This window comes from Salmo salar, chromosome 06, assembly GCF_965601325.2.
Source record: "Salmo salar chromosome 06, fSalSal1, whole genome shotgun sequence".
NCBI lineage: Eukaryota > Metazoa > Chordata > Actinopteri > Salmoniformes > Salmonidae > Salmo > Salmo salar.
The window spans coordinates 25,780,853-26,065,319 of NC_138296.1; the positions used below are offsets into that span (position 1 = coordinate 25,780,853).

At 43.3% G+C, this 284,467-nt stretch overlaps 12 protein-coding genes, 1 non-coding gene and 1 pseudogene across 23 annotated transcripts; 6 read left to right on the plus strand and 8 right to left on the minus strand.

Annotated features, from left to right (window-relative positions):
• Positions 1-1,648: 1,648 nt before the first annotated feature.
• Positions 1,649-3,000, minus strand: fahd1 (fumarylacetoacetate hydrolase domain containing 1). Its single transcript, NM_001140945.1, is given in 1 exon segment — positions 1,649-3,000. A coding segment is annotated over 1 exon segment (657 nt). The 5' UTR covers positions 2,930-3,000; the 3' UTR covers positions 1,649-2,272.
• Positions 3,001-3,246: 246 nt separating this feature from the next.
• On the plus strand, positions 3,247-9,076 carry LOC106606699 (hydroxyacylglutathione hydrolase, mitochondrial). Of its 2 annotated transcripts, XM_014203055.3 has the most exons (10): positions 3,278-3,449; positions 3,931-3,992; positions 4,150-4,340; positions 4,434-4,498; positions 4,650-4,767; positions 4,856-4,964; positions 6,800-6,903; positions 7,155-7,256; positions 7,790-7,869; positions 8,105-9,076. In XM_014203055.3, exons 3-10 carry the CDS (start codon positions 4,236-4,238, stop codon positions 8,202-8,204), a joined length of 783 nt encoding a protein of 260 aa, XP_014058530.1. In that variant the 5' UTR covers positions 3,278-3,449; positions 3,931-3,992; positions 4,150-4,235; the 3' UTR covers positions 8,205-9,076. The 2 variants fall into 2 exon arrangements, with proteins under 2 accessions (XP_014058529.1, XP_014058530.1); XM_014203054.3 differs by lacking the exon at positions 3,931-3,992 and having other exon boundaries at positions 3,247-3,449.
• A 423-nt stretch (positions 9,077-9,499) lies between these two features.
• On the minus strand, positions 9,500-19,259 carry LOC106606697 (cytosolic Fe-S cluster assembly factor narfl-like). Its single transcript, XM_014203052.3, has 11 exons — positions 19,168-19,259; positions 18,381-18,476; positions 17,931-18,074; positions 17,652-17,784; positions 17,387-17,521; positions 14,499-14,617; positions 12,653-12,782; positions 12,456-12,528; positions 12,178-12,315; positions 11,690-11,847; positions 9,500-10,587 (listed from the first exon to the last, which is right to left on the minus strand). Exons 1-11 carry the CDS (start codon positions 19,231-19,233, stop codon positions 10,346-10,348), a joined length of 1,434 nt encoding a protein of 477 aa, XP_014058527.1. The 5' UTR covers positions 19,234-19,259; the 3' UTR covers positions 9,500-10,345.
• Positions 19,260-19,391: 132 nt separating this feature from the next.
• LOC106606695 (hexosaminidase D) lies at positions 19,392-40,147 on the minus strand. Of its 2 annotated transcripts, none has more exons than XM_014203047.3 (14): positions 40,081-40,147; positions 36,146-36,241; positions 35,687-35,945; positions 34,982-35,091; positions 34,646-34,733; positions 33,244-33,408; positions 32,725-32,908; positions 32,403-32,474; positions 23,436-23,640; positions 22,947-23,029; positions 21,549-21,624; positions 21,102-21,200; positions 20,884-20,973; positions 19,392-20,716 (listed from the first exon to the last, which is right to left on the minus strand). In XM_014203047.3, the coding sequence occupies exons 2-14, from the start codon at positions 36,229-36,231 to the stop codon at positions 20,524-20,526; spliced, it is 1,710 nt and encodes a 569-aa protein (XP_014058522.2). In that variant the 5' UTR covers positions 36,232-36,241; positions 40,081-40,147; the 3' UTR covers positions 19,392-20,523. The 2 variants fall into 2 exon arrangements, with proteins under 2 accessions (XP_014058522.2, XP_082832521.1); XM_082976395.1 differs by lacking the exon at positions 40,081-40,147 and adding an exon at positions 39,289-39,464.
• Positions 40,148-40,189: 42 nt separating this feature from the next.
• On the plus strand, positions 40,190-51,207 carry LOC106596287 (transcription factor E4F1). Of its 2 annotated transcripts, none has more exons than XM_045719975.2 (14): positions 40,190-40,341; positions 40,844-40,986; positions 41,085-41,175; positions 41,391-41,581; positions 41,761-41,881; positions 41,993-42,145; positions 44,870-45,042; positions 45,343-45,588; positions 47,126-47,240; positions 47,579-47,796; positions 48,058-48,256; positions 48,552-48,724; positions 49,023-49,094; positions 50,246-51,207. In XM_045719975.2, exons 1-14 carry the CDS (start codon positions 40,245-40,247, stop codon positions 50,609-50,611), a joined length of 2,358 nt encoding a protein of 785 aa, XP_045575931.1. In that variant the 5' UTR covers positions 40,190-40,244; the 3' UTR covers positions 50,612-51,207. The 2 variants fall into 2 exon arrangements, with proteins under 2 accessions (XP_045575931.1, XP_045575932.1); XM_045719976.2 differs by having other exon boundaries at positions 41,400-41,581.
• A 6,035-nt stretch (positions 51,208-57,242) lies between these two features.
• On the plus strand, positions 57,243-107,980 carry LOC106606651 (delphilin). Of its 2 annotated transcripts, none has more exons than XM_082976397.1 (21): positions 57,243-57,552; positions 57,753-57,907; positions 82,798-83,073; positions 84,974-85,059; positions 85,380-85,449; positions 86,231-86,539; positions 87,296-87,447; positions 87,632-87,775; positions 88,032-88,135; positions 88,603-88,750; positions 89,616-89,947; positions 95,318-97,552; positions 99,485-99,572; positions 100,067-100,156; positions 100,341-100,537; positions 103,066-103,221; positions 103,600-103,689; positions 103,806-103,935; positions 104,158-104,276; positions 105,031-105,237; positions 105,334-107,980. In XM_082976397.1, the coding sequence occupies exons 1-20, from the start codon at positions 57,349-57,351 to the stop codon at positions 105,226-105,228; spliced, it is 5,283 nt and encodes a 1,760-aa protein (XP_082832523.1). In that variant the 5' UTR covers positions 57,243-57,348; the 3' UTR covers positions 105,229-105,237; positions 105,334-107,980. The 2 variants fall into 2 exon arrangements, with proteins under 2 accessions (XP_082832523.1, XP_082832522.1); XM_082976396.1 differs by having other exon boundaries at positions 105,031-105,195.
• On the minus strand, positions 98,527-98,596 carry LOC123728840 (small nucleolar RNA SNORD31). Its single transcript, XR_006760612.1, has one exon. It is a non-coding gene; the product is annotated as a small nucleolar RNA SNORD31 (small nucleolar RNA).
• Positions 107,981-116,266: 8,286 nt separating the features above from the next.
• Positions 116,267-124,597, plus strand: LOC106606652 (sodium/myo-inositol cotransporter 2-like; annotated as a pseudogene).
• A 1,067-nt stretch (positions 124,598-125,664) lies between these two features.
• LOC106606653 (rho GTPase-activating protein 17) lies at positions 125,665-189,286 on the minus strand. 5 transcript variants are annotated; one of them, XM_045719980.2, is made up of 21 exons: positions 188,883-189,286; positions 186,909-187,034; positions 169,868-169,907; positions 146,276-146,380; positions 144,212-144,288; positions 143,631-143,742; positions 143,426-143,502; positions 142,482-142,599; positions 139,865-139,933; positions 139,007-139,088; positions 138,118-138,245; positions 137,029-137,140; positions 134,594-134,675; positions 134,203-134,283; positions 133,965-134,078; positions 133,460-133,551; positions 133,188-133,305; positions 131,966-132,301; positions 130,943-131,064; positions 130,180-130,608; positions 125,665-127,826 (listed from the first exon to the last, which is right to left on the minus strand). In XM_045719980.2, the coding sequence occupies exons 4-21, from the start codon at positions 146,366-146,368 to the stop codon at positions 127,675-127,677; spliced, it is 2,394 nt and encodes a 797-aa protein (XP_045575936.1). In that variant the 5' UTR covers positions 146,369-146,380; positions 169,868-169,907; positions 186,909-187,034; positions 188,883-189,286; the 3' UTR covers positions 125,665-127,674. The 5 variants fall into 5 exon arrangements, with proteins under 5 accessions (XP_045575936.1, XP_045575937.1, XP_045575935.1 ...); XM_045719981.2 differs by lacking the exon at positions 186,909-187,034 and adding an exon at positions 128,975-129,025 and having other exon boundaries at positions 188,883-189,285; XM_045719982.2 differs by lacking the exon at positions 186,909-187,034 and adding an exon at positions 128,981-129,025 and having other exon boundaries at positions 127,688-127,826.
• Positions 189,287-196,600: 7,314 nt separating this feature from the next.
• LOC123723770 (aquaporin-8) lies at positions 196,601-203,745 on the plus strand. The gene is made up of 5 exons (XM_045719984.2): positions 196,601-196,932; positions 197,494-197,620; positions 201,234-201,448; positions 202,713-202,847; positions 203,482-203,745. Exons 1-5 carry the CDS (start codon positions 196,640-196,642, stop codon positions 203,522-203,524), a joined length of 813 nt encoding a protein of 270 aa, XP_045575940.1. The 5' UTR covers positions 196,601-196,639; the 3' UTR covers positions 203,525-203,745.
• Positions 203,746-205,130: 1,385 nt separating this feature from the next.
• On the plus strand, positions 205,131-210,366 carry aqp8 (aquaporin 8). 2 transcript variants are annotated; one of them, NM_001173915.1, is given in 6 exon segments: positions 205,171-205,565; positions 206,366-206,492; positions 206,760-206,974; positions 207,674-207,808; positions 208,113-208,306; positions 209,749-210,359. In NM_001173915.1, coding segments are annotated over 5 exon segments (780 nt in total). In that variant the 5' UTR covers positions 205,171-205,305; the 3' UTR covers positions 208,156-208,306; positions 209,749-210,359.
• Positions 210,367-214,177: 3,811 nt separating this feature from the next.
• LOC145850162 (meteorin-like protein) lies at positions 214,178-221,674 on the minus strand. The gene is made up of 4 exons (XM_045719989.2): positions 221,232-221,674; positions 220,428-220,831; positions 216,724-216,783; positions 214,178-215,553 (listed from the first exon to the last, which is right to left on the minus strand). Exons 1-4 carry the CDS (start codon positions 221,321-221,323, stop codon positions 215,216-215,218), a joined length of 894 nt encoding a protein of 297 aa, XP_045575945.1. The 5' UTR covers positions 221,324-221,674; the 3' UTR covers positions 214,178-215,215.
• Positions 221,675-225,926: 4,252 nt separating this feature from the next.
• On the minus strand, positions 225,927-228,541 carry LOC106596252 (chromobox protein homolog 8). 2 transcript variants are annotated; one of them, XM_045719985.2, is made up of 5 exons: positions 228,377-228,540; positions 228,213-228,256; positions 227,771-227,836; positions 227,543-227,609; positions 225,927-226,997 (listed from the first exon to the last, which is right to left on the minus strand). In XM_045719985.2, exons 1-5 carry the CDS (start codon positions 228,443-228,445, stop codon positions 226,122-226,124), a joined length of 1,122 nt encoding a protein of 373 aa, XP_045575941.1. In that variant the 5' UTR covers positions 228,446-228,540; the 3' UTR covers positions 225,927-226,121. The 2 variants fall into 2 exon arrangements, with proteins under 2 accessions (XP_045575941.1, XP_045575942.1); XM_045719986.2 differs by lacking the exon at positions 227,771-227,836 and having other exon boundaries at positions 228,377-228,541.
• Positions 228,542-237,480: 8,939 nt separating this feature from the next.
• On the minus strand, positions 237,481-244,952 carry LOC106606687 (E3 SUMO-protein ligase CBX4). The gene is made up of 5 exons (XM_014203037.3): positions 244,597-244,952; positions 244,454-244,497; positions 243,657-243,722; positions 241,006-241,072; positions 237,481-239,380 (listed from the first exon to the last, which is right to left on the minus strand). The coding sequence occupies exons 1-5, from the start codon at positions 244,663-244,665 to the stop codon at positions 237,935-237,937; spliced, it is 1,692 nt and encodes a 563-aa protein (XP_014058512.2). The 5' UTR covers positions 244,666-244,952; the 3' UTR covers positions 237,481-237,934.
• Between the last annotated feature and the right edge of the window lie 39,515 nt (positions 244,953-284,467).

Here is a 284,467-nt window from a genome sequence, read left to right on the forward strand (position 1 = left end):
ATGGTAACTGATACCTTTCTTGTGTGACTGAGTGGGTGAGTGTCAGTATTTGGTCATGTTAACTTGGGGCTTATTTTTGTGTAGAAATGCAAAAGTTATACCCCACAGCAGAATTGCTTTTGTTTCCCCACTCAAAAGAAAGAATTATGTTTTCTTTTCACAATGGGATTCCCTTTCTTCAAAGAGCGACTTCACTCTTTGGCTCACTTTTACCCCACTGGCTTGATGCCCTGCAATGAATGACATCATTGTTACTGTCAGTGTGTGAGTGTTGGGTTGGTTTGAAGACACGCTGTGGTCTGACTGCAGGTAATCCACTCCCTGAGGCCTGAGAAGTGTACCTTCTCAGGCCTCTCGCTCGATGACAACATGCCATTTCACTGTGCTGAATGCTAAGCCATGGCTCCACACTCGGCTTTGAACTCATTGTTCAAGCCTAATAGAGGAGACTAGAGGATAATACCCACAGACACATATAAGCTAAGATGACGATAATCATATCTCGTAAAAAGGAGCACCTGTAGCTACACAAAGCGTACACATGCATATGCTATTACCCAATCATAGTTCACCAGACTGTATCATAGACGATAGTTGGGAACAGTTACAGCTACAGTGAGATTCTTAGACATTAGAACGGAACCTTTCATAGTTGCTATGATGATGAACAAGTTGGACATAACCCTAGTCCCCTGGAGGCTGCTGGGACATATAGTTGTGAGACTGGGTGATAGAATGCCTCTGAGGTGTGGGATGATGAAGGTGTATACTACACACAGACTCAGGTTACAGGGAGAGACAGGCCTGGGACAAGCCAGGTTGAGACTGTGATTGATCCTGATAGCAGAGGCCTGTGGGAGAAGTGTAATTCTACCTGGAACAGATGTTAAACACCCCTGGAAGAATGTGGTTACGGAGAGGGCAGTGCTGGCAGACCCACACGGCCCTTATTTACCGCCATCATGGACAACGGTTGAGCCGCACAGCGCGAGCCAGTTACAGATAAGAGGATACATTTGACTGTGGATTTGAGAAACTGAGAAATTACAGACTGTAATCAAGTCAGACAGAATTTACACAAGCCTGAAAATCTGGAGTCCTTTCCTGGAAAGAAGCTAAATGAAAAAGACTTGTTTGATCCCATGACAAGAAACATTCCCGTTGAGAGTTGTTGCAGGTTGAAAGAAATCATACCATTTTCACACTACCGTGCCGACCCGATATCAATATCAACTAGCCACTATGGTGGACACATAACCAGGCAAGCTCAGTACAGAAGAGCTCAGGTTAGTTTGACTCAGTTATGTGAAAAGCCCTTTAGTCTGTTCCTCTTCAAAAGATAGAGATTCAAGTGGAGATGGAAGGTGACAAGGGGTTACCTCAGGCCTGAAGTCTGATACTCTGATCACCTCCAAAAAAAACACAGGTGTAATATGCTGTCTCATAAAGCCAGTGGATGAAGATAGTCTCCTCTCCACTGTTATAATGGGATAACATGCAGCAGGCCCACAACACAACTAGAGCAAAAACCTCCCTAAACTCTCTCAATAAGTCACGTCTCAAACATCACTCATCTGTGACACTGCAGTGGAGACTCAATTTCATCTGTGAAATGTTTGAGATTATAAAAGGCACGCCAATATAAATTAACAGGCTGTAAATGTTTAATGTGACTACTTCTTCAGGCTGCTTTGGCTTTGAAGAGGATTGGGCCTGTAAGAGAAAATCCCCTGAATTTTTTTCCTATTCATAGTAGAGTAGACAGGAGTTCAAAATGCCATGGGCAATGTTCCTCACAAACAGGAGAAAAAGAGAAGATTTTTAAGACGGACATTCTAACTGTGATCACAGTGATGTGCTGTGATGGAGGCTGTTGTCTAGACCAGAAAACAACAATTGGTCAGGATAAGATTAAGATCAACACCTGGCCCACTTGTTAAGCATCTGATTTAGTGAAATCTACTGGACCAGAAATTCAAAACAAGACTTCAAGTTTTGTATCTATCATATTTCCCATTTTCTCAATAATGTTTTTTGTCCAGTAGGCTACATTGTTAATTGTGTATTAGAATCTTTGAGTAAGCACTGCCCTCTGCTGGTTTCAGAACTGCAACAATGTACTTGATCAGTGTGGCCATTCTGCATGAAACAGGCCTACCTAATGACTCCAGTGTAATTCCATACATTTCATCCAGCTCTCTGCTCTGATTAAAAGAAAATTACAGAAATGAACAATAAAATACAGATTTTAATAGAGTTTGCTAATCATCTGTCAAAGTCTGCCAACTTTAAAAGTCATGCTGACAACATCATCTATGCCAGCATGTAGTTCATCGTGCACCTGCACAGCGGATACACCCTTGGGAGTCCCAGTGAGAATCAGATCCCCCTCTTCTAGGGTGATGATCTCACTGATGTAGCTGATGAGAAAGGGAATGGAGAAGATCATCTGAGAGGTGCAGCCATTCTGGCGCATCTGGCCGTTCACTTTGAGCCAGATCTTTACGTTTCCCAGGTCAGGTATCCGCTCTTTGGGGATGAATTCACTGACGGGACAAGATGTGTTGAACGCTTTGGCCAGAGTCCACGGAAGACCTTTAGACTTGCAGTCATCCTGGACATCCCGAGCTGTCATATCCAAGCACAGGGCGTACCCTGCGACGTGTTGCATCGCGGAGGATTGGGGGATAGCGGTGCCCCCTTTCCCGATGACCACCCCCAACTCGATTTCATGGTGTACACTGTTGGAGTATTTGGGAATGATGATAGGTGAGCCCTCTGTCAGATATGCAGATGGAGTCTTCAGGAACAACACGGGCTCTGTTGGGACGACGTTATTCAGCTCCTTTGCATGGTCGGCGTAGTTCCTCCCAACACAGATGATTTTCTTTCCCCACTCCCAAAATCGAGATACATTTCGTGAAGTCATTGTAAAGAAATCTTATCAAGTCTACAGCTGCTCCGAAGCAGTTCTTACCATCAAAACGACCTTTGCCCACTGCAGCTTCCTGGAACAAACCTGTCAAACCTACGGTATCCCAGAGTGGACAAAAAAGGTGACATGATAAGAAAAGTTCATTCAGAAATATGAGATATTTCGATACGAAGGAAATGCATTATATAAATATTACAATGAAGCTAAATTAGTGCATATATATTACAAACTCAACCCTGATTACAAATATGACGTCGTAAGGTTCCGTGGGTTCGCTTTCTCCAGCCTATCAGCTGATATTCACGAGCTACTCCCCCGCATTCGATTGGCTTATCTGTGGAGGTCAACGTTAAAGAAGGCGGAACTCTTCTTTAAACCAAACTTGTCTGGTTCCTGTACATACGATTGCGATATTAGCAAACAGCTACAGTGTTGCTTGCTATGTTTTACAGGTCACTGGTAGCGAGTGCCTGCACTCTTGGCGTTCTTGGAGCCGCTGCAACGTATAAAATTGGTATGTTTCGCTCACATCCCGATCTTTCAGGTTCTTTCCACAGCTACATAACAACCCTGAAAGTTTCTAAACGAACTGTCACTGATGACACGCCAGCTGTAAGGTTAGCTAGCGTTCATATTTGTAATTTGCACAGCGTAGTCAAATGCTAGCTAGCTACTGTCAAAGCAGCCATATATCTTTGAAGCAGCTGTCCCTAGCTAGCTAACTGGTGTTGATTAGCAAGCCTCTGCTGTTGCATCATCCCCTTGTCTGGCATTTCCTCTTAAAATTCTCTCACACACAGACTGAACTGAAGGCTTAGCTACTATGCATAGAATGTGGCAGCATCGAAATATTTGCAAACCATTGGATTCCAGTTATTTTTATTTATTATTCTGATCTTACTCCATAGTACTTTGGCTTTGGGCTCTCTGGCTTACTTGTTTACTTTCATGTGAATGACAGCTTGAATAAATTGACAACAAGCTCTCTCTGACAGGATTACAATAGCTAAACTTTACTTGGCTGTTCTCCAAGAACCACGTAGCCCTGGTGTACATTGTAAGCACGTTTACCTTCTGTTTACCCTGTATGTGAACTGTATTTTTCCACGATAATGGATTGGTTAATATTATGTCAACTATTTGTATTTTTACGATGACAAATTGGTTAGTGAGTTCTGTTATGTCTAATGTGATGAATTGTAAATATTGTGTAGCCCCTGCGCACGTCCAAGCAGCCCTTCTACACCAGGAAGCTCCTGATATCCCGATAAGGAAGTCTTTACTGGTGGCGCAGAGCGACATGAAGGTAGAACTGCTGCCAGCCCTCACTGACAACTATATGTACCTTCTCATTGATGAGGAGTCAAAGGAAGCTGCCATCATAGACCCAGTTGAACCAGTGAAGGTATGAAATATAGCCTGCTGTAGGTTAGTTTTGATGGATCAACAGTAGGATATTATGTATATACATTTTATAATCATTTGATTGTCTCTTCAGGTTGTAGAAGCTATCAGAAAGCACGGTGTGAGACTTACGACAGTTCTGACCACCCATCACCATTGGTAAGTCAAGTTGTCAATCATTGTTTTGAATATCACTCAGTGCAAATGACTCAGCGAAATTACCATTGTGAGCAGTCCAATAACACTGAGATTAGATATACCGACATTATAGGATTTCTATGTACCATGTGTTGTCTCCTTCTCTCTACAGGGACCATGCGGGAGGCAATGAGAAGATGGTGAGGCTGGTGCCTGGTCTCACTGTGTACGGAGGAGATGACCGGGTGGATGCCCTCACTAAGAAAGTCAAACACTCCAACACGTTCAAAGTAAGGCCTTATAGCTGAGTTACTACCAGCAGAATAACCTATGTAATAACCATAACAAGCCTAAAACACCTGTCTATTTCATTGCCAGGTTGGTTCACTTACAGTCAAGTGTTTGTTTACGCCATGCCACACCACTGGCCACATTTGCTACCTTGTGACCAAAGACAACAGCACTGAGCCTCCAGCTGTCTTCACAGGTAAGCTACCGGTATCTTTCCAATTTGACTGTATCACCTACTGTAATAGAGAGCAATAGTAATGACATGTTGGCTAAAGCCCATGGGAAATTAATAGGGGTTTTGGATAAAAGCCGAAAATAACTACTGTGGTAAACAGTCTTAGGAGATCTTATATGTTTTGTTCTATGAGATGATCTATATCAGCTGATGTCCCTTTGTGAATTTTGAAGCATTTAGTAATCAAAACAGCACATAAAGGCTTCATAATTCATAAAGGTCATGTTAACTGACTGATATTCTCATAGAACAAAATGTATAAGATCTCCTAAGCCTGTGTTAACCTCAGACCTTATTTTCGGCGTTTATCCCAAAACCCCATTCTTTCCCAATTGTTTGTTCACCCATTCCTGAGGTACATTACATGACCAAAAGTATGTGGACACCTGCTCATCGAACATCTCTTTCCAAAATCATGCGCATTAATATGGAGTTGGTCCCCCTTTTGTTGCTATAACAGCCTCCACTCTTCTGGGAAGGCTTTCCACTAGATGTTGGAACATTGCTGCGGGGACTTGCTTCCATTTAGCCACGGCGTTAGTGAGGTCGGGAACTGATGTTAGGCGACGAGGCCGGCGTTCCAATTCATCCCAAAGGTGTTTGATGGGGTTGAGGTCAGGGCTCTGCAGGCCAGTCAAGTTCTTCGACACCGATCTTGACAAATGATTTCTGTATGGACCTCTTTGTGCACGGGGGCATTGTCATGCTGGAACAGGAAAGGGCCTTTCCCAAACTGTTGCTACAAAGTTGGAAGCGTTGAATCGTCTAGAATGTCATTGTATGCTGTAGTGTTACGATTTCCCTTCACTGGAACTAAGGGGCCTAGCCTGAACCATGAGAAACAGCCCCACACCATTATTTCTCTTCCACCAAACTTTACAGTTGGCACTATGCATTGGGGCAGGTAGCGTTCTCCTATTATCCGCAAACCCAGATGTGTCCGTCGAACTGCCAGATGGTGAAGAGTGATTCATCACTCCAGAGAACGCGTTTCCACGACTCCAGAGTCCAATGGCGACGAGCTTTACACCACTCCAGCTGATGCTTGGCATTGTAAATGGTGATCTTAGGCTTGTGTGTGGCTGTTAGGCCATGGAAACCCATTCATGAAGCACCTGACAAACGGTTCTTGTGCTGACGTTGCTTCCAGAGGCAGTTAAGAACTTGGTAGTGAGTGTTGCAACCGAGGTTAGACGATTTTTATGTGCTTCAGCACTCTGTGGTCCTGTTCCATGAGCTTGTGACCTACCACTTCGCGGCTGAGCCATTGTTGCTCCTGGACGTTTCCACTTCACAATAACAGCACTTACAGTTGACCGGGGCAGCTCTAGCAGGGCAGAAATTTGACAAACTGACTTGTTGGAAAGGTGGCATCATGTGACGATGCCACGTTGAAAGTCACTGACCTCTTCAGTAAGTCCATTCTACTGCTAATGTTTGTCTATGGAGATTGCATGGCTGTGTGCTCAATGTTTTAAAAACGTTTATATACACCTGTCAGCAACGGGTGTGGCTGAAATAGCCGAATCCACTAATTTGGAGGGGTGTCCACATACTTTTCTATATGTGTGTGTGTGTAACTCATTTCTGTTCGTTTTTTTAAAGCCAGGAGAACTCTATTGAAGTCTGAATAGACTCGTCGTAATACAGTTCCAGTCACAGGGGACTTCAATCCCTTAAACAGTTCTGATCATTAAACATGAGTTACCTAAGTAAACCTACAGTAGTTATCTATGTATTATTAAATCAGCAGATTTTCATGGATGCCCTTTGACACTTGTTATCTTCCTGTTTAGGGGACACACTGTTTGTTGCTGGCTGTGGGAAGTTTTTTGAGGGTACAGCTGAACAGATGTACAGGGCATTGATAGATGTGCTGGGACGTCTGCCCCCTGAAACAGTAAATATACCGCTATCGCGCAGTGTTAAAAATCAACTTCTAGATATAACTTTCTTTACATGTAATGACAGCTAATGGATTAACACTATTCAGTGTCTGTCTTTATAGGTTAGAAAAGGTCAGTTACTATTACATTATATGTGACCAAGCACGTGTCCTGACAAACTCTGTGGTGTTAACACGACAAAGTTTATCAGCACACGTGCTTGGTCACGCAGCAGATGGGAACAATAGTGTTGTTTGTGTTCCAGCGTGTTTACTGTGGTCATGAGTACACCGTCAACAATCTGAAGTTCGCTCAACATGTGGAGCCTGACAACGAGGTCATCAAGAAAAAACTAGCGTGGGCAAAGGTATATCATGATGCATTTCATTAAAGGCCCAGTGCAGTCAAAAACATGATTTCCCTGGGTTTTATATACATTTCCTCAGAGGTTGGAATAATAATGTGAAATTGTACAAATTATGATTAATGCCCTTAGTGTAAGAGCTGCTTTTAAAAGATTGTCTGAAATTTCTGCTGTTTTTGGTAGGATGGAGTTTTGGCCTTCCATGGTGAAATCACCATGCGGTAAATTAGTTAATAGACCAATAAGAAAGGGTTCCAAACCTCTCTGCCAATAACAACAAATGTTCAGTTTTCCCCTCCCACTCAGACCACTCCAAGACAGTCATAGCTAAATATTTAGAAATGTCCCTTTTGCTAAGAAGCTATTTTTGACCATTGTTGTCAATTAAAATCACAGTAATTGACTTAATTGTTACCCAGAAATTATATTGAGATAAACAGCTGCATTGGACATTTTTTGTGTGTGTGAACACATGGCCATGGTGATCTTTAATGTAATCAAGAAAATGTATAATCTGCTTTTTATTAAATCCGTAGGAGAAGGTCCTTAATGGAGAACCCACCATCCCCTCCACTGTGGCTGAAGAATTCAAATTCAACCCCTTTATGAGAGTGAAGTAAGGACAACTGATGATTCAGCCATTTTTATAAAGCACTCGCTCAAGTGGGCACAAGAAGCACTGATCTCTTATACGAGCATCAGACAATCCACAAGTGCCCCTTGAGCTTTGTGTCATAGAGGAATGCAGGGAAGATGAGGGAGAGGATTTTAGCATGGAAATGAAAGTGCCAATGCTCACTCTGTATGTAGTGAAATAATTTAAGTGACATATTCTTTCCTTTCTATTCCAGAGAGAAGTCTGTGCAAGAGCATGCTGGGCAGAATGACCCTGTTGAAACCATGAGGAGTCTCCGTAAGGAGAAAGATGGCTTCCGGGTCCCCAAGGAGTGACTGCAGAATGGAGTCTAGTGAAATCCGTTCCACTACATGCGTAACAGCGCACTGCGACCTGTTACTAACAACTATGGCAAAATATTTCCTACCTGTTTCATTCACTACATAAAATACTGTATTTACTTCATTTCAACCTTCTGTACATTAGCTTGTAGACCTAATGCAAGCATCAAGCAAAACAAAATATTGTAGTCTTGTCACAAGGAAGACTGGTGATTGTGTATAAACTGGATTTACAGAATAAAATTTGATCTGTATTGCAAAAGATTGATTTAAGAATCTTGAATAAAGTTTTAATTTAGCTTTTAATCAGGTTTGATTACTGAAATGTACAGTTTGATGTAGAGTGAATACAGTATTGATATTCTGTAATGTGTAAAATATTTTAATAAACCCCCAACAATGCTCATATGCAGAAGAAAAACAGAACTATAGAAAGCAGGGAGAAGCTTGACTAAGTAGATGTGTCTTAATGTGCAAAGTTTGTAAATGACTTTTTGTCTCTGTATAAAGTTTTCTTATCAAGTGTTTTATTACTTTAATATGGTATATTCACTCAAGACAATATTTCAGAGGTTTGTGTATAGTCCCTTTAGAGAAGCCAGGGCTACTTTAGTGTGATTGTTGGACATATAGAAAATCAAGACTGAAGCGCTTCCAAACATCTCTCATACTATAGAGAATAAGACCACTTATGCTCGTTGTTAATCAAAAGCTCCATGTATGTGTGTGTATGTATATATATATATATATATACACACACACATCAGGATTTTTTTGAGTGCCGATGTGAAGTTCGTGATGCATAGGTTTTATTAAAAGCTCCAATGTCTCTTTCACAGAAAAAGCAATAAAGCAGATTTATTCTATTGTTGGCCTAACATTTAATTTCATATTTGTGAGAGATTCATATCCCTAATGACTATTACCCGCTTGCATATTTCTTGGTAAAACGGTGATGTTTGCTTGACATTCTGTATTAACATTTCACCACACATCTATAATAAGAGCTGCTAAACGTTGTTTAATATATAAGCAATATATTTTGACATATTGCTTATATTACTTAGTCCATATTAAATGGTTTAACCTAGCTGCTTAACTGACAGAGCATACTGTATGAAGGTGTGTGCTTCTTGTTCTCACCATGCCATACAAAGGAAGAAAACACTGAAAACATGAATGTAAATATTTAAAGTGTACGCTCATTTCTACAGCTAAAACTGTTCCTTTGTATCAAGTAAAGCGTGTCAGTATGTATATCAATGACTGCTGGTACATGGAGAATAACGTACTTGAAAGTTACACTAATGTAATATTTTAATATGCAAAATATGGATCATAGATTTTCATTATAAATACGGCAGAAATGATATACATTTAAACTAAAATATTTGTTTAGAATTCCATCAGAAAACATTTCAAGAGTACAACAAATACTTTTCAGTGCATACAAGTGAAATAACAGAATGTACTGCTGTATTCATAATTAGTGCACACTTAAATGTAGTAATAATTATCCAACAACATTATTCCCAGTGGTCTGGTATGAATTAGCTTGTGCATATAGAATCTATAGCCTGAATGTATACAGGCTTTATGTTGGTATAAATAAATGACAGGCCACCACAGTAATTAAGCACTTGGCGATAATGCTCTATTTGACCTGACAGACAGTCCTTTAAGCACAGACAGAAGGATAGATAACAGAGGAATGGATAGACAGAGAAAAGAGATGAGGGGTCCTTAAAAGCAGAGAGGGAGGAGAGAGACACGAAAGAGACGGAAGGAAAGTGCTAAACTCAGTCATCCAGTACAGATAGGGCATAAACATTGACCCAAGGTCAAGTTTTGTTAATTCACTCAATGGTTCAAATAATCCTAGAATAGGGATGCATCTCAATAGACAAAATAAATGTCCTATCATGCCTTTTTCTTTATTTCTACTGATATTAAAGAACTAGACAGGTGACAGAAAATACCCAACAAGAACCGGCCATGTCGCTTCCACCTAACCTGTGTTCAACTCAATGGAGATGAAACAGAGGAGGCTACTTTAGACTATTGAGATGCACCCTGACACTTGAGGACAGACTATTCACTTACAGAAACCCTTCAACATCTTTTCACCCTCTTCTTCACCATTTGACAAGGAGTCCGTTGGTGGCCTTCTCCACTGCATGGTATTGTGTGTGCAGCAGCTCCCTGGCTCTCTCCTCTCCTACACTCTGTAGCCAGGACTGGTACAGCTCTGCCACGCGCTGGTCCTCCTCTGGCACTAGAGGGCGCTCCTCCCTGTACAGATCCTCCACCTGCTGCAGCAACTCCTTGTTGTTCTGCTCTGGTAAGGGCTTCACCTGGCCTCCCCCATTCAGACAACCTGTATACACACACAGTGAGGAAACACAACACACAACTGGTTTTACAAGTTCACTTTTTATTTTTATTTAACCTTTATTTAACCAGGAAGGGCTCATTGAGATTTAAAATCTCTTTTTCAAGAGCGTCCTGGCCAAGATAGGCAGCGCCAAGTCATTACAAAAATTACAGACAAACAACATGAAAAACTACAAGTAATCTAGTAAAAACCATAGAATTCACAGAGTATAACAAAATCAAAAACAGCAAATTAAAAACATTGACAGGTCAGGGAATCAGACTCAAGATCATTCATCAGTGATTTAAAAATACCAATCAGGACAAGTTCTTCCAGTTTAAAAGTATTTTGTAAGGCGTTCCAAGACGATGGCGCAGAGTACATAAAAGCCCTTTTACCAAATTCAGTTCGGACATTTGGAACAGTTAGTAGGATAAAGTCCAGCGAACGAAGAGAGCACCCACCACATTTCTGAACAATAAAAATGGCCAAATAAAAAGGTAGTAAACTCAAAATGGCTTTGTAAATAAAAGTATACCAGTGACTGAGCCTACGAGTGACTAGAGAAGGCCAGCCAACCCTGGTATACAAAGTGCAGTGGTGCATAAGGGTTTTGCAGTTTAAAATAAATCTCAAAGTGCCTTGGTAAAGGGTGTCAATTGATCTCAAACACTGAGCGGAAGCATTCATATATAAAATATCCCCATAGTCTAGTAAAGGCATAAATGTAGCTGATACTAGCCTCCTTCTGGCTTCAAAAGAAAAACAAGCCTTATTCCTAAAATAAAATCCTAATTTCACCTTAAATTTTTTTGTAAGTCAACTTTGACTTGAACCAAAAAAATGCCATTACATACAGGAACCATTCCTCAGGGGAATTCATGCAGTGTGCTTTCTAATACTAGCTGCTGCCTGTGGTAGCTTCTGTGCAAATGTAGAATAGAGACTTCAACCATAGCAGTAAACAAATAAATGGACAAGACATTATAATTTAATTCCACCCTCTTGAATGTGGGAAGAAAAAAAACATGCATTTGTATATAGTATCTTGTGTTTATATTAAACGCAAATGTAAACCAACAAACAAAGCCTCCTCTTTCCTCACCTGACGGACAGGCCATGACCTCTACGAAGTGGTAGGATGACTTTCCCCTCTTGAGTTTCTGCACCAGGTTCTGGATGTTGCGGAAACCGTAGGTTGCGGCAAAACGCAGCACGACCACACCGTCCCTTTCCAGGGTCACCTCCTGGAAGTCCTTGTTCCTAAAGGGGACAGGTTAATCAGGCTTGTGTTCATTAGGCACCAAATGCAAGAAATCAGACAAACAGGGAAGGACTTCTTGGATTTGTCCAATCAGAAACCCCTGTTTCTTAAACTTGCTCTAATCTCAGGGTTATTCTTCTCAACAAATCTATACTTCCATGGCTGACAGGAAGCAGAGACAGACTTCCCTGCACATCTCGTGGAAATGAAGAGAGACTGAGTATTTTGCCTGCACTATTTCACAGTTGACACAACTAAGTGAAAGCTAACCAATTAGCAGAGGTGGGCTCCTAACAGGGCTTTAATACTGCAGGGCCCGACTGACTTACTTGAGTGTCTTGTAGGTGAGCTCCTTCACCTCCTCTCCAAACAGCTGTCTGGCAGCGTGTGTGAACACATGATGGAGGTATCCTCCTGAACCGCTCCCTGCATGGCCCAGCAACTCATCACCACACACACTGCTGAACCTGCAGGGACACAAGTCCACACACACATCAGCAAGTGTGGAGTTCTCCTGACGCACACTGCACACACACACCTTCTGGAGTTCTCCTGACACGCAAGTATGTATTCATTTATATGTAAAAGATGAGGTTCAAACCCTTACATTGTATCTAATGGGGCTGGCTCCACATCACTGAGCAACACTTTCTCTTCCTCTAGCATCTTCAGAACTTCTCCTGTCATGAAATAAACAGAAACACACATCAGAAAATGTACATTTAAAAACGTGTTTCAAAATGGAAAACACACACAGACACACTTTGAATACTATCTGCCATAGTGGTTTAATGTCCTCCCTACCTGAAGTGATGACACAGTCCACCTCTCTGGTGTCATCCTCCTCCAGGTAGAAGTCAGGCCTGGAGGCCTCCAGTTTCTTATCATAGCAGGGCATCACAGTCACATGGTAGATCTGCTGAGGGTTCAGACCCTGCAACAACAACACACACCTGTCAGTCATATCCTTTAGAAGATCTCATCCTACTATACAGACATGATAGAATCATCATCCAAATCTATTAAAAGTTACTCTACATCTCTGATCTATATCACCTGACTCCATTTAGTCTATTCCATAACTAACGTCTAGATATTTAACCCTGCAGTCTGCATCGCTGAATGTCAGACTCCTGCATCATCAGCTGGGGTCGGCTTCCAGTTCAGAACAATTATATTGCAGGTCAGAAACTTTTTAAATCAAGAAAACACATTTTTTTTACAAACCCAGGAGCTTGTCTTTTTGCATTATGTGAATTCCATTCTGTGAGCGGTGAGGCAGACATAGAAGGCTACCAGCCACACACGCAGTTAAAGTGTGGAGCAGGGAACTGTCCATTATTTGTGTGATGCAGAAACATTTTAATTTGTCCACATGCAGAGCTTATGTTCCCTTCCCCCACATAAGAATACATTGCCAAGTTGACTTTCCCTGGCTAGCCTATCTAATGCGAAAATGGCTAACATAACAGGACAAATAAAGAAATTAAAAGTTATGATGGGGGAATACACAATCGTGGAAACAGGTGCTGCGCGAGTGAAATCCCCGCTTTGGAAGGATTTTGGACAAGGTCAACAACTTGGTAGATGGATGCACAGCCTGCAAAAAGTGCAAGCAGGTATTTGTTTACGATAATTCAGTTAATTATTAGTGAATGATTATGTTAATTCAGGCTTTCGTACATTTAGACCATACGCAGGCCATATAACGTTTAAACCAGTGCTGCTGGTAAAAGTGTAGCCTAGTAAATAAATTACTCTGGGAAAGACATGCTCAGGTAGTTTAGTGACTTGTCAATCTTTTTTAAACCTTCCGCTTTGGGCTGGATGTGTCAATGTGTAGTTTATATACGCATAATCTATGAGCAGAATTACTGTCTTACCTCAATTAACCACAAAATCCCTAGTTTAAAAGCAACTGTTTTCTGGAAGCTGTGTTGCGCCATTTTCCCTAACTTCCCCCCACATGGGCCAGCCCCCTAGCAATTCAAGTTCCAGCCAATGAGATTCAGCCCATCGCTATTTGAGTGACAACTAGCAAGAATCACACACAGCAGAACAAGAGAGAGAGCAATGACGTGGAGCACATATCTGCAAATATGTTAGGTAGTACACCATTTTCGGGGACCACTTTTAGCTCGTGGATGCTACTTTCAGAACTACTGGCTAAAAAGTATACAAAAGTACCAGAGAATCCCTTTAAGGTTCAATTAAATTATTTGATTATCTAAACAATATTGAATGTAAAGGTCTTGTTTCGTTATGTTGGCTATAGGCTTTCATGAGGTAAGAAGGCTATTTGGAAGGCTTTTCAAAGCGATTTGAGTTGTCAATGTGCCGCATTGCATTGTGAAGAAAAAATATATATTGTTCTTAATTCATGTTGAATAGACATGCAGACAAATTCATTCATGCACGGAAGAAGAATATTAGCCTACTACACAGGAGTCACAAACACTAAATAAATAGATGTTATTTGGCGGGTTAACGGATCAGCTCGCAGAACAATTTTATGCGGCTCGGTCAGATTGCACAGAAAGATCTCTCTTGATGTCGGGTAGGCTCAGAATTTATGTGGCTGGAGCGGGGCGGGTGCGGCTCCAAAAAACAGACCCATGCAGGACTCTAGTGTCAATGAGCCCCTACCAACCTGCTGGCCAGCGAAGAAGCCCTTCACCAGAGAGCCCATCATCTGCTGTGGGGAGCGGGTGGAGCTGACGTAGGGCAGGATGAACTCTCCATGGGTTTTCTCTGCATAGCAGATCCAACCTGAAGACAACACAAGCCTGTATTATTACTGGACCTGAAGACAAGCCTGTATTATTAACGAATCTGAACACAAGCCTGTATTATCAATGAACCTGAAGACAACACAAGCCTGTATTATTAATGAACCTGAAGACAAGCCTGTATTATTAATGAACCTGAAGACAACACAAGCCTGTATTATTAATGAACCTGAAGACAACACAAGCCTGTATTATTAATGAACCTGAAGACAAGCCTGTATTATTAATGAACCTGAAGACAACACAAGCCTGTATTATTAATGAACCAGAAGACAACACAAGCCTGTATTATTAATGAACCTGAAGACAAGCCTGTATTATTAATGAACCTGAAGACAAGCCTGTATTATTAATGAACCTGAAGACAACACAAGCCTGTATTATTAATGAACCTGAAGACAACACAAGCCTGTATTATTAATGAACCTGAAGACAACACAAGCCTGTATTATTAATGAACCTGAAGACAACACAAGCCTGTATTATTAATGAACCTGAAGACAACACAAGCCTGTATTATTAATGAACCTGAAGACAACACAAGCCTGTATTATTAATGAACCTGAAGACAACACAAGCCTGTATTATTAATGAACCTGAAGACAAGCCTGTATTATCAATGAACCTGAAGACAACACAAGCCTGTATTATTAATGAACCAGAAGACAACACAAGCCTGTATTATTAATGAACCTGAAGACAAGCCTGTATTATTAATGAACCTGAAGACAACACAAGCCTGTATTATTAATGAACCTGAAGACAACACAAGCCTGTATTATTAATGAACCTGAAGACAACACAAGCCTGTATTATTAATGAACCTGAAGACAACACAAGCCTGTATTATTAATGAACCTGAAGACAACACAAGCCTGTATTATTAATGAACCTGAAGACAAGCCTGTATTATCAATGAAGCTGAAGACAACACAAGCCTGTATTATTAATGAACCAGAAGACAACACAAGCCTGTATTATTAATGAACCTGAAGACAAGCCTGTATTATTAATGAACCTGAAGACAACACAAGCCTGTATTATTAATGAACCTGAAGACAAGCCTGTATTATTAATGAACCTGAAGACAAGCCTGTATTATTAATGAACCTGAAGACAAGCCTGTATTATTAATGAACCTGAAGACAACACAAGCCTGTATTATTAATGAACCTGAAGACAACACAAGCCTGTATTATTAATGAACCTGAACACAAGCCTGTATTATTAATGAACCTGAACACAAGCCTGTATTATTAATGAACCTGAACACAAGCCTGTATTATTAATGAACCTGAAGACAAGCCTGTATTATTAATGAACCTGAAGACAAGCCTGTATTATTAATGAACCTGAAGACAAGCCTGTATTATTAATGAACCAGAAGACAACACAAGCCTGTATTATTAATGAACCTGAAGACAAGCCTGTATTATTAATGAACCTGAAGACAACACAAGCCTGTATTATTACTGGACCTGAACACAAGCCTGTATTATTAACGAATCTGAACACAATCCTGTATTATCAATGAACCTGAAGACAACACAAGCCTGTATTATTAATGAACCTGAAGACAACACAAGCCTGTATTATTAATGAACCTGAAGACAACACAAGCCTGTATTATCAATGAACCTGAAGACAACACAAGCCTGTATTATTAATGAACCTGAAGACAAGCCTGTATTATTAATGAACCTGAAGACAACACAAGCCTGTATTATTAATGAACCTGAAGACAACACAAGCCTGTATTATTAATGAACCTGAAGACAACACAAGCCTGTATTATTAATGAACCTGAAGACAAGCCTGTATTATTAATGAACCTGAAGACAAGCCTGTATTATTAATGAACCTGAAGACAACACAAGCCTGTATTATTAATGAACCTGAAGACAACACAAGCCTGTATTATGAATGAACCTGAAGACAAGCCTGTATTATTAATGAACCTGAAGACAAGCCTGTATTATTAATGAACCTGAAGACAACACAAGCCTGTATTATTAATGAACCTGAAGACAAGCCTGTATTATTAATGAACCAGAAGACAACACAAGCCTGTATTATTAATGAACCTGAAGACAACACAAGCCTGTATTATTAATGAACCTGAAGACAAGCCTGTATTATTAATGAACCTGAAGACAACACAAGCCTGTATTATTAATGAACCTGAAGACAACACAAGCCTGTATTATTAATGAACCTGAAGACAAGCCTGTATTATTAATGAACCTGAAGACAAGCCTGTATTATTAATGAACCTGAAGACAACACAAGCCTGTATTATTAATGAACCTGAAGACAACACAAGCCTGTATTATTAATGAACCTGAAGACAACACAAGCCTGTATTATTAATGAACCAGAAGACAACACAAGCCTGTATTATTAATGAACCTGAACACAAGCCTGTATTATTACTGGACCTGGAAGAGACCAGGGCCTGTATTTATAAAGTGTCTCAGAGTAGGAGATGAACTGTCCCCCCTCTTATTCCCTGTTCTGGCCGTGACCCCACTCTCCGAGGGTGTCTCAGAGGGAGTTGGGATATGCAAAAAACACATTTCCAATTAATACTCACTTGTACATGTGTGAAACAGGACAAATATAATCACCCACCCATTTCTAATCTGAAGAACTTTGTGAAATTGGGCCCTGGTTTCTGAAGTTCTATTGGAAGGATTCAGGCCTGGAGATAATCAGGGGCTAGTTAAGGTGTTGAGGTATAACTGGTTACCTGGGCAGGCAGAGGCCAGCATGGGCAGGGCCTGCTTGTCTTGCTCCTTCCGATGGAACCGCTCCACAAACTCTCTCTGACTCTCCAACAGGCTGAAGGTCCTGCTGAAGCTGGTGTCAAACACGTGGTGAACCCCTGAAACACAACAGTCACACCAGTCAGTATATTTTATCTAAATATAATGTATCTCACTAATGTGTCAGATAAACCGATGCCCTATATTACACAGATACACAATGGTTTATCTTTTAACCTTCGCACTCACCCAGACCCTTGAAGAAGGCGGTCAGCCTCCTGCCTGCCTCACTGCTGCTAAGGCCGTAGCGTGCTGCCAGGGAGGCTCTGGACTGTGGGGACACAGACACCACCACCACCTTCTGCTCTGCTACACCTGCCTGCTGGGGAGATGAAGGGAGACTAGTTACACACAGGGGAGACAGATACAGACACCATCATCATCCCTAAACACGCTGGGTTGAGTATGACTGGTGGGTCCTGTTTGTGGGTCTTCAGATGGATGACAACACACACACACACACACTACCTTGTTGTTGCGTAGCACCCTGTAGATCTCTTCATGACTCTGCTGTGTGATAAGGACACTCTCAGCTGAGGTGATGCAGCCACTGCAGGCCAGGCAGTCATTCAGAGTGATCTTAGCTTTCTCCAGCTTCTGCTTTCCACCATCCTGGAGACACAAAGAACAAGATGGAGTAATATTGTACTGTAGGTTAACAGTGAGAAAGAAAATGTGTCTCTCAAAAAGTAGCATCCGCTACTCAAATTAATTTGAAATCCCATAAGGCAGCCATATTGCTTTTACCGATCCTGTGTCTTCAGAACAAGTTCAGGTGAAGGCGAGATGAGAAGAGTAACAAGAGAGTTTTGAGATTCACCCTTAGTGAAGTAGGCTCATGCTAGTTGACATGTTAGTCAATGTAACATCACAGCTCCAGCTGTGGTCACTATGTGGGAAACATTGAAGCATACGCACCTGTTTAACCTGGAAATAGCTCCCATCATCTTCTATTTGAATTTTAGCCACAGATCTGCCTTGCTTCTTCTCCACCTTGACTGGTTTCACACATTCCTAAGAAAGGAAAGGGGAGCAAGTAGCAATCAGTTTAGGGGGGAAAGTACAATCACAAACAATACTAGCTAGCTTAGTCACATCCAGGTGCTTACAGTACAAGGACCAATTAAATTAAAGTAAAAGGAACTAATGGTGTGTCTGTCTGATGACAGATAAAAGTGGACATCTTTAGCTAAGTTCTTCAACCTAGGAAGTTAACGTTAGCTAGTCAAATGAGTCACATGTCATTTCGATGACCTAGCTACTTAGCGAGAGAGCAAATCAACTAGGTAGTAGAGGAGGCTAGAAGGAAACAACGTCTGAATCCATTCTAATGATCTCATTTCAGTCATTACAATGAGCCCGTCCTCCTAAAGCTCCCCCACCAGCGTCCGCTACAAGTTAACTAGGTTAAAAAAAAGAACACAAGCGCGTTCAATTGAAAACCACCATTGCGTCAATCAATTTACACAGCAATGCCAATAACGCAATATACGCATTTGGAAGTTGGACAGATAATACTCTATTTGACAGCTAGCCAGTACTTTAGAGGTTAGCTAACTACAGTAGCTAGCTAGCTAACGTTAACTAGCTATTGAGAATGGCGACCAGTGGGTCGTTAACATTAAAATAACCACATTATACATATGCTAAAATTATGTAAAACGTGTTTAATAACCTGATTGTTGTATGGTTAAGTGTTATTTACCTGGGAAGGAGTGATAAAATCATCTAGATCTGTCAACTGCAAAACACCGCTAAATTGGGACACCATGTTTAGTGCTGCAGTAAAGCAGTTTGTGTTTACTTTGAGTGTCGTAAAGATGTTTCGTCAGAGAATGTGCTTCTCTCATAATACCAACCAGATTTGATACTTGGTATTTTTAAACAGTACCCACGTTTACCGAAGCGATTAAATACAAATAAATAATGTGCGTATGAACCCCATTTATTTAAGCTCTCAGAATTCACATACCAGAATCAAATCATATAAATCTATGAATCAATGTACTTTTTAAATTGGTATTGTACACCGTCAGCATTGAGGTAGGCTATGATAAAGTAAACCCAAGGTGACCAAAATACCATAACCTACACATCCAGGGAACTGTCAGAGCTCCTCTTTAAAGAAAATATCCAGTATTAACAATAAAATAACAATAATCAAGTTAAGAACTTGTAATAAAAATGTGTAATAACTTGTAAAACTTGCGAACAAGAATAATCAACTAATATGTGCAAAATACACAATCTTCAATTTGTAATGACTGCACAATTAATTTGTAATGACCAATGTTCAACAATGTTCAACAATCAGACAATGTTTTAACCTGAGACTGTGCAGCAGCATATCAATAGAACATAAAGAGCTACATCCTGTAAGCTGTAAAGGCATGTTAACATTGCAGTATAATATAGACTGCATAAATCTTACAGTGCAATTTGATCATAACTGGATCAGTGTTCCTTTCTGTAGTGTTCATATTCAAGCATACACTTGTAATTAACATATATCTGCTCATAACTCATAGACCATCCGAGGCCCTCATGCTAAAACTCCAAGCAGTAAAAAACATTATGCCATGGTTACTGGCAAAAACCCTTAGTTGCATCATTATGTGGCAACAGGGAGGATCTAGAAAAAACATATACAGGAAACTTATAATGATAATGCAATACAGACAGTGTTATAACAGAATGTTATTCTCATCAGAACTCCCCACTACAAATAAACAAACAGAAAAACAAACATACAAAGAAACAGATTCAGTGCAGATTCTGCTACCGTACTATATATAAACAGCATGATTTGCAATGTAAATATGAGCCATGTGACACGTCACTATTCAGCACGATCGCACAGTTAATGGCTTGTAAAGCCAGAGAGCCAAATTGTGGACCCTAGTTACTGGCTCCAACTAGCACCAGTATAACTATGGTCCAGAGTATTTCCTGGTCAAGTCGCATGGTCTTGAAAAACTCCTTTAGACATACCATCAACAGGTACTATGTGCAAAGTTCCAACCCAATGGCATCAGGTCTGGAGACTTTACAAGACCCGTCACTATAAGGTCTTCAGTGACTTGGGCTGTCCGTTCAGTTTTAGGATTCGCTCGGCATCCCGGGCATTCTCTCTCAGTAGATCCATGTTGGCGTTGACATTCTCCTCCATCCACTCCTCCACTGTGTCTGGGAAGTAGATACCCTCCATCTCCATACGGAAGTTCTCTATGTACGTCTCCCACTTATCCAACAGTCTGGAAGAGGAGACAAGGATTTAACAAACGAAGAAGAGGCACTTTTTATTCCATTGTCCTCCAAGTGGCTGAATATCTCTCATACGTCCAGATAATGTCTCTGTGGTGTTAATGGTGAAGAGAAAGGTGATGGCTAACCATCCAAAAAAATTTAAAACAATACTTACTTCTTCAGCCGACCTTGGAAGAATCCTATAATTCTTGGATTTGCAAAATTGTATTTTCTGTGGTAGCGACTGAAACCCCCTTTGATGTGGCTGTATGAGATAAACATCAGATGAATAGACAATAAATTGCCATCAGAAAAATATATGGTATTTTCTTTGCTTCTGAATGACTTATCTAATTACTTATGCTGATAAAAATGAAAGCGATGGATGCTTACTAGTGTTTCATGAGGGCCTCCACCTCCTTCTGCAGGTTTGTGTGAATGTAAAACACCATGTGGTAGATCTGAGAGCCTGAGAAGGCTCCACTCCCCTCACTACAGAGGCAGACAAACAGGAGAGAAAGGTCAAGCACTTTACCAAACAACATATGTTTTGTTAAGTTCACAATGCAAGGCATTTCAAGTAAACCATATGTGACATGGTACAGTTCAGGTTGACTTAAGAAAGGAATGTAGCCACACACTCTTGCTCTGACACAAAAGAGAAATAACCTAGTTCCACCTTTCTCACCAATTTTCAGGTGTACGTTTTCCTTTCTCTAGAAAATTGCAATTGGTCTTTCTCATAATACAAAACAGTATTTCAGTTGAAGTTTACTGAAGAAAAGTCATCACATTTGATTGAATAGTACTGTTCTACTAGTAACTGAGACTACTACTAACCAGATATCTTTCTCCACCTTGATGTTGCAGCCCAGTATGTGGTGAGCCTCCATCTTTGCCTTTTCGTCAAATGCACCTGTCCAACAGACGCATGCATAATGTTAGTTACAAGACCGGTGTACTGTAATACTTTACCGATCTCATGTCTGTAGTGGACACGTTCTTTGGAGAGCTCACAAACTGCGCAACACTTCTGAGTAAGAAGCTTTGGTTTATTTCATTATATTCACCAGTTTTCTGTCAATTGCTTTATTGTCTGGTTTCTCAGTCTTGTACATTTTGAGTGCACCCACTCTCACATAGCGCCAGGATAAGTGTGGTTTATTGTAGTTAAAGAAAGAAATCGACTCAACAACTATCTTTTGGTATTTTTTTCATTAGTCTACTGTTGATACAGTCCCTACGTTTCTTTTAGTCAGCAGTCAAGTTTTCAAGATATAGGATTTTCAAGAAGCAGTGTCACTTGCCACATCATCATGATGATGATGCGTTTTGAATCATATGATGCATTTCGCAATTCATAAATATAGTTTTGGAGTGGATTATTCCTTTAAGTGCCCGTTTGGTTATGTTCTCATGAGTTCTGGTTGAGGATTTGTTTGGGGAGGCTGCAACTGAGCCTAGCAGACCCCACCTGCTGGAGCTCTGCTACCCGACCCGACCCGAGCCTGGCTGGACCCAACATTATACATCGGGTTAGGGCCGGAGAGGGCCTGTTTTTATCATCAATAGCTAGGGTATAGGCAAGACTCAGGTATAACTAAATTGATCACTAACATTTTCAAGCTGAGCCATTTGCATGTGTTTTGCTGCGCAGCAGTCATATCTGACTAAGATCATAACAAGGTGTAAGAAGTGCTTCAACCTCATCAAATATAAGCCAGGAGAGATTATTTCACAGGAAATAATAATGTTCCTTGAGTTTTGTCAGAGTTAGAGTGACGAAAAGTAGCTTACAGCTAACTGCTGTCTCATGTCTCTTCATTGAGCAGAGCAGCCAAAACAGAGCCGTTGCAATGGATATTCACTTACTTCTGATTTCGGGCAGGGCCGGGCCTTAAATTCGGCAGAAGCAATCAGGCCTGGGTAGGGTAGGGCCTGAACGTCACGGGCATGGGTAGGGCTCGGGTGTAAAATTCATGCCCGTGTATCTACCACCTGTGCCTTTATGCTTAGGCCAGTTTTTGCCTGTCAGGAGGCTTTTTCTTTTTGAATACTGACATTTTGAAGTCAGACGTTTGTAAATATATCAACTTGTAAATGTATCACCCTCATCAACAGCACTGTGTAAATAGAATAGAAAACACTAATTTGCACCTCTACCTGCCTGCCTCCTGCTGAATCTTTGTCCTTATGACTGCGAGAAGGTCCCTATTTTACAGTTCCCCAGGCACTTACCATGCTTTAAGCTCTGTAGACACATAGCCAGGGAGGGAATGCCAACTGGGAGGAGTTCACACAACACTGTATGGTGCTCAAACCTGGAGGGTAAAATATTTCAAACACTGAGGTGCAGCACTTCAAAACACAGACACACAGTAAAAGACAGGATCGTCCTGTTGGTTTAGTTTAATGGGCCAACGGAATGTGTTATGAGTCAAGTAATCTAGTTCAACTATATAACATCATGCCTTATACAGTATATCTTCTGCATGCTCTGGTTTAGTACACACACTTTGAACATTACCAAGACATCAGTATCAGAGTCAATTGTGGTTGATTAGTATCAGGGTTGCAAAACCAGGTTTTCCAGAAATCCCTATTGAAAGATTCCTGGAATCAGAAGGGAATACGCATGAAATCCGGAATCCTCCAACCAGGATTACTGGAAAACCTTGGAATTTTGGAAAAGTTACAGAAATGTTGCAACCCTAATCAATGTCTTACCTCTGCCATCCGGTTAGCAGGATGCCATGGAGGGTTATGGAGGGGTATTTGGTCATAGAGTTCATGACCTTTATCCAGGACAGATGGTTCTGTAGCTGATAGTCAAGAGGGGTCCATCGCTGGTCAATACCTGTGCCCCCTTTAAATGCACTGGCGAACCATACACCCTTGAATCCGGCCTCATGGTATCTAGATATCAACGTTCCTGTTCAAAATACAAAACAATAAAATGGGGTATTGGTAAACATAATATTTTCCCTCTCTTATTCAAAAGGTGTAAACACTTTTACAATGGTCTAGACTCATCGGTAATACCAATTACCCTACCGAAGACATTCTTTAAAAAAGTATACTCGGTCATAACATACTTTATATGGACAAATAAAATTCATAAAATAAAAATAAAAGTTTTACATCTTTTTAAGTCGGAGGGTGGTTTAACCTTCCAGACTTGGAATTGTATCAACTTGCTACCCAAGGCTTTAACTCGTGACATATAGTTGAACTCACTAAAGAGGAACAATGGGTACATATTGAAGATGCACATGCTCATCCCCAGAATCTTTTCATGTTTCTATTTTCAAAGGATAAAGCTAAGAACATGAACAACTTCATAGTTAAGAACACTTTAACAATATGGAAGAAAATGAAACGTATTCTATTAGAACCAATATCACTCCCATAAAATGCAACCCTATGGAACAATCCTTGGATAGCTTTTCAGAATTCACCAATAAATTGGTCCACATAGAAAACTAAAGGCATAGAAACTGTAAATGACTTGGTTGTCACGACTTCTGCCGAAGTCGATGCCCCTCCTTGCTCAGGTGGTGTTCGGCGGTCGATGTCATCGGCCTTCTAGCCATCATTGATCAGTTTCTCATTTTCCATTGGTCTTGTCTTGTTTTCCTACACACCTGTTTCCAATCCCATTAATTACATTCTGTGTATTTAACCCTCTGTTTCCCCTCATGTCCTTGTCGGTGATTGTTTTTGTTATGTTACGTGTATTCTGTATCGGTGTGCGGCGGGTATTATGTTACCAATGTTATTTTGTACTTTGGTTGTGGAGTTTGTTTTTTAAATGAAATACTCCAGAATAACCAAGTTGGTTTCTCCTGCGCCTGACTTCCCTGCCACCAACATACACGAATATGACAGAATCCCCGACCATTATATTGAAGTCAGCAGGAGAAGATACCCCGGTCAGAGCGGTGGAGGAGCACATGGGAGAGACAGGGAATTCATCCAGCGCCTCCACCAGCCCAACCGGGGTCTATCCGAAGCGCCCCATGCCAACCGGAACCCGGTGGCATCAGTCTAGCCTTGCCTCAGGGTTACGACGGGAGTGCTGCCAACTGCCGGGGTTTCTTACTCCAAGTAGAACTTTTTCTGGCCACGGTTCACCCAGTTCCCACTGACCGTGAGAAGAGTTTCGCCCTCGTCTCGTGCCTCACTGGGAGAGCCCTGGAATGGGCCAGCGCTGTGTGTGGAGAAGGAGATGCGGCGTTGGACCATTATGAGGAGTTCACCCGCCGTTTTCGGGCAGTGTTCGACCAGCCACCCGAGGGCAGAGCGGTGGGTGAGCGCCATCTACCATCTGAGGCAGGAGACCAGGAGCGTCCAGGATTTCGCCCTGGAATTCAGAACCCTGGCAGCTGGTACGGGATGGAATCACAGGGCCCTGATTGACCATTACTGCTGCAGTCTGCGTGAGGACGTCCGTCGGGAGCTGGCCTGCAGAGACACCACCCTCACCTTCGACCAGCTGTTGGATCTTTCCATCCGGCTGGACAACCTGCTGGCTGCTCGCGGACGTCCAGATCGGGGTCTGGTGGTTCCATCCTCCCGCACCACCTCTCCTATACCCAGGGAGTATGGAGAGAGGGTGCACAGGGAGACCGGAAGGAGTTCCCGCTCGTGCACCATCGGTGGCCGTAGAGGTCACACTGCTGGTCGGTGCCGGGTGGGTTCCTCTGGGAATCGAGGTAACAAGCAGGGCGCTCTGGCGCCACCACAGGTGAGTAGGCACCATTCTCATCCAGAGCCCTCTGTTACACATATATTTGTCTGTTACTTTTCCTGATTTTTTCCCCCCGCGTTCCCAGCATAAGGCGCTAGTAGATTCAGACGCGGCTGGGAATTTCATTGATCAAGCTCTTGCTCGTAGTTTAGGGATTCCCATTGTACCCGTGGATGTGCCATTCCCCGTTCACACCTTAGATAGTCGATCATTAGGGTCATGACTGATCAAGGAGGCCACAGCTCCTTTGAGTATGGTGACGCAGGGGGGTCACGAGGAAAAAAATGTGTCTTTTCCTTATTGACACTCCTGCGTATCCTGTGGTGCTGGGCCTACCTTGGTTAACTAGTCATAACCCCACTTTTTCTTGGCCACAGAGGGCTCTCACGGGGTGGTCGCGAGAGTGCTCAGGTAGGTGTGTAGGGGTTTCCGTTGGTGCTACTACGGTTGAAAGTCCAGACCAGGTCTCCACCGTGCGCATTCCCCCTGAATATGCCGATTTGGCTCTCGCCTTCTGTAAAAGGAAGGCGACTCAATTACCACCCCATCGACAGGGGGATTGTGCAATAAATCTCATGGTAGACGCTGCACTTCCCAAGAGTCACGTGTATCCCCTGTCGCAAGTGGAGAAGGTGGCTATGGAAACATATATCTCCGAATCCCTGTGTCAGGGGTACATTAGGTCCTCCATTTCACCCGTCTCCTCGAGTTTCTTTTTTGTGAAGAAGGATGGAGGTCTGCGCCCGTGCATTGATTATCGAGGTCTAAATAAAATCACGGTGAGATACAGTTACCCACTACCTCTGATCACCATGACGATTGAGTTAACGCATGGAGCGCGCTTCTTCACTAAACTGGATCTCAGGAGTGCGTACAATCTGGTGCGTATCCGAGAGGGTGATGAGTGGAAGACAGCATTTAGTACCACCTCAGGGCACTATGAGTACCTCGTCATGCCGTACGGGTTGAAGAATGCTCCATTAGTCTTCCAATCTTTTGTAGACAAGATTTTCAGGGACCTGCACGGGCAGGGTGTAGTGGTATATATCGATGACATTCTGATATACTCCGCTACACGCGCTGAGCATGTGTCCCTGGTGCGCAGGGTGCTTGGTCGCCTGTTGGAGCATGACCTGTATGTCAAGGCTGAGAAATGTCTGTTCTTTCAACAGTCCGTCTCCTTCTTAGGGTATCGCATATCTACGTCAGGAGTGGAGATGGAGAGTGACCGCATTGCAGCCGTGCGTAATTGGCCGACTCCAACCACGGTAAAGGAGGTGCAGCGATTTTTAGGGTTTCCAATTACTACCGGAGGTTTATCCGGGGTTTTGTGGGGGCTGTGCTTTGGCAAAGTGGGTGGGGTTATATCCTGCCTGTTTGGCCCTGTCCGGGGGTTTCATCGGATGGGGCCACAGTGTCTCCTGACCCCTCCTGTCTCAGCCTCCAGTATTTATGCTGCAGTAGTTTATGTGTCGGGGGGCTAGGGTCAGTCTGTTACATCTGGAGTATTTCTCTTGTCTTATCCGGTGTTCTGTGTGAATTTAAATATGCTCTCTCTAATTCTCTCTCTCTTTCTTTCTCTCTTTCTTTCTTTCTTTCTTTCTTTCTTTCTTTCTCTCTCTCGGAGGACCTGAGCCCTAGGACCATGCCTCAGGACTACCTGGCATGATGACTCCTTGCTGTCCCCAGTTCACCTGGCCGTGCTGCTGCTCCAGTTTCAACTGTTCTGCCTGCGGCTATGGAACCCTGACCTGTTCACCGGACGTGCTACCTGTCCCAGACCTGCTGTCCCAGACCTGCTGGAAACCTGACCTGTTCACCGGACGTGCTACCTGTCCCAGACCTGCTGTTTTCAACTTTCTAGAGACAGCAGGCGTGGTAGAGATACTCTCAAAGATCGGCAATGAAAAAGCCAATTGACACTTACTCTTGAGTTTCTGACTCGTTGCACCCTCGACAACTACTATGATTATTATTATTTGACCATGCTGGTCATTTATGAACATTTGAACATCTTGGCCATGTGCTGTTATAATCTCCACCCGGCACAGCCAGAAGAGGACTGGCCACCCCTCATAGCCTGGTTCCTCTCTATGTTTCTTCCTAGGTTTTGGCCTTTCTAGGGAGTATTTCCTAGCCACCGTGCTTCTACACCTGCATTGCTTGCTGTTTGGGGTTTTAGGCTGGGTTTCTGTACAGCACTTTGAGATATCAGCTGATGTAAGAAGGGCTATATAAATAAATGTGATTTGATTTGATTTTGGTCAGGTAGCGGCTCCCATTACCTCACTATTGAAGGGAGGTCCGGTGCGTTTGCAGTGGTCGGCTGGGGCGGACAGGGCTTTTAGGAAACTGAAGGCTCTGTTTACCTCGGTTCCTGTGTTGGCTCATCCAGATCCATCTTTGCAATTCATAGTGGAGGTGGACGCGTCTGAGGCTGGGATAGGAGCTGTGCTCTCCCGGAGCTCGGGTACGCCATCTAAGCTCCGCCCCTGTGCCTTCTTTTCTAAGAAGCTCAGCCCGGCGGAGCGAAACTATGATCTGGGGGACCGGGAGTTGTTGGCTGTCGTCAAGGCTTTGAAGGTGTGGAGACATTGGCTTGAGGGGGCTAAACACCCTTTTCTCATCTGGACTGACCACCGCAATCTGGAGCACATCCGGGAGGCGAGGAGACTGAATCCTCGCCAGGCAAGGCGGGCCATGTTTTTCACCCGTTTTGAGTTAACCCTCTCTTACAGACCAGGTTCCCAGAACATTACGGCAGATGCACTGTCCCGGCTGTATGACACAGAGGAGTGGTCCATGGATCCCACTCCCATGATCCCAGCCTCGTGTTTGGTGGCACCGGTAGTATGGGAGCTGGACGGGGACATTGAGCGGGCGTCACGTGCAGAGCCCGCTCCCCCTCAGTGTCCATCTGGGCGTCTGTACGCTCCGTCTGCTGTCCGCGACCGATTGATCTACTGGGCTCACACGTCACCCTCCTCTGGTCATCCTCGGATTGGGCGGACGATGCGCTGTCTTAGTGGGAGGTACTGGTGGCCCACCTTAGTTAAGGACGTGAGGGTTTATGTTTCCTCCTGCTCAGTGTGCGCCCAGTGCAAGGCTCCTAGACACCTACCCAGAGGTAAGTTACAACCCTTACCCGTTCCACAACGGCCATGGTTGCACTTGTCAGTGGATTTCATAACCGATCTTCCACCTTCACAAGGTAACACCACGATCCTGGTCGTTGTGGATCGTTTTTCTAAGTCCTGTCGTCTCCTCCCTTTGCCTGGTCTCCCTACGGCCCTACAACCGGCGGAGGCTCTGTTTACACATGTCTTTCGGCACTAGGGGTGCCTGAGGATATAGTGTCTGATCGGGGTCCCCAGTTCACTTCTAGGGTCTGGAAGGCGTTCATGGAACGTCTGGGGGTCTCCGCCAGCCTTACCTCGGGTTTTCACCCTGAGAGTAACGGGCAGGTGGAGAGAGTTAACCAGGATGTTGGTAGGTTTCTGAGGTCTTATTGCCAGGACCGGCCGGGGAAGTGAGCGGAGTTTGTGCCCTGGGCAGAGATGGCTCAGAACTCGCTCCACCACTCCTCCACTAACCTCTCTTCCTTTCAGTGTGTGTTGGGGTATCAGCCAGTTCTGGCCCCTTGGCATCAGAGTCAGACCGAGGCTCCTGCGGTGGACGACTGGTTCCAACGCGCGGAGGAAACCTGGGACGCCACTCATGTCCACCTTCAGTGCGCCGTGCGGCACCAGAAAATTGGCGCAGACCGTCGCCGCAGTGAGGCCCCGGTGTTAGCACCAGGGGACAGGGTCTGGCTCTCAACCAGAAACCTGCCCCTCCGCCTGCCCTGCCGGAAGCTGAGTCCGCGGTTTGTGGGGCCGTTTAAAGTCCTGAGGAGAGTGAACGAGGTATGTTATAGGTTAAAGCTCCCCTCCTATTACCGCATTAACCCCTCGTTCCATGTGTCTCTCCTCAGGCCGGTGGTTGAGTCATAAACGGATGTTCATATCATAAGTAAGATATAGAAAAGCTTGCAGAGAGCCTATCCAACTGACAATCTCTTCGATTTTTTTTTAAACTGTTGGAACCAAGACTTAAAAGGAGCTGACATTTAAAACTGTAATATCTTATGCTTCACGGAGTCACGGCTGAACGACAACACTATCAACATACAGCTGGCTGGTTATACGCTGTATTGGCAGGATAGAACAGCGGCATCTGGTAAGGTATTTTTGTAAATAACAGCTGGTGAACAATATTTAAGGAAGTCTCGAGCTATTGCTCGCCTGAGGTAGAGTATCTCATGATAAGCTGTAGACCACACTATCTACCTAGAGAGGACTAAGATCGAATCGTACTACACCGGCTCTGACGCTCCTCGGATGTGGCAGGGCTTGCAAACCATTACAGACTACAAAGGGAAGCACAGCCGAGAGCTGCCCAGTGACACAAGCCTACCAGGCGAGCTAAATTACTTCTATGCTTGCTTCATGGCAAATAACACTGAAACATGCATGAGAGCACCAGCTGTTCCGGAAGACTGGGTGATCACGCTCTCTGCAGCCGATCTGAGTAAGACCTTTAAACAGGTCAACATTCACAAGGCCGCAGGGCCAGACAGATTACCAGGACGTGTACTGCAAGCATGCGCTGACCAACTGACAGGTGTCTTCACTGACATTTTCAACCTCTCCCTGGCCGAGTCTGTAATACCAACATGTTTTAAGCAGACCACCATAGTGACTGTGCCCAAAAACACTAAGGTAACCTGCCTAAATGACTACCGACCCGTAGCACTCATGTCTGTAGTCATGAAGTGCTTTGAAAGGCTGGTCATGGCTCACATCAACACCATTATCCATGAAACCCTAGACCCACTCCAATTTGCATACCACCCAAACAGATCTACAGATGATGCAACCTCTATTGCACTCCACACTGCCCTTTCCCACCTGAACAAAAGGAACACCTATGTGAGAATGCTATTCATTGACTACAGCTCAGCGTTTAACACCATAGTGCCCTCAAAGCTAATCAATAAGCTAAGGACCCTGGGACTAAACACCTCCCTCTGCAACTGGATCCTGGACTTCCTGATGGGCCGCCCCCAGGTGATAAGGGTAGGTAACAACACATCCGTCATGCTGATCATCAACACATGGGCACCTCAGGGGTGCGTGCTCTGTCCCCTCCTGTGCTCCCTGTTCACTCATGACTGCACGGCCAGGCACGACTCCAACACCATCATTAAGTTTGCAGATGACAAATCAGTGGTAGGCCTGATCACTGACAACGATGAGACAGCCTATAGGGAGGAGGTCAGAGACCTGGCCGTGTGGTGTCAGGACAACAACCTCTCCCTCAACGTGATCAAGACAAAGGAGACCATTGTGGACTACAGGAAAAAGAGGACCGAGCACGCCCCCATTCTCATCGACGGGGCTGCAGTGGAGCAGGTTGGGAGCTTCAAGTTCCTTGGTGTCGACATCACCAACAAACTAACACGGTCCAAGCACACCAAGACAGTCGTGAAGAGGTCACGACAAAACCTATTCCCCCTCAGGAGACTGAAAAGATTTGGCATGGGTCCTCAGATCCTCAAAAGGTTCTACAGCTGCACCATCGAGAGCATCCTGACTGGTTGCATCACTGCCTGGTATGGCAACTGCTCGGCCTCCGACCGCAAGGCACTACAGAGGGTAGTGCGAACGGCCCAGTACATCACTGGGGCCAAGCTTCCTGCCATCCAGGACCTCTATACCAGGCGGTGTCAGAGGAAGGCCCTAAAAATTGTCAAAGACTCCAGCCACCTAGTCATAGACTATTCTCTCTGCTACCGCACGGCAAGCGGTACCGGAGCGCCAAGTCTAGGTCCAAGAGGCTTCTAAACAGCTTCTACCCCAAGCCATAAGACTCCTGAACATCTAATCAAATGGCTACCCAGACTATTTGCATTGCCCCACCCCCCCTTTTACACCGCTGCTACTCTCTGTTGTTATCATCTATGCATAGTCACTTTAGTAACTCTACCTACATGTACATATTACCTCAACTAACCGGTGCCCCCGCACATTGACTCTGTACCGGTACCCCCCTGTATATAGTCTCGCTATTGTTATTTTACTGCTGCTCTTTAATTACTTCTTACTTTTATTTCTTATCTTATTTCTTATCTGTATTTTTTTAAACTGCATTGTTGGTTAGGGGCTCGTAAGTAAGCATTTCACTGTAAGGTCTTCACCTGTTGTATTCGGCACATGTGACTAATAACATTTGATTATGGAGGGGATGTCGGGGCATACCTAACAAATTTAGTTAACGAAAATGTATGCTTAGTCCAGTATAAATTAATGTATACAATTTATTATACTGTACAAGAGACAACATTCACAAATTCTACAGCACAACGACAGTCATGTCTTAAGTGTAAAACTAAATATGACTCAATAATCAATGCTTTCTGGAAATGCTATACAGTCCAAAAGTTATTGGTGGAGCTAGAAAGTTGGCATGTTATAAGTATTACAATGTAAACTTACTTTTAATCCGTCTGTCTGCATATCTCAAGACATATGGCATATGGGGGTGTAGTGAGATACAATGGGCTGGACAATTCTCTTCTCATCTTGAAAAACATATACTAAAAACTTGGGAATCAATCAATCCACCATCATTAACACAATGGAAAATGTCATGATATATTATTTGAATAGCATGGGCGACCGAAAAAACAAATTGGTACAATTTAAGGCCATGTGGCAAAAGATTATGCAGGCACTAGGGATGGGGGTGTGAGCATGCGAATCTGGGCAGATTAACTGTAGTCAATGTTTGTGTGCGTCCGTAAATTGTTGTTCGTATGTGTATGTTTGTATCTGGGGTGGAATTTTTCAATAAAAAAAATATTATTACAAAAAAAGTAATAATGGCTGAAAACATAAACATACCTATACCATCTGTATCAATTTTCTTCAAATAGTTCCATATTGTTGGGGAAGCAAGATCCTGCAGGCCTGACTCTAGGGGTATGAACAGATGAACAATCAGCTATAGAGCAACTTGTCAGACACTTAGTGGGGTTTAACAATTTCCATTGTAATGCACATGGCATAATTCATTGTAATAAACATGGTATAAAGTTAAAAAAATAAAGATATAACATAGAAGCACTTGTGTGTCCTGAAGTCAGACAGTTCTAATTAGAAAAACATACATCCATTTAATCAATTCACAGTACAATAGGACTGCTAGGAGAACTCATCATCACACCTTTAATAGTGGCAGGGCTGATCTTCCTCAACATGTCGTCCCACAGAATCACTCTGACCCCTGACCTTCTCTCTGTGATGAAACGGGCCAATGACACTGCATGGTTCAGGAACATTTTCCCAATGTCCCCCTTGTTGCTATGTAACCAGTTTTTAGAGTCCTGGCTCTCTCCCAGACCCCTCACCTGAGGAACATGGAGACACACACACACACACACACACACACACACACACACACACACACACACACACACACACACACACACACACACACACACACACACACACTGTACTATGAATGGAACTATAGAAACCAGGGGGTATGAAAGATGTAGGCCTATCTCATTGGTCTTATCAAAATCTATTTGCACTTTATTTGCATATCTCAATATCCTGCTGAACTAAACGTCCTACAGACAGATAGGATTACATACATTAGTAGTGTTCTAGTTCATACACATACAAACACACGGCGTACACACACACACAAAATCATGTACACCCACACCCACCCACAAACCTCATCAGCCCCCATGTGGAACCAGCGTGCGTCAGGGTGACAGTCCATGACCTGGGAGACCATGTCCTTGACCAGAGCCACAGAGCCAGGATGGTGGGGGTTCAGACTGTTAGGGAAAGCCCTCACCTCCCTCAGGTGGAAATACCTCTCATGTTTCAACACAAACTATCCAGAGGAAATAAGAGGAGGACAGATTAAAGAGGAGATTTGTGGCATAGTTTTTACCCCGCAGGCGACAGTGGTTCAATTTCATTACACAATACTATGGAATAGTAGCACTCAGAGCCATATATTTAGATAGATATCTAGCATGGCTCTGGTCTCAGTGCAGTCATGACTGAAAATGAGCATTTCAAGGAATGTATAGTTATTCTTGCTTTTCTGGTATGGTTAGAAGATGAAACAAGTGATCCGCTTATTTAAGGTCATTATAGCCTCAGGAAAGACTGAGGAACCAATATGAGTATAATAGATACAGACCAGCTGTGTAGTGCTTCAGGTTTAAGTTTTATTAGTCGTATGTATGGGATACACCTGGTATACATCGTCCAATGGAATGCTTACTAGCAGGTTCCTTCTGGACAATGCAACAACAATAAGAAATAATAAAACAGTATGGAAGTGGCGTAGCGGTCTTAGGCACTGCATCTCAGTGCTAGAGGCGTCACTACAGACCCTGGTTCGAATCCAGGCTGTATCATAACTGGCCGCGATTGGGAATCCCATAGGGCAGTGCGCAATTGGCCCAGTGTCGTCCGGGTTTGGCAGGGGAAGGCCATCATTGTAAATAAGAATGTGTTATTAACTGACATGCCTATTTAAATAAAAATAAATAAAATAAGAATAAGAACGTAAAATAAATGGCTCAGTAGAATAAACATTTTACCAGAAGTATAATAGACTGAGGAACCAATATGAGTATAATACATACAGACCAGTGCTGTAGTGCTTCAAGTTTCAAGTTGTATTAGTCGTATGTACGGGATACACATGGTATACATCGTCCAATGAAATGCTTACTAGCAGGTTCCTTCTTAACAATGCAACAACAATAAGAAATAATAAAAGACAAGAATATTAACATAAAGTAAATGGCTCAGTAGAATAAACATTTTACCATAAGTATAATACAGGAAGGCACAACTTATGGTCCAATGTTTACACGTGTTTTGGGGAAGGGGGGTTGGGGGCAAGTGTTTAAATAGTGCAGCATTTAGTATTCAGTGGCGGGTAAACACACGTAAATGCTGTTTAAGCAACTTTCTTATTTTGCGTGGGTGTTTACCCACCTTTTGCGGAAAAATGCATTGAAAGTATAGGGAGCATTACTTTACTCACTGTGAACAGCATAACCACCTATTTTTTCCCCCACTACATCACTGATACAGTATCCCTGACTTACCTCGAGGTGTCCAAACACTTGCACTAAAGGAATCAGTTCCAGCTTGTTGAGTTTGGCTAGGCTCTTTATCTCCTCTATATCTTCCATACTGTTTAACAGAGAACACAGAGATATACATCAGACTGTTCATCACTGTGACACATATATAAATAGAACACTAATAATCCAATAGAATGGTAATACAGGTCTCTATGGACTGTCCATCCTAGTTCTGACTTAGTTTTATCATCAGGGTCAGGAGTTTCTCGTGACATGCGATCTGACAAGGAAAACTCCAGGCTCTAGTTTTTTCCTATCAATCATAAATTGACTGAGACATCACCATCTGGTGCTCACCTGTAGGCATACGGTGACCTGAGAATCGTCAGGTTTCCATGATAGGGAAACATGTCCTCGTACTCTAGCAGAACACCATCAGCACCCAGAGAGGAGAAGAGCGGGAAGATCTGGAATGGAAACCGTCACAATGACTTTGGTTCTGGTGGATAAAGCTGTTATACTGCATTTTTTTTCAATTCAATTATATAGCTATACTATATAAAAAAGACTACCCATATGCCAGTATCTCCATTAAAATATGAATCTTAAAACCTTTTACTGCAGTGGGCTAAATCAGGGCCACACAGAGTGTTTCTTGGTAGTCTTAAATAAATCTACTTTGAAACAAAAGTATACACCTCACACACATGGTTACGGACTTAAAAAATAAGACACCTGTACCATGTCATATATAGAGTTGAAATGTATTACATTTTGGGAGTTTGCATCCCAATTTTACACTTTATATTCGTACATCACAGAAGACTGAAATATAACAAAGCCGTTTGACATAGAAACACTGGATTTTTTATAATGTTTATTCATTATTAAATTATATGAACAACATTCCACCCATCATGTCTGCAGGAAAGGGATACACCTTATAAAGAATACATTTACATTTGACATTTTAGTCATTTAGCAGACACTCTTATCCAGAGTGAGGCCCTGCAAATAACATTTTTGTGGGATCCACCTCAAGGAGAGAACAACTTTTCTCACCTGCTTCATGTAATTGACTTTGGGTGCAGCACCTTTCAGATCCAGGTGTACTATTCTTGCAGGGCCTTTGCTGGTTTCCAGAGGTGCTGTGTCTGCTCCTTTTTCTACTGGAGGCTCTGGAACCTCTGGTTTCTGGTCCCAGTTAAAAAAGGAGTTCATAACCTCTGACTTGTGTACAGTAACAGCCTCCTTCACCTTTGGTCCCTGGTGCCAAAATGAGCCAGGATCCATGATGGCCAACTTCTGTTTCCTTTCAGTTCTGGAACAAGACAGATTTAAACAGTAACTTTTTGATTTTCTTCTGAAGACTAATAAAGGCTTGAGAAAGTTTTAATAAAATAATCTCAGCACCCAGAACGAACGGCTGTCCCAAGAGGCTAAGAAAAACACAATATTATATCATATGAGTCTACCAACACCTCACTGAATGAGGATTGTGCCCATGGTAGGATGTCTCACCTGTATTCCGAAAGCAGAAGTTTGACAGCAGCAACAAGCACCAGACAAAGTGCAACAGCTCTGAGGGCCTGTCTTTTTGTTACCATGGTGCTTCAGCTGACAGAGAGAAATAGAAAATAATATTTAAAGTCCATTTTCAAGTTCAAGTTTTTAATAATACACACATGGCAGTCAAATATGCAAAAGCCATGACAGGGAGACATATTGGAGTGGCAAGGCGCTTGCAAGCAGTTGCTCCCGACGCCACTTGGGTACACTGCAGCATCCACCAAGAGGCCGTTGCTGCCAAGGTAATGCCTGACAGCTTGAAAGACGTTTTAGACACTACAGTGAAAATGGTTAACTTTGTTAAAGCAAGGCCCCTGAACTCTCATGTATTTTCTGCATTATGCATAGCTATGGGGCGGCAGGTAGCCTAGTGGTTAGAGCGTTGCGCCACAGGTTGCTGGATCAAATCCCCGAGCTGACAAAATAGAAATATGTTGTTAACCCACTGTTCCCCGGTATGCCATCATTGTAAATAAGAATTTGTCCTTAACTGACTTGCCTAGTTAAATAAAGTTCAAATAAAACAATATGGGCCGTGATCATGTAACACTTTTACAACATATGCTGGTGATCACGTTTTTTTAAATTGAGAGATGAGCTTAAAGTTTTCATTACTGACCATAATTTTCACTTGTCTGACCGCTTGCACGATGACGAGTTTCTCACACGACTGGCTTATCTGGGTGATGTTTTTTCTCACCTGAATGATCTGAATCTAGGATTACAGGGACTCTCCGCAACTATATCCAATGTGCAGGACAAAATTGAGGCTATGATTAAGAAGTTGGAGCTCTTTTCTGTCTGCATTAACAAGGACAACACACAGGTCTTTCCATCATTGTATGATTTTTGTGTGAAAATGAACTCAAGCTTACGGACAATGTCAAATGTGATACAGCGAAGCACCTGAGTGAGCTGAGTTCGCATTTCCGCAGGTACTTTCCCGAAACGGACGACACAAACAACTGGATTAGTTATCCCTTTAATGCCCTGCTTCCAGTCCACTTACTGATATCTGAACAAGAGAGCCTCATCAAAATTGCAACGAGCGGTTCTGTGAAAATGTTATTTAATCAGAAGCCACTGCCAGATTTCTAGATAGGGCTGCGCTCAGAGTATCCTGCCTTGGCAAATCACGCTGTTAAGACACTGATGCCCTTTGCAACCGTGTACCTATGTGAGAGTAGATTCTCGGCCCTCACTAGCATGAAAACTAAATACAGGCACAGACTGTGTATGGAAAATGATTTACATTTACGTCATTTAGCAGACGCTCTTATCCTGGGCGACTTACAAATTGGTGCATTCACCTTATTTAAGACTGAGACTCTCCAATACAACCCAACATTGCAGAGTTATGTGCATCCTTTCAAGCACACCTTTCTCATTAATCTGTGGTGAGTTATTCACCATTTTTGATGAACAAATAAGATTTATATGTAAGATGGCTAAATAAAGAGCAAAATGATTCATTATTACAATATTATTATTTGTACCCTGGTCCTATAAGAGCTCTTTGTCACTTCCCACGAGCTGGTTTGTGACAAAAACTCACACTCATTCTTATGTTTAATACATGTATCGTATAGTGTATGTGTGTGGAAGGCTTACAATGATGGCAAAAAAACAACATTTAAGAGTGCGCTGACCCTGGTGCTAGAGGGGGTACACAGCTGGAGGATGAATGTTTGAAGGAGTAAAGGACTATAAAAAGTTTGGGAACCACTGCTCTATAAGGAATTTGATATAGGCCTATAGCATTGACTTTTACTTAAGTATGACAGTTTAGTACTTTTTCCATCACTGTACTTAAGTAAATTTAAACTTTTACTCAAGTAGAATTTTACTGGGTGACTCACTTTTCAGTCATTTTCTATTAAAGCTGCAATATGTAATGTTTTGGGTGACCCAACAAATTAACATAGAAATATGTGTTAGAGATCTGTCATTCTCATCGAAAGCAAGTCTAAGAAGTGGTAGATTTGTTCTATGTGCACTTATGCTATATTTCCCGTTCTTAAATTTAAGGAATATGGATATGGTAAGCAGACCATACGAGCCACTGCGGCCCCTCTTGATGAGGTCCGTTTTTCTGTGGCTTCCAGCCCCATCAAAGTTGCTCATCCATGCTGTACACTATACTTGCTTGTTTTGTCACATTAACTGAACAAAATTAAATCAATTGCAACCAGGAAATGGCCCGCTACCGATGTCGTTCTTCTGTGAGCTGCTCCAAGCGGCTGCGCGCTCTTGCTGCCTGAAAGTAAATCGGTCCAGTACCGTGTCCAGGCAAAATAAATAGTGGGGTTACGCCGTACCAGTACCGGTAAAACATGAGCCTTTCACAATAATTAAAACAACATGTCAAGGAAACTGTAGGCTATTACAACACTTTTTATCATAACCGCATGTCAGGGGCATGAAAATGAGCAGCCTACTCTCCAAAATGCGTTGCTATTCGACGAGCACACGGACATTTTGCCAAGGCATAGAGGAGTGGCCGACACACGAGACGCGAGCGGACAGCAGTGGACGCATACAGTGTAGCCTAAAGACAATTACCACGTCATTACAATTGTTGGTGTTTTGTGTAATAGATGTATGTTTCCATTCACCACTGATTGTTTGGAGGCTGGAAATATGTTGCAAGTGGAAATAGGAGGTCCCGTACCGGGAATAAATTAATTGTACTTTCACCCCTGCCTGAAAGATTGTATTCGGTTGAAACTAGTCTGTGTGCTGCGCCCATGCGAACATACTTCACGTACTTTGAGATTATGTAGTATACTTTGTGCATGATTTCACTATTATAATAGCCTACATAATTGCTACGGTGTATACCTCCACTAGACTAAGCTACTTGATATGCATCAGTGGGGATTAAAAGTTGGTAGCCTATTTGCAATTCCCACTTGGAAAAAGTGGATATACTTCATATACCTGCGTATAGCATCCACTACAGCGCTGCCATTGATATTTTCAATATGAATGAATTGCATGAACAGTAGACTATCCAACTTCACAGGTGTCAACGCATCAACTCAATGACGATGTAGATTAAACGTAGGTGGCGGAAGAATACAATAAATCCTTACCCGTGAGGAGCGTGCATGTAGTTTGTTGTCCTAATGTTTCTGCACTTACAATTCCCGGAAAAAAGGAACTTGAACACCGAATGTTGTGGAATGTCTACTGTACACGAAATACACGACAACTTTCAACGAACTTCCGCGTTACACTAGTGGCATCTCGTCACACACACTACCCACTGACCTATAAATGAACGCACCCACCCAGCATTTAATAATAACAAAGCACTGCGAAAAGATAGCGCTCTGCTCTGTGCAGCAGAATATACTACAGTAGAGAGAAGTTGCACCCATCCTCAATTAAATAAATCATCCAGGCTAGTAAATTGACCTTTATCTGATATGTCCACGTATTGTTTGAAGTGTGGGAAATAATGCAAGCGCATTGTTATCATAATCTTTGGAATAGCTGCTGTGCCTGTGTTTCATGCATGGAATTAGTCTCAAAAATTCGACCCCAGGCAACAATCGGGTTACGTTGCATTCGTTTGACAGTTCGCGGCTCGTGCTCACACCTCACGGTGGGTATCCCTATTAAAAGAATACGGAAATCATGAGGCATCACATCAATACCATGCTGTGGACAAGTTTGCTCTCTTGTAGAGAATGACAGGGGCATAGATTTGATGGAAAACACTCACATTGTAGAGCAGACATGTCGTGAAAAATGTCAAATTCTGTAATATTTTGCTAATTCAAATTCCCAACAGTCTTGATGATATTTATTTAAATCCTGCGCATGATAATTTCAGACATCAGAGTTGGCCATGTAATAGGTGGTAAAAAGGCAATTTTTACCCAAATCTGGTAAAACGCATAAGTCAAAATCCAAGTGGTCCTATGATTTGTCTCTTCTCCCTCCTTCCCTCGTATTGCACTTTTGTTGTTATGACTACGAGGTCGTAAATCCGCCATGTTTTCCCTCTAGTAGCGTTGCGACAGAGACGGAGAACTCAAACGACATGAATGTAGAAAATAATAATACGGCAGAACCAGTGAGTGAGCAAACTGATCACGGCAACAACATCGTCACAATTCAAACAACTCTCGGAGATGAAGGTAAAGACAGTTTACGTGCAAAAACAGTCATATATTTTTATTGGCATATATGTAGGCCCACTCCAATTGATTACATTTATTTAGCTGCTAGCTAGCTTGCTTGGTAGGCGACAAAATAAGGTCGGTGCACTCTAGCTTGCGCCACATCTTTGCTTGCGCTGTATCGGGTCAATGCTATATATCTAGCTAGCTAGCTAGCCAACTAGTGTAGGTCGCGCTGGTCAGATTTAGTTAGCATCCTCGGATTGTAGTTTAACTTTGCACTTATCGGTTTTAGCTTTACCAACTAGCCAGGCTTGCTAAATATGTTAACATTAGCTAAGTTAGCTGGCGGTTGCACTTGCTACAGTAGCTAGCTAACTTAGCCATGTCAATGTCCAGTCACTTGCATGTGTCAATTAATTAGCTAGCCAGTCAGTCAACAACATTGAACGTTTTACAATTTATTTTGAACTGTGTTGTTCTTGATTGTGCGCATTTTTTTCATGCATTTCACTTGCAGATGAAGATGTCCACAAGTGCGGACGCTGCCAGTCCGAGTTTTGTACGCTGGAGGCATTCATCCAGCACAAGCTTCAGCAGAACTGCACGCGGGCACAGGAACCCCAGGTGCCCGTCAATAAACCCCGGGATAACAACCAAGAGGTAGGCTTGCCCGGACAATTGTACACCCGGTGCCTACTCTGTGTAGATTGTAGAATTCATAAATGCATGGGGTGATATGTCAACGTTTGTTTGGTCAGGTTTTTGCCCCAGATGGAACCTCTGCTACCTTGACAAGAATGGATGGAAGTGGACTGTCTTCAGATGAACCAGACAAGTCCAACAACAACGGTCAGTCAATGTTCCTTGACTTTTTGTACTCTGACACTCTTCAGTATCATCTGTCCATAACTGATAAGGCATTATTTGATTGATTTATGGTTTCTTCTCATGGCAAAGACTTTATATTCTGTCAGAAACCCAATTTACTCTTGTTTTGACTTTCATGCCCAGTTGAAATGGGTTAGTCAAAAAAATTAGAGGGGACTGAATTAACCAGCCTTAAGTTCTCTCAGGTGAGGTAGAAGTTGAAGGCCACTCCTCTCGAAGTCGCAGGAAGAGAGGTGGCACAGGGAAGGCTACTGTCCTAACAGAGGGGACCGAGGCCCACAGCCCTGACGGTGCAGACAAGCCAGTCTACAGGGTCAACAAAGATGGACGCTACATTTGCCAAACATGTGAGAAGACATTCAAAACAGTGAGTTGTACTGCACCTGTGCTTCCTGTTGATATAGATCTGAGAATGAACCCATACAGATTGTCAGTACCTTGTCTAGTCTGGAAGAAAGTCATGATTTCAAAACTATCAGCTATTTTGTTCTTCCCTTGTTTATGCTCTATCAAACAAACCTATTTTTCTGTCTACCTTTTTTCTAGACAAACATCCTGAGAACCCATATGATCACCCACAGTGATAATAAGAATTTCCCCTGCGAGCTCTGTGGGAGTGCCTTCCGCACCAAAGGCTCCCTGATTCGTCACAACCGCCGTCACACAGGTACAGTGGACTGGAAAAGGGGGCGGGCTCAGATTGCGATTTTGCTGCATGTGACATATGCAGCTTCATTTCCTATCTCCATCATCAGTCTCTCTCCCTCTCTTCCCCCAGACGAACGCCCGTACCGCTGTAATCTGTGTGGGCTCTCCTTCAGGGAGTCAGGGGCTCTGACCAGACATCTCAAGTCCATCACCCCCTGCACTGAGAAGATCCGCTTCAACCAGTACAAGGAGATCCTCGTCAGCAAGGACGGACAGCAGAAAGGTAGCAGTCTGTCAAAAGATTGAGGGATCATGCATGGGTGGATAGATATATGGATAGATGGTAGGATACATACACCACATGACTGAAATTATGTGGACACCTGCTTGTCGAACATCTCATTTCAAAATCATGGGTGTTAATATGGAGTTGGTTTCCCTTTTGCTGCTATAACATCCTCCAATCTTCTGGGAAGGCTTTCCACTAGATGTTGGAACATTGCTGTGGGGACTTGATTCTGTTCAGCCACGAGTGTTAGTGAGGTCGAGAACTGATGTTGGGTGATGAGGCTGGCATTCCAATTCATCCCAAAGGTGTTTGATAGGGTTGAGGTTAGGGCTCTGCAGGCCACTCAAGTTCTTCTACACTGATCTCGACAAACCATTTCTGTATGGACCTCTCTTTGTGCACGGGGGCATTGTCATGCTGAAACAGGAAAGGGCCTTCCCCAAACTTCTGCCACAAAGTTGGAAGCATAGAATCATCTAGAATGTCATTGTATGCTGTAGCGTTAAGATTTCCCTTCACTGGAACTAACCATGAAAACAGCCCCAGCCATTCTTCCTCCTCCAACATTCTTTCTTTACAGTTGGCACTATGCATTCCGTGTTATCCGCCAAACCCAAATTCTTCCATCAGACTTCCAGATGGTGAAACGTGATTCATCACTCCTGAGAACGTGTTTACACTGCTCCTGAGTTAGAAGCGGCAAGCTTTACACCACTCCAGCCAACGCTTGGCATTGTGTATGGTGATCTTAGGCTTGTGTGCGGCTGCTCAGCCATGGAAACCCATTTCATGAAGCACTCGACAAACAGTTCTTGTGCTGACAATTGCTTTGAGGCAGTTTGGAACTCTATAGTGAGAATTGCAACTGAGGATAGGTGATTTTTACACGCCTCGGCAGTCCTGTTCCATGAGCTTGTGACCTACCACTTCGCGGCTGAGCCGTTGTTGTGCCGAGACGTTTCCACTTCACAATAACAGCACTTACAGTTGAACGGGGCAGCTCTAGCAGAGCAGAAATTTGATGAACTGATTTGAAAAGTCACTGAGCTCTTCAGTAAGGCCATTCAACCTCCAATGTTTGTCTATGGAGTTTGGATGGCTGTAAGGTCGATTTTATACACCCGTAAGCAACAGGTGTGGCTGAAATAGGCGTATCCACTAATTTGAAGGGGTTTCCACATACACTACCGGTCAAACGTTTTAGAACAACTACTCATTCAAGGGTTTTTCTTTATTTGTACTATTTTCTACGTTGTAGAATAATATTAACACATCAACTATGAAATCAAAATATATTTTATATTTGACATTTTTCAAAATAGCCACCCTTTGCCTTGATGACAGTTTTGCATAATCTTGGCATTCTCTCAACCAACTTCACCTGGAATGCTTTTTCAAAAGTTTTGAAGGAGTTCCCACATATGCTGAGCACTTGTTGGCTGCTTTTCCTTCACTCTGCAGTCCAGCTCATCACAAACCATCTCAATTGGGTTGAGGTCGGGTGATTGTGGAGGCCAGGTCATCTGATGCAGCACTCCATCACTCTCCTTGGTCAAATAGCCCTTAAACAGCCTGGAGGTGTGTTGGGTCATTGTCCTGTTGAAAAACAAATGATCATCCCACTAAGCCCAAACCAGATGGGATGGCGTATCGCTGTGGTAGCCATGCTGGTTAAGTGTTCCTTTTGGTTCTAAATAAATCACCAGCAAAGCACCATCACACCTCCTCCATGCTTCACTGTGGGAAATACGCATGCGAAGATCATCTGTTCACCCACACCACATCTCAATTTGGACTCCAGACCAAAGGATATATTTCCACCGGTCTTATGTCCATTGCTTGTGTTTCTTGGCCCAAGCAAGTCTCTTCTTCTTATTGATGTCCTTTAGTAGTGGTTTCTTTGCAGCAATTTGACCATGAAGGCCTGATTCTCACAGTCTCCTCTGAACAGTTGATGTTGAGATGTCTGTTACTTGAACTCTGTGAAGCATTTATTTGGGCTGCAATTTCTAAGGCTGGTAACTAGAGGTAACTCTGGGTCTTCCATTCCTGTGGCGGTCCTCATGAGAGCCAGTTTCATCATAGCGCTTGATGGTTTTTGCGACTGCAGTAGAAGAAACTTTCAAAGTTCTTGAAATGTTCTGCATTGACTGACCTTCATGTCTTAAAGTAATGATGTACTGTCTTTTCTCTTTGCTTATTTGAGCTGTTCTTGCCATAATATGGTCTTCGTCTTTTACCAAATAGGGCTATAATCTGCATACCATCCCTACCTTGTCACAACACAACTGATTGGCTCACACGCATTAAGAACGAAAGAAATTCCACAAATTAACCTTTAAGAAGGCACACCTGTTAATTGAAATGCATTCCAGGTGACTACCGAATGAACCTCAAGAATCTCAAATATAAAATAGATTTTAATTTAACACTTTTTTTTGGTTACTACATGAGTCCATATGTGTTATTTCATAGTTTTGATGTCTTCACTATTATTCTACAATGTAGAAAATAGTGCAAATAAAGAAAAACCATTGAATGAGTAGGTGTTCTAAAACTTTTGACTGGTAGTGTACTTTGTTTATATGGAAAGAGGGAGATTACAATATGGAAAGATAAATATATGGATAGAAAGATCCATATATTTAATATATCGGTAGATAAGTAGCTGGACAGGGAAATATATAGGTATTGATGGTGTCATTTTTTTTATTTCAGGAGTGGAGGCAGAGGCCGCCTCATTGGCTGCTCAGCAGGAAGTGGAGCAGCAGGAGGAAGAGGAAGCGCAGGCAGCAGTGGTCAGCGTGGTGGAGACTGACAGCGGAGGACAGGAAGTTATCCACGAGGTCCACTTCCACATGGAGGTAGAGGGAGAAGGGCAGGAACAGCAGGTGTGTGGAGATCTGGATGCATTCCACTACTGTAAACTGTCTTCCTCGTCTCCTCTCACACCTGTTAATGTGTAGTGATCTGAAAACACAGGATAGGTGAAGGCCATGTTGTGAATGCCTACAGAATGCCTGTCCATTTCTATCACATCAATCCAGATGAAATAAAATGGAGAAACCCACCCCCAAGCATTTCCTTTGTATCCCAAATCTCTGTTGATGTTTAATATAACCTATTTGGATGGCAAATTTTTCCTAGAGCCATGTTTGACCCACTGTTCTTGTCTGGTTCCCCATTCCTAGGTTATATTGGAGCAGGCTCAGGCAGATGCCCTGGTGGCCGAGGGGGACAACCTCATCTGCCAGGCCATCATCAACTCTGGCATCGCCCTGGAGGCAGTCAATGAGACTGAGGAGGTGGAGGAGGCCGAGGAGCAGGCATTGGACGGGATGCCTAAAGAGGTCCTGCAGGTCAGGGACGTGGAGGGCAGGATGACGGAGATCCAGGTGATGGAGGAGTGTGTGGAGATGGAGGCTGAGGAGATGGTGGTGAGTTAGTCAATGGAGAATGATAAACATGATGTATACTCTCACCTTCAGCAGGAGGTTGATAATCATGATGTATACTCTCACCTACAGCAGGAGGTTGATAAACATGATGTATACTCTCACCTACAGCAGGAGGTTGATAAACATGATGTATACTCTCACCTACAGCAGGAGGTTGATAAACATGATGTATACTCTCACCTACAGCAGGAGGTTGATAATCATGATGTATACTCTCACCTACAGCAGGAGGTTGATAAACATGATGTATACTCTCACCTACAGCAGGAGGTTGATAAACATGATGTATACTCTCACCTACAGCAGGAGGTTGATAAACATGATGTATACTCTCACCTACAGCTGGAGGTTGATAAACATGATGTATACTCTCGCCTACAGCAGGAGGTTGATAAACATGATGTATACTCTCGCCTACAGCAGGAGGTTGATAAACATGATGTATACTCTCGCCTACAGCAGGAGGTTGATAAACATGATGTATACTCTCACCTACAGCAGGAGGTTGATAAACATGATGTATACTCTCACCTACAGCAGGAGGTTGATAAACATGATGTATACTCTCACCTACAGCAGGAGGTTGATAAACATGATGTATACTCTCACCTACAGCAGGAGGTTGATAAACATGATGTATACTCTCACCTACAGCAGGAGGTTGATAAACATGATGTATACTCTCACCTACAGCAGGAGGTTGATAAACATGATGTATACTCTCACCTACAGCAGGAGGTTGATAAACATGATGTATACTCTCACCTTCAGCAGGAGGTTGATAAACATGATGTATACTCTCACCTACAGCAGGAGGTTGATAAACATGATGTATACTCTCACCTACAGCAGGAGGTTGATAAACATGATGTATACTCTCACCTACAGCAGGAGGTTGATAAACATGATGTATACTCTCACCTACAGCAGGAGGTTGATAAACATGATGTATACTCTCACCTACAGCAGGAGGTTGATAAACATGATGTATACTCTCACCTTCAGCAGGAGGTTGATAAACATGATGTATACTCTCACCTACAGCAGGAGGTTGATAAACATGATGTATACTCTCACCTACAGCAGGAGGTTGATAAACATGATGTATACTCTCACCTACAGCAGGAGGTTGATAAACATGATGTATACTCTCACCTACAGCAGGAGGTTGATAAACATGATGTATACTCTCACCTACAGCAGGAGGTTGATAAACATGATGTATACTCTCACCTTCAGCAGGAGGTTGATAAACATGATGTATACTCTCACCTACAGCAGGAGGTTGATAATCATGATGTATACTCTCACCTACAGCAGGAGGTTGATAAACATGATGTATACTCTCACCTTCAGCAGGAGGTTGATAAACATGATGTATACTCTCACCTTCAGCAGGAGGTTGATAAACATGATGTATACTCTCACCTTCAGCAGGAGGTTGATAAACATGATGTATACTCTCACCTTCAGCAGGAGGTTGATAAACATGTATGTCCCTTGCCCTGCCATGTAGGACATGTCTGACAAGCAGGAGGATCTGCCGCCGTCTAAAAGTCACAAGTGTCCTCACTGCAGTCGCTCCTTTAAGGCGCTCAACTACCTCCGCTTCCATGTCAAAGGTCACCTCGGTAAGACCACTGTCTTTTTAATGATTTCCTTAAACGATAGTCTCAGCATAACCCATTGTTTCTTTACCTCATTAGTCAACACACACACACACACCATGGGTGATCCATTGATATCAAATGATTGGGGTGATAAGAGGATTCAGCCAAGGTTTCAAAATCAGATGCATCTATATCATGTATTCCCTGTTTCTTACATTTTCTCAAATCTCCCCAGTGTCTCTCTCCCTGGGTCGTGTTCACTAGTCTCCAAGGAAACCGGTCTGAAGGGGAGGGACTACCTGTTGTGTTCACTAATGAACACGACCTACAGTAGCTGATCTGTGTGTTTTCCTCTGCAGGCTGCAAGCCCTTCAAGTGTGTGATGTGTCACAAAGACTTCCTGACAGGCTACCTGTTGAAGAAGCACATGGAGGTCCACCTGAGTGAGAGGCGGTATAAGTGTGGTGAGTGCGGCAAGCTGTACAAGACCATCGGACACGTCCGGGAACACATGAGGGCCCACTCAGAGGAACGGCCGTACAACTGCAACAGCTGTGACAAGGGATACAAGACTAAGGTTTGTTCATACTCAACTTTTATTTAAACCAAGGAGGCCGTGAGAAGGCAAAATATTCTGACTGAAAGTTGTTGAATTCCTGGTTTTCGTCAGTTTTATTTAGTCTCTTAAATGGCAGGAGCCTGCTAATGTTAAGTCAAGTTTCAGAGCTTCTTCGATTGAACGGTTATCTCAGTCATTTTTCTCGCATGTCAGAAGTGAATTGCTTGACTAACAGATGACGATTACATTTTTAAAAAATCCCCTCCCCTTTTGTCCCAGAATGCCTTGCAGGTGCACCAGCGGACGCACGCCCAGGAGAAGCCGTACGTGTGCCAGTTCTGCTCGCGGGGCTTCAGGGAGAAGGGCTCTCTGGTGCGCCACATCCGCCATCACACCGGAGAGAAGCCCTTCAAGTGTCACAAGTGTGGGCGGGGCTTTGCTGAGCATGGCACCCTCAACCGCCACTTACGTGCCAAAGGTCAGGATGATTAACACTTGTCTCCTGGGTCATGTATAGCATTAAGATCAATGTCAGATTCATAGGATCCGATGTATCGGGCATTGATCTTATCAGTGATATTAGTGTTACTATTCTTTATGCGTATACTCCCGACTTACATTACTTTGGATAGGCTGACACTGGCCCTGATTTTTAATTGATTAAGTAATCGATTTTCCATATTAGCCTATACATGTTATCAATTCCACAATTGACACAAGCAAACAGCCAAAGGGCACTACACAGGATTACATTGATGTGTTTGTGTGTCCAGGTGGCTGTTATGCTGGCCAGAAGGAGGGGTCTGGGGAGGAAGGCATGCTGGTCTCAGAGGAGCAGGCATCTGCAGACAGCCTGGCCACAGCAGCCATCATGTCAGATGACCCCCACGCTGTGCTGGTGGAGTTCTCCTCTGTGGTGGCTGACACCCAGGAGTACATCATTAGGGTAAGACCATTTAAAGATGGGCGGGGGGGTTATTTTCCTAATGGATCTATTACCCACTTCACACTGCCGAAAATGTGAAAGTAATATCCATACTTTTTGCTGAATTCACTGAATGTTTCAACTTGACCTGGCATAGCTTTAGGCACCAACACAGACAAGGTGCTGCTGTAAACGCAGTTAATAGAATATTGATCTGTGTTTTTCTCACAGAAATTAGATGCATCATCACATTCACAAATGATGCTGTCAGTATGTATGGAAGGTTCTGTAGTTCACGTGTCCTGTCTCTTCTCCCCAGGCCCCAGGAGAGGAGGAGGAGGAGGAGGGGCAGGGCGAGGAGGTGACTCTCATCCAAGACAACCAGAATCAGGTCAGTGCTCTGCTCTCCTATTTCTCCTGGAGCCATGAAATTGTGTTCTAGTGGTTTTATGTCTTGATGGCTTAGACTAGCGCTCGCCTCCCTCCACACATACATCAGTCCCACCTTTCACTGTTTGCTCGTTTATAGACGTATATTTAACATGTGACCAAAGCTATGTTTCCATCCAATTGGCGACAGATTTTCATGCAAATATAAAATAATCTGCATCAGGAAAATATGCAGATTTTCCACTGGTGTTTCCACCAAACTGACTTGTTGCTGATATCAGTGTGTTGACGTAGTGCACACATGTCCTTTTTCCACTTAGATTTTTATTGGGTATATGAAAATGTAACGTTCAATGTGTTTCCATCGCATTTTCAACTCTACCAAAAACTGTTAAATAGCAAATATGCCTACTCTGGCACGTGCGCTCTAGCCAACAGCTCGCAAATACATTGCAGGTAGGTGAGTCTACATGATGAGGTTATTATGGATAAGAGCGAGAATATTTGTATTTGTGAAACGGCTGTCAAGCATCGATCATCATGTCACCAGAATAATAAGACCCTGGATATTTATTGAAAAGGAGCATCAAGCTCCTCACCATGCATGTTCGCCACCCTGTGAATTTCATCATAACACAAAAAGAACAACCAAAAAAAATCCAACAAATTATCTGTCTGCCTTTAAAAATTGTACCAAAACTTCATTTCGTTCCCCAACTGGCGGACCGTGGGCTGAATTTGTCCCATGGGTGGTTTTATTTGGCCCCTCAAGTTTTCGTAGCAAAATGTATTTTTAACTAAATGTATTTTGTTTAAAGATTTTCATTGCTGGACATGATGGTTTCCTGGTGTTTTTACAATCAAGTAATTTTAATTTAAGAAATCTGTTCCCAAGTATTCCCAAGCATAATAGAGAGACGTGATTGTATACAAATATAAGCAAGTTTTGAAATGCTTATGTTTTGTAAAACATATGTTTGGACTTTTTGTGGTCAATTTACAGTCAACGTTTCAGCCCCCCGACCATCCGCTTAAGAAAAAAATCGTCCTGCGGCTGAATGTAGTTGATGATCCCTGACATAGATAAATCAACTATTAGGTACACATTAAGAAGGCTTCTCAATACTTATCCCCGCTCTACCCACCTTTCAGATGGGCAACCACATCATGCAGGTGGTACAGCAGATCGTCAACCAATCACGTGGCGGCGTCGGCGGCCACCAAATCATTGTGCGCAACGTCTCCATGGACGAGGGCACATCCATCTCCGACTGTGGTGACACCATCACCATAGCGACGCCTGAGAACCTGACCGCGCAGGTCGCCATGACGCTGGCCTCAGCCATCAGCGACGGAACCCTTCTGGCAGGAGGCGGCGCCCTGGAAACGCCTGATGGCACGGTCACCATGGTAACGACGACGGGGGGCGAGGACATGGGCGAGGTGATGGAGCAGCAGGAGGAGGAGATTGTTATTACGTCATCGGAGGAGGGGGAGATCCACACAGTCATTATATGAGGACTTTGTGTTATGAAGAGTGTCTTATGAAAACTCAGGACTTTGCATGAGTTATGAGTACAGTGTGTTTTATAAGGACAGAATGTCTTATGAAGAGTTTCATATGAGAACTCAGGACATTGAATGAGAACATTGGTCTATGTTTGAGGAGTTAGCTTGTATTACAGTTTCCATGAGGACTGTCATTGTATAAGGTCAAAAGATTCTGTTTGTATAAAGTTTGACAATTTATTTGACAGTATTACAGTAGATTTCTATTGGGTAAGGATTGCAATCAATTATTGGAAGGGTATTGTGTCTTAAGTCACTGAAGTAAGGAGGACTGAAGTGTAAGTTTTACTTGGACAGGAGTGGAGCTGCCTTCATTTTAGTACACTTAACTGTAATGTCATTGGTTGTTAACGCTGGGCAACCAATCACATGGTACGAACAATAAGCCTATAGCGAGGTCACAGGAGCTCAAGTACTTACCTTTGCCTTGATAGTCTCAATAGCCCTGGAATGTTCACTGTTTCTGTTACACTTAGACATTACACCAGGAGATGTCAACTTTATAAAATCCCCTCCCCCTTAATTAAAACGATTATACTACCTAATGACTCTGGAGTTGTTTACCTTGGACAGATTCATTATAAAATATTCTGTTATGCTTGACCATAGACTTAACATGCTTTAGGGATTGTTTGTGAGAGTCTCTGGATTGTATTCATTAGGGCACACCATATTAAAACGTTTGGCAATGGAAAAAACAAAATTTGCATTTTTTAGACAATTTCTACTCTTTGTTGCCTAGTGAATATGACTGTGATCTGATGCTGTTGGACTGTACTGCTGATGTGTCTCCATTACATATCACCCTTACAGCAGGACAACTAGGCCAACCAGTAGACGGACAGACACACCTCACTACTGCCAAATGCTGTCATCTATTACTTGACCAGCTCAGTTTGGGTGGAATGAAAAATGCTACTTTCAGTACAACTTTCTATGTCATCTTTGAGATTGAGTTTCTGCAGAAGACTAAAAGGAATTTCTTTATCCTGTGGATGTGTGAAATGTGCTTGTTATGAAGGAATGGATGAATGTTTGAATGTTTCCTGTGTACTGTATACCTGACTGAAAAGCTGGTTGAGAAGTGATCGGTTGATTCAGTTATTGATCGATTGATTGGGTCTGGTGTTTACAGTTGCCGTGGGAAACCCATAAGCTCTCAGTGGGCCCCAGATGGAGGAGCGGGAGTGGATTCATCAGCCTGGCAGATTCAGGACAAAGCAGCCTTGCTGCTCACCTTGCCCGTGGTTGTTGCCTTCTGTCTCCTCTCACTTTACTTTTTTTTTATTCACTCTTTTTACTCCCATGCCTTCTTTTGCTCTCGTTCTCTCTCAAGACTGTCAGAATGAAGACCCCCTGGGGTTTTTTGTACAGCTGCCCTTACTGAGAGTCCTTTGAACTATCATAGATGCAATGGGATCAGGCGACTTGACATGAATAAAGCAATCTTGAAACAAAACGTATAATCATGTCTTTGGCTTTTTCCTTATCAAAGTCCCAAATCCCCCATAGTCTTCTACTGTAAGATGAACAGGGCATTTTCACAGACGATGTAATGCCAATGGTGTATTGATGTATATTTTTCTGCAATTGTTTATTTTTCTGCATACTGTATGTTGTTGAACATGATCATCTCTAGAGATTTATTTGGCAGAGTTTCACATGAGCCATGATCACTGTCAGAACAGAGGACAATCCCCAGCCGTAGTGCTGCTGCCTGCATCTCCCACTGGAAACACACTGATCACGAATCCATGGAGGTCAAGTCAGCCCCGGAGGCGTAAACACTTACCAATAGGAAATGGTTTCCTCAGGGCTCATACTGAGGGATACTGCCAAATTTCAAACTGACACCTCACCCCTACTCTTAGACACTGTAGATCTGAAAGGTTATATGTGTAAGCAATGTGATGGCTGGTCCACGTAACTTATTACAGTGCAAGGTGGAGCTATCACGATATTGCTATCATTTCAGATCTACAAGAGTACTGTAACGGGTGATTTGAAACTGAACAGGTCTCTCACTTTCAGGTAGCCAGTTTGGAGGAGGTGCAAGCTTGACGTCAGTGTCTAACAGGGAACCAGGATTGCTCTCGTGCTGATCCTCAGCCAAGGTTCTGGAAGTTACCATCAGGTATAATAGACATTCACCAGCCTTGCTCCTTTTCCTCGCCTCAGGAATGTAAGGATGGTATGCTACCTGGAATGTGTTACCTTTAACCTGTTCTCTCAATCTCAAGTTTCCTAGATGAACCTTGAGGAGCCATTGTGTGCCTACTGCCTATAGACTACAGTGCCTCAACACTGAGGTTGACATGCTCTAATCAGTGAGAAGTGTCCCTGGCTGGCTCTCCTCACTGTTTCTGGGTCAGTCCTCAGCCCTTAGAGAGGGCCCCCTTCTGAAAGAACCAGAGCGAGAGAAGGTTGGAGGAGAGTGAGTGAGAAAGAGAGAGAGGCAGAGGTATTTATAGAAAAATGGGGCTTCGCGCTACCTTTTCTCGCAAAATAATCATTAGAGGACAAAGTGTCCCAGTTTTTGTATGGGCGCTCCACGATAGCAGCTAGCTAGGGCTGTGGGCCGACAGATTTTACCTGCGATGGGGAGCCTGACTTACAGACCGTCTCCTCTCTCTCCCAGCCTCCTTCTCCTCTTTTGCTCCATACCTCTGGTTCTTTGATCCGTGAAAGGGAGACATCAGCCTACTTGTACACTGATGTGACCTCCTGAGAGGGTTTGGGTTGTAGGTCTTGGTGGGGGTGCTGGAGCTGGGTACAGGGGCCAGAGAGAGGGTAAGGGCGTGACTGGGCACCAGAGACGGGGACTTTGGGCTGTTGACGGGACGTGTCCTCGCGAACCTTGACCTCTCAGTAGACACCACCAGCGTCAAGATGAGGCGCTTTCTGAGCCGCAAGGGCCGCTTCTCGCTGCGCCAGAGCAAGTCTGGACCTCGCGGTGCCTCCAAAGATTTCTGTAAGTCTTTACTTTAATTCCTTTTTATTATTCCTCTTATCTGCTTCATCCCTCTCTTCTGAAGAGAGGAGGAGAAGAGACAGAAGAGAACAAAAGGACTAAAGCTGTGTGTGTGTATCTAGGTCGTGGGCTTCAGAAGTATTTCAGATTTGGAGAAGAGAGAAGGCTGTGGGAAGTTTAATCTCGACGGTGGGGTTGCGTGTCCTGGTACATCGGAGAAAGAAATGTTTGATTTAACCAATGTACTTTCTCACAGGTCTAGATGTCCCAATTTATTTTGACGCGTTACATTAGACTTTGTTGTTTTTTGACACAAAACATGGAGACTTACAAAGTGAAATATAGAACGACGTGTTCTCACTGTGTTCTGAACTTTTATTCAGATAATCCGGGGCTCGTTCATTTTCACAACACCATCACTTTTTATTTTCCCTGCAAAGTCAGTGTAGAACTATGTAATGATGCCACTGTTGCCAGCTTTTCTCCTTTGAATTGTCTCAAACTGATCTGACCATCCATTTCCTGTTCACTTTAAGAAATCCACATACAATAGGCTACCTTTACTCATTGGTACTGAGTGAGAGAAAGAGAGAGAAAGAGAGAGAGTGTGTGTGCGTGAGTGTGTCTTCATGCACCCCTTTCTAAGAGAGAGAGATAGAGACAGAGAGAGAGATAAAGAGAAAGAGACAGAGGGAGAAAGAGAGTGTGTGTGTGTGTCTTCATGCACCCCTTTATAATGAGTGAAAAATTGCCACTTAAGTCATTGAAATTGCATAAACTGCCTGCTGTAGTCATGGAACCTATTCATCTTTTCATTAAACATTAATCCTCATAGGACTACATGATCATATGGCCTATTAAATGAATAAGGCTGTGGCTGTAGACTCCAGTGTTAGGAGGTTAACAGTCTGGTACAGGAGAGAGAGAGAGGAGAATGAATGGGTACATCTCAATAATCTAAAGATGTTTCCTCCCCTTGTATTCAGCTTTCCTTCAACTGCACTGATCTGAAACAACTTGACAAGATAAAGCAAGTAATTTTGATAGGCCTCAATCTGCCACTTTGCCTTCAGCTATCGCGTCTGTTCAGATCAGTGCAGATGAGCGAGAGGAGACGAGGATAGGAAGCCATTTTGTGGAGTATTGAGTGGCACCCGCTGACTGCAGTATGAGAATGAGGCCAGTGACCAGGGGAGGGCCAGCAGTTCAGAACAGAAAGATATGACAGACATAGGCTGAGTCCCAACAGTCTAAAACAGCATCCTTCGCTCATGTTCTGTCCTTCATGATCACTGGTCTTAAAGCAAGTTGATCTATGGTCCCGTGTGGCTCAGTTGGTAGAGCATGGTGTTTGCACGCCAGGGTTGTGGGTTCGATTCCCACGGGGACCAGTACGGAAAAAAATGTATGAAATGTATGCATTCACTACTGTAAGTTGCTCTGGATAAGAGTGTCTGCTAAATGACTAAAATGTAAATATGTAAAATGATCTGTAAAAACAATATGGTGGAAACGTATACAGTTTGACCTGTTCTTGACGGAGAGGACAGGTGGGCTCAAAACTATGTGGTGCTAATATTTGATCTCTCTAAACATTAACTATATTCACTCTTCAAACTAAAAGTATATTTGTTATTGATTGGGTTATTTCTCATTGATTGCTATTATATAATAAAGTCAAGTTTTTTCCAATAGTTGATGTTCCACTCTCGAACCCTCCAAGCGGGGCGTTATACTATGGAGGTATGATAGTGTCTGTTAAAAAGTGATACCATTGTGTTCGACCATTGTGGATGTCCCTTAAGAGCAGAAAAACTTTCTCAACCCATTTCATTCTTGTGACGCTTCAGTCTCTGGTTCTCTCGCCCATTCAGATGATGCTTTCCGTCAACAAATGGGCTGTCCTCCAATGAATAATCCAATGAATATCAGTAAGACTTTTAAACTAGTTTCAAGTCCCAGATCTGGGTTCAAATACTTTTAGCATTTTCTTTAGCCTGCCTGGGGTTCCAGATGGGTGGGGTTTGTAGTTTTGCAACTATTCCATTGGTTCCATTGTGCCAGGCAAGCTCAATCATGCCCAGATAAAGTATTTCAACCCAGGTCAGTCAAGTACAGCTACATTGTAGTAGTCTCTTCACTGCCACTTGTCTCCGCCTCTGAGACAAGCAACTGTGAAAAGAGACTACAATGTAGTTAAACGTAGACTCAGCGATACAAATGTACCATTAGCAGATCAGGACGACTTCCAAAACATCAAAGAGCGCGAAGCAAGAGGCAAATCTCCTCCGCAGTTGTTGTCACGCAGCTATCATGTTGCAGGAGAGTGACGCTGACTCTCGTGAACATGTGCAGATGCTCTGTGGTGTGCATGCTCACAAGTGCAGTCTCTTGCATGGCACTCACTCTCCAGTATCTTTGGTTCTTCACACAGCTGCTCATATCGCTGAGTCTCCATTTAAATGGTATCATAATGTGACATTGCATGACATTGTTATTAAAATTATCTACACACTTATGCCCCAAATACATCAAGGTGCCCTGGTTTTACCTGGCTCTGTCTTCAGTGTGTTCAGGTCATCCCAGGTTATCAGACCCTGCTTTGGATCCCTGGTCCAGAGGCAGGTCTGACCATTGTCTTACCTGGGTCTCCACCAGTGTATTTAGGGAAACCTGGATTCTCATTATAGTTCCTGAATTCCCACCACGCCTCCTACTGGTGTAAAACAAATAAGGACCCATGAGGTTTTACCATTCTACCACAGCGGGAGGCGTGCATGTGACTGGGTCTATAATCTGGTATATTTGGGGATAGTATTTGAGAAAGGCATGGACTCTAGACCCTGGTAATAGTATCCTGGTCCCAGATCTGTTTGTGCTCTTGTCAACTACATTGCTGTCATTGCCAAGTCAAACATGTTCCATAAGGAGTTGTCAAGCCAGCAGAAACAGACTGGCACCCAGGCTATGTATAACAGGCTTAAGTAACCAACCCAATCCTGACTACTCTCCAGACCTGACCCTCCCGGCTACCAATCAGAACTGGCCGGAGGAGTTTGGGTTTACTCTGGGGGGCGCGGGCCCCAGCTACATCCTGTCTGTGATTGAGGGCAGCAGTGCCTACCTGGCGGGCCTGCAGCCTGGGGACCAGGTCGTGGACATCGAGGGCCAGGAGGTGTCCTCTCTCAGCACCCAGGCCCTGGTGGCCCTGGCACAGACTCTGAAGACTGTACCCCCCAGCATCGGAGTGGTGTCACGCATAGAACAGGTCTGGAACAGTTGGGAAATAAATCATTTAGGCTTCAGTGATGCAGATAGTGGACATTTGACCTCGGTTTTTCCACTAGAGACATTTTTTAAAGGCAGACAGGAGTTGGTTGTGACAGTGTTGTTGCATGTTACCTAAGCCTCAGTGTGATCACTACTACTGATCTGGAACTGTGAGCTGGGTAACACATAAGTCTAGGGCAAAATGACATGTACTTTCAAAACAATCTCCATTACTTTCCATGCAGATACTTATCAAATAGACAGTTTATTGACATCACATCTAATTCTAATCTGACTGTTGCTTCCCCTTCCCTAGATGGACATCAACCCAGGCCCTGACGGCCGTTTCGGCTTCACCATCGTGGGAGACTGCCCCCTCTTGGTGGATGACTGCCTGCCCAACTCTCCGGCGGGCCGCAGTGGCCTCCGGGCCGGCGACTACGTCATGGAGGTCAACGGGATCCCTGTCAAGCATCACGAAACGGCGGCGGCCATGATCAAGGTGGCACAGGGGCGCCCACTGCGTCTGGGCGTGCTCAGTATGAGACGGAGGATCAAGCGCCTCAGCCACAGTATGAGGGAGGTGTCACTGAGCGGGGATAGTGTCAGGCAGGACCGTGCACACAAGGCCCTGGAGTTTAACAAGAAGGTGTGTGGGTGGCAGGGGTGTGTGGGTGGCAGGGGTGTGTGCCTGCATCTTTGTCTTCTGTCTCTGCATGTCTCCGTCTACATCTCTGTGTCTGTCTCCGTCTCCAATTCTGTCTCTGTCTGTGTTTCCATCTGTAGAGGTCTCCACACTCACAAGCCCACAGAGGTCAACAGGAAGTTGTGTTTATCTTCTTCTTGCAGGTGGAGGAGGTGCTTGGTGATGAGCCAGATATAAAGGAACAGCTGTTTGGTGTTCTGAAGCAGTACGCAGCCGAGCGGAATGTGGAGAACCTAGCTGAAGCCCTCCCAGACATCTTAATCAATGAGGACCATCAGCAGCTGATTGACAGCGTCAGGTACCAATCAGCTGATTATAACACGCTGTCATGCTGCCTCTTTGTGGCATTGGGTCATGGTCGGGTCAGACAAGGGCCCGGTTTCCCGTTAAGCTTACGAATATTTTAACAATGCATTGTTCCTAAAACGGCCAAAGTTGTCACATGCGTTTCCCAAAACACCACATAGAGAGAACGTTCACTAAGTGCGTCGTTAGAAAGAGAATGATTCCACAATACTGACAACGGATCAGCTCCTAGAGAGATATTGTCACCTATGGCAACTCAAGGTGTCATTAAATAAAAGCACCCCCTCCCCAACAGTTGAAAAGTATATGACAAATAGAAATCAAAACTGGATGGCTTTTAGAGTAGGTGTTGAGGGGAGCTGAAGGGTGGGACGAAAAATAGCAAGATAACTAATGTAAAATATGCTATGTCCATAAAGTGTATATAGGTTCAAAAAGTATTGTGAAACATCAAAGCACAGTTGAAAAATATATGGCAAATAAAATATAATATATGGCAAATAGATTGGATTCTGTTCAGAGATGGAGGGGTTGAGGGTAGCTGAAGGATGGGAATAAAAACAAAGAAAAGATAACTAATGTATAACATACTGTGTCTGTAAAATGTATATAGTATGTACTATATGAGCTGGAAGTAGAAGCCTAAGTGTTGTCCATTAGTTTACTTAAATTAGGGGAGGGGTGGTAGGGTTAGGGGAAATAATAAAGGAAAAAAAATATTTTTAAAAATGTACCAGTCAAAAGTTTGGACACACCAACTCATTCAATGTTTTTTTAATTTTTACTATTTTCTACATTGTAGAATAATAGTGAAGACATCAAAACTATGAAATAACACATATGGAATCATGTAGTAACCCATAAAGTGTTTAACAAATCAAAATCTATTTGAGATTTTAGATTCTTCAAAGTACCCACCCTTTCCCTTGATGACAGCTTTGCATGCTCTTGGCATTCTCTCAACCAGCTTCACCTGGAATGCTTTTCCAACAGTCTTGAAGGAGTTCCAACATATGCTGAGCACTTGTCGGCTGCTTTTTCTTCACTCTGCGGTCCAACTCATCCCAAACCATCTCAATTGGGTTGAGGTCTAGTGATTGTGGAGGCCAGTTCATCTGATGCAGCACTCCATCACTCTCATTTGAAAAACAAATGATTGTCCCTCTAAGCGCAAACCAGAATGAGATGGCGTATCGCTGCAGAATGCTGTGGTAGCCATGCTGGTTAAGTGTGCCTTGAATTCTAAATAAATCACAGACAGTGTCACCAGCAAAGCACAATCACACCTCCTCCTCCATGCTTCACGGTGGGAACCACACATGCGAAGATCATTATTTCACCTACTCTGCGTCTCATAAAGACACGGTGGTTGGAACCAAAAATCTCTAATTTGGGCTCATCAGACCAAAGGACAGATTTCCACCGGTCGAATGTCCATTGCTCGTGTTTCTTGGCCCAAACAAGTCTCTTCTTCTTATTTGTGTCCTTAAGTAGTGTTTGTTTTTTAAGCATTTCGACCATGAAGGCCTGATTCTTCTCTGAACAGTTGATGTTGAGATGTGTCTGTTACTTGAACTCTGTGAAGCATTTATTTGGGCTGCAATTTCTGAGGCTGGTAATTCTAATGAACTTATCTTCTGCAGCAGAGGTAACTCTGGGTCCTCTGTTCACTGTGGCGGTCCTCATGATAGCCAGTTTCATAATAGCGCTTGATGGTTTTTGCGACTGCACTTGAAGAGACTTTCAAAGTTCTTGAAATGTTCCTCAATGACTGATCTTCATGTCTTAAAATAATGATGGGCTGTCATTTCTTTTTGCTTATTTGAGCTGTTCTTGCCATAATATGGACTTGATCTTTTACCAAATAGGGCTATCTTCTGTATACCTCCCCTACCTTGTCACAGCACAACTGATTGGCTCAAACTCATTAAGAAGGAAATACATTTCACAAATTAACTTTTAACAAGGCACACCTGTTAATTGAAATGCATTCCAGGTAACTACCTCATGAAGCTGGTTGAGAGAATGCCAAGAGTGTGCAAAGCTATCATCAAGGCAAAATATTGCTACTTTTAAGAATCTACATTTTTTAGTAAAAGCCGGAGTGTCTATGTATGCGGATGACTCAACACTATACACGTCAGCTACTACAGTGACTGAAATGACTGCAACACTCAACAAAGAGTTAGTTAGCAGTTAGTTTCAGAGTGGGTGGCAAGGAATAAGTTAGCCCACAATATTTCTAAAAGTAAAAGCATTTTATTTGGAACCAAACACTCACTAAAGCCTAAACCTCAACTAAATCTTGTAATAAATAATCTGGAAACTGAGCAGGTTGAGATGACTAAACTGCTTGGAGTAACCCTAGATTGTAAACTGTCATGGTCAAAACATATTGATGCAGTAGTAGCTAAGATGGGGAGAAGTCTGTCTATAATAAAGCGATGCTCTGCCTTCTTAACAACACTATCAACAAGGCAGGTCCTACAGACCCTGGTTTTGTCGCACCTTGACTACTGTTCAGTCGTGTGGTCAGGTGCCACAAAAAAGGACTTAGGAAAATTGCAAATGGCTCAGATAATATGCATGTCAATCTCTCCTGGTTGAAAGTGGCGGAGAGATTATCTGACTTCATCACTACCTTTATTTATGAGAGGTATTGACATGTTGAATGCACCGAGCTGTCTGTCTAAATTACCGGCACACAGCTCGGACACCCATGCATACCCCACAAGACATGCGACAAGAGGTCTCTTCACAATCCCCAAGTCCAGAACAGACTATGGGAGGCACATAGTACTACATAGAGCCATGACTACATGGAACTCTATTCCACATCAAGTAACTGACGCAAGCAGTAAAATTTGATTTTAAAAACAGATTAATAAACACCTTATGGGACAGCGGGGACTGTGAAGCAGCACAAACATTGGCACAGACACATGCATACACACACGCACGCATGCACGCACGCATGCACGCACGATAACATACTCACACATGGATTTAGTAATGTAGCTATGTGGTAGTGGTGGAGTAGGGGCCTGAGGGCACACAGTGTGTTGTGAGATCTGTGAATGTATTGTAAGGTTTTTAAATTTGTATAAACTGCCTTAATTTTTCTGGACCCCAGGAAGAGTAGCTGCTGCTTTGGCAGCAGCTAATGGGGATCCATAATAAATACAAATAGCTGGTTGAGAGAATGCCAAGAGTGTGCAAAGCTGTCATCAAGGCAAAGGGTGGCTACTTTGAAGAATCTAAAATCTAAAATAGATTTTGATTTGTTTAACACTTTTTTGGTTACTACATGATTCCATATGTGTTATTTCATAGTTTTGATGTCTTCACTATTCTACATTGTAGAAAATAGTCAAAATAAAGAAAAACAGTTGAATGAGTTGGTGTGTCCAAACTTTTGACTGGTACTGTATATATTTAAAATAATATATATATTTATAAAAAAAATATATAAGGGGGATTGGAAATGATGCAGACAATTACATTGATAGAAGCCACAATATATATGCAATATTAAAACTGATCCACCCCCTAAAAAAAACAAATGCGCGCACGCACACACAATCTCTTTCAGAGTCATATAGTTCTCTGAGTCACATCCTGTCATAGTGACTAGTGACTCTTCTCCCTGATGGGTTTTTTAAGGAGCTGCCAAGCATCACAATGCACAAACACCTTTGAGCACAACAGATTCAAACAAACTTCCTTATCACACCCACCCATAGCAAAATAGACAACAAAGACTAACAGTGACAGTGTTATTGGTACACACTCATACACAGCGGTGGACAGATATTCAGTTACCAAGCTGATATAATCAGGACAGCATATTCATATTTTAGAGTGAGTGAACAGCCTTGGTGCCAGACCTGAGTTTGAAGATGCAGTTTGTGTTTGTATGTGTGTGATATGATTAGTGCTTTGATATTGGATATGTTTCATCAAGGTTGCTCACAGGGAAGGCTCAGACATGTGAAATGCTATGATGTCCATATACATACTGTATATAATGTTTATGATCTATGGTAAAATCTTAGATTCATCACATGGTGTAGTATTCCTAATTGCCCTCAAGGGGACTAATACCATTGTATTGAATTGAATGGAACCTGATTGAGTTGCACATTTTTATTTGTATGTTTTCATACTATTGTGAGAACATATGGAGCAGTCCTGGAAAACTGAACCCTTTGAGCAATCCAAAATTCATCTCGTCCATTAAGATTGATCGGTTCAGTTCAGCTCACCTGGATGACTTACTGTGCATTGGATCAGAACAATTGATTTTATCCACAGGGGGAGCTTTGAATGTTCATTGTAATGAATCATATTCAAGTGGTCTACCAATACCCGTTGTGTTTTAGTGTTCTATTACACAGAAATGAGCTTGGGGAGAGTCGAATAGACCTTAGTGTGTTTAATCAACCAGGACCAGTAAGTGTGCTGATATAGGATTAGTTTAGCCTTTTAGATCATATTGAATATAATTATATGGACAGGGGGGACCTGATTCTAGATCAGAACTCCTACTCAGTGATGCTTTATAAATACAGGCCCTGGTTGAGGTATTAATCGATATGGTAGTCTTGAACAACAATAGGTGTGCATTGGAGGAACAAGAGCAATTTAATTGCGTAACAATCAATATTTCATAGAAAAACTGCTTTCCTCATACTTTTTCCTCAGAATGGTGGCAGGAACAGAATCAGTTATGTGGCGAAGCTTAATGACTTTGATCAGATGTCACCAGTGGGCTGTCTCGTGGTGAGGACTGCCAGTTTGAAATCCTCCTCAGGCTGGAGATGTCAGTTTGGTTTGCATACTCCATGGTAACATCCCAAATGGTGCCCTGTTCCCTATAAGGTGCACTACTTTTGACCAGGCTCTTCTCTAAACTAGTGCACTATGTAGGTAATAGGATGGCATTTGGGGACACAGCCCCATTTATCCCTCCGGTACAGAGGAAACTGTCAAAGTCCCCAGGGAATATCACGTTTCTTTCTTCTCAGCATTGATAGCGAAGTAGAAAGTAAACACTTTTGTGTACGCAGGCACTTTCTGTGTGTCTGAGAGACTTATACACACACACACATGTTTTGCATCACATTGTTGATTACCATCGTTTTTCAGTCCCTTTATCCAGCTCTTAGCTTCTCTGCAGGCACTTTGCTGTTGGTGGTAGAGAGATGCACACGCAGTTACTCTCACACTCACATCTGTTGCATCTGCACACTGCAGTGACTGGCTTTGGACACACACACACATGCTCGCACACGCACACACAAACACATACACACACACACACACAGTTCCTTCCTCTGGTTTGGATTTGTAAACCCTGCAGAAAGCGATGCTGCTGATGATGACCTGCTTCAGGTGAGTACTGCCGCCTGGTGATCTGAGTGATGTCAGTTCTGTGATTTGGGCAGGTGTTGTGAAATAGACAGTTATGCAGGTGTTGTGTACTCCATAAGATACAGTAGAGGGGCGGCAGGTAGCCTAGCGGTTAGAGCTTTGGGCCAGTAACCGAAAGGTTGCTGGTTCGAAAACCTGAGCCAAGAAGGTGAAAAATCTGTCTACGTGCCCTTGAGCAAGGCACTTTACGCTAATTTGATCCAGGGGCACTGTACTATTATTAGTGACCCTGTTAAACACATTTCACTGCTTCTGTCTAGTGTATGTGACAATAAAACATATATTTATTTTTATTGTGTGGGGAGGATTTTGGTTTGTTTGAATAAGCCTTTGGCCAGTTTGATTAGTTTTGTGTTCCTCTCATCTTCCTGTACTTGATCATGCCCTGAGGCCAGTTGTGATGGTGAAATGTCATAGAGTTTAGAGTTTAGAAGATTGCTGCTATTTGTCAACAACTGTACTAATGATGGTTGGTAGACAGGACTGTTTTGTCAGAACGCAATGGTACTAATACTGAGTTGATAGCTACTGTAGGCTACCAACGGTGGGGGTTCTAGTTTACGTGTTATCAATTGTCAAAATAAATGGATGTCCTGGCTTCTCAATGGGCATTGTTTGTTGCTTTCTCCTTCTTATAAATTTTGTGCAGTGACGATGAGTGTCTCTCAACATCAAGGAATATTCCTAGCTCACTCTCCCCCCTTCAAAAACAGAAGGCTCATATTATTATTGCATAAGCAGTGTTGACTGGAGACTGGAGAGAGTTTAGTCTGCTCCCTCCCTCAGTGGGAGGGGAGGTAAGAGGTAATGTAACATAATGTGACAGATGTGATAATGGGAGAAGAAAATGTAATTTGGGTCTCATTTGTATCTGTCACAGCAGAATCTTACTCCCAAAGACTTCTCTCTTCTCTGCTCACATCAGGGGCGTTTTGTAGGATTTGAAGACATTTGGGGCTTAGCCCAAAGCCAGTAGGGGTGTCCGGGGGCATTCTCCCCCAGCCCAAAAAAAATAAAGAATTTCAACAGCTAAATGCATTAATTTGGTGCACTTTGAGATGAACATTGAGAGATTAGAACATTGAGAGATTTGTATTTATTATGGATCCCCATTAGCTGCTGCCTTAGAATCCATACAGAAGCTTTAACCTCTATGGGCTAGGTGGGACGCTTGCTTTGGTGTTCTTCGTCAGAATGCACTCCCAGGACTTCTACTTCAATAACAAATGTTGGTTTGGTCCCAAATAATCCATTGTTATATCCAAATAGCGGCGTTTTGTTCGTGCGTTCAAGACACTATCCGAAAGGGTAAATAAGGGTGACGAGCATGGCGCATTTCGTGACCAAAAAAATCTAAATATTCCATTACCGTACTTCGAAGCATGTCAACCGCTGTTTAAAATCAATTTTTATGCCATTTTTCTCGTAAAAAAAGCGATAATATTCTGACCGGGAAAGCGTGTATACGTACAAAGAGAGAGAAAATAAAAGCTTGGGATCCCCTCGTGCACGAGCCTGAGTTTCATAGTACTGTGACCGGCCACTATCCAAACGCGCTACTTTTTTTCAGCCAGAGCCTGCAAAGCCACGATTCAGCTTTTTGCCGCCTTCTGAGAGCCCATGGGAGCCGTAGGAAGTGTCACGTAACAGCAGAGATCCAGAGACTCATTAGGAATTTGGGGCACCATGGAAGAGGTTGTTTAAAGAGTTACCATCTCCTGAATTAAACTCTACAAGGTATATATATATATTACATCGATAAACAGTCATCTTATTAATCATTACCTCGTATCATATCATCATTCTGAACAGTCGTAACCTCATGCATCTGCAAAAAAAACAGCCTTACTCATGATTCAGTACTACACAAATTGGTTTCATTATTTATTTACTAGCTAACTAAATAATAACACAGAATAAACATACACACTTACACACAATACGGCTTTTACACAACAACATGGAGAAGGAGAGAGGAAAAGACACTTATCATCAATATATTTTCAGAACTATTCTCACAGTAATCATATAGTTTGCACATGAACCGCCACCCATTTGGAATAAGAAATCATGAATATATTTACGTATGGTTGCCTTTGTTCATCGTGTTGTCCTGAAAAGAACTACAGAGTTCACTCTGTTCCATTCGCTCCTGAAGCTGCTTATTTGAAGATTAGAGCCAGCCGTGCCGATGGTTCCAGTGGGGTGATGAGAGTAGCGTACTACGGTGATTTGACAAGAGTAGGAGGATGGTTTGAAGAGTTCGAGATATTTGACTCAGGACAGCTAATCAGCTCTACCAGTGATTGTCTGAGAGGGGAGTTTGTTTTCCTCTTCGTGTTGATAGTCAGGATTTGGACACGATGGACATGAACTGCAGCTTGCCGTCTCTCTGGTCTAAAGGAAGGTGAGTTTATGCTCAACTGTTTTGTGTTCGTCTACCTTAACGATATCCTGTTTTTTTCCCGGTCTGCCCAAGAACATGTTCTTCACGTCAGGCAGGTCCTTCAGCGCCTCCTGGAGAACCAACTGTTCGTGAAAGCCGAGAAGTGTGTGTTCCACCGCTCTATAATCACTTTTCTGGGATATGTCATTGCTGAGGGTAATGTCCAGATGGATCCTGGAAAGGTGAAAGCAGTGGTGGATTGGCCTCAACCTATATCCAGGGTGCAGTTGCAGCATTTCCTAGGATTTTCAAACTTCTACCGCTGTTTCATTTGGGGTTACAGCACCCTGGCGGCCCCCCTCTCGGCCCTCACTTCTCCCAAAGTACCGTTCAAATGGTCTCCTGCTGTCAACAAAGCCTTTGTGTACCTGAAGCATCGGTTCACAACAGCACCCATCCTCATCCATCCAGACCTGCCGCATCAATTTGTGGTTGAGATGGATGCATCTGATGTTGGAGTTGTGGCCATCATGTCCCAGCGATCTGCCCAGGACCAAAAGCTTCATCCCTGTGCCTTCCTGTCCCATCATCTCAGTTCTGCAGAGAGGAACTACGACGTAGGCAACCGAGAACTCCTGGTGGTCAAGATGGCATTGGAAGAGTGGAGGCACTGGCTGGAACGAGCAGGACAGGCATTCTGAACCGACCATAAAAATCGGGAATATCTCCGTACAGCCAAGCGCCTTAACTTTAGGCAGACCCGGTAGGCTCTGTTGTTTACCAGATTCAACTTCACCATTTCCTACCGCCCAGGATCCAAAAATGTGAAGCCTGACGCTCTCTCTCGCCTATACAGTTCCTCTGCCACACCCTCGGTCACCGAAACCATTCTCCCTACCTCATGCTTAGCAGCCACTGTGGATTGGGGTATTGAGACCCTGGTTTGCAAAGCACAACATTCCCAGCCTAGACCTGAAGGGGGCCCGGCCAACCGGCTGTTTGTCCCTAACTCAGTCCGGGTCCCGGTTCCTGGAATGGGCTCATTCCTCCAGGCTAACCTGTCATCCTGGTTCCCACCCTACCCTAGCCTTCCTTCGACAACGTTTCTAGTGGCCCACAATGGTTCCTGACGTCTCTGCCTTCGTCGCCGCATGCACGGTGTGCGCCAAGAACAAGACTCCACGGCACGCTCCTTCTGGCCTTCTTCAGCCACTACCAGTCCCTCATCGTCCATGGTCCCATATCTCTCTGGGCTTTGTCACTGGGCTTCCCCCGTCTGATGGCAACACTGTCATCCTGACAGTGGTGGATCGGTTTTCTAAGGCCGCTCATTTCATCCCTCTCCCTAAACTACCCTCTGCCAAGGAAACGACCCATCTCATGGTGCAGCACGTCTTCCGGATCCATGGTCTCCCAGTGGATATGGTTTCCGACCGGGGTCCTCAATTCTCATCTGAATTTTGGAAGGCGTTCTGCACCCTTATTGGAGCATCAGCCAGGCTATCCTCCAGATTCCATCCCCAATCAAACGGCCAGTCGGAGTGAGCTAATCAGGACCTGGAGACCACTTTAAGATGCCTGGTCTCAACCAACCCCACTACCTGGAGCCGTCAACTGGTCTGGGTGGAGTATGCCCGGAACACCCTTCCCTGTTCTGCTACGGGACTTTCCCCTTTCGAGTGCTCCATGGGGTATCAACCTCCACTCTTTCCGGAACAAGAGCTGGAGGTTAGCGTACCCTCGGCCCAGATGTTTGTCCACCGCTGTCGATGTACCTGGAGAAGAGCCAGGGCGGCTATTCTCAAGACCAACTCCAGGTATTGTTGACAAGCGGACCATCGCCGGACCCCAGCTCCCCGCTACCGCATTGGGCAGAGGGTATGGCTTTCCAATCGGGATCTGCCCCTTCGGGTACAGGAGAGGGAGGGTACTGTCACACTCTGATTTGTTTCACCTGTCCTTGTTATTGTCTCCACCCCCCAGGTGCCTCTTGTTTCCCCAGTGTATTTATCCCTGTGTTTCCTGTCTCTCTGTGCCAGTTCCTCTTGTATGTTTCAAGTCAACCGGCGTTTTTTCCCGTACTCCTGCCTTTGCTATTCTCCTTTTTCTAGTCCTCCCGGTTTTGACCCTTTTCTGTTCTGGACTCTGTACCCACCTGCCTGACCATTCTGCCTGCCTTTACCTCGAGCCTGTCTGCCACTCTGTACCTCCTGGACTCTGAACTGGTTTTGACATTTTGCCTGTCCACGACCATTCTCTTGCCTACCCCTTTTTGGATTATTAAACAGCTTAAACTCCAACCATCTCCCTCCTGTGTCTGCATCTGGGTCTCGCCTTGTGTCATGATACTGCTTTTGAACTGTACTTTGCACAGTTTTGAGTTCACATGGCATCGTACTACAGCATCCAGTTTATTGTGAAACAGTTTTGCTCAGTTTTGAGGAGATTGAGGTCCTGATTGATGTAAATGGTTGCTGATGAGGTTCAGTCTCTGGAATATAGTCTAAAACCCTGCAGCTCCAACTGTTGCCATTTGGACTAATGTAGATTGTCCTGTGTTACTTGCTGTACTTTATTGTTTTCATCCCTCTGACCTTTGCTGCGCAGTGATGGGCTAGATTTGACTAACATATGCATCTCCACTAGCCTCGTACGAACCATTCTAATCTCGCAAGCTCACATTCGGTTTTGCTACACGGATACATATAGTATCTGTGTAACGAAACTGAATGTGAGATCGCGAGATCAGGATGGTTCATACGAGGCTACATCTCCACTGCCTCCCTACATAGATTACCATGTGAGAACAGCAGCCTCCACCACTGTCTCAGTGCCTCTCATCAATATTAACTCTCTGTTTATAATGGGTGGACCCAGATGATGTCACTGGGTGTTTTCACAGACTTTATTATCTCTCTCTCTCGCTCTCTCTCTCTCTCTCTCTTTCATTATCTTTCCTCTTCTCTCTTTGATTATCACTGTCTTGGTGTGCACTTGCTCTGTGGATTCATAGGTGAAGTCACTGTCCTCTCCAGCTTCTTCTAAACTTGACCAGCCAGCTTGTGCCTCGGTCCCAGCCAATCTACCCATCTCTCCCCACGGATGTGTTCTATTTTTAAGCAGCCTACTTTCTTTAATAAATTCTCTCTTAAATTTCTGATGCAGTCGCCAGCAGAACTTCTTAAACTGACGAACAACCCATGGGTTAGCAAGTGCTGGAACACTTTAATGTTCTGCAAAACATATAGTGATATGGGTGACAAGTGTCACCCATATCAAACGATGCAGCTTTGGAGAAGAGAATACAGTGCAGTATGTCCTGCAATGTTATGTGGTAGTTATTTGACATTATCTGGGCCAATAGTAAGTTGAAAGTCAGAAAATATTGGAGCATTGTTTATATGTCTCGTTAACTGGAAAGTTACAGAGACGTTTTATTGCTGCATGTCCTATCTAATAGTGTGGGTAAAGTTGGTATATAGTGTTTAAAGAGCCCTGTGAGTAGGTTTTCTGGGGGAGATTCCACCGCTGTGCTGTTGGCAACTGTTGTTGCAATTGATGTGTGATTCTCTGCTTCATATAATAGACCTCAACCCTTCTCTATCCATTCCATTACATAACTTGCTCATCAGTGGATCTTACAGTCTGTGCCGACCTGCCTCTGTAATTCAGAAGGGACTCTTCTCTCCTCTCTCCCTACTCACCCGTTCCTCCCTCCGTCCTCTGAGAGACTAGACGACTAAGTCTTTTCCATTCTCACTTTGGGTGACACCTTGGACACACATGAGCATTTTGGAATCGAGCGGTTGCCATGACCACCCCTGGGTGACCCAGTGGACAAGGAAAAGGGAGAGCAGGAGAGGAGTGGAACAAAGAGAGGCGTATCCTCTGATGATGTTTTGGAGGTTTTGAGTTTTTTGAGAGAGAGCCACGCTTTTTATTATTCTCTTACTCCATCTCTCTCTTTTTGGGGCGGCTGGCTTCCTACCCTGCAGCAAGCTCACCTTCTTCCTCTTCTCCTGTCTTTCTCCCCGCTGTTTCTCTTTGAGAGTTATTTTCTTTATTTAAACCACATGAGGACTAATTACTCTTGTTAAGGACGAGGAGACGCCTACTTACCTTCTTGTTCAGAGCTCTTTCACAACTTCCTGGTACCCTGAAGAGGCATGGGGAGGGATAGGAGCATCTCCCGCCACTTTCGGTACAGTGCTCTGTGTGCTTTCATCTTAGTTATGCTCTTAGCTTGTTTAGTGCTGAGTTGACGAGTATTTGTTGATGATAAAGCTTGGACATGAGAGTTGCTGTTATTTCTCTGTTGTCAAAACTGTTTGCCTTATTGTGAAAATAGCTTCAACTAAGAATGTTTGCACTTGGCTTACAATTGTGTTTCTATTGCTTGAAGTCCATATTAAAGTTTGATATTATTCTGTTTGCAATTATTGAAACACTTGTATGTGTAATAGTTAAATCTCCCTGTACCTTATAATGTTGACCGTAGATTGACCTATTTTTCACTGTGTTATGCTAAAGGTATTACAAGATACGGCACCCCATTACTTTGTGCATTTATAGTTGCTGTGTCTAAGCTCTCCTCTCTCTACCCTGGAAGGCTACAGTAACAGCCTGCTACAAAACGGCATGTGAATCGGATTTATCATCTCTCCTAACTGGGTCTCACAGGAGATAATTGACATTGTTCTTCCTTAATAAGTTTCTCACATTCTGGTTGTCATTTATCCCTGAGAGTGGCACGTCCTTGATCCACCCCTCCTCCATCTTTAGTTATAGATAGACACGACCTGCTTTTAATTGAGGACATAGAGAGTCCTTCATCACAGAGGCCTACATCCCTACTCAACATGGAAGAATCATTTAAGTTTCCTTTAACTTTGGTTCAGGGCAGAAAGGTCTGATGATGTTTTGTTTCACCTATCCAACGTTTTCAGAACCTGTGCACAAGATGTTGGGTCTAGGTAGGACAAAGTGCTTGGGAGTGGGACCTGGGCCTATAGTGTGGATTGGATTTCGTTTTTCTAAGTTTCTCATCCTCCATTTTGTCTTGAGTGACCTCTCAATAAAAGCTGAAAGGCCTACATAGCCTAACCCTAGCCGTTTGGAATAGATTACGACTACGTGGAATTACAGCATGTAGGCCTAGCACTACGTATCCTATAAAAATAACTTATTTCTCTCTCTCTCTATTTCTTCCTTTCTCTCTGCCTTTCTTTCTGCCTCTATGGTAGGCATAGTCTGTTTACTTGTTAAATTCAGGTGCATGGCTCTGAGGAGTTGTGGCAAGGATGCAGAAAGAGCTAAGTACTTTGGAGTTTTATGCTATTCATAGGTTGTGGAAATAATTAGAATAACAATGATTCTATGGGGGAAATCAATTGCTTATTACTGTGTTATGTAACCCAGAACTAATATCTCACTTAATTTGGTCAGATACTGTCCACAAGATTAGTAGTTTCTCTGTAGTGCTCAGCCTCATTTTTTAAAATGTTATTTGTATATTGTTTTTGTTAACTATATATATATATACATACACATATGCATACATATACACATATATACATACACAAACCTATATAGACATACATACTTTTTTTGAATATACCTTTATTATTCCCTGCAAACCCTGCCACCCTTCCCCCAATTGGAGTAAACTAATAAACAATAACACTTAGGCTTCTACCTTCAGTTTATACATATTATACACATTTTACAGACACAATCTATTTTACAATAGTTATATTTTGTTTGTTTTTAGTACTTCCTCTATTTCTGATGTCCATCCAGTTTGATTTCTATTTGTGACTGTGCTATTTCACAAAATTTTTGAACCTATATACATTTTACAGGCCCCGTATGTTTTACATTGGTTATCTTGTTATTAGTTCCACCCTTCAGCTCCATTCAACCCCTCCCATCTATCTCTCAACACCATCCATTTTGGATTTCTATTTGCCATATATTTTTCAACTGTGCTGTGATGCTTCACAAAGTACTGAACCTTTCTATTCTAATAGCTTCTAGAGATTGTAAAATAAAAATCAACATTTTTGCTAAAATAATTATTATGTTATTGATTGATTGACTATGACTTTTCAAATCACCCAGTATTGCAATTCTTCAGCCATTCCTGGACCTGTGACCGAAAACGAGCTACATATGGACAATACCAAAATAAATGATCTAATGACTCTGCCTCCTCAGAGCAAAATCTGCAGAGCTGGGAAGATTGTATCCCCCATATATATAACATTCTATTGGTTGCAAGAATTTGGTATAGTAATTTAAATGGAAAAATTCAAAGTTTTGAATCCGGCGTTATTTTGCGTAAAAATTCATAAACCATGTGCCATGGAATGGGTATATTGAAAATCTCTTCCCAACAATTTTGATATTTGTATGGCACAGCCGTCAGTTTTTTGGTCCTTAAATGAAATTGGTATATGCTTTTATTTATTACACTTTTCTTTAACCATTTATATTCTTTAATACAGGGCCGACATACAAGTTCCTTACATTTTTCCCCTTCTACTTGCCTCTTCCATTTTTGTGGTAATGCTGCAATTAATTGGTTTTAATTTTGGGTAGAGCAGACATTTCCATATGTCTGTGTTAGCTGCATGTGTGACATAACTCCACCAGTCCTATTAAAAATACATATTTTTTAATCAATTACTATATTTGAGTTTAACCACAATATTGGTTGTATTATTTGTTCTGTCTTTTCAAGTGGATTAAACTGAAAATGCAACCAACTTTCTAAGGCTTGTTTAAAAAATAACGATATTTTGGAGATTATTTCCTTTTCAAACAACCGAAAGTGAGCAGGTGTAATCTGAATAAAGGGAAAAAGGCCATTCTTGAACATAGGATGAGACATTCCAACCAATTTACTAGAGAACCAGTTTGGATTTAAGTATAACTTTTGTATGACTGATGCCTTTAGTGAGAGGTTTAATGCTTTAATATTTAATCATTATTTCTGCCCTCCGAATTCATATTTGTTATATAAATAGGCCCTTTTAATTTTGTCTGGCTTGCCATTCCAAATAAAATGGAATATTTTTTGTTCATATAATTTAAAAAGCAGGTCACTTGGTGGAGGCAAAACCATAAGCAAATAGGTAAACTGTGATATGACTAAAGAGTTAATCAGGGTGATTTTTCCACAAATAGACAGGTATTTTCCTTTCCATGGAAGCAATATCTTATCTATTTTTGCTAACTTTCTATAAAAATGTATTGGAGTGAGATCATTTCTTTCTTTTGGGATTTGTATCCCAAGTATGTCCACATCTCCATCAGACCATTTAATTGGTGAACTACACGGTAATGTAAAATTTGCATTTTTTAGTGATCCAATACGTAATATACGTAGTACACTTATCATAATTGGGTTTTAATCCAGAGAGTATAGCAAACGTGTCTAGATCCTCTATGAGGCCGTGGAGAGATTCTAATTGTGGTTTTAAAAGAAAACATGACTCATCAGCGTACAATGACACCTTAGTTTTTAAGCCAAGGATTTCTAATCCCTTAATATTATTGTTTGATCTAATTTTTACAGCTAACATTTCGATGGCAATAATAAATATATATGCCGATAGTGGACAATCTTGTTTTTCTCCTCTAGATAATTTAAAGTCTAGTGTTGCTTGTAGAATTGATAAGTTCTTATATATATTTTCAAAGAAGCTTGGATCATCATTATTTGGACCATATAGGTTAATAAGCCATATCTGTTTATTGTCCAATAACATTTAAAATAATCCATCTACCTTGATGATCTGTTTGGACAATTTGCACATTTGGATCAAAATGACTGTTAATTAAAACCATCACCCCTTTTGAATTTCTTTGCCCATGGGAGAAATATATTTCGCCCCCCCAGTCCTTTTTCCACAAAACTTCATCTAAAATCGTTGAATGAGTTTCCTGTAAACAATAGATATTATATTCCTTCTCTTTTAGCCAGGTAAATACAGATCGTTTTTTCTTATTATCTGCTAAGCCATTACAGTTGTAACTGGCTATCCTTATTTCACCACTTACCATAATGAGATACAACTTTCAATTCTATTTATAAAAATATATGTTTGTAAACGTACCATTAAAAAGTAACATGATGATTGAATGTCTATATAGCTGTATCATGATATTTGCATTGCTACTAAGTAAACCTCCAATTGGTCCCCACTATTCCACCCGCTTAAAGCCCTCCTCATCCTGAGTTGGGTTGTCATCCCAATGCCCGGCAGACCACCCCCGACCCCCCGTATCCCATAGCCCTGAACAGACTGGGATCCATCCTTCGAAAAGAGCACACAGTGCCATTCACAGAACAGAAGTAGATCAACCTCCAAATGCATTTCCATTGCCCTCACCTCGATTTGTATTATATATAGCAATCATATATATATATATATATATACACAGTTGAAGTTGGAAGTTTATATACACTTAGTTTGGAGTCATTAAAACTCGTTTTTCAACCACTCCACAAGTTTCTTGTTAATAAACTATAGTTTTGGCAAGTCGGTTGTGCATGACACAAGTTATTTTTCCAGCAATTGTTTACAGACAGATTATTTCACTTATAATTCACTGTATCACAATTCCAGTGAGTCAGAAGTTTACATACACTAAGTTGACTGTGCCTTTAAACAGCTTGGAAAATTCCCCAAAATTATGTCATGGCTTTAGAAGCTTCTGATAGGCTAATTAACATCATTTGAGTCAATTGAAGGTGTAGCTGTGGATGTATTTCAAGGCCTACCTTCAAACTCAGTGCCTCTTTACTTGACATCATGGGAAAATCAAAAAAAATCAGCCAAGACCTCAGAAAACAATTGTAGACCTCCACAAGTCTGGTTCATCCTTGGGAGCAATTTTCAAATGCCTGAAGATACCACGTTCATCTGTACCAACAATAGTACACAACTATAAACACAATGGGACCATGCAGCTGTCATACTGCTCAGGAAGGAGACACGTTCTGTCTCCTAGAGATGAACGTACATTGGTGCAAAAAGTGCAAATCAATCCCAGAACAACAGCAAAGGACCTTGTGAAGATTCTGGAGGAAACAGGTATAAAAGTATCTGTATCCACAGTAAAATGAGTCCTATATTGACATAACCCGAAAGGCCTCTCAGCAAGGAAGAAGCCACTACTCCACAACCGCCATAAAAAAGCCAGACTACGGTTTGCAACTGCACATGGGGACAAAGATTGTACTTTTTGGGAAATGTCCTCTGGTCTGATGAAACAAAAATAGAACTGTTTGGCCATAATGACCATTGTTGTGTTTGTAGGAAAAATGGGGAGGCTTGCAAGCTGAAGAACACCATCCCAACCGTGAAGCACGGGGGTGGCAGCATCATGTTGTGGGGGTGCTTTGCTGCAGGAGGGACTGGTGCACTTCACAAAATAGATGACATCATGAGGAATTAAAATTATGTGGATATATTGAAGCAACATCTTAAAACATCAGTCAGGAAGTTAAAGCTTGGTCACAAGTGGGTCTTCCAAATGGACAATGACCCCAAGCATACTTTCAAAGTTGTGGAAAAATGGCTTAAGGACAACAAAGTCAAGGTATTGGAGTGGCCGTCACAAAGCCCTGACCTCAATCCCATAGAAGATTTGTGGGCAGAACTGAAAAAGCAAGGAGGCCTTCAAACCTGACTCAGTTACACCAGCTCTGTCAGGAGGAATTGGCCAAAAGTCACCCAACTTATTGTGGGAAGCTTATGGAAGGCTACCCGAAATGTTTGACCCAAGTTAAACAATTTAAAGGCAATGCTACCAAATAATAATTGAGTGTATGTAAACTTCTGACCCACTGGGAATGTGATGAAAGAGCGCTGTAGATACTAATACTTTACAACGGAACGATTTGACTAGTGCAGTGTTAGCTAGCTAGCTACTTAGTTGTCTTTGTCATAGCTTGATAATTGTGTAGTCTAGTAATTACCGAGGTTACCTAGCCAGCCATCGAGGTTAGCTAGCCAGCTATTTCCGTCCCCCGCGACGCCATTTTTCCTAACCCAGCCAACTATTACCGACGAGCAGCATTGTAGAAACTAAATACATTACAAGGAACGTCTTGATTAGTGTTATGTTAGCTAGCTAGCTACAAAGTTGCTTTGTATCATGACAAGGTGTAGTACTGAAACTATCGAGGTTGCCTAGCCAGCTACACGTTCAAAGTCAACAACGCAGCCACTGCCAGCTAGCCTACTACACCAGCCAGCAGTACTGTATCATTTTAGTCAATAAGATTTTTGCAACGTAAGCTTAACTTTCTGAACATTCGAGACGTGTAGTCCACTTGTCATTCCAATCTCCTTTGCATTAGCGTAGCCTCTTCTGTAGCTTATCTACTATGTGTCTGTCTATCCCTGTTCTCTCCCCTCTGCACAGGCCATACAAACGCTCCACACCGCGTGGCCGCTGCCACTCTAACCTGGTGGTCCCAGTGCGCACGACCCACGTGGAGTTCCAGGTCTCCGGCAGCCTCTGGAACTGCCGGTCTGCGGCCAACAAGGCTGAGTTCATCTCAGCCTATGCTATCCTCCAGTCCCTAGACTTCCTGGCGCTGACGGAAACATGGATTACCACAGATAACACTGCTACTCCTACTGCTCTCTCCTCGTCTGACTACGTGTTCTCGCATACCCCTAGAGCATCGAGCCAGCGGGGTGGTGGCACTGGAATCCTCATCTCTCCCAAGTGGACATTCTCTCTTTCTCCCCTGACCCATCTGTCTATCTGCTCATTTGAATTCCATGCTGTCACAGTTACCAGCCCTTTCAAGCTTAACATCCTTATCATTTATCGCCCTCCAGGTTCCCTTGGAGAGTTCATCAATGAGCTTGACGCCTTGATAAGTTCCTTTCCTGAGGATGGCTCACCTCTCACAGTTCTGGGTGACTTTAACCTCCCCACGTCTACCTTTGACTCATTCCTCTCTGCCTCCTTCTTTCCACTCCTCTCCTCTTTCGACCTCACCCTCTCACCTTCCCCCCCTACTCACAAGGCAGGCAATACGCTTGACCTCATCTTTACTAGATGCTGTTCTTCCACTAATCTCATTGCAACTCCCCTCCAAGTCTCCGACCACTACCTTGTATCCTTTTCCCTCTCGCTCTCATCCAACACTTCTCACTCTGCCCCTACTCGGATGGTATTGCGCCGTCCCAACCTTCGCTCTCTCTCTCCCGTTACTCTCTCCTCTTCCATCCTATCATCTCTTCCCTCTGCTCAAACCTTCTCCAACCTATCTCCTGAATCTGCATCCTCAACCATCCTCTCCTCCCACTCTGCATCCTTTGATTTCCTCTGTCCCCTATCCTCCAGGCCGGCTCGGTCCTCCCCTCCTGCTCCGTGGCTCGACAACTCACTGCGAGCTCACAGAACAGGGCTCCGGGCAGCCGAGCGGAAATGGAGGAAAACTCGCCTCCCTGCGGACCTGGCATCCTTTCACTCCCTCCTCTCTACATTTTCCTCTTCTGTCTCTGCTGCTAAAGCCACTTTCTACCACTCTAAACTCCAAGCATCTTCCTCTAACCCTAGGAAGCTCTTTGCTACCTTCTCCTCCCTGCTGAATCCTCCTCCCCCTTCCTCCCTCTCTGCGGATGACTTCGTCAACCATTTTGAAAAGAAGGTTGACGACATCCGATCCTCGTTTGCTAAGTCAAACAACACCGCTGGTCCTGCTCACACTGCCCTACCCTGTGCTTTGACCTCTTTCTCCCCTCTCTCTCCAGATGAAATCTCGCGTCTTGTGACGGCCGGCCGCCCAACAACCTGCCCACTTGACCCTATCCCCTCCTCTCTTCTCCAGACCATTTCCGGAGACCTTCTCACCTCGCTCATCAACTCATCCTTGACCGCTGGCTACGTCCCTTCCGTCTTCAAGAGAGCGAGAGTTGCACCCCTTCTGAAAAAACCTACACTCGATCCCTCCGATGTCAACAACTACAGACCAGTATCCCTTCTCTCCTTTCTCTCCAAAACTCTTGAACGTGCCGTCCTTGGCCAGCTCTCTTGCTATCTCTCTCAGAATGACCTTCTTGATCCTAATCAGTCAGGTTTCAAGACTGGGCATTCAACTGAGACTGCTCTTCTCTGTGTCACGGAGGCTCTCCGCACTGCTAAAGCTAACTCTCTCTCCTCTGCTCTCATCCTTCTAGACCTATCTGCTGCCTTTGATACCGTGAACCATCAGATCCTCCTCTCCACCCTCTCCGAGCTGGGCATCTCCGGCGCGGCCCACGCTTGGATTGCATCCTACCTGACAGGTCGCTCCTACCAGGTGGCGTGGCGAGAATCTGTCTCCGCACCACGTGCTCTCACCACTGGTGTCCCCCAGGGCTCTGTTCTAGGCCCACTCCTATTCTCGCTATACACCAAGTCACTTGGCTCTGTCATATCTTCACATGGTCTCTCATATCATTGCTATGCAGATGACACACAATTCATCTTCTCCTTTCCCCCTTCTGACAACCAGGTGGCGAATCGCATCTCTGCATGTCTGGCAGACATATCAGTGTGGATGACGGATCACCACCTCAAGCTGAACCTCGGCAAGACGGAGCTGCTCTTCCTCCCGGGGAAGGACTGCCCGTTCCATGATCTCGCCATCACGGTTGACAACTCCCTTGTGTCCTCCTCCCAGAGTGCTAAGAGCCTCGGCGTGACCCTGGACAACACCCTGTCGTTCTCCACTAACATCAAGGCGGTGACCCGATCCTGTAGGTTCATGCTCTACAACATTCGCAGAGTACGACCCTGCCTCACACAAGAAGCGGCGCAGGTCCTAATCCAGGCACTTGTCATCTCCCGTCTGGATTACTGCAACTCGTTGTTGGCTGGGCTCCCTGCCTGTGCCATTAAACCCCTACAACTCATCCAGAACGCCGCAGCCCGTCTGGTGTTCAACCTTCCCAAGTTCTCTCACGTCACCCCGCTCCTCCGCTCTCTCCACTGGCTTCCAGTCGAAGCTCGCATCCGCTACAAGACCATGGTGCTTGCCTACGGAGCTGTGAGGGGAACAGCACCTCCGTACCTTCAGGCTCTGATCAGGCCCTACACCCAAACAAGGGCACTGCGCTCATCCACCTCTGGCCTGCTCGCCTCCCTACCTCTGAGGAAGCACAGTTCCCGCTCAGCCCAGTCAAAACTGTTCGCTGCTCTGGCACCCCAATGGTGGAACAAGCTCCCTCACGACGCCAGGACAGCGGAGTCAATCACCACCTTCCGGAGACACCTGAAACCCCACCTCTTTAAGGAATACCTGGGATAGGATAAAGTAATCCTTCTAACCACCCCTTAAAAGATTTAGATGCACTATTGTAAGTGGTTGTTCCACTGGATATTATAAGGTGAATGCACCAATTTGTAAGTCACTCTGGATAAGAGCGTCTGCTAAATGACTTAAATGTAAATGTAAATGAAAGAAAAAAAAAACTGAAAAAAATAATTCTCTCTACTATTATTCTGACATTTCACATTCTTAAAAAAAGGTGGTGATCCTAACTGACCTAAGACAGGGAATTTTTACTAGGATTAAATGTCAGGAAATGTCAGTTAAATGTATTTGTCTAAGGTGTATGTAAACTTCTGACTTCAACTGTATATATATTTTTAAAATCCTGTTTCTTATTTTCCATAATTAGCTATTAATATTTGTAGTAATGTAGGCAATTTATGCAAAGGATTTTACCTCTCACCATTCTCGCCATTACCAAAATGACATTATTGCAAGCAATTATTATATTAGCAAACAATTATTGTGAATCATCCTATATTGTCCCTAACATCTTTTACTCCTTCGCAACAGCTGTGGGATACGCACATACACCCACATACTCATACACACTCAACCCTTTCCCCCACAACAACCATAGACTCAGATTCTCAACAGTTGCACCATCTCAGAGCCCAACTCAAGAAAGGTCTTGATTTACGAATGCATATACAGTTGCAACTGTATGAGAATGCCTGCAAGACTGCAAAAAAATAAATAAAATTGGGAAGAAATTGAGAGATTTTATTAACCTTTGTCACGTCCTATATGATGGAGGTCAAATGTACACCTTTTCCCTGAAACACCCACAACACGGTCCCCCGTATTGACCATATTCCCAAGCATCTCCATGTAGTCTTTGATTTTGTGCCACCAGGGCCACAATAATATACCCCCTCTCTGAATGTCCGAGTGTGACCCCCTCACCATGGGTTACTGCAGCTAGTGTTGCCAGCACTGCCACTGCCTGGGTGGGGGCACCCCACCGGAATCCCCCCCGGCTAGGTACAAGGTCGTCAAGTGTTCAGCCTCTTTTCATATTTCAGTTCTCCTGCTGCAGTGCCAGGTTGTTCCTCTGGGAGGCAGTAGAGAGTGGTCTGTACCTGTGTTGCTGGTGCAACCAGGGACAGTGACTGATGACTCCATACTGTGGATAAATATGAAAATGTACAACAGCCTCAATTAAAAACCACCAACCTGCCCATTGTTTTGATTTTATCGACTATGGAGAACACTACAAATAGGGCCCATTTTTAAAAGAATGTTTAGCAATCTCACCCCTCATCCAGCCTACTGTATTCTCCAGGGTGGAAGGTATGGAGGACTATGACACGGTCAGTTTTGGTGTTGATTGTGTTACATACATATTGTGGATCTAAATGTGTTGATACTTAAGGAGCCGTTTGGGGCACACAAACACACACAAACATACAAACACACACACACACACCTGTCCTCAACCAGCCGTACATCTCCCAGTCACAGAATCTGCTATTATGTTATACATTTCCAATTATCCTAATCAGGCTGCATTCCATGTATGCTAAATGTCTGTTTTGCTCCACTATTGCTTTGCTCTTTAGGTGACTGGAGAGCTCTCCACAAAGGATAACATTCTGCTGTAGCGCCCTCGTCTGCCCCTTCGCTGGTTAATCACTCTGACACACACACACAAACAACAATGTGGAGAGGTCAAGAGGGAGTTGTTGGCTGGCGGCTGCATGGCAGGGTGTGCGTAGGAGACAAGGTGGCGAGGTCAGGACTAGCTGGCTGGCTGTCTGGCTGGGAAGCATGTAATTATAGTGTATGTATTGTCTATCTGACTATTATAATCCACTAGTCTAATGGTGTGATACAGTAGGTGCCAACTTCTCCTTCTATAATTGACCTGCTCTAATGCTTATCAGACAGTGTCAACTCATTGTCTCAGCAATCAAGAAAACTGAATACAAGCTATTCGAAATACATGGGAAAGGGGGATGGGATACCTAGTCATTTGTACAACTGAATGCATTCAACTGAATTGTGTCTTCCGCATTTAACCCAACCCTTCTAAATCAGAAAGGTGTGGGGGGCTGCCTTAATCGACATCCACATCTTCGGTGCCCGGGGAACAGTGGGTTAACTGCCTTGCTCAGGGGCAGAACGACAGATTTTTACCTTGTTAGCTCAGGGATTCGATCCAGCAACCTTTCGGTTACTGGCCCGACGCTCTAACCACTATGGCAGCTGATTCTTTAAGGATAGTGTGTAGGTGATCAAGGCATATCCCAAAATGTCTATTCCAGTGCAAAAGATAGTGTATGCTGCTCCTGTGCTTTATTCCTGCACCCACATTGGCAATGTTTGGACTACAACAGTTTTCCTCTTCTAAAACAAACTCACATAGGTTTACAAGGACTGGTCGTACTACATCTTTGCGTCTTCATTACTGTGTTCGAAGACCATCTACTGTATAATTAGCATATTATGTAAACTGTATTGTAACTTGGAAACAAAGACAAATCTTTCCTCTGCTTGGTTGAATCACTCTATTCTCAACAGTGGGATGTGTGCTATAGAGGGAACTTTATACAGTTGTGTTTGAAGTTTGACAGCTGTGTAGTTTTTCCTCTGCGAATGTATTGTAGCTCAATTTGATAGAAACAATTCAATACTTACGAAAGAGAGAGAGAGACAGAGAGAGGGGAAGAGAAAGTGTGTGTGTGTGCGTGCGTGCGTGCGTGCGTGCGTGCATGCATGCATGCGTGTGAGAGAGGGAGGAAGAGAGAGAGCAGGGATGGAGTGGGAAATAGCAATATAGAGAGAAGGAGAGAGGGGGAGTTTTCTCTCTAGTGGTGGTATACAGAGGGATTGTGTCTGCTCTCATTCCCGTACAGTAGCTGTGTGCTGCTGTCACTTCTTCAGGGCGCTCACACCTGGAGCTGCTAGTGAGAGAGACTCAGGGAAGCGTCTGCACTATCCTCATCTCCACCAACAGACAATCACTCAGTAGAGCTACTGTTGACCTACCTCCTCTCTTCCCCTATCTGCTGTCTCACCTCGCTCAACTCTCTCCCAGGGGATTCTATGGATAGAGAGTTGCTGCTGCTGATGATTTCACATCAGTTATATGGATACCAAACTGCGTACAGAACTCATCTCATCTGATAGCCTAACTGTTTCTGTCTCCTTTATGCTGATTGGACTAAATGTGTTTGTAAAGAACGTTATATGGGATTTATAAGCTTTTCACCATCAACTGAGACGCCTTTTCTCAACCTGGATGCTATCTGTGTTCTATCAAGGCTTGCTGTACTGGATGGTGTTTACTGGCTTTTGGAGGATTTGGATTGAAACCCTCTGTGTCTGTCTCTTGAGTCTGTGTTCACCACCCTGTTATAGTCTGTTGTGTTCTCCAAGGAGCACCTACTGAACCACCGCAGGGTTCCTGGTTGGTAGCCTGTGGTGCCCCAAATATCTAGCTTTAGAGTGGACTGGACCCTAGGGGGAGGAGCCACTGACAGCTAACAGGATTCCAAAGAAAAGAAAGGACCGCTCCTTCTCTCTCTCTCTCTCTCTCTCTCTCTCTCTCCTTCGCTCTCTCTCTCTCTTTCTCTCTCCTTCGATCTCTCTCTCTCTCTCCTCTGAAACAGTGCTGGTTTTTCTAAGTCTCTAGCAGCCTCGCTGTCTCTGACTGTGGGTCTGACCATTGCCTATAACAGAATAGTGTTTCATGTTATTATTCCATGTTTGCCAGAATCTTCATCCCCAAAAAGCACCGGGAGCGCTTCGATGACGTTGTGTCCCAGAGCCTGATGGGCCGGCTCAAAGGGCGGAGCTTCAGCGACCCCAGCCGCAACCGCCTGCGCCGAAGCCGCAGCGAGGACCACCCGGAGCGCCTGCTGGTGTCCACCCGGGCCAGCTCTGTCCCCCGAACGCATGCCGAGGAGGGCGTGATGCCCCCCATCCGTGGCCTCAGGAAGACCACCTCACTCACCGCAGGGCACGCTGGAAACGCTGCAGCCCTTCGCAGGTAAGAGTCTTTAACCTGATTCACACTTCAGATCCGTACCGAACCATATTGCATGGTTCCAGAAACGATGGTGGATGCGTAACCAGGCCAGTGCAGTAACAGCTCGCCTTGGCTTGGTGTTGTCCTTTAGTGTGAATTAGGCTCTAATTGACCAGTCGGCCAATGATAGTACAGAGTTTTAGTTGACCACCCTAGCCTTAGCCAATGATAGTACAGAGTTTTAGTTGACCACCCTAGCCTTAGCCAATGATAGTACAGAGTCTTAGTTGACTATGATGATAAGCCTTCGCTGGCTGATGATTGATATGTTGGATCAGGTATTATAGAAGGAATCAGTTAGTCATCTGTAGAAGTGGCCCAGACAGAGTCTCTGTGTTATAATGTTGCAGCCTATGTACTGGTACTGTACATTGATTCAATGTGTTTGAAGAAATACATCACATAAATGATATTCTATTGGCATGTCTTTTCTAGCCATTAATGGAACTGCCCTGCTTCAGATAATTCTCCTCTCCAGTCCAGTCAATTACTTAATTAGCTAACATTTACAGCTAAATGTATCACTTTTGACAGGGATTACTATACTAGCATGGGCTGTGTGTAGGAGTGTGTTCAAATAGACACATCATTGTCTATTCGAAGCCTTGTTTTGACTGTACCTGCCCTTACAGAAAAAAAACCATTATTTCATGAGTAGATTTGTGTTATCACATGTTGCTTTACATGTTCTCACATGTCATCACATGAAAACGTGTTTTTGGAACACTTCACGTGTTCACGTGAAATTGATGTGCTTTTTCCCGTAAGGGTGCATACCTGAAAGTTCAAGGTAGTGTCACTCTTTTAAGAATAGAAAGTGCCTTGATGCTGGCTTCCTGCTCTAACACTGAATATTAATGCTCTAGAGTAGACTATAAATACTTAGAGAGAGAAACAAACAGACTAAATAAATAAATCATCCAAATAATTCCACGGAAGTGCAAAGAGGAAGTAAGGAATGCCCATCTTTTTCTGTGGGCCTAACTTCTCCAAACAAGTAATGAAGCAACATTATCCCTCGGGGATGGAGTGTCTATGTTTAAGTGAATGCAGGGTGGGCTGTTCACCCTGGCTGTGGCGTAAAGTAACTAGTGTACAAGACTCTGAATGTGTACCAAATGGTACCCTATTCCCTATATAGTGGACTACTTTTGATTATAGCCATATGGACCCTGGTCAAAAGTAGTGCAATAAATAGGGAATATGCTGCCATTTGGGACATAGTCTCTGAAAGTGTTCCTCGTATATGAATCCAATCACTGAAGTGATATATGTATTTCAGTACAGCAGGTAGAGTAGTTGTAACCTCATTATTACTTTCCAACTGCATGTTTTTATTTGTTTACACCTGAAATGGAGAGTGTTTACTGCAGACCCTCCATAGACTCTAATAGGTTTTAAATGAGACAATTCAACGTCGTTTTTAGATGACGTACTAATCCCAAGTATTACCCAGAGGAGTTTCTATGGTAACAAGCCATATATTGAGGCAGGGTGGGGGTGCAGGTTGGGGGACACAATGACACATAGCTACAGCTGTCCTTTTTCAATCACTTTCACATGTTCTGTTTCCATGTCATTTCACCAGTCTCTTCCCTAAAGCGTGAGCCACCTTATCAAGGGTTAGGGTTAGTGAACCACTTTACCAAGGGTTAGGGTTAGTGAACCACTTTACCAAGGGTTAGGGTTAGTGAACCACTTTACCAAGGGTTAGGGTTAGTGAACCACTTTACCAAGGGTTAGGGTTAGTGAACCACTTTACCAAGGGTTAGGGTTAGTGAACCACTTTACCAAGGGTTAGGGAACCACTTTACCAAGGCCATATCCATTCATGTGTGTTGTGTTTCTATCTGTACTGCAGGACGGTGAGAGTCTGCAAAGGGAACCTAAGTTTTGGATTCACCCTCAGGGGCCATGCACCTGTCTGGATCGACTCAGTCATCCCGGGTAGGTTGCTTAGACACATGGATACATACACACACAACACATCATGTGGGCAAGTGTCAAATGCACAGACTGGTGCCAATCAAGGCATAGTATTTGAGAACCCGTATGTCATATTGCTGTGGAGACATTGTGTTGCCACAGGGTTCACACCAGCTATGAGCTGAGGCTTTCTGGTCCATCTGTGAGCACAGACTCTGGAGTCTATATTATGTATCTCTCTCTTGCTCTCTCTTTCTCTCTCTCTCTCTCTCTCTCTCTCTCTCTCTCTCTCTCTCTCTCTCTCTCTCTCTCTCTCTCTCTCTCACTCTCGCTCTCTCCAGGGAGTCCAGCAGATAAGGCGGGGCTCAAACCTGGAGACCGCATCCTGTTCCTCAATGGACTTGACATGCGGTTAGACAGCATTCTAAATTAGGCTTAATGGTTTTATATAGAAACATATGATTTACTGGTTCATATACGTTTGTTTGTATGTTGTCAAGCCAACCTCCCCTTGTTGTATTTAATTCAGACTAGTGCTCTGTTTTGACCTCATGTAGCTAACTGTATGCTTTGTGTGGATTTGGATTTTGAAACCAGTGTTCATATCTCACACTGTTGTAGAGATGGATTAATACAACTTGTTTGTTTTTTAAATAGATGAATGGAAAAACATTACCTGACAGCTGTGTTGTATTGAATTCATTTGTTAATTACTTAGAGTGTGGATAAACAGCGGAGTAGTTTCCTCTGCAGTGGTAGTTTGTGGTAGGGATCAGAGCCTTAGATACTGTAGTATAGAGACTTCAATATAAGGTTTTGGTTCTGGGCTTTTTAGTTGTTTCCATTAGAATGTGGTGTCCATGCCACTCTATAGGGATGTATAGTACACTCTTAGAAAAAATAGTTCCAAAAAGGTTATTTGGCTGTCCCCATAGGAGAACCCCCTTTTTGGTTCTATGTAGAACTCTTTTGGGTTCAATATAGAACCCTCTGTTTAAAGAGTTCTACATGGAACTCAAAAGGGTTCTACCTGGAACCAAAACGGGTTCTTCAAATGGTTCTCCTAAGGGGACAGCCGAAGAACCATTTTAGGTTCTAGATAGCATCTTTTTTTCTAAGAGCGTAGTGGTGATCATGGTCGAGAGTCTGTAGTATATTGACACTATCTCTGTATCTCTATATGTGTCTGAAGGAGTTGTTCCCATGAGAAGGTCGTCTCCATGCTACAGGGCAGCGGTGCCATGCCCACCCTGGTCGTAGAGGAAGGCCCCCCCACCTTCACGCTAGCCGAGCCAGAGCAGCCAGGAGGGCCAGGTAGGGCGTCCCCGGGTGGAGGCGTGCCCCGCTCCCCAGTGCTCAACTCCCTGCAGTGGGTGGCTGAGATCCTGCCTCCCTCTATCAGGGTCCAGGGGCGCACCTTCGGACAGCAGCTGGAGCACCTGCTCACCATCCAGGAGAGATACACCATCTGCAAGGCCCTGGAGAGCTTCTTCCAGCATCGGTGAGGGGGAGGGAGGGAGGGATAGGAAGGGAGGTGGAGGGGGAGTGAGGGAAGGATAGGAAGGGAGGGAGGTAGAGGGGGAGGGAGGGAAGGATAGGAAGGGAGGTAGAGGGGGAGGTTGGGAAGGATAGGAAGGGAGGTAGAGGGGTAGGGAGGGAAGGATAGGAAGGGAAGTTGAGGGGGAGGGAGGGAAGGATAGGAAGGGAGGTAAAGGGGGAGGGTGGGAAGGATAGGAAGGGAGGCAGAGGGTCGAGGGAGGGAAGGATAGGAAGGGAAGTTATGGGGGAGGGAGGGAAGGATAGGACGGGAGGCAGAGGGTCGAGGGTCGAGGGAGGGAAGGATAGGAAGGGAAGTTATGGGGGAGGGAGGGAAGGATAGGAAGGGAGGCAGAGGGTCGAGGGAGGGAAGGATAGGGAAGGGAAGTTATGGGGGAGGGAGGGAAGGATAGGAAGGGAGGCAGAGGGTCGAGGGTGGGAAGTGAGGTAGAGGGGGAGGGAGAGTGTGAGAAAGTGAGAGAAATCAGAGAAAGAAACTAAATATGTTGAGAGAATGAAAGAGAGATTGAGTGTGAATGAAGAGATAATCTACTGGTTTGAGAGAACATGGTACAGAAACCTCAGCCCTACAATTACACTGTCTAAAGTAAGTTACCATCATTTTTTCTTTATGCAAAGTTCTGTAAGACCACTGTATTAGCGTGACCAATGATTAGACAGCCAGTGTACCCTAACCCCGCCCCCTCCTCCGTGGCGACAGGAATGTTGACACTCTGATTGTGGACGTGTTCCCGGTGTTGGACACGCCAGCCAAGCAGGTGATCTGGCGGTTTGTCTACCAGCTTCTGACCTACGAAGAGCAGGAGCACTGCCAGAGCAAGATATCACGTTTCCTCGGTTACAAGGCTGCAGGTGGGTTGTGGGAAGTGTGGTTGTGTGTGTGCTTATGTGAGTAAATGTGATATCTACGTGTACATTTGTGATTTTGGTGGGTGTATGTGTAGATGTGAAAGACAACGTAAATTTGTGATTGTGCCAGTGTGTGTGTGTGAGTGTGTGTGTGTACACTGACATACACACACTGTGTGTATTCTAGCGCCAGCCCCCCCACCTGAGCCAGAGCCCGCCCCCGAGCCCCATCGCCGTAGCAGCTCCATGAGAGTGACAGGAACCGCCTACAGGGCCAGCATGCGTGGGCGGAGCTCTGACGACCTCATCATCGGCACTCACCTGGGGATGGGTACTTGCGTTTGTCTTTGTCCTTCATCATCATCTTCATCACCAGTAGAAGTAGCACCATCATTACTATCAGTGGAAATATCATCGTCATCATCATTATTATCACCATCGTCATCAGTATTGTCAGAAGTAGCATTCAAATAAATATTTCTGACACTAGGTGAAGCTTTTGCTTAAACCTACCCAGTCAAGTGAATGGGTATAAAAAGACATCTTTTTTGGAATGCCTGAAACCTAATGCAGTATGTTTCCTGTAGGGATCCGTACTGATCCAGTGGAGATGGGGATGAGGCTGGCTCCAGGAGAGAGACAGTCAGGAGACGGGACGTCCCTCCCAGAGACCCCCAACAACCTCACCAACGTGGGTACCCAAGTGAGACTGAGAGAAGTGGTCCTGTGTGGCTCAGTCGGTAGAGCATGGCGCTTGCAACGCCAAGCGTCGTGGGTTCGATTCCCGCTGGGGCCACCCATATGTAAAAGTAGTGGCCCCAGCCGACTTACTGTAAGTCGCTTTGGACAAAAGCGTCTGCTAAATGGGATATATTAGAATAAGGATGACTAAAACAGTGGTCACTATTCCAGGTCTGCAGCTTTTTCCTCTAGTCCAGCACTAAAAAACACACTGGCTTCAATTACTCAAGGACCCAGTGAGTGGCTCATTAATTCAAGCAGGTGTGTCACTGTTAGGCTGAAACCAAAGCCTGTACACTCATTGGCTCTTGGGAACTAGGACTAGTGACCACTGATCTAGGTTGTTTCCTCCTTAGGGGCTTATCTTCTGTCTTCTATCTGAGTCGTTATGAAAGGGCATTTCTTCTCTCTGTCTAGCTGTCTGCGGTGTATGCTGAGCTGGAGAACGTGTACTCAGGGAAGAGGTCCAAGTCTCTGAAGGCTCGAGCTCCTCCTCCGGCGGACAGTCTGGTAGAGCTGGAGGTCCTCGAACACGCAGGTTCTCCATCCATGCACGCTAACACAGGTAGCTACTCCAACCGGTAACACTTTACTTGAAGTGTTGTTAATCATGACGCATCCAGGAAAATTTTGTTAAAATTACATCATTAGGGTCTCCCGAGTGGCGCAGTGGTCTAAGGCACAGCATCGCAGTGCTAGCTGTGCAACTAGAGATTCTGGGTTCGAGTCCAGGCTCTGTCGCAGCTGCCCACGACCGGGAGACCCATGGGGCGCTGCACAATTGGCCCAGCGTCGTCCGGGTTAGGGGAAGTCCTTGTCACCATCGCGCACTAGCGACTTCTGTGGCGGGTCGGCACAGTGCACGCTGACACGGTCGCCAGTTGTACCTCTGACACATTGGTGCGGCTGGCTTCCGGGTTAAGTGGGCATTGTGTCAAGAAGCAGTGCGGCTTGGTTGGGCTGTGTTTTGGAGGATGCGTGGCTCTCGACCTTCGCCTCTTGGATACCACGAAATTGGGGAGAAAAAGGGGTAAAAAAAGTATTACATCATTACAAACAGGTTGAAATCTGGTTAAAATAACATCAATACAAACAGGTTGAAATCTGGTTACAATAACGTCATTACAAACAAGTTGAAATCTGGTTAAAATAACATCATTACAAACAGGTTGAAATCTGAATTGCAGTCTTCTAGTTTGAGTTGAGTCCACCTATCTCTCTGTTAGTCAGTGGAGTGTGAATATGTTCACAAGCACAGGTAGCTACTGGGTATGAAAACATACAACCAAATAGTTAGAACAGCAGAAATGAATAGACCTTGTATTGTGCATTAGCGTGATCTACAACCCTTGGTCAATAGAATAGTTGATCAATGTAATGGTAGATGTTCTTCTCTACAGGAGCAGTGATGTCATTGTTCCTCTCCACAGGTAGCCATAAGGGCCCCCCACCACCTCCCTCCGCCTGGCAGGAGCCCCTCCCTAGCCCCCCTGCCCCGGTCCAGTTCTACCCCCCTGGTCTCACCTCCCAGACCAGTGCCGAGTCCAACCCCTACATCAGCCTGGACAGCCCCCCTCCCTCGCCCCCCGACTACCCCGCCAGCCCACCCTCCCACGCCCGTCTCAATAAGAGGCGCTACACGTTCTCTCATCCACCACGCTCCTCTGATACAGACCGGTTCCTGGACGCACTGAGCGAACAGCTGGGTCAGAGGGTCGCCATTGTAGACGACTTCCTGTCACCCGAAAACGACTATGAGGAGGTAGAGTCATATAGATGCACATCTGTATAGAGCATTATATGGTTGATTATGATATGTTTGACAAAGACTGTAAGCTGCTTGTCTTGCATGACTTTAGTGATTGTTAATATATATATATATATATATATATATATATATATATATATATATATATACAGTTGAAATCAGAAGTTTACATACACTTATGTTGGAGTCATTAAAACTGGTTTTTCAACCACTCCACAAATTTCTTGTTAATAAACTATAGTTTTGGCAAGTCGGCTAGGACATGTACTTTGTGGATGACACAAGTAATTTTTCCAACAATTTTTTACAGACAGATTATTTCACTTATAATTCACTGTATCACAATTCCAGTGAGTCAGAAGTTTACATACACTAAGTTGACTGTGCCTTTAAACAGCTGGGAAAATTCCAGAAAATGATGTCATGGCTTTAGAAGCTTCTGATAGGCTAATTGACATCATTTGAGTCAATTGGAGGTGTACATGTGGATGTATTTCAAGGCCTACCTTCAAACTCATTGCCTATTTGCTTGACATCATGGGAAAATCAAAAGAAATCAGCCAAGACCTCAGAAAAAAAATTGTAAACCTCCGTAAGTCTGGTTCATCCTTGGGAGCAATTTCCAAACGCCTGAAGGTACCACGTTCATCTGTACAATCAATAGTACACAAGTAGAAACACCATGGGACAACGCAGCCGTCATACCGCTCTGGAAGGAGACACGTTCTGTATCCTAGAGATGAACGTACTTTGGTGCAAAAAGTGCAAATCAATCCCAGAACAACAGCAAAGGACCTTGTGAAGATGCTGGAGGAAACAGGTACAAAAGTATCTATATCCACAATAAAACGAGTACTATATTGACATAACGTGAAAGTCCGCTCAGCAAGGAAGAAGCCACTGCTCCAAAACAGCCATATAAAAGCCAGACTACGGTTTGCAACTGCACATGGGGACAAAGATCGTACTTTTTGGATAAACGTTGTCTGGTCTGATGAAACAAAAATAGAACTGTTTGGCCATAATGACCATCGTTATGTTTGGAGGAAGAGGGGGGGAGGATTGCAAGCCGAAGAACACCATCCCAACCGTGAAGCACGGGGGTGGCTGCATCATGTTGTGGGGGTGCTTTGCTGCAGGAGGGACTGGTGCACTTCACAAAATAGATGGCATCGAGTGGATGGAAAATGTTGTGGATACATTGAAGCAACATCTCAAGACATCAGTCAGGAAATTAAAGCCTGGTCGCAAATTGGTCTTCCAAATGGACAATGACCCAAAGCATACTTCCAAAGTTGTTGCAAAATGGCTAAAGGACAACAAGGTCAAGGGATTGGAGTGGCCATCACAAAGCCCTGACATTAATCCCATAGAAGATTTGTGGGCAGAACTGAAAAAAACATGTGTGAGCAAGGAGGCCTACAAACCTGACTCAGTTACACCAGCTCTGTCAGGAGGAATTGGCCAAAATTCACCCAACTTATTGTGGGAAGCTTGTGGAAGGCTACCTGAAATGTTTGACCCAAGTTAAACAATTTAAAGGCAATGCTACCAAATAATAATTGAGTGTATGTAAACTTCTGACCCACTGGGAATGTGATGAAATAAATCATTCTTTCTACTATTATTGTAACATTTCACATTCTTAAAATAAAGTGGTGATCCTAACTGACCTAAGACAGGGAATTTGTACTAGGATTAAATGTCAGGAATTGTGAAAAACTGAGTTTAAATGTATTTTGCTAAACTGTACGTAAACTTCTGACTTCAACTGTATATATACATGTGTGTGTATATATATTAAAAAGAAAAAACATGTTTTAAGTGAGGAGTAGGCATTGGTCTGAAGCCGAAAAAGAAAGGAAATTCACAAGCACAACAATGCTCTACCAAGGTTTTTCAGCACACAGCTTCAACCTACTACAGTAACTATGTTGGTCTATTGTACTTTAAAGAATGTGTATGCAGGTTTCTTAGGATTCAAACCTTCTCAAACGTTCAAATTCATACTCTTAGAGGAGGTGTTCCCACAATAATGTGATTTGGGGCGGCAGGTAGCCTAGTGGTTAGAGCATTGGACTAGTAACCGAAAGGTTGCAAGATCAAATCCCCGAGCATAATCAATGGAGTTTTGTCAGAATTTGTGGGGTTTTGTTTGTCCACCCGCCTCTTGAGGATTGACCACAAGTTCTCAATGGGATTAAGGTCTGGGGAGTTTCCTGGTCATGGACCCAAAAGATCGATGTTTTGTTCCCCGAGCCACTTAGTTATCACTTTTGGTTTATGGCAAGGTGCTCCATCATGCTGGAAAAAAGCATTGTTTGTCACCAAATTGTTCCTGGATGGTTGGGAGAAGTTGCTACCGGAGGATGTGTTGGTACCATTCTTTATTCATGGCTGTGTTCTTAGGCAAAATTGAGAGTGAGCCCACTCCCTTGACTGTGAAGCAACCCCACACATGAATGGTCTCAGGATGCTTTACTGTTGGCATGACACAGGACTGATGGTAGCGCTCACCTTGTCTTCTCCGGACAAGCTTTTTTCCGGATGCCCCAAACAATCGGAAAGGGGATTCATCAGAGAAAATGACTTTACCCCAGTCCTCAGCAGTCCAATCCCTGTACCTTTTGCAGAATATCAGTCTGTCCCTGATGTTTTTCCTGGAGAGAAGTGGCTTCTTTGCTGCCCTTCTTGACACCAGGCCATCCTCCAAAAGTCTTCGCCTCACTGTGCGTGCAGATACACTCACACCTGCCTGCTGCCATTCCTGAGCAAGCTCTGTACTGGTGGTGCCCCGATCCCGCAGCTGAATCAACTTTAGAAGATGGTCCTGGCGCTTGCTGGACTTTCTTGGGCGCCCTGAAGCCTTCTTCACAACAATTTAACCACTCTCCTTGAAGTTCTTGATGATCCGATAAATGGTTGATTTAGGTGCAATCTTACTGGCAGCAATATTCTTGCCTGTGAAGCCCTTTTTGTGCAAAGCAATGATGACGGCACATGTTTCCTTGCAGGTAACCATGGTTGACAGAGGAAGAACAATGATTCCAAGCACCACCCTCCTTTTGAAGCTTCCAGTCTGTTATTTGAACTCAATCAGCATGACAGAGTGATCTCCAGTCTTGTCCTCATCAACACTCACACTTGTGTTAACGAGAGAATCACTGACATGATGTCAGCTGGTCCTTTTGTGGCAGGGCTGAAATGCAGTGGAAATGTTTTTGGGGGATTCAGTTAATTTGCATTGCAAAGAGGGACTTCTCAATTAATTGCAATTCATCTGATCACTCTTCATAACATTCTGGAGTATATGCAAATTGCCATCATACAAACTGAGGCAGCAGACTTTGTGAAAATGTATATTTGTGTCACTCTCAAAACTTTTGGCCACGACTGTACATGTATATATACTGAGTATACAAAACATTAAGAACACATGCTCTTTCAATTTCATAGACTGACCAGGTGAATCCAGGTGAAAGCTATCATCCCTAATGGGGTTGTTCCTAATGTCTGGTATACTCAGTGTGTGTATATACAGTACCAGTCAAAAGTATGGACATGTCTTCTCATTCAAGGGTTTTTCTTTATTTTTTACTATTTTCTACATTGTAGAATAGTGAAGACATCACAACTATGAAATAACACATATGGAATCATGTAGTAACAAAAAAAGTGTTAAACAAATCAAAATATATTTTAAATTTGAGATTCTTCAAAGTAGTCACCCTTTGCCTTGATGACAGCTTTGCACACTCTTGGCATTCTCTCAACCAGATACACCTGGAATGCTTTTCCAACAGTCTTGAAGGAGTTCCCACACACACTATCGGTCCAACATTTTTGAACACCTACTCATTCAAGGGTTTTTCTTTATTTTTACTATTTTCTACATTGTAGAATAATACTGAAGACAACAAAACGATGAAATAACACATATGGAATCATGTAGTAACCAAAAAAACACAACAGACTTGAAGGAGTTCCCACATATGCTGAGCACTTGTTGGCTACTTTTCCTTCACTCTGCGGTCCGACTCATCCCAAACCATCTCAATTTGATTGAGGTTGGGTGATTGTGGAGTCCAGGTCATCTGATGCAGCACTCCATCACTCTCCTTCTTGGTAAAATAGCCCTTACTCAGCCTGGAGGTGTGTTGGCTCATTGTTCTGTTGAAAAACAAATGATAGTCCCAGTAAGCCCAAACCAGATCGGATGGTGTATCGCTGCAGAATGCTGTGGTAGGCATGCTGGTTAAGTGTGCCTTAAAGTTCTTGACATTTTCCGTATTGACTGACCATGTCTGAAAGTAATGATGGACTGTCATTTGTCTTTGCTTATTTGAGCTGTTCTTGCCATAATGTGGACTTGGTATTTTACCAAATAGGGATATCTTCTGTATACCCCCCTCCCCCCACCTTGTCATAACACAACTGATTGATTCAAACACATTATGAAAGAAAGAAATTCCACAAATTTACTTTTAAGAAGGTCATCTGATGCAGCACTCCATCACTCTCCTTCTTGGTCAAATAGCCCTTACACAGCCTGGAGGTGTGTTGGGTCACTATCAAATGATAGTCCGAGTAAGCGCAAACCAGATGGGATGGCTTATCGCTGCAGAATACTGTGGTAGCCATGCTGGTCAAGTGTTCCTTGAATTCTAAATAAATCACTGACAGTGTCACCAGCAAAGCACCATCACACCTCCTCCTCCATGCTTCATGGTGGGAACCACACATGCGGAGATCATCCATTTACCTACTCTGCGTCTCACAAAGACACGGCAGTTAGAACCAAAAATCTCAAATTTGGACTCATCAGACCAAAGGACAGATTTTCACCGGTCCAATGTCCATTGCTCGTGTTTCAAAGTTCTTGCAATTTTCTGGATTGACTGACACTAGACCCTGGACAACAAATTATGTGAGACAAAACACTTATTTTTGAATCATTTGAATTGCAAGTTACATTTTCGAAAGACACCTTTTGAGTGTGGAAATGTTGTATAATTTTCTATAATCACTTTCTGGTTTAAAAACCATGGAAATAGTTTTTTCTAAGCAACCTGCATAAACATTGTTTGAAGTACAATAAACCAATATACTGTAGATACTGTGGTAGGTCAACGTTATATGCTGGAAAACCTTGGTGGAGTAGGCATTGTGTTACTCATGTGCATTTCTTTTTCGGCTTCAGGCCAATGCCTACTTCTCACTTAAAACATCATTTTTTTTGTTTTTAATTTATATAATTTGTGTTTTTCTATTAAGAAATTCTACCGTAAAGCACATAAGACTATAAATTACACTGGATCAATGGCCCAAGCCTTAATGAATCTATGTGATTGGTGATAATGCCAGGATGTTGTCCAGATGAGCTTCCCAGTTGATGATGAGGATGACGAGGAGGTGGAGGTGGATGATGAAGATGGAGATGGGGGTTTCATAATACCCCCTGAGCTGAGCAGCCCCAGCGAGTGCCAGGGCAGCAGCGGAGAGGACGCCTCCTCCCTCACCTACTCCTCCTCCTCAGAACACATACCCCCTCCCCCCATGACTCCCCCGCCACCTCCGCCCATCCAATTCAACGATCCTCCTCTACCACCAAGCTATACCGCCACCCCTGAACAGTCTCCCAGAATACAACTGCCTTTCCGCCGCCACCATGGGCCACCTCCGCCCCCTCCTCCTCGCTCCAACCCACCGCCCAAACGCCAGTCCATTCACAAGGTGCTTCCCACCCGGGAGGACCTGCTAGCCCACGCTGCAATGCAGGAACAAAATGCGTACCAGGAGCAACAAGCTTACCAGGAACAACAAGCTTACCAGGACCAACAAGCGTTTCAGGACCAACAAGCTTACCAGGACCAACAAGTGCAACAAGCGTACCAGGAGCGACAAGTGTACCAGGAGCAACGAGCATTCCAGAAGCAACAAGCGTTTCAGGAACAAAAAGCTTACCAGGAGCAACAAGCACAACAAGCGCACCAAGAGCGACAAGCGTACCAGGAACAACAAGCATTCCAGGAGCAACAAGCTTACCAGGAGCAACAAGCTTACCAGGAGCAACAAGCACATCAAGAACAACAAGCGTTACAGAAGCATCAATCATACCAGGAGCAACAAGCATACCAGGAGCAACAAGCGTACCAGGAGCAAAATATTTACCAGGGGCACCAGTCACTGCCTGCCCAGTCCTCGCACAAAGCACACCCCCTGCAGCAGCTTCACCAGTCCCTGCCCCCCCTCCCCTCTCCAGAGGCAGCCCACACCCATCCAGACCTCCCAAACCACCCAGACCCCTCACTCTACCAGATGCACCAAGCTCAACAACAGACTCGTCGTCAGAGCCGTCGTCAGACTCACTCAGCCACATCACCTCACAATCCCCCAGCCCGTTCCCCTGTCCATCCAGATCAACAGAGTCAGTACTCAGAGGCAATCTATCAGAGTATTCATACACAGTCACATCACTCATCCATGGAGCGCCTTCAGCAAGCTCATCAGGTCCAGCAGCACCACTCCTCCATGGAGCTCCTTCACCATGCTCAGCAGGCCCAGCAGCACCACTCCTCCATGGAGCTCCTTCACCAAGCTCAGCAGGTCCAGCAGCACCACTCCTCCATGGAGCTCCTTCACCAAGCTCATCAGGTCCAGCAGCACCACTCCTCCATGGAATTCCTTCACCAAGCTCAACAAGTCCAGCAGCACCACTCCTCCATGGAGCTCCTTCACCAAGCTCATCGGGTCCAGCAGCACCACTCCTCCATGGAACTTCTTCACCAACCTCACCACTCATCCACAGAGCTCCTTCACCAAGCTCATCAGATCCAGCAGCACCTCTCATCCACGGAGCTCCTTCACCAAGCTCATCAGATCCACCAAGATCTGCCTGCTTCACTACCCGTACATCTGGATCAGGAGATCCACCAGTCTCTTCAGACTCATCAGAGCCATCAGACTCACCCATCTTCCCAGGCCAGCCACCAGGGCCAACAGACTCGTCAATCTCTCAAGTCTCATCGCACTCACCAGCCATCCCCCCAGCGTCCCCACTCCATCCAGCAGACTTACCACCACACTCCCCAGATCCAGCACATCCACCACCAGGTCCCTCCCCAGCCCACTCAGCCAGAGCTTCACCAGATCCACCTAATCCACCAGCCCACCCAGCAGCGCCACCAACCCCAGCCCACCCTGTCCACCTTCCAGCCCCTTCCACCCCACCAGCCCACCCTGTCCACCTTCCAGTCTCTGCCCCAACACCAACCCCACCAAACCCACCAGGTCCACCCCTCCAACCAGGGTCGTCCTCAGTCCCAGCCTTCTCAGCGGCTATTCAGTCAATCCCAGTCTCACCACCACTCCCACTCCCACCACCAGCCCCAACCTCAGCCCAAGCAGCATTCCCAGTCCCAGAATAACTTGGACCAGTTGGGGAAACAGGAGCCCCCTCCTCCTCCGCCCCTGCCCCCTCCCGGAACCCCTCCTCCACTGCCTCGCCCAGGCCTTCCGAGGATGGACTCCAATCATATGAGTGTAAAGAGGCTGCGCTGGGAACAGGTGGAGAACTCTGAGGGCACCATCTGGGGACAGGTGAGTTAGTCACGTATTGGATAGATGAGTTAGTCAGCATTGAGACAGGTGAGTTAGTCAGGATGGGGACAGTCGAGTTAGTCAGGGTTTGGACAGGTGTGTTAGTCAGGGTGGGAAAGGTGAACTTTGTTAGGTGAGGTTGGATGGGGACAGGTATGTCAGCAGCCACAGTTTGGACGGGAGTTAGTCAGGGTTTGGACAGGTGAGTTAGTCAGGGTGGGAAAGGTGAACTTTGTTAGGTGAGGTTGGATGGGGACAGGTATGTCAGCCACAGTTTGGACGGGAGTTAGTCAGGGTTTGGACAGGTGTGTTAGTCAGGGTGGGAAAGGTGAACTTTGTTAGGTGAGGTTGGATGGGGACAGGTATGTCAGCCACAGTTTGGACGGGAGTTAGTCAGGGTTTGGACAGGTGAGTTAGTCAGGGTGGGAAAGGTGAACTTTGTTAGGTGAGGTTGGATGGGGACAGGTATGTCAGCCATTTTTACATTTTTTTTACATTTTAGTCATTTAGCAGACGCTCTTATCCAGAGCGACTTACAGTAGTGAATGCATACATTTCATACAATTTCATACATTTTTTTTTTTTCTGTGCTGGCCCCCCGTGGGAATCGAACCCACAACCCTGGCGTTGCAAACACCATGCTCTACCAACTGAGCTACAGGGAAGGCTGTTGTAGCTGTGTAGAATTGTAGTTCACTCAGTGACATTAATGAGTATGTAGAAGGTAGGTGGAGTTGGTAGCAAGTCCAAGAGGTGGAGGGTCAGTGAGTGAAGATGCTGTCAAAACAAAATCATACACACCTTCCTGAAGACTGCAGACCCACAAGGACAAACTGGGGAGGAGAGTTGAGGGATTATTAAGTGATGTTGTAAGAACTAGTGGTCCAACATTAGATCAGTCTACAGCACAGCATTATCTAATCCTGGGGACCCACCACTCCTCTGGGTCCCCAGAACACACTGCTGTAGTGGAGATCAGTTCAGTAACCAATCAGTCAGCTGAACATCAGACTGGGGCGGTAACAGGAAATCATCACTTCTACATTATAAAGGACAGAAGTTAAGTGGATCATACACACCTTGAGGTAGTTCAGTAACAGGCATCTTCTAGTGACCAGTCTGGTACCACCATCAGGACCTGAAGGAGAGGAGGCTAAATAAACATGCTGAACAGCAGGACATTAAAGACTGCTTTATTGGCTGATAGATCAGAGGGGTAACCAATCAGCTGGGGAGGTAACACAACTATCTGAAAGACAACTGATCCTAGACCAGCACTACCACCCTGAGAGACTAAATATGGGAGTGCTGACAAGGGCCCTGTACTACATCAGGACACTAGTTATTTGTAAGTCAGTATCCTAACTTCAATCCTGCTTCAACTGTATTGATGGTACTGCAAGAAACAGTAAATAAACTGACTACATTCTGAGTGGCCCATCAACCCCAGTGATTTGTGCTGCTACTAGCATTTCATGAACGATCTTGCATCTACTTCTTGATCTTAAATCTAATGGCGGCCATTTTGGATCAACAACGCAGAGCCAACAGCCATTTTGTGTGAGTCTCTGTTTGGACGGGAGTTAGGACGGGACGGGAGTTAGTCAGGGTTTGGACAGGTGTGTTAGTCAGGGTGGGAAAGGTGAACTTTGTTAGGTGAGGTTGGATGGGGACAGGTATGTCAGCCACAGTTTGGACGCGAGTTAGTCAGGGTTTGGACAGGTGAGTTGGTCAGGGTTGCGACAGCTGAGTTAGTCAAGGTTGGGACAGGGGGGTTAGTCAGAATTGGGTCAGGTTATTTGATTTACAACAGTTCCATAAAAAGATAAATAAATCAGCAGTCAATTTCTGAAATGACAAGCATTAGCTTGAACTTAATGAGTAGATGGTGCATAATGTACATAATGCCTGTTTTTAATCTGGGTGTTGCAGTTGGGGGAGGATTCGGATTATGACAAACTGAATGACATGGTGAAGTATCTGGATCTGGAACTGCATTTTGGGACACAAAAGAACCCCAGTGAGTATAATGTGCCCACGTGTGTATGTGAACGTGGGTGTTCGTGTGCATGCGTGCATAATGCATATGTTAGTGTGCATACAGTATGTTTGCACATACGTGTGGAAGTTTCTTCCAAAAAAACATTTACATACCACCACCAGTCAGTTCTTGCCTAGTGTGTCCAATATGAATACTTCTTCATCTTGAGCAATGTGTGTGAAGCCCACCATGGTTTTGATTTGCTTTTGATCAGTGGTCTCTCTGATGAATGACAGCAGCGTTACCGCCATAGGCACTTCACTGACCCATTTAAGTCCAATACTTGAAATGATGTATTTAGAAATACATTGAAAATCCTGATATGGAAATTTTCTGCTCCTTAGCAGTCTCTTTCTCCCTTGATCTTTGTCTTCACACTCTTCCTTTCTGCCTCTCCCTCTCTGTGTCAATCACTTTGTCTTTCTGCCTCTTCTCTGTTTCCCTCATGTTTCCCACATGATGTTCTGTGTCAGTTTCTCTTCCAGACCCAGGCCCTCAGTCGGAGACCTTCAAGAAGAAAGACGTAGTTGAGATTCTGTCCCATAAGAAGGCCTACAACGCATGTAAGTATGAGAGTGGAGAACACAAGGAGGGCGCTACATTGTTCCACACTGTGTTACACTGCACTTCAGATCTTATGTTATTGTTCTAATCTAGTCTGTGTTGACTGAAACCACGAGACTATGTCACACTGTTACTGTGGCCTCGGATCTTTGACCCTTTGATCTCTTGACCCCTGACCTCCAGCCATCCTGATTGCCCACCTGAAGCTGTCCCCGGGCGAACTGCGACAGGTGCTGATGACCATGGCCACAGAGCGGCTGGAGCCGACACACATCAAGCAGCTGCTGCTGTACGCCCCCGACGCAGAGGAGGTCAAGCAGTACGAACAGTACAGCGAGGACCCAGCCAAACTCAGCGAGCCTGACCAGTTTGTACTACAGGTACTGGGCCTAGACTGCAGGGGGAGGCTCAGCAATTTAAAATAAAATTCACCTTTATTTAACCAGATAGGCCAGTTGAGAACACGTTCTCATTTACGACTGCGCCCTGGCCAAGATAAAGCAAAGCAGTGCGACACAAACAACAACACAGAGTTACACATGGAATAAACAAACGTGTCGTTTTGTTGTGTTATACTGTGGGTGAAAGTGGTAGTAGTAGTAGTAGACGTTCCGCTAGCGGAACGCCTTGCCAAATATAATCCATAGTTATGTCCAAATATCGCCGTTTTGTTCGTGCGTTCAGGTCACTGTCCAAAGGGTAACGTGCGAGCGCATTTCCAGACAAAAGATTTCAAAATGTTCCATTACCGTACTTAGAAGCATGTCAAACGCTGTTTAAAATCAATTTTTATGCTATTTTTCTCGTAAGATAGCGATAATGTTCCAACCGGACAATGCTGTATTCATTCAAAAAGGAAGAGAAAAAATGTCGAGGTCTCGTGAACGCGCATCTTCAATCTCTCTGTCACCAGGCAGTCCTAGGACAAACTGTGCTGCTGTTATCTGCCCAGAGACAGGAGACGCGTCAATCCGGTTTCTGAGGCTTTTGAGAGCCAATGGAAGCCTTAGAAAGTGTCACGTAACAGCTCAGATACTGTAGTTTCGATAGACAAGCAACAGAAGGACTACAAATTCGCAGAAAGGCCACTTCCTGCTTGGAATCTTCTCAGGTCTATGCCTGCCATATGAGTTCTGTTATACTCACAGACACCATTCAAAGAGTTTTAGAAACTTTAGAGTGTTTTCTATCCAAATTTACTAATAATATGCATATTCTCGTTTCTGGGCAAGAGTAGTAACCAGTTTAAATCGGGTACGTTTTTTTATCTGGCCGTGAAAATACTGCCCCCTATCCCAGACAAGTTAAGTAAAAATACTTGAAAGTACTACATAAGTCTTTTTTTGTATATTTGTACTTTACTTTACTATTTATATTTTTGACAACTTTTACTTCACTACTTCCCAAAGAAAATGATGTACATTTTAGTCCATACATTTTCCCTGACACCCAAAAGTACTTGTTACATTTTGAATGCTTAACAGAACAGGAAAATAGTCTAATTCACACACAACATCCCTGGTCATCCCTACTGCCTCTGATCTGGTCGGGTTTGCTTTATATAAGGAATTTGAAGTGTATTTATACTTTTACTTTGAATTTTGATACTTAAGTATATTTTAGCAATGACATTTAATTTTGATACTGTTAGGCTCTAATTCTCAGAGTAAAAACACAACGGACACTATGAAAGCGCAAACTATGTTTATTCTTCCCAGAGGATCAATACAGCTGCATTAGACAAAGACATTGTTCACACAAGCACTGATATTTAACCGTTTCTCCTAGGCTGAATCTCTCCTACACATCTGAACGAACATTGTATTTTTACTGCTAGGCAGGAAACTAAGTGATACGGCCACACATGACTTGACCTGACCTCGACCCCCTTCATCACTAATCAATGGCTCTCTCCCCTTATCAATGCCTGCCAGTTGATCGCTTTCCCTGCACTCAGCTCATTCCAAGCTTAATTGCACACACTATATACCTTCCTCCTACAGATAACCATTAACTTCTGGTGTAGACCCTCTAAACCTAAGCACTCAATATTTCAATAAGATACCTGATAATTAACCCTATCCAAAGTTTAGGAGTTAGTACCCAGTATCCATCAATACTCAAGTGTCAAAATTCAAAGTTAAAGTATAAATACATTTCAAATTCCTTTTCCTTTTTTACGGATATCCAGGGGCACTTCCAACACTCATCATTTACAAACTAAGCATTTGTATATTTTGGCAATGACATTTACTTTTGATACTTCAGTATATTTAAAACCAAATACTTTTAGAGTTTTACTCAAGTATTATTTTACTGGGTGATTTTCTATTAAGGTATCTTTACTTTTACTCAAGTATGAAAATTGGGTACTTTTTCCACCACTGGTAGTACTAGTAGTGGTAGTGGTAATAGTAGTGGTAGTAGTAGTAGTATAATTAGTAGTTGTTGTTGTGGTAGTAGTATAATTAGTAGTTGTTGTTGTAGTAGTAGAAATAGTAGTAGTAGTAGGAATAGTAGTAGGAATAGAAGTAGTAATAGAAGTAGTAGTATAAATAGAAGTACTAGTAGTAATACAAGTAATGTAATCAATTTAGAACATTTTTGACATGCGTTTTTTTCTGGATTTTTTTGTTGTTATTCTGTCTCTCACTGTTCAAATAAACCTACCATTAAAATTATAGACTGATCATTTCTTTGTCAGTGGGCAAATGTACAAAATCAGCAGGGGATCAAATACTTTTTTCCCTCACTGTAGGTGTTGTTGCTGGTTTTCTGTTTCCTCGTTTGTAATTGTGTGTGTGTGTGTGTGTGTGTGTGTGTGTGTGTGTGTGTGTGTGTGTGTGTGTGTGTGTGTGTGTGTGTGTGTGTGTGTGTGTGTGGTGTGTGTGCGCGCATAATGCCATAGATGCTGTCAGTACCAGAGTACAAGACTCGTCTGAGAAGCCTCCACTTCAAAAGCACCCTGCAGGAGAAGACAGAGGAGATGAGGGGGGGCTACGACTGCATCTACAACGCCTCCATGGAGCTCAAGACCAGCAAGAAACTGGCCAAGATACTGGAGGTATACAATTATGTACAATCACTAGGAAGAGCAATGCAACTTCTTCAACTTGAACTTGTCACCCGCCAGCATGATTCTGATAAGATAAAACCAATAACAGTCTCATTCTGTGCTAAAAATGGAGAGAATGGAAATGTGTTTGTTTGGTTTTACCAACGTTTTAGCTTGAGCCACAGATACACCAGGAAGGTTAAGGATAGGCAGTAGCCCAAAGACCAAACACCTAAACAGCAATGAACAGGATGCTTTCATCTTTATTCCCTGAGTGGAACATATAGTGTTATTGTGGGTAATGTTTAGCCTTAAAGTGGTAATGATGCTGTTTCAATCCTAAACTAAATACAAGCTATATGCTAACTGTGTCGGATGGTTCCTTAGTTTGTGCTGGCGATGGGGAACTATCTGAACAACGGTCAGCCTAAGACCGGCAACAAAACCACCGGGTTTAAGATCAACTTCCTCACTGAGGTAAGCTCCTCGGGGATATTGGCCTGTATTCCTATGACATTGTTTTACTTCACTGTTGTTACTTCACTGTTGTTAACCCACGGACACTGTTACTAATGCACTACTGTTTCTTGTAGCTCGGCACCACAAAAACAGTGGATGGGAAATCTACGTTTCTGCACATCCTCGTCAAGTCACTGTGTCTTCACTTTCCCAACGTCCTGGATTTTGCCAAGGACCTCACCACGGTTCCCCTGGCAGCCAAAGGTAAACTGAGTAGCAGTTTTTTCATGTGTGCATTTTCTTTTGTGTGTCGGGTGTAGTGTTTCATGTACAGCATGTTGTGTTACATGTAATGTTTACCTATTGCGTGTAAATTAATAGATTAAATATGTAATCCTGTTTTTCCATAAGCACTCTTACACCTTTGTTCTTCCCCCCGCTCTCTCTTTCTTTCTCTCTCTCTCCTATCTCACTCACTCTCTGTAGTGAACCAGAGGACCATCACATCTGACCTGAATGACCTTCACACCACTATCCAGGACATCCGATCTGCCTGCCAGAAAATGCCTGCTACAGCAGACGACCGCTTCGCTGCAGTCATGAGTGTATCTTTCACAACAAACCTGAGAGAGAGAGAGAGAGAGAGAGAGAGAGAGAGAGAGAGAGAGAGAGAGAGAGAGAAAGAGAGAGCAAGAGAGAGATACATAATATAGACTCCAGAGTCTGTGCTCACAGATGGACCAGAAAGCCTCAGCTCATAGCTGGTGTGAACCCTGTGGCAACACAATGTCTCCACAGCAATATGACATACGGGTTCTCAAATACTATGCCTTGATTGGCACCAGTCTGTGCATTTGACACTTGCCCACATGATGTGTTGTGTGTGTATGTATCCATGTGTCTAAGCAACCTACCCGGGATGACTGAGTCGATCCAGACAGGTGCATGGCCCCTGAGGGTGAATCCAAAACTTAGGTTCCCTTTGCAGACTCTCACCGTCCTGCAGTACAGATAGAAACACAACACACATGAATGGATATGGCCTTGGTAAAGTGGTTCCCTAACCCTTGGTAAAGTGGAGAGAGAGAGAGAGAGAGAGAGAGAGAGAGAGAGAGAGAGAGAGAGAGAGAGAGAGAGAGAGAGAGAGAGAGAGAGAGAGAGAGAGAGAGAGAGAGAGAGAGAGAGAGAGAGAGAGAGAGAGAGAGAGAGAGAGATTCATTACAGGCTTCTACATTCACAAGTGTGAGTATGCATACTGTAAAATAGCCCTTTACGTGGGGGTCTCTCACCCCATCCACCACCAATGTGTACTGTAGCTCCTACCTCTGGCTGTTGTATCCTTGACTTCCCTATGAGCAGGGCTTTCTGGAGAACATCCACCCAGTACTACAGTCTCTGGAGTCCCTGCAGCAGCGGGCCATGGAGGAGTGGTCCAAGACAGCCTCCTTCTTTGGAGAGGACAGCCAAGCCACCAACACAGAGGCCTTCTTTGGGATATTCGCTGAGTTCCTCGCCAAGTTTGAGGTGAACCGCCTAGAGTTTGAAAGAGACCTCTGAAATAGACAAGTATGTAGTGCTATCAAGAAGTGCTATCAAGACCGTAGTAGTAATGGTACTGCATGTTTTTGTCTTGTCTGACAATGTTTTATTGTTGTTTTTCAGAGAGCTCTTAGTGAGAACCAGGCCAATGAGAACCCTCCTAGGAGTCCCAGGAGCCCAAGAATGGCCTCACCCCTGGCCTGGTGAACAGAGAGACAGGAAGAAGGGGTTGGCAGGCAGGCAGACAGGCACACACACACTCTCTATCTCTCTCTCACACACACACGGACAGGAGCGCATGCAAAAATCCACATACATGCACAAACACACACACACATACACACAAACGCACTCATAGTATTTCAATTTTTGTAATTCAAGATATTTATATTGTGGGAATTAGGTTGTCTGCAGAGTTGAGCATACGGGGCTTTAATACGTGGCAGTGTAGTTTGATTGTACAGCTAGTTTAGCACCTCAAACGTTGTATATTCCATGGCTATAGAGTGTTCCTCTGGAACAGACAAATGAAGCTATACTGGATCAATGGTTTTGCTTTTTATATATTTGTAAATAAAAATGTTATACCATTTATATAAATGCAAAGATTCATGAAATGGAAGAGGAAAGAGACTGACATCAGTAACTATTTGAACCCAGCTGTCTGATATACTGTATATGAATGTATGATACAATTATTGGCTAGAAAGATTAAGTCTACAGAATATGATCAGCAATGGTAAACAGAATACTGGTAAACAGAATACTGGTAAACAGAATACTGGTAAACAGAATACTGGTAAACAGAATACTGGTAAACAGAATACTGGATCATTTTGAGAGACATACACATTTAAACTATTATTGCTAAAACATGTATTTGATACTTCGGGCAGTTAAAAGAGATGACTGAATGTTTGTGTCAATGTGTCTGATTTGAGAATTAAATGTGTATTATATATCGTACCATTTAAATATAACTGTAATGATATATGTAATACAGGATATACATATTTAAGTAGTCAATTATGAAATGCTTTACAATAATTTCATTTTTTTTAATGATTTACCTGTTCCATATTTTTTGTAAGCCACCCAACACACTGAATGTATTTACAAGTTATTCATTTTGAATGAAGTGTATCTTGTACGATATCCAGTGGATACTCATTGCACATCTACTAAAGAAAAGGAATGTTATGAAAGTGAAAACAAAGATGGATGTACATTTGTGCTGTTAACTATCTGTTCCTCTCTGTCTCTGATTGTGTTGATACTGACATGCTGTAAACGGGCAGTGGGCTATTATGAACAGTAGGAGGATTTGTTACATTTTCATGATCATCTCTGCATACTGCACCTTCACTTTAATCTCTGGAATTCAATGAGGGTACACACTACTTTCTTGAAGCACATTACTTAAAGGGATAGTTCACCCAAATTAGAAAAATGACATTTTGGTTTCCTTACCCTGTAAGCAGTCTATGGACAAGGTACGACTGCAATCCATGCTTTGGTTACGTTTCCCTGGCACTGTTTCCACATGCTAATGTTTTAGCATTTGTGGCTCAAATCCCATTCAAGTCATGCGACTGATATTAGCAGTCGCATGACTTGAATGGGATTTGTGAAGCTCAATAAAGTCACTTATACAGTAGATGATATGAACATGATGCGTGAAAATTATAATAACAGTCCTGTGACTTGAATGGGATTTGTGCCACAAATGCTAAAATGTTAGTAGTGTCAAGGAAACTAAACCAAAGCATGGATTGCTGTCATACTTTGCCCAGAGACTGCTTACAGGGTAAGGAAACCAATATGTAATTTTGTTATATGGCTGAACTATTCCTTAAACAGTAACTCCATGGACTTTAATGACATAGGATGTTAATACTTAACTTTATCAAACCATGTTTTAACATATCTTTGTCATCTGATACGGACTACTTATGGACTGGTTGTGTAACTGACACATGGATGTTTTCAACCCAAACATGGAGGACATTTTACATATTCAATTAAAGCAACACTGGCCTCCAGCTTTTCAGATATTTGTTACATGAGAGAAATAGGACATGTTTTAGAATAAAACTAATGTGGATCATTTTAAATGAATAAGATAAGGCAAATGTAAGAAGACGTGCTTATAATGTTATTCATAACGTTGATAAGTTATTGACATAATTTGTTTTCTAACGGTATGATCTTAATTTCTGACTTTGTTATCTGGATAGCTATACATATTCAGCAATGTGTTCTGGAAGTCGTTGCTCTCGGATAAGTCTATGTTTTGTATTGTAACAGCCAACGCTGACAAATATAAAGCGTGGTATAAGAACATTACCCTGAATTACTGTCTTTTTCCTAAATACAGTGTTGGGTTCTGATTTCTTGACTTATGAAATATACTTATTCATTTCACTGAGGGAGAGAGGGTAATGTATAACGTTTACATTATGTCAGGATATGTTATTGTTAGCCATCAGGGATCCTATGGGAGGAGGGAAGACACCGTCTGGTACGAGTCACCATGACAGCCGTGAGTTGGGGAGGAGTGAGCACTTTGAGGCAGAGGTCAGGTCAGATGAAGTGAGGAAGAACAGATATAACTAAGGTTCTGTCTAGCAACAGAGACACATTGGCTGTTCAGATGTGTAGGAAGGGACTCAGCATTGGAGAAAGGGTTAAATATCAGTGCTTGTGTGAATATGTTTTTGTCTGTTCAGCTGTTCGATCCTTTGGGAAGAATAAACTTGGTTTAAGCTTTCATAGTGTCTGTCGAGTTCTTACTCTGATAATTACAACCTAACAACAGTTTTTAACAACCTGAGATATGTAAGTGATCATCAGTGAGATTGTTGTCTCTATTGCATTGATAAGAGTGCTATGAGGAATTGTGAGCAAAAGGCTAGTACTGTAGAGTCTGAAGAGCTGTGGTCAGTGTAGTGACAGATCTAACTAATCTTATAATTTAGCAGAACAAAGAGTGTCTTATCTGCACATGAGTATGTTTACTAGTTCAGTAGACACACACGCACGCACGCACGCACGCACGCATGCACACACATACACATACACATACTCATACACAGCCTCGCCTCACTTCACTGGTAATAAAATGTGTACATTTTAACCAGCTAGTGTTGTCGTATATAAGTATACAACAGGGACAACACTGGAATTTTCCTTGAGGTGAGAAGTGTTTGAGCCTGAATGTACAACATACACCATGAACACCATGTGAACTGCCATAGGACTGGCCAACTGGCCAACTGGAATTAAAACCTGTTAAGGTGTAGGTGGCAGTATTTTCACGGCCGGATGAAAAACGTACCCAAATTAAGCTGATTACTACTCTGGCCCAGAAACTACAATATGCATATTATTAGTAGATTTGGATAGAGAACACTCGGAAGTTTCTAAAACTGTTTGAATGATGTCTGTGAGTATAACAGAACTCATATGGCAGGCAAAACCTGCGAAAAATCCAACCAGGAAGTGTAAAGTCTGAGAATTTTAGTTCTTCTTTTGAATCTCTATGAAACTACAGTGTCTGTGGGGTCACGTTGCACTTCCTAAGGCTTCAATTGGCTGTCAAAAGCCTTCAGAAAGTTTTTTCATCCGTCTCCTGTAACTGGGCAGAGAAAAGGAGCTCAGTCAATGAGTGGACTGCCTGAGGACCAAGGGATTGAAGATGCGCGATCCCGCGAGCGCGCCATTCATTCTTTTTCTTCTTGAATGAATATGCTATTGTCCGGTTGGTATATTATCGCAATTTTACGTTAAAAATACCATAAATATTGATCGTAAACAACGTTTGACATGCTTCTAAGAACGGTAATGGAACATTTTGACTTTTTATGTCTCGAATTGCGCTCGTGTGTTATGCCTTTGGATAGTGACCTGAACGCACGAATAAAACGGAGGTATTTGGACATAAATATGGATTATTTTGAACAAAAACAACATTTATTGTGGAAGTAGCAGTCCTGGGAGTGCATTCTGACGAAGAGCAGCAAAGGTAAGAGAATATTTATAATACTAATTCTGAGTTTAGGTGACCCCAGAACTTGGCGGGTGTCTGTATAGCTTGCTTTGATGACGAGCTATGTACTCAGAATATTGAAAAATGTGCTTTTGCCGAAAAGCTATTTTTAAATCTGACACAGCGGTTGCATAAAGGAGTACTGTATCTATCAAATCAAATCAAATCAAATGTATTTATATAGCCCTTCGTACATCAGCTGATATCTCAAAGTGCTGTACAGAAACCCAGCCTAAAACCCCAAACAGCAAGCAATGCATGTGAAAGAAGCACGGTGGCTAGGAAAAACTCCCTAGGAAAAACTCCCTAGAAAGGCCAAAAACCTAGGAAGAAACCTAGAGAGGAACCAGGCTATGAGGGGTGGCCAGTCCTCTTCTGGCTGTGCAGGGTGGATATTATAACAGAACATGGTCAAGATGTTAAAATGTTCATAAATGACCAGCATGGTCAAATAATAATAATCATAGTAGTTGTCGAGGGTGCAACAAGCACATCCGGTGAACAGGTCAGGATTCCATAGCCGCAGGCAGAACAGTTGAAACTGGAGCAGCAGCACGGCCAGGTGGACTGGGGACAGCAAGGAGTCATCATACCAGGTAGTCCTGAGGCATGGTCCTAGGGCTCAGGTCCTCCGAGAGAAAGACAGAAAGAGAGAGAGAGAATTAGAGAGAGCATATTTAAATTCACACAGGACACCGGATAAGACAAGAGAAATACTCCAGATGTAACAGACTGACCCTAGCCCCCCGACACATAAACTACTGCAGCATAAATACTGGAGGCTGAGACAGGAGGGATCAGAAGACACTGTGGCCCCATCCGATGATACCCCCGGACAGGGCCAAACAGGCAGGATATAACCCCACCCACTTTGCCAAAGCACAGCCCCTACACCACTAGAGGGATGTCTCCAACCACCAACTTACCGTCCTAAGACAAGGCCGAGTATAGCCCACAACGATCTCCGCCATGGCACAACCCAAGGGGGTTGTATCTATAATTCTTAAAATAATTGTTAAGTATTTTGTCAACGTTTATGATGAGTATTTTTGTAAATTGATGTGCACATTCACCGGCAGTTTTGGATATACATATGAAATTTATCGAACAAAACATACATGTATTGTGTAACATGATGTCCTAGGAGTGTCATCTGATGAAGATCGTCAAAGGTTAGTGCTTCATTTAGCTGTGTTTTGGGTTTTTGTGACATATCTCCTTGCTTGGAAAATGGCTGTGTGGTTAGCGGAACGCCTGTCCTCAACAGGTTTTAAACGGGTTTTAAACCCTGAGTCTGACTACAAGCTGACAGGTTGGTACTGTAGGTTTCAGTACACTTAAATGCAAGGTGACTATTGTCCTTGAGTTAATGTTTGGTGTGAGGATATTGTATGAATGTTGTGAGGGAATTAAAACATGGACTGTAGAGTAGTTGGTCTCTGGACAACACTTTACACCGTGGAGCTTCTCAGCGTACACTGACTATACAAAACATTATGAACAAAATAAAAATAAAAACATCTCATTTTATTTGTCACATGCAGATGTTAATGCAAGTGTAGCGAAATGCTTGTGCTTCTGGTTCCGACAGTGCAGTAATATCTAACAAGTAATCTAACAGTTACCCATCAACTACCTAATACACACAAATCTAAAAGGGGTGAATGAGAGTATGTACATATAAATATATGGATGAGCGATGGTCGAGCGACATAGGCAAGGTGCAATACGTGGTATAAAATACAGTATATACATATGAGTAATGTAGGATATGTAAACATTATTAAAGGGGCATTATTTAAAGGGGCATTGTTTAAAGTGACTAGTGATCTATTTGTTAAAGTGGCCAGTGATTGGGTCTCCATGTAGGCAGAAGCCTCTCTGAGTTAGTGATGGCTGTTTAGCAGTCTGATGGCCTTGAGATAGAAGCTGTTCTTCAGTCTCTCGGTCCCAGCTTTGATGCACCTGTACTGACCTGCTCTTTCCAGGACATAGACTGACCAGGTGAATCCAGTTGAAAGATATGATCCCTTATTGATGTCACTTGTTTAATCCACTTCAATCAGTGTAGATGAAGGGGAGGAGACGGGTTAACAAAGGATCTTTAAGCCTTGAGACATGGATTGTTTATGTGTGCCAATCAGAGAATGAACGGCAAGACAAAATATTGAAGTGCCTTTGAACGAGGTATAGCAGCACCGGCTTGTGTCAAGAACTGCAACAATGCTGGGTTTTTCACTCTCAACAGTTTCCCATGTGTATTAAGAATGGTCCACCACCCAAAGGACATCCAGACGACTTGAAACAACTGTGCATTGGAGTCAACATGGGACAGCATCCCTGTGGAACACTTTCAACACATTGTAGAGTCCATGCCCTGTCAAATTGAAACTATGAATGAGGATAATGTATAAACTTCGGTCTGGGTCCAGTGTGTATAGCGTAAAACCTGGATATGTATGTGTACAGTGCTTTCGGAAAGTATTCAGACCCCTTGACTTATTCTAAAATATATGGTTTTTTTTCTTCTCATCAATGTACACACAATACCCCATAATGACCAAACAAAATTATAAATTATAAAATAAAATGAATTGAAATATCACATTTACATAAGTATTCAGACCCTTTACTCAGTATTTTGTTGAAGCACCTTTGGCACCGATTACAGCCTTGAGTCTTCTCAGGTATGAAGCTACAATCTTGGTACACCTGTATTTGAGGAGTTTCTCCCATTATTCTCTGCAGATCATCTCAAGCTCTGTAAGGTTGGATGGAGAGTGTCCCTGCACAGCTATTTTCAGGTCTCTCCAGAGATGTTTGAACTGATTCAAGTCCGGGCTCTGGCTGGGCCACTCAAGGACATTCAGAGACTTGTCCCAAAGCCAGTCCTGCATTGTCTTGGCTGTGTGCTTAGGGTCGTTGTCCTTGCTTCACCGTAGAGATGGTGCCAGGTTTCATCCAGACATGACGCTTGGCATTCAGGCTAAAGAGTTCAATCTTGGTTTCATCAGACCAGAGAATCTTGTTTCTCATGGTCTGAGAGTCCTTCAGATGCCTTTTGGCAAACTCTAAGTGGGCTGTCATGTGCCTTTTACTGAAGAGTGGCTTCCGTTTGGCCACTCTACCATAAAGGTCTGATTGGTGGAGTGCTGCAGAGATGGTTGTCCTTTTTGGTGAATCCAGGTGAAAGCTATGATTCTTGGTCACCTGACCAAGGCCCTTCTACCCCGATTGTTCAGTTTGGCAGGGCAGCTAGCTCTAGGAAGAGTCTTGGTGGTTACAAACTTCTTCCATTTAAGAATGATGGAGGCTACTGTGTTCTTGGGAACATTCAGTGCTGCAGAAATCTTTTAGTACCCTTCCCCAGATCTGTGCCTCGACACAATCCTGTCTGGGAGCTCTACGGACAATTAATTCAACCTCGTGGCTTGGTTTTTGCTCTAACATGCAATGTCAACTGTGGGACCTTATATAGACAGGTGTGTGCCTTTCCAAATCATGTCCAATCAATTGAATTGACCACAGGTGTACTCCAATCAAGTTGTAGAAACATCTCAAAGATGATCAATGTAAACAGGATGCGCCTGAGCTCAATTTCGAGTCTCATAGCAAAGGGTCTGAATACTAATGTAAATAAGGTAATTCTGTTTTTAATTTTTAATTCATTTGCCAACATTTCTAAAAACCTGTTTTTCGCTTCAATTGGGTATTTTGTGTAGATTGATGATATGTTTTTTTATTTAATCCATTTTAGAATAAGGCTGTAATGTAACAAAATGTGGAAAAGGTGAAGGGGTCTGAATACTTTCCGAATGCACTGTATGTTTGTGTATGTATGTGTGTCTTTCAGATGGGTTGGGTTGAAAGAGGAAGTAAAATTTTGGTTGGACCTTGTGTGCAATTGACCAATAAAGTGAACTTAATCTAGTGAATGGAGTGTTTGGAGGGTCTGTTGTGATTACAATCAACAATGACTACATTTCCCTCACCAGCAGGAGACACAATCACTCCCTGAGAATTTCAGTGACCTTTGACCCAAGTATGGCTACCACCCAGGGGACCAGCGTGCCCACCTCCCAATCCCCAGGTTTAGGTGTACCCACCCTGGTCACTGTAGACATTGTGGTGCTCGTTGTCTACTTCCTCCTTGTACTGGCTGTGGGCCTCTGGGTAAGTAGGACCAAACTTGGGAAATGGCACCCTAACAGCATCCGAAATGGAACCCTATTCCTATGTAGCTGGCCAAAAGTAGTGCACTATATAGGGAATAGGATTCCATTTCTAAATGATTTGATTTATTCCTGACACATCAGTAGCTCTGGTGAGATTGACTGAAACATGTCATGTGCTCTAATGGGATTTGTTTGGTTGTTGCTCTACAGTATATTCTTCCATCTGAATCTCAAAGTAGAGTTGTTCTTCTTCAGCACTCTCCTTTACTCCTTCAGCACACTCCTTCAGTACACTACTTCAGCACACTCCTTCAGCACACTACTTCAGCACACTAATTCAGCACATTAATTCAGCACACTCCTTCAGCACACTAATTCAACACACTCCTTCAAAACACTACTTCAGCACACTCCTTCAAAACACTACTTCAGCACACTCCTTCAGCACATTAATTCAGCACACTCCTTCAGCACACTAATTCAGCACACTCCTTCAGCACACTAATTCAGCACACTCCTTCAGCACACTAATTCAACACACTCCTTCAGCACACTAATTCAACACACTCCTTCAGCACACTAATTCAACACACTAATTCAGCACACTCCTTCAGCACACTAATTCAGTACACTCCTTCAGCACACTAATTCAACACACTAATTCAGCACACTCCTTCAGCACACTAATTCAGTACACTCCTTCAGCACACTAATTCAGCACACTCCTTCAGCACACTAATTCAACACACTCCTTCAGCACACTAATTCAACACACTCCTTCAGCACACTAATTCAACACACTAATTCAGCACACTAATTCAGCACACTCCTTCAGCACACTAGTTCAACACACTCCTTCAGCACACTAATTCAGCACACTAATTCAGCACACTCCTTCAGCACACTCCTTCAGCACACTAGTTCAACACACTCCTCGAACACACTCCTTCAGCACACTCCTTCAGTACACTAATTCAGCACACTAATTCAGCACACTAATTCAACACACTCCTTCAGTACACTAATTCAGCACACTCCTTCAGCACACTCCTTCAGCACACTAATTCAACACACTCCTTCAGTACACTAATTCAGCACACTCCTTCAGCACACTCCTTCAGCTCACTAATTCAGCACACTCCTTCAGCACACTAATTCAGCACGCTCCTTCAGTACACTACTTCAGCACACTCCTTCAGCACACATTGAAGTCTGAATAGAGAATCCGTGTAACAGTCAGTCCTTCCCTTCCAGTCCATGTGGAAAACCAAGCGGAGCACGGTGGATGGATACTTCCTCGCAGGAAAGAGCATGTCCTGGTGACCAGTGAGTGAAAAGAAACAGAGATGTTGCTATGGAAACTACACACAAATGACATCCACGCAGTATGTTGAATGGATTCCAGATGTTCGATGCCAAGAGGAACCATTGTTGATTTATTCCTCTTTTTCTGAATAGTCCAGGACCAAACCAGATGGTGAAACAAAGCAGTCCTTGTAATGTTATTGGGGTGAAACTGAGATTTTATATGGAGAAATATGAATACTTTACAATGGGGTTGGCTTAAAGTCAGACATAGTTGTATTGTCACTCACTCATTCTCTCTCTCTTTATCTCTCTTACACTCTCTCTCTGCAGGTGGGCACCTCTCTGTTTGCCAGTAATGTGGGTAGCGGCCACTTCATGGGCCTGGCAGGCTCAGGAGCGGCAGCGGGCATCAGTGCTGTGGCATATGAGTAAGACTATACATTTGGACATTATAATTCATTATAAACTGGGCATAAAAAGTGTGGATCTCTATTACAGATGTGGGATCTTAATTTGCTCACCCTGTTGCAGGAGAACGTTCCTGCAATGCAGGCTTCTGAAGTTTGTAATTTCCACTTTGAAATTTCAGACTTGATTTTTCCATCACGAAAATGTATCAACCCCAACATAAATGTTCATTAATTACAATCCATACAATAATTCACATTTCCTGTTGCTACAGGATTAATTAAGACCCTACATCTGTACATGATTTTGATAAGGCATATGGTTTAATGCAAACTTCAAAATATAACTTTTTTATACTAAGTTTTGCATAAATCACTTACAAGTATCGATGTCTCTGGTTGGCAGGGGATGCTGATGGTGCTGTTCTTGGGTTGGCTTTTCCTGCCCATCTATATCGCTTCTGGGGTGAGAGGTCAACACACACCTGTCTGTAATACAGTCCACTCTCTGTACTACTGAAATATCACAAACCCACAAGTAGGCCTACTGAAATTCTATGCAACATCAAGCCAAGCATTTCAGCGCTCAAATACTTCATTACAGGCGAGGAGTTTTTCTTGAATATCCCCAAAAAGTATTGTGCCTATATTACTTATTACACCAGATTGGTGCCCCCCCTCGGACTGGCCCCTTCCCTCTCTGTGTACTGAGACACAACACTTCCCTCTCTGTGTACTGAGACACAACACTTCCCTCTCTGTGTACTGAGACACAACACTTCCCTCTCTGTGTACTGAGACACAACACTTTCCTCTCTGTGTACTGAGACACAACACTTTCCTCTCTGTGTACTGAGACACAACACTTCCCTCTCTGTGTACTGAGACACAACACTTAACTCTCTGTGTACTGAGACACAACACTTTCCTCTCTGTGTACTGAGACACAACACTTTCCTCTCTGTGTACTGAGACACAACACTTACCTCTCTGTGTACTGAGACACAACACTTCCCTCTCTGTGTACTGAGACACAACACTTTCCTCTCTGTGTACTGAGATAACTTGTTCAATCATTAATGTTCTGTCTGTATCCCTTTAACATGCAGGTGACTACCATGCCTGAATACTTGCAGAAGTGATTCGGGGGGAAGAGAATACAATTATTCATAGCTATTTTGTATTTATTCATTTACATCTTCACAAAGATATCGGTATACAACAATCAAACGACCCTAATTGAAGTATCAAAGTATTAGGTCTATGGAAAATACTTTGTTTGTCTGTGACAGAGTATGTATGTCCAGTACTGGTTCAGTGTTGTGCTGTGTTGTTTCAGGTGGTCTGGCTGCAGTCATCTACACAGACGCTGCCCAGACTGGCATCATGTTGATAGGAGCACTCACCCTCATGGGCTTCAGTAAGTCTCCTACTCTTACAGTGGTCAATACCGGTTCTGCTTTGGTGCTGTGTTGATCGGTGGCTACTGTATACACTAAGTATACCAAACATTAGGAACACCTTCCTAATATTGAGTTGCCTCAGAACAGCCTCAATTCGTTGGGGCATGGACTCTACAAGGTGTTGGAAGCATTCCACAGCGATGCTGGCCCATGTTGACTCCAATGCTTCCCACAGTTGTGTCAAGTTGTCTGGATGTCCTTTGGCTGGTGGACCATTCTTGATACACACGGGAAACTGTTGAGCGAGAAAAACCCAGCAGCGTCGCAGTTCTTGGCACAAACCAGTGCGCCTGACACCTACAACCATCTACACTGATTGAAGTGGATTTAAGTGCCATCAATAAGTGCCATCAATAAGGGATCATAGCTTTCACCTGGTCAGACTATGTCATGGAAAGAGCAGGTGTTCGTAATGTTTTGTATAGTCAGTGTATGATTCAAAGATAAATACTTTGTCTTTAATCAGAAAAACTTTCCAACAAGATTTTAGATTTCGTCAGTTATAGATTTTCATGTTTTTCACTCTCTGTATAGTTTACACTCTGTATGGTACAGTACAGGGCAGTACAGTACAGTACAGGGTGGTGCAGTGCAGGGCAGTACAGTACAGTACAGTACAGGGCAGTGCAGTACAGGGCAGTACAGTACAGGGCAGTACAGTACAGTACAGTACAGGGCAGTGCAGTACGGGGCAGTACAGTACAGGGCAGTACAGGGCAGTACAGGGCAGTGCAGTACAGGGCAGTGCAGTACAGTACAGGGCAGGGCAGTACAGTACAGTACAGTACAGGGCAGTGCAGTACCGTTTGCCTAACTGTCTAACTCTGTCCTACTCCTGTGGAGGTTTCGCTGAGGTGGGGGGCTGGAACGCCCTCCTAGAGGGGTATGCTACGGCCATCCCCTCGGTCCGCGACCCCAACACCACATGTGGCATCCCCCGGGACGACGCCTTCCACCTGTTCCGTGACCCCGTGACCTCTGACCTGCCCTGACCGGGCATCCTCCTGGGCATGTCCATACCCTCCATGTGGTACTGGTGCTCAGACCAGGTAACAGTGACACTGCTCAGGGACAGTCACTAGATGGGCAAGAGGACAAGATCTGAGGTATCAGAATTGATACACCTTAAAGGGGAATGGAAACACTATGCTTTAGAACACCATCTAACGAACTGTAAATCACCATATTGGCATTGTTGCATCACTGGCAGGAGAGTTTTGATACACCTTCATAATAAAACAAATGGATTGTTTAAGTGCTCTATACACTTGGGAGGCACATTCAGCTGCTCTGTCAACAGTTCCAGTCATTGATTCTGTGTTGTGTTGTATCCAGGTGATAGTGCAGCGCTCCCTGGCTGCTAAGAACCTGCTCCATGCTAAAGGAGGCTCCCTGCTGGCTGCCTACCTCAAGATCCTGCCCTTCTTCATGATGGTCCTGCCCGGCATGATCAGCAGAATACTCTACCCAGGTACAATGTCCTAAGTGCAACGCTTTGGTAGTAACTCTAGAGAGGATACTGTACCTAGGTAAAACCCGCTGATACCACTATCAAACAAAGGAGAGATAGTATATTTACAGCAGCGTTGTTGTTGTTGCGTCTAGACGAGGTGGCGTGTGGTGACCCTGAGGTGTGTACTGAGGTGTGTGGGAACCCAGTGGGCTGTTCAGACATCGCCTACGCCAAACTGGTCAAGAAGCTACTGCCCTCAGGTGAGGAAGTCTTCGTCTCTCTGTAACATTTTGTATATCTCTTTCTATCTGTCTTTCTCACTTCCTGTACACACAAACATCTTGTGGTATCCCAGGAGGTCTACCCCGGGGGATGGTAATAGAGGGGAGGTACGGGAGGCGACGTTGGCTCCCTCTGCTGGGAATACGGGAGCTGGGCACCCCGACACGGACAGCTCTAAGTGGAGGTAATTAGAGGAAAGTGCCAACCAGCCGTGGAGGCCAAATAAAAGGAGCACGGTGGCACACCGCGGGAGAGAACGGGGAGAGACCGCCACCAAGCAAAAGTAGAGAAGAAGAAGGACTGAGCCAAACCTAAGTGATTTTCTTTGTTATATTTAATTTCTGTCTAAGTAAAGTTGTTTTTGCGGACTAAAGCCTCCCTGTCTCTGTGTCAATCTCTACACGCTCAACCCAACACCCCACGGTTTACCACAACCTGCTGTGCGTTTCTTTCACTCTCTAGACCTGGTTCTTAGTTTTTTGTATTTTATCCCCCTTTTCATCTTATCCAATTACGATCTTGTCTCATCGCTGCAGCTCCCCTTGGAGCTCCGGAGAGGCGACGGTCGAGTCATGTGTCCTCCTAAACATGACCCGCCAAACCACGCTCCTTAACACCTGCCAGCTTAACCCAGAAGCCAGCCGCACCAATGTGTAGGAGGAAATACTGTTCAACTGAAGACCGAGGTCAGCCTGCAGGCGCCCGGCCCGTCACAAGGAGTCGCTAGAGCGCGATTAACTAAGTAAAACCCCCCCCACCCAAACCCTCCCCTAACGACGCTGGCCAATTGTGCATTGTCTCTCTCCCTATGTGTACTCGCCATACTCCTCTCCCTCTCTCTCTCTCTCTCGCTCTGTGTGTACTCTTCATACTCTTGTCTCTCTCTCTGTGTACTCTACATACTCCTGTCTCTCTCTCTGTGTACTCTACATACTCTTGTCTCTCTCTCTGTGTACTCTCCATACTCCTGTCTCTCTCTCTGTGTACTCTCCATACTCCTGTCTATCTCTCTGTGTACTCTCCATACTCCTGTCTCTCTCTCTCTCTCTGTGTACTCTCCATACTCCTGTCTCTCTCTCTGTGTACTCTCCATACTCCTGTCTCTCTCTCTGTGTAACCTCCATACTCCTGTCTCTCTCTGTGTGTACTCTCCATACTCCTGTCTCTCTCTCTGTGTACTCTCCATACTCCTGTCTCTCTCTCTCTCTGTGTACTCTCCATACTCCTGTCTCTCTCTCTGTGTACTCTCCATACTCCTGTCTCTCTCTCTCTCTGTGTACTCTCCATACTCCTGTCTCTCTCTCTGTGTACTCTCCATACTCCTGTCTCTCTCTCTGTGTACTCTCCATACTCCTGTCTCTCTCTGTGTGTACTCTCCATACTCCTGTCTCTCTCTCTGTGTACTCTCCATACTCCTGTCTCTCTCTCTCTGTGTACTCTCCATACTCCCGTCTCTCTCTCTGTGTACTCTCCATACTCCTGTCTCTCTCTGTGTGTACTCTCCATACTCCTGTCTCTCTCTCTGTGTACTCTCCATACTCCTGTCTCTCTCTCTGTGTACTCTCCATACTCCTGTCTCTCTCTCTCTGTGTACTCTCCATACTCCTGTCTCTCTCTCTCTGTGTACTCTCCATACTCCTGTCTCTCTCTCTCTGTGTACTCTCCATACTCCTGTCTCTCTCTCTCTGTGTACTCTCCATACTCCTGTCTCTCTCTCTCTGTGTACTCTCCATACTCCCGTCTCTCTCTCTGTGTACTCTCCATACTCCTGTCTCTCTCTGTGTGTACTCTCCATACTCCTGTCTCTCTCTCTGTGTACTCTCCATACTCCTGTCTCTCTCTCTGTGTACTCTCCATACTCCTGTCTCTCTCTCTCTGTGTACTCTCCATACTCCTGTCTCTCTCTCTCTGTGTACTCTCCATACTCCTGTCTCTCTCTCTCTGTGTACTCTCCATACTCCTGTCTCTCTCTCTCTGTGTACTCTCCATACTCCTGTCTCTCTCTCTCTGTGTACTCTCCATACTCCTCTCTCTCTCTCTCTCTCTCTCTGTGTACTCTCCATACTCCTGTCTCTCTCTCTCTGTGTACTCTCCATACTCCTGTCTCTCTGTGTACTCTCCATACTCCTGTCTCTCTCTGTGTACTCTCCATACTCCTGTCTCTCTCTTGCTCTCCAGGTCTGCGTGGTCTGATGATGGTGGTGATGATTGCTGCTCTCATGTCCTCCCTCACCTCCATCTTCAACAGCTCCAGCACCATCTTCACCATGGACCTGTGGAGGCATGTCCGGCCCCGCGCAACCGAGTGGGAACTCATGCTCGTGGGAAGGTACACATACACTCATACTCATGCATACACATACTCATGGGAAGGTACACATACACTATCCTCCTCAGGATGTTTGTGCTGGTTCTGGTGGTGGTGTCAGTGCTGTGGATCCCTGTGGTCCAGGCCAGACAGGGAGGACAGCTGTTTATCTACATCCAGTCCATCAGTACCTACCTCCAGCCTCCTGTTTCCATCGTCTTCCTGACTGGATGCTTCTGGAAGAGGACCAATGAGAAGGTGTGCTTGTGTGTGTGTTGGGGAGAGAGAGCGAGAGAGACCGGGAAGAGAGAGAGAGAGAGAGAGGTAGAATGTGTAAATACAGAGTACAGTATGTGAGGTAGTGAAAGTGTCTGTAGTGAAGGTGTCTGAAGTGAAATTATCTATAGTGAAGGTGTCTGTAGTGAAGGTGTCTGTAGTGTAGTGAAGGTGTCTGTAGTGAAATTATCTATAGTGAAGGTGTCTGTAGTGAAGGTGTCTGTAGTGTAGTGAAGGTGTCTGTAGTGAAATTATCTATAGTGAAGATTTATAGTGAAGGTGTCTGTGGTGAAAATGTGTGTAGTGAAGATCTTTGTAGTAAAAGTATGTGCAGTGAAAGTATGTGTAGTGAAGGTATATGTAGTGAAAGTATGTGCAGTGAAAGTATGTGTAGTGATGGTAAGTGTAATGAAGGTATGTGTAGTGAAAGTGTGATGAAAATTTGTGTAGTGAAAGTATATGTAGTGAAAGTATGTGCAGTGATGGTATGTGTAGTGAAGGTGTGTGTGTAGTGAAATGTTGTGTCGTGAAGGTGTGTGTAGTGAAATTATTTGTAGTGAAAGTATGTATAGTGAAAGTATGTGTAGAGAAGGTATGTGTAGTGAAGCTGTCTGTAGTGAAGTTTTGTGTAGTGAAAATGTGTGTAGTGAAGGTATGTGCAGTGAAGATGTCTGTGGTGAAGGTACGTGTAGTGAAGGTATGTAGGTGTGTGTAGTGAAATTGTTTGTAGTGAAAGTGTCTGTAGGGAAGGTGTCTGTAGTGAAGGTGTGTGTTGTGAAAATGTCTGTAGTGAAGGTACAGTACCAGTCAAAAGTTTGGACACAGCTACTCATTCAAGGGTTTTTCTTTATTTCTACATTGTAGAATAATAGTGAAGACATCAAAACTATGAAATAACACATACGGAATCATGTAGTAACCAAAAAAGTGTTAAACAAATCAAAAGCTATTTTATATGCTGAGCACTTGTTGGCTGCTTGGGTCCAAATCTTCCCAAACCATATCAATTGGGTTGAGGTCGGGTGATTGTGGAGGCCAGGTCATCTAATGCAGCACTTCATCACTCTCCTTCTTGGCCAAATAGCCTTTACACAGCCTGGAGGTGTGTTGGGTCATTGTCATGTTGAAAAACAAATGATTGTCCCACTAAGCACAAACCAGATGGGATGGCGTATCGCTGCAGAATGCTGTGGTAGCCATTCTGGTTAAGTGTGCCTTGAATTGTAAGTAAATCACTGACAGTGTCACCAGCAAAGCACCCCCACATCATCACACCTCCTCCTCCATGCTTCACAATGGGAACCACACATGTGGAGAGCATCCGTTCAGCTAATCTGCCTCTCACAAAGACACTGCAGTTGGAACCAAAAATCTAACATTTGGACTCAAACCAAAGGACACATTTCCATGGGTCGAATGTCAATTGCTTGTGTTTCTTGGCCCAAGCAAGTCTCTTCTTATTATTGGTGTACTTTAGTAGGGGTTTCTTTGCAGCAATTCGACCATGAAGGCCTGATTCTCACAGTCTCCTCTGAACAGTTGATGTTGAGATCTGTTTGTTATTTGAACTCTGTGAAGCATTTATTTGGGCTGCAATTTCTGAGGCTGGTAACTAATGAACTTATCCTCTGCAGCAGAGGTAACTCTGGGTCTTCCATTCCTGTGTCGGTCCTCATGAGAGCCAGTTTCATCTTAGAGCTTGATGATTTTTGCGACTGCACAGTTCCGTATTGACTGACCTTCATGTCTTAAAGTATTGATGGACTGTCGTTTCTCTTTGCTTATTTGAGCTGTTCTTGCCATAATATGGACTTGGTCTTTTACCAAATAGGGCTGTCTTCTGTATACCATCCCGACCTGGTCACAACACAACTGATTGGCTCAAATGCATTAAGGAAAGAAATTCCACAAATTAACTTAACAAGGCACACCTGTTAATTGAAATGCATTCCAGGTGACTACCTCATGAAGCTGATTGAGAGAATGCCAAGAGTGTGCAAAGCTGTCATGTGAAGAATCTCAAATATATTTTGACTTGTTTAACACTTTTTTGGTTACTACACGATTCAATGTGTTATTTCATAGTTTTGATGTCTTCACTATTATTCTACAATGTAGAAAATAGTACAAAGAAAAAAACACCCTGGAATGAGTAGGTGTGTCCAAACATTTGGTACTGTGTGTGTAGTGAAGGTGTGTGTAGTGAAGGTGTGTGTAGTAAAGGTGTGTGTAGTAAAGGTGTGTGTAGTAAAGGTGTGTGTAGTAAAGGTGTGTGTAGTAAAGGTGTGTGTAGTGAAGGTGTGTGTAGTGAAGGTGTGTGTAGTGAAGGTGTCTGTAGTGAAGGTAAGTGTTTGCATCTGAAAATAGGCTGTACTTGGTTTTTCACCTACAGGAATGAAATGCTACTCAATTTGCAATCAGATTGCAGTAAAAGTCAGATTGCAGTACCAATCAGATGTATTGAAAGATGATGTTGAGATGAAATGTGTTCTGCAGGGGGCTTTCTGGGGCCTGTTCCTGGGCCTACTGGTGGGCGGTGTGAGGATGGTCCTAGACTTTATCTATCCCTCACCACTGTGTTACCAGGAGGACAGCAGGCCTGATGTGGTGAAACATGTCCACTACCTCTACTTCTCCACCATGCTGTCTCTGCTCACCCTGGTGGTGGTGGTGGGGGTCAGCCTGGCCACGGAGAAACCCAGCCCACAGCAGGTGAGGGGAGGCTGGGGAGTGCTACTAAACCAGAGCTCAAATACAGTATCTTGATTGTGATTGTGAAGGCAATTGTGTATTTGAACAAATCAACCTATTGATTTCAACGACACTGTGATAAATTAAGAATTTGCATCTACAGTACTGTCTAAATCAAATATAAACTTGAGATAGGAGACAGTTCTAAATGTGAGCACGATATGGCCTGTTACTGTTGGCCTATCACTAACCGTTGCTGTGTTTGTGTTGTTGCTGCTACGGAACAGATCAGCCACCTCACCTGGTTCACCAGATTTGATAAGGTGGAGAAGAGCAGTGGAGCTTTAGAGACAGTAGAGACTGTGACTAGTGCTACAGAGACCAAGGACTGCAGAGCAGGAGATAACCTTCTCCTGCTCTCTGTCTTCTAACGGAGAGACACACCTTCAGAGGAAATGTGGGCAGTGTTGTCCCTTTTTAGGTAGCAGTAGGTTAATACTGGTAAGTTGCTTCAACAATACTAAGGACCATGATTCATACAATACTCACAATCCCAGTGCTTGAAGTGGACTGAAATAGGTGCCAGCACTCATTTTGGGTGCCAGTACTGTTTATATTTAGGTGCAGGAATATTTTTAAGCCAGCAATATTCTATAAGATGCTGGTACTCAAAACTGAGGCGCCAGTACTGGTGTGTTCCAGTCCAAATCAAACACTGCTCATACGCATATACCCATACTTCTCTCTCCCCAGTCTCCTCAGAAGCCAGTGTGAGGAGCCAGTCCAGGCTGAAGGCGCCCTCTACTGGCTGTGTGGGATGGAGCGGCAAAAGGAGGGTGACAGCGCCCCACAGCCCCCTCTTCTTCTCGACCCCGCTAGCTCTCTGGAAGAGGACCCATGCCTTAGCCACGTGGTCGACGCCAACCTCATCATCTGCCTCTCCATCGCCGTCTTTATCATTGGCTACTGGGCCTAGTGAGGAATTCTCAACAACCAAAGACATTGGCAGGGACAGGTGGTGCTTGGCCATTGCTGCAGCATCATAGGAGTGCTACTGAAGTGTCACAGCAAAGGCTGTTATTTATTATTGTATAATAGCAATGTATAGTTGTTTTTTTTAACCCCCCCCCTTCAGAGGACAAATATCTTTTTTTTTTACAGCTTTTTTTGCTACATACACATACATGGTACTTTAATATAAAGCAGTCACATAACAATAATACATTACCAAACAAACTCTTTAATCCCAACCCTCAACCACTCTCAGCCCATCCCACCTATCACCATAGACCACCCTCATTTGGTTTCCATGTGCCATATATTTTTCAATTGTGCTGTGATTTTTTTTCTCCACATTTTTGAATCTTTCTAATCGTATATTATGCACAGATTGTGAGCTAAAGATGAAAATCTTTCCTATGAGTATTATATTATTTATTGACTGGCTATGGCTTTCCAAATTGCCCAACACTGCTATTTGTAAGGTTAATTTGAATGTTGTGATTTTTTTTTTTTACCATTCCTGAACCTGTGACCAGAAACAAGCTACATAGGGGCAATACCAGAATAAATGATCTAGTGATTCTGTCTCTTCACAGAAAAATCTACAGAGCTGAGATTGCCATATATATATATGGGGCATACAACAATCTGTTGGTGGCAAGAATTTTATATAATAATTTAAATTGAAAACTAAGTATTGAATCAAGTAGTATTTTGTATCAGTTCATAAATCCTATGCCATGGAATTGGTACATCAAAAATCTCCTCCCATTTATTTTGTAACCTATATGGCACAGCTGTTAACATTTTTGACCTCAGATGAAACAGGTATATTTTTCTATTTATGCCAGTTCCTTTCAGCCAATTTGTATCTTTACTATATGGCAGCAATGTATAGTTTTGATTGGCAGTGTTTAAATGGGCATGATGCCTCTCAATATGCTACATGTATTATAGTTCTTACTAATAGTATACATTAGATTAGAATATACAGTATAAATTCAGTATTCAGCTGACATGAATAAACACGGAATATTACTGTTTTAATTCATGTTTTGTTTATTTGGAGTAATAATACCCAAAACTATTTTCCTTTAATATGAACAAACAGTGGAGGATCCATTCACTCATTATTGAAAATCTTTGTTCATTTTCAGGTTGAAAAGACATGGGCAGAAAAAAAGCAACGCAAATCACATTCAAAACGTGCAATAATCAAAAGCAGAGTGAGAAGCCAGGTTACCCACTAAAGATTGTCAACATAATATCCTTAATTTGAATAGTAATCTGGGATATTGTTCTGTTGGGTTGTTGCTTGTCCATTTCCTGAGCTAAATTAAATCAAATCATTTCTCAAATAAAAAAGCTGTGGCAGGGAATGTCCAATCCATCCCTTTTCTTTTAAAGGGGAAATCTGTGATTGGTATACACATTTTTGGCAGGGGTGACTGTTTGAATTCAGCTCTGTTCAATAACAATGTATCACATGGTTTGATTGGGGTTGAATAAAACACGGTCCTATAGTATATTGAGGTAAGACAGGTTAAAAACAACAACAGATGAAACAGGGTGAATATTGGGGGTGGAGAAGGCACAGTATGAAACGAAACAGTTACTTAAATTGCACTCCTCACTGGTACTTATTTGGTCCTTGGCAACTATTTATTAAAACATTTATATTAGAAACACAAAGCAGCACACTCACCAAACGTACTTATTAATCAACTGGCATCTTTGGTCCATGAGAGATTCTCATCAAATCAAGTATGGCAATTTATAGGATTCTTTGGGCTCACCATGTATATTTGCTCATCAATAGCACTTTCTGTATTACATTTCTATTATTTGGCCCATTAAAAACCATTAAAGAAAGTTCTCAAATGGGGCAAAATTGCAGTTTTGTAGACAATCTTAGGTAATGCATTGAGGACATACAAATGAGCAATTTCCATTCAAAAAACATTCCTTCAACCACCATACAATGCACCACAGGGAAGAAAGTTACATAATACAAAAATACTAGTTCTGAGCTTTTAGGTTTACAAGCTTAGCCTCCCACCCCACCTCCAATTCAATGTCAACATTCTACAATGGATCCAAAGATCAATGATGAAACAGTATATTCAGATTTGCATCAGATGCTTCCAGGTACTGGGTCATAACATTACAGCTTCACCAGCATTGGAGTTCAGTGGTTTTATATGTGGCGTTTAATCAAAAGCTTTGATTTGGGAATTCTAAATTCCAACAGAACAAAGTGTATAAATCAATATCAAATATTTCAATGCCCTTGGACACGGGAAAAATGGGTCACCTTTTTTTAACACAAATGCTACCTAGGTTGTTTTGAGAAGCATTTTTTTTTCTGAGAGCTTCAGGTTTTTGATAGAGGTATCATTTAATATTTTTAAATGTAAGGTTGTCTAACTATACAAATACTTTTTGAGATCAACTGACACTAACCAAAGAGTTTATCAAATTGAACAACTCCTGTTAAACCTAGGGGTCCTGTCTGTCTGTGTGTGTTTCTACTGAATGTGTGTTCACAACCTTTTTGCTTTGTAAGACTGTATTTATTGTAAAAGATAAATGGAAAATATGTTGCGCTTGTGTTATTCAATAGAAGGCTACAGTGGCATCTCTAGCTGCAGGCCAACCTCCTATCATGTTTAGCAGGTTGAAGGTTCAATGAACATGTGGTGATCCTGTGGTGCAGTTCCAATACTGTTCAGGGTTGATGGCTTATGGATATGGATGGAAGGGTGTTGGTGTTGAGGGTGGTGGGTGCCAACAGTGTTGAGTTTGGATTACGGAGTAAGAGAAGGTTGTCTAGTCCCTGTATTGTTGTAGAGAGTAATGTTAGCTAGGGGTTGTTTGTTGCAGACATTATTGCTCACTGGATTGATGGAGCACAGGGAGTTTGTATGGTCCAGTCTGTAGAGGCTCAGAGCTGACTCTGACTACGGCGATTGGATGAATGGCTAGCATATTGGCCAATTGGGGCAGAATGTTTTTTTGGGGTGATGTCAGTTGGAGTGATCCCTCCCGCTTTCACAGACTGGTGCTCTCTGATTGGATCTCAGGGTCCGAGGGTGGGGTTGGAGAGGGGGCGGGCTCATGACCAGCAGAGCTCTCCCCTTGTATGTCCACCGTAATTTCAGGGATAAGGGCTCGGCCAATCCCCTTCAAGTTCAGGCTGGCATCTACAGAAGACATTTAGATTGACAGGTAAGTGATCAATCAGGCAAAACACAGCCTACTAGGGTTATGATTAATTCCATTTTAATTCAGGCAATTCAGGGGATAAATTTAAATTCCAGTTCAAGAATTGAGAAGTGCTATTTATTAACCAATTCAGGGGATAAATGAAAATTTCAGTTTGAGAAGTGGTATTTATTAGCCAATTCGGGATATAAATTAAAATGCCAGTTCAAGAATTGAGAAGTGCAATTTATCGTTTTCAATTAGGATTTTTCGATTTCAGGTCACTTCCTGAATTGATGCATTTGACCTTAACCCTGTAGTACACCACTATCAGCCTGCAACAAGAAGCTCTACAGAACAGAGGCACACGCATCACCGAACAGACCATATCCACATCAGACACATCAAACCTAAGGAAAGCACACAAACTCTGCATACTGCAGAAAAGACACCAAAGATTTGTCATATTGTAACAACATCATATCCACTCATACTCCCAATCAAAAAAGGAAATGCATTTGACTATGACAGGGAAGTTGAATGCCACGTTCTAGTCACAGTTCGTACAATTTCCGATGTGGGAAATGTGATTTCAATAACAGAGTGGCTTGGAGAGTATTGTTGGTGTGTTACTCTGAAATGCTAGAAGTGCATCACCTAGGTTCTAGAGTGCTTCAAAGAAATTAAACTAAATCCAGTCATTTAGATGGTCTGGACATAAATGTTCAAATATCCCACAACTCTTTGCTTTTATGCAGATTCATTCTAAACTTAATGTCCAGGCCTTCTATTATTTGACTTAGATAAGAAATAGGAAGTAGAGTACCGACTGGACCATCAGTATCAGACTGGACCATCTCTTGGACTATCCCAGGGGTGTTAAGAGTGGTTAGTTAACAAGGGTAGGTGTAAGTAGCCTTCAACCACAGCACAACGGGGTGGGAATCACATGTATGTTATTTACTATTGGCAGGCAGGGTTAATGCATTGGGCTCAACCACACACACACACACACACCCACACACACACACACACACACACACACACACACACACACACACACACGCAGACTAACACACGAGCACGTACGCACACACACGGAGAGCAAGGGGCTGCAAATCAGAGCGTCAGCCAATCATATCCTTACCATTACCTGCCTCTCAATCTCAGCTCACAGGCAGGGCGGCAGCTCACACATCTGCAATATTCCAATATTTACCCATCATGCATTTTAAATTAAATCACCACAATTACAGTGTAAGGTGTGCGTGAGGCAATACTAAAGGCAGTGAGACCAGAATCCAAGTGAACAAACACCTTTCACTGTTACATTTCTCTCTCTGTGAGAGTCCTGATGAAATCACACAATGCTCGATTAGCTAGCATTGTCAGCAGCATATGATTTCATTGGCAGTTGGACAGTTAACTGTGTTAATACAGTAGGAAGTACAGGGCTGTGTAACTATGTCTGAAACAGACTTAGCCAGAGCTTGAAAAAAAAAGATTCTCAAAATGTCCTTCCAGACTAAAGAAAGAATGCATAGATAACATGCAGTATAATATAATATTAGTGGCCTGAGGGCACACACTTAATGTGTAGTGAAAAGTGTTATGAAATGTCATGTAATATTTTAAATGATTTGAAAGTAAATGAATGCTGTTAGCACAGGCCCAGAGACAGTATCGTACACCGAGACAAATTCCTGGCTACATAGTTGAATAGCAAAGTTTTTTTCTGATTTGGACTCTGAGCATATAATGGAACGTTTGGCAAACACGGACATTTCCATTAGTGCAGGAAGTGTGTGTGTGTGTGTGTGGAAATAGGGCCAACAATACATCAGTATGTGCTACTGCAATACTGTGTCTGAGTCAGCCAGGGAGCCTCCTGCTCTGCATGGAACCTTGAGAGTTCCTACCAGGAAAACTGCCACTCCCACCCACCCACACACACCCCCACCCACAAACTCCTCTGTTGAGATTCGTTTCCAGCTCTGATTATTATGTGAAGCTAATGAAGGAGCCGATTGGTGAATAATACACTGAAACTATATCCTTCTTTTAGTCATCCCTCTGTCCTTCCTTTCTCTGGGTGCATTTTATACTGTGTCGTCCTTTCTCACCAGAGTGTGTTTCCTTTTTTACCACACGATGTAGCATATCTCTGATAGGATATGGGCTATGACTCTATTACCTATGACTCACACAGCACATATTGAGAGCTGGATCGTGTCCTCTGTTGTAAGGTATACTGGCCCACGAGCTTACCCAAGTAAGTTTGTGTCATGACAGTTTAATATCCGTTATAGTCATGAGTAGTTTGGATTGGGAAAGGATGGACTGTAACTTTACCGGTGATGACCTTGGAGGCGGAGCCGCAGGTCCCGTTGTTGTCGTCATTGGTGGGCGGCTGACGCGGCGGGGGAACTGTAGGTCGGGAGCGTGGCTTAGGAGCCGGCCTGGTGGGGCGAGGGAGGGAGCCAGAGTGGAAGGAGGATAGAGGGGTGAAGGGGGTGGAGGTTGGACCATCATGAGGAGGGGTGCTAGGGGGTGTGGGGGTGTGGGGCGGAGAGGGGTCTGACTCCCCCTGAGACTGGGGGGCTTGTGGGGGCTGTGGGGGCGGGTGGCTGGGGGCGTGGATGGGGGTTTCTTTACCAGAGTGGCGTCGTGGAGCGATGAGGGGGTAGGGGTTGTTAGACGCGGGACTGTGGCCAAGGGTGGAGACATTAGCTACAAAGGGGTTGGCCTGTTTGGGTGGGGCAGGGGCTTGCTTCTTAGTACCTGGGGAAGACAATAAACCCATGTATTTAAACTATGAAATCACAATGTTCAAAGCACTGATAAGTACGTGAGTTAAAAAGGTCTGAGCTTTCTGTCTGATTTGATGCTATTGTGGTCCTCTGTAGCTCAGTTGGTAGAAAATGGTGCTTGCAATGCCAGGATAGTTGGTTCGATTCCCGGCACCACCCATGTATGCATGACTGTAAGTCGTTGTGGATAAAAGTGTCTGCTAAATGGGATATACTATTTGAAATACGTTGTGTCAGTCTCTTAAGTGGAAACTACCAGAGGGTGTAGAGAGGTGTGGTTGGGTACTCAGAGTGTGTTCTCTCACCTCTGCGCCCAATGTGGGGGCTGGGACCCCTGCATCCTGCCTGGGAGTGGGGCGTCCCCACGGTGAGCTGGGAACCCCCGTTCCTCAGGGGAGCGGGGGTGGAGGTGGGGTCATGGCCAGGGCTGTGGAGATAGAGGACAGGACAAACCCACTGTCACCTGTCAGTCTACAAGCCATGTCTCAATCAATGCAAATTGATGACATGCAAAAACTGCATCACAGGTCAGGGTTAGTCACTTCATTGGCAATCATGTATAAGAACAATTACAGTGACAATTAGCCAGTTACATGAGTCAAATCACAAAAGACAATTATGTCTCTCAAATCACAGTGTGTTTCCAACTGACCCAAAACAGATGCAAAAACACTACAGGAAACACGGGAAGTTCATTCAAGGAAACTAACTACAGTCGCACATGCATTGAAGATAACCAGAGCAGGAGTACCAAGCCTGCTTGGGATGATACCAGCATGGTAAACCATAGGGCTGTGAGTCGAGAGTTTGGGACGATCACAAAGCAAACATTAGACAACTACATGAAACGCCAAAGCAGGCAGATAGGTATGCATGCTTGGGGGGAGGGCTGACCAACAGACAGCCACATGAACGGTCCAGACAGACAAATATTTAGGAAGGCTGGTAGGAAGGCAGACACTTGAGGGAGCAGGACAAGCACCCTGTCTGGGAAGGGATAGGACAATAGACAAGCTCCAATCACAAAGCCGCTCCCTGGATCACTAGGAGAGGCCTTTCAACAAACAGCTAAATCATTGGATTTGAGACATCGGTTTGATTTACAGCATACTTGATTTCATTGGGTGTGATTACAACACACAGTATCAGCCTGCATAGAACATAAATGGAACAATATGGGACAACCAAACACATAACGGTCAATGACAGAGTGAGTAGCTGTAGGTTGATCAATCAGGATCGACAGCAGGGCGGCGCGCAACCTTCTGGTTTCTGTTTGGCTGATTGGTGACGGGAGGGGAGGGACTCAGTTTCTGCTTCCTCCTTACCTGCTCTCCTCAGCGCTGTGCTGGGTAAGAGGCAGAGGCTGCTGCCCTGTGGCCACCTGGACCTCTGGTGCCCCACCCTGACCTTGACCCCCACCACCACCCCCACCCCCCCCAGCCAGGCCAGGCTGGACAGCCTCCGTACTCCCACACAGAGTTTGCTCCTGGGTCTGGGGCTCAGCCACAGGCTGGGTCTGGGTGACTCCTACAGCCTCTGGCGGTGGTAGAGGGGGCTGGAAGACGGGCGAAGAGGCATGATGGTGCTGTTTTCTATTTAGAGTGGCAGCTCTACGTGGGGTGGGGGTAGGGGTGTGGTCACCCAGTTTGTTAGGAGCGGGGCTATACAGGGGGGAGAGGGGAGAGAGTGAGGGGTGAAGACACACCAATGACAACATCAGAGAGGAGAGAGACAGAGACAGAGAGGAGAGAGACAGAAAGACAGAGACAGAGACAGGGACTGATACCGACAGTTAAAAGAGAGACCACTTCAGAGAGAGAGAGAGTGAGAGAGAGAGAGAGAGAGAGAAGAATGAGGTATTAACCAAAGGCCTTTACTGAAGCAGAGATCACATGAGATCAAAGTGACCTTTGAACTAGTGAACTTTGAGCTCCTGCCATTTCTTTCAGCATGACAACAGAATAGAGTGACAAAACACACAACCAGTAACCTAAAACCTAGGCTTTAATAGAGGTGGCATATAAGAGGTTCAAAGTGTTAAACATTGTTTCGTATTTCAAAATGGTGACACAGCTTGATAAAAGTGTGATTCAATTCAAGACAAGTGAGGGTTAATCCTTATATCTCCTGAAACAATGTGTTAAATTTACGAACAATTCTTAGTGAGAAGTGTGCTTATTCATCACGTTCACCGCTGGCCTCGGTTTAAACACACATTTTATTGGTTTGTTTCTATAATCATCTTACATATCGGTAATACTGTAGTGTTAAAACACACACAAACACATTGGAATTGGAATGGACTTTCACAAACTGGGATTCTGGATTCACAAACTGTCTCCTAGGGTATAGCTTGGACTTTATTAAGAAGGCAGTGGCATTGGCTGTTCCTGCTCCCCAGCGGGTGTTTCTTTGACTGTGATGGACTCGTCAGCCACTACATAGAGGGCTGAGACGGCCCCCCTGGACTCCTGCCTGGTTAGTGTCCGGGGATGGATGCTGAGACCTGGGCTGGGACGGGGGCTGCTACGGGGGTAGGACAGGTACCTGTCTTTGCGGGGAGTGTCCCCTTCCACCAGGCTTCCAGGGCGTCGCCTTTCAAAAGGGCCTGGGTCAGGTTCAGGGGTCATGGCCACGAACATGCCCGACACGTTAAAGTCCACGTCTGGTGAGAAGTGAAACACAGAGAGGTCAGCAAACAAGACAACGGGCATTTCCTGTTCTATGTCGCGTGAGGAGTAACTTAGGAGTAACATAGTCACTTAGATAAAGACTTTCTGTAACACAATCCCTCCCAGGTTGAAGTAGAGGTCTCTTACCATCTGGGAAGAACCAGTCAGCGTGCTGGATGATGGGTTCTATGATGGCCACCACATGGACCGAGGTAGCAGCAGCCATCTCTGCCAGAGTCCTGAGGACAGAGGGGGAGAGAGAGATCAAGATCAATGAAACATCAAGCTAAATCTGTTGTTAGGAAATGAACTACTGATATATGTACTGTACAACACTACCAATGCTAATTGTTTAACTCAAATGCAAGGGATAGATTTGTAGAAATAAGAAGACAGGGAAGCACTGCTAAGGTACACAATGGTTGTTTTTTGTAGACAGAAGGCGCTCTTTGGTAAAAGGGGTAAATGGGTCATCAAAAAGAAAGGAGGGCCAAGACATTTGTAAACAAAGATTTTAAATGTGTTATCTTTGTTTCCACTGAACATGCCATACAAATAAAGGAATTGTTATGAATTATATGAAGAGTGCCTTGGTCCTTTCTTTTTGATGCCTGCGATGGATGTTGTATATCCTCCACAGTGTATTGCTCACCCCTCAGTCTTGGACCAGAGCAGGTTGGGTCCCAGCACTATGGCGATGTTACTGGGAGTCATCTTATTCACCTCACTGTCCTGGGCCAGCTTGGCTAGGAACTTTACCAGATACCTAAAAACAAAATCCCAATGGGGGATTGAACCATAGACCTTGTGTGCATCTCATAAATAAATCACTTTTGGGAGCATATAACTCGAGTGGTGGACGATTAAATGTCTCCAGCATTGACACTCACCTGAAGTTGGCCTTGTGGTTCTTTGGCAAACCGTCACATGCCACCCACAAAGCCTGAAGCCTCCTGTCTGGGTCAGACACACTGTACAACACCACATTACATACCCAAATAAGATGGTACAATGTTTCACAGTCTCTATAATAAACACTTGTTGGGTTTGGGTCGTATTCATTAGGGCACACCATAGCAAAACGCTTTGCAACGGAAAACGCAAAAAAATATTTCTTATTTGCCAAATCCAAGTTTCGGTCCGTTTTCTTCTGTTTTGTGCCTAGTGAATACGAGCATGGTCTTGAAAAGTGTTTCACTGCAGCGTGTGATGAGTATATTGTCCAGTGTATTTGTGGACAGTGAATCATTGTGTACACAGGTGGATATGTAGTATTCTTACTTGGAGGCTTGTGTCCACTCATCATACAGTGCAAAGGTCATTAGGGGTTCAGGCAGCTCTCTGAGGTAAGACTTCAGAGCTCCTGGACAGAGACACGGACAACACAACCACAAATATAATGCATTATAGTACATGAACTGAATGGGGTTCAATTGTGCGTTTGGAAGTAGTGGGACTGCCCCCCTAAAATCAAATCAAAGTTTATTTGTCACGTGCGCCAAATACAACAGGTGTAGACCTTACAGTGAAATGCTTACTTACAAGCCCTAACCAACAATGCAATTTTTATGTAAAAAAAGAGGTATTAGGTGAACAATAGATAAGGAAATAAAAAAACAACAGTAAAAAGACAGTGAATAATAACAGTAACTAGGCTATATACCGGTTAGTCAGGCTGATTGAGGTAGTATGTACATGTAGGTATGGTTAAAGTGACTGTGTATATATGATAAACAGAGTAGCAGCAGTGTAAAGAGGGGTTGGGCCACACACACACACACACACACACACAGACACAGACACAGACACACACACCACACACACACACACACACACACACACACACACACACACACACACACACCAAATAGTCCGGGTAGGCATTTGATTACCTGTTCAGGAGTCATATGGCTTGGGGGTAAAAGCTGTTGAGAAGCCTTTTGGTCCTAGACTTGGCACTCTGGTACCGCTTGCCATGCGGTAGTAGAGAGAACAGTCTATGGCTGGGGAGGGTGGGGTCTTTGACAATTTTTAGGGCCTTCCTCTGACACCGCCTGGTATAGAGGTCCTGGATGGCAGAAAGCTTGGCCCCAGTGATGTACTGGGCCGTACGCACTACCCTCTGTAGTGCCTTGCAGTCGGAGGCCGAGCAGTTGCCGTACCAGGCAGCGATGCAACCAGTCAGGATGCTCTCGATGGTGCAGCTGTAGAACCTTTTGAGAATCTGAGGACCCATGCCAAATCTTTTTAGTTTCCTGAGGGGGAATAGGCTTTGTCGTGCCCTCTTTACAAACTGTCTTGGTGTGCTTGGACCACTCTAGTTTGTTGGTGATGTGGACACCAAGGAACTTGAAGCTCTCAACCTGCTCCACTACAGCCCCGTCGATGAGAATGGGGGCGTGCTCAGTCCTCCTTTTCCTGTAGTCCACAATCATCTCCTTAGTCTTGGTTATGTTGAGGGATAGGTTGTTATTCTGGCACCACCCAGCCAGGTCTCTAACCTCCTCCCTACTTGGCTGTCTCGTCGTTGTCAGTGTTCAGGCCTACCACTGTTGTGTTGTCTGCAAACTTAATGATGGTGTTGGAGTTGTACCTGGCCACACAGTCGTGGGTGAACAGGGAGTACAGGAGGGGACTGAGCACGCACCCCTGAGGGACTCCAGTGTTGAGGATCAGCATGGCAGATGTGTTGATACGTACACTCACCACCTGGGGGCGGCCCGTCAGGAAGTTCAGGATCCAGTTGCAGAAGGAGGTGTTTAGTCCCAGGATCCTTAGCTCAGTGATGAGCTTTGAGGGTACTATGGTGTTGAATCCTGAGCTGTAGCCAATGAATAGCATTCTGAAGTAGGTGTTCCTTTTGTCCAGGTGGGAAAGGGCAGTGTGGAGTGCAATAGAGATTGCATCATCTGTGGATCTGTTTGGGCAGTATGCAAATTGGAGTGGGTCTAGGGTTTCTGGGATAATGATGTTGATGTGAGCCATTACCAGCCTTTCAAAGCACTTCATGGCTACGGACTTGAGTGCTACGGATCTGTAGTCATTTAGGCAGGTTGCCTTAGTGTTCTTGGGCACAGGAACTATGGTGGTCTGCTTGAAACATGTTGGTATTATAGACTCAATCAGGGACATGTTGAAAATGTCAGTGAAGACACCTGCCAGTTGGTCAGCACATGCCCGGAGCACACGTCCTGGTAATCCGTCTGGCCCCGCGGCCTTGTGAATGATGACCTGTTTAAAGGTCTTACTCACGTCAGCTACGGAGAGCGTGATCACACAGTCGTCCGGAACAGCTGATGCTCTCATGCATGCCTCAGTATTGCTTGCCTCAAAGCGAGCATAGAAGTGATTTTGCTCGTCTGGGTTGCTCGTGTCACTGGGCAGCTAGCGGCTGTGCTTCCCTTTGTAGTCTGTAATAGTTTGCAAGCCCTGCCACATAAGACGAGTGTCGGAGCCTGTGTAGTACGATTCAATCTTAGCCCTGTGTTGGCGCTTTGCCTGTTTGATGGTTCGTCGGAGGGCATGGCAGGATACATGATCATTTTTAACTCAAATATACACCATTCCCACTGGACTGAATACAGTCTCAAATCCAAAGATTGCAGATTGTATTGTCTTCCACTCTGCACCCCCAAATTCAACCCCTGCATAGACTATTGAGAGTAAAGGGGAACGAAAACAACTTTAATGAGATATGTAAGGGAAATGGGTCATACCAGCTACAGCATGGGGGTCAGAGTAAAACTCCTCTAACTGGGAGGTGGAACAGTCCAGCGCTGCCTTCAGCTTCTTTAGTTTGGAGGCCCCAGCAGCGATTCGGAACAGACCCTGAGAAGAGAGAGATACAGTTTTAAAGTCTTAAAGTTTACAAATGTTTTTTTCTTCATAGCAAATTAGAACTGGTTCAACAAACTAACCACGGTTAGATACAAATATAAATGAGGAAAAATGCCAATTTGCATTGAATTGAGAAGCTCTTTGAGGGGGAAATGGATGTCTACTTTCTGTTCTAATATTAGAGAAGGCCGTCTGGTTTGGGTATGACTGAGACAAGGAAGGAGGGAGAAAATAGATACCATCATATCACATCTAGAGATACGAGTCTTTGAGGTTGAGCGAAATATATTGGCAACAACAGTTCTGAATGTCTGTATAAGAAGAAAAGAAATGAAAGCGTTACAGTTGAAAACTTCCCTCCAAGGCACGAGGCTGGTTAACCAACCAAAGAACCAGACCACAGATGTCATCAGTACCGGACCAAAGGCTCTTACTCAGCATGTGTGTGAAATGGCAATTGCCTAGTCTTCTGTCTGTAACATGTTGGTTTTGATCATAAAGGAGTGGGTATTTTGCTACACATTAGATATGGATAGGGTGACTTACCCTCAATAACTAGCAGTGCATTGAGACCTAGTGAGAAGCACTATAAAAACGCTAGCCCAGGGTTACCCAACTGGCGGCCCGCGGTCCAAATGATTTGAATTTGTAAAACTGTAAAAACACCAGCAAATCAGCTCCAAGTGCTTTTCATTTTGGAAATCGGTTCCAAAGTATTCCCACACATAATGGAGAGATATACTGCAATTGATCCTATATAAATGTAAGCAAGGTTTGAAATGATTATGTTTTAGTCCAATATTATATCTGTATGGGCTTCTTGCGGTCAATTTGCCATCTACAAATGATTTGTAATTATATTCTGGCCCCCTGACCATCCACTCAAGAAAAAAATCTAGTTGATGATCCCTGCGCTAGTCCATTATTTTCCTCATCATCATCGTCGTCATCGTCATGGTGATGGTTACCTCCTCCTTCATGCCAGTCTCCAGCAGCATCATGACACAGGCCTCTAAGGGCAGGGCGATCTCACGGTTACTCCTCTTCAGGTGCTCTTCCAGAGCCGTGCCGTACGCAGGCTTCTCCATCCATGAGTCTGTACACAGGGCACAACATGGCCGCCAGCGTAGGTCAGTTTCATTATCATGAACCGTATGTGAGGAAACAAAGATTCTGTTCTCACTGCTAGGTTATTCCTGTCATTTTAGAGCACGACTAACAGATTAACCAACTGCATCTTAGCACATGTCATTAATAAATATTTTCCAGAGTTCGACCAGGGCCTCTATTCAAAAAGCGCTCAGAGAAGGACTGCTGATCTAGGATCAGTTTAACCTTTCAGTTCATAATGAATCAGCTTTATACGGACAGGGGAATACGGGTCCAGATGTGACTGTAGATGTTTTTAAGACAATAGAGCCATTTTCACTGAAATCTAATTTAACCTGATTCAATCTAATTCCTATTTCATTAAGTCAGAGAAAAACTGCTCATTAGCACCGCTTTGTTTTACTGCTAAGGCAATGAAGAGCCAAGACTTAACAAACCGACGCAGTTAAGTCACTTGAGATTTTCTCTTTTTATAACAAACCTTTATCAGACTCGGTATCCTACTTAACATGACATGAAAAGTTGGCTGTGCTTTGTGAATACTGGCTTTGAAATGAAAGAGACTACTGGTTAGAGGTAAAACATATCTGACCAAGGTGATGCAGTCAGAACATTCACTGCATGAAGTGAGAAAGCATTTTGAATCAACATTCAGCTGAATTTATTCTTGCAGGGGAAGAACATTAATGTTTTGTATTTTATCAAGAAAATTGTTAACAGGTTTTGATTCATTAAGGTTTCCTTTACCGTTCTGTGCCTGTATGGTCGGCAGGACTCCTTCCAGAGCAGCCAGAGACCTCCTGTGGTAGTCAGCCTGGGCCTCTACCAACTGATACACATTCACATGGCATCACACACATTCACGTGGCATCACACACATTCACGTGGCATCACACACATTCACGTGGCATCACACACATTCACGTGGCATCACACACATTCACATGGCATCACACACATTCACATGGCATCACACACATTCACATGACATCACACACATTCACATGACATCACCCACATTCACATGGCATCACCCACATTCACATGGCATCACACACATTCACATGGCATCACACACATTCACATGGCATCACACACATTCACATGGCATCACACACATTCACATGGCATCACACACATTCACATGGCATCACACACATTCACATGACATCACACACATTCACATGACATCACACACATTCACATGACATCACACACATTCACATGACATCACACACATTCACATGGCATCACACACATTCACATGGCATCACACACATTCACATGGCATCACACACATTCACATGGCATCACACACATTCACATGGCATCACACACATTCACATGGCATCACACACATTCACATGGCATCACACACATTCACATGACATCACACACATTCACATGACATCACACACATTTATGTTGTATCACATATTCCATTTATTCCAAATGCCACACCTTAAATTCCCTGAGGGCAAGAAAGTTATTCAATCCAATACTACCCTACTGTTAATGTAACATTTCAAATGATGAGCTAATGTGGGTAAAATGTGATCTGAAGGAAATGATGATGTTATGATAGTCAGGATGAAGAATACTCACAATAACATAGTAGCGGGCGTAGTCTCCCTCCTTGGAGGAGAAGTTATACATGTCAGCAGACAACTGGTCCTGAGGAAGGACCATGTAAACATCAGCATTTTGTCCCTCCAAATGTGGTGTAGACCCACTTTTGATTGGGTCTACACCACAGAGATTGATTGTTCATCCTAGACACAGAAGGGGGGGTCTGTTTGGGAAAGGGGGCCTAGTCGGAGGTTATAGATATATGTGCTTGTGACGTTGTATCTTGTCTTGAAGCTGCAACACCCATTGTGGTTAATACATCTAGCCTGCTTTCTTTGGTATCCCTCTGGATCATTGAATCAGAACATTGAACCTGACAATGTGAATAGCATGTATAGGTAACTGACAGCACAGTCATGACCCTTTAATAACATAGCCCTAATAACATGTATGTCAGGCTCTGTTCATACCTATGTCAGTATAACCCTCTGTTCATACCGTTGTCACAATAACTTTCTGTTCATACCCCTGTCACAATAACTTTCTGTTCTTACCCCTGTCACAATAACTTTCTGTTCATACCCGTCACAATAACCCTCTGTTCATACCCCTGTCACAATAACCCTCAGTTCATACCCCTGTCACAATAACTTTCTGTTCATACCCCTGTCACAATAACCCTCTGTTCATACCCCTGTCACAATAACCCTCTGTCCATACCCCTGTCACAATAACTTTCTGTTCATACCCCTGTCACAATAACTTTCTGTTCATACCCCTGTCACAATAACTTTCTGTTCATACCCCTGTCACAATAACTTTCTGTCCATACCCCTGTCACAATAACCCTCTGTCCATACCCCTGTCACAATAACTTTCTGTTCATACCCCTGTCACAATAACTTTCTGTTCATACCCCTGTCACAATAACCCTCTGTTCATACCCCTGTCACAATAACTTTCTGTTCATACCCCTGTCACAATAACCTTCTGTTCATACCCCTGTCACAATAACCCTCTGTTCATACCCCTGTCACAATAACCCTCTGTTCATACCCCTGTCACAATAACCCTCTGTTCATACCCCTGTCACAATAACCCTCTGTTCATACCCCTGTCACAATAACCCTCTGTTCATACCCCTGTCACAATAACCCTCTGTTCATACCCCTGTCACAATAACCCTCTGTTCATACCCCTGTCACAATAACCTTCTGTTCATACCCCTGTCACAATAACCCTCTGTTCATACCCCTGTCACAATAACCCTCTGTTCATACCCCTGTCACAATAACCCTCTGTTCATACCCCTGTCACAATAACCCTCTGTTCATACCCCTGTCACAATAACCCTCTGTCCATACCCCTGTCACAATAACTTTCTGTTCATACCCCTGTCACAATAACTTTCTGTTCATACCCCTGTCACAATAACTTTCTGTTCATACCCCTGTCACAATAACTTTCTGTCCATACCCCTGTCACAATAACCCTCTGTCCATACCCCTGTCACAATAACCTTCTGTTCATACGCCTGTCACAATAACTTTCTGTTCATACCCCTGTCACAATAACTTTCTGTTCATACCCCTGTGACAATAACCTTCTGTTCATACCCCTGTCACAATAACTTTCTGTTCATACCCCTGTCACAATAACTTTCTGTTCATACCCCTGTCACAATAACCCTCTGTTCATACCCGTCACAATAACTTTCTGTTCATACCCCTGTCACAATAACCTTCTGTTCATACCCCTGTCACAATAACCCTCTGTTCATACCCCTGTCACAATAACCCTCTGTTCATACCCCTGTCACAATAACCCTCTGTTCATACCCCTGTCACAATAACCCTCTGTTCATACCCCTGTCACAATAACCCTCTGTTCATACCCCTGTCACAATAACCCTCTGTTCATACCCCTGTCACAATAACCCTCTGTTCATACCCCTGTCACAATAACCCTCTGTTCATACCCCTGTCACAATAACCCTCTGTTCATACCCCTGTCACAATAACCTTCTGTTCATACCCCTGTCACAATAACCCTCTGTTCATACCCCTGTCACAATAACCCTCTGTTCATACCCCTGTCACAATAACCCTCTGTTCAGCCAGGTCATCAGATATGATCCTGTCATGATTAAGAAGCCTTAGCTGGAATGACGCCATCTTTTCAACTTTACCTCCAGTCATTAGAGCAGGAAGGTATTCCCAATTTTCCAAGGTCATCTAGGAATACCAGGAGTGTGTGCTCTCATGCTGCCCTGTGCTGTCCCTAGACTTTCCTTTATACTGAGAGTTTTTTCATAGTGCTGGAAACCTGCAGAATTCCCTGGAAACCTAATTCTACCACTTTGCCCACCATTACATCCTCTGCTGTATGTGCACATTTGGTGCACATATTATAAATGATATCAGTTCAATACACTATGAAAGTAAATGCATGTTGACATGATTTCAGTGGAGACACTTGATATGGCGAATCAATCTGTAAAAAACGTCTGTTCTGTTTTTATCCCAAATCAATCTATAAAACAACAGCTTTTCTCCAGAGTCTTGTTACTACAGTATGTATTTTGCTAGCGAGTGACCAGTTCCTTTTCATTGAAAAATTATAACTAGACTTGAATGAATACTATCTACAGTACCTTACACATCTCCACTTTGTTCAGGGCCTCGTCCATCTCGTCTTTGAGAGTCTCAACCTTGGCGACAGTGGCCTGGTAGTTTGTGGAAAAGTGAATAGACTTGCTTGCCTGCAACCACCTGGAACAAAAAGAAAATATAATGGAGATGTGGAACTTTGTCTCATCTATGTGTGAACACAGATCTTTACTTGAGAAATACACATACAACTTTTGCAAAATATATTTTTTTATTTGGCATAGCTTTATTTTTGGGGTTCTAGTCCAGTAGCTGGCTCTGGGGTTCTAGTTGAGTACCTGATTTTGGGGTTCTAGTCCAGTACCTGGCTCTGGGGTTCTGGTCCAGTACCTGGCTCTGGGGTTCTGGTCCAGTACCTGGCTCTGGGGTTCTGGTCCAGTACCTGGCTCTGGGGTTCTAGTCCAGTAACTGGCTCTGGGGTTCTAGTCCAGTAACTGGCTCTGGGGTTCTAGTCCAGTACCTGGCTCTGGGGTTCTAGTCCAGTACCTGGCTCTGGGGTTCTAGTCCAGTAACTGGCTCTGGGGTTCTAGTCCAGTAACTGGCTCTGGGGTTCTAGTCCAGTACCTGGCTCTGGGGTTCTAGTGCAGTACCTGGCTCTGGGGTTCTAGTGCAGTACCTGGCTCTGGGGTTCTAGTCCAGTAACTGGCTCTGGGGTTCTAGTCCAGTACCTGGCTCTGGGGTTCTAGTCCAGTACCTGGCTCTGGGGTTCTAGTCCAGTAACTGGCTCTGGGGTTCTAGTGCAGTACCTGGCTCTGGGGTTCTAGTGCAGTAACTGGCTCTGGGGTTCTAGTCCAGTACCTGGCTCTGGGGTTCTAGTCCAGTACCTGGCTCTGGGGTTCTAGTCCAGTAACTGGCTCTGGGGTTCTAGTCCAGTAACTGGCTCTGGGGTTCTAGTACAGTACCTGGCTCTGGGGTTCTAGTACAGTACCTGGCTCTGGCTGAGTCATAGTCTAGGACTAGCTTAGCCAGCTGTTTCCTCTGTCTCAGGATGTTGGGAATGTCCACCTGGGTAGGTTAAATGTTAAATGTAGGTATAGGAGTGATCACAAATGGTGTCATTATCATTAGTATGACCATTGGCATGCTCAGTGTTATCAATGCCAGGGTAAGATATGGAGAGTGTTGGTGGTCACCTCTGCTAGCTGGTTGAGAGGTTCCAGGATGTCTCTCTCTAGCTGGACCTCGTGTTGCATCAGCTCAGACGCTAGTCTGCCCTCTGCCTCCCCACACACATCCATCATCTTACTGCCACACACACACACACACGCGTAAAGACACACACGTGTAAAGACACACACGCGTAAAGACACACATATACACAGATAAACAGAGAGAAAGAGGAGAGAGAGAGAGAGAGAGAGAGAGAGAGAGACCGTTACCACTGCATTATCAATCCTAAAGCTGAGAGTAATAGATATTGTAGGAATACCACAAACACATTTGGGGCCTTTTAAACAACCATATCCATCCCTGTATAACTCTCACTAGCTTAGTCCTGGGATCTGATCATGTTCTGTGCTTATGGACTAACTTTCTCAACTGAATCTTTCTGAATCTGCATGTTGAACATGTAGAAACCATGTTCAAACCACATATCATAGTCTGGTTTCAAAACACAGATGTAGCCTGGTCTTGGACTCAGAAGCATGGAGAATCTCCACTGTACCTGGGAAACCGGCCCCATATATGTCTGCTGTCACTGCTCCACACTCACCCAATCAGTGACTCCTCCCCCAGCTGGCTTCCTCCATCCTGCATGGCCTGGGACAGCGCTGTCAGAGGGAGCTTTTTCTGCGGCAGGAAACACAAGGCATCATGGGGTTTGTAGTTAAATTGCTCAACACAAGACATGTTCCTGTATCATCTTTCATCTCGGACAACCAGAACTAAAATGTTGTATTATGCGTCAGATGCTCTATTAAGTTCTGGGGGGGACACGTGTTAGAAAATATACTAATGAGACTAGCGAAGTGTCCACCCCTCAAAACACAAACTCTCAGCCAGTTCTGGGCAAGTCTATTCGGAATCATAAAGGTCCATGTTTCGAACACGAGATAAGCATACAATTCTGGAGTGAAAGTAATGACAGTGAATTGCCAGTCATATCAGTAATGTTGCAACACTGGGGCGGGTCTGGCTAACAGTAGATTGGAAAGATAGTGGAGGGTTTGGAGAGGCCTACTCCACATGTCTATCCACTGAGTCTATCCTCTGTTATTTACTGAGAGATGCTGTGTAGTGATTGCAGAGGAGAGAGAACATTGAGATCATGGATAACTTGTCTCAGTCTCGGGTTCCTTTCTCTAGTGCTTAAAACCTACCTTGAAATAACTCAAAATGACAGTAATTGCACATCTTTCATTGACATTAGTATGTGGTTAATGTGGATGTCTGAGTTAGAGGTAAGAGCTGTTCACAACACATCTCCCTGAGAAGGAGAGATACAAGAGGATAGGTAAAGAAGGAGAGATATAAGAGTAGAGGGTGAGAAGGAGAGATAGAGAAGGAGAGATAGAAGAGGAGAGGATGAGAAGGAGAAGTAGAGAAGGAGAGATAGAAGAGGAGAGGATGAGAAGGAGAGGTAGAAAAGAAGTGAGAAGAGGAGAGGGTGAGAAGGAGAGATAGAGAAGGAGAGATAGAAGAGGAGAGGATGAGAAGGAGAGATAGAGAAGGAGAGAGAAGAGGAGAGGATGAGAAGGAGAAGTAGAGAAGGAGAGATAGAAGGAGAGGATGAGAAGGAGAGGTAGAAAATAAGTGAGAAGAGGAGAGGGTGAGAAGGAGAGATAGAAGAGGAGAGGGTCAGAAGGAGAGGTAGAGAAGGAGAGATAGAAGAGGAGAGTGTGAGAAGGTGCGATAATAGAGGGTGAGAAGGAGAGGTAGAGAAGGAGAGATAGAAGAGGAGAGGGTGAGAAGGTGTGATAATAGAGGGTGAGAAGGAGAGGTAGAGAAGGAGAGATAGAAGAGGAAAGGGTGAGAAGGAGAGGTAGAGAAGGAGAGAGAAGAGGAGAGGGTGAGAAGGTGTGATAATAGAGGATGAGAAGGAGCGGTAGAGAAGGAGAGATAGAAGAGGAGAGGGTGAGAAGGTGTGATAATAGAGGGTGAGAAGGAGAGGTAGAGAAGGAGAGATAGAAGAGGAGAGGGTGAGAAGGTGTGATAATAGAGGATGAGAAGGAGGTAGAGAAGGAGAGAGAAGAGGAGAGGGTGAGAAGGTGCGATAATAGAGGATGAGAAGGAGAGGTAGAGAAGGAGAGATAGAAGAGGAGAGGGTGAGAAGGTGTGATAATAGAGGGTGAGAAGGAGAGATAGAAGAGGAGAGGGTGAGAAGGTGTGATAATAGAGGATGAGAAGGAGGTAGAGAAGGAGAGATAGAAGAGGAGAGGGTGAGAAGGTGCGATAATAGAGGATGAGAAGGAGAGGTAGAGAAGGAGAGATAGAAGAGGAGAGGGTGAGAAGGTGTGATAATAGAGGGTGAGAAGGAGAGATAGAAGAGGAGAGGGTGAGAAGGTGTGATAATAGAGGATGAGAAGGAAAGATGGAAGAGGAGAGGGTGAGAAGGTGTGATAATAGAGGATGAGAAGGAGGTAGAGGAGAGATAGAAGAGGAGAGGGTGAGAAGGTGTGATAATAGAGGATGAGAAGGAGGTAGAGAAGGAGAGACAGAAGAGGAGAGGGTGAGAAGGTGTGATAATAGAGGATGAGAAGGAGTGATAGAAGAGGAGAGGGTGAGAAGGTGTGAAAATAAAGGATGAGAAGGAGGTAGAGAAGGAGATTGTCCTTACGTGTCTCTTTTCTGCCTCTGTTCCGATGTGACCCTGTAGACAGGTGACCAGTTTCTTGTGTGCGTTGTGGGACACCAGGCGGACCAGCTCCATGCGCCTTTCAATCTGCAATCACACATTCACACTCATGATCATCAGAAGAAACTAGGTCAGAAGAAACACAAATGAACACAAGCACACACACACTCACACACATCGTCACAAACACATAATAGAATGGTACCGCAATATAGTCTCTCTCTATATCAGTGCTCTCCAACCCTGTTCCTGGAGAGCTACCCTCCTGTAGGTTTTAACACCAACCCTGTTCCTGGAGAGCTACCCTCCTGTAGGTTTTATCCAACCCTGTTCCTGGAGAGCTACCCTCCTGTAGGTTTTATCCAACAATGTTCCTGGAGAGCTACCCTCCTGTAGGTTTTAACACCAACCCTGTTCCTGGAGAGCTACCCTCCTGTAGGTTTTAACACCAACCCTGTTCCTGGAGAGCTACCCTCCTGTAGGTTTTATCCAACCCTGTTCCTGGAGAGCTACCCTCCTGTAGGTTTTATCCAACCCTGTTCCTGGAGAGCTACCCTCCTGTAGGTTTTATCCAACCCTGTTCCTGGAGAGCTACATTCCTGTAGGTTTTATCCAACCCTGTTCCTGGAGAGCTACATTCCTGTAGGTTTTATCCAACCCTGTTCCTGGAGAGCTACCCTCCTGTAGGTTTCATCCAACCCTGTTCCTGGAGAGCTACCCTCCTGTAGGTTTTTACTCCAACCTTGTTCCTGGAGAGCTACCCTCCTGTAGGTTTTATCCAACCCTGTTCCTGGAGACCTACCCTCCTGTAGGTTTTAACTCCAACCCTGTTCCTGGAGAGCTACCCTCCTGTAGGTTTTAACTCCAACCCTGTTCCTGGAGAGCTACCCTCCTGTAGGTTTTAACACCAACCCTGTTCCTGGAGAGCTACCCTCCTGTAGGTTTTATCCAACCCTGTTCCTGGAGAGCTACATTCCTGTAGGTTTTATCCAACCCTGTTCCTGGAGAGCTACCCTCCTGTAGGTTTTATCCAACCCTGTTCCTGGAGATCTACCCTCCTGTAGGTTTTAACACCAACCCTGTTCCTGGAGAGCTACACTCCTGTAGGTTTTATCCAACCCTGTTCCTGGAGAGCTACACTCCTGTAGGTTTTATCCAACCCTGTTCCTGGAGAGCTACCCTCCTGTAGGTTTCATCCAACCCTGTTCCTGGAGAGCTACCCTCCTGTAGGTTTTTACTCCAACCTTGTTCCTGGAGAGCTACCCTCCTGTAGGTTTTATCCAACCCTGTTCCTGGAGAGCTACCCTCCTGTAGGTTTTAACTCCAACCCTGTTCCTGGAGAGCTACCCTCCTGTAGGTTTTAACTCCAACCCTGTTCCTGGAGAGCTACCCTCCTGTAGGTTTTATCCAACCCTGTTCCTGGAGAGCTACCCTCCTGACAACCCTGATCTATACCGCTGTTTTACCAATGTTTTGCATTTCTGTTTCGTTCCAATAGATATACTGTATGTCCATTGCATAATGGTTATAGACCTAGTTCTGTGAAATGATTGAGTGGAAGAAGCTGTTTTGACTGGCTGGTTCCTCCTGGTTGCCGTCTGGTAATGGTTATTCACATCCCTACATGATGTGTCTTAACAGTCAGCTGACAGACACATGGATGGCTGCTGAGGAAGAGCCAGCAGGATTGATACAGATAGTGCTCTCTGCAGGGAGCAGAACTAGGCCACATTAGATTTTCTTAATATTTATGCAAGACAGGTTAGAGATATGCGTATGAAGAACAGATGAATCTATGGGAATTTGAGAAGGGATATATTGCTCTCTATGGGTGTTATGATCAGTAAACAATTAATACAAGGACCCTATCAATGCAAAGCAGAAGACTGATGTATTACATTTACAGCAAACTATCACACCCACTATCCCCTTCCATAGCACACTATCCCCTTCCATTGCACACTATCCCCTTCCATACCACACTATCACCTTCCATACCACACTATCACCTTCCATACCACACTATCACCTTCCATACCACACTATCACCTTCCATACCACACTATCACCTTCCATAGCACACCATCCCCTTCCATAGCACACCATCCCCTTCCATAGCACACCATCCCCTTCCATAGCACACCATCCCCTTCCATTGCACACTATGCCCTTCCATAGCACACTATCCCCTTCCATAGCACACCATCCCCTTCCATAGCACACTATCCCCTTCCATAGCACACCATCCCCTTCCATAGCACACTATCCCCTTCCATAGCACACTATCCCCTTCCATAGCACACCATCCCCTTCCATAGCACACTATCCCCTTCCATAGCACACTATCCCCTTCCATAGCACACTATCACCTTCAATAGCACACTATCCCCTTCAATAGCACACTATCCCCTTCAACAACACACTATCCCCTTCAACAACACACTATCCCCTTCAACAACACACTATCCCCTTCAACAACACACTATCCCCTTCAACAACACACTATCCCCTTCAACAACACACTATCCCCTTCAACAACACACTATCCCCTTCAACAACACACTATCCCCTTCAACAACACACTATCCCCTTCAACAGCACACTATCCCCTTCAAGAGCACACTATCCCCTTCAACAGCACACTATCCCCTTCAACAGCACATTATCCACTTCAACAGCACACTATCCCCTTCAACAGCACACTATCACACCCACAAACTTTAAAAAGGGAAGTGATACAATGATGGTGTTGTTGATGGGAATAATGGAGATATGGATATGGGGTCCACACGATCACTCCACTGTGCTCTATTTCAGTCTACTTCTGTTATGGGGCTGTGATCAAACAATCATATCAAACTGTTCCAGTCCACAACCTCGAAAAGGAAGTGGAAATGCAATGAGGGATGTGCTTGTGTGCTCCATCCCCTATATCAGGGCTATTTAACTCTCACCCTACGAGGTGCGGGGCCTGATGGTTTTCAGTTCTACCTGATAATTCATTCCACACACCTGGTGTCCCAGGTCTAAATCACTACATGGTTAGAGGGGAACAATGAAAAAGTGCTGTGGAACTGGCTTCCAGGTCCAGAGTTGAGTTTGAATGCCCTAAATGATGTCGTTTTAGTATGAGCCTGTAAATAAATCATCATATTCAACAAACTATTAGAGTCAACAAACTAAACTACTGTATAAAAAGGAAGTGAAGCAGGGGGTTGTCACAACGTCCACAGAAGGTGGCGCCTCTCCTCGGTCGGGCGGTGCTCGGCGGTCGTCGTCGCCGGCCTACCAGCTACCACCGATCTATGTTTCTGTGTCGTTTGGTTATGTCTGTTTAGGTCTGCACCTGTTTTGTGTTAGTCAATTAGTGGGGTATTTAGTTTGTCTGTTTCGTTTGGGGATTTGTGCGGGATTGTTGATTGTCATGTCTTTTGTGATAGCCGGGAATATTTTGTATGTTTCCCAGTTACGCTGCGTTATTTTCTCTCTTTACAGTTCTCTGCTGCCAATGACTGGAACAAACTACAAAAATCTCTGAAACTGGAAACACTTATCTCCCTCACTAGCTTTAAGCACCAGCTGTCAGAGCAGCTCACAGATCACTGCACCTGTACATAGCCCATCTATAATTTAGCCCAAACAACTACCTCTTCCCCTACTGTATTTATTTTATTTATTTTTATTTTGCTCCTTCGCACCCCATTAACTCTATTTCTACTTTGCACTTTCTTCTACTACAAATCTACCATTCCAGTGTTTTACTTGCTATATTGTATTTACTTTGCCACCATGGACTTTTTTTTGCCTTTACCTCCCTTATCTCACCTCATTTGCTCACATTGTACATAGAAAAATAAGTCTACTGTATTATTGACTGTATGTTTGTTTTACTCCATGTGTAACTGTGATGTTGTCGAACTGCTTTGCTTTATCTTGGCCAGGTCGCAATTGTAAATGAGAACTTGTTCTCAACTTGCCTACCTGGTTAAATAAAGGTGAAATAAAAAAATTAAATAAATACAAATTTTAGCCATTAGGGTTGCCGGGCTGTGCCCCGTCTTTTTGGATCTTTGGAGTTGTCCTCCTCCTTATTGTTGTGCACCCTGCCTTGTTGCGGCATTTTTCTATTTTGATTATTAAACATACGTTTAACGGACTTCAGTCTCCTGCGCCTGACTTCACCCCTCCTGCTATCCAAGTGTATTGTGACAGGGGTTTTAACTAGCAACATTTGTTTATGAGGCTTTCTGAGTGTAGTTCCTGTATGGGACTATGAGCCAAAGTATTACAGTCAGCAAACTATCTTCTTCCAAGCAAATGTGTGTAACTTAAGGAGGGGATTCTGGAGGATAGTGATTTGCCTATACAGTCCACAGTATTCTGATGAACTTTCAGTATGAGCGTTCTCTGGTGCTAAGTGTTTACTTCCTCTTCGTGTTTCACTGTAACCACCCAGCTGGCTCTGCAGCCACGTTATTGGCTGGGAGAGCTCTCTCGCACGCTCTCTCTCTCTGTCTCTCTCGCTCTTTCTCTCGCGCACTCTCTCTCGCAAGCACTCTCTCTCGCGCACTCTCTCTCGCGCACTCTCTCTCTCGTGCACTCTCCACCGTACACTCTCAATCCCATGCATTTCCCTCCAGCTGCTTCTCCATGCCAGCTGGGGTGAAACTCTCTCTCTCTGGATCCAATTGATTCACTGTAACAGTGATCCTGGGCAGTGATTCATGCCTGCTAGTAATAACTGTAATGTGTATCCAGACCCTCATCACTGGGTGCCAGAGTAGGGCTCCGTCCCAAATGGCACCCCTATACCAGTATAGTCTACTACTTTGTCCAGGGACCATAGGGTTCTGGTCAAAATTAGTACACTATACAGAGAATAGGGTGCCATTTGGGACACAGCCTTGAGTTATGACAGAAGGTGGTGGTCAAAAGAGAAAGAGTTCAATAACAGCAATGGAGAACTGACTTCTGAAAACAAGCACTGGTCTCATTCAGTACTACTGACGGGAAGAAAGACAGACAGAATAATATATAGTATTACACCCTGGCCTGAATGCTGGTCTGAAGGCTGGAGAGGGATGCAATAAGGAGTAAACACACAGACCCCACCCTCACCTTCCTCCCTCCATTATGTGTAACGATGTTTAAAGGTTTACAGGCCTATTATTGAGGAGGTCTTTCTCCAGCAGACAGCCCAGATCAGTAGCCAGTAAAAACAGTCAGTGGACTGAGCAGCCAATTGACCCCTGATCCTGGCTCAAAGGGAATATGGAAGATCCAGAGCAGTGAGTCAGAGCAGTGCTGATGTGGGGTTTAGCCTTGGTCCTCTGAGAGAGACAGCTTCTCTCTCTCTCCCTTTCTCTTGGTTTCTCTCTCTCCCCCTTCCCCCACCCATCTCTCTCAAACAAAATAAAATAAAATGTTATTGATCACATGCACATATTTAACAGATGTTATTGCGGGTGTAATGAAATGCTTGTGTTCCTAGCTCCAACAGTGCAGTAGTATCTAACATTTCACAACAATATAAAAGTTAAAGAATGGCATTAAGAAATATATAAATATTAGGATGAGCAATGTCAGAGTGGCATTGACTAAAATACAGTACAATAGAATACAGTATATACATATGAAATTAGTAAAGCAGTATGTAAACATTATTCAGTGACTAGTTTTCCATTATTACACACACACTGTATATAGATTTTTTTGTATTGTGTTATTGTCTTACGTTTGTTTATTCCATGTGTAACTCTGTGTTGTTGTTTGTGTCGCACTGCTTTGCTTTATCTTGACCAGGTCGCAATTGTAAATGAGAACTTGTTCTCAACTGGCCTACCTGGTTAAATAAAGGTGAAATAAAATAAATAAAGTGACCAGTGATTCCATGTCTAGGGCAGCAGCCTCTAAGCTGCAGGGTTGAGTAACTGGGTGGTAGCCGGCTAGTGATGGCTATTTAACAGTCTGATGGCCTTGAGATGGAATCTGTTTTTCAGTCTCTCGGTCCCAGCTTTGATGCACCTGTACTAACCTCGCCTCTTTCTTCCCCAACATCTTTTCCCCAAGTGTCAGTCCAGTCCAACAGACACCGGCCGGTCTGACATCGCTAGCTCCTCTCCTGTTACTGATTCAAACATGTCCAAACAAGATGACCACTTAGCCATTTAAATACACAGAGGCCCTGCATAACTAAAGTGCCACATTTCAACAGGCTAAACTAACATTCAGCTCATGGTTAGGAAAGTTGGTGATGTATCATGTTACTGAACGTGATCTGCACACTAATATCTACCCCCTGGAGATAAATAAAGTGGATTAAACGGAATTGAGCTGTGCCTTGTTAGACCATAATAGAACAAGGAAATTGTGACTGTATCTATAGAGTAAACCCTATGGTGTAAGGAGGGCTATCCTTTTTGGAGTTGGGTAATAAAACACATTGCAAGCAGACACACCTGTAACTGGTTACCTGCCAGAAAGATAAGGCTAACATTATGAATGAATCATCTGTGGTAAACTAGACGTTTACAAGATATGTCTGCATGCCATTTGCTACAGTACCTGGTCTCTCTTGACATAGAGTTATAGTACCTGGTCTCTCTTGACATATTGAGCTACAGTACCTGGTCTCTCTTGACATATTGAGTTACAGTACCTGGTCTCTCTTGACATTTTGAGTTATAGTACCTGGTCTCTCGTGACATATTGAGCTACAGTACCTGGTCTCTCTTGACATATTGAGTTATAGTATCTGGTTACTAGTGACATATTGAGTTATAGTATCTGGTTACTAGTGACATATTGAGTTATAGTATCTGGTCTCTCTTGACATATTGCGCTACAGTACCTGGTCTCTCTTGACATATTGAGTTACAGTACCTGGTCTCTCTTGACATATTGAGTTATAGTACCTGGTCTCTCTTGACATATTGAGCTACAGTACCTGGTCTCTCTTGACATATTGAGTTATAGTACCTGGTCTCTCTTGACATACTGAGTTATAGTACCTGGTCTCTCTAGACATAATGTTATAGTACCTGGTCTCTCTTGACATATTGAGCTACAGTACCTGGTCTCTCTTGACATATTGAGCTACAGTACCTGGTCTCTCTAGACATAATGTTATAGTACCTGGTCTCTCTTGACATATTGAGTTATAGTACCTGGTCTCTCTTGACATATTGAGCTACAGTACCTGGTCTCTCTTGACATATTGAGCTACAGTACCTGGTCTCTCTTGACATATTGAGTTATAGTACCTGGTTACTAGTGACATATTGAGTTATAGTATCTGGTTACTAGTGGCATATTGAGTTATAGTATCTGGTTACTAGTGGCATATTGAGTTATAGTATCTGGTTACTAGTGGCATATTGAGTTATAGTATCTGGTCTCTCTTGACATATTGAGCTATAGTATCTGGTTACTAGTGACATATTGAGTTATAGTATCTGGTTACTCTTGACATATTGAGCTACAGTACCTGGTCTCTCTTGACATATTGAGTTATAGTATCTGGTTACTAGTGACATATTGAGTTATAGTATCTGGTTACTAGTGACATATTGAGTTATAGTATCTGGTTACTAGTGACATATTGAGTTATAGTATCTGGTTACTAGTGACATATTGAGTATTAGTATCTGGTTACTAGTGACATATTGAGTTATAGTACCTGGTCTCTATTGACATATTGAGCTACAGTACCGGGTCTCTCTTGGCATATTGAGTTATAGTACCTGGTCTCTCTTGACATATTGAGTTATAGTACCTGGTCTCTCTTGACATATTGAGTTATAGTACCTGGTCTCTCTTGACATATTGAGTTATAGTGTCTGGTTACTAGTGACATATTGAGTTATAGTATCTGGTTTCTCTTGACATATTGAGCTACAGTACCTGGTCTCTCTAGACATAATGTTATAGTACCTGGTCTCTCTTGACATATTGAGTTATAGTACCTGGTCTCTCTTGACATATTGAGCTACAGTACCTGGTCTCTCTTGACATATTGAGCTACAGTACCTGGTCTCTCTTGACATATTGAGTTATAGTACCTGGTTACTAGTGACATATTGAGTTATAGTATCTGGTTACTAGTGGCATATTGAGTTATAGTATCTGGTTACTAGTGGCATATTGAGTTATAGTATCTGGTCTCTCTTGACATATTGAGCTATAGTATCTGGTTACTAGTGACATATTGAGTTATAGTATCTGGTTACTCTTGACATATTGAGCTACAGTACCTGGTCTCTCTTGACATATTGAGTTATAGTACCTGGTCTCTATTGACATATTGAGCTACAGTACCTGGTCTCTCTTGACATATTGAGTTATAGTATCTGGTTACTAGTGACATATTGAGTTATAGTATCTGGTTACTAGTGACATATTGAGTTATAGTATCTGGTTACTAGTGACATATTGAGTATTAGTATCTGGTTACTAGTGACATATTGAGTTATAGTACCTGGTCTCTATTGACATATTGAGCTACAGTACCGGGTCTCTCTTGGCATATTGAGTTATAGTACCTGGTCTCTCTTGACATATTGAGTTATAGTACCTGGTCTCTCTTGACATATTGAGCTACAGTACCTGGTCTCTCTTGACATATTGAGCTACAGTACCTGGTCTCTCTTGACATATTGAGTTATAGTACCTGGTTACTAGTGACATATTGAGTTATAGTATCTGGTTACTAGTGGCATATTGAGTTATAGTATCTGGTTACTAGTGGCATATTGAGTTATAGCATCTGGTTACTAGTGGCATATTGAGTTATAGTATCTGGTCTCTCTTGACATATTGAGCTATAGTATCTGGTTACTAGTGACATATTGAGTTATAGTATCTGGTTACTCTTGACATATTGAGCTACAGTACCTGGTCTCTCTTGACATATTGAGTTATAGTACCTGGTCTCTATTGACATATTGAGCTACAGTACCTGGTCTCTCTTGACATATTGAGTTATAGTATCTGGTTACTAGTGACATATTGAGTTATAGTATCTGGTTACTAGTGACATATTGAGTTATAGTATCTGGTTACTAGTGACATATTGAGTATTAGTATCTGGTTACTAGTGACATATTGAGTTATAGTACCTGGTCTCTATTGACATATTGAGCTACAGTACCGGGTCTCTCTTGGCATATTGAGTTATAGTACCTGGTCTCTCTTGACATATTGAGTTATAGTACCTGGTCTCTCTTGACATATTGAGCTACAGTACCTGGTCTCTCTTGACATATTGAGCTACAGTACCTGGTCTCTCTTGACATATTGAGTTATAGTACCTGGTTACTAGTGACATATTGAGTTATAGTATCTGGTTACTAGTGGCATATTGAGTTATAGTATCTGGTTACTAGTGGCATATTGAGTTATAGCATCTGGTTACTAGTGGCATATTGAGTTATAGTATCTGGTCTCTCTTGACATATTGAGCTATAGTATCTGGTTACTAGTGACATATTGAGTTATAGTATCTGGTTACTCTTGACATATTGAGCTACAGTACCTGGTCTCTCTTGACATATTGAGTTATAGTACCTGGTCTCTATTGACATATTGAGCTACAGTACCTGGTCTCTCTTGACATATTGAGTTATAGTATCTGGTTACTAGTGACATATTGAGTTATAGTATCTGGTTACTAGTGACATATTGAGTTATAGTATCTGGTTACTAGTGACATATTGAGTATTAGTATCTGGTTACTAGTGACATATTGAGTTATAGTACCTGGTCTCTATTGACATATTGAGCTACAGTACCGGGTCTCTCTTGGCATATTGAGTTATAGTACCTGGTCTCTCTTGACATATTGAGTTATAGTACCTGGTCTCTCTTGACATATTGAGTTATAGTACCTGGTCTCTCTTGACATATTGAGTTATAGTGTCTGGTTACTAGTGACATATTGAGTTATAGTATCTGGTTTCTCTTGACATATTGAGCTACAGTACCTGGTCTCTCTAGACATAATGTTATAGTACCTGGTCTCTCGTGACATACTGAGTTATAGTACCTGGTCTCTCTTGACATATTGAGTTATAATACCTGGTCTCTCTTGACATATTGAGTTATAGTATCTGATTACTCTTGACATATTGAGCTACAGTACCTGGTCTCTTTAGACATACTGAGTTATAGTACCTGGTCTCTCTTGACATATTGAGCTATAGTACCTGGTCTCTCTTGACATATTGAGCTACAGTACCTGGTCTCTCTTGACATATTGAGTTATAGTACCTGGTCTCTCTTGACATATTGAGCTACAGTACCTGGTCTCTTTTGACATATTGAGTTATAGTATCTGGTTACTAGTGACTAGAGGTCAACCGATTAATCGGAATGGCCGATTAATTAGGGTCGATTTCAAGTTTTCATAACAATCGGTTATCGGTATTTTTGGCCACCGATTTGCCGATTTTTTTTACACCTTTATTTAACTAGGCAAGTAAGATTAAGAACACATTCTTATTTTCAATGACGGCCTAGGAACGGGGGTTAACTGCCTTGTTCAGGGGGGATTCGTTTTTGCAACCTTCTGGTTACTAGACCAACGCTCTAACCACCTGCCTTACATTGCACTCCACAAGGAGCCTGCATGGCAGGCTGACTACCTGTTACGCGAGGGCAGTAAGAAGCCAAGGTAAGTTGCTAGCTAGCATTAAACTTATCTTATAAAAAACTATCAATCTTAACATAATCACTAGTTAACTACACATGGTTGATGATATTACTAGTTTATCTAACGTGTCCTCCGTTGCATATAATCGATGCGGTGCCTGTTAATTTCTCATCGAATCACAGCCTACTTCGATAAACGGGTGATGATTTAACAAGCGCATTTGCGAAAACAATCACTGTCGTTGCACCAATGTACCTAACCATAAACATCAATGCCTTTCTTTAAAATCAATACCCAAGTATATATTTTTAAACCTGCATATTTAGTTACTATTGCCTGCTAACATGAAATTGTGTCACTGCTCTTGCGTTCATTGCCTGGCTCGTTGCGAACTAATTTGCCAGAATTTTACGTAACTATGACATACCATTGAAGGTTGTGCAATGTAACAGGAATATTTAGACTTAGGGATGCCACCCGTTAGATAAAATATGGACCAGTTCCGTATTTTACTGAAAGAAAAAAACGTTTTGTTTTCGAGATGATAGTTTCCGGATTCGACCATATTAATGACCTAAGGCTCGTATTTCTGTGTGTTTATTATATTATAATTAAGTCTATGATTTGATAGAGCAGTCTGACTGAGCGGTGGTAGGCACCAGCAGGCTCGTAAGCATTCATTCAAACAGCACTTTCGTGCGTTTTGCCAGCATCTTTCGCAATGCATTGCACTGTTTATGACTTCAAGCCTGTCAACTCCCAAGATTAGGCTGGTGTAACCGATGTGAAATGGCTAGCTAGTTAGCGGGTGCGCGCTAATAGCGTTTCAAACGTCACTCGCTCTGAGAGTTGGGAGTGGTTGTTCCCCTTGCTCTGCATGGGTAACGCTGCTTCGAGGGTGGCTGTTGTCAATGTGTTCCTGGTTCGAGCCCAGGTAGGAGCAAGGAGAGGGACGGAAGCTATACTGTTACAGTGGCAATACTAAAGTGCCTATAAGAACATTCAATAGTCAAAGGTATATGAAATACAAATCGTATAGAGAGAAATAGTCCTATAATTCCTATAATAACTACAACCTAAAACGTCTTACCTGGGAATATTGAAGACTCATGTTAAAAGGAACCACCAGCTTTCATATGTTCCCATGTTCTGAGCAAGGCACTTAAACGTTAGCTTTCTTACATGGCACATATTGCATTTTTACTTTCTTCTCCACACCTTGTTTTTGCATTATTTAAACCAAATTGAACATGTTTCATTATTTATTTGAGGCTAAATTGATTTTATTGATGTATTATATTAAGTTAAAATAAGTGTTCATTCAGTATTGTTGTAATTGTCATTATTACAAATAAATACAAAAACGGCCGATTAATCGGCATCGGCTTTTTTGGTTCAGCCAATAATCGGCATCGGCTTTGAAAAATCATAATCGGTCGACCTCTACTAGTGACATATTGAGTTATAGTATCTGGTCTCTCTTGACATATTGAGCTACAGTACCTGGTCTCTCTTGACATATTGAGCCACAGTACCTGGTCTCTTTAGACATACTGAGTTATAGTACCTAGTCTCTCGTGACATACTTAGTTATAGTACCTGGTCTCTCTTGACATATTGAGCTACAGTACCTGGTCTCTCTTGACATATTGAGTTATAGTACCTGGTCCCTCTTGACATATTGAGCTACAGTACCTCGTCTCTCTTGACATATTGAGTTACAGTACCTGGTCTCTTTAGACATATTGAGCTACAGTACCTGGTCTCTCTTGACATATTGAGCTACAGTACCTGGTCTCTCTTGACATATTGAGTTATAGTACCTGGTCTCTCTTGACATATTGAGCTACAGTACCTGGTCTCTCTTGACATATTGAGCTATCCACCCGTAAACAGCAAACTGTGGGTTAAATCTGTTTATTATACTGTATCTGTTGAAATTAATTGAATGTGTCTGCCATATGTCTCTGTATGTTTGTTTATGGTATCATTGCTTATGTGTATGCCTGTGTTTGTATACGTAGGCATATGTGTATAGACATGCCTGTATACACTGAGTGTACAAAACATTATGAACACCTGCTCTTTCCATGACAGACTGACCAGGTGAATCCAAGTAAAAGCTATGATCCCTTATTGATGTCACCTGTTAAATCCACTTCAATCAGTGTAGATGAAGGGGAGAAGACAGGTTAAAGAAGGATTTTTAAGCCTTGAGACAATTAGACATGGATTGTGTATGAGTGTCATTCTGAGGGTGAATGGACAAGACAAAATATTTAAGTGCCTTTGAATGGGGTATGGTAGTAGGTTCCAAGCACAACGGTTTGAGTGTGCCAAGAACTGCAATGCTGCTGGGTTTTTCACACTCAACAGTTTCCTGTGTGTATCAAGAATGGTCCACCACCCAAAGGACATCCAGCCAACTTGACACAACTGTGGGAAGTATTGGAGTCAACATGGGTCAGCATCTCTGTAGAACGCTTTTCACACCTTGTAGAGTCCATGCCTCGATGAATTGAGGCTGTTCTGAGGGCAAAAGTGGGTGCAACTCAATATTAGGAAGGTGCTGTGTGTGTGTGTGTGTGTGTGTGTGTGTGTGTGTGTGTGTGTGTGTGTGTGTGTGTGTGTGTGTGTGTGTGTGTGTGTGTGTGTGGAGGGACCTAAAATCCCCAAAAGTTCCCACAAGGATAGTAAAACAAGGAAAATTCTACCTTGTGGGGACATTTCCCACAACCCCATGAGGACAAAGGTTATTTTAAGCTTAGGGGTTAGGTTAAGGGTTCGGAGTTAGGTTTAGGGTTAGTGTTACGGGTTAGGGTTATGGTAAGGGCTAGGAAAAATAAGATTTTGAATGGAAATTATTTTAGGTCCCCACGAGGATAGAAGAACATAATGTATGTGTTTGTGTGTACATGTAGGCATACTTGCGTTTGTATATGCAGGCAATACCCTTCAAGGGTGAAAATGCCTGTACAAAACCCACCAGGCTCCAGAAAGGAACTCTGAATGCTGGAACTAGACTGTCATCCCTGTGATACAAACCATAGCCCTGACTTGGACTGCCCTCACGCTCAGAGAGACATTAGCATTCAACTAGTGAAGCACATTCCATTGAGGAGGGAAAATAGATAGTAGGAGTGTCTTGGGCAGCACAAAGCACTTCTGCAGGAGCAAAGTTTAGCTGAGGGAGAACTTGTGGGAAGGAATCCCTATCTCCTGAATTCTTCCCAGGGGAGAGTCTTGAGGGAGTTAAAGGCTGTGTCTCAATACTTGTAAACAGCTTCTTACTGCATTCTCACCAAGGAAGAGTCAGTCAGCATAGCAGAGAGTTAGGATGTGTTTCAATATTTGTACTCAGTTTCCTCAGCCTCAACTTACAGTAAGTATCTCCATCATGCTCATTCATATGTGAAAGATCGGATTTCACTTTCCTTTCCACATCACTTTTACCTGTTATGTTATTTCAGTTTGTGATTATGAAGATAAGAGCAGAGGAAAGGAGGAAAGGAAGCCATTCCAGACTATTGAGATGCAGTCTCTTATTTATAGTCAATACCTTTCAACTCAGACTATGAAGTCAGCCTCAAATCTCATAGTGCATTGTGATAATAGCCAGTAAGTACAGCTTCTATACATTGTCCAGTGTCTTGTAACTATGCAGTTTCAGCATCCCTATCCATTCCTGTTCTGTTTGTCTATTCAGCCCTAGAAACGGTCACTGTTAACCAGGTGCTTAGGCTGTGTGTATATTAAGTCAAGCTTAGGGTCACAGTTCACTAAGGCAGGTCCTAAAAGTGTGACTCAAGTGTTCTTTATGAGGAGCTGAGAGAAGTGTGTAGTTGTCTGACACTCACACTCCCTCTTTCACTTCCTCTGTTCCACTTTTAACACACTCCTTCCCTCTCTTAAAGACCATGTCTATTCAATAGAGCATGGAGACTCACTTTCTTTCTCTCTCTCTCCTCCTCTCAGTTAACACACACTCTCTCTCCCCTCCTCTCAGTTAACACACACTCTCTCTCCCCTCCTCTCAGTTAACATACACTCTCTCCTCCTCTCAGTTAACATACACTCTCTCTCTCCTCCTCTCAGTTAACATCACCCCTCTCTCTCTCTTCCTCTCAGTTAACATACACTCTCTCTCTCTCCTCCTCTCAGTTAACATACTCTCTCTCTCTCCTCCTCTCAGTTAACATACACTCTCTCTCTCTCTCTCTCTCTCTCTCTCTCCTCCTCTCAGTTAACATACACTCTCTCTCTCCTCCACTGCTAGCTAGCCAACCTTTACTGACTAGCAGCACTGTAGAAACTAATACATTACAACGGAACGATTTGACTAGTGCAGTGTTAGTTGTCTTGGTCATAGTTTGATAATTGTGTAGATCAGAGTAATTATGGAGGTTAGCTAGCCAGCTATTTTCGTCCCCTGCGACGCCACTTTTCCAAACATAGCCAACTATTACCGACGAGCAGCATTGTAGAAACTAAATACATTACAAAGGAACGTCTTGATTAGTGCTATGTTAGCTAGCTACATAGTTGCTTTTGTATCATGATAAGGTGTAGTACTGAAACTATCGAGGTTACCTAGCCAGCTACACGTTCAAACAAAGTCAACAACGCAGCCACTGCTAGCTAGCCTACTTCACCAGCCAGCTGTACTGTATCATCTTCGTCATTTTAGTGAATAACATTTTTGCAACGTAAGCTTAACTTTCTGAACATTCGAGAAGTGTAGTCCACTTGTCATTCCAATCTCCTTTGCATCAGCGTAGCCTCTTCTGTAGCCTGTCAACTATGTGTCTGTCTATCCCTGTTCTCTCCCCTCTGCACAGGCCACACAAACGCTTCACACCGCGTGGCCGCTGCCACTCTAACCTGGTGGTCCCAGCGCACACGACCCACGTGGAGTTCCAGGTCTCCGGCAGCCTCTGGAACTGCCGGTCTGCGGCCAACAAGGCAGAGTTCATCTCAGCCTATGCTACCCTCCAGCACCTCGACTTCTTGGCACTGACGGAAACATGGATTGCCACAGATAACACTGCTACTCCTACTGCTCTCTCCTCGTCTGCCCACGTGTTCTCGCATACCCCGCGAGCATCTGGCCAGCGGGGTGGTGGCACTGGAATCCTCATCTCTCCCAAGTGGACATTCTCTCTTTCTCCCCTGACCCATCTGTCTATCTCCTCATTTGAATTCCATGCTGTCACAGTTACCAGCCCTTTCAAGCTTAACATCCTTATCATTTATCGCCCTCCAGGTTCCCTTGGAGAGTTCATCAATGAGCTTGACGTCTTGATAAGTTCCATTCCTGAGGATGGCTCACCTCTCACAGTTCTGGGTGACTTTAACCTCCCCACGTCTACCTTTGACTCATTCCTCTCTGCCTCCTTCTTTCCATTCCTCTCCTCTTTTGACCTCACCCTCTCACCTTCCCCCCCTACTCACAAGGCAGGCAATACGCTTGACCTCATCTTTACTAGATGCTGTTCGTCCACTAATCTCATTGCAACTCCCCTCCAAGTCTCCGACCACTACCTTGTATCCTTTTCCCTCTCGCTCTCATCCAACACTTCTCACTCTGCCCCTACTCGGATGGTATTGCACCGTCCCAACCTTCGCTCTCTCTCTCCCGCTACTCTCTCCTCTTCCATCCTATCATCTCTTCCCTCTGCTCAAACCTTCTCCAACCTATCCCCTGATTCTGCCTCCTCAACCCTCCTCTCCTCCCTTTCTGCATCCTTTGATTCTCCATGTCCCCTATCCTCCAGGCCGGCTCGGTCCTCCCCTCCTGCTCCGTGGCTCGACGACTCATTGCGAGCTCACAGAACAGGGCTCCGGGCAGCCGAGCGGAAATGGAGGAAAACTCGCCTCCCTGCGGACCTGGCATCCTTTCACTCCCTCCTCTCTACATTTTCCTCTTCTGTCTCTGCTGCTAAAGCCACTTTCTACCACTCTAAATTCCAAGCATCTGCCTCTAACCCTAGGAAGCTCTTTGCCACCTTCTCCTCCCTCCTGAATCCTCCTCCCCCTCCCCCCTCCTCCCTCTCTGCGGATGACTTCGTCAACCATTTTGAAAAGAAGGTCGACGACATCTGATCCTCGTTTGCTAAGTCAAACGACACCGCTGGTCCTGCTCACACTGCCCTACCCTGTGCTTTGACCTCTTTCTCCCCTCTCTCTCCAGATGAAATCTCACGTCTTGTGACGGCCGGCCGCCCAACAACCTGCCCGCTTGACCCTATCCCCTCCTCTCTTCTCCATACCATTTCCAGAGACCTTCTCCCTTACCTCACCTCGCTCATCAACTCATCCTTGACCGCTGGCTACGTCCCTTCCGTCTTCAAGAGAGCGAGAGTTGCACCCCTTCTGAAAAAACCTATACTCGATCCCTCCGAAGTCAACAACTACAGACCAGTATCCCTTCTTTCTTTTCTCTCCAAAACTCTTGAACATGCCGTCCTCGGCCAGCTCTCCTGCTATCTCTCTCAGAATGACCTTCTTGATCCAAATCAGTCAGGTTTCAAGACTGGTCATTCAACTGAGACTGCTCTTCTCTGTGTCACGGAGGCTCTCCGCACTGCTAAAGCTAACTCTCTCTTCTCTGCTCTCATCCTCCTAGACCTATCTGCTGCCTTTGATACGGTGAACCATCAGATCCTCCTCTCCACCCTCTCCGAGTTGGGCATCTCCGGCGCGGCCCACGCTTGGATTGCGTCCTACCTGACAGGTCGCTCCTACCAGGTGGCGTGGCGAGAATCTGTCTCCACACCACGTGCTCTCACCACTGGTGTCCCGCAGGGCTCTGTTCTAGGCCCTCTCCTATTCTCGCTATACACCAAGTCACTTGGCTCTGTCATATCCTCACATGGTCTCTCCTATCATTGCTATGCAGACGACACACAATTAAAATCTTCTCCTTTCCCCCTTCTGATAACCAGGTGGCGAATCGCATCTCTGCATGTCTGGCAGACATATCAGTGTGGATGACGGATCACCACCTCAAGCTGAACCTCGGCAAGACGGAGCTGCTCTTCCTCCCGGGGAAGGACTGCCCGTTCCATGATCTCGCCATCACGGTTGACAACTTCATTGTGTCCTCCTCCCAGAGTGCTAAGAACCTTGGCGTGACCCTGGACAACACCCTGTCGTTCTCTACTAACATCAAGGCGGTGACCCGATCCTGTAGGTTCATGCTCTACAACATTCGCAGAGTACGACCCTGCCTCACACAGGAAGCGGCACAGGTCCTAATCCAGGCACTTGTCATCTCCCGTCTGGATTACTGCAACACGCTGTTGGCTGGGCTCCCTGCCTGTGCCATTAAACCCCTACAACTCATCCAGAACGTCGCAGCCCGTCTGGTGTTCAACCTTCCCAAGTTCTCTCACGTCACCCCGCTCCTCCGCTCTCTCCACTGGCTTCCTGTTGAAGCTCACATCCGCTACAAGACCATGGTGCTTGCCTACGGAGCTGTGAGGGGAACGGCACCTCCGTACCTTCAGGCTCTGATCAGGCCCTACACCCAAACAAGGGCACTGCGTTCATCCACCTCTGGCCTGCTCGCCTCCCTACCTCTGAGGAAGCACAGTTCCCTCTCAGCCCAGTCAAAACTGTTCGCTGCTCTGGCACCCCAATGGTGGAACAAGCTCCCTCACGACGCCAGGACAGCGGAGTCAATCACCACCTTCCGGAGACACCTGAAACCCCATCTCTTTAAGGAATACCTAGGATAGGATAAAGTAATCCTTCTAACCCCCCCCCCCCCCCTTAAAAGATTTAGATGCACTATTGTAAAGTGGTTGTTCCACTGGATATCATAAGGTGAATCCACCAATTTGTAAGTCGCTCTGGATAAGAGCGCCTGCTAAATGACGTAAATGTAGTGTGTTCTCTCTCTCTCTCTCTCTCTCTCTCTCTCTCACATGTTCCATCCAGTCAACACAATTCATCACATGTTCCACCCAGTCAACACAATTCATCACATGTTCCACCCAGTCAACACAATTCATCACATGTTCCATTCAGTCAACACAATTCATCACATGTTCCATTCAGTCAACTCAATTCATCACATGTTCCACCCAGTCAACACAATTCATCACATGTTCCATTCAGTCAACACAATTCATCACATGTTCCACCCAGTCAACACAATTCATCACATGTTCCATCCAGTCAACGCAAGTCATCACATGTTCCACCCAGTCAACACAAGTCATCACATGTTCCACCCAGTCAACACAAGTCATCACATGTTCCACCCAGTCAACACAAGTCATCACATGTTCCACCCAGTCAACACAAGTCATCACATGTTCCACCCAGTCAACACAAGTCATCACATGTTCCACCCAGTCAACACAATTCATCACATGTTCCACCCAGTCAACACAATTCATCACATGTTCCACCCAGTCAACACAATTCATCACATGTTCCTTCCAGTCAACACAAGTCATCACATGTTCCACCCAGTCAACACAAGTCATCACATGTTCCATCCAGTCAACACAAGTCATCACATGTTCCATCCAGTCAACACAATTCATCACATGTTCCACCCAGTCAACACAATTCATCACATGTTCCACCCAGTCAACACAAGTCATCACATGTTCCACCCAGTCAACACAAGTCATCACATGTTCCACCCAGTCAACACAAGTCATCACATGTTCCACCCAGTCAACACAATTCATCACATGTTCCACCCAGTCAACACAATTCATCACATGTTCCACCCAGTCAACACAATTCATCACATGTTCCATTCCAGTCAACACAAGTCATCACATGTTCCACCCAGTCAACACAAGTCATCACATGTTCCATCCAGTCAACACAAGTCATCACATGTTCCATCCAGTCAACACAATTCATCACATGTTCCACCCAGTCAACACAATTCATCACATGTTCCATCCAGTCAACACAATTCATCACATGTTCCACCCAGTCAACACAATTCATCACATGTTCCACCCAGTCAACACAATTCATCACATGTTCCATCCAGTCAACACAATTCATCACATGTTCCACCCAGTCAACACATGTTCCATTCAGTCAACACAATTCATCACATGTTCCACCCAGTCAACACAATTCATCACATGTTCCACCCAGTCAACACAATTCATCACATGTTCCATCCAGTCAACACAATTCATCACATGTTCCACCCAGTCAACACAAGTCATCACATGTTCCATCCAGTCAACACAAGTCATCACATGTTCCATCCAGTCAACACAATTCATCACATGTTCCACCCAGTCAACACAATTCATCACATGTTCCACCCAGTCAACACAATTCATCACATGTTCCACCCAGTCAACACAATTCATCACATGTTCCATCCAGTCAACACAATTCATCACATGTTCCATCCAGTCAACGCAAGTCATCACATGTTCCACCCAGTCAACACAAGTCATCACATGTTCCACCCAGTCAACACAAGTCATCACATGTTCCACCCAGTCAACACAAGTCATCACATGTTCCACCCAGTCAACACAATTCATCACATGTTCCACCCAGTCAACACAATTCATCACATGTTCCACCCAGTCAACACAATTCATCACATGTTCCTTCCAGTCAACACAAGTCATCACATGTTCCACCCAGTCAACACAAGTCATCACATGTTCCATCCAGTCAACACAATTCATCACATGTTCAACCCAGTCAACACAATTCATCACATGTTCCATCCAGTCAACAAAATTCATCACATGTTCCATCCAGTCAACACAATTATCACATGTTCCACCCAGTCAACACAATTGTCACGTCCTGGCCAGTATATAAGGTTAATTGTTTTGTAGTTTGGTCAGGGTGTGGCAGGGGGTATTTGTTTTATGTGGTTCGGGGTGGTGTGTTTGTGTAAAGGGTGTTTGATTTAGTATTTCCGGGTTGTTAACTAATGTTTAGTTAATTCTATGGTTAGTCTAGTGTGTGTGTTTCTATGTTTGGTTGATTGGGGTTGGGACTCTCAGTTGAAGGCAGGTGTTGTCTATCTGCCTTTGATTGAGAGTCCCATATATTAGGGTGTGTTTGTATGTGTTATTTGTGGGTGATTGTTCTGTGTTGAGCCTATGCTAGCCAGACTGTTTGTAGTTGTTCGTTCGTTCTTTTTGTTTTGTGATTTTGTACGTTCATTTTTTTGAAGTTAATAAATTCTCAAGATGAGCATACACGTACCTGCTGCGTATTGGTCCACATTTTCCAACGATGATTTCGTTATATCATCAGAGGACGAAGACAACCGTGACAGAATCACCCACCACCAAAGGACCAAGCAGCAGAGGAAGGAGCAGACGGAGTTCGAGTTGGACTGGCGGGAGAAGTGGACTTGGGAGGAAGTTCTGGACGGGGCCGGACCCTGGCATCAGGCTGGGGATTATCGCCGCCCGCAGTGGGAAATTGAGGCAGCCAAGGCAGAGAGGCGGTGGTACGAGGCCAGAGTGGACGCGCTGATGGAGAAGCACGAGAGGCACCCCCAAGAAAAAATTTTGGGGGGGCACACGGGTAGTTTGGCTAGGCGTAAGAAGAGCCGGAAGCCAGCTACCCGTGGTTATATGGAGGAGCGTATGGGGTGGAGAGAGCTATGTTTCGCTGAGAAGCGCACTCTCTCACCCATACGCACGCACAGTCCGGTGCGAGTTATTCCAGCCCCTCGCAGGTGCCGTGCTAGGGCGGGCATCCAGCCTGGTAGGAGGATGCCTGCGCAGCGCATCTGGTCGCCGGTACGCCTCCGAGGACCAGGCTACCAAACTCCCGCTCTACGCACGGCTACCATCAGGCCCCTGCACAGCCCAGTCTGCCCTGTACGAGCACCCCGCTCGTACAGGGCTACTAGTTCCATCCAGCCAAGGCGGGTTGTGCAGGAGGTAAGATCTAGACCGGCTGTGCGCCTCCATAGCCCTGGGTTTCCAGCTCCTGTCTCTCGTGCGGACCCGGAAGTGCGTCCACCCAGTCCGACTCGTCCTGTTCCCGCTCCCCGCACTAAACTGCAAGTGGTAAACCCAGCCTCGCCAGTCAACAGTCATCATCAGAGCTGCCCACCAGTCAACAGTCGTCGGAGCTGCCCGCCAGTCAACAGTCGTCGGAGCTGCCCGCCAGTCAACAGTCGTCGGAGCTGCCCGCCAGTCAACAGTCGTCGGAGCTGCCCGCCAGTCAACAGTCGTCGGAGCTGCCCGTCAGTCAACAGTCGTCAGAGCTGCCCGCCAGTCAACAGTCGTCGGAGCTGCCCGCCAGTCAACAGTCGTCGGAGCTGCCCGCCAGGCAACAGTCGTCGGAGCTGCCCGTCAGTCAACAGTCGTCGGAGCTGCCCGTCAGTCAACAGTCGTCGGAGCTGCCCGTCAGTCAACAGTCGCCGGAGTGGTCAGACTGCGCTGAACTGCCGGAGTGGCCAGACTGCGCTGAACTGCCGGAGTGGCCAGACTGCGCTGAACTGCCGGAGTGGCCAGACTGCGCTGAACTGCCGGAGTGGCCAGACTGCGCTGAACTGCCGGAGTGGCCAGACTGCCCTGAACTGCCGGAGTGGCCAGACTGCCCTGAACTGCCGGAGTGGCCAGACTGCCCTGAACTGCCGGAGTGGCCAGACTGCCCTGAACTGCCGGAGTGGCCAGACTGCCCTGAACTGCCGGAGTGGCCAGACTGCCCTGAACTGCCGGAGTGGCCCGAGTGGCCAGACTGTCCCGAATTGCCAGACTACCCAGACTGTCCCGAATTGCCAGACTGCCCAGACTGTCCCGAACTGCCAGACTGCCCAGACTGTCCCGAACTGCCAGACTGCCCAGACTGTCACGAACTGCCAGACTGCCCAGACTGTCCCCCGGCGATGCCAGACTGGCCCGACTGCCCCTCGGCGATGCCAGAGTGGCCCGACAGCCTGGAACGGCCGGAACCAGAGCCACCTCCAGAAATAGGTGGGTTGGGGAGGGGGGGTGTCGCACAGTGCCGTCGTTGACGGCAGCCACCCTCCCTTCCCTCCCTTTAGAAAAGGGGACTTTTTGTTGGTGTTGCTTGGGGTTATTTTTGTTAAGGTGCTTCTGGGGTAGCACCTTTAAGGGGGGGGTACTGTCACGTCCTGGCCAGTATATAAGGTTAATTGTTTTGTAGTTTGGTCAGGGCGTGGCAGGGGGTATTTGTTTTATGTGGTTCGGGGTGGTGTGTTTGTGTAAAGGGTGTTTGATTTAGTATTTCCGGGTTTTGGTTTATGTTTAGTTAATTCTATGGTTAGTCTAGTGTGTGTGTGTTTCTATGTTTGGTTGATTGGGGTTGGGACTCTCAGTTGAAGGCAGGTGTTGTCTATCTGCCTTTGATTGAGAGTCCCATATATTAGGGTGTGTTTGTATGTGTTATTTGTGGGTGATTGTTCTGTGCTGAGCCTATGCTAGCCAGACTGTTTGTAGTTGTTCGTTCTTTTTGTTTTGTGATTTTGTACGTTAATTTTTTGAAGTTAATAAATTCTCAAGATGAGCATACACGTACCTGCTGCGTATTGGTCCACATTTTCCAACGATGATTTCGTTATATCATCAGAGGACGAAGACAACCGTGACAACAATTCATCACATGTTCCACCCAGTCAACACAATTCATCACATGTTCCACCCAGTCAACACAATTCATCACATGTTCCACCCAGTCAACACAATTCATCACGTTCCACCCAGTCAACACAATTCATCACATGTTCCCCCCAGTCAACACAAGTCATCACATGTTCCACCCAGTCAACACAATTCATCACATGTTCCATCCAGTCAACACAAGTCATCACATGTTCCATCCAGTCAACACAAGTCATACTGTATGTTAATGGTTGCATTTGACTTGACAGTGTCTAAGGCTGCTGTGACTGAGTATAAAGTGGAAGCAGGAGACAAAATAATAATATTCACCTGTAGAAGGTCATCACTCAGCACCTCAGTCTTCTCAGCTCTGTGGAGGAAAACACATAAGGAGGTCAAAGGTCAGATAGGCAGACATAATAGGACTTATTCATTACAGAGAGTTCCAATAGAAGTGTAGTGTGTAGATCAGAAATGTTAGCCTGGTTAAACCAGACTGAACTGTGCGCTCACCAGAAACAATTGTGAGTGCTGGGTTCAATCTGGTTCAATCAAGCTACGGAAACGCTTCTCTGTTGTAAAGAATAGAGAATGGTGTCAGTTCTATACTTTGCATTTCTACATTCAACATGGTGGTATTTAAGATATCATATGGTATGGAAAGCCCAACTGAACCCAACTGTAGTGCAGGGCCTGTGTCAGAGTTGTGCCAGATCACACTCTCTCACCGTTTATAAGACTTCTCTACTGATTAAAAAAAACAATGCAATTCCAGGAGTGACTGAAAGACTTAATAAGTGAACTATTGTGGTACTATAGTGGTGCTGTAAGCCTGCAACTCCACTGCACTTAATTTCAACTTAGCAAGAGTAACGCTGCAGTGAAAAGACAACAAACAGAGATTGGCGAGTGTATCTCTCTACTTCTCCATCTCTGAGCCATTACTACGACAGGTAATGAAGACTAACCCGTCTTACTGATTAGGGGCAAGTCATAGGTAACGTTGCACTTTATTTCTCTAGACAACGCAGTCGGCAGCCCTACAGCAACAAAAGAGTTTCTGCTATACTATGAGTTGTCTGGGCCTGGGTCGACGAGAGAAATAAAGCTTTCAGGAAACTCACCCTGGACTACCCTGCACAACAAACATCACAAGTAGACCTAACTCACTCATACACACCAACACTCCACACCTCTGCTTGTGGCTGTTTCCAGGGAGAGGGCCTGTTAGAGCCTCCCCCTGTTAGAACACACACTTCCTGTTTCCTGAATTCCAGCATTTGTTATGGCAACAGCAGGAGGTGAGAGGTCTGTTGATGTCTCAAACATGTAATACCTACCAGTCAGCTAGTGTGTTGGAGGAGAGAGAGGAGTAGTGGAGAGAGTTACCTGACATCATTCCAAAACCAAAATGCACTATCCCATACAGCTGTGGTTTCAAAGGTCTTCTTGGCACTGTGACAGACTTAAAGCCATTCAAATGTTCTTGAGACCCAAAAAGCAAAAACTGTTCGTCGACGCAATCTAGCATTCAGCCACAAAGAATCAGGTGCAAGAGAAACCCATATTGATCTTCCTGATCCACCTTTTGGGAAACACAGCCTACCAATCTTAACACCATCATTCACTGTGGAAAAAAAGAACAGCCAATATTCTCCATAGACCTATCCCTACATCTGTAATAACACACAGTTCCCTTTAATCCAGTGGAGTGGTGGTCCCAGCACTAGATTTTCCCAGCACTTAACAAAAGCCAGACTTAAAGTGTGCTGGGAAGTGAAGTGATCATTAGCTCACCATTTAGAGGGTTCTGATACTGCTGAGCCAGCAGGATGGCTACAGAAACTTAGGTCCTCCCCACTCAAACGTGTGCACGTACACGCACACACATACCATCTTCCCCAGAGGGCACTGTCCTCTTACTGGAGTCTGGGCCAACAACCTACAGTAATGTTCATTGGGATCAATTAACCCCCTCACACACACACACGCACACACACACACAACATCTATTACCTAATACCCACTGAAATAATACCTTACTATACCCTATACTGCACATTACTGTACCAAGCCCCTGCTTTATTGTAAATGGTACCGCTGGTATACAGTACAACAAATATAAACTGTGTCTATGATCTATCCCACTGAAAGTAGCAGAATTGTATAAAAGGGATAGTTCAGCGATTTGACGTATTTACATATTTGCTCCCTTACCTTGAAAGCAGTCTATGGACAAGGAGTGACTGAAATCTACACTTTGGCTTTTGTTAAATCGCTGAACTATCCCTTTAATTGGTGAAGTAAGTTTATAATCAACCAGAGAGACTAGGGATGGATATATCTTCATCTGTAGAGGCCACATAAATCATGCCCTGATATCATCTAGACCAGACAAATGGCAGGTCAAACCAGAATATCCACACAGACCATGCAGTAAAGTGTCTCGTTACTGAGAAGACATGGTCATTGGTTGGCCTGGGGAGGTAGGAGGCTATGAGCTGAGCAAAAATCTATAATGAATTAGCATTGATTTGAGCTAGAATAGCTGCATTGAGCTAGCAGGCATTATTCTAAGAATAGGCATCTTGACTGCAATGCTACAGTCAGGACACTGGGAGAAGAGAGAGTATAACACTGAATAAGAAATGAAACATGTAGAAAGATGATCAGACCAATCGACTCATCAGAGTCCCAACCACCCCATACATCCACTTCTCAGGTCATTCCATTTAGCTTCATGTCAGCTTACCATCTTAATATGCTCAGTAATGGTTACATATAGACTTGGGTTAGATAGATATATTTTCCTCTTTATTCATCTTATCCACGTATTGAGCCCCACGACTTTGTTACAGAGACTCTCTGTCAAGCTTCTAAACAGGAAACCCCTGCTCTCTGTCTATCAGGTTGGTTATCTATCCATCCAGTCACTGGAACATGTTAGCCAGTGTCTGCTGAAGAGACTCTGTTCTGGGGGTAAGTTTCAATGCAACATGGTTATGGATAAACTGAGGGGTTGTGGGTTTGGTGGTACAGCAGTCATGCACCAGCAAAGACCTAATCAAGCCTATTCATCTCATAGAGGAACATATCATCCTATTTATCTCTTGTGGTTCAACACCTTTACACTGTGGTCTACATATTCAACACCTTTACACTGTGGTCTACATATTCAACACCTTTACACTGTGGTCTACATATTCAACAACTCTTTACACTGTGGTCTACATATTCAACAACTCTTTACACTGTGGTCTACATATTCAACAACTCTTTACACTGTGGTCTACATATTCAACACCTTTACACTGTGGTCTACATATTAAACAACTCTTTACACTGTGGTCTACATATTAAACAACTCTTTACACTGTGGTCTACATATTAAACAACTCTTTACACTGTGGTCTACATATTAAACAACTCTTTACACTGTGGTCTACATATTCAACACCTCTTTACACTGTGGTCTACATATTCAACACCTCTTTACACTGTGGTCTACATATTCAACACCTTTACACTGTGGTCTACATATTCAACACCTTTACACTGTGGTCTACATATTAAACAACTCTTTACACTGTGGTCTACATATTAAACAACTCTTTACACTGTGGTCTACATATTAAACAACTCTTTACACTGTGGTCTACATATTAAACAACTCTTTACACTGTGGTCTACATATTCAACAACTCTTTACACTGTGGTCTACATATTCAACAACTCTTTACACTGTGGTCTACATATTCAACACCTCTTTACACTGTGGTCTACATATTCAACACCTTTACACTGTGGTCTACATATTCAACACCTTTACACTGTGGTCTACATATTCAACAACACCTTTACACTGTGGTCTACATATTCAACAACACCTTTACACTGTGGTCTACATATTCAACACCTTTACACTGTGGTCTACATATTCAACAACCTTTACACTGTGGTCTACATATTCAACAACTCTTTACACTGTGGTCTACATATTCAACAACTCTTTACACTGTGGTCTACATATTAAACAACTCTTTACACTGTGGTCTACATATTAAACAACTCTTTACACTGTGGTCTACATATTAAACAACTCTTTACACTGTGGTCTACATATTAAACAACTCTTTACACTGTGGTCTACATATTAAACAACTCTTTACACTGTGGTCTACATATTCAACAACTCTTTACACTGTGGTCTACATATTCAACACCTTTACACTGTGGTCTACATATTCAACACCTTTACACTGTGGTCTACATATTCAACACCTTTACACTGCGGTCTACATATTAAACAACTCTTTACACTGCGGTCTACATATTAAACAACTCTTTACACTGCGGTCTACATATTAAACAACTCTTTACACTGCGGTCTACATATTAAACAACTCCTTTACACTGCGGTCTACATATTCAACACCTTTACACTGCGGTCTACATATTCAACACCTTTACACTGCGGTCTACATATTCAACACCTTTACACTGCGGTCTACATATTCAACACCTTTACACTGCGGTCTACATATTCAACACCTTTACACTGCGGTCTACATATTCAACACCTTTACACTGCGGTCTACATATTCAACACCTTTACACTGCGGTCTACATATTCAACACCTTTACACTGCGGTCTACATATTCAACACCTTTACACTGCGGTCTACATATTCAACACCTTTACACTGCGGTCTACATATTCAACACCTTTACACTGCGGTCTACATATTCAACACCTTTACACTGCGGTCTACATATTCAACACCTTTACACTGCGGTCTACATATTCAACACCTTTACACTGTGGTCTACATATTCAACACCTTTACACTGCGGTCTACATATTCAACACCTTTACACTGTGGTCTACATATTAAACAACTCTTTACACTGTGGTCTACATATTAAACAACTCTTTACACTGTGGTCTACATATTCAACACCTTTACACTGTGGTCTACATATTCAACACCTTTACACTGTGGTCTACATATTCAACACCTTTACACTGTGGTCTACATATTCAACACCTTTACACTGTGGTCTACATATTCAACACCTTTACACTGTGGTCTACATATTCAACACCTTTACACTGTGGTCTACATATTCAACACCTTTACACTGTGGTCTACATATTCAACACCTTTACACTGTGGTCTACATATTAAACAACTCTTTACACTGTGGTCTACATATTAAACAACTCTTTACACTGTGGTCTACATATTAAACAACTCTTTACACTGTGGTCTACATATTCAACACCTTTACACTGTGGTCTACATATTAAACAACTCTTTACACTGTGGTCTACATATTCAACACCTTTACACTGTGGTCTACATATTCAACACCTTTACACTGTGGTCTACATATTCAACACCTTTACACTGTGGTCTACATATTCAACACCTTTACACTGTGGTCTACATATTCAACACCTTTACACTGTGGTCTACATATTCAACACCTTTACACTGTGGTCTACATATTCAACACCTTTACACTGTGGTCTACATATTAAACACCTTTACACTGTGGTCTACATATTAAACACCTTTACACTGTGGTCTACATATTCAACACCTTTACACTGTGGTCTACATATTCAACACCTTTACACTGTGGTCTACATATTCAACACCTTTACACTGTGGTCTACATATTAAACAACTCTTTACACTGTGGTCTACATATTAAACAACTCTTTACACTGTGGTCTACATATTAAACAACTCTTTACACTGTGGTCTACATATTAAACAACTCTTTACACTGTGGTCTACATATTAAACAACTCTTTACACTGTGGTCTACATATTCAACACCTTTACACTGTGGTCTACATATTAAACAACTCTTTACACTGTGGTCTACATATTAAACAACTCTTTACACTGTGGTCTACATATTCAACACCTTTACACTGTGGTCTACATATTTGGTGATGCAGTACTGTCTCTCACAGCTGCTATGTCCTCAGAGCTAATACATAGCAACAGTGTTTTATTGCAGTATACTACACATACTTTAAGCTCGGTAACAGAAATTAAGATATGGAGGAAAGGAATGTAAAACAGACTGACCACAGTAGCCAGAAACATACTGCTGCAGTTCGACAAGTGTAGGAAATAACTGCTGATGCTCTTATCACTATGCTAACCTGTAACACAAATAGACTCACCACATACAGATAAATATAAACAGACATGCACTGGTGTACACACACACACATAGGCTACTCACACACACACACACACACACACACACACACACACACAGGCCAATCACATGCATACATACAAATATATATTAAATATAAACACATACACGAGTGTGCTCAAATACACACACAAAAACACACACTTGTAGGCTACTCACACGCACACACAAAACACATACACCCCTCTACACGCAAGCACACACAGACACACGCAGTGACCTCCCATTGACTTAGGTCTGCAAACTACATTACAATCTTTGATTTACTGTATCACAGACATGATGAGTATTCCAGCAGTTTTTCACCAGACCATAGGCACAGTGAAGGAGGTGTTCTACAGCTTTACCACTCTGGTGAAATAGAAAGACCCTAATTCATTCACTGGAAAACGACAGTGGAAAACTTCAAAAGTCTTCGTTCAGTGTTATGTGAACATATCTATAGTAAAACTAATCAAGCCTAAATTAATACTGGTACACTCATCTATGGGCCGATGTTTTTAACAATCATTTCATACCTTGAATTACATTGAGACCCAATCACATATGTCTCTTAGGAACTTAATTCCTAAATTAAACTAATTTTAAGCTGAATTCTTGGTGATTTTACAGTCTTTTTATACTAAAAAATAAAATTAAAATAAAATGAATCACTCGCAGGCCGGTTTTGGCCGGCGGGCCGCCTGTTGCCGACCCCGACAGCAATGGACTTCTGGTGTGTCGAGTTTTAAATCAATCTTCCAACCCCCCCACCCCCCAGAATGACAAGCTATATAACTACAGTACCAGAACAGAATGACTAGCTTTATAACTACAGTACCAGAATGACTAGCTTTATAACTACAGTACCAGAATGACTAGCTATATAACTACAGTACAAGAATGACTAGCTTTATAACTACAGTACCAGAACAAAATGACTAGCTTTATAACTACAGTACAAGAATGACTAGCTTTATAACTACAGTACCAGAACAGAATGACTAGCTATATAACTACAGTACCAGAACAGAATGACTAGCTTTATAACTACAGTACAAGAATGACTAGCTATATAACTACAGTACCAGAACAGAATGACTAGCTATATAACTACAGTACCAGAACAGAATGACTAGCTTTATAACTACAGTACCAGAACAGAGTGACTAGCTTTATAACTACAGTACCAGAACAGAGTGACTAGCTTTATAACTACAGTACAAGAATGACTAGCTATATAACTACAGTGCCAGAACAGAATGACTAGCTATATAATACAGTACCAGAACAGAATGACTAGCTTTATAACTACAGTACCAGAACAGAATGACTAGCTTTATAACTACAGTACAAGAATGACTAGCTTTATAACTACAGTACCAGAACAGAATGACTAGCTTTATAACTACAGTACCAGAACAGTATGACTAGCTTTATAACTACAGTACCAGAACGACTAGCTTTATAACTACAGTACAAGAATGACTAGCTTTATAACTACAGTACCAGAACAGAATGACAAGCTATATAACTACAGTACCAGAACAGAATGACTAGCTTTATAACTACAGTACCAGAATGACTAGCTTTATAACTACAGTACCAGAATGACTAGCTTTATAACTACAGTACCAGAACGACTAGCTATATAACTACAGTACCAGAATGACTAGCTTTATAACTACAGTACCAGAACACAATGACTAGCTTTATAATTACAGTACCAGAACACAATGACTAGCTTTATAATTACAGTACCAGAACACAATGACTAGCTTTATAACTACAGTACCAGAAGAGAATGCCCAACCCTCTCCGAGTTGGGCATCTCCGGCGCGGCTCACTCTTGGATTGCGTCCTACCTGACAGGTCGCTCCTACCAGGTGGCGTGGCGAGAATCTGTCTCCACACCACGTGCTCTCACCACTGGTGTCCCCCAGGGCTCAGTTCTAGGCCCTCTCCTATTCTCGCTATACACCAAGTCACTTGGCTCTGTCATATTCTCACATGGTCTCTCCTATCATTGCCACGCAGACGACACACAATTAATCTTCTCCTTTACCCCTTCTGATAACCAGGTGGCGAATCGCATCTCTGCATGTCTGGCAGACATATCAGTGTGGATGACGGATCACCACCTCAAGCTGAACCTTGGCAAGATAGAGCTGCTCTTCCTCCCGGGGAAGGACTGCCGTTCCATGATCTCGCCATCACGTTTGACAACTCCATTGTGTCCTCCTCCCAGAGTGCTAAGAGCCTTGGTGTGACCCTGGACAACACCCTGTCGTTCTCCGCTAACATCAAGGCGGTGACCCGATCCTGTAGGTTCATGCTCTACAACATTCGCAGAGTACGACCCTGCCTTACACAGGAAGCGGCGCAGGTCCTAATCCAGGCACTTGTCATCTCCCGTCTGGATTACTGCAACTCGCTGCTGGCGGGGCTCCCTGCCTGTGCCATTAAACCCTTACAACTCATCCAGAACGCCGCAGCCCGTCTGGTGTTCAACCTTCCCAAGTTCTCTCACGTCACCCCGCTCCTCCGCACACTCCACTGGCTTCCAGTTGAAGCTCGCATCTGCTACAAGACCATGGTGCTTGCCTACGGAGATGTGAAGGGAACGGCACCTCCGTACCTTCAGGCTCTGATCAGTCCCTACACCCAAAGAAGGGCACTGCGTTCATCCACCTCTGGCCTGCTCGCCTCCCTACCTCTGCGGAAGCACAGTTCCCACTCAGCCCAGTCAAAACTGTTTGCTGCTCTGGCAATGGTGGAACAAGCTCCCTCACAACGCCAGGACAGCGGAGTCAATCACCACCTTCCGGAGACACCTGAAACCCCACCTCTTTAAGGAATACCTGGGATAGGATAAAGTAATCCTTCTAAATACAGTACCAGAAGAGAATGACTAGCTATATAACTACAGTACCAGAACAGAATGACTAGCTTTATAACTACAGTACCAGAACAGAATGACTAGCTATATAACTACAGTGCCAGAACAAAATGACTAGCTATATAACTACAGTGCCAGAACAGAATGACTAGCTTTATAACTACAGTACAAGAATGACTAGCTTTATAACTACAGTACCAGAACAGAATGACTAGCTTTATAACTACAGTACCAGAACAGTATGACTAGCTTTATAACTACAGTGCCAGAACAGAATGACTAGCTTTATAACTACAGTGCCAGAACAGAATGACTAGCTTTATAACTACAGTGCCAGAACAGAATGACTAGCTTTATAACTACAGTACAAGAATGACTAGCTTTATAACTACAGTACCAGAACAGAATGACTAGCTTTATAACTACAGTACCAGAACAGTATGACTAGCTATATAACTACAGTACCAGAACAGAATGACTAGCTTTATAACTACAGTACCAGAACAGAATGACTAGCTATATAACTACAGTACCAGAACAGAATGACTAGCTTTATAACTACAGTACCAGAATGACTAGCTTTATAACTACAGTACCAGAATGACTAGCTTTTTAACTACAGTACCAGAACAGAATGACTAGCTATATAACTACAGTGCCAGAACAGAATGACTAGCTTTATAACTACAGTACAAGAACAGAATGACTAGCTATATAACTACAGTACCAGAACAGAATGACTAGCTTTATAACTACAGTACCAGAACAGAATGACTAGCTATATAACTACAGTACCAGAACAGAATGACTAGCTTTATAACTACAGTACCAGAACAGAATGACTAGCTATATAACTACAGTACCAGAACAGAATGACTAGCTTTATAACTACAGTACCAGAACAGAATGACTAGCTATATAACTACAGTACCAGAACAGAATGACTAGCTTTATAACTACAGTACCAGAACAGAATGACTAGCTATATAACTACAGTACCAGAACAGAATGACTAGCTTTATAACTACAGTACCAGAATGACTAGCTTTATAACTACAGTACCAGAACGACTAGCTATATAATTACAGTACCAGAACAGAATGACTAGCTATATAACTACAGTACCAGAACGTATGACTAGCTATATAACTACAGTACCAGAACAGAATGACTAGCTATATAACTACAGTACCAGGACAGAATGACTAGCCTCAGTTGTAAGGCGTATAACATTACTATGAAGACACAGCGTTGGAAGTGAGTCTACAGTATGAATCATTATAGAACCGGTAGGTCTAATTACGGGATGCTGATTGGATAAAACCACATTCCGGCAGGTGTCTATTCCACAAATTACCATCGGATAAACTATGACGTTGAAATGCTCATTTACTCTGTTCCATCTCCCTGCGCAATCCACTGTCTCATCAGCCCATCCAGGCACTTTATAAACTTGATTTCCACTATAAAAAGCATCTAGATATTATCTCACATTTCTTTTAGACTAGCATTTGGTTTTCAACAGCGGAGACTTGTATAAACCTTGCTGTCTCTCTCTCCGACATTTGCAACATTATTTCAATATTGAAATTTGATCTCCAGCTGTCCCATAGTAATGAACGTGTCGGAAGTCAGGACGAGACAGACAGGCAGACAGCTTTCCTCAGCCAGTCGAAATTATGAATCAGCTGGCATCATTTTTATGGCTATATACAAAGAAATGTCAAAAGGATACAGATAAACAGACTAAATGCACCTAGTTTGCGATTGTGTTAGCTGTGTTGTTGGCTGGCTCCTCTGAACATCAGTGTCCTGATGAGAGAACACATTTTCTATGCCAGGCGAAATCAAATTTTATCTGTCACATCCGCCGAATACCTTACCGTGAAATGCTTACTTACAAGCACTTAACCAACAATGCAGTTCAAGAAATAGAGTTAAGAAAATATTTACTAAATAAACTAAAGTAAAAAATGTAATTAAAAGTAACACAAAAAAATAACAATACCAAGGATATATACAAGGGGTACCGGTACTGAGTCAACGTGCGGGGGTACAGGTTAGTCGAGGTCATTTGTACATGTAGGTAGGGGTAAAGTGACTATGCATACATAATAAACAGCGAGTAGCAGCTGTGTAAAAATAAAGGGGGGGATGGCCATTTGATTACTTGTTCAGCAGTCTTATGGCTTGGGGGTAGAAGCTGTTAAGAAGCATTTTGGACCTAGATTAGCTCAGTGTTATGGCTGTATCCAAATAAATTTCACTGGAAAACTGCTTAAACAAATGCAAATGCAGCTAATTTGCTATTACTCTGGTTGCACTGTTTGCCATGATTGTAAATTAGCCGTAGTTGGTTAGCTAGCAATCAAGGGATAAGAATGTTTGCATTTGGAACATTTAGAATGAACGACTGAGCCGCGTACATAGATACAGTACAAAAAGACTTAGCGACTGGGTCGTGTCTCTGGCAACCAAACCTATAGAACAAACAACCAGCAAACTTAGATTTGTGTCAGGATTATATCTCGTGGAAGGATGAAATACTACGAATAAATTCATAAAAAATATTTTGGGGGATGAAAATATGTCCATAATTATTTGAATACGTTGGTAACCCATTGTATAGAAGTGATAATGCCCTCAATGCCGGTGTTTGGAGGATATATTGACACGGTTTGCTAACGTGCCAATATATCCCCCAAACACCGGCTTGAAGGGTATTATCACTTCAATAAACACACTACTATTAAACCTACTAATTGGACTAGCATTGACTACCAAAAGAGTATTACTGGTCCAGACTTTAGCCTTGCTTGGCAGGGTTATGGCGTTACTATGAAGACACAGGGCTGGGAACGAGACTACAGTATGACTAAACCCAAACTTCCTCCTTTTTAATTTACGATAGTGTAGCTCAGTGACGTCCACAGCACCATGCTGTCTCCTGGCTGACCAAGCATGGAAACGCTTACTCGACAAAACCTCCCCATGCCCCAGCCTGGCCCGCCTGTCCTTTCCGGAGACAGACAGAGAGGCCCTCATCACCAGGGTGGTGACATACGGAGGGAAGATTGATATGAATCATTACACCATTAGTACACCACCCTCCACATAGTCCCCATCGACTCCAGAAAAAGCATTTTTGTTTTCTGGAAAAGGTTAGGACTAAAAGTTAGGGTTAAAAGTTAGGGGTAAAATGTATTAGATTTACTTTGAGTTTTGTTTCCCTGGTCACTATATTACCTGTAGGTATGTGTAATACACACTTTCTGCATTGATCAAACTGTTTCTCTTCACCACTCTCATCAAAACTACTTTTAGTTTGAGATGTTCATTCCTATTAGTTTGTGATACTCATAGATACTCAGAGTTCACAACAAACTCCTGCATAAATCACTCCTCATGCAACTCCTGTGTTCAGCCAACTGTTTTTGTGAAAAGCCTTTTGTTTGGAAGGCCTACCAGGCAGTCCCACTGGCAGCAGGCCCACAGGAATGTGAGAGTGGAGTAGAGTAGTAGTTCTGCCAAAAGCAGGTGGCAGCATGCACATGTCGGTCTACACTGTGTGTATCCCAAATTACAGCCTATTCACTTTATGTACAGTTGAAGTTTTAGAACACCTACTCATTCAAAATGTTTCTTTATTTTTACTATTTTCTTCATTGTGGAATAATAGTGAAGACATCAAAACTATGAAATAACACATATGGCATCATGTAGTAACCAAAAAGTGTTAAACAAATCAAAACATATTTTATATTTGAGATTCTTCAAATAGCCACCCTTTGCCTTGATGACAGCTTTGCACACTCTTGGCATTTTCTCAACCAGATTCACTTGGAATCCTTTTCCAACAGTCTTGAAGGAGTTCCCACATATGCTGAGCACTTGTTGGCTGATTTTCCTTCACACAGCGGTCCGACTCATCTCAAACCATCTCAATTTGGTTGAGGTCGGGGGACTGTGGAGGCCAGGTCATTGATGCAGCACTCCATCACTCTCCTTCTTGGTAAAATAGCCCTTACACAGCCTGGAGGTGTGTTGGGTCATTGTTCTGTTGAAAAAAAAATTATAGTCCCACTAAGCCCAAACCAGATGGGATGGCGTATCGCTGCAGAATGCTGTGGTAGCCATGCTGGTTAAGTGTGCCTTGAATTCTAAATAAATCACTGACAGTGTCACCAGCAAAGCACCCCCACACCATAACACCTCCTCCTCCAAGCTTTACGGTGGGAAATACACATGCAGAGATCATCTGTTCACCCACACCATGTCTCACAAAGACACGGCGGTTGGAACCAAAACTCTCAAATCTGGACACCAGACCAAAGGACACATTTCCACAGTCTAATGTCCATTGCTCGTGTTTCTTGGCCCAAGCAAGTCTCTTCATATTATTGGTGTCCTTTAGTAGTGGTTTCTTTGCAGCAAATCGACCATGAAGGCCTGATTCACGTAGTCTCCTCTGAACAGTTGATGTTGAGATATGTCTGTTAATTGAACTCTGTGAAGCATTTATTTGGGATGCAATTTCTGAGGCTGGTAACTCTAATGAACTTATCCTTTGCAGCAGAGGTAACTTTGGGTCTTCCTTTCCTGTGGCGGTCCTCATGAGCGACTGTTTCATCATAGTGCTTGATGGTTTTTGTGACTGCACTTGAAGAAACTATCAAAGTTCTTGAAATGTTCCTCAAGTAATAATGGACTGTTGTTTCTCTTTGCTTATTTGAGCTGTTCTTGCCATAATATGGACTTGATCTTTTACCAAATAGGGCTATCTTCTGTATAACACCCTGACCTTGTCATAACACAACTGATTGGCTCAAAGGAAATAAATTCTACAAATTACATTTTCAGAAGGAACACCTGTTAATTGAAATGCATTCCAGGTGACTATCTCATGAAGCTGATTGAGAGAATGCCAAGAGTGTACAAAGCTGTCATCAAGGCAAAGGGTGGCTATTTAAAGAATCTCAAATATAAAATATATTTTGATTGTTTAACACTTTTTTTGGTTACTACATGATTCCATATGTGTTATTTCATAGTTGAGGTCTTCACTATTATTCTACAATTTAGAAAATAGTAAAAATAAAGAAAAACCCTTGAATGAGTAGGTGTTTTAAAACTTTTGACCGGTAGTGTATGTATGTATGAATGTATATACCTGTGTATGTATGTATGTATGTATGTATGTATGTATGTATGTATGTATACACCTGTGTGTGTGTATGTATGTATGTATGTATGTATGTATGTATGTATGTATGTGTACAGTATGTGTGAATGTATGTGTGCATGCATGCATGTATGTATGTATGTATGTATGTATGTATGTATGTATGTATGTATGTATGTGTACAGTATGTATGTATGTATGTATGTATGTATGTATGTACAATATGTGTGAATGTATGTATGTATGTATGTATGTATGTATGTATGTATGTATGTATGTATGTATGTATGTATGTATGTATGTATGTATGTATATACCTGTGTATGTATGCGTCTCTTTCGGAGGGGTTGGGTTAAAGGCAGAGGTCAAGTTTCGGTTGGACCGTGTGGTTAATTGACCAATAAAGTGATCTTATAGTACACTACTTTTGATAAGAGCCCTATGGGGCCTGGTCAAACAGGCACTATGAATAGGATGCCATTTGGAACGCATACTCTCTAGCCTGCCCAGCTGTGTTTACAGCTATGTCCCAATATATGGAAAAGACTGGATAGGCAATCAAGGCCTCTTACTTAAACTCTAATGACTATTACAGACAGGGTAAAGTTATTATATTCCTAATGATAATAAACAGACTTAATGATAATGGATTGTATTTATATAACACTTTACATTATGAGGGGGAATGTAAACCCCATCATCCACTATAGCAGGGCTGTCAAACTCATTCCATGGAGGGCCTAGTCTCTGCTGGTTTTTGTTTTTCCTTTCAATTAAGCCCTAGATAACCAGAGGGGATTGTCTTACTAACCAGAAACCTTAACTCTTCAATCCAGACACTCGGCCCTTCGTGGAATGAGTTTTACACATGTGCACTGTAGGCTACCAGTGTGAGACACTCATCCATTAGAGCTTAAATAGTTATTCCAGAGGATGTACTACTGAAGGATATAGTGTGAACCACTCATCCATTAGAGCTTTAATAGTTATTCTAGAGGATGTACTACTGGAGGATATAGTGTGAAGGACTCATCCATTAGAGCTTTAATAGTTATTCTAGAGGATGTACTACTGGAGGATATAGTGTGAAGCACTCATCCATTAGAGCTTTAATAGTTATTCTAGAGGATGTACTACTGGAGGATATAGTGTGAAGCACTCATCCATTAGAGCTTTAATAGTTATTCTAGAGGATGTACTACTGGAGGATATAGTGTAAAGCACTCATCCATTAGAGCTTTAATAGTTATTCTAGAGGATGTACTACTGGAGGATATAGTGTGAAGCACTCATCCATTAGAGCTTTAATAGTTATTCTAGAGGATGTACTACTGGAGGATATAGTGTGAAGCACTCATCCATTAGAGCTTTAATAGTTATTCTAGAGGGTGTACTACTGGAGGATATAGTGTGCAGTACTTATGGTCGATAGACTTTCCTAATGTGATAATACTGTTGCTCAGTGGACATCAGCAGAGACTGAGGGACAACAGTGGTGTTAGATCAGTGGACATCAGCAGAGACTGAGGGACAACAGTGGTGTTAGATCAGTGGACATCAGCAGAGACTGAGGGACAACAGTGGTGTTAGATCAGTGGACATCAGCAGAGACTGAGAGACAACAGTGGTGTTAGATCAGTGGACATCAGCAGAGACTGAGGGACAACAGTGGTGTTAGATCAGTGGACATCAGCAGAGACTGAGGGACAACAGTGGTGTTAGATCAGTGGACATCAGCAGAGACTGAGAGACAACAGTGGTGCTAGCTCAGTGGACATCAGCAGAGACTGAGAGACAACAGTGGTGCTAGCTCAGTGGACATCAGCAGAGACTGAGGGACAACAGTGGTGTTAGCTCAGTGGACATCAGCAGAGACTGAGGGACAACAGTGGTGTTAGCTCAGTGGACATCAGCAGAGACTGAGGGACAACAGTGGTGTTGAGCGCCTGAGGGCAACCCCTGTAGGGTCAGAGGGAGAGGGGGCACAGTGAGGAAGCAGTGTGGAATGGGGGCTGCACAGTGCCTGGTTGGATGGATGGGGATTCCCCCTTTACATGGGAGTTGGCTATAAACATATAACAGTCAGTGTTTTTCCATCATAGCACACTAGCTATATACAAATCAAATCAAATTTTATTGGTCACATACACATGGTTAGCAGATGTTAATGAGTTTAGCAAAATGCTTGTGCTTCTAGTTCTGACAGTGCAGTAATATCTAACAAGTAATCTAACAATTCCACAACAACTACCTTATACACACAAATCTAAGTAAAGGAATGAAATAACAATATGCACATATACATATATGGATGAGCAATGACAGAGCGGCATAGGCACGATGCAATAGATGGTATAAAATACAGTATATACATTTGAGATGAGTAATGCAAGATATGTAAACATTATTAAAGTGACTAGTGATCCAGTTATTAAAATGGCCAATGATTTCAAGTCTGTTTGTAGGCAGTTAGTGATGGCTGTTTAACCTCTTACATCTAGACGTTCCGCTAGCGGAACACCTGCTCCATTATCCAATGATGGGCGTGGCGCGAAATACAAACTCCTCTAAAATACAGAAACTTCAATTTTTCAAACATATGACTATTTCACAGCATTTTAAAGATAAGACTCTCCTTTATCTAACCACACTGTCCGATTTCAAAAAGGCTTTACAACGAAAGCAAAACATTAGATTATGTCAGCAGAGTACCAAGCCAGAAATAATCAGACACCCATTTTTCAAGCTAGCATATAATGTCACAAAAACCTAGAAGACAGCTAAATGCAACACTAACCAACACTAACCAAACTTCCGGGGAATTCGCTAACATTTTACTAAATTACTCACGATAAACGTTCACAAAAAGCATAACAATTATTTTAAGAATTATAGATACAGACCTCCTCTATGCACTCGATATGTCCGATTTTAAAATAGCTTTTTGGTGAAAGCACATTTTGCAATATTCTAAGTACATAGCCCAGGCATCACGGGCTAGTTATTTAGACACCCGGCAAGTTTAGCACTCACCAATATCAGCTTTACTATTATAAAAGTTTCATTACCTTTTGTTGTCTTCGTCAGAATGCACTCCCAGGACTGCTACTTCAATAACAAATGTTGGTTTGGTCCAAAATAATCCATCGTTATATCCGAATAGCGGCGTTTTGTTCGTGCGTCCCAGACACTATCTGAAATGGTAAATCAGGGTCGCGCGCATGGCGCAATTCGTGACAAAAAAAATCTAAATATTCCATTACCGTACTTCGAAGCATGTCAACCGCTGTTTAAAATCCATTTTTATGCCATTTTTCTCGTAAAAAAGCGATAATATTCCGACCAGGAATCTCCTTTTAGCTAAACTGAGGAAAGTAAACAAAGCTTTCGGTCGACGCGGGCACGAGCCTATGTCTCACAGTACTGTAACCAGCCACTACCCAAACGCGCTACTTTGTTTCAGCCAGAGCCTGAAAAGCCACGATTCAGCTTTTTACCGCCTTCTGAGACCCTATGGCAGCCGTAGGAAGTGTCACGGGACAGCTAAGATCCTCACTCTTCAATAAACAGAGACAAGAAGAACGACACCTTGTCAGACAGGCCACTTCCTGCCTGAAACCTTGTCAGGTTTTTGCCTGCCAAATGAGTTCTGTTATACTCACAGACACCATTCAAACAGTTTTAGAAACTTTGGAATGTTTTCTATCCATATGTAATAAGTATATGCATATTCTAGTTACTGGGTAGGAGTGGTAACCAGATTAAATCGGGTATGTTTTTTATCCAGCCGTGAAAATACTGCCCCCTAGCCATAACAGGTTAACAATCTGATGGTCTTGAGATAGAAACTGTTTTTCAGTCTCTCGGTCCCAGCTTTAATGAACCTGTACTGACTTCGCCTTCTGGATGGTAGCGGGGTGAACAGGCAGTGGCTTGGGTGGTTGTTGTCTTTGATGATCTTTTTGGCCTTCCTGTGACATCGAATGCTGTAGGTGTCCTGGAGGGCAGGTAGTTCGCCCCCGGTGGTGCATTGTGCAGACCGCACCACCCTCTGGAGAGCCTTGCGGTTGTGGGTGGTGCAGTTGCCGTACCAGGCGGTGATACAGCCCGACAGGATGCTCTCAATTGTACATCTGTAAAAGTTTGTGAGGGTTTAGGTGACAAGCCACATTTCTTTAGCCTCCTGAGGTTGAAGAGGCTTTGTTGCGGCTAATAAAACCCACTACTGTTGTGTCGTCTGGAAACTTGATGATTGAGTTGGAGGCGTGCTTGGCCACGCAGTCATTGGTGAACAGTGAGTACAGGAGGGGGCTGAGCACGCACCCTTGTGGGGCCCCAGTGTTGAGGATCAGCGAAGTGGAGATGTTGTTTCCTACCTTCACCACCTGGGGGCGGCCCGTCAGGAAGTCCAGAACCCAATTGCACAGGGCGGGGTTGTCCACAATACACTAATTACATCATGGTTAGACCACCATTTTTACTTTCTTCCCACACCACTAACAAATCAATCCATGTAGGACACATGTAGCCTACCATTAAGAAGTTAACATTTGTCAGGCAAACCATTCAGACATCATATCCACATCCGGTTGTGACTATAAGCTTTTTGATTACACGTTCATGTATTCATCATAAAAGTTATTCATTGTAAAAGTTCTTATGTTAGGCATATCTTTCTTATATTATCACATTTAATTGGTATAAACCCATTCCTGAGCACTCATATGTGGCCCAACACTTCTGACACAGCCCACTGAGATGAGATAAAACTCAGAGGCTGGCTATGGTCAGGAGAACGATTTGTGATAGGGAGATATGTATCATAACATGGTTAGTGACAGTTTGGTCATGCCATCACAATTACAACTGCCAACCTGTCTCTGCGGCTACACTGTAACTACAAAGTTACAATGTAACTACAATGTAACACTACCGACAAAATAAATGACAGCAATGAATGCAACACTGCAAAAGAAAATGCAGCCTGAGCCCACTAAATAATTGTGGGCTACACTTTTATTTATCCAAAATACTTTGCCTACCTTCCAACTGTTTGGTTGGCGAGCTGTTTCATGCGATTAAACTGTTTCTTCATGTTTGCGTCCTTGCTCCACCGTATCCAACAACTTTCAAAAAGTTGCAAGGCCCCCTCGTTGATCCTTTTAGAAAGCAAGTCCAAAAGTTGATCTAGGTCGCTGCCATTGTATTTCTGAAAATGTTCCGTTGACTCTGCTGCTCGCCGCTGAATAGGTGTTGTTGGAGCGTTCTAATAACAATCGATTGTCATTCCCCGCAATGTTTTTTCCTCTTACAAAGTGAATAGGCAATTACAGGACACAGCCCCGTTCAGTTTTCGCTCTTTCCATTTTCACTTTGTGGGCTACTCCTATAACCCAAACGCTGTGATGAACAGTGGTGTGTAAAAGGAGGAAGTGCAATTCACTTCCCTACTGTAGGCTAGCCTACATGGCCCACTAGTGAGTGACATGTGATACCTTGGTAAAACAACCCTGTCGAAGTGACACACTTATAATGGCCAATTATGAGTACGGAAAAAAACGGACAAAACAGTGTGTAAAGCGAATTGTTTGAGATGGATTAATGGCTTTCTAACTGTCACGCGGTTTACTATGTTTACTATAGGGTTAAAAGGGCTTATCCACCTATGTGATTCAACAGCAGCACATAATAGGCTTGCAATACCTTAGCTACAGTAGGGGTCAGTGAAACTATTTCTCTATGGACATGTTTGCTTTTTGAAATTGGTAATATCATTATGGCCACCCAGGGATGTGCTCAATCAACATGATGGAAACAATGTTGTTTCTAATCAGTGACGAGGCAGTCAGGCTTACAAAATCATACTCAATTCATTAAATAAAGAGCACTATGGCCATACAATATGTTATTACAATGTTCTTATAATGATTTTAAAATGTTATGTTACAACAAATGTATTATTACAGTGCAGTGATATGAATGCCACGTGATGACTGAACTTGAATTACTGTTAATAGTATGTATGTATAAGTCTAACAGATCCCTTGATGTGAACTTCATGAGGTATTTCATATGGCCATGGATGGAATCAATGGAAATTGCCACCAGTCATTCATCAGTTGTACGGATTGAGGTAAGTATGGTGAGCTGATACGAGATCTATGCTTGGGGGGTAATACCTGGAGCCTTCAATGGCTGCTGTCATTTACAGTGTTCTGCTGCTCCCTTGTGGCTATTTGCATGACATGCATAACATGTCTTCATTGACTTTGACAAGAAACATAGCATGCCCATATGCATCCATTTGTATTTTAAAAGCATTGCAATATGCAGAAAATGATATAAATCATGTATTTCCACATTGTGGGAGACTAAGCCCCTTAGGACACTGTCACTAGCCGGCCACCACCAGGTACTCAACCCTGCACCTTAGAGCTGCCCTATACTCGTAGAGTCATTGAACACTGGTAACTTTAATAATGTTTACATACTGTTTTACCCTTTATATATATATATATATATTCTGTATTCTAGTCAAGGCTCATCCTATATAACTACTGCTGCACACACCTTTTCTATTCATATACTGTCCATACTGTCTAGTCACACCAACTATTTGTATTCCGGACTCTCATTCCTCACTCTGATATTTCTAAATGTCTTGTTTTTCTCCTTCTTTTTCCTTTTTAGATTATATTTGTTATGTTTTTATACTTTTAAAAATTATTATTATTATGTATTTTATTGTTAGTTATTACTGCACTGCTGGAGCTAGGAACAGAAGAATTTCGCTGCTCCCACGATAACATCTGCAAATCTGTGTATGCGACCAATACATTTTGGTTTGATTTAATGATTAATATTTTTAAATAAGCTGTCAATCAACAGAACCTGACCTCTCAACAAAACATCTGGAAGGGCATAACAAATCAAATCAAAGTTTATTTGTCACATGCGCCGAATACAACATATGTAGACCTTACCGTGAAATGCTTACTGACAAGCCCTTAACCAACAGTGCAGTTCAACAAGAGTTAAGAAAATATTTAGCAAATAAACTAAAGTAAAAAATAATAAAAAGTAACACAATAAAAGAACAATAACGAAGCTATATACAGGGGGAGTCAATGTGCGGGGGTATTTGTAATGTGTGGATGGGGGGGTTAATGTAAATAGTCCGGTGGTGATTTTATTAATTGTTCAGCAGTCTTGTGGCTTGGGGGTAGAAGCTGTTAAGGAGCCTTTTGGTCCTAGACTTGGTGCTCCAGTACCGCTTGCCGTGCGGTAGCAGAGGAAACTGTCTATGACTTGGTAGAGTCTCTGACAATCTTTTGGGCTTTCCTCTGACACCGCCTAGTGTATAGGTCCTGGATGGCAAGACGCTTGTCCCCAGTGATATACTGGGCCATACGCAATGCCCTCTGTAGAATCTTACGGTCAGATGCCGAGCAGTTGCCATACCAGGCGTTGATGCAACCGGTCAGGATGCATCAACGCCTACAGGGAGTACAGGAGGGGACTAAGTACACAGCCCTGAGTGGCCCCAGTGTTGAGGATCAGCGTGGCAGACGTGTTGTTGCCTACCCTTACCACCTGGGGGCGGCCCTTCAGGAAGTCAAGGATCCAGTTGCAAAGGGAGGTGTTTAGTCCCAGGGTCCTTACCTTATGGTAACAGCCATCATTCTATTGATATAACAACATTTTTTAACACTTACATTTGTATTACATTATCTATTAAATACTTTAATTGTCTTATTAAATTGACTTCAACTCTGTTAGTTCTTGGTAATCTGCCACTGTGGTCGTGGTCACTGAGTTCAGGTCCATTCCGACGTTCAAGGTATTTATTATAGCTGACCCTATGTGGTCCTCCCCCCACTCCTCTCTTCATGATGTGGTGTGGGCATGTGGCGTATCTCATCCACAACCTTATCTAGTAAAACAACCTACAGATTGAAACGGCCAGCACGGATAATCCACTGACTGTCCATCATCTATTTCATTTGCATTCCCTTTCAAGATTGTTTGAACAAAATCAGGTGTGTAATTGTCTGGTTTAGTCTGACACATGATTGCTGTTTTTACCTCAGCTCTATAATTAGATGGTAATTTGATGTGTAAGCCTAGGCCTACCTGGCTGATGAAACCAATTTAGAAAACAGAAACCGTAGTTTAGGTTGATGCATAAAAAACAATGAACAGTTCAGTCAATGAAGAGGGTGGTTCGCACATAAGGCAAACTCGGAAATATGATGTGGTGCTTGGTTCTAATAAAGGGGGTATAGCCTACTAAAATGTCTAGTCTAAGACTATAGAGCAGAGCGCCACCCTTTGGTGGTGTTGAAGGACAGCTAGTGGCACAGTTGGCTTCTTGGTCTTCTAGGCAACGGTCGGTCTACTTCAGATTGACGAAAAGTACCTAGAAATGTCCAGAGAAATACAAAACATCACTCTTCTTTACTGTTTGGATATGGGTTTTCATTCTCTCAATTATGTGATAACGCCATAATAACAGAGCTAGACTATTCATTTCCAATGGAGCCCAGAGTGCCAGTTAACTATCAACGTTCCCCTGTCAGACAGGCTCGTGGTGTTTCTGAGCAGGGGTCATGTCCAAGTGGTGGGGCTCTTCAGCCTTATAGTAGTCGATAAGTACTGTTACTATACAAGAGGCACACTCCACAGGTGCTGCTCAGGTAAAGCTATAACAACCACATTTTTATCAGTCAACTTACCTGTCAACTTAATTAAAGATTAACTGTCAGATAAATCAATGAAACTGGTCATTTAAGTATGAATCAGAAACTTCAACTCTGGTTCAAAAAGTGAAGAGTTTGAAGGTATTTACTTATTTGTAATTGAATGTCTTCCTTCAATGGGATAGTTTATTTTAAAAGGGATAGTTCAGCGATGTTACAGAACGATATTTGTTTACATACCTTGAAAGTAGTATAGTGACAAAAAAATGCTAAATGCTAAATGCTATGGCGAAAATGCTAATTAGTAGCAATACGCAGAATTCTAAAAAGTATGTTTTATTCTCGACAACTTCTATTCCGTTGCTACTACTGTTATGTAATTGGCAATTAGTTTTAGTTGCAGGCATTGTCTTACGTCAGATGGCATCACTCCCACACGACGATTGTCCCTCAACCCATCAGTGCAGGCAGAATCGACGCACTATCTGACGTAAAACACTGAGTTTCAGGTAGAAATGTTACATATTGGCTCAATGTTAAATGGTCTAATCGTTCGACATTGATATTAACCTCGTTATTTATTTGTCTCCTGATACTTGTATGTATTTCTGTATTGGTGGGGGAGTTGTAGTTTATTGACTGTGATTACGAAATATGTCATCTTAGGCACAAATATTTCACTACCTAGGAGGGTGAATTTCAAGTTTCTACATATAGTGCTAAATGGGGGAGATGGGGAATTGATCCCGAAATTCTGAGGTTGGTAATTATTTGGACTGGCTCGCTGTCCATACACTGCTTTCAAGGAAAGGAAAGAAATATCTAAATATATAAAATTGCTGAACTACCCCTTTAAGTTTGACTGCTATGTTAGAATATCTTGAATGAATACATTTGTTTTTTGAGTTGTTGAAATTAATCTTTGAAGACTTGCCCACAGTTTCATATAAATTTGGTTGAAAAATGTGACTTTTAAATTATATATTTTTTTATTAAAGCTGTTTCCATTCTTACAGTCTTATTGAAGGACAAAATGTACTTCAGGAATGAAAAGACTCTTCAGTCTCAAGTCACATTCTTGATGTGTGGTGGAAAACGTTCATCCTATCACTTGAAATTCACCCTTCTAGGAAGTGAAATATTTGTGCCTAAGATTACATATTTCCTCATTACATTCAATACACTAAAACTCCCCCACCAAGACGGAAAGACAAACAAGTATCAGGAAAGATCAACAAGTTATGAGGTTAATATCAATGTCAAATGATTAGACCATTTAACATTGAGCCAACACTATATCCATTGTTTTGGTCCTTGCAGTTTCCCAGAAAATTATGTTTCTCACCTGACCTTTATTTTATTAAGGCATAATATTATAATTTATGGTATGTGGTGGTATAATTTAGAGGTTTATATTTTCTGACCTTGTATTCAAAAGTAGGATGAACATTATTTGATGGCATATGAATAGGGCCAGGAGTTTTTCCTAACCTGGGGACATGGCCAGGAAAACCTCCAGATTCTATTTATACGTAAGGTGGTCAGGAAAACTCATAGCTCTAGATGAAACCTATAACCTAAAAGTACAGTGGCTTGCGAAAGTATTCACCCCCCTTGGCATTTTTCCTATTTTGTTCCCTTACAACCTGGAACTAAAATAAATTTTTTGGGGGGGTTGTATCATTTGATTTACACAACAACTACCACTTTGAAGATGCATAATATTTTTTATTGTGAAACAAACAAGAAATAAGACAAAAAAACTGAAAACTTGAGCGTGCATAACTCCCCCAAGTCAATACTTTGTAGAGTCACCTTTTGCAGCAATTAACATCTGCATGTCTCTTTTCTGGTATGTCTATATAAGCTTGTTACATCTAGCCACTGGGATTTCTGCCCATTCTTCAAGGCAAAACTGCTCCAGCTTCTTCAAGTTAGATGGGTTCCACTGGTGTACAGCAATCTTTAAGTCATACCACAGATTCTCAATTGGATTGAGCTCTCGGCTTTGACGAGGCCATTCCAAGACATTTAAAAGTTTCCCTGTAAACCACTCGAGTGTTGCTTTAGCAGTATGCTTAGTGTCATTGTCCTGCTGGAAGGTGAACCTTCATCCCAGTCTCAAATCTCTGGAAGACTGAAACAGGTTTTCCTCAAGAATTTCCCTGTATTTAGCGCCATCATTCCTTCAATTCAGACCAGTTTCCCAGTCCCTGCCAATGAAAAACATCCCCACAGCATGACGCTGCCACCACCATGCTTCACTGTGGGGATGGTGTTCTTGGGGTGATGAGAGGCGTTGGGTTTGTGCCAGACATAGCATTTTCCTTGATGGCCAAAAAGCTAAATTTTAGTCTCATCTGACCGGAGACATGCCTTTTGGCGAACACCAAATGTGTTTACTTATTTTTTATTTAAGCAATGGCTTTTTCTGGCCACTCTTCCATAAAGCCCAGCTCCGTAGAGTGTACTGCATAAAGTGGTCCTACGGACAGATACTCCAATCTCTGCTGTGGAGCTTTGCAGCTCCTTCAGGGTTAACTTTGGTCTCTTTGTTGCCTCTCTGATTAATGCCCTCCTTGCCTGGTCTGTGAGTTTTGGTGGGCGGCCCTTTCTTGGCAGGTTTGTTGTGGTGCCATATTTAAAAAAATATATATGTTTATGGATTTAATGGTACTCCGTGGGATGTTCAAAGTTCACATGACAGATCATGTGACACTAAGATTGCACACAGGTGGACTTTATTGAATTAATTATGTGACTTCTGAAGGTAATTGTTTGCACCAGATGTTATTTAGGGGGTTCATAGCAAAGGAGGTGAATACATATGCACGCACCACTTTTCTTTTTTTTCAATTTTTTTTTAAACAAGTAATTTTTTTCATTTCACTTCACCAATTTGGACTATTTTGTGTATGTCCATTACATGAAATACAAATACAAATCCATTTAAATTACAGGTTGTAATGCAACAAAATACGAAAAACGCCAAGGGGGATGAATGCTTTTGCAAGGCACTGTATATGTAAAAGATTGTTATCGTAATATGTTATTCTGATTATTATGTAGATATGTTTCAGTCACATTACATATACAACACAGGAGGTTGGTGGCACCTTAATTGGGGAGGACGTGCTCGTGGTAATGGATGAAGCGGAATAAGTGGAATGGTATGAAACACATCTAACACATGGTTTCCATGTGTTTGATGCCATTCCATTTGCTCCGTTCCAACCATTATTATGAGCCGTCCTCCCCTCAGCAGCCTACACTGATATACAAGTGGATTGATGGTAATTCAGTAGTTATGTAGAATTACAGCTTATATAGACAGTCATATAATGAGGCCGCTTGTCTATCCATATGTCCTATAACACACTCATCATTCTGGTATTTTATTAGGATCCCCATTAGCTGTTGCGATAGCGGCAGCTACTCTTCCTGGGGTCCACACAAAACATGAAACATGACATAATACAAAACATTAATAGACAAGAACAGCACAAGGACAGAACTATATACATTTAAGATGTGACACATAGCCTCTCTGCTGTACTTCTATTGTATTTAGGCAATAGCTCTATCTGCAGAAGCATGGTTTCTGTCCCTGTATTCTAACTGCATAATGTATATTGAAATGTAAGCTATTTATTTCACAACTAGTATTCATAATCCTATTCATAATAACAGTCATGGGGAAATAATTTTGATTGATTTATTGCATTTCTTTATCCATACAAAGTGCTGACAAGTATGTTTGAAGTTTAACCAAAAGTCATGATGGAGTATTACATTTAACGGTAATCAATATAAGCGAACAATATCTGAACATTTCTTGCATTTTGTCTCATCGTTTGATGATCTAGTAGCATTTCTCTGCCTAGCTATCTGGACCAATCCAAGAAAATAACTTATCAACTCCCCCCTCCACTATCTTCACCCCACCTCCTCCTCCCATTCCTCCACCTCCCTCCTCCTCATCCACCTCACCCCTCCTCCTCCCTTCTTATTCCTTATCAGCACTCTTGCGTAAGCTCTAGACTTAAGAGCACTAACAACCCATGGGCTGTTTCCAGTCTCACACAGTCTAACCCAACACCATGGCTCTCTATGAGTCTAAGACCGAGCTCTGGGACCTGGACATCAATGTGATCCAGCCAGAGGGGAAAGGTCCAGATCCAGCCACAGATGGAAACAGCGGTACCAAGCCGTTCAGGGATGTGTTCGAACGTTATATCCAGCCCTGTCTGGCAGAGCTGCTGGGTTCATCTCTGTTTATCTTTGTGGGGTGTCTGTCTGTGATCGAGAACACGGAGGGCACCGGGAGGCTGCAGCCAGCCCTGGCACACGGCCTGGCCCTGGGCATCGTCATCGCCGTGCTGGGGGAGATCAGGTAAGGCTGGGGGGCCCCTCTGGGGGTGGGTGGTGAGAGGCTGGAAGGTGATAACCTGGTCCTAGATCTGTTTGTGCTGTATAGCCAACCTTTCTGGCCATGACATGGTATAGGTTTTGGGACTAGGCTGGGAAGTTGATGCTCAGGTTTTGAAATGTTATCAGAGCGACAGAAGAGTCAGTTCCTAGGCTTTCAACATGCAGTATGTTGATGTGTAACAGATTGAAAAAAAGCATTGCAAAAATGATGAATTGTAATGGATCTGTTGATCAGCAATGACTTGAAGTTTTATGACTGTGCTTTCAAAGTAGCCTACAATAGATCATTAAAATGCACAACAGAATTTTATAATCACACTTGTATCATTTTGATGAGGCAATCTATATTAGCATTTTTTCTTATTATGGTTTTATTGTTGCTACATGCCTCTATATTTAAAATAGTTTGTTTTGTTTTCTAAAGGATGTGCCTCATATAAAAAAGCTATTGTGAACTGTTTAAAATAAAATAACTTAATTCAAATGTATTAGAGTAATTCAATTGTTCCATGTCTCTCTGCAGTGGGGGGCACTTCAACCCAGCAGTGTCTGTGTCTGTGTTTCTGATCGGGGGTCTCAACATCATACTGCTGGTCCCCTACATACTGGCTCAGATGTGTGGAGGAATGATAGGGGCAGGACTAGCCAAGGTGGGTACTCGTAGCCTACTAAAATGTGGGTTGCACTGTTTCTACTAGTACTAACTTGGTATTTAATAGGATTTGAATTATAATTGTTCTTATTTATTGACATTGAAAACATGTACATTTATTTAACTTAATTATTTGGTAACAATATGTACTTTCTAGTACGAACGTTCAAGAATTCAGTATACAGTATTTGGTAACTACCTGGCACCAAATGGCTAGGCCTACTGTCATAAAGACTATGTAAACGTCAGGAAAATATTTGCTAGATATTTCATACTTTCAGAGGTTTGATCGTCCCATAATACACAACACTTGTACATTCCACACTCATCCTAACAGTATGATCATCCTCATCCTGTCAACACTTCAGATATGGATCATGACAATAATATCTTTCTACACCTACCCTGCTCTTCTCTTGGCTGCTACCAGGACAGTAAAACCATAAAGCAATTGACATCCATGAGGGTTGAGTGAGCAGGCAGTCACCCACTCTACTCTATTGGCAGTCATTTACATGTACAGTATCCTTAGAGCTGAACAAGATGAGTTGAGTCTGTGTTTCACCACCTTGTAAAGTCAAGAGCTCATTGGCCATTACCCTGCTAGCACATTTGGTTCCTTGGAAGTTGTGGGAACATACATGTTTGGTTTCCCATTGGTTCTGGGAACGAAGCCATAAAATTGTATGTTTTTTAAACGATTCTGAGAACAGAAGTTTTTTTTAACTGCTTTGTTGGTTAAGGGCTTGTAAGTAAGCATTTCACTGTAAGGTCTACACCTGAGGTATTCGGCACATGTGACAAATACAATTTGATTTCATTGGATTTGTTCTGGGAATGTTCATTTTTAGGTTTCAGGGAGGTACTGAGGATGTTTTACTATGGTTCCCTGAAAGTTTTCAGACGCCTCACAAGTCCTCAACTGGCCGCTTCATTAAATAGTACCTGCAAAACACCAGTCTCAACGTCAACAGTGAAGAGGCGACTCTGGGATGCTGGCCTTGTAGGCAGAGTTCCTTTGTCCAGTGTCTGTGTTCTTTTGCCCATCTTAATATTTTATTTTTATTGGCCAGTCTGAAATATGGCTTTTTCTTTGCAACTCTGCCTAGAAGGCCAGCATCCCGGAGTCGCCTCTTCACTGTTGACGTTGAGACTGGTGTTTTGCGGGTACTATTTAATGAAGCTTCCAGTTGAGGACTTTTGAGGAATCTGTTTCTCAAACTAGACACTCTAATGTACTTGTCCACTTGCTCAGTTGTGGACCGGGGCCTCCCATTCCTCTTTCTATTATGGTTAGAGACAGTTTGCACTGTTTTGTGAAGGGTGTAGTACACAGCGTTGTACAAGATCTTCAGTTTCTTGGCAATTTCTTGCATGGAATAGCCTTCATTTCTCCGAACAAGAATAGACTGACGAGTTTCAGAAGAAAGTTCTTTGTTTCTAGCCATTTTGAGCCTGTAATCAAACCCACAAATGCTGATGCTCCAGATACTCAACTAGTCTAAAGAAGGCCAGTTTTATTGCTTCTTTAATCAGCACTACAGTTTTCAGCTGTGCTAACATAATTTCGTAAGGGTTTTCTAATGATCAATTAGCCTTTTAAAATTATAAACTTGGATTAGCTAACACAACGTGCCATTGGAACACAGGAGTGATGGTTGCTGATAATGGGTCTCTGTACCCTTATGTACTGTAGATATTCCATAAAAAATCAGCTGTTTCCAGCTACAGTAGTCATTTACAACATTAACAATGTCTACACTGTATTTCTGATCAATTTGATGTTATTTTAATGGACAAAAAAATTGCTTTTCTTTCAAAAACAAGGATATTTCTAAGTGACCCCAAACTTTTGAACTGTATATATATATTCAGTACTGGTCAAAAGTTTGGACACACCTACTCATTCCAGGGTTTTTCTTTATTTTTACTATTTTCTACATTGTAGAATAATAGTGAAGACATCAAAACTATGTAATAATACATATGGAATAGTGTAGGAACCCAAAAAAGTGTTAAACAAATCAAAATATATTTTACATTTAATATATTTTTCAAAGTAGTCACCATTTACCTTGATGACAGCTTTGAAAACTCTAGGGATTCTCTCAACCAGCTTAATGAGGTAGTCACCTGGAATCTATTTCCGTTAACAGGTGTGCCTTGTTAAAAGTTAATTTGTGGAATTTCTTTCCTTCTTAATGCATTTGAGGCAATCAGTTGTGTTGTGACATGATAGGGTTGGTATACAGAAGATAGCCCTATTTGGTAAAAGACCAAGTCCATATTGTGGCAAGAACAGCTCAAATAAGCAAAGAGAAATGACAGTCCATCATTACTTTAAGACATGAAGGTCAGTCAATCCAAAACATTTCAAGAACTTTTACAGTTTCTTTAAGTGCAGTCGCAAAAACCATCGAAGGCTTAGATGAAACTGGCTCTCATGAGGACCGCCACAGGAAAGGAAGACCCAGAGTTACCTCTGCTGCGGAGGATAAGTTCATTAGAGTTACCAGCCTCAAACTGCAGCCCAAATAAAGGCTTTACAGAGTTCAAGTAACACATCTCAACATCAGCTGTTCAGAGGAGACGGCGTGAATCAGGCCTTCATGGTTGAATTTCTGCAAAGAAACCACTACTAAAGGACACTTATAAGAAGAAGAGACTTGCTTGGGCCAAGAAACACAAGCAATGGACATTAGACCAGTGTAAATCTGTTCTTTGGTCTGATGAGTCCAAATGTGAGATTTTTGGTTCCAACCACCGTGTCTTTGTGAGACACCGAGTAGGTGAACAGATGATCTCTACATGTGTGGTTCCCACCGTAAAGCATGGAGGAGGAGGTGTGATGGTGTGGGGTGCTTTTCTGGTGACACTGTCAATGATTTACTTACAATTCAAGGCATACTTAACCAGCATGGCTACCACAGCATTCTGCAGCGATTCGCCATCCCATCTGGTTTGCGCTTATCGGGACTATCATTTGTTTTTCAACAAGACAATGACCCAACACACCTCCAGGCTGTGTAAGGGCTATTTGACCAAGAAGGAGAGTGATGGAGTGCTGCATCAGATGACCTGGCCTCCACAATCACCCGACCTCAACCCAATTGAGATGGTTTGGGAAGAGTTAGACTGCAGAGTGAAGGAAAATCAGCCAACAAGTGCTCAGCATATGTGGGAAAAGCATTCCAGGTGAAGTTGTTTGAGAGAATGCCAAGAGTGTGCAAAGCTGTCATCAAAGCAAAGGGTGGCTACTTTGAAGAATCTAAAATCTAAAATGTATTTTGATTTGTTTAACACTTTTTGGTTACTACATGATTCCATATGTGTAATTTCATAGTTTTGATGTCTTCACTATTATTCTACAACGTAGAAAATAGTAAAAAATAAAGACAAACCCTTAAATGAGTAGGTGCGTCCAAACTTTTGGCTAGTACTGTATATTATTTTTAGCACACTTGAAAAGACAAACTCTGAACAGAGGTAGAATATGACCAGTGGAAAGTAGCAGTCGATAAGCAAATGTTAAATAATGTTCTTCTGTATCTGGACCTATACTTTTCTCCCTACAGATCCTATATTCATATCAGTAATATCTCCTTCTCCAGGTGATTTCCCCATCCATGAACTATGCCAAAGTTTCAGGGGCAGCATTCAACACAGTGCAGGCAGACACCCAGATAGTACCAGCCACGGTGGCAGAGGTGATCATGACTCTGTTCCTGACGATGGTGGTGTGTATGGGGGCCGTGAATGGACGCACCCGCAGCCTGTTGGCCCCTCTCTGCATCGGGCTGACTGTGACCGCAGACATCCTGGCTGGGTGAGGACCCATGGGGTAGAAGGTGTGGGGTAAGAGCAGTGGGTGGGGTGGTCGTGGAGTGGATTGATGTAAGGTGTGTGGGTAAGGGATAGGATGGGAGGAGGGCTGGAAAGGTTTGAGAAATTAGCCTGGAGAAAGACTGTACTGTACATTCTGCAGAACAACTTTTCAGATACAAACAAATCAAATCAAATGTTATTAGTCACATGCGCCAAAAACAACAGGTGTAGACCTTACAGTGAAATGCTTAATTACGAGCCCCTAACCAACAATGCAGTTTAAAAAAATACAGATAAGAATAAGAGATAAAAGTAACAAGTAATTAAAGAGCAGCAGTGAAATAACAATACCAAGACTATATACAGAGGGGTACCGACAGAGTCAATGTGCGGGGGCACCGGTTATTTTAGGTAGTATGTACATGTAGGTAGAGTTATTAAAGTGACTATGCATAGATGATAACAACAGAGAATAGCAGTGGTGTAAAGGGGGGGGAGGGGGCACTACAAATAGTCTGGGTAGCCATTTAACTAGATGTTCAGGAGTCTTATGGCTTGGGGGTAGAAGCTGTTTAGAAGCCTCTTGGAACTATACTTGGCGCTCCAGTACCGCTTGCCGTGCGGTAGCAGAGAGAACAGCCTATGACTAGGGTGGCTGGAGTCTTTGACAATTTTTAGGGCCTTCCTCTGACACCTCCTGGTATAGAGGTCCTGGATGGCAGGAAGATTGGCCCCAGTGATGTACTGGGATGTCACACTACCCTCTGTAGTGCATTGCGGTCGGAGGCCGAGCATTTGCCATACCAGGCAGTGATGCAACAGGTCAGGATGCTCTCGATGGTGCAGCTATAGAACCTTTTGAGGATCTGAGGACCCATGACAAATCTTTTCAGTCTCCTAAGGGGGAATAGGTTTTCTCGTGACCTCTTCACGACTGTCTTGGTGTGCTTGGACCATATTTGTTTGTTGGTGATGTGGACACCAAAGAACTTGAAGCTCTCAACCTGCTCCACTACAGCCCCGTCGATGAAAATGGGGGTGTGCTCGGTCCTCTTTTTCCTGTAGTCCACAATCATCTCCTTTCTCTTGATGTTTGATGTAATGGCCTACCTTTGTACATTATAGTTAACTACTACTGAGATAAATACCTGTACACTACCAATAAAACACACAGTACACCACAATACACTCCTTACTGTGTACCGCAAGACACCACATGCTCTATCATTCATTCATGCATCACTTTTATATCACGTCCTCTACAGGGGAGCGGTGTCTGGGGCATGTATGAACCCAGCTCGTGCCTTTGGCCCGGCCGTGGTGGCCAACTACTGGAGCTACCACTGGATCTACTGGGTGGGACCCATGTCTGGAGCCCTGCTAACCGCCAGCTTCATACGGTACTGTACAGCTCTGATCTTCTGGGGCCTGGATACCTGGCTGTTTACATCATTGTCCTGTTTGGTTTTAACAGACTGGAGCCAAAGCTACTATTGAGACACTTTGGTTGGGAAAGCAGCCTTAATCTTTGTCCTTGAAATGACCATTAATACTAAAATAATTACCCAACTGGAGCTCCATAGATTAGAATGCAATATATTTACTATATTGTCTGCCCATAAATTCTTGCAAATCAGCAAGAGAATCCACCACCATGTGGTCTTGTGCGATAAAGCACTGTATCGCAACATGGCTGTTAGACAGGGCTGTTTGTCCTCAACTTGGTAAACATTAACTGTCCCTCTAAAATCAATGGCTAGCTATGTGATGGAAAGTTACTCTTACAATGGGTGCTGTTCTACAATTCTTAAGTCTGGGAGAGTCATTAACCTAGTTTTAACAATGTGTGGATTTAACACCTTTATATCTTGATTTTCCTTGTTAAAGTCTTGTGTTGTCTAAGACATATTTTGGGGAATTATTTACATTTATGTTTAAAAAACTAAAGAAACAATGTGTGGAAGCAACAACTTGTCGAGTGATGTTACATTCAACAATTCTGTACTATTTTGATGGTGTTTTTTCTATTTTCAGATTACTGCTTGGGGATGAGAAAACCAGAGTTCTCTTGATGTGATACAGATGTAGGTTTCCAGTTCAAGTCCATAAAAACGTCAATTTCCAAATGCACATAAATTCTAACAGTATTTTTCTGTTACTATTTCCATGTCTCTTAGTTTAAAATAATCTTACCAATGTAACTTTATTCTATACCGGTATATATAGATTATCTATTGTCCATAAATGTAATGCATTATATTCAATGTCATTTGTATAAACTCATTTCTGTGCATTAAATATTGCATTGCATATTTCTTTCTATGATTGATCCCTTTTGACCTAGTAGAAGTGACTTCTGGCCCATAGTCTGTGTTTTATACCACCAGCTTTTGGTTATGTGGTGAACTACAGCCTTGCATTGGTCTGACTCTCACTGTACTGTGATACAACCTTCCATATGCGTCATGCCTTTTCATTGAATATCTGCACACAGACATCCAAAAACTAGCCACATGAGATAACATTGAATTTGACACTGTAATTGCTATCTTGACTGAAAGTCTAGCAGCATCTGTCATGATATGAGTGTCTCAGCCATAGAAATATAATTGCTAGAAAGGTCATAGCCCATCAGACAACCGGTCCTCCCATTATGGCCTCATTGACTTGAACGGGGACCTCTCTTCTAGTAATTATATTTCTATGGCAGACACTCATTTGAGACAGTAGTATGTGAACATTCAAAAAATGTTGCAGTGAAGATTCAAGAATTGAAGTATAAATGTGTACAGCAGAGGCGTCGTCGTCATGTCCATTTATTGATTTGTACATTGGAAATATAGAAGATACGGTTTCTTTCATACGCAATTAATACAAATGAATTATTAAATTCATTCATTAATTCCATTAGTGCCCCCTCAAGAATAAGTACATACATGATGACTGTAAGCACAGTAACAGTCTGATTTTGCCACATTCTACACATTTACAATGTCAATTTATCATCTGTTATTTGCTGATGGATGGGTCTACCATTTAGGACAAATAATAAGATATTATGCTAAAGTGTAAAAAGCCAGTTTCATTTTTCACTGGATTGTCTTTTACTCCCTTCAGAGAATAACAGGAGCAGACTTTGCACAGATGCAGAGACTTCGTCAAACTGTCTAGTTTTAATGCTTTATCTTATCTAGCTGGGACTGGCTAACATCAATGATCTATGCATGATTAATACAAGCAGGTTAACCAAGATGAAACTTTTTTGCTTTGCCTGGAAATCTAGAACATTATGTCTAGTAGTAGGCTGCTGTATTAACAAACTAACAAAACATTTCATTTATTTAAATAGTAAAAACATATCATAATCATATTGACATGTGCTCTATGCTGAAAATGTTGTTTTCAAATCAGTGCCAAGAAAATATCTGTCTGCTGGACAAGTACTATACTTTTATACTGTGAACAGGTTGTCTGTTGTACTGTGTTCACTAGAGTTAACTGACTTGGATTAATCATAACATGGATATCAGTGTCAAAGAGTCCATCGTTGGTCAATGGAGCAATTACATTTTATGCTCTCTCTCTCGCTCTCTTTCTCTCTCTCCACTCTGTATCTCGCCCTTTCGTTCTTTGAACTTACCAAAGTTCAAGTGATTAGCAACGCAAACAGGTAGATATTTGGACACACACCTGCGGACGTTATCGCCAGTGCTGCATTGAATCTCTAGATACAACGACTCCTCTCTCTCATCTATTTTCTCTCCAAACTCCTCCATTCACTCTCTCTCTCGCTCTCTCTCCTCTATTCTCGCTCTCTCTCCTCTATTCTCACTCTATCTCTCCAAACTCCTTTCCACTATGACAGAAGGGACAATGGAACTGGGTGACGTTGGGACATCCCTGATGGCATCAGACTCTAAGAAAGCACCGGTCAAGCCTCCCAACAAGTTTGAGCGCCTGGTCCAGCCGTGTCTGGCTGAGCTGGTGGGGACCATGTTCTTTGTGTTCATCGGCTGTGTGTCGGTCATAGAGAACGTGGAGGCAGCAGGGAGGCTGCAGCCAGCTCTGGTCCATGGTCTGGCCGTGGCAGTCATGGTGGCTTGCATGGCAGAGATCAGGTAAGGAGATGGGTCTGTGTGTTTATATACAGTGTATTGATACACTGTCTCACTACTCACTGTACTGTGCTGTTTTGGATAAAAGTGTCTGTAAAATGTCTCATATTACATCATTACAGTGGTCTCCTTTTGAGATTAACGGTAATCATTTGTTTTCAATAGAGCATTTATATTTTGCATGAACAGTATGTTGTGTGCTTTAATATGAGTGGGATGAATGTATTTGAGTGCAATGCATGCCCATTATTCCATTATATTTGCAATGTTCTATATTGCTACAATGTTCTATATTGCTACAATGTTCTATATTGCTACAATGTTCTATATTGCTACAATTTGGGGTCAAAATACTGAACACACACGGAGTGGAAACCCGTAAGTCCTGTATTCTTTTTGTGGTGATTATGTGTTTCTTCGTCGTGTTCCGAGTTCAAAAACAGTCTTTTACAGATAAAGGTAATAGACCTAAGGATGTAAAACCATTCTCGTTCCAGTGAGAGCCATTCAACTCAGAAACAGTGGCCATTATGGTGTCATGTGTTATGATTTCACAGATGCACCTGACACATACATATCCCAAGTTAATAAAGCAACTGTGACCCCCATTCATATTGTTATACCTAATAATTGAGTGAACATATTAACAAAGTCTAATCAATATCTAAAGCCAATCTCCTTGAACTGATACAAAGGTGAAAGTGTGAAGGTGAGTAATGTTAAACTGTAAAATATACTGTGTAAAACCCAACCCTCCTGGGCTATCTGACCATTCTTCTGCTATTTCTCTCTGACCTCCACAGCGGCTCCCATTTTAACCCACCGTTTACCATTGCTATCTACCTGTGTGGAGGCATGAAGCTGAATATGGTGGGGCCCTACCTCATCAGTCAGCTCATAGGGGGTGTGCTAGGTGCTTCTATGTCAAAGGTGAGGGTTAAATCTGATATCAGTGGTCATTCAATGCACATCTACGGCTAACAGTATCTGTGGAGGTAGAATTTTGTCTTGCACCTTGAAATGATTTGAAATGCAGAAAAAATTATCAGTTGGATTGAATCAAAATAAAACGAATGCAAAAAAACTACAAAATGAATATTCACAACTACAGTGATTAGATATGCAGACAACAGACATTACCCCAGTTTAGCTCGTCAGACGATGCCAGTAAATTAACCTGAATCCATTGTTCCTCAGCTGATGACCACAACAGAGAACTACTCCAAGGCCCAGGGGGCAGCGTTTGCCCTGCTGCAATCACAAGATCAGCTGTGGGGGGCTCTGTTTGGGGAGATAGCCATGACCTGCCTGGTCACCATGGTGGTGCTGCTGGGTGCGGTCAACGCCAAGAGTAGCAGCCCCATGGTGCCCTTCATGGTGGGCTGCACTGTCATCATCAACATCCTGGCTGGGTGAGATACTGAGAGAGCCAAGAGTGGAATTTTTCACTTGTACTGTAACTAGGCCCAAAGTTTTTCCTGGCTACTTGACCTGGTCAGTTCTTGCTATAGGGTTATTAGGGCCTAGAGGTTTTCCTGGGCCTGGTACAAGTAATTCCCAAAAAATGATTTGTTCTCTTAATAATTAGCCTGGATAGATAAGGTTTGGAAAAACTTTATTTGAAGGTTTGTTTATTAACTATTTATAAACCACTATTATATCATTTGTTACCTATTAAATAGAGTTTGTTATAAATTATTTACATGGATTTAACATGTATTATTATACACTGTTTAAACAAATTATATACTGATTTATATCAACGATTACATCCACAACTGAAGATATGGAACGGCCACTGCTAAAATGTGCATTATTGTGACATGAAGATTAGATAAGCATCTTAGATAGGTAGTTCAGATAACACGCTCATTACATTGCAATTATGACCTTCTGGGCATTTTTAAGTAACGTATTTACTGTTCCCACACTACACCATGATCATGGCAAAACATGAAATACTTGTTATCTCAACATTTAGTTTCATAGCATCATGGGTAGAGATGCAGCACATGGTTGTTTTGATGGACCTGATTCTGCTGCATACCTGGAGATAATAATGTTTTCTACTATCATGGTTCTAATACTCTTTGTCGTTATTATTTCTTCAGTGGAGATGTGTCTGGAACCTGTCTGAACCCAGCCAGAGCCCTGGGTCCTGCTATAGTGGCCAACTACTGGACCTACCACTGGGTTTACTGGGTAGGACCTATCACTGGTGGACTGGTGGCTGCTGCACTGGTTAGGTGAGGATAGACTACACACAGAGATCCTACTAAATGACTTCTAATATGTAATTCTATGAGGCTACGTCCCAGACAGAATAGTCTGGTTCAGCAGCTATACTGTAAGAATGTGTTCGAGATTGTGCAGGATGATGCATGGAGAAACTGAAGTATGCGCACACCATTTCACTGTATGTGTTTTCTCATGTTCCTCAATGTGTAGTCTTATTATTACTGATGTGAAAGCGAGCATACTGAATGAAGATCTATAATGTCACAATAAAGCATCATCTTCAGAACCTCTTATGCTATCTGTTTTTTTCAGACTACTGCTTGGAGACCGGAAGACACGTATTCTCATGAAGTAATACCATATATCGAGTTGACAGGTCTGAGATTACCGCTGTTGTTACATGCAGTACCAGTCAAAAGTTTGGACACACCTACTCATTCAAGGGTTTGTCTTTATTTTTACTATTTTCTACATTGTTGAATAATAGTGAAGACATCTAAACTATGAAATGACACATATGGAATCATGTAGTAAACAAAATAGTGTTAAACATATCAAAATATGTTTTAGATTTTAGATTCTTCAAAGTAGACACCCTTTGCACACTCTTGGCATTCTCTCAACCAGCTTCACCTGGAATGCTTTCCCCACATATGCTGAGCACTTGTTGGCTGCTTTTCCTTCACTTTGCAGTCCAACTCTTCCCAAACCATCTCAATTGGGTTGAGGTTGGGTGATTGTGGAGGCCAGGTCATCTGATGCAGCACTCCATCACTCTCCTTCTTGGTCAAATAGCCCTTACACAGCCTGGAGGTGTGTTGGGTCATTGTCCTGTTGAAAAACAAATGATAGTCCCAATAAGCGCAAACCAGATGCGATGGCAAATCGCTGCAGAATGCTGTGGTAGCCATGTTGGTTAAGTGTGCCTTGAATTCTAAATAAATCATTGACAGTGTCACCAGCAAAGCACCCCCACACCATCACACCTCCTCCTCCATGCTTTATGGTGGGAATCATACATGTAGAGATCATCCGTCTCACAAAGACACAGCGGTTGGAACCAAAAATCTCACATTTGGACTCATCAGACCAAAGGACAGATTTACACTGGTCTAATGTCCATTGCTCATGTTTCTTGGCCCAAGCAAGTTTCGTATTATTATTGGTGCCCTTTAGTAGTGGTTTCATTGCAGCAATTTGACCATGAAGGCCTGATTCACACCGTCTCCTCTAAACAGTTGATGTTGAGATGTGTCTGTTACTTGAACTCTGTGAAGCAATTATTTGGGCTGCAATCTGAGGTGCAGCTAACTCTAATGAATTTATCCTCTGCAGCAGAGGTAACTCTGGGTCTTCCTTTCCTGTAGCAGTCCTCATGAGAGCCAGTTTCATCTTAGCGCTTGATGTTTTTTTCATCCTACACTTGAAGAAACTTTCAAAGTTTTTGAAATTTTCTGGATTGACTGACCTTCATGTCTTAAAGTAATGATAGACAGTCATTTCTCTTTGCTTATTTGAGATGTTCTTGCCATAATATGGACTTGGTATTTTACCAAATAGGGCTATCTTCTGTATACCACCCTTACCTTGTCACAACACAACTGATTGGCTCAAACGCATTAAGAAGGAAAGAAATTCCACAAATGAACGTTTAACAAGGCACACCTGTTAATTGAAATGCATTCCAGGTGACTACCTCATGAAGCTGGTTGAGAGAATGCCAAGAGTGTGCAAAGCTGTCATCAAGGCAAATGGTGGCTTCTTTGAAAAATCTCAAATATAAAATATGGACATTAGACCAGTGTAAATCTGTCCTTTGGTCTGATGAGTCCAAATGTGAGATTTTTGGTTCCAACCGCTGTGTCTTTGTGAGACGGATGATCTCTACATGTGTGATTCCCACCATAAAGCATGGAGGAGGAGGTGTGATGGTGTGGGGGTGCTTTGCTGGTGACACTGTCAATGATTTATTTAGAATTAACACTTTTTTGGTTACTACATGATTCCATATGTGTTATTTCATAGTTTTGATGTCTTCACTATTATTCTACAATGTAGAAAAAAATACAAATAAAGAGAAATCCTTAAATGAGCATGTGTGTCCAAACGTTTGACTGGTACTGTATATTATCACCATTGTTGTTGAATATATTATCACCATAATTGTTATATTATCACCATTGTTGTTGTTATATTATCATCATTATTGTTATATTATCACCATTGTTGTTGTTATATTATCACCACTGTTGTTGTTATATTATCACCGTTGTTATATTATCACCACTGTTGTTGTTATATTATCATCATTGTTGTTGAATATATTATCATCATTATTGTTATATTATCACCATTGTTGTTGCTATATTATCATCATTATTGTTATATTATCACCATTGTTGTTGAATATATTATCACCATTATTGTTATATTATCACCATTGTTGTTGAATATATTATCACCATTATTGTTAAATTATCACCTTTTTTGTTTTCCCAGTATATTTTGGGGACACTATTTCCTGTGACTATTTGAGATTAAAAGCTTTTTATTAACAAAGTGCCAAGCTATTGTCAACCATGTATTTTTAACATACACTTAGTGTACAAAATATTCAAGACACCTGCTATTTCCATGACATAGACTGACCAGGTGAATCCAGGTGAAAGCTATGATCCCTTATTGATGTCACTTGTTAAATCCACTTCAATCAGTGTAGATGAAGGGGAGTACAGGTTAAAGAAGGATTTTAAAGCCTTGAGACAATTGAGACAAAGGATTTAAGTGCCTTTGAACGGGATATGGTAGTAGGTGAAGGCGAACTAGTTTGTGTCAGGCGAACTAGAACTGCAATGCTGCTGAGATTTTCATGCTCAACAGTTTCCCGTGTGTATCAAGAATGGTCCACTACCCAAAGGACATCCGGCCAACTTGACTCAACTGTGGGAAGCATTGGAGTCAACATGGGCCAGTATCCCTGTGGAACGCTTTCGACACCTTGTAGAGTCCATGCCCTGAAAAATTGAGGCAGTTCTGAGGGCGGGGGGGAGTGCAACTCAATATTAGAAAGGTGTTCTTAATGTTTTGTACACTCAGTGTATATCAGTCAAGTTATTATCAGCACAGAACAGTTTGTGTCGAGGACTGACTATTGCAAACACCCAGGAATAGTAGAAATGTGGTTGTCACTCTCTGTCAGATACTCAGATACTGAGACTCAATTTCAGCATTCCCTTTTAGAAGACCAACAAAAGAATGCCCAAATGCAGAGCATTATGTAGAAAAGAATGTGGAAAAGCCAACTGAATTTCCAACCAGGTGTGTTGTGTATAGAGGGCTTCACCACTTTGTAAAACTTTGGCCCAACTCTCCATCTCATTACTTTATGAATCAGCGGGGATATAAAAAAACAAAAACAAAAGAACTTTCCCCATAAGTCAATTACCAAAACACTCAGTTCAAACGCAAACAACAGACGGCAAAATAATGAAGGACCTTTTCAAAACCACAGGGTCCATCTCTGGCATGAGCTTTGTGCTCCCATGCTCCTGGTCCTATAGCCTGTAAAGGAGACCCAGTCAAAGGCTGGCCTGGAGGGTCTCATGCTGTTTCCACATTGTACCCCGGGCCTCCCCACAGCAGTGGCCCACATGGGAAAGCTGGCCAGGCGGCGGGATAAACCAATTACCCCCCAGACGGAGGGGACTCCTGCCGGCACACCATCCGAGGGGCTCACGGCCTCCCGCTTCCAGGCGCTCCTGGAAAACCCCGGGACGTCGTTCACTCAGAGCCCGGCTGGAGAATTCCCAAAGATGGGAATTGTGTGACCTCAAAAGCCCGGAGAGTAGACAATATTCAGCTCGCAAATTTGATATGGTACGCCCCTCAGGAGGACAATAGTGACTTGGTGAGGGAGATCTGGGTTTGAAAATCTACTTTTTTGGAGACTTTAGGAGATATGAGTTGGAGTTGAGCAGGGTTCGTAATTTTTTCACACCACAGTTTTGCATTTAATAGTATTTAAAAGGTTGGTTAAAACGCTAAGCCATTTAGGGTTTTTCAAAGGTGCTTTTCTAAGAAAAATGTCTAGTGGATTATAGTATCAGGAGTATTTATGATCAAAACCTCACGAAGAAACTAAGTTTGACGATAACTGGACGAACCGGAAGGATAAGAGAAGAGAGACAGAAAGAAATAGAAGAGAGATAGATAGAAAGAGAAGAGAGATAGAAAGAGAAGATAGATAGAAAGAAAGAGGAGAGATAGAAAGAGAAGAGAAGAAAGATAGAAAGAAAGAAAGAGAAGATAGAAAGAGAACAAAGATAGAAAGAGGAGATAGAAAGAGAACAGAGATAGACAGAGGAGATAGAAAGAGAAGAGAAAGAGAACAGAGATAGAAAGAGGAGAGAGATAGAAAGAGAAGATAGAAAGAGAACAGAGATAGACAAAGGAAATAGAAAGAGAAGAGAAAGAGAACAGAGATAGAAAGAGAAAAGAGATAGAAAGAGGAGAGAGATAGAAAGAGAAGATAGAAAGAGAACAGAGATAGAAAGAGAAGAGATAGAAAGAGGAGAGAGATAGAAAGAGAAGATAGAAAGAGAACAGAGATAGAAAGAGAAAAGAGATAGAAAGAGGAGAGATAGAAAGAGAAAAGAGATAGAAAGAAAGAAAGAAAGAAAGAAAGAAAGAAAGAAAGAAAGAAAGAAAGAAAGAAAGAAAGAAAGAAAGAAAGAAAGAAAGAAAGAAAGAAAGAAAGAAAAAGTTAAGATAGAGATAGAGATAGAGATGATCTTGGTGGATAAAGTGACCGGTCTACTGGCTTGAAATTGCCCCCTTGGATTCATGAGGCCCAGTGGTTCCTGGCTAACAGCATCTGTGACAATGATCATTATGTCTGCCGGGGCCTTGTCACCGTGGGCCCATTGTGGGGGCCCCATTCAGCCCACAGTCATTTACACTTTCATTGGCAGCTATTTAGTCCCAATAAAATGTTCAACACAGCAATTTGTGAATCCTGCTCAGCCAAGTAGACGTGTGGAATAGGCATAAAAAGGAGTCGCTTTAAAAGTCAATGAATTGTTCCATCTTTTGGGGGGAGGGGCAAGGGGAGGGGCCTTAGATTTTTGGGGCCCCGAAAAGTCCCCCTCCCACCTCTGCTCACTCTGTTTCCCAGGCTGTGATCGGGGAGCAACAGCCCCAAAAGAATAGACTGATTCAGCCTAGTCATTTTCTGTCCCCATCTTAGCCATTTGTATATCATTTTACACTGAGTTATTCCATTGACATTAGCACTGCTTATAATTAGGCCGGTATAGAAAGCAGTGGAAAAGGGCCAAAGTAGAAACGTGTTGGACAGTTTGCTCTGAACTCCCATTCCCCTATAAAACTGAGATTATGCACTGTGTTGCATATGGATGGGGGTACAACATCCCATTTAATCCTATTCCATACCAGCTATACCAAAAGACACAAAAGCCTTGTGCTTTTAGATGCTGGTCTTTAGGAGGGGCTCATGTCTCTGTTGTGAAACAATCTATAGACCACAGCTAGATGGACTGGATAGACTAAATACAAATCTATATTAAGAATTTGCGTTCAGACGCAGGTTGTAATACTTTTGAAATTCCGATTTTTGAAAAATCTCATTATTAGTTAGAGCAACCGTTCCACCTGTGAGCAGTGAGATTTTAAATGGACCGTTTTCTATCACTAGGGTTATTTGAGGCCATATTAATAATCTCCTTGAACATTGGCCATTAACTATCTATTAAGTATTTATTAACTCTTATCTAAAAAATTCTACCGTCAATACTGCTGAGATTGCGAAGAGAAAGAGCCCAAACTATCTACCTCTGCAGTCTAATAAAGACTCCCACATTCATCACCTCAGCCTTCTCTCTGTCTGTCTGGTCCACAGTTTGCTGAGCTAGCAAGACTGGCGATACTAATGTGATACAATATTTTATAGTGCCTTGAGTTTTGGCTCCAGCCTCTTCTGAGACGTGAGTTTAAATCCCACTGCTTCCATCTAAAGCACAGGTCTGTTGAATGTGGCTGATGAAGAACAGAGGGCCTGAGACATATAATCAATCTTAAAGCTGAAGAAAAATGGTCTTCTTCATTCACTATCCCAGCAGCTCTGTAAAACCCCACTCTGTCTGCGTCACTCAGTCCACTGACTACCCACAATAGAGCGGGAGGGGCTGCCACGCCCAGGCTAACACTGAGGGGAGGCCTGCTGGTTGGGGGGTAGAGGTGAGGGGGTTTGGGGTTGACATCCCCTCATCTTTCAAACTCTCCCTCTAATGCTTAGGGTTGTCTAACGCTTAATGCCAAAAGCTCAATGACTGAAATTAAAAAAACATCTGTACCACATGTGTAACATCATTATTTTAATAGACAATAGATACAATAGTGCAATAGATGTTTTTTGTCATTTAAATGTGTTGCAGAAAATTGTAATGCAAACATTCATGATCATTATTTCCTACAGGAGGAGCTATTTTCAACAAATATTTTCCCAGAATGCTCAAGAACCACAATAAAGACTGTTATGAAGAACAAAATAAATATCTTGTTCAAAAGTTTAAGTAATTGCTTGAAAGTGCATTTCAAGTCAATCAAAAAAAGTACACAAGAAATCCCCACAAACATTGCTTATATATTTGGCAATAAATGGTAATCAAACTGAAGGTTTGCACCTACACATTAGCATCATCCATACCCTGTAATAAAACCAAAATGATACAATCAATATGTAAATAAGCAAATCCTTGTGAATTTACAAAACATTTAATTTACATTACAATAAAATATTTCAAAACCTATCGTACAAAGGAATAAACAAGACCACATAAACCCTCTAACAACAATCAGACATTAAATTCATATGATTTCCTGCCACAGTAGTCCAGAGGACACCTCTCACGCCGAGACCCTGAAGTGAGCAGCAGTTGGTGTGGGGAGAGACAAAGCGTGAAGCAGTAGTCAAACCATTTTTAGTCTCTGGGAGCTGTGGGCGTTGAGAAGAGAGACAGACAAAGGGCCAGGCTCTCTAAGCCTTTCCCCGCTGGGGCCGGCAGGGGCAGGGGTGGCCCCTCTAGTGCTGCCTGGATGGGTCCCCTGTGGGCCCCTGCCCTGGGCCTTGTACTCCTTGTGCTCTACAAGTGCTCCAACAGATTTGTCCCTGCTGGTGTTGTGAGCGGTATAGAATCAGGAGGAGTAGAAGGGACAACATCTCTCAAATCGCTGTGGTCGTGAGGAACTCATCTCGCTCGCTTGCTGCCACGGCGACATAACCTCTACCATGCCAACTGGGGTAGAAAGAAGAGACTCAATGTGTTCCATTTAAGAAAATAAACCCTACCTATAGGTCAAAGGGCTCATGGATTACCACTAGGAAATGGGACACACCCTCAGTCCAGCGGGAACTCACAGGGGTTCTGACGAGCCGCCCAAGCTGATTGGTAGAGGGACATGAAGTCTTTATAGCGGGGGGCACAACCCAGCCAGGCCTCCCCAAAGTGTTCTGTCCCTGTGAAAAGGAACTCTCCGCCCCCAGGCTTTACGTGACACTGTAACAGTGTGTGGATGTGACCGCGCCATGAGGAACTGGAACCGGGAACCCCTATGGTGCCAGTGTGGCGCTCGAACACCCCGCTACGCTGCCGGTACACCCTCCCCTCTGAGACCTCTACCAACGATGTCTGCCGCTCAGCATTGTGGGATACGTTCCTGATGGAGCCGCGAACCACTGGAGGGGCAGAGGAGGGGACTAACATTAGAGACTGTTTTCAGTCAGCCCAAACATTTATGGTTGTGTTTTATTGCAATAAAAATTAATATGAACAGAAAGATGAGAAATGTATCAATTAAACAGCCATCAACACAGTATGATTCAGCTGATCTAAATTGTTGTGAGCATTTCAATAACGTGTTTTTTTTTAAAGTGGCCAAGAGGGAAATTAAAAAGTTAACAGGATCTTGCTGTGTGAGTATGAGTGGAAAAAGGATTCAAATCTTCCCTCCAGAAACTTCACTCTTAGTCTCCACATCCCCCACTCACTCTCACTCCTCTCAGTCTCCCCATCCCTCACTCACTCTCCCTCCTCTCAGTCTCCACATCCCCCACTCACTCTCACTTCTCTCTGTCTCCACATCCCCCACTCACTCCTCTCTGTCTCCACATCCCCCACTCACTTTCCCTCCTCTCAGTCTCCACATCCCCCACTCACTCTCCCTCCTCTCAGTCTCCACATCCCCCACTCACTCTCACTCCTCTCTGTCTCCATATCCCCCAATCACTCTCCCTCCTCTGTCTCCAGATCTCCCACTCACTCTCCCTCCTCTCAGTCTCCACATCCCCCACTCACTCCACAGAAAGCCCTCCATTCCCTCCTTTCACTCTCTGTGGCCATTTACACTTTCATTAGCCAGCTATTTTCTCTCATCAAAAAGTCGATGATGGTGATTTGTGAGATCAGGGCACGGGAGTCAGCCTATAAATGAAGTGGACTCAATGGTACTATTGCTTCTGCTCTGTTGCAGCCTTAAGCCAATGGGTCTCCCATTGTGCAGCCTCAGCCCTCACATCTGTCAGGCCCCTCTGCCCAGCTACAGAAGCTGTTCGCTGGGAACAGATCAGGCCCACTACCCCCCCACCCCAACACATCCACACAGACACAAAATCTCCTTTCCAACACCCACTCACTCACTCCACCCCAGGCCTTTGTAGCATAAATTAGTGGTGATACCCAGCTGATGAGGGGACAGATTGGGCTACATGGATCTATGGAGAACTAAGGAGATAGCACACAACAAGACAAAAGCTATAGCTGTTTACCGTTTTTATAAATGTTTCATATAGGATCTAGATTTGTAAATAAGAACAATAATGAATTATTTATGTTCTATTGATACATACCAAAGTCACTGCTGCAGATGGCCAGGAGGAGCTCTGTGTCATTGCAGGGTCGGCAGCTAGCTGTGGGAGGAGAGAGAGAAGTTTAGAGAAAGAGTGTGGGTCTATGCAGGGTCGGCAGCTAGCTGTGGGAGGAGAGAGAGAAGTTTAGAGAAAGAGTGTGGGTCTATGCAGGGACGGCAGCTAGCTGTGGGAGGAGAGAGAGAAGTTTAGAGAAAGAGTGTGGGTCTATGCAGGGTCGGCAGCTAGCTGTGGGAGGAGAGAGAGAAGTTTAGAGAAAGAGTGTGGGTCTATGCAGGGTCGGCAGCTAGCTGTGGGAGGAGAGAGAGAAGTTTAGAGAAAGAGTGTGGGTCTATGCAGGGACGGCAGCTAGCTGTGGGAGGAGAGAGAGAAGTTTAGAGAAAGAGTGTGGGTCTATGCAGGGACGGCAGCTAGCTGTGGGAGGAGAGAGAGAAGTTTAGAGAAAGAGTGTGGGTCTATGCAGGGACGGCAGCTAGCTGTGGGAGGAGAGAGAGAAGTTTAGAGAAAGAGTGTGGGTCTATGCAGGGACGGCAGCTAGCTGTGGGAGGAGAGAGAGAAGTTTAGAGAAAGAGTGTGGGTCTATGCAGGGACGGCAGCTAGCTGTGGGAGGAGAGAGAGAAGTTTAGAGAAAGAGTGTGGGTCTATGCAGGGACGGCAGCTAGCTGTGGGAGGAGAGAGAGAAGTTTAGAGAAAGAGTGTGGGTCTATGCAGAGGAAAGGGGCACACATCACCCTGTGGAGCACCAATGCACATCCTTTCACTTCACTTGTCTTGTCTTCTCACAACTCTCTCTCGCTCTCTAATCATTCTCTCTCTCTCTCTCTCGACTTCACAATCTATCTATCTCTCTCACTCTGCCCACTCCATACTCTGCATCACCACCCATTTCTCTCTTTCTCTCATATTAACCATCATCATCTACACTTCTTATAGTGATCATCTTACTGGACACTATCACCCTACTGTGAGGGTCCACTTTCAACACTTCAGACCATACCCATCACAGTACTGTGAGGGTCCACTTTCAACACTTCAGACCACACCCAACACCCTACTGTGAGGGTTCACTTTCAACACTTCAGACAACACCCTACTGTGAAGGTCCACTTTCAACACTTCAGACCACAACTAACACCCTACTGTGAAGGTCCACTTTCAACACTTCAGACCACACCCAACACCGTACTGTGAGGGTCTACTTTCAACACGTCAGACCACACCCAACACTCTACTGTGAGGGTCCACTTTGAAAACTTCGGACCACACCCAACTGTGAGGGTCTACTTTGAACACTTCAGAACACACCCAACATGCTACTGTGAGGGTCCACTTTCAACACTTCAGACCACACCCAACACCCTACTGTGAGGGTCCACTTTCAACACTTCAGACCACACCCAACACCCTACTGTGAGGGTCTACTTTCAACACTTCAGACCACACCCAACACCCTACTGTGAGGGTCCACTTTGAACACTTCAGACCACACCCAACACCCTACTGTGAGGGTCCACTTTGAACACTTCAGACCACACCCAACACCCTACTGTGAGGGTCCACTTTGAACACTTCAGACCACACCCAACACGCTACTGTGAGGGTCCACTTTGAACACTTCAGACCACACCCAACACCCTACTGTGAGGGTCCACTTTGAACACTTCAGACCACACCCAACACCCTACTGTGAGGGTCTACTTTCAACACTTCAGACCACACCCAACACCCTACTGTGAGGGTCCACTTTCAACACTTCAGACAACACACAACTGTGAGGGTCCACTTTGAACACTTCAGACCACAACTAACACCCTACTGTGAGGGTCTACTTTCAACACTTCAGACCACACACAACACGCTACTGTGAGGGTCCACTTTCAACACTTCAGACCACAACTAACACCACACTGTGAGGGTCTACTTTCAACACTTCAGACCACACCCAACACTCTACTGTGATGGCCCACTTTCAACACTTCAGACCACACCCAACACCCTACTCTGACGGCTGGGCTTGAGACAACTGATTGATGGATGAGGATTACAGACAGCTTGCCACTCCATTGACACACACATACCAGCAGCTCCATCCCTCCCTCCATCCATCCATCCCTCCTCAGTTCATCCAGACAACAAGCCAAGGGGTCAGATGGAGGAATGTCTGGCATGTGTCTACTCCATTCACATCTCTTCCACCATACGAGCACTACCCACACAGATCAAAAGCCTTGATGAGTCTCGACCTCCATGTTTGACTTCTATTGTTTAGCGGTCTAATTGAATGACCCCAGACTGGTGACCCCAATCACTGGTATTCTCCACTGAACTCCTCCACTCTGTCAATATTGGGAGAGAAGGACTCAGACAGACAGACAGACATCCCATCATCTCATCAGGACAGGAGAATGACGTCACCCCATTGAGACAGGCCCACACACACTCAGAGATGAGGCATCTGTAGAATCCAACAAGTATTTGCTGTCTCCATTGAGACACCCGGGGGCCAATGGCCCTCCGCCATCCTAGTCCCTGGCTTTGTCCCTCCGGTGGAAATGAGACCACCAGACAAAACAACAGACCGGTCAGCAGCTGCTTCCTAGACCAGGCAAGATTGGATTTGGTCTTTAATTGGATAATTGACTGATTTCTTTGGGCCCCAAACTGTCCCTCAGTCTCCCCAGCACACCCCTCCACCCACACAGTGAATGAGCCCACCTCTTGTGAAAAGTACTGTGATGCTAGGAGTTTATTGTCTTCTATGATTAAGTTAGAATGTATCAGTGTTTTATTATTGATGCACTTGCTTGGAAATGGTTAAATGATGGTCAAGAAGATGGGTCTAAAGTAAAAACCACTTAAAAACAACTGAAGGCATGATGATTTGCATTAAGGATACTTGTTGATCACTTTCATTCACTGCAATGTTCTTTTTTGACATCAATACAACTGACAAAACATAATTTATTGATATAAAAAAAATAATGTATTAGGTCTATTTACAATTGGGATTGCAACTCCAACAAAAGTGTCAAATGAACATCTTATTACCATGGCATACAAATAGAGAATTCGTTTTATCTCCAAATGTCACTGGTGCAAAGTACTTAAATTCGAATAATTTAACGTAGCCTACTACTTAGGTCGTTTTTTCTGGTATCTGTACTTTACTTTATATTTTTGACAACTTTTACTTTTACTTCACTACATTCCTAAATAAAATAATGTACTTTTTACTCCATACATTTTCTCTGACACCCAAAAGTATACGTTACATTTTGAATGGTTAGCAGGACAGTAAAATGGTCCAATTCACGCACTTATCAAGAGAACATCCCTGTTCATCCCTACTGCCTCTGATCTGGCAGACTAACTAAACACAAATGCTTCGTTTGTAAATTATGTCTGAGTGTTATTGTGCTCCTGGCTATCGATAAATAAACTGTGCCGTCTGGTTTGCTTAACATAAGCAATTTTTAATTATTTATACTTTTACTTTACTTTTTATGCTTAAGTATAGTTGTGCAATTACATTTACTTTTGATATTTAAGTACATTTAAAACCAAATACTTTTAGACTTTTACTCAAGTAGTATTTTACTGGGTGACTTTCTCTTTTACTTAAGTAATCTTTACTTTTACTCAACTATGACAATTGGGTAATTTTTCCACCACTGTCAAATACTCACCCTGCAACACACTTTGGCCGAGGTTGGGCGTAGTGGTCCGATTGCCCAGCAACTCATATCTGAAGCCTACTGCGCGTTGGCTGATATCCCTCTGCGGGTTCGCCAGGAGGAAGATGGCTGGCTTCTGAGGTCCGTCCGCCGGGAAACAGAACACCTGCTCCGGCCGCCCTCCATCCGTCATTAACAGGTCCAGTTCCCCAGCCCGCTCGATGTAGACGCTGGCGCCGTTGAAGCTGCGGAACGGTTTGATACAGACCGTTGTGTGGCGCGCAGAGGACAGGTTGGGTTCCAGGACGACCCGAAGCGCCTGGCCCGGGTAGACCCACTCCACCGAACCCTCCGTGCAACGCAGCCGCACCTGCTGCACAGTCCGCGAGTTCGCCTCAGCCTCGCGCGCCAAACCACTGCAATCGAAGAACAAGGAGAAGGGTTGAAATGGGCACACTCACTCAGAAAACAATGCAGGTCAGAAAATAATATACGACGAGAGAGATTAGCCTATACTCACAGAGAATATGTATATTATTCCCCCCCACCCCCAGGAGGGGTGTTAAAACATGTATTATTTTGGCAAAACCCATTTTGATAGGATAACTGCAAGTAGTGCTATTGCATATTATTGCTTGTTGTTGCAATAATATGCAACAATAAGAATACACAATTGCCTAAAAACGATTAGGATATTGGTATAAACAGATAATAATTATAAATATTTAGAACAAAGTTTTTAGAAAGGCTAAACGCAATCCCAATGTCAAATACCAGTTTGGAATTCTGGCTACTAAAAAAAAGCCTAACCCTCACCTTCCACTCCAGTTGCATAGGTCTGCCGCGCAGGGAGACAAACAGCAGAGGAACAGTACATACATAAACATCAGCCTGAGAGTTGGCGACATTGCAACCACCAAATATAGGAGTAAAAATAGAATCCAAAATCAACTTGGTGAGAAGACATCACCAATGTTCCGCTCCAATCCTTCTGCTAGCTCACTGAGATGCTCTCTTAGCAACATCTGTGGACGCCTGTGACTGACGCTGCGGCTGCATTGTATGAATAGTAATGTGCACCCTAGAAAATGGATGTCGTCGCTATGTGTCTGTCTGTGTGTATGTGTGTATGTGTGATGATGATGATGATGGTTGATACAACCGGGAATGGATTTCGTCATCATTACCGTTGGACCACAATGGAAATAAGCTATTAAGCTTAATTGTGTTATCCTTGATGATTTTCTTAAATTGTATGTGGAGACGTCACTGGCTGGAGCGCCATTAATTATGTATTTTACAAATTGTCAAATAAATTCAATCAATCAATCAATCAATCAATCAATCAATGGCGTAATTACCAAGCCCAAAGATTTGTAAAATCGAAACCGTTTCAAAGGCGGTAATTTGCATTTGTCGTTGCATAATTTAATGATAGAAGTTGTGTAAAATAGATAAAACGACATGTAGACTATTTGTGGCAAATTGTAGGTATAGGCTATCAATCGGAATAGCCTGTGGGTCCAATAATCGAAAAAGCTTGAACAAAACGTAATTACATTTATTTTTATCGCATTATTTAGGCCTACGTTCCCACACGACTGAATACTTAATACGCGTTCAATCTCTTTTAGCTTTAGTTTTAGGTTAGTTCAGTGAAAAGACGATCCGCAGTACAGGCTCCAGCCATCTGTTACCTCCAGCTGCACTGCGCGACTCACAGCTTTTCCACACCTGGATAATTGGAGCGAGCCTTCATGAAACTTTGGGAAATAAATGACGACAACTGCCAATTACTTCTTATTTAGAAGCCTTTTATTTATGTCGGCTAGTATTGATACGTATTTTCCGAACACTTTATATTTGCACATTCAACCCCTAAACATAAGCCTATACAAGTAAATCACTCGTAAAATAAATTAACAAAATAATACGATGTGTTTGTATATATAGATAATTGAAATCGCATTTTGTAATGATAGGCTTGGTTTTATAAAACGAATGGTAGGCCTAACGGCCACAGGTAGTTTGGGTGGTGAGTGGGGGTGAAGAAGGTGGGGAGGGCGATTAACCGTAATGATGACGAAATCCCTTCCCGGTTGCATCCAACTAGGAACAGGCCCAGGCCAAGAACTGAAAAAGGCACAACGTATTTTTGATACTTGGGCTCTATCTAGTGGTCGTGTACATGTAATGCACATCTGGAAAATGCAGGGCATGCGCGTCTCGGTTTAACGTTTGAGGGTTAAAACCTGTGAACAAAATAGCAATCCTTCTGTGCTCAAGCAACAAAAGGTGCAAGTCAAGTCCATGGCGACATCTTGCGGGGTTATCCAGCAACCACATGTATATAATACAAAGTCACAGGACTTGGTTGGCCCCTCCGGTGGTGTGCGATCAAAGGCTTATGCGTTTTTATGGGAATGTGGTTTGGTAAATTGCACTCATATGGAGAATTTAGGCAGATGTTTTCTCAGCTGCGGGGAAAGTCCTCTGCTAGGGTATAGGCGTACGAAATGATATGTCCTTTCCTCAACAGGGTGGAAATTTAACAGACATAGGCCTACTGTGTAGTAATAACATAGTCTATAGGCTAGATTAAAAAAACTGCTAAGAGCTAAAATAGGGCACGTTTTATTCATTTTAAACACTAATAATGTATGTATTTCTTAACCGACACTATTTTAATTGATTCTATAAAAACTATTCCGAACTATACCCAGGTATAGCTATTATTTTCAATCGTCTATCAGAATTCAGCTGTAAGGGAAGGCCTTGTAACTGTCAATGGCAGTTGAGTGGCTCGCGCTGTTTGTCACAGCCAGGCTCATTTTCACACGCGCTCTCAGGTTCGTCTGTTTGCGTCACGTGTTCGGAGGCCAGAGCCCAGTTCCCTGGGGAGAGCAACATGAATGGAGACTTTGTTATTCTACAAAAAGAGAGAGAATAACCCTCTAGTCCGAGTGGCATTCAGCTCCCAGACTGACTGAATTCTACAGAAGGCTAGTGGTTCAGTGTCCCATAGGGGCAGAATAGCCATCTGGCATTTCGGGCAAATGCCAGAAGGGCTGGACCATTTTTTGCCTGCATAACTTGTTTTTTTTCTTCGCAAAAGTATCATTATCTGGCTAATAATGGGCGCCTCAAGCAATAAAATTGGCTCGTTTGGGGTCCTCAATTAAAATAATGGGCCAGAGTGTTAGAAATGCCAGAGATCATTTATGGTCACAATCAACCTCTAGCTCAGCTCCAGCACTGTAATATTTCTGTCTCCCTGCAGGCATGTCATTTACATTTTGTTACATCATCTGTCCATAAGATGCATTATGCTAATTGGCCAAAGTAATATTTTTCTTTAATGTGAACCCCTTTAAAATGTTACAAAATCATGCAAAATGTAAATGTAACCTAGTAGCTGTATTAGAACTCCTATTGAATAATATATATTAAAATCTAGAATAATAAAATAAAAAGCTCATAGGCTTATGGCAACATAGAGTTGAGTCTGTGACACTCCACCCAGTTTTGAGGGTTACTGCCGTACCTGCAAGGGCAAGCACCCCATCCCATATGAGGCACGACCACATCATATGAAAATAGTAAAATATGCCACACAGACGTCCGTCCCATCATCACACACATCCAGCAGCATCCGCGTTTCATCTGCACCTTTGAACGCTCGTGGCACTCCTGCCCAGGACCAACCCATGGCTGGCTAAAACGGTCCCCGACGGCAACCACCTGTAATGAGACTCCCGTGCTCTCTGGTCCCTGCATTGTAATATAGCCTACCCCACTGCCGTGCGTCTGGCGTGCGTCTGGCACCGTCTATACATTGCTTGTCGCAAAAGACATAGGCTTAGGCCTAAAACAATTAGGAGACATAACGTTGCACATACATACACATGGGTTGGCCGATAGTCCCGGGCGTGCGAGAGGAATTGATTGCAGTATTTAAGTATTAATATTTAACCTTTATTTAACCTTTAACTAGGCAAGTCATATAGCTCAGTTTATAAAAGGAGGCGTGGGTCATCAGGGTGTGTGATGATGAGTCATATTTCCTTGTTCTTTTTCCAAAAGATAGAAACGTCAACCGTTAGGCTGACATGAATGTAAAACCTGTATTATATTAGGCTATAGATAACGAAGCAAATCTACAATGCAGAAGCCATTAGATATTGGCATTATCAAAAGTAGGAATACTTCTAAGATGCACTTGGACATAATATTTCGTAATTTTTTTTGAAAATGAGCGTTCGACTAATTTAATTAAAAGGTTGTGGTCCAATTCAAGATCCAAAAGATGAAGCAGTCCGTGGCCGCATGTGTGCCATTTCTTTCGGCAGTCTGTCAATAGACCTAAGAATAATAAGTAAAGTGATAAAATATTGACTACATACATGCACGTCCTTGTCTGCTAATCAAGACCCCATGCGAATATCCCTCTAGATTGTAAACAAATAATTAGAAAAGACAAAATTGGTCTAACGAGCAATAGATCATCAAAACTCATTAGCTCGGACCATGACCAATGCTTTAGAGCTAAACGGTAATTCATTGTTATCTACCCTAACTGAAGTAAACCTACCATTTAGATACTGTCAAAAAGTTAAACTCTGACAAGTCCTGTCCTTAAACCCCACATTTTCGTGACACAACTAATTGTTTGCTTGAAGAAACCCAAAACCTCAGTTAATCATTGTCCCATTTAATTATCTTGTCCGAAGGTTTCTTCAAGCACACAATTAGTTTTGTCAAGAAAATCCATTGACGGGTTATTTTGAATATTGCGCAAAACAATTCCCAAATGGCTATTTGAATAAACTAACAAAATACATTTTACAAATGATTACCTCAAATCCCAAAACAAATTAACTCAGCATCGGAAACGGATTTATTTTGCTCGTGCATTTTTCTAAAGCAGTTTAATGGAAGTCATAACTAAAATATCGCTAGTCCCAGTCCCAGCTGTGCTGAACTGATTTGACACACACCAGGGAGTCCAGGAACAACTCAACCGCCGAGCTCCAACTACACTGGTTGCTGCACCGGAGCACAGAGCTATGTATTAGGGAAATCGTTAACTATAGGTCAGGGTCGTCCACTGAACCTTATCTGACATACATTTTCACACGAATATTCTCGATTTATTGCATAGAATATGCCATGGATAATGAAAGGTATTTTCCAAATATTTTTAAACATTAGGCCAACTTTACACTAGAGTAGGTCTACATGCATGTCTATCCTTGCAATTATGTTAATACAAAATGTGAAAATATTTTTAAAAATATATATTTTAAATGTGTACAGAAAATGGTATGAAACGTTAGGGAAAGTCCTTATTGCTATATTAAATAACAGCTATTACATACCTCTATAGCCTACCACATTTAAACCAGGCTGAACTGATAGCCCCATTAGAAGGTGAGGAAATGTAAGACTCTTAATGTATTTAAAAGTTTAAATGAAATACAAAATAGTTATCCAAAAAATTATATTCAAATAAACTATATAGACATGTTTAATTTGGTCATTATTACATTAAATACTTTTGACATAATACATATTAAACATACAACACTGGATATAGTTAGGCCTATAGAAAATGTATCTCAAATGATCATGATTAAGTTATTACCAACTTCTTACAAATAGCTGTTGCATTGTTAGTCATGTTATGTGAAGCAGATTGACTTAATTTCATCTTTTATCTTTGAAAAAACCTTTGTCTGTGCTGCTCTCTTTGATGGTGACTGTCAAAAAGTTTGTTGTAACATCTGTTACCACCACCGTCTCAACATTATCCAGACGTGGCCTCCAAGACACTGCTGACTGCTCTCCAGAACTCCTCGATGCAGGCGATTTGGCGACAACAATGGGCCTAGACTGTTGCATGGATGAAGAAGAGTCACTGGCTCTGTAGAAATGGTTTTTGGACACATGCTTCAGTTTGGGGTGTGGGATAGACATGCCCCCAGGGCATTCTAAAGTCCTGCGGCTCTGGTGATCGAGTCTAGCCTTATGGACGAGTCTTCCGTCATGGCTATGGGTGCCAGGATGGGACATAGTCCCCACCTGTCTTTGAGCTTTGTTTGATTTTGGCACAATGCTCGTTCCCTCCTGAAACCTGTGTGTCAACTGGATGACACTTCTCTCAGATGTTTCCCCTTCATGATGACAATGTCTGGACATTTTAGACTGACCGTATGGGACCTGCTGCTCCTCTAACCGACTCCTCTTCCCGGGCTCCTCTGTTGGACAGCTGTCTGGCTCCATGTTGAATCGTAAACGTAACTTGGGTTTAGGTCCCCTTTTTTTAGGAATGGTGACAAATTCCTCAGCCATGAATGAGGGCGGAGGCGCCGGTCGCGGCCTTCTCTCTGTCTCTGGCAGTCTGACCCTCACGCTCTCTCCTCGGTTGACCGTGCTAGGGGGAAAGATTGTGGGCACGACAGCCCGTAGTCCCTCTCGAGCTCTCGGTGTAATCATAGGCGTCGGAACAGGGTATGAAACACGAATCCCCCTTGGCATTTCTCTTCTGCATTCATAAGTCTTTGCTGTGGCTTTCGCCTTTGCCTGTATAAAGGTGGTCAAGTTAGATAAGTATGGGGTTTCATAAACATGTACTTGGAAGGCTAAATCCTGTTATTTATAAGCTGTATCATTGCAGATATTTTCCAACGTTGAAATAGGCCTATATGACATTGTTCATCCACATGGCATTTCCCTACACCAAAATCATTGTTACAATGATGCCAATTTTGTTGGTAATGACAATGTTTAAACAGAAAGCAAGCCCCATGCATTTACTCTTTTGCGATACATTTATTTCCTATTGTAACTTGGAAACGTGTGTTACTTTATTCAACTTGGAGTTTGAACAATAGCATCAAAACGGATATTAAAGCAGAGGTTAAAAACAATTTAAGAGCAAGATAACAGACAATGTTGCACTTTCATCTATTTATTAGCTGAATGTCAGACATTTTGTAGTCTGACATTCTATCAGACCACAAGATTCATGATTCAATTGTCGGAAAACATAGGTGATGAGTAAGAAAAAACATATGACTGAAATATGGACTAACTAACTCATGACAGTCACAGTTTAATTCCCCCACCTTCAGCAGAAATGTCTCCGGCTTCGGTCCCCTCTTCTTAGGCCCAAATAACTCCCTTTCACGCTCCCTGTGAAATAAATACATACAATTTTCGTATGAAACGTAACTCGCTCGAAATAATTTAGTCTTATTTGGGTTATGTTAAATGCGTGTCGTCTGTTGGGGATAGCCCAAGATGACATATTCGCACTCTGCCAGAAGAGGCCTGCTGTGCTGTCAAAACCTTACCTCTCTTCGAATGCAGCGAAGAGGCGCGCATCTAGAATGTTTTCCTCCGGTTCCCAGGTGCTATATCTATCCAAAAGAACGACACGGTAGCGTAAAAAGAGTGTCACATTCGTGGCGAAAGCGTTCACCAAATGAAACAATGTCGGCTGAGAATCTCGTTGCTTTCATTCTGGCATTGCCTAGCGGACAGCGACGTATGTGGAGATAGCAATCTGCTAATGTTAGCAACACCCTTGTCCTGTGCTTGTGCGTTAAAATAGCCTAAGCAAAATACGCGAATGTTACCAAAACCATGCCCTTTACGCAATCAACAAGCCTCGGTTACATGGCCTAAACATGTCATGAGCACACATTGCTGCACATAAAAACAAGCATTCGAGAGATAAAACGACAGGCTGGAAGCGCTGCTGCCAGCTTCCAACCCAGAGTGTAGCCTACTCACTTTTTAGACCAGCCCTTCCATTTCACAAGGTATTCCATTCGACCCTGCAAGTAGAACAACAAATAGGGAGAGAATTAGGCCTACTTATTGTCGATAAAATGTCATTGCGATTAGCATACATTATTGTTAGAAACGCGGAGGTGTAACGAAAATAAACTGCATACTCTTCTTATGCGTTGTTTGATGATAGACTCGGCAGCGAAGACACGCTCTCCAACAGCCGATAGCTCCATGTTTACTTCAACCTCGTTTATAAGCTATATCTTTTTTTTTCTTTCTACTGCCGTCGCTGTTTAATTCCACACATCCCATAATACGCTCAGTGAGGAAGACGTCATCACGTTTTATATGGGTTGCCAAGCACCGCAGTCGGTGGGACCGTATCTGGTAGAGCGCATTGGCTCAGCTGTTGCTACGTGCCCTGGGTTGCTAAGTGAAAAGGAGGAGTTAATTCCTCTTGAGTCTAAGGAAGTGACGCTGATTTGGTGGTGGTCTGGCTTGTGCGCAGGAATGCCTTTGGCATAAGCGAATAAATAACTGTCTGACTATGGCACAACAAAGTAATATTCATTTTAAAACAATTTGTTAATTTATATTCACTGTATAGTCTACCCAACTTCTTACCTTGCTTTGTGACTATTTCCTTGATCAGATCTTTAAATAGCCAGTCATCGGCATTTAGAAATATAAAAAAGAGCATTAATTTATTTGATATGAAAATATCAAAGTGAGAATCAATAAGAACATGACCTTGAGGCTCGATTGTATTTCCACCGAATCTAACTGATAAGCTAGTTGCCAGGAATCCCATGCACCAACCTAAATACAAATGCATAGGATAGCTATGTGTAGCCTAGAGATGGGAAAGTATGTTCTTTTAGAATATTGCACTATTGTTCATTAATGTCCAACTACGTGAGGCTAATCTCTACAAAGGTCAATTAAAATGGACCTTTCAAGTTGTATCATTTTCATGAAGATATTGTTTGTTTTTCATAGGTAATTTACTTCATTGTGGGATGTTGAATCGTCTCTTTGGTCGTCCGATAGTTTAAAAAAAAACTAATTCGGTTGAAGATTTATGAATTTATGAAAACAATTAAAAGTCAAATTAAGAAGAGTTGAATGTTAAGTTTTACTGTCTGAAGATGAATAGGTAAACACAACTGAAAACGATCAAATATTTCAAACACAACTTAGCCATAGAAATGTGAACATATGATAACATAGCCATAACAAGAATAAACAGGTCTTTGGAAAAACAAGAATGACATGATAATGACATATAACTCATAGTCTAGCACAAGGTAATAACAATAATAATGTTAATACTTACTAATAATAATGATAACAATATTAATACATTGCTAAATAACCAAATTACTTCAAGTAAATGATGTTGCTTTGTTAAAAATCTATACTAGTTTTTTTATTTACTATAACGAATGTTATTCTTTATTATTATTATTATTATTATCAAGACGCTTTGGTTGCTTTAATTGTCTCATTAACTTATATATGTTTTAATAATTAGGCCTACTTACAAAAGTTTTTAGGCTTTGTGTTTTTCATAATGATTTTGTTTTTATAAGGAATTTTTATACAAGAGCAAAGAATAATATGATTTACGCCTCCTATAATAAAGAGATAACTCTGAGATCTGAAACATATCCTACAGAAACCTACATTCATTTGAAACCTATAGTATTTGACAAAATGTGGCTATCAGTCCTCGTTAGGTAACTTATTAAACAAATGAATACAAATATAAACCCCTTGAGTTCTGTCCCTTGATCCATGCAACTACAGCCTTTCTTTAGTGAAAAATAAATGGTAATGTAGACAGAGCTATGAATTACATAAAGATCAAACTGCGAAAACGCGCGTTTGTTATCTTCTGACTGTATTTAAGAGTAGGCCCAAGTCATTAGAGTACAGTGTTATTCAAGTCCACATCTGAAAAAGGTTAAACTTGTTCAGAAAAGGAAATTGGGAAAATTCAAGTAGTCGACTGTAGCCTGCAATTTTTTGTACACAACTAAACACGTTGTACAAGTAAGAGAATAATCTATAGAAAAAGGGCAGAGTTACCAAAAGGAATCATACGAGTTATGAAAATATAATGAGACAAAGAGATATGTATGTTATTGATTTAGAGAGAGAGAGAGAGAGAGAGGAAGAGAGAGAACGCGAGAGAGACTTACATATCATACTAAACATTACATTATAGGTATTTTACAATTTTGTATGATAACGAAATTATGGAACGTTGCTGTCAACAATGTGAATTGATATATGACTAAATTACTCAGGCGTTTCCACAATATCAATAGAAACAGGGAAAGTGTGCTGTTACACAATTACAGTGTATTACTGAATAGCATACAAAGCATGGCTAGTGTGCACAATGTGTGGTAATATAGTGTTTATAACGCCATAGTGGTTCATCAAACCGACAATATGCTTCGGGTTTGGAAAGAAAACGCTCCATTTGGTGGAATGGCTCTAGAGCCTATGCGAAGGGGAGACCAGAATGTACATCGGATTTGTTCCGTATTTGACCATCAGATGCCAGATTATTTCGCCCTACACTGTTACCCAACAACACATGTTCAACATAACACGTAGATATGGCCACTGTAGTCTTATTACGGACGAGGAGACAAAGGACGGCGGACAAAAGATGCATTGGTTGCATTGGAAATCATATGCCACCACCATTTTGATACGCTCAAACCATGATACCGACATTTCAGCGAAATGTGGGTATTAAAACGACTACATTTTAAGGGAACGCGCTAAGCCTAGAAGAGGTAACACCTAACTGCAGGACTCCATATTTGGTGCTGTCGATGATTGGTCTCAGCTTTACTGCAGTGCAGCAATGGCGACAGCCATACATGGATACACAGTGCGAGTTGGTAAAATATTATTGGCTCGCTCGTTTCTGGGCAACCGCGGTTTCTCAGCTCACTACTCGCAAGCGCTGATTGCTGTCCTACTTTCATGGAGGACATTATCTGTTGTGCAAAACGCGTAGCCTGAGTAAGAGGAAAACCACAGACACACATAAAATACATGTATGTTTTCAGCTCGAGAAGAAGAACCACAGCCTCGAAGCAAACTGAATTTACTGTGCCCCTCTCTCTCTCTCTCTCTCTCTCTCTAGTGTTTATTCAACAACGATGCTGCAAATAAGTATTGGCGGATTATATTTGTGTTTGGCCATGATATAACACAAAATAAACGTAATCTTCACAAATTACATTTAATTGACTTATTTGTGAATCCTTTATAATTAGAGTGGCATATAGGCGTATGCTACTGGCCCCCATTAGAATTGTTAAAATAAATCTCATAAAAAATACACAAAACAGTCATTGGAATTGATTGGTGTTATTCGTTGTTGTTTGCCCTAGGCTACATGGCAAATACGCCTTGCAGTAGGCTACGTCTGTCAATGTAAGATGATACAGAAATGGCTGGCTGCACTGGTGATAAAGGGGGAATGTGAAACATCGCACTTGTTCTATTTATATGCTCCAATGTGTACAACGAGGTTTCTGTTTGACTACAGAAAGCTGAGTCATCTCAGAATCCTGCGTGTCAGTCATATCTCAGGTTCATGCAATTTCTTATGCGATCTTGAGGTTGGCTATTTCTATAATGTCCTTCACTTTTAAAGATAGTCCTGTGTGTGTTTTCTTGTTCCATTTTCTGTGGCCCGTCTTGTAGCCTAATTATATCTTCTTCAAATTGGCCGCCAAGTGGCCTCACCTTATATATAATGTATGTGGCAAAAATGGGCTACCTTGAATCATAAAGGGTTATTCGGCTCTCCCAATTATAGAACCCTTTTTAGTTACAGAACATTTTCACCAAAAGGATTCTTAAAGTATTCATTGAGGGTTAATTTGTTGGGTGAAAGGGGTCTACCTGGAACCAAAAAGGGTTCTGCCTGGAACTACATTAGGTTATCCTTTAGAGACAGCAGAATAACAATTTATGGGCCAATTTTTAGAAGAGTATGTCCAACTCCGGATATATTTAAACCTCTTTTCCGATATGTATTATGTGCACCTTTGGCAATTTGCTATCCACACCTAACACCTTGATTGAAAATAGACTTGTTGATGAATTTCGATGAAGCATTGCTGTTGTTTACTATCCAAGTGCATATGTCCAAAACTAAGGTTGTTCGTTCCCCTTATTAGTGATCCTGTCTTTCGTTAAGATCAAATGCAATTTCTCGAAATGTGCCTACGTTTACGTTGCATTTGCCTATGTTACACTGTGTAATAAACTAAAATGGCGTGCTTCTTCGGTCAGTAAGCAAATTCAGAATGGGATTCTGTATTGAAACTGACATGGAACGCCCATTGCACTACTCAAATCTGTAGTTTATTAGGCTACACCTCCAACTCTCAGCACGTTATGCCGAGCGACCATTTCATACACCGCAAAGCCCCTGCGAACATTCGATCCGCTGCTCGAAGCGGGTATAGACGAGAGAAAATGGCTGTCTCCTTTTCAGCAAGTTACACACGCTGTGTATGAATAATGGAACATTTGACTATAGGGCTAAGATATTTTCCTAAAAAAGGAAGACTTATAAACGTAGATGCAATATAGCTATCCTCTAACCCTTGCGTCTACTGCGGATTCCAGTGCAAATCAAATGGAGACTGATACAAGCTGGCTATGTGCCGAATTGTTTAATGATAAACATTAGTTAAGTTACTTCAGGTGTAAACATCTAAAAAAATGTAAACCTGAAAACGGAAAACAAACACATAGGCTACTTGGGGGACAGTTGGAAAGTAGATGCCTCAACAAACGAAATGTAGCCTTCATTCACCTCGATAAAGTCCTCATTCCTGAAATGCATGATGAAAACACGCAAACCAATTAATTGAAACTTTTCTATATGGTTCACCAAACAAAGAACCTCCATTCTATATAAAATAGACACATCCTCTATGGCTCTTAGCCTAATGATATCCGATAAAGAACCATTGACGCTTGTAAAATTATATAGGCTATACTAACACGATTACAATACAGTTATACACTTTAACCTACAAAATAAAATGTCTAAAATATGTGTCCATGAACATGGACAGTGCAAACTTGAGAGCTTTGAATTCTTAAAGTTGTGATTAAGCTCAAAGTGAGATGTCAAACTTGCAACAAATGCATAGGGAAAGGGATGTCAGTGAGCCTATTTATGACACCGATATAGTCTACCTGATCAGACTCAAATCTATGGCGAAACGGTTTTCCATTCTCTGGACAATTTCAACATTTATTGGCATGATATAGCCCAGACAGCAATTCAGAGGTACCGCGCTGCGCTTCTAGAAATGTGCAGGACTTGTCAAAAAGCTTGGTTTTGTGTATGAGAGCTATCTGCAAAAATATGAAACAACATTTGTTAGGCTACAAACAAGTTGAATGTGTAATTTGACTTCTGTACATGGATCAAATAAAGGGAATTCAAATTAGAAGCGAACGCATTCCAAAAGAGAATTGCTGAAATTATTGTATTTGTCCCTGCTTTTTAGATGAATAGAACCAGCTATTTCCGAAAAAGGCTTTCAAATAAGGACATCACCGGACAGTCCCCATGTGCGTGCATCGCCAACTTACATTTAATACAGGAGCAACATTTACTGCCTTGCTCAAGGGCACATCGACGGATTTTTTCACCTAGTTGGCTGTAGGATTAGAACCAACAACCTTCCAATTACTGGCCCAACACTCTTCACCGCTAGGCTACCAGCCGATTAAAACTTTTCTCAAAATGTGTTCAATTGGCCCATCAATCTTGCCATATCTATCTGTTCCAAGGTTGAATGACACACTCCCAGTGCCGAAAAACATTATTTGATAAGCAACTCCCATTGAAAGACCTCGGCATGTTTTCCAGTCCAGCTCAAGGTCTTACACTGGCTTTAGATTAGGTCTGTAGACAAGGTCATGGCCCATATTATGAAGTCTAAACAAGCCATACAACATGTTCTGATGTCCATGTAACGTTTATGTATAGGCATACTCCCAATATAGGTAGTTCTACTTTCCTTGTTACACTTGACTGGTCTGGGGCCGAATCATTGCGAAGCGCGCCCGCCTGTAAACTCGAAGTTCCAGGAAGCAATACATTGACACATTTTGCGCCAAAATTCCAGGTATGTGCGCTTTTTTGCAACTGCATTCGCGCCATCATTTGAGTTGTCAATAAATTCCGCTTTGGGAGTTACTGTAGGCTACCATGCACATCTGAACAGAGTTAAGCCTACAACTCAAATGGTCTTTAGGCATTTGAATGTGGAAACCCTAGATACAGTTCACAAATCTATAACTCCCAGAGCACGTCTCCCACCAAAAGATAAGGTAACCTGACACATTTCACGGCCTAATTCTGAATGGATCGACTGCATGCTCATTAGACGAGTCTATTGGATAGGCCAAGGTTATGCGTGTGTGGGGAAAAGAACAACCGAAGACGAAGCCTACCACCCCGTGACAGAACTTACCTGAAGGACAAATCTTGCTCAGGACAAGACACATTGCTGAAACGACACGTGAGTTTGACAAAGCCTCAGTTGTGCTGTTACAAAATGGAGTGAGTCAATGGTAGCCTACATCAAACAGCCTACAAATGTGATACTTGAGACTTGGTTGACAGAAGTGAAAGCCTAATAGAGGTCTTCCCATTCCACAAAGCCTTTCACATTGTGATACAAGAGGTATCACAATGTGATATTGCATAAGACCCCCCCCCCCCCCCCCCCCCCCCCACTATGTGGTGGTTCTGATTACATTCCTGCCAAGGGTCAAGCTGTCTTGCTCCAACAGAAAAATAACCCATCAGTAAAGTAGTAATAACACAAGTGGCCAGTATAGTTATTTAACAGTTATTTAAGACAGAAGACCCTTTGTTCTGGATTGTATATGTGCTTAAGCAACTTCATATGTGCTTCCATTCAGAGGTCACATTATTACCAACATTCATGTTTTTTAAAGGAAAGTTAGCCTTTTTTGTCAAGTAAAAACAAAAAACGTGGTCGGTAGCCAAGGCCTAAATATTAACTTTAGTGTCAAAATAAAGAACATCACATGGCATATAAGTAGAATGAAGTGAATAATTATTTGTAAAAATATATATAACATTTTTGGGGGTAGTTGAAGGCAATTATAATGCCTGTTACAATATGCCAGTCTACAAATAAAGGATTTTTTCCCATACTGACTGAAACAATACTTCAATTCATTAGCCTTAAGCACTTAATGTCATTCACAGCATGTCCCCATAGCAGGCCAAAGTCAGACAATGTCAGAAAAAGGTCAGTTCTCTTGCTTTATTGTAAAACATACCATAGCTGTGCCAACAGTACTAATTCCAGCCCCTCCCCATCGGAACACACCTTAAAACAATAATTTTGCCTTTGAACCACCAAGGGCAGGGAAATGTACCCTGGCTCCAACAAATCAATGGTAACCAAAAGGATTCAAAAAGTTACAAAGTTGTGCTAAATGTTGTACCGACAGGTATAAGATGTTCCACCTCTAATGCAGAGGGCATCTAAGTGAGCTTAGTTTTGGACAGCAAAATAATAATGATAATAAATAATATCTATTTAATCATTATCATCATAACAATCATATGTAAATCCATAATCCGTCGTTTTCTTTCTTGCTTTGCATTCAGTGTGCATCGAAGGCAATTTAGACTGTAATGTAGGTTACATCCAACAAGGTTTCAACGACAGAAGAAAGTACTCTAACATACACTTTAGCAGCAATATCAAAAGAGCTTGTTCTCATTGGATCATGTGTGTTAGGATCAAAATATCAGCCTCTAAACATAAGCGACTCACAATTAGCTTTTATATTTTGCACAGAGATGGGTGTTAGGAAACACTGAAAATACACATCTATGACTAGTAACCCAGGTAGCTTCGATAAGCTAAAGACAGAGAAGTTATACATGTCAATCTATCAGGCCTTTGTAAAGCAAGCGTCAATCGCAAGTTAAGATGAATGCCCCTACTGTATGTGTGAAATGCAGAGGAGGCTGGTGGGAGGAGCTATAGGAGGACAAAGTCATTGTAATGGATGGGATGGGATAAATGGATATGTTTGACTCCAATCCATTTATTCCACTCCAGCCATTACGATAAGCCTTTCCTACCAGCCTCCTCTGGAGAAAAATGTCACCCTGTCATAAGGTCAACTTAAATGCAAAAATAGTCCTACATAGACCTGCCACAAATAGTTCTGCATAGACCTGCCACAAATAGTCCTACATAGACCTGCTGTATGGGCTTAGTAGACCATCTGTGGGGTCTTCACCAATGCAATACATCAACCTAATTAGGGTCACAAGTCAATAAAACTGGTCTTCATTACTCACCCCTGAGAGCTAATTTCTTAAATGGTTTGCCTGCCTGCCACTGTGCAATTCAATAGTGCAAGTTATAATATACACTTTGTTTTCTCAAAAGGAAAACATGCAATGTAGCAGCTCATGGCTAAGATTGACAGGGTTTGCTGAAACCGGTGTTCAGTTAGTTGAAATATATGTGTGTAACTCTAGTTTTCAAATGAGAGCCTTGGAGGATTTGTCAGAAGTTCGCTTCAATCTCATATCAGAGTATACCCCTTGGTGAAACTGGGTCTGTATGATGTCTCTGTGGGTGCCTGGCACACCCAACATTCATATTTGCATTTCTTCTTCCATTCATTTCTCCTGCACTCACAAACAATAACAAAACTCACCAACGTGAAATATGACACAGTAGCCTCAGACTGAGCACACCTGGCTGGAGTAGATTGTAAAGCAATGGAAATAAGTATAAATCATATGGAGAATACATATACAGTACATAGTACAAATTAAAATACACACATAGGTGAATGCAATGAAGTGCTTTTAAACGGATCTTTCATCACCATAGTTACTCAACATCATCTAATTATGGACCAAAATAACCGCCATTATTAAGTAGAACATACTGTATGTATAAAACGGCATACATCTCAGGCTAAACTCTTAGAAAAAAAGGTGCTATCTAGAACCTAAAAGGGTTATTCGGCTGTCTACATAGGAGAAAGTAATCCTTCTAACCCCCCCTTTAAAAGATTTAGATGCACTATTGTAAAGTGGTTGTTCCACTGGATATTATAGGTGAATGCACCAATTTGTAAGTCGCTCTGGATAAGAGCGTCTGCTAAATGACTAAAATGTAAAATGTAAAATGAGAACCCTTTGTAGAACTCTTTTCGTTACTAGGTAGAACCCTTTTGGTTCCAGGTAGAACCCTTTCCACAGAGGGTTCTAGATGGAACACAAAAGGATTCTCATATGGGGACAGCCAAAGAACCCTTTTGGAACCCTTTTTTCTAAGATTGTATATGTTTGGTATATACCATCAAGCCACAACAGCAAAAGCTATTCTATATGACTTGATATTTCATAATGGACATTTCACTAGTAATTAACATCCACCTGAATGCAGTCACTGAAATCCATGAGGGCACTTTCTTGGCTTCCACATTACCAAAGAGTTGAAGTATAAAACATCATAAGAAATGTATTGATTTTGAATTATAAATTATAAATCTCCATATGTACAAATCTTCACATTTCTTTTTACATATACACATATTGATAAGGCCGTCAAATCAGTAGTCCTCAGTTTCGATTGGTCCAGGGACTGTTAAACAGAAACGTATTCCTTAAAAGTGACCGTGAGACAGTTCGTGGTGATGTCAGTGATGACAATGTTGCCCATAAAAGGAGAGAACTTTAAGACAGGCTCTTCTTCAGCCTCCTCTGTTGTTGTTGTTGTTGTTGCTGTTGTTGTTATCGTTGTTGTTGTCTCTGACTCCTGTACCACTGCAGTTGGATCCTTAGGCTCCGGTTCTGGCTCTGGCACTGGCTCAGGTTCAGGTTGCTTTCTGGTTCTAGAACAGCTAAGATCCATAGGTTCTTCCTGACTGGTGCTGGCGTCCGTAACCTCATACCCATACCCGCTATTGCTGCTCCGGCGGGGGACAATGAGGTGGAGGTCCATGGGTTTGTCCTGGGGCGGAGTGGGCACAGCACTGGGGACACTGATGCTCCTGGAGCTCAGAAACCTTTTACACGCGCCCCTGTCCTCCTCGGGGTGGGAGAGCTTGCGTTTGCGGTCGTTATTTGTGGTGGGGAGTGTCTGGATCTGGTCCATAGGGCTAGGGGTGGGGAGGCTAGTATCCATCGCCCAGGGGGAAGGGGTTGGGTTGGTGGTTAGCTGTAGGGGGTGATCATCCGGTAAGTCCGCCTGGCCCCTCGCAACCTCTGTGTTGTATTCCTCAGCCGTGCTGGGCGATGGTTTCGAGAAATGTCTGTCTTCTGGAGAGCGTTTCTTGGGATGCTCAGCGGCCGGAGGGGAACTGGCATTACAGATCTCTTTAGCGACATTGGTGGTCCCCTGTACCTTGGTCATGTCTGACTGCTCGGCGTGTTGAGGTTTCTCTTCTCCAGTCAAGTCTGAAGAGTGTTTACCCTTGGCCGCCCCAGCCTTGTTGCCGTCCATGTACTTGCTCATGACGATGACAATGCGTCCATTCTTGTTCTTGTTCTTGATGATCTTCATCTTGCTGCTAATGGCGCTGGGTAGGGCTGCCTCCTTTGGGCTGGGCTTCAGGGCGCATTCACTCTCAGCCTCGTTGACACGCACCTCTGCTTTCTTCATCTCCACCACCGTCACGTCTTTGACTTTGCTCAGGCAGCCCGTGTTTTTGTCACGAACCCATTTCTGCTGCAGTGCCGGCGGCAGGTTCCACCCAGGGTTGGGATTGGTGGGCGGACTGGGTTCCTGACCTTTGACCACGTCTTTGGGCCTGGCGGACTGGGTGTTGTACATATTGGGGTCAGGCTGGTAGTGGTGGTGTTTCTTGCTGTTGAGCTGATAGAATAACTTCTTCTTCCCGTTGCCTAGCTGGTCCGCTGAGACTTCCTGTTTGCTGGGCTGGTACTGGTGGTGTTTCTTGCTGTTCAGCTGGTACTGTTGGGGCTGGGAGCGGTGCATCTGGATCGGGTCTGACCTGAGGTGGTTCTCGGCCTCCGGAGACGTCTCCTCGAATCCAGCAGGGATGCTGGATCTCCGTGCAAACGAGGGAAGCTGAAAAAGTCGGAAGACAATGGAAGGTTATTATTCTGGAAAAATGAAAGCACTCTTTTCATCTTTTATTGTTCGGGTTTAACTGACAAGGGAAATATAAAAGGCAAAAGATAACCAACAGAAATCTATCCTAAGTCTACATTTATGCTATGTTGCTTCTCATAACTAGTCCTTAGCCGTAGCCAGCAATCCAATCCAATTCAATAAGACATTATCAATCCCCTCAAGGGTAATTCAAAGACATTGTCGGAGAACAAGAATACAATATCATTGCATAAATTATCCACATACTGTAAGCCTAAATGCAACACACAGGCCTTGGCTAATGGCTACATTTGTACATTGGGATTCAGATGTTATCGGAACATTACATTCCAGTTCTTGGCTAACCTGGTATAAAGGTCACAGACAACCGATCTATAACTTTGTGTGAGGAGAGCATCCAGTCAGGGCTCTCCTCCTGGGATTCCTTCCTCCATCTTCTCAGATCCCTCCACCCTCTTTCCCTCTCCACTTCCCATGCATGACCTACCCCCCAGGCCACGAGAATGCTATTTCAGAAAGGGGAGGAAGACGCTATGTCTGTGACCTCAGGGTCACTTAGGTGCCACTAGACATGTCACGCTTGATCCTTGATGTCAAACCACGTGTGGTTGTAGCAATGTGGTGTGTCTCTTACTTTTCTCTCACTTTGAACAGACATTTTTGAGGATTGTCTATCCTTGCATCCATATCTATGAACTTGAGAGTGGTTACATTTCTCCAGCCTTCTCCTTCAGCTTTGTAGCAAACTAAGTGGCAGGGCTGCCATTTTGTTGTTTTTCAAATGAAGTGGGTCTTTCAGGGCTTGACTACTCGTAGTAATAAACACAGTGGCACTAGTGGTTAGAGCGTTGGACTATTAACCGAAAGGTTGCAAGATCGAATCCCCGAGCTGACAAGGTACAAATCTGTCGTTCTGCCCCTGAACAAGGCAGTTAACCTGCTGTTCCTAGGCCGTCATTGAAAATAAGAATTTGTTCTTAACTGACTTGCCTAGTTAAACTTACAAAATCCGCAACCTCAGGGAACTGTGTTCTGTTATTCTTTCACTTCTGCTTTGAATAATTCTACATTTTAGAGCTAACAAATTGCACGCGTGAAAATGGAATGGCATACCAAATTTCCCATAGGCAACATGGTTATTCATTTGGGGAAGAGAAAATAACACTTGTAAAATCTTAAAAGGGAAACAGCCATTTGCACATGTGGCTATTAGCATAAAATAAAATGAATGTGCTCAAGCAATACTTCCAGAGCCTGAGGCAACAAACTGGGTTTCATGATGAGTGTGTAGGCCAGACCAGCTGGAGGAACCCATATCTCTCTCTCTCTCCTAATGCAAATCCACTCAAAATAACCACAGATATAATGACAGGGATCTCCAAAACACCTGACACTGGTGTGTTACAAGAACTTCTGTTCTCTCTCTCTCTCTCTCTCTCGCCTCTCTCTCTCTCTCTCTCTCTCTCTCGCTCTCTGCTGTTCAGTGGAATGGCTGACTGAAAATCCTGTTATTTTTAAACAAATGGAACTATTAAACATAAAAACAATATGGACAATAAGGTGGGGATGATGATCGTTACCTGGACTAAGAGATGTTTTGGTTTTGGTCCACGTTTACGATATCCCATCAACTGTTCCTGTCTCTCTCTGTAAAAGATGATGAAAAACATATATTTACCACGAGGGTGGAGGTTGGCAGGAAACATCATCTTGTGTCATCAAAGAATGTTTGACGTATTGACATACTGGTAGCTTTACAACATATTAATGAACTGTACATATTGACAGATGTGCACAAACAAAACAAAGTTTGCAAATATATCCCTCTATTGATCTTATTAATAATTCCGTAGCATCTCTAGACAAATGTCTTTTTAAAATAATCTCTTCAAGGTCGAAAGTGGAATTTTGATTTTGAACGCTAATGAAGACCCGAGTGTGACCTGCTGCAAAGCATTCTGGTCTGTCTGTATTTGCATAACTCTCTCCATAGTAATATGCCCATCATTCCATATTCTCATTATAATGAAGGAATTCAATTAGTTCTACAGCAGGGGGATAATCTCCCCCTCTCTCTTCCACATCCTCTCCCACCGCCAGTCCTTACACCTCCCTATGGTTCTGTCACAGTCAAATCCTAATTAGGGTCACATGGTGTGTATGAAATTGAATAAATACAAGGTTGAAGTAGGGTTTACTGAAAATGAAATAACTGCAACACAACAGCATCTACACTGCATAAAGATTAGGTGAACACAATGGTCTATTATTAACTATGCACATTTGAATATATTGGGTTATATTCCCGAGTAAATTACACTCACCGAATAAATGAATTAATAACTAGATTCCAGAGAACTATAGCCTACCAAGAACAACATTATATTTGTTTGGGTTTACAAAACTCTCCCCACAAAAAGAAGAGAGAGAGCAGTGCAGGACGTTATGATTCTGTTGTGATCATATGCACAGTCATGTCCATATGAAATAATTGCTCCCTGGTTGAGGCCTGAAGTCATAACATGCTCGTAAATATAACCCACTAGCCCAATGGCAGCTGGACTCGACGCACCCGCACCGCTGTGCATTAGCGCATGTGGCTAACACACAGCATTAATGTAGTAGACATACTATGCTACGGTATGAATGTTTAAGCAAAACACTGAGCAAACCCGTGATGACACGGCCAGTCCCCGTGAACTTTCTGCATCATAAAGCAATAACGTGGTGTGATTTTACACCGGAGACGTCGAGCGGGGTAATCTCCCTTTATAGAAGATTTGGAAATTACAACCTCCCATGTCGATTCCCCTCCCCCATCCCCCGGGACCGGAGCAGAGCGAGCCGAACACACAGGCCTGCTCCTTCCCTCCTCCCCACACAGCGCAGAGGCAGCGCTCTGAGACCGACCGTCCAGCCCAGACACAGACAAGACCGCCGGGGGACTGGAGAATATGAGGTCGCCAACTGGAAATGCCGGAGAGCAGTGGATGTCAATTACGGTTTCCATAAATGTGATACCCATCCCCCGTCCTTTAGGCCTTCAGCCTTCTATGCATCTCCCTGTCTCCATATCGACGTGAAACACGGAGTGGTGGTGGTGGCCTATGGGGCGGGTAGCCTAGGTTATCCCGTGGGTGAGAGAGAGACCAGCCGCCTGCACCACGCAATGCTGTTGTGATACATTGTTGGAGTGAAATGACTGCGACATATGTGGGGATTAACGCAATCGAGTATGGATGACATTGCATGTGATGTAGGCTATTTGTGAATTTGCGGCGCAAAATTGTTTAAGCCCTATAAACTTTCGCACAGACATAATACTTTTATGCAGCCTTGCTTATAATCAACTCTTAGATATACTCCAAAGGTTTTAGCTAATACAAAGATTATTCCGATCAATAGTTATGAAATAAAATGTGGTTTAAAATATCCCATTGCGTTTGAATGTAGCCAAACGATAGGCCCAAACATTTGTCGCCTGAATCTTAAAGCTAATTGTTGAAATCAGCCCATGTTTCGGACTACACAAGAGTGGTTTTGTCATTATAAAGACATTCACAATGACATATTCATGAATTGACTCACAGAGACCAGACTATCAAAATAGTATTAGGTCTATATGCGCAAATTCGTCGTTTATTCACAATAGCATCCCATCGCCGTTATTTCCTGCACCTGCAAGACTGGCTCACTTTTGAAAGCAGCCCGAGTCTTCGATTGTAATAGGCTACACAATAGGGCCGTAAGCGGGTAAATTAGGCCTATAGGAAGATTGCTAATGAAGGATATTGACTTCATACATATATTTACATAGTTTATTGATGGACAACCTCACACCGAATGTCTAATTACAACAACTTCCTCCGTTTATTTCCCTCCGTTTATTTGATTTTGTAGCAGTTCTTTGCATAGGACTAGCCTACATGAACTGCCATGCCGCGGAGCATGGACTCATTGAGACCCAGACCTTGACAACAACCCATGGGATAGTCTAGGCTATTAAAATGCAGAATGCAGAATTTAATACTAAAACCATGCACACGTGCGCGTATATAATCAATCCATAAGCGTGTCTTTGGAGTTCTCCCAACATTCAAACACATCCCCCCATGGGAGGCTGTGTGGTGTATGAATAACAGGCGCTGCTACCCACCGCCCCCCTCCTCTCGTGACCATATAAGGTCATGACTCAACTCGAGGCTGCGAGGCCAGATCCAAAGTCTCTCACCTGTTTTGGAACGCCACGAGAAGGCGCGGGTCAAGGATGTTTTCCTCGGGTTCCCATGTGTTGTATCTGTAGAAAGAACAGAAACAAATATGTAATTCATGTTGAGAGAAACAACATAGGCTATTCCCTTTTACAATATAGAGGCTAAGGTTGTCTCTCAATATATTATGGGTTACGAATTACATACTGTTCTTGACTCTAGCCTACAACGTCGTTACAGTAGTCTTCATGCGTAAAGTAGCCTATACACCAGCATGTTCAAAAAATGTGTTATAGCCTACTAATGGGTTCATCTCTTGGATGATTCACTATGTCTGGCAAGGGAAGCCAATTCCAAAACAAATGCGGATCATGCCTGCCATAGCAAATACCCCTGGGTATGTCTCAAGTCGGCTACGCGAGAGAGAGCAGTACACAATTCAAAAAACAGGGTAGGGTCCCTGCTCTATCCAAACGCAAACGGTATAAAACCAATAATCTTTGCACTGTGCACCGAGTTACTGTCGGCCATTTTAACACCACTGTCTCGTAAATTCGCTGGCAGTGCAGAAATAATTAAAACGGGATTACATGGCTGTGCCTACCCCCTTCCCTCGCATAAATTAGTGAAGGCATCCGTATCGCTCTCCCTCTCTCTTTCTTGCTCCCCCATCTCTCTTTGGCTCGCGCGCGCCTTTCGAGCGAGGATTTTTTGGTTGAAAAACAAAATCGGTTGCTGCCTGCAAAATCCACGTATGGGTACTATCGTGTGTCCGAGCATTTAACATCATATGCGCAATACAATGTTTCACACTTACTTGGGAGACCACCCTCTCCACTTTACCAGGTATTCTATTTTGCCCTGTAGGAGAAGGGAGAAAGAGAGAGATTTGGTGAGAAAACCGATAACATTCGAATTGAGCTCAACGCTATTGAAATGTGCATTGGTGAGAAGTTTTACCTTCCGAATGCGCTTCTTTTCGATACCCTCCACCGCAAAGACGTGCTCTCCCGCGGCAGGTAGCTCCATTCTGTCTTGAATCCGTTTGAAGCGAACGAACGTTGAAATACGTTGATGCCTTCGTTCACTCCTTTGGTAGTTTTCCAGTTATAAGAAACCAAACTGTAATCCCTCCACCACTCCTCTCTCTAGCTCCTTCTCGCTCTCTCTGTCGCTCTCTTGCCCTCTCTCTCTCTCTCTCTCTCTCTCTCTCTCTCTCTCTCTCTCTCTTTCTCTCTCTCTCACACACACACACACTCTCTCGCTGGGTCCTGGCTCGAAGGCAGTAAGCAGAAAGATATCCACAGTCCACACTAGTGGGGCTGCAAGAACACTTCATGCAATAGCCAGGCACATGACGTCAGAGCGAAGAGGGGGAGGTGAAAGGCAGAGGTTTGTACCCGCTCCGTGTGTGTGGAGCGGAGTTGGGCTGCAAGAGACAGGCAGCTATGGAAATTATAATCCATTACTGTATAATTTACATCCACGAGCAAACCATACCTTTGTTGACTAAATATGTATCCTAAACCAGGTTCATTCGATCAGCACAATATGTATGTTGAATTACAATCTTCCGATGCATTCAGAAAAATAAAATACAAAAATGTAGTTTGAAAACATGTTTCATGTTTAGGACTTTTCAGAGGTGTATAACAACATGGTATTGATGCTTTATAGTCTATTTTCCCAAAAAATTATACTTGGCAAGTTGTATCACCAACTTGCTGGGAATAGAATGGAATAGAACAGAATAGAATATAAGGCGCAGGTGCAAAGTCTTCTCCGAATGTTGAGCACATACGAGCCTGTCGATACGATGATCGTGTCTGTAAATGTAATAGTTACATTATGCAATGGTTTCAAGAATAGCTAATCAAAATACGTTATGAAAGAGTTTTCATAATGAAGCCTAAGAGCCGAAATTGGTCAGTGGGACAGCACGTGTCAACCTTCAGATGAATATAAACGTGTTGTTGTGGATGCTGAAAATGTTAATAATAACTTTACATTATTCAAAGGGAAATGGTGTCATATTTTAAGGTTTCCTAAAGGAATGGGCACAATTCAATGAAGAGGGGCATTTAGTGGGCATTGGTTTAATGCGACCCCAGTAGGCTAGGCTATGCGTCGTGTTCTTCAACGACGACCATAAGCTGCCTATTGACTTTACCTTTTGACTTTCATGATCATACTCAATGCATTAGCCTGCTTGAATTCTTTTAAAATGTGGAGAGCCTATCGGTTATGAGGTTACCAAATATCTAGGTCATGCACTAGGCTACTCTACACCGAAACCAGTTTCGTATGCTCCGGTCGTTCACAAATGCCATTTAAACATTGATAGACATCAGACGGCTGCTGTAATCCATATTTTGCATAACTTTAGGCTTATATTAGCCATATATAGCTAAATGTGCTCTCTAAAATGTAATTCAATAATATTTCAATAGGCTATTAAAATGCATGTGCAGAAAGATACGAGCTATAGTAAAGCAACTTCATATGCTACCCTGCTGTTTCGGGTACTACTTCATTTAATAGTTGTGCCATTAATATTTAGGCTACTCGTTTGTAGGAAATGAATGATTGATTAAACGACCGATAACACCATTGCGCATTTGGTGTATATGCCGCAATGGTGACACATTTTGATCAGGTCTACCTCGAAACGATTAGACGAGGGGTAAGTCGAGAAGTCATCACCAAAATGCCAAGTATTCTAGCTGATACATAAAGCGTTTCCCTCTCAACTATAATTCAGCACCACAAGGGTTAATGCACGATCTTCCATAGAGCGGTAACCGCCAGCCTATTGCAACCAGGCACGATACAGCGCTGCCCTTCCTTATAAGGTAATGGATAGAAACGAGCGTAATATCACACCGTGTAATAATTAAAAGCCATATTTCACACTCAAAATACATACTGGGCGACGTCCTGATACCACATGCCGTAAAAGCGCTCGTGAAAACGACGGATTTCGATCATATTCACGGTTTTCATTTGCCCTTCAACTGCGGTCAGAGAGCGAATACGCCCTGCTCCCTTAGCAACAGCATTCGGAGCGAAATACAATTTAACTGGGACTATAGAGCCAATACAGCCCGTAATTAAATGTCATAGGTAGAGCTCACGTTTTTCTATCGTTTGCGAATTTCCTGTCTTATTAGTTAAGCGTTTTAGAAACGAAATGCATGGCTGAAGGCAACATGAAGCCGTGGAGTGAAGACGATATCTATAATTTAGAGGTGCTATTTTCAATAGCTGTTAAATTGTATATAGTAGTAGGCTACATGCATTCATTCCCCTTCCATGAAGTCATATTAGTAAGGATGATTTTATGACACATTGAAGGGATCATTCATTCTTCATTGGCTGCTCCTGACGCAGGCATTCTGTAATGCTGCTGCCGACTTTTTCCTGATAAGAGTTTGATGGAATGTCGCAAGTGCATTTTTGTGTTGTCTCTCACGTCGATACAAACATCCAACTCAGCACAACCACATAATATGTCTCCACACTAACCTTGTATAATCACCACTGAACAGAAACGAACGACTCTACTAATGTAGGCGTAGAAACGCATTGCACATAATACATTGTTGTTTAAGAAGGTATTTGTCTGTTTGAACTACGTAATAGGGTTTTATCTTATTGTTTTGTTTCAGCATTTAGTTTTCAAGTAAAACAAATGTCGCCCCATTTAATAAACCCTATTCCAGACCCACAAACTACTGTAGGCTGTGAGAATTCAGGTATAGGCTAAATCAACCAACCTGCCAACCCAGCGAGAATTGGTAATCATTTGGGTGTGGTTGCACATTTGCAAGTAGACTGTTTTAATACATTTTCTCACACCTTGATTACTTGAAACGTTTCCCGCCGTGTAAGCCTATGGCCAATGTTGTTCTCGACCCATATGCCCATGATATCCGCCTCTGAACACACAGGTGCACAAACTCACTGGTTTGGCTCCAGGCTCTGATGCATCTCTAGTCAATAGCTGTGCCAATAGTTTTAGGTAAAGGTAATCAACTTCGATTGTTCATTCCGACTAATAAAGGATTAGGACGCCTAAATACAACCGTTTCTAATTCATACTGTTGGATGTGTATTGAAGATAGTAGGTCTTCCATTCCAACAGTGTTTCTATAGCACCACATTGTTTATTTTATAGAGAGCATTTATTTAGCCGTGTTGAATCCAAACATTGTCAAATAATTCATGGCCACATTTCGAGTTATGAAAGCAGCAATTGAACAAAACATTTACTTTAATTGATTGAAGTTTATTAACAGATAATTGCACTTTATAAAGCGGGAATAGGCCTATGCGTGAAACGGTAGGCATAATGTACCAATGCTGCTCGCAGTGTATCTCAAAGTTTCTCCATAACATACGTTCAAAGACTAAGTCTATATAAGTTGTGTCTATTTGTGACCGGATAAAGTATACCATCTTGTAAGAACCGTGGACGATTTTTACCCACAATTACTACTTTATCTTATTTACACCAACTTCTCAACTCTGGGAAACCAAATACATCGTTTTTGTAGTGTAAAGCAACTGTAAAATAGACACTACAGCCGAGCCAAAAAGACAGAAGAAAGGTTTTCAAATGAGAAATGGCATGGCACATGTTCTAAAAATGTAGAACATTTCTGCTACTGCTCAGCTATCAGATATGAAGGTCAAAATGCGTGGATTGCAACTCCTGTTGGAATGTCCATGACGGTGTTACAGTAAACGAATGTTAGATATGCATGCACATACATGGGCCTGGGTTAGAATGAGGAAGCTTTTTGTTCCGTCATACCATGGGTAGCTCATTTATCATAGAATGGATGGTGGAAGCACTGTGCCATTTAATACATGAAATAACTGATGGTTTACCACTGTTTATCAGACTGGGCTAAGCCTTTGGGCAGGACTGACATACTTTATAGAATACACAAATGCTGTAGTCTCATATGTTGTATTTCGTTATTACTTGTCTACATTTGTGCTGTCTGCAAATCTTCACTATACCTCAGATGGCAATTGAGGCCTGCAGATCTGCAGGAAGTGAGAGAGTAAAAGAGATTGAGAAAGAGGTGTGTGCATGTTTGTGTATGTGTGTGTGTGTGCCTGTGTGTGTGCCTGTGTGATTGTGTGTATATCTGTGTGTGTTCAGCAGGGCCCAGGGTCAGGCTAAACCGTGATCTCTACTCCCCTCACCGTGGGGAGTCATGAGGCGGTGAGGAGAGAGATGCTGGGTGAGATCCCAGACTATGACCTTTACACAGCCTCATCCCAGAGCCTCTCTCTCTCGCTCTGCTCACAGTCTCTCTCTCACAGCCTGCCTGTATAATCATCCAACCCACAAAATGGTGTCTGCTTAGAGAGGGCTTGGCACTTGTAGTGCCCAGACTGTGCCAACTGGTGAAATGGAGAGAGCTGGGTGGCGGGCCAAAGTGGGGCAGAAGAGGGAGAGAATAAAAGACAAAGAGGAGAGAGTGAAGAGGGCAAAGAGAGGGAGAGGAAATGTCAAAAAGAGAAGGAGAAGAGGATTAGAAAGGGAGGGATGGGAGGAGGGAAAGAGGAGAGAAAAAGAGAGATATGAGAGAGAGAGAGAGAGAGAGAGAGAGAGAGAGAGAGAGAGGCAGCAGCACCAGCAGCAGTAACAGCACCAGCACCAGCAGCAGTAACAGCAGCAGTAACAGCAGCAGCACCAGCACCAGCAGCAGCACCAGCAGCAGGACCAAACGGATGCCTGCATTGCTCAGCCAAGCATCTGATTCATCTCTCACAGAAAGATGGAAGAAAAGAGGATTGGATGAGGGGACAGATTGGAGGGGTAGAGGGGTAGAAGGGGTTGGGGGGGTATTACAAAAATGTTAAGAGGGCCCTACAGCCATTCTCACAACGCTCAGTGGGCGGTCATTAAGCCCCCCTATCAAACAGGCTGATGTGGCAGGGAGAGGGGGAGACACACACAGAATTAGGAGGGGACATTTTCCCTCTATGAGAATGCAGTTTGAGATTCTTCAAGCTGTACACTGTATATCTGGCAACCTTGAAACACTTGGATTTTCGACAATGCGGTTTAGCTTATTCCAAGCCTTGTCGAATTAGCAACTCTATTATGGGGAAGGAAGTGATTTTGTTTGCACGCTTGGAAAAGAAGCTTAATCAATGCATTGTAATTACTACATTAATTTTGATCAATTCTGTCACAGTAGAATATGCCAAGTAAACATATGAATTCAATGGAAATGATATGATAACACAGCTGGTCATTTTAAATCCAGACTCCTAGCACTGAGGTTTTAATGTAGCTATCTCCCTTCATCTTGGTTTGTTTTTGACATATGTTCAATTATGATAATGGTAACAAATGAAAACCATTAGTATCCAATTAATAATGGCGCACTGCAGATTTTAAAGGCCCAGTGTAGTCGAAAACGTGAAATGCCTGTGTTTTATATATATTTCCACACTATGAGGTTGGAATGATACTGTGCAATTGTGAAAATGATGATAATGTCCTTTTAGTGTAAGAGCTGTTTGTAAAGACCACCTGAAATTTCTGCTTGTTTTGGTGGGATGGAGTTACAGATGATGCACGGTAAATTAGTTAATAGACAAATAGAGAAAGAGAGTTCCAAACTTCTCTCCCAATAACAGTTCATTTTCAGTTTCCCCCTCCCCACTTAGAACACTCCCGGATAGTCCAAGCCAAATTCTTGCTTGAGAAATTGCTCTTTGCTAAGAAGCTATTTTTCTTTCTTTTTGACCATTTTAATTGAAAACAATCACGGGAAGGAACTTAATTATTACCCAGAAATGATTTGATATTGTGATAAAAATGGCTACATTCGACCTTTAATGCGGCCTACAGCCTCTGCATCAGGTTGTATGGGCTGTGTGTATTAATGCGGGAGGGAAGTGGAAATTCCTCCTCCAGTGTCTTTGTCAGGCCCATTGTTGTCGTGTGGGGCTGGTCCATGGAGAGGAGCTCTCTGTGAGGGTGGGCTGCCTCACTTTCCTCCCTGCCTGCCTGTCGTCGTGTGGGGCTTGCTCAGTCACCTCCCCCCTCCACCCCTAACCCTCCACCCCTCCTGCGACCCCCCTCTACTCCCATACCCAGGAGCCTGAGCAAGGGGTGTGTGGGTGGGAGTGAGGGAGAGCGGGGAGGGGGGCTGATAGAGAGCACCATGCTCCCTGGGGATGGGGGGTCTAGTAGGGTGTGTGTGGTGGAATCCGCTGCAGCAGACCTGTCAATAGTGTATCGAGCCACGGCGCTATGCTGAGCTGGGATGCAGTCTATGTACAGTCTTTGGATTCTACAGGGCTGTAGTATACAGCCGAGGCTGAGCAGGCATAACACACAAATACAGAAGGAATAGATACAGACTACTGCCCTCAATGATACCTATGTAGCAAATGCAGTTTCCCACGCCAGCTGTGAGACAATGTGTTTTCATGTTTGATCGTTAAGATGTGGTTTCATCTTTATGAACTACAGCCCACTGTCTCTTTGTTCTTGTAACTTGGAGTGGGTCCATTCATTAGTGTCTCAGTCTGACATCCCATAACCGGAGCTCTTTCTTCAGATTCACTTCCTCTTCCTGGCTCCTGTTATGTTAATGATGAGTGGCATAGCTAGGCCTGTCGTCTTTGGCTGAGTGCTTATAATCCTTGTTGTCTTCCCCCTCCGTCTCTTGGGACGGCTTATTTGCTTGTTTTAATTGCATTTTAATTTACAATAGCCTGGAAAGGCTGTGACGAGAAGCTCTCTCTCTCTGTCTCTCATATTCTAAGAGACCTCTAACATACAACAATAGCAATGTCAAGCGCAGCCCACATCGCGTCTCCAAGTCAACACAACAAACAGCAGGTATATATCACAACCTGGTTTACTCTATAGTGTATATGAGAGGTCAGCGGCGGTTCAAAAACAATCAACTGTCTGGCCATATAGAATTGACAGCGAGAGCGGCTGGATGTTAGAAGTGGATGATGTAGAAAGATCAGGTCTAATAAGAGGAAGGGTGGAGGGGAGAGGAGGCAGACAGACAGTTTAATGTGCTGGCCTATCTATATGGAAATTCACTCACTCTGGCTCCTGCCATGCTGATTCTTTTTTTATTTCATACTTGATTTTGATTGGCTTCTGGGAAAGCAAAGAGGAGTTCAGAAGAATGGTCCAGAGATAAGACTGGCTTTCTTATTTGGGCAAAGAGCACAATGTGGATTAGAGATTTGTATTAAATCTAAAGAGACAGTAGGGCTGGGGTAGGACTGACGTTTTGTTTCAATCACTTAGACATTTGCAGTCCACTGCGTTTTGGGATTGGCACATAAGAAACAAAGGCATGGATGAATGGATTTGTTTTCTCTCTTTTTTCCCCCTCTCTCCCTCTCTCTCAGTATTCTCTCTTTTTCTTTCATTGTGGGACTCGTGTGTCAAAAATCATTAACATACAGTACGTATACTGTAAACATCCACGCACGCACGCACGCACGCACGCACGCACGCACGCACGCACGCACGCCCACACACACACACACACACACACACACACACACACACACACACACACACACACACACACACACACACACACACACACACACACACACACACACACACAATAACAAAATCCACAAGTGTACTTCCCACTTTCCTCCTCTCATGTTTACCTCCACCTGAGGCTGATGTCCTACGGCATTCCTCTCTCTCGCTCTCTTGCTCTCTCTCTCCGTCTCTCTCTCTCTCTCTCTGTGTTTGTGTATGTTGGTGTGCACTTGTGTGTGCATGTGTGTATGCTTTCATGCCTATGTGTGCACATCCATGTGTGTGTCTCAACCATTCATCAGCCTGACATACCTTGTAACATGCAGTAGAAAAAAGGAGAAATAAATCACTGTCATTTCCCACAGTGAAGTGTCACTCTCAGTCAATCTGTCCCCTCTTTCACCTAGCAGACCCTCCCAGTGGCATCCATATACCAGCTGACCAACAATACAGACCCTGCTTCATAATGTGCTTCCCAAGACAAAGAGACAACATACCACAGATACAGTGGAGGCTGGTGAGGGGAGGAGGACTCATAATAATGGCTGGAATGGAGTGAATGGAATGGTATCAAACACATCAAACACCTGGTTTCCATGTGGTGGTTACCATTCTATTGACTCCATTCCAGCCTTTATTATGAGCCCTCCTCCCCTCACCAGCCTCCACTACACAGATAGAAGAAAGCACTACACAGTAAGCAATGAAAAGCTGATACATTTGAAGCTGTAAAAGGTCTTATTCAGCAAAGTGTTTAATTGATAACGATGCTATGGGTGTTTTCATTCGAAATATATTTGAGAGCAGGAGAGAGGGTATTCACCAGGATAGGAGGATTGCATTGGTTATTTCAAGCCTCTCAAATGGTTTGCACCCCAAATGGCACCCTATTCCCTTTATACTGCACTACTTTGGACCAGGGCCCTGGTCAAATGTAGTGCACTATATAGGGGATATGGTGTAATTTGGGACTCATCCAAGGTCTCCAATATTGTTTCTATATGACATACTATATGTCTCATGTCTGTGTGATGGTTATTTAAAGGGAGCGGTATGGATTTTCTCCCCCATTCAACTTAATGGTAAATCAATAGCCTAGCTGGATAAAAGATGGGAGACGGAATTGAAGTGGAAACACAGAAACAATATGAATAAATATATATTTAAACTGCTGTTTTTAATCTAATGGGCTGGTTTATGTTTTTATTTTTCTTATACATTTACTGAGCACCAACGTCCTATCACTGTAAGTATGGTTGGTTGGGGCCTCCCGAGTGGCGTAGCAGTCTAAGGCCCTGCACCCGGGTTCGATCCCAGGCTGTGTCGCAGCCGGCCCGAGACCGGGGGACCCATGAAGTGGTGCCCATGAGGCGGCGCACAATTGGCCCAGCGTTGTCCGGGTTAGGGGAGGGTTTGGCCAGCCGGGATGTCCTTGTCCCGTCGTGCTGTAGTTACTCCTTGTGGCAGGCCAGACACATGCACGCTGACTTCGGCAAGCTTACTACCAGCTGTACGGTGTTTCCTCTGACACGTTGGTGTGGCTGGCTTTTGGGTTAAGCGAGCAATGTGTCAACAAGCAGTGTGGCTTGGCGGGGTCGTGTTTCAGAGGACGCATGGCACTCGACCTTCCCCTCTCCTGAGTCCGTACGGGAGTTGCAGCGATGGGACAAGACTGTAACTACCAATTGGATACCATGAAATTGGGGAGAGAAAGGGGTAAAAATAAATAAAAGTATCATTAGTTGGAGGTTTGAATATTGAAGGTTATTTTTGGCCAGAACATACAGAACGTTGTAGGGAGAAATGCAGTATAAAGCAGATACATTCTGTCCAGAACAGAGTGAAGTTTAAGTGTGTAGAGATGCGTTTCATGTTTTGTTTGGATTGGGAACGTGTACGTGTGTATGTTTGCGAATGTGTGTGTGTATGAGCATCAAATCATCAAATCAAATCAAATTTATTTATATAGCCCTTCGTACATCAGCTGATATCTCAAAGTGCTGTACAGAAACCCAGCCTAAAACCCCAAACAGAAAGCAATGCATGTGAAAGAAGCACGGTGGCTAGGAAAAACTCCCTAGAAAAAACTCCCTAGAAAGGCCAAAAACCTAGGAAAAAACCTAGAGAGGAACCAGGCTATGAGGGGTGGCCAGTCCTCTTCTGGCTGTGCAGGGTGGATATTATAACTGAACATGGTCAAGATGTTAAAATGTTCATAAATGACCAGCATGGTCAAATAATAATAATCATAGTGGTTGTCGAGGGTGCAACAAGCACGTCCGGTGAACAGGTCAGGGTTCCATAGCCGCAGGCAGAACAGTTGAAACTGGAGCAGCAGCACGGCCAGGTGGACTGGGGACAGTAAGGAGTCATCATACCAGGTAGTCCTGAGGCATGGTCCTAGGGCTCAGGTCCTCCGAGAGAAAGACAGAAAGAGAGAAAGAGAGAATTAGAGAGAGCATATTTAAATTCACACAGGACACCGGATAAGACAAGAGAAATACTCCAGATGTAACAGACTGACCCTAGCCCCCCGACACATAAACTACTGCAGCATAAATACTGGAGACTGAGACAGGAGGGATCAGAAGACACTGTGGCCCCATCCGATGATACCCCCGGACAGGGCCAAACAGGCAGGATATAACCCCACCCACTTTGCCAAAGCACAGCCCCCACACCACTGGAGGGATGTCTCCAACCACCAACTTACCGTCCAAAGACAAGGCCGAGTATAGCCCACAACAATCTCCGCTATGGCACAACCCAAGGGGGGCGCCAACCCAGACAGGAAGACCACGTCAGTGACTCAACCCACTCAAGTGACGCACCTCTCCCATGGACGGCATGGAAGAACACCAGTAAGCCAGTGACTCAGCCCCTGTAAAAGGGTTAGAGGCAGAGAATCCCAGTGGAAAGAGGGGAACCGGCAAGGCAGAGACAGCAAGGGCGGTTCGTTGCTCCAGCCTTTCCGTTCACCTTCACACTCCTGGGCCAGACTATACTTAATCATAGGACCTACTGAAGAGATATGTCTTCAGTAAAGACTTAAAGGTTGAGACCGAGTCTGCGTCTCTCACATTGGTAGGCAGACCATTCCATAAAAATTGAGCTCTATAGGAGAAAGCCCTACCTCCAGCCGTTTGCTTAGAAATTCTAGGGACAATTAGGAGGCCTGCGTCTTGTGACCGTAGCGTACGTGTAGGTATGTACGGCAGGACCAAATCGGAAAGATAGGTAGGAGCAAGCCCATGTAATGCTTTGTAGGTTAGCAGTAAAACCTTGAAATCAGCCCTTGCCTTAACAGGAAGCCAGTGTAGGGAGGCTAGCACTGGAGTAATATGATCAAATTTTTTGGTTCTAGTCAGGATTCTAGCAGCCGTATTTAGCACTAACTGAAGTTTGTTTAGTGCTTTATCCGGGTAGCCGGAAAGTAGAGCATTGCAGTAGTCCAGCCTAGAAGTAACAAAAGCATGGATTAATTTTTCTGCGTCATTTTTGGACAGAAAGTTTCTGATTTTTGCAATGTTACGTAGATGGAAAAAAGCTGTCCTTGAAACAGTCTTGATATGTTCTTCAAAAGAGAGATCAGGGTCCAGAGTAACGCCGAGGTCCTTCACAGTTTTATTTGAGACGACTGTACAACCATCCAGATTAATTGTCAGATTCAACAGAAGATCTCTTTGTTTCTTGGGACCTAGAACAAGCATCTCTGTTTTGTCCGAGTTTAAAAGTAGAAAGTTTGCAGCCATCCACTTCTTTATGTCTGAAACACAGGCTTCTAGCGAGGGCAATTTTGGGGCTTCACCATGTTTCATTGAAATGTACAGCTGTGTGTCGTCCGCATAGCAGTGAAATTTAACATTATGTTTTCGAATGACATCCCCAAGAGGTAAAATATATAGTGAAAACAATAGTGGTCCTAAAACGGAACCTTGAGGAACACCGAAATGTACAATTGATTTGTCAGAGGACAAACCATTCACAGAGACAAACTGATATCTTTCCGACAGATAAGATCTAAACCAGGCCAGAACTTGTCCATGTAGACCAATTTGGGTTTCCAATCTCTCCAAAAGAATGTGGTGATCGATGGTATCAAAAGCGGCACTAAGATCTAGGAGCACGAGGACAGATGCAGAGCCTCGGTCTGATGTCATTAAAAGGTCATTTACCACCTTCACAAGTGCAGTCTCAGTGCTATGATGGGGTCTAAAACCAGACTGAAGCGTTTCGTATACATTGTTTGTCTTCAGGAAGGCAGTGAGTTGCTGTGCAACAGCTTTTTCTAAAATTTTTGAGAGGAATGGAAGATTCGATATAGGCCGATAGTTTTTTAAATAATTTCTGGGTCAAGATTCGTCTTTTTCAAGAGAGGCTTTATTACTGCCACTTTTAGTGAGCTTGGTACACATCCGGTGGATAGAGAGCCGTTTATTATGCATGCGTCCGCATGTGTACGCATAAGCCTGCGCGTGTGAGAATCCTGTCAGCTTGCAGTCGTCTGACATCATGTTCCAAAAGGGATATTTCCACGGGCCCAGGGAAGGGAAGGGAAGGGAAGGGAAGGGAAGGGAAGGGAAGGGAAGGGAAGGGAAGGGAAGGGAAGGGAAGGGAAGGGAAGGGAAGGGAAGGGAAGGGAAGGGAAGGGAAGGGAAGGGAGGGAGGGACAGGTTGTTACCATGACTTATAGATTTCTCTGCATTTTCCGACAGCGCTGAAATATGGGAGAGGAACAGAACAGTAACTCATTCTGGGAAACAGAATAGTACAGGCAGAGATGAAAACATGAAAACTGAGGAGAAGGAGAGGAGAGGAGAGGAGAGGAGAAGAGAAGAGAGAAGAGGAGAAAAGGAGAGAAGAGGAGAAGAGAAAAAGAGAAAAAGAGAAAAGAAAACCCATCACTGGATGACATAGAAGGTGAGATGGATGGATCCTCTCAGAAGCCTTTCCATGATCTCAGTCTCCTCTCTCTTCCTATCGTTAACACAACAACAAGCAGCAACACACCCTTGCGTGAGTCACCAGCCCTCAGTCACCACACTCACGTCGCCTTTGCTTTGTGTAGGGGTCAAGGAATCACACTAAATCCTGTTTAATTATTTCTACCACCATAGCTGATAGCCTGTGTCACATTTTCCTGTTCTTCTCTCACTCTGTGGTAGCTTGGTTCCACATTTGTTTGTGCTTTCTTGCCTACTCCTTTGGTAAGTGTAATGCCATCAACCATAGGAGTTGGCTATACAGCACAAACAGATCTGAGACCAGGCTAGGGAGGTGGAGGGTGTGGATGGAAGATTTTGAATGACTACCTCATCTGTGTACCCCACACATACAATTATCTGTAAGGTTGAGAAGTGTATTTCAAACACAGATTCAACCACAAAGAGGTTTTCCTTTGCCTCGCAATGCAGGGCACCTATTGGTAGATGGGTAAAAAAAAGCAGACATTGAATATCCCTTTGAGCATGGGGAAGTTACCAATTACACTTCAATACACCCAGTCACTAGAGAGATCAAATCAAATTGTATTTGTCACATGCGCCGATTACACCTTACAGTGAAATGCTTACTTACAAGCCCTTAACCAACAATGCAGATACAGGCATCCTTCCTAACTCAGTTGCCGGAGAGGAAGGAAACCGCTCAGGGATTTCACCATAATGGTACTTTAAAACAGTTACAGAGTTTAATGGCTGTGATAAGAGAAAACTGAGGATGGATTAACAACAATGTAGTAACTCCACAATACTACAGAGTGAAAAGAAGGAAGCCTGTACACAATAAAAATATTCTAAAACATGCATCCTGTTTGCAACAGGGCACTAAAGTAAAACTGCAAAAAATGTGGCAAAGAAATTAACTTTTTGTCCTAAATACAAAGTGTTATGTTTGGGGCAAATCCAACACAACACATCACTGAGCTCACATCATATTTTCAAGCATGGTGGTGGCTGCATCATGTTATGGGTATGCTTGTCAACGGCAAAGACTAGGGAGTTTCTTAGGATAAAAATAAATGGAATAGAGCTAAGCACAGGCAAAATCCTAGAGGAAAACCTGGTTCAGTCTGCTTTCTAATAGACACTGGGAGACAAATCCACCTTTCAGCAGGACAATAACCTAAAACACAAGGCCAAATATAGTTGCTTACCAAGACAACATTGTAGCCAAGTTAGAGTTTTGACTTAAATCAGCTTGAAAATCTATGGCAAGACTTGAAAGGGCTGTCTAGCAATGATCAACAACCAACTTGACAGAACTTGAAGAATTAAAAAATAATAATATACAAATATTGTACAATCCAGGTGTGCAAAGCTCTTAGAGACTTACCCAGAAAGACTCACAGCTGTAATCGCTGCCAAAGGTGATTCTAGCATGTATTGACTCAGGGGTGTGAATACTTATGTAACTATTTGCAAACATTTATAAAAATATGTTTTCACTATGTCACTATGGGGTATTGTGTGTAGATGGGTGAGATAAAAAAAAACTATATTTATAATCTATTTTGAATTCAGGCTGTAACACAATACAATGTGGAATAAGTCAAGGGGTATAAATACTTTCTGAAGGCATTGCATGATCCAGATTGCAGCAACAGTGCCATTGTTCTTGCATATCTCTCCACTCTTGCCCACATACATTTACATTTACGTCATTTAGCAGACGCTCTTATCCAGAGCGACTTACAAATTGGTGCATTCACCTTATGTATGTCCAGTGGAACAACCACTATACAATAGTACATCTATATGATAGAAGGATTACTTAATCCTATCACAGGTATTCCTTAAAGAGGTGGGGTTTCAGGTGTCTCCGGAAGGTGGTGATTGACTCCGCTGTCCTGGCGTCGTGAGGGAGCTTGTTCCACCATTGGGGTGCTAGAGCAGCGAACAGTTTTGACTGGGCTGAGCGGGAACTGTGCTTCCGCAGAGGTAGGGAGGCGAGCAGGCCAGAGGTGGATGAACGCAGTGCCCTTCTTTGGGTGTAGGGACTGATCAGAGCCTGAAGGTACGGAGGTGCCGTTCCCCTCACAGCTCCGTAGGCAAGCACCATGGTCTTGTAGCAGATGCGAGCTTCAACTGGAAGCCAGTGGAGTGTGCGGAGGAGCGGGGTGACGTGAGAGAACTTGGGAAGGTTGAACACCAGACGGGCTGCGGCGTTCTGGATGAGTTGTAGGGGTTTGATGGCACAGGCAGGGAGCCCCGCCAACAGCGAGTTGCAGTAATCCAGACGGGAGATGACAAGTGCCTGGATTAGGACCTGCGCCGCTTCCTGTGTGAGGCAGGGTCGTACTCTGCGAATGTTGTAGAGCATGAACCTACAGGATCGGGTCACCGCCTTGATGTTAGCGGAGAACGACAGGGTGTTGTCCAGGGTCACGCCAAGGCTCTTAGCACTCTGGGAGGAGGACACAATGGAGTTGTCAACCGTGATGGCGAGATCATGGAACGGGCAGTCCTTCCCCGGGAGGAAGAGCAGCTCCGTCTTGCCGAGGTTTAGCTTGAGGTGGTGATCCGTCATCCACACTGATATGTCTGCCAGACATGCAGAGATGCGATTCGCCACCTGGTTATCGGAAGGGGGAAAGGAGAAGATTAATTGTGTGTCGTCTGCGTAGCAATGATAGGAGAGACGATGTGAGGATATGACAGAGCCAAGTGACTTGGTGTATAGCGAGAATAGGAGAGGGCCTAGAACTGAGCCCTGGGGGACACCAGTGGTGAGAGCACGTGGTGCGGAGACGGATTCTCGCCATGCCACCTGGTAGGAGCGACCTGTCAGGTAGGACGCAATCCAAGAGTGAGCCGCGCCGGAGATGCCCAACTCGGAGAGGGTGGAGAGCAGAATCTGATGGTTCACAGTATCAAAGGCAGCAGTTAGGTCTAGGATGAGAGCAGAGGACAGAGCGTTAGCTTTAGCAGTGCGGAGAGCCTCCGTGACACAGAGAAGAGCAGTCTCAGTTGAATGACCAGTCTTGAAACCTGACTGATTTGGATCAAGAAGGTCATTCTGAGAGAGATAGCAAGAGAGCTGGCCAAGGACGGCACGCTCAAGAGTTTTGGAGAGGAAAGAAAGAAGGGATACTGGTCTGTAGTTGTTGACATCGGAGGGATCGAGTGTAGGTTTTTTGAGAAGGGATGCAACTCTCGCTTTCTTGAAGACGGAAGGGACGTAGCCAGCGGTCAAGGATGAGTTGATGAGCGAGGTGAGGTAAGGGAGAAGGTCTCCGGAAATGGTCTGGAGAAGAGAGGAGGGGATAGGGTCAAGCGAGCAGGTTGTTGGGCGGCCGGCCGTCACAAGTCGCAAGATTTCATCTGGAGCGAGAGGGGAGAAAGAGGTCAAAGCATAGGGTAGGGCAATGTGAGCAGGACCAGCGGTGTCGTTTGACTTAAACTCTTACATCTAGACGTTCCGCTAGCGGAACACCTGCTCCAATATCCAATGATAGGCGTGGCGCGAATTACAAATTCCTCAAAAATACAAAAACTTCAATTTTTCAAACATATGACTATTTCACAGCATTTTAAAGACAAGACTCTCCTTTACCTAACCACACTGTCCGATTTCAAAAAGGCTTTACAGCGAAAGCAAAACATTAGATTATGTCAGCAAAGTACCCAGCCAGAAATAATCAGACACCCATTTTTCAAGCTAGCATATAATGTCACAAAAACCCAGAAGACAGCTAAATGCAGCACTAACCTTTCATGATCTTCATCAGATGACACACCTAGGACATTATGTTATACAATACATGCATGTTTTGTTCAATCAAGTTCATATTTATATCAAAAAACAGCTTTTTACATTAGCATGTGACGTTCAGAACTAGCATACCCCCCCGCAAACCTCCGGGGAATTTACTAACAATTTACTAAATTACTCACGATAAACGTTCACAAAAAGCATAACAATTATTTTAAGAATTATAGATACAGAACTCCTCTATGCACTCGATATGTCCGATTTTAAAATAGCTTTTTGGTGAAAGCACATTTTGCAATATTCTAAGTACATAGCCCAGCCATCACGGGCTAGCTATTTAGACACCCGGCAAGTTTAGCCTTCACCAAAATCAGATTTACTATTATAAAAGTTTGATTACCTTTTGTTGTCTTCGTCAGAATGCACTCCCAGGACTGCTACTTCAATAACAAATGTTGGTTTGGTCCAAAATAATCCATCGTTATATCCGAATAGCGGCGTTTTGTTCGTGCGTCCCAGACACTATCCGAAATGGTAAATCAGGGATTCAGGAGGGAGGAGAAGGTGGCAAAGAGCTTCCTAGGGTTAGAGGCAGATGCTTGGAATTTAGAGTGGTAGAAAGTGGCTTTAGCAGCAGAAACAGAGGAAGAAAATGTGGAGAGGAGGGAGTGAAAAGATGCCAGGTCCGCAGGGAGGCTAGTTTTCCTCCATTTCCGCTCGGCTGCTCGGAGCCCTGTTCTGTGAGCTCGCAATGAGTCGTCAAGCCACGGAGCAGGAGGGGAGGACCGAGCCGGCCGGGAGGATAGGGGACATAGAGAGTCAAAGGATGCAGAAAGGGAGGAGAGGAGGGTTGAGGAGGCAGAATCAGGAGATTGGTTGGAGAAGGATTGAGCAGAGGGAAGAGATGATAGGATGGAAGAGGAGAGAGTAGCAGGAGAGAGAGAGAAGGTTGCGATAGCGCAATACCATCTGAGTAGGGGCAGAGTGAGAAGTGTTGGATGAGAGCGAGAGGGAAAAGGATACAAGGTAGTGGTCGGAGACTTGGAGGGCAGTTGCAGTGAGATTAGTAGAAGAACAGCATCTAGTAAAGATGAGGTCAAGCGTATTGCCTGCCTTGTGAGTAGGGGGGGACGGTGAGAGGGTGAGGCCAAAAGAGGAGAGGAGTGGAAAGAAGGAGGCAGAGAGAAATGAGTCAAAGGTAGACGTAGGGAGGTTAAAGTCACCCAGAATTGTGAGGGGTGAGCCATCCTCAGGAAAGGAACTTATCAAGGCGTCAAGCTCATTGATGAACTCTCCAAGGGAACCTGGAGGGCGATAAATGATAAGGATGTTATGCTTGAATGGGCTAGTGACTGTGACAGCATGGAATTCAAAGGAGGAGATAGACAGATGGGTCAGGGGAGAAAGAGAGAATGTCCACTTGGGAGAGATGAGGATTCCAGTCCCGCCACCCCGCTGACCAGATGCTCTCGGGGTATGCGAGAACACGTGGTCAGACGAGGAGAGAGCAGTAGGAGTAGCAGTGTTTTCTGTGGTAAGCCATGTTTCCGTCAGCGCCAAGAAGTCGAGGGACTGGAGGCTAGCATAGGCTGAGATGAACGCTGCCTTGTTGGCCGCAGACCGGCAGTTCCAGAGGCTGCCGGAGACCTGGAACTCCACGTGGGTCGTGCGCGCTGGGACCACCAGGTTAGAGTGGCAGCGGCCATGCAGTGTGATGCGTTTGTGTGGCCTGTGCAGAGAGGAGAGAACAGGGATAGACAGACACATAGTTGACAGGCTACAGGAGAGGCTACGCTAATGCAAAGGAGATTGGAAAGAAAATTAACTAAACAACTGGGGAAGCGAGAGAGCAGGGCCTCCCTCACTAACCATTCGCTGAAACACTCAAATATAACTATTCCAACTTCCACTTAGAAATTATAATTGATGTAAACTACAGTGGTTCAATGTTTCCAGGAATAGGCTCAAACTTAGTTTATTCAGCTAGATAACTTGGTACAGTATTCTTCCGTGAAACCCACCCAGTGCACCGTGTCTTATGATGCCGTAGCTAACTAGCATGCTAGCATCCAATAACACACGGTTAGCACCAATACTTGGTTACAACAAACTACCAATGGATCATTCGTATCCGTGTCTAGTTCCTTTCATAACGCAGAAGTAATTAAACGTTGGCTAGCTAACAGAAAGTCAGTCCTGCTAGCTACACAAGTGGACTACACAACTCGAAAGCTTACGTTGCAAAAATCTGATTGACTAAAAATGATACAGTACTGCTAGCTGGTAGCTGGTAGAGTTGGCTAGCTAGCAGTGGCTGCGTTTACCTTTATCTTTGACACAAAGACAACTATGTAGCTAGCTAACGTTACACTAATCAAATCGTTCCGTTGTAATGTATTTAGTTTCTACAGTACCGCTAGTTGGTAAAGTTGGCTAGCTAGCAGTGGCTGTGGTGTTGTGATGTTGACGCCGTTTGGAAAACGGCGCGAACGAACAAATACAGCTGGCTAGCTGGCTAGCTAACCTTGTTAGTATCTCAAAGTTAGTTTCTCAACGCTACACCTACACCTTTAGCTACACCTTTATCCTTGATGCAAAGACAACTATGTAGCTAACTAGCTAACATTACACTAATCAAATCGTTCCGTTGTAATGTAAGGAATGTAAGGAAATGTAATATTACCCAGCCAGTCAGACAATGCCTCTCATTGTCTCCCCTTTGCCTACATTGGAGAGCTCTCTCCTGGGTAGCTCCCTAGGCCAGGCCCTCTGGTTCCTGGAGCTCATTCTATGCTAGCTGATGTGTGGTGAGCATTCTGGCACAAAAAATGGTTGCCTGCATCACCCAGGTGGGTGCCACACATTGGTGGTGGATGAGGTGAGTTTCCCCCTTACTGTGTAAAGCTCTTTGAGCACCTCAATTGGTAGAACGGTCTATATAAATCCAATCTTATTATTGTCATCTCTTAAAAGGGCCAGAGGAGAAAACCTATCTGATGCCTTTTCAATGGGATTCAATGGGATTGTCTCTAATGTGATTTGAATACAAATGGTCAGATAGAGAGAGGAGGAAGAGGAAATGGTACTCCTCTAGGATCATGACAAAGCTATTGGCAACGTTAAAAAAAGAAACGTTGAGTTGAACGGCGCATGAAAATGTTCCACATAGTGATGTTGTTCTGCTGTTTATGTCTCTTCTCTCATGCGGACACCTTCCTCATGATCAGTCGAAGTGTGAAAGTGAGAAGGCACAGCCCTTTGCTTGTCTTCAAGGCAGGATGTGCCTCACACCTTTGCAAACACACACACTCACACCCTTACTCTTGCACAAAGACACACACACACACACACACACACACACACACACACACACACACACACACACCACACACACACACACTTGACACTGTGTTTCTTCTCCTTGTCCTGTGTGTGTATTTGTGGTCTTTGTCAGTTTGATGGGTGAGAGAGGTTGGGGGTGGGAGCTATGATGTTAATCTAACACTCACATCCTCCCCTCCCCAATCTTGCCTGACAGTGTGCTTCTCTCTCTCTCTCTCTCTCTCACACACACACACACACACACACACACACACACACACACACACACACACACACACACACACACACACACACACACACACACACACACACACACACCCTTACTCTTGCACAAAGACACACACAACACACACACACACACACATAGGCATATTTGCCTTGTATGGTCAGCTCTTGCTGTTTACAGCAGATTGCGAGGCAGGCATAGAGATGGCATGTTTGAGTAGAGATGGGGCATTTAGCACCACATACACACGCCTCTGCTGTTTACAGCCTGGGTAACCTGAGAGACAGAAGTTGACAGTAGAAAACCTGACGGCTGTGTAACAGTCCCTCCCTTCCCTCCCTTCCCTACTGTACACTTACTCCCTCTTTGATTCTAAAGCGTCAGCTACTTAATAAAAGAAGACTGCTTTTAGGAATATACGGAACATACGGGGAATTCCAGGGCAACGATAAGAAGAAAAAAGCAACGTTTGAAGATTAACATAAACAGCTCTAGTCCCTCGATACGGTACTTCATAGCTACTGCATGTGGCACTCAGAAATCACATCATTAAAAATGAATGAAAAATATTTTATTTTTTACTTACCTCTTTCAGCAGGTGTTTACCGGGTTACACTGAGAAGCAGAACAAGCAATATTGGTACTTACCAAATAGAACTGAACGAAGGGTAACTGGTAGAAAATGTTTTTTTTTGTGCTCCTAACAACAGAGAAATGATTAGGTCATTATTAAGTAAGTACCTATATTACTATGTCATTGGAATGTAAATAGCAGGTAAATAGCAGGCCGTAAAAAGTAACAGGGTTCTTTGGTGTTGTTAAGCTACATAGAGATGACCTCGTCTCAGAGTGAGGTCACATTGGCATTATGGATTTCATCACAGCTTACATTATTGGAGATATTGAATTATGGATGGACACATGCAGAATGAGTTTGTAATTAAACACTCCCTAGTGTGTGTTTGGGGTCTGAGTCTCCAGAATTACAAATCAACCCTATAAGGAGGAAACCAGATAACAGTAGAGCATCCATATTAGGAAATATTTAGATTTCAGGCAAAAAGCAGAGCAACGGAATCTCAGAAGGACGAGGAATTCTGAAAGTAAAGAGGTCTTATCATTTAACATGTGGAGAGGTCTTATCATTTAACACGTGGAGAGATATTATAATTTAACACGTGGAGAGATATTATCATTCAACATGTGGAGAGGTATTGTCATTTAACATGTGGAGAGATATCATTTAACACGTGGAGAGGTCTTATCCTTTTGCATGTGTATAGGTCTTATCCTTTCGCATGTGTATAGGTCTTATCCTTTCACATGTGTATAGGTCTTATCCTGTCACATGTGTATAGGTCTTATCCTTTCACATGTGTATAGGTCTTATCCTTTTACATGTGTATAGGTCTTATCCTTTTACATGTGTATAGGTCTTATCCTGTCACATGTGTATGGGTCTTATCCTGTCACATGTGTATGGGTCTTATCCTGTCACATGTGTATAGGTCTTATCCTTTCACATGTGTATAGGTCTTATCCTTTCACATGTGTATAGGTCTTATCCTTTCACATGTGTATCGGTCTTATCCTTTCACATGTGTATAGGTCTTATCCTGTCACATGTGTATAGGTCTTATCCTGTCACATGTGTATAGGTCTTATCCTTTCACATGTGTATAGGTCTTATCCTGTCACATGTGTATAGGTCTTATCCTTTTACATGTGTATAGGTCTTATCCTGTCACATGTGTATAGGTCTTACCCTTTTACATGTGTATAGGTCTTATCCTTTTACATGTGTATAGGTCTTATCCTTTCACATGTGTATAGGTCTTATCCTGTCACATGTGTATAGGTCTTATCCTTTTACATGTGTATAGGTCTTATCCTTTTACATGTGTATAGGTCTTATCATTTTACATGTGTATAGGTCTTATCCTTTCACATGTGTATAGGTCTTATCCTTTTACATGTGTATAGGTCTTATCCTTTCACATGTGTATTCTCTGCTTGATAACTACTTACTGTTAATGCTTATTATTTTGGGGTTGTTGTGCCCAGTCAGTTGTATTGAGTTAATCAGTAACCACAACAGCTGCATGAAGCAGTTTTTCTTCAATGACCTTGTAGCCTACTCACTGCCATTCCTATAACTTTTCTAGTCAAAGATACATGGTACATCGTATATCCTTACCTTTGACAGTGCATTCGGAAAGTTACAGCCTTATTCTATAATGGATTCAATCATTTTTTCCCTCATCAATCTACACTCAATACCCCATAATGAAAAAGCAAAAACAGGTTTTTAAAATTTCTTAGAAAATGTATACAAATACAAAAAACGGAAATATCACATTTACTTAAGTATTCAGACCCTTTACTCTGTACTTTGTTGAAGCACCTTTGGCAGTGATTATAGCCTTGAATCTTCTTGGGTATGATGCTACAATCTTGGTACACCTGTATTTGGAAAGTTTCTCCCATTCTTCTCTGCAGATCCTCTCTAGCTCTGTTAGGTTGGATGGGGAGCGTCGCTGCACAGCTATTTTCAGGTCATCTAGCTGTTGGGATTGGTTTTGTTGAGGTGTCTTTCTCAGTCTAATACAGCATTGAGTTCCTTGTTACATTAGGTTTCCATGATACTGCATTTGATAAATACACCCCAATAATATGTGCTACACATGGTAATAATAATAAATAATAAATCACACAATCTTTTGGAGGGAAATGACTTTGATTCCTCTCCTAGTTATTCTGTATCCAATCTCATTTATCTAGCTTCAGGAGCTTTATATTTCCTCATGCTGCATTTACATGCCACACAGGGACCCACACGACACCGTACAAAGACAACATTTTGACAAGCATTAAAAACCGTGAACACACAGGCTCACTGGGCTCCCCTTCCCTCCGAATCCCAACGCAGAAAAAAAATCACTTGATGTGGGAAATCATCAGAACACTGGTGGAGGCGGCACCCTCAGCCTTGAGCCTTTGCAGAGGTTGCACACACACACACACACACACACACACACACACACACACACACACACACACACACACACACACACACACACACACTGAGCTGCGAGAGAGGAGCCCATTAAAATACACTATGGAAAAGGAGATTTGGGAAGCCCTGTGAAAAACGATGCGTGTAATGATCTCTTTCCTCCTCCGTTTATCTGCTGAGGATTTGGAGGAGGCTTTAAGGTTTTCCACCCTGTGGCCTCCTCAGCCTCCCCCGTACTCAGCATTAATATTCATGCTTATTCTCTCTCTCTCTGTATGACTTGTTATTTTTAATATACAATATACAGACTCTCTAGTGGCTTCTATTGTTGTGAATACTCAAAGACTGGATTATCATTATGAATTTATAGACACTGCAGGAGTTTGTGCTGTTAAGAATATGTAGTCTAGAATCAGTGTTTGGTTGTTGTAGACTGGATGTACAGAAGGATTGTTTTGGGTTTAGTGTTGTGGTAAGGTGAGTCAGAATGAAAGAGAAATATCCCTCGTTTCACTTCTTGTTTTTTGGTTTCTAATTAACTTCCTGAGAGAGGGGGGAAGGAGGGGGAGACAGAGAGAGAGACAGAGATAGACAGAGATCGAGAGAGTGTAATGTTTACTGTACATTTTTTATTGTTTATTTCACTTTTGTTTATTATCTATTTCACTTGCTTTGGCAATGTTAACATATGTTTCCCATGCCAATAAAGCCCTTTGAATTGAATAGAATAGAGAGATAGAGAGCAAGAGAGAGCGAGAGAGATGACTCATCACCTCAGTGACTATGTGCATCCAGATCCATTCAGATCCAGTCTGGCCATCTCTCAACAACAAACTCAACATCAATAACATATTACACCATCTGTACTCGCTCATTTGTGCCATCAAATTATTTTTCTTCACATTTCAAATGTGTTCCCTATTCAAAACAAGTTCCTAAATATATATATAATATATATATATATATATATATATATATATATATATATATATATATATATATATATATATATATCTCCTTCCCTCTCTCTCTTTCTCTCTCCTTTCCTCTCTCTCAGGATGTTCATAGGAAACCAAGAGAGGCAGATGTAGTGTCAGCCTACATACAGTATGTAAAAGCCCAGCTGTCTACCGGTACAGCAACACGCTGCGTTGTGGCCTGCTGCCATTCTACACAGAGTGAAACCACACTGACAGCCACCACAGTGGATAACAGCTAATGAAACACCCGAGAGAGAGAGAGAGAGAGAGAGAGAGAGAGAGAGAGAGAGAGAGAGAGAGAGAGAGAGAGAGAGAGCTCACAGGCCAAGGCCAAGACATGCATCTGCAATATAAAGGCAACTACAATATAGGGTATTTTGGCACAACAAGCACTGTAGTTGTATGGAGTTAGTTGATAGGGGTGATGCAACTAGAAGATATTTCAGACTTTTTTTCAGACTCCTCTCCTCTCCTCTCCTCTCCTCCTCTCCTCTCCTCTCCTCTCCTCTCCTCTCCTCTCCTCTCCTCTCCTCTCCTCTCCTCTCCTCTCCTCTCCCTTTCACATGCAAATCAGTGTTTAATCTCAGTGCCTTAATAGAGAACCATGGCAACAGAGACAGTCCTAATGAAGCAGAGGCTCAGGTTAAGAGCTGCCTGCATGTTGCTACCACTCACATTCAATCAGCATTTACATACATATACACACTCACTCAAAAACACACATGCACTCACACACGTTCTATAGCAGTTTATAAATCCCTCAGCTGTGTTCATTGTCATGTGACTATGACTCTAGGTTCTGCCTCTCTTATTTCCAGCCATATTAAAGCTATTAGGAGAACACATGTTTCAGACCAGACCTCCTACTGCCAGACAAGACCCAGACGGCACTGCAGACTGATGAAAACTACTGCCAGACAAGACCCAGACGGCACTGCAGACTGATGAAAACTACTGCCAGACAAGACCCAGACGGCACTGCAGACTGATGAAAACTACTGCCAGACAAGACCCAGACGGCACTGCAGACTGATGAAAACTACTGCCAGACAAGACCCAGACGGCACTGCAGACTGATGAAAACTACTGCCGGACAAGACCCAGATCACACTGCAGACTGATGAAAACTACTGCCAGACAAGACCCAGGCGGCACTGCAGACTGATGAAAACTACTGCCAGACAAGTCCCAGACGGCACTGCAGACTGATGAAAACTACTGCAAGACAAGACCCAGACGGCACTGCAGACTGATGAAAACTACTGCAAGACAAGACCCAGACGGCACTGCAGACTGATATAAACTGCTGCCAGACAAGACCCAGACGGCACTGCAAACTGATGAAAACTACTGCAAGACAAGACCCAGACGGCACTGCAGACTGATGAAAACTACTGCCAGACAAGACCCAGGCGGCACTGCAGACTGATGAAAACTACTGCAAGACAAGACCCAGACGGCACTGCAGACTGATGAAAACTACTGCAAGACAAGACCCAGACGGCACTGCAGACTGATGAAAACTACTGCAAGACAAGACCCAGACGGCACTGCAGACTGATGAAAACTGCTGCCAGACAAGACCCAGACGGCACTGCAGACTGATGAAAACTACTGCCGGACAAGACCCAGATCACACTGCAGACTGATGAAAACTACTGCCAGACAAGACCCAGGCGGCACTGCAGACTGATGAAAACTACTGCAAGACAAGACCCAGACGGCACTGCAGACTGATGAAAACTACTGCAAGACAAGACCCAGACGGCACTGCAGACTGATGAAAACTACTGCAAGACAAGACCCAGGCGGCACTGCAGACTGATGAAAACTACTGCCAGACAAGACCCAGACGGCACTGCAGACTGATGAAAACTACTGCCGGACAAGACCCAGATCACACTGCAGACTGATGAAAACTACTGCCAGACAAGACCCAGGCGGCACTGCAGACTGATGAAAACTACTGCCAGACAAGTCCCAGACGGCACTGCAGACTGATGAAAACTACTGCAAGACAAGACCCAGACGGCACTGCAGACTGATGAAAACTACTGCAAGACAAGACCCAGACGGCACTGCAGACTGATATAAACTGCTGCCAGACAAGACCCAGACGGCACTGCAGACTGATGAAAACTACTGCCAGACAAGACCCAGACGGCACTGCAAACTGATGAAAACTACTGCAAGACAAGACCCAGACGGCACTGCAGACTGATGAAAACTACTGCCAGACAAGACCCAGGCGGCACTGCAGACTGATGAAAACTACTGCAAGACAAGACCCAGGCGGCACTGCAGACTGATGAAAACTACTGCAAGACAAGACCCAGGCGGCACTGCAGACTGATGAAAACTACTGCCAGACAAGACCCAGACGGCACTGCAGACTGATGAAAACTACTGCCAGACAAGACCCAGGCGGCACTGCAGACTGATGAAAACTACTGCCAGACAAGACCCAGACGGCACTGCAGACTGATATAAACTACTGCCAGACACATACAGGCTTTTACTGTCATGCATGACAATTATACAAAGAGAGAGTTACCCACACACAGAGAGAAAGTGATAGAAAGAGAGAGAGGGAGAAAGAGAGAGAGAGAGATTACCTATTCAAAATAGTAAACTTACAAACGTAGACCGTGACAGTCCTTCTGGCACGTCTGAAAGCTTCATGTACAGAAGTGTATTATCATTCATTCATATTGTGTTGATCTATAATCCGAGTCAGGGCTTTACAGTAAGATTGACAACTGGTGGCTGGGCTGGGGACTATAAACACATGTGCATGTCTCCAACACTTCATTCATTTTACTAATAATTCCCACCTCTCCTACACTGGAGGTTGGGGGTTGGCATCCAAGGAAATGTTAAACTCTCAGTCCTTTTATTCTATTTTCATGTCAGTCCTTTTATTTTATTTGTTTATGCATAATGTACACGTAGCCTTATGTACGGTAGGTGTTAATGTGGGGAAACAAGAAAAACACCACCACTAGAACCACACTAGTTCACTTCCCCTTCCTGTCACTATCCAGTCTCTCCACTGTCTCTCCAGAGACCTTCTCCACTACCTTCAGAATAAACATCCCTCACCACGTAGGACACACCAGGAACAGATGGACACATGTATCTTCTGCTCCTACGGTTTTAATTGCCTGTGAATATAAACACATCAGTCTCACCTCCTTCCTGCAGTCTGCTGTCTGTACGCTACTGTCCTAATTATCAGGTAATCACCAGAGCCCTGTAAACAAACATCCTCAATAATGACAACACAGAATAAAGGTGTGTGTGTGGAAAATGATTGTTTGATACGAGATGGTATTTGCAACAAGGACAGAAATATAATCCATGAGCTATGTGTGTTAGGTAACTTTTCTTTATTACTTCAACAGTCACGAGATACATGTGAAATGTACTGTATGTTCCTGATGGGCATATCTGTCATATTTGGGTGACAACGCATTCACACACACACAGACATCTTATCTAAATCTCTCTAAATTGATCAATCAGAAGAAAATCAATGTTATTTGGACATCTTGGAATGCGTCCATAAATCAATACGAAACCTGAACGCAAGACACCGTAAATCCTTTTGTTCACTGGAACTGCCAACTAATAAAAGGCATTAATTTATAGCCGGTGCAGGAAGGGAAGTGAAGTATGAGTAGGTAATCACAGGCTGGGATTTTTTCCGGCAGGACGGGATGCTGCGAATGCGGAACCCTGCGGAACAGTGAGTGTCAAAGTTCCACTGAAATAAATAAAAATAAGAGACAAAGAGCGAGAGAGACAAAGAGAGTGAGAGACAGAGAGAGAGAGAGACAGAGAGAGAGAGAGACAGAGAGAGAGAGAGAGAGAGAGAATTAGAGCGATAGAAAGAATTAGAGAGAGTCATGCTCAACATGAGCTCCTGATATATTTCATATTTTTTTGTTTTTAGAATGAGATAAACACTCTAATCGAAAAAGATTTACAGACATGAAGTGATGAACAACAACTCTATTCATTCAGAATAGAAAAGAAAGTAACTTTGCGCCTCAAGTTAAGAGGTTTTGACCCTAGCTAGCTAGCTACACAACAAAGACCTAGCCAGCAGACTAACACGCTAGACAGAAGAAATGAGCTAGAACAAACCTAGCAAGGGGAGTTATTACAACTACATCAAACGACCAAACTGAGTGAGTAAACCAAAAAGGAGCACGGACTAACTTTAAACATATCTTCTGTTTTTTTGTGTGAAGATTTGTCACTCGTTTTTGCTGGTTTTTGAACTAAATTAGAGCTAGCTAGCAACAGCAGAAGACAAACAAATCGGTTGCTATGGCAACGGGGCAGCGGAACAGCAGCAGTAGTAGCAGAGCCCACAGGCACCGTGTCCCCACAGCCCCGTAGCGCTGAATCCATTCTCTACCCTCTAGAGGCCAAAAATGACACAACGAGGAAAGCTTTTAAACAGAAACTACTAAAGGGGAGGCCAGAAACCCTTTTCGCAGACCTCTACAAAAACGGTGATGTGAGTAATCTCATCTTCCTCACTGACCAGCCAAATGCATGGCGCTTAGCAGTCTGCTCTCACTACCCATCCATAAAGAAAGAGGGAATCTGTAATGGGTGGAAGCTGAAAATCAAAGAGACAGACGACCCTGACAGCACCATGATAACAATCAACCTCTACAAGACTGGGACTGTCCTCCCACAAGACAAACTCCACCAGCACCACCCTCACCCCTACTATCCCCACCCAAAAAGGCACATCCAGCACCTCTCTTCCCACCATAGTGGAGGACATGCCCCAGGAGGAGAGCGACCCCCTCAGTGCAGAGCAGGCTCAGGCCCTCCTCACCACCATGGCTGCCATGAGGGATGAGTTCACCAAACTGGAGGGAGAGGTGGTCCTGCTCAGGGAGAGCAAACAGCAACCAGACAACCTCACCTTAGAGGAGCTCCTAACCAAGATGTTAACATCAACCAGACCTTAGAGGAGCTCCTAACCAAGATGTTAACATCAACCACACCTTAGAGGAGCTCCTAACCAAGATGTTAACATCAACCACACCTTAGAGGAGCTCCTAACCAAGATGTTAACATCAACCAGACCTTAGAGGAGCTCCTAACCAAGATGTTAACATCAACCACACCTTAGAGGAGCTCCTAACCAAGGTGTTAACATCAACCAGACCTTAGAGGAGCTCCTAACCAAGGTGTTAACATCAACCTCACCTTAGAGGAGCTCCTAACCAAGGTGTTAACATCAACCTCACCTTAGAGGAGCTCCTAACCAAGATGTTAACATCAACCAGACCTTAGAGGAGCTCCTAACCAAGATGTTAACATCAACCAGACCTTAGAGGAGCTCCTAACCAAGATGTTAACATCAACCAGACCTTAGAGGAGCTCCTAACCAAGATGTTAACATCAACCACACCTTAGAGGAGCTCCTAACCAAGATGTTAACATCAACCAGACCTTAGAGGAGCTCCTAACCAAGATGTTAACATCAACCAGACCTTAGAGGAGCTCCTAACCAAGATGTTAACATCAACCAGACCTTAGAGGAGCTCCTAACCAAGGTGTAAACAGCAACCAGACAACCTCACCTTAGAGGAGCTCCTAACCAAGGTGTTAACATCAACCAGACCTTAGAGGAGCTCCTAACCAAGGTGTTAACATCAACCACACCTTAGAGGAGCTCCTAACCAAGGTGTTAACATCAACCAGACCTTAGAGGAGCTCCTAACCAAGGTGTTAACATCAACCTCACCTTAGAGGAGCTCCTAACCAAGATGCAGACAGAGCAGGGCAGCAGCCTTGCAACACAGCTGAAAGAGGTTCAGCAAGAGAGAGACGGACTCAAGAGAGAGCTGGCTGATCTAACAAAGGAGGTGAAAGAGCTCCAAAACGACAGGCAGAACAGTAATAACGATCTGACCTCACTAAGAGAGGAGCTGCAGGAGAGAAAGAGAACAGAGGACAGGCTGCAGGAGAGAAAGAGAACAGAGGATAGGCTGCAGGAGAGAACAGAGGACAGGCTGCAGGAGAGAAAGAGAACAGAGGACAGGCTGCAGGAGAGAAAGAGAACAGAGGACAGGCTGGAGGAGAGAAAGAGAACAGAGGACAGGCTGCAGGAGAGAAAGAGAACAGAGGACAGGCTGCAGGAGAGAAAGAGAACAGAGGACAGGCTGCAGGAGAGAAAGAGAACAGAGGACAGGCTGCAGGAGAGAAAGAGAACAGAGGACAGGCTGCAGGAGCAGCTAGATCACCACTCTATGACCTGCCCTCACACAGCAGAGGAGCCCAGCTCAACCAGCCAGGTGTCCCCAGCCCTGCCTGCTGCACCCCTCCTCCCCAACCCACAGAACAGCCTCCCACTGACAGCGGCACCGGCACAGACCAGCCACACCCCAGCTCCAACACCCACCAGCCACACCCCAGCTCCAACACCCACCAGCCACACCCCAGCTCCAACACCCACCAGCCACACCCCAGCTCCAACACCCACCAGCCACACCCCAGCTCCAACACCCACCAGCCACACCCCAGCTCCAACACCCACCAGCCCCCCCCCCCCCCTGCCCCCTCCAGTCCAGAAGAAACACTGGCTGACATCGTCTTGTTGATGGACTCAAATGGGAAGTTTGTTCAGGAGAATAAACTTTTCCCTAGACACAAAACGATTAAGGTGTGGTGCCCAACAATGCAGAGTGCCATGGAGCTGCTGTATAAGGCCCAGCTCGGATCGCCAAGCCACAGTCATACACACCGGAAGCAACGACCTGCGTGCTCAGCAGGAGAGGGTGGCGACTTCACTACGGGGAGTGATTGAGAAGGCCTCCGCAATCTTCCCCAACTCAAGAATCGTGGTGTCAACCCTTCTACAGAGGAAGGACTTCCACCCTGCCACAATCCAAAGAATAAACGCCAGCCTCTCCCAGGACTGTGCCCTGCGACCCAATGTACACCTGGCCCACCATCCCACCCTGGATCTGGACTGTCTCTATGACCATGTTCACCTGTACAGGGAGACAGTCCCCATCCTTGCCAAGACTCTCAAGGACGTCGCTTTAAACCGCAGCCCGACCTCTCCACCCAGGAACAGCGGAGCAATCTCCACCCCGCCGAGATCACCGAGACAACACCCCGGACCAGCAACCTGGACCTCCAGCCACGACCACAGCACCACCAACCTCAATGCCCACCACAGCCAGCGCAGCACAGACCACCCCAGCCCAGCTTCAGAGCCACCCAGACGAGGCCTCCCACCCCCCTGCCCCCCACCGCAGACCCACACTTGGAGGAGCCACAGCCCAGCAGGCAGAGCTAAACACAGGCTGTGAGAGGAGCAACGGGCCCAGCCCCCACCAACCAAATGAGTGACATTAAACAAATGCTGAGTCTACTATGCTCACGTGATAGGCCGGGGGTCATGGTAAGATGAGCACAACAACTCCACCATCCTCACACTACATCCACCCAAGTGGCATGACACAAATGATATCCTAAAAGATAAACACATCACATTTGCATAAGAGTTTACGTTAATTGAAAAATCTAATAGTTCTTGTTGGATTGTGAGTGTTTGTCTCATTTTGAAGGTAAAGAGAAAAAAAAAGTTATAATCTTTTTACGTTGCATGTTGGAATTTACAAGGATTGAAGTCCTCTGCTTTTGGGCTAAAGAGTAGAAACCCAGACTTCCTGAAATAAATTGCTGATGTTGATATTGTAGTACTACAGGAAACATGGTGCAGAGGAGACGTTTCCACTGGCTGTCCACTAGGTTATAGGGAGACAATCCTACCATCCACTAAATTAAAAGGAATCAGACAGGGCAGAGACTCAGGACAGGGCAGAGACTCAGGACAGGGCAGAGACTCAGGACAGGGCAGAGACTCAGGACAGGGCAGAGACTCAGGACAGGGCAGAGAGTCAGGACAGGGCAGAGAGTCAGGACAGGGCAGAGACTCAGGACAGGGCAGAGACTCAGGGGGAATGCTAATATGGTATAAATCTGAACTAATTCATTCAATCGTATTGATCAAAACAGGAGAATTCTTTATCTGGTTAGAAATCAACAAGGAGGCTATCTTGACAGATAAAAACGTCTTCCTCTGTGCCACATACATTCCCCCCTCAGAGTCACCCTACTTCAATGAAGAGAGTTTCTCCATTCTAGAGGGGGAAATTAGTCACTTTCAGGCCCAAGGCAACGTACTGGTCTGTGGAGACCTGAATGCTAGAACAGCAGAAGAACAAGACACTATTAACAGTCATGGAGATAAACACCTACCAGGAAGCAACAACCTTTCCCTCCCCACATACCCCCACAGAAACAACTATGACAAAGTGAAAAACTAAAATGGAGTACAGCTCGTGAAGCTCTGTCGAACACTGGGTCTGTACATCGTCAATGGTAGGCTGAGGGGGGACTCTTTTGGTAGGTACACCTACAGCTCATCCCTTGGCAGCAGCACTGTAGACTACTTCCTCACCGATCTAAACCCAGAGTCTCTCAGAGCCTTCACAGTCAGCCCACTAACACCTCTCTCAGACCACAGTAAAATCACAGTGTATCTGAGAAGAGCGGAACCCAACCATGAAGCATCACGGCCCAATAAATGACATGGTACTAAACAGGCTTATAGATGGAGTGCGAACAGTACAGACATCTACCAAAAAGCAATTAGTTGCCAAAAAATACAATCTCTCAGGGACAACTTTTTAGCCTTAACATTCTCCTTCAGCAATGAAGGTGTAAATTTGGCCGTTTGGAACATAAACTTTATATTTGACAAATTAGCCTCCTTGGCTAATTTAAAGAAGCATAAGAGCAAACAATAAATAACAGATAATGAAAAATGGTTTGATAATGATTGCAAAAATCTAAGAAAGTCATTGAGAAATATATCTAATCAAAAACACAGAACCAGACAACAAAAATATACGCCTTCAATATGGGGAAACACTGAAGCAATACAAACACACCCTAAGAACAAAAAAGGAACAGCACATTAGAAAACAGCTGGATGGAATTGAGGAATCCATAGAATCAAACCACTTCTGGGACAATTTGAATAAATTAAACAAACCTCATCATGAGGAATTGGCTATCCAAAATGGGGATATGTGGAGAAATCACTTTGCAAACCTCTACAGCAATATAACAAAGAGCCCAGAACAAAAAGATATACAAGAAAAATTACAAATCCTTGAATCAGCAGTCAAAGACTATCAGAATCCTGTGGATACCCCAATTACAGAAGAAGAATTATTGTAAAAAATATGCACTCTCCAACCCAAAAAAGCCTGTGGTGCTGATGGTATTTTAAATGAAATGATCAACTATACAGACCACAAATTCAAATTGGCTATACTCAAACTCTTCAACTTTATCCTCACTACAGGTATTTTCCCCGATATTTGGAACCAGGGATTGATCACACCAATCTATAAAAAGGGAGACAAATTTGACCCAAATAATTACAGAGGAATTTGCGTTAACAGCCACTTGGGGAAAATTCTCTGCAGTATTATAAATAGCAGACTACATCATTTCCTTGACGAACACAATGTCCTGAGCAGAAGCCAGATTGGATTTCAAAAAAATTATCGTTCAACAGACCACATTTACATCCCCCACACTCTAATTGACAAACAAGTAAACCAAAACAAAGGCAAAATCTACTCGTGTTTTGTAGATTTCAAGAAAGTATTTGATTCAATTTGGCACAAAGGTCTTTTTTATAAACTAATAGAAAGTGGTATTGGAAGGAAAACATATGATGTTATTAAATCAATGTACACTAAAAACAAATGTACGGTTAAAATTGGCAACAAGCAAACAGACTTCTTCTCTCAGGGACGGGGAGTGAAACAGGGCTGCCCAATAAGTCCAACACTATTTAACATCTACATTAATGAATTGGCAAAAACATTAGAAGAATCGGCAGCACCTGGTCTCACCCTACACAACACTGAAATCAAGTGTCTGCTGTACGCAGATGACCTGGTGCTGCTGTCTCCCACTAAAGAGGGGTTACAGCAGCACCTAGATCGTCTTCACAGGTTCTGTCAGACCTGGGCTCTGACCGTTAACCTAAAAAAACAAATATAATGATATTCTAAAAAAGGTCCGGAAATAAGGATGACAAATATAAATTCTATTTGGACACAATTCTATTAGAACACACCAAAAACTACACATATCTAGGACTAAATACCAGCAACACAGGTAGCTTTCACATGGCTGTGAACGAGCTGAGAGACAAAGCAAGAAGAGCATTCTATGCCATTAAAAGGAACATCAAAATCGAAATTCCAATTAGAATCTGGCTCAAAATTTTCCAATCAGTTATAGAACCAATTGCTCTATATGGCAGTGAAGTATGGGGTCCAATCTTTAACAATGAAGTTACCAAATGGGAAAAACATCCAATCGAAATACTGCATGCAGAGTTTTGCAAGACTGTATTGCAAGTGCAAAGAAAAACTCCAAATCACGCATGTAGAGCAGAATGTGGCCAATACACCCTCCTCATTTGAATAGAAAAAAGAGCCATCAAATTTTTCAACCATCTAAAAACAAGTGACCCCAAAACATTCCATTACACAGCTCGACAATGTCAAGAGATGAAACAAGAGAAGAGTCCCCTAAGCCAGCTGGTTCTGAGGCTCAGTTCACCAACCCAAACCAACCCCATAGAGCCTCAGGACAGCACTCAGAAAATCTGGCCCAACCAAATCATCACAAAACAAAAATAAAAATATATCACCTATTGGAAAGACGCCACAAAAAAATCAAAGTAAACTTTAATGCTATTTGGCTCTAAACAGACAGTACATGGTGGCAGACTATCTGACCACTGTGACTGATAGAAAACGGAGGAAAACACTGACTAGGTACAGACTCAATGAGCACAGTCTGGCTATAGAGACCGGTCGTCACAGACAAACCTGGCTGCCCAGAGAGGACAGGCTGTGCTCACTCTGCTCCAGGGGAGAGGTAGAGACAGAGCTGCATTTCCTATTACACTGTGACAAATACTCAGACCTAAGAGAATATTTCTTTCCCAAAATTATAATTCAATACAAAGAATTTGAAACTATAAAAGATGAAGAAAAAATCTAATATTTATTGGGTGAAAAGCCTAAATGTGCAGTTTTGGCAGCCAAATATGTGTCCTCCTGCCACAACCTGAGGGACAGCCAGTGAAAAGTGCAAAGTAATGTTGTTAATATTTCCCATCTTGTTTTGTTTTGTCTTTCATACCATGTCATGTGTCTTCTCAGTCATGTTGACACTGGTCTACTACCATTGCTTTAATGTATTGTTGTTCTGATTAATATTGCTGTTGTAGTTGTTGCTAATGGTAATCCCATGTCCACTACTACTATTATTATTGCTGTTGGTCCCACCATTTATTTATATTTATATTTATATATATATATATATATATATATATATATATATATATATATATATATATATATATATATATATATATATATATATATATATACAAATATATATATTTGTATTTTATTTTTTTGATATGTATACTTTGACAATGTAAGTAATAATGAACTTGCCATGTCAATAAAGTTTGCATAATAAGTCATGTCTTTATTCTTTTGGAACTTCTGTGAGTGTAATGTTTACTGTTCATTTTTATTGTTTATTTCACTTTTGTATATTATCTACTTTACTTGCTTTGGCAATGTTAACATATGTTTCCCATGCCAATAAAGCCCCTTGAATTTAATTTAATTGAGAGAGAGAGAGAGAGAGAGAGAGAGAGAGAGAGAGAGAGACAGAGGGAGAGAGAGAGAGACAGAGAGAGACAGAGAGAGAGACAGAGACAGACAGAGAGACAGAGAGAGAGACAGAGCGAGAGAGAGAGAGAGAGGAGGCTGAGTGAAGGAGGAAGAGCTGTAGGAAACTGAGGATATGAAAGGTATTTAGGTGACAAGGAAAGGGGGAGTAACCACTATGTGTATACAAAGGATTTGTGTATGTTACAATTTTTGTAATGTACAGATCATACAATTTACGTGTTGATAGTACATACATTAAATACAGTATACACAACATAATCAACTTTGAGGATTCATTGAACTAATATCTGAGTCTCACTGAGCCCAACAGTATGATGGGCATGTGTTGGTGTGGAACTGAACTACCTATGAGAATGTTTATTATGGAGCTCACTACCCAACTCATCCCAAATCCATTTAGAAAGGATTTGATGACAATCATCTCTTATTCCTCAGCCTTTCTTTTCCAACCCCCAAAACCTTCTCCCATAGTGATAATATACTGGACCATCCCACCATTCACCATCCACCTCATTAGCATGTTCTGTACATGCAGCTCATGAACTCATCCCGCTCAACGAAAATCAGAATTCACGATAAATAAGGAAAGGCTCACATCCCGAGGGAGAAAAGATGCATGAAAAGATGCATGAGCCCCGTTGTACAATACAATTCAGAGGTGTGAAAATCTCCCCCTTAATCCAGAAATCTGAGCGCTGTAAGAAGGGGTTTGTGTCTGTCAGTGCTAAGGTCCTTGTCCCTGCTGCATTATTCCAGTCACAGTGTAGAGGAGACAACAACCAGACCATGTTGCTGCTGCATCTTCAGAGTCACGTTGTTGATGTGCTGGAAGAAAAAGTCATTTCAGTCCATCTCAGCACACCATTTCAGTGCATGTCAGTCCATTAGCTACTGAAATCTGTTTGACACATGCTATTTTGTTCATCTCAACACAGCTGTATTAGTGACTATGAAATGCAGCATTTCCATTTAGCACTGCAATCTTCAGTTACATAGCTGACGTGCTGAAATGAGCATCAGGGACTGACTGAATAGACCCCCAGCACTCCATAGGATAAGCATCTAAACCATGGAAGTGAATGCTAATCCTAATGTCTGCATGAATAAACACATCTGGTACTGTAGAGTTCCATTCAAAGGAACAATCAAGAGAAAATTATTTAAGATGAATGTGCCTCCTCAGTTTATTCTTTCCCCATTTAGTGCATTTGAACATGACACAGGATGTGTTCCCTGCAGACCTGGTGAAGACAGTAGTCAGTGAGCTGGCTGGAACATGACACAGGATGTGTTCCCTGCAGACCTGGTGAAGACAGTAGTCAGTGAGCTGGCTGGAACATGACACAGGATGTATTCCCTGCAGACCTGGTGAAGACAGTAGTCAGTGAGCTGGCTGGAACATGACACAGGATGTGTTCCCTGCAGACCTGGTGAAGACAGTAGTCAGTGAGCTGGCTGGAACATGACACAGGATGTATTCCCTGCAGACCTGGTGAAGACAGTAGTCAGTGAGCTGGCTGGAACATGACACAGGATGTGTTCCCTGCAGACCTGGTGAAGACAGTAGTCAGTGAGCTGGCTGGAACATGACACAGGATGTGTTCCCTGCAGACCTGGTGAAGACAGTAGTCAGTGAGCTGGCTGGAACATGACACAGGATGTGTTCCCTGCAGACCTGGTGAAGACAGTAGTCAGTGAGCTGGCTGGAACATGACACAGGATGTGTTCCCTGCAGACCTGGTGAAGACAGTAGTTAGTGAGCTGGCTGGAACATGACACAGGATGTGTTCCCTGCAGACCTGGTGAAGACAGTAGTTAGTGAGCTGGCTGGAACATGACACAGGATGTGTTCCCTGCAGACCTGGTGAAGACAGTAGTCAGTGAGCTGGCTGGAACATGACACAGGATGTGTTCCCTGCAGACCTGGTGAAGACAGTAGTCAGTGAGCTGGCTGGAACATGACACAGGATGTGTTCCCTGCAGACCTGGTGAAGACAGTAGTCAGTGAGCTGGCTGGAACATGACACAGGATGTGTTCCCTGCAGACCTGGTGAAGACAGTAGTCAGTGAGCTGGCTGGAACATGACACAGGATGTGTTCCCTGCAGACCTGGTGAAGACAGTAGTCAGTGAGCTGGCTGGAACATGACACAGGATGTGTTCCCTGCAGACCTGGTGAAGACAGTAGTCAGTGAGCTGGCTGGAACATGACACAGGATGTGTTCCCTGCAGACCTGGTGAAGACAGTAGTCAGTGAGCTGGCTGGAACATGACACAGGATGTGTTCCCTGCAGACCTGGTGAAGACAGTAGTTAGTGAGCTGGCTGGAACATGACACAGGATGTGTTCCCTGCAGACCTGGTGAAGACAGTAGTCAGTGAGCTGGCTGGAACATGACACAGGATGTGTTCCCTGCAGACCTGGTGAAGACAGTAGTTAGTGAGCTGGCTGGAACATGACACAGGATGTGTTCCCTGCAGACCTGGTGAAGACAGTAGTGAGCTGGCTAGGTTACTGTAGAGCAGGGCTAAGTGTAAGGGCTGGCGGGCAGGGAGGCACGGAGGTGAGTGGGTCGCTGTTCACTGTTCCAGCCCTGAGCTAAACATAGACCCAGACGATTGCAGGTTCACCCTCCAGGGAACGGAGCTGATGGAGAGGGAGAGGGAAAGAGAGAGGGAGGGGGAAAGATAATAGGGAGACGGTGGAAAGAGGGAACGATTGAGGGGAAAGAGAAGGAGATGAAGAAGGAGTGAAAGGGGGATGAGAAAGGAGAGGAAGAAAGAGAGAAAGGGGATGGAGAAAGGAGTGAAAGGGGGATAAGAAAGGAGTGGAAGAAAGAGAGAAAGGGGGATGGAGAAAGGAGAGGATGAAAGAGAGAAAGGGGGATGGAGAAAGGAGATGAAGGAAATAAAGGGGATGAGAAAGGAGAGGAAGAAAGAGAGAAAGAGGGATGGAGAATTGAGAGGTAGAAGGCAGAGGAAAATCAAGGTAGAGGGAAGAAAGAGCGGCAGCAGAAGACGAGGAGAGAGAAGGAGATGAAGGGAAATGGAAAGAGAAAAGGAGAGAGGGAGAGAGGCAGAAAGGGAGATGGAATGGAATAGGGAGAGATAGAGGACAATAGGATGAGTCATTGTAATAACTGTAATAAAGGGTTGAATTAAAAAGTGTTTGCGTCTTTCCATTCATTCCATTCCAGCCATTACAATGAGCCCCATCCAACGATTTGTCCAATCACAAGCCTCCGCTGGATGAGTTGGAGAGATAGGCTTGAGGACCTTACACACACTTCAGATCCAGAAGCATGACAGACCTGTTTCAACGCAGCCATTGCAGTGTTCTGTTCTAAAGGGGGAACAAACATCCCTGTGCACTGGAGAATGTATCCTCCTGGTCTCACTCCAGTGCTCTCTCTCATGAACCCACAAGGCCAGACAAAGGAAGAGACAAGCCGCCACAAACATGGACATGGTGCTGGTGTGACAGCCTGGCCCTGCCTCTGTCACCACCAGCTGTGACGTGAGTCTCAGAGTCAGAGAGGCTGGTGTCACTGGGATGATCCTCTATGACCTGGTTACTCAACCCTGCACCTTAGAGGCTGCTGCCCTATATACATACACATGGAATCACTTTAATAATGTTTACATACTGCTTTACTCATCTCATATGTATATCCTGTATTCCATTCTACTGTATTTTAGTCAATGCCACTGTGAAATTGCTCGTCCTAATATTTATATATTTTTTAATTATATTATTTTACTTTTAGGTTTGTGTGTACTGTTGTGAATTGTTAGATACTACTTCGCTGTTGGAGCTAGGAACACAAGCATTTTGCTACACCCGCAATAACATCTGTTAAATATGTGTATGTGACCAATAAAATTAGGTTTGATTTGGTATCTGTGACCACATTGTGATCGGGACCCAGAGGAATCAGAAGAATCATCTATCACCTGCATCTAAATCTTCTGGTCCAGTGTGAGGACTCTAGGAAAACTCCTTCCCTACTTCACCGCCGTACCGTCAACTTCAACAGATATCAGCCCTCAGTGTCTCCTACTACGTCTCAGCCTGCCGCCACCCAGACACTGTCTGCATCTCAAATGGTACCCTATTCCCTGTATAGTGCATGACTTTTGCCCTGGGCCTA

Excerpts from the sequence above, each read along its gene's own strand:
- LOC145850162 (XM_045719989.2), bottom strand. The coding sequence starts at position 221,323 with ATGTCGCCAACTCTCAGGCTGATGTTTATGTATGTACTGTTCCTCTGC. Across the intron at positions 220,832-221,231 it reads CTATGCAACTGGAGTGGAAG|TGGTTTGGCGCGCGAGGCTG; the intron begins GTGAGGGTTAGG and ends CTTCGATTGCAG. Across the intron at positions 215,554-216,723 it reads CATCTGCAGCAGTGACTTTG|TGGTTCGCGGCTCCATCAGG; the intron begins GTATGTATCAAT and ends CTGCCCCTCCAG.
- LOC106606687 (XM_014203037.3), bottom strand. The coding sequence starts at position 244,665 with ATGGAGCTACCTGCCGCGGGAGAGCACGTCTTTGCGGTGGAGGGTATC. Across the intron at positions 244,498-244,596 it reads AAAAGAAGCGCATTCGGAAG|GGCAAAATAGAATACCTGGT; the intron begins GTAAAACTTCTC and ends CTTCTCCTACAG. Across the intron at positions 243,723-244,453 it reads TGGAGAGGGTGGTCTCCCAA|ATACAACACATGGGAACCCG; the intron begins GTAAGTGTGAAA and ends TTCTTTCTACAG.
- LOC106606653 (XM_045719979.2), bottom strand. The coding sequence starts at position 188,935 with ATGAAGAAACAGTTTAATCGCATGAAACAGCTCGCCAACCAAACAGTT. Across the intron at positions 134,676-137,028 it reads TGACCCCCATGCTGTAGCTG|GAGCTCTGAAGTCTTACCTC; the intron begins GTATGACCCATT and ends GTCTCTGTCCAG. Across the intron at positions 130,609-130,942 it reads CCCCCACATTGGGCGCAGAG|GTACTAAGAAGCAAGCCCCT; the intron begins GTGAGAGAACAC and ends TGTCTTCCCCAG.
- aqp8 (XM_045719499.2), top strand. The coding sequence starts at position 205,306 with ATGACAGAAGGGACAATGGAACTGGGTGACGTTGGGACATCCCTGATG. Across the intron at positions 205,566-206,365 it reads GCTTGCATGGCAGAGATCAG|CGGCTCCCATTTTAACCCAC; the intron begins GTAAGGAGATGG and ends TGACCTCCACAG. Across the intron at positions 206,975-207,673 it reads ATCATCAACATCCTGGCTGG|TGGAGATGTGTCTGGAACCT; the intron begins GTGAGATACTGA and ends TTATTTCTTCAG.
- LOC106606651 (XM_082976396.1), top strand. The coding sequence starts at position 57,349 with ATGGAGGTCAACGGGATCCCTGTCAAGCATCACGAAACGGCGGCGGCC. Across the intron at positions 83,074-84,973 it reads AACGCTGCAGCCCTTCGCAG|GACGGTGAGAGTCTGCAAAG; the intron begins GTAAGAGTCTTT and ends TCTGTACTGCAG. Across the intron at positions 100,538-103,065 it reads CTGACCAGTTTGTACTACAG|ATGCTGTCAGTACCAGAGTA; the intron begins GTACTGGGCCTA and ends ATAATGCCATAG.
- LOC106596252 (XM_045719985.2), bottom strand. The coding sequence starts at position 228,445 with ATGGAGCTATCGGCTGTTGGAGAGCGTGTCTTCGCTGCCGAGTCTATC. Across the intron at positions 228,257-228,376 it reads TCAAACAACGCATAAGAAGA|GGTCGAATGGAATACCTTGT; the intron begins GTATGCAGTTTA and ends TTCTACTTGCAG. Across the intron at positions 226,998-227,542 it reads CGGAGACATTTCTGCTGAAG|GCAAAGGCGAAAGCCACAGC; the intron begins GTGGGGGAATTA and ends ACCTTTATACAG.
- LOC106606697 (XM_014203052.3), bottom strand. The coding sequence starts at position 19,233 with ATGGTGTCCCAATTTAGCGGTGTTTTGCAGTTGACAGATCTAGATGAT. Across the intron at positions 17,785-17,930 it reads GGGTGCTACGCAACAACAAG|CAGGCAGGTGTAGCAGAGCA; the intron begins GTAGTGTGTGTG and ends TCATCTCCCCAG. Across the intron at positions 14,618-17,386 it reads GCTGGCCTCTGCCTGCCCAG|GTTGGATCTGCTATGCAGAG; the intron begins GTAACCAGTTAT and ends TGTTGTCTTCAG.
- LOC123723770 (XM_045719984.2), top strand. The coding sequence starts at position 196,640 with ATGGCTCTCTATGAGTCTAAGACCGAGCTCTGGGACCTGGACATCAAT. Across the intron at positions 197,621-201,233 it reads TAGGGGCAGGACTAGCCAAG|GTGATTTCCCCATCCATGAA; the intron begins GTGGGTACTCGT and ends CTCCTTCTCCAG. Across the intron at positions 202,848-203,481 it reads CTAACCGCCAGCTTCATACG|ATTACTGCTTGGGGATGAGA; the intron begins GTACTGTACAGC and ends TTCTATTTTCAG.
- LOC106596287 (XM_045719975.2), top strand. The coding sequence starts at position 40,245 with ATGAATGTAGAAAATAATAATACGGCAGAACCAGTGAGTGAGCAAACT. Across the intron at positions 42,146-44,869 it reads CAAGGACGGACAGCAGAAAG|GAGTGGAGGCAGAGGCCGCC; the intron begins GTAGCAGTCTGT and ends TTTTTATTTCAG. Across the intron at positions 47,241-47,578 it reads CCATGTCAAAGGTCACCTCG|GCTGCAAGCCCTTCAAGTGT; the intron begins GTAAGACCACTG and ends TTTCCTCTGCAG.
- LOC106606695 (XM_014203047.3), bottom strand. The coding sequence starts at position 36,231 with ATGGTAACAAAAAGACAGGCCCTCAGAGCTGTTGCACTTTGTCTGGTG. Across the intron at positions 21,201-21,548 it reads AAGGTGGAGAAAGATATCTG|TGAGGGGAGTGGAGCCTTCT; the intron begins GTTAGTAGTAGT and ends CTGCCTCTGTAG. Across the intron at positions 20,717-20,883 it reads TTCCAAGGTCGGCTGAAGAA|ACTGTTGGATAAGTGGGAGA; the intron begins GTAAGTATTGTT and ends CTCCTCTTCCAG.
- LOC106606699 (XM_014203054.3), top strand. The coding sequence starts at position 3,377 with ATGTTTTACAGGTCACTGGTAGCGAGTGCCTGCACTCTTGGCGTTCTT. Across the intron at positions 4,341-4,433 it reads ACCCAGTTGAACCAGTGAAG|GTTGTAGAAGCTATCAGAAA; the intron begins GTATGAAATATA and ends TTGTCTCTTCAG. Across the intron at positions 6,904-7,154 it reads GACGTCTGCCCCCTGAAACA|CGTGTTTACTGTGGTCATGA; the intron begins GTAAATATACCG and ends TTTGTGTTCCAG.